Source organism: Bombus terrestris, chromosome 18 (genome assembly GCF_910591885.1).
Source record: "Bombus terrestris chromosome 18, iyBomTerr1.2, whole genome shotgun sequence".
Classification (NCBI taxonomy): domain Eukaryota; kingdom Metazoa; phylum Arthropoda; class Insecta; order Hymenoptera; family Apidae; genus Bombus; species Bombus terrestris.
In genome coordinates this window covers 3,064,938-3,286,780 of record NC_063286.1, presented here as the reverse complement: position 1 = coordinate 3,286,780, position 221,843 = coordinate 3,064,938, and the positions used below count along the sequence as shown (strand labels likewise).

The 221,843-nt window shown below is 39.8% G+C and overlaps 2 protein-coding genes and 14 long non-coding RNA genes across 39 annotated transcripts; 8 read left to right on the top strand and 8 right to left on the bottom strand.

Annotated features, from left to right (window-relative positions):
• Positions 1 to 5,943: 5,943 nt before the first annotated feature.
• LOC125386903 lies at positions 5,944 to 8,483 on the top strand. The gene is made up of 3 exons (XR_007227460.1): positions 5,944 to 6,319; positions 7,329 to 7,586; positions 7,664 to 8,483. It is a non-coding gene; the product is annotated as an uncharacterized LOC125386903 (long non-coding RNA).
• A 1,573-nt stretch (positions 8,484 to 10,056) lies between these two features.
• On the top strand, positions 10,057 to 14,009 carry LOC125386904. Its single transcript, XR_007227461.1, has 2 exons — positions 10,057 to 10,260; positions 12,423 to 14,009. It is a non-coding gene; the product is annotated as an uncharacterized LOC125386904 (long non-coding RNA).
• A 435-nt stretch (positions 14,010 to 14,444) lies between these two features.
• LOC110120053 lies at positions 14,445 to 15,508 on the bottom strand. Its single transcript, XR_007227462.1, has 3 exons — positions 15,338 to 15,508; positions 15,128 to 15,202; positions 14,445 to 15,068 (listed from the first exon to the last, which is right to left on the bottom strand). It is a non-coding gene; the product is annotated as an uncharacterized LOC110120053 (long non-coding RNA).
• A 4,567-nt stretch (positions 15,509 to 20,075) lies between these two features.
• LOC105666681 lies at positions 20,076 to 22,799 on the bottom strand. The gene is made up of 4 exons (XR_001099501.3): positions 22,676 to 22,799; positions 22,299 to 22,438; positions 20,513 to 20,812; positions 20,076 to 20,427 (listed from the first exon to the last, which is right to left on the bottom strand). It is a non-coding gene; the product is annotated as an uncharacterized LOC105666681 (long non-coding RNA).
• Positions 22,351 to 23,033, top strand: LOC125386902. The gene is made up of 3 exons (XR_007227459.1): positions 22,351 to 22,493; positions 22,731 to 22,825; positions 22,893 to 23,033. It is a non-coding gene; the product is annotated as an uncharacterized LOC125386902 (long non-coding RNA).
• Positions 23,034 to 30,151: 7,118 nt separating this feature from the next.
• On the top strand, positions 30,152 to 34,946 carry LOC110120054. The gene is made up of 6 exons (XR_002308630.2): positions 30,152 to 30,284; positions 30,472 to 30,689; positions 31,110 to 31,671; positions 31,768 to 32,191; positions 32,339 to 32,557; positions 32,618 to 34,946. It is a non-coding gene; the product is annotated as an uncharacterized LOC110120054 (long non-coding RNA).
• Positions 34,947 to 43,789: 8,843 nt separating this feature from the next.
• On the bottom strand, positions 43,790 to 89,191 carry LOC100643224 (homeotic protein Sex combs reduced). Its single transcript, XM_003402150.4, has 2 exons — positions 85,969 to 89,191; positions 43,790 to 47,584 (listed from the first exon to the last, which is right to left on the bottom strand). The coding sequence occupies exons 1-2, from the start codon at positions 86,780 to 86,782 to the stop codon at positions 47,280 to 47,282; spliced, it is 1,119 nt and encodes a 372-aa protein (XP_003402198.1). The 5' UTR covers positions 86,783 to 89,191; the 3' UTR covers positions 43,790 to 47,279.
• Positions 89,192 to 95,344: 6,153 nt separating this feature from the next.
• On the bottom strand, positions 95,345 to 98,066 carry LOC100650225 (homeobox protein Hox-C6). The gene is made up of 2 exons (XM_003402126.4): positions 97,448 to 98,066; positions 95,345 to 95,808 (listed from the first exon to the last, which is right to left on the bottom strand). The coding sequence occupies exons 1-2, from the start codon at positions 98,064 to 98,066 to the stop codon at positions 95,345 to 95,347; spliced, it is 1,083 nt and encodes a 360-aa protein (XP_003402174.2).
• Positions 98,067 to 107,044: 8,978 nt separating this feature from the next.
• On the top strand, positions 107,045 to 108,614 carry LOC125386856. Its single transcript, XR_007227310.1, has 3 exons — positions 107,045 to 107,161; positions 107,223 to 107,360; positions 107,467 to 108,614. It is a non-coding gene; the product is annotated as an uncharacterized LOC125386856 (long non-coding RNA).
• A 2,722-nt stretch (positions 108,615 to 111,336) lies between these two features.
• On the bottom strand, positions 111,337 to 118,833 carry LOC105666680. Of its 21 annotated transcripts, none has more exons than XR_007227323.1 (14): positions 118,696 to 118,833; positions 117,954 to 118,366; positions 115,876 to 116,852; positions 115,640 to 115,783; positions 115,480 to 115,547; positions 115,168 to 115,311; positions 114,897 to 115,075; positions 114,276 to 114,792; positions 113,590 to 113,770; positions 112,974 to 113,093; positions 112,705 to 112,883; positions 112,304 to 112,630; positions 112,016 to 112,232; positions 111,337 to 111,439 (listed from the first exon to the last, which is right to left on the bottom strand). It is a non-coding gene; the product is annotated as an uncharacterized LOC105666680 (long non-coding RNA). The 21 variants fall into 21 exon arrangements; XR_007227317.1 differs by having other exon boundaries at positions 112,304 to 112,883; positions 114,276 to 114,598; positions 114,665 to 114,792; XR_007227320.1 differs by having other exon boundaries at positions 112,304 to 112,883; positions 114,276 to 114,420; positions 114,665 to 114,792.
• A 156-nt stretch (positions 118,834 to 118,989) lies between these two features.
• Positions 118,990 to 125,620, top strand: LOC125386898. Its single transcript, XR_007227455.1, has 3 exons — positions 118,990 to 119,052; positions 120,060 to 120,136; positions 122,230 to 125,620. It is a non-coding gene; the product is annotated as an uncharacterized LOC125386898 (long non-coding RNA).
• Positions 125,621 to 144,069: 18,449 nt separating this feature from the next.
• Positions 144,070 to 146,330, bottom strand: LOC125386892. The gene is made up of 3 exons (XR_007227448.1): positions 145,247 to 146,330; positions 144,857 to 145,138; positions 144,070 to 144,735 (listed from the first exon to the last, which is right to left on the bottom strand). It is a non-coding gene; the product is annotated as an uncharacterized LOC125386892 (long non-coding RNA).
• A 1,899-nt stretch (positions 146,331 to 148,229) lies between these two features.
• LOC125386897 lies at positions 148,230 to 153,347 on the top strand. Its single transcript, XR_007227454.1, has 3 exons — positions 148,230 to 149,027; positions 149,108 to 149,543; positions 151,424 to 153,347. It is a non-coding gene; the product is annotated as an uncharacterized LOC125386897 (long non-coding RNA).
• Positions 153,348 to 157,519: 4,172 nt separating this feature from the next.
• Positions 157,520 to 161,910, top strand: LOC110120058. 4 transcript variants are annotated; one of them, XR_007227443.1, is made up of 6 exons: positions 157,520 to 158,042; positions 158,138 to 158,376; positions 159,211 to 159,897; positions 160,141 to 160,329; positions 160,429 to 160,521; positions 160,597 to 161,910. It is a non-coding gene; the product is annotated as an uncharacterized LOC110120058 (long non-coding RNA). The 4 variants fall into 4 exon arrangements; XR_007227442.1 differs by having other exon boundaries at positions 158,135 to 158,376; XR_007227441.1 differs by having other exon boundaries at positions 157,520 to 158,376.
• A 15,949-nt stretch (positions 161,911 to 177,859) lies between these two features.
• Positions 177,860 to 181,342, bottom strand: LOC125386893. Its single transcript, XR_007227449.1, has 2 exons — positions 179,613 to 181,342; positions 177,860 to 179,539 (listed from the first exon to the last, which is right to left on the bottom strand). It is a non-coding gene; the product is annotated as an uncharacterized LOC125386893 (long non-coding RNA).
• A 19,754-nt stretch (positions 181,343 to 201,096) lies between these two features.
• Positions 201,097 to 210,197, bottom strand: LOC125386891. The gene is made up of 2 exons (XR_007227447.1): positions 202,197 to 210,197; positions 201,097 to 202,117 (listed from the first exon to the last, which is right to left on the bottom strand). It is a non-coding gene; the product is annotated as an uncharacterized LOC125386891 (long non-coding RNA).
• Positions 210,198 to 221,843: the final 11,646 nt, after the last annotated feature.

Sequence of the window (221,843 nt, the reverse complement as noted above, 5' to 3'; positions counted from 1 at the left end):
TCTGCAGGAAGTGCAAATGCTACATGTCACGAAGAAAATCAAAGCTGCTTAGTCTTTTAAATATTTCTAATTAAAAGAAATTGAACAATGTTTTATTGAAAGTTCCCTAAAGCAGATTTCAAATGCATACAAACTAGTTTGCTAGGAAAAATGAAGAAAACATTCTGCAGAAAGTGCAAATGCTACATGTCATAAAGAAAATCAAAGCTGGTTAGTTGTTTACATATATCTGCTTAAAAGAAATTAGACAATGTTTTATTAAAAACTAGTTTGCTAGGAAAATTGACGAAAAAATTGTGCAGGAAGTGCAAATGCTACATGTCATGAAGAAAATCAAAGCTGCTTAGTCTTTTAAATATTTTTAATTAGAAAAAATTGGACAATGTTCTATTAAAAACTAGTTTGCTAGGAAAAATGAAGAAAAAGTTGTGCACAAAGTGCAAATGCTACATATCATGAAGAAAATCAAAGCTGGTTAGTTGTTTAAATATTTCTAATTAAAAGAAATTGGACAATGTTCTATTACAAGTTTTTTTAAGATAATTTTAAATTTTAAATGCAAATGAACTAGTTTGCTAGGAATAATGAAGAAAACGTTCTGCAGGAAGTGCAAATGCTACATTTCATGAAGAAAATCAAAGCTGATTAGTTGTTTAAATGTTTCTAATTAAAAAAAGTTGGACAATGTTCTATTACAAGTTTCCTAAAGCAAATTGTAAATGCAAATGAACTAGTTTGCTAAGAAAATTGTGCAGGAAGTGCAAATACTACATGTCATGAAAAAAATCAATGCTGATTAGTTGTTTAAATGTTTCTAATTAAAAAAAGTTGGACAATGTTCTATTACAAGTTTCCTAAAGCAGATTTCAAATGCAAATGAACTAGTTTGCTAAGAAAATTGTGCAGGAAATGCAAATGCTACGCCTGACGAGGGAAGTGGATGCTGGTTAGTCGTTTAAATGTTTCTAATTGAAAGAAACCGGACAATGTTCTATTAAAAGTTTTCTAGATTAAGTAAATTCGATGAGGCGATTAGCGAGATGTAATTTAAGTTTTTTCTAACTTTTGAAGAAGATTTCAGGTAAATCGGCATTGGGCCGTGTTCGACGCCATTTTACACGAAATCCTCCGTTCGAAGGATCGCTAATTATCTTCCACCGTGGCTTACCAACGGTACGCTTCTAAGCCAGTGGGCTGGGCGTCCTCCTGGTTCAGCTGGCTAGAAATGGTCACGTAAGACGCTGGAACCATCTTGGCTATTCCATTTTTTTTTCTCCTTTTTTCGGCTCGCTTAGAACCCACAATTAATTATATTTCCGAAGATTTTTCTGACCTCCGGTTGATGGATTTTACAGAGCAAGAGAATTGAAACTCGCCGCCGAGCATTCTTCTCTTCCTAGAACTTCACGTGTTTACGTTTATTCGCTCGTTTCCAGCGTTTACTTTTTCTCCGTCTCTTCGTTCTCATATTTCAAACTACTTATTTGCCACGAAATGAATTTTTTTCCAAGCTTTTCCCTCCATCAAGCTTTTTCAGGATTACTTTAATGTTGCACAATTTATTTCACCAAGACAGAAACGAAGAAGAAGAAGATCGTAATTGAGACTGCGATCAACGACGCAAGACAAATAATTGTTCATAAATCAGCGGAATTTCATGAGATGCGCGGCAGCATGTAGCGAACGCATTAAATATTTATGCACTCGTCAGCGATCTAGCGAATTTCCTAAGTGGTTCTCTCTGGACAATCATTAATCGTTGTGCGCGATCGTGCAACGCTCGATGACATTATTCTTACGGAGTTTCAGCAAATATTCCGTTGCAAAAACAAATCCAACAAGCAAGCTGAGTAATGTACAAACGAACAGACCGAAAGGATTCGTTGGCAAACGTATCAGCCAACGACGTTCCATTGCAAACTTCCACCGCAACATGTTTCTCCTATGAGATATCCTCTAAATTCCATTGAAGAGTTTTACAAATCTCAAGCTTCGCTATTTACCCTGTATTCGCAATTCGATACACTCCGCTTCATTCTGACTAAATAGATTCCAGAAACCAGTCCCAGTAGTCGAGTAAAGTAACACGAAATCATGCTGAATAAGCTAGCTCGATCAGATGCGTGAAAAAATGGCAGACTACTATTAACCTTACGGTATCCACGTCACCGATACCCATCGCTATTAACAGACTTATCAATATTAATATTAAGCAGCTTATTAATATTAACGAGCACGAGCCGGCGAATCGGCGAGCTGGCCACAGGAGGACTCGAAGAATTATCGAGAAATTGCATCCCAGTAGAACAAGACAGTCCGGGACAGAACGAAATAGATAGGCTCCTCTAAGGGGGCAAGCCAGTCATCATTAATATTATAGTTCAGCGGCGCTCATCGCATCAGATCTATGCCGACCTCTTTCTGTCCACGTCCGATCCACGCAGAGTTCCGAAGGCCAAACGCATCAAAGGGCCCACGGCCACCACCTTCCTTCTTTTGTTTCTTCCAGCGGTGCTTGTGGTGTGCGCCGCTACAGTTCCACGTCTCTGCCAAACCTTGCGTTCATTATGTAGTCTTGATCCTAACCTCAAATTGATGACTATCTGTCCACCTGAAAATACGAGATATCAGTACATCCGGTCGGAACTGATAGCCTTAAAGACCTGATGGTCTAGAAGACCAGCCTTGCTCGACTCACGTACGCGGCTTCGTGCATAATAATTAAGAATTACGGGGAATAATTAAGAGGAAGACTGGCGAGGGACCAGTTGTGAGATGCGACAGGATAGTGGACCACCTCCGGGCAACGTGCTGCTTTATATTTATTAAGCGATGTCTCCGCGACGAGGGAAGAGATTGGAAGCGTCGAACAGATCGTGCGCCCCTTCGAGATCCATTTCATGATGGAAGCTTCATTTGCATAACTATATTGGGTGCGAGATTGTACAGTCTGTAGGTTGTCCTGCAACGATACAACATTTTACATATCATAATATAGTAAACCTCTGTTTCTATGAACTCTATTTGTTTGAATGAAATTTTACTTAGCGCTCAATTATACCTGCTATTGTTAATTCAATCCATTTATCTTACTTGTGTGCATGAAACGAAGAGCGACGTGTAGTGGACAGAATCAGGGAACTTCTATTACATGAACTCTAATTATATCTGTAAAGTACTTGTCTCGCAAAAGGTTCGTGTAAACTTGAATCTGCACTGATGTGTGTTACTCTGTTGAAAACACGACTAAGGTCACCTTCTGGCCATCTGTAAATACGTATAACTAAAATTAGATTGCTTCCCTGTACGAAATGCTCGTGAAAAATAGCCTCATCTTCGACATTCACATACCAAAGTCAATTAATCCACGTAAGCGAAAACCTTCGCTTTTTTCACGGCTAAAGAGTTGAACAAAGGAAAGGAAATATCTAAAGCGGTGAATGACAAAAGATACCAACATCCTGAGCCATAAGTTAGACGTTGCAGGCAGACAAGTTCTGATCAGAGTGACAACTGATGCGGAATTAGCATGATTTGTATCGAACGTGCCTCTGCATAACTCCTCCCTCTTCAGTGCCTCTTTCTGCCGGCGTGTGGCGACGTTTCCAGCTGTCGGAGGATCCAGGACGTGCCATCAGTCACCGGCGACGAATCCGGCGAGGGTTGCGCTGTTTGCGCCAACTCTCTGTTCAGTTAACCCCGTTCGTTTGCTCCGTTAACCACTCGACGTGACGACGCCTAAGCGATTTCGTACTGCACCACGAAACGATTTCTTGAACGTTTGCACAGTGATGGAAGTGACGATTTTATTATCGAGGCGCCATCAGTCTGCACGGTTTTATGGCAGTCGTTTCTGTACGTTTTGTTATTTACAATTGACCTACAGTTGCGGTTGGCATTTCTTGCAATGTTTTCTTTGTACTATTCCTCTTCTGACATGTTTCCTGTGCCTTTTAAAACTCATAGAAATGTTACCAGATACAAGTACGAGTAGCATCTTCGTAGAAGAATGATTGGAAAAGTAGGTGGAACTTGCAGGTATTTGTTTTGTGATTCTTGATAACACCGTTCATATTTAGCCTTTTCTTCTGCCTGGACGAATGGAATAGTAAATTAATAAGAAACAGTAATAAAATGAAGTTGACAATTGAAGAAATTCACCTCGTTTAGTGTTGCACGTGATCATGGTTAAGGGTATTTAGTGTAGCGTTCAGAAGATTGAGCTTTTTGTCAAGATAAACAATCTAAATACAATAGTGTATAGAAAGATTGTAGTGCTGACAGTGATCAATGATTTGCCAGGAACAAACAAAAGGTGACTGCAACATTAGCCTTAAGATTTATTGCGATCAACTTAATCCACTGGATATTCAATTAAACTCCTTGCCGTTGTCATTAAAAGCAATAAATTACCGAAACCAATCGGTTTTCAGAAATAGATTCTACAAAGAGCCTACAATACTGTATATAATATAATATAATACAATATATAATATAATACAATAATATATATAATACATATATATAATAACAATATAATATATAATACAATACAATACTGTATATACAATAATGTAGACAAGAGTCTACAATATAACAAAAATTACAAGACTTCTTTCTCTTATTAAAGCTACGCCACGTGGACAACGCTGTTTCGTCAACCGCGCCATGGTAAACAACGAAACGTCCTTTCGAGAATTACTTAATAGGAAGAGAACGTATGAATGGACTAAACGCGGACGATTTGCAACTAATAAAACGGTTGAACCGCAGTATTTTTAATGCAGCGCGGTACGATCTTGCCAGCTAATGAGTAACTGGTGTCAAGCTGGAATGTTAATCGGTTAGAATTCATCAATCATTTGCACGAAGAAAATGTGGAACGACGTAATTTACGAAAACTAATCAGATACGTACGCATTATAACAAGAAAACGAACAGATATAAATCATAATTAGACCGTTGCAAAAAGTCTGCACTCGATATCGTTTCCATCGTACCTTTTTTTCCGTCTCTCTTTTAATCTTCTCTTTTCTAACCCTTCTGTGAAGAAAGCGGCAATTATTATACACATTGATGGGGCATAATTTGTGAAACTATATTACCTTTGACATTCTTCCCAGTCGCAGTTCAAAAAGCAGCTATTTACTTTTTAATAACGTTGAAATAAAACGCCAACATGACAAATCCATTTTCGTTAATTTCTTCATTTCAAACAATCTATTATACTCACAGCTATAAATTCCCTGAAACTAAGCGATATATCTATGAAATTTACCATAACGTTAATAATAAAGGTTAAGTAAACAATCTACCAAAGAAACATTTCTGGAATGTTCAATAGGATGCAAAAGTACTGTTTGTAATTCCACGATCAATTAAAAGGACAATTGTGGTAATACATAGAATGGATTATTAAATTTTAATATCGCTTGTCATATTTTTGTGCTGCGGTCTTCTACGTTATAAGAACATAATACTTGACAATTTCGAGACAATAAGCGCAACTAATTATTTTGGAACATCGTCCAAAGATAGCTGTAAAAGATCAATCTCGCCTCGATATTTCCAAAATGACATCAACGATCTTTCATATATTGCCAGAAGCAGCAAAAAGAGAAGAAACAGCCTGATATCGAGGTAACAATAGCATCACGTAATATCCAGCAGCAACGTTTCATGGAAGAAACATCAACCTCGTAACGGCGAACGCGCAAGGTGTCGCTAGGTTCTCGGCAAATGATTGACAAGCATGGAACTCGGCCGAAGCAAAGGACGCGGCAGAATGAAAAGTAGCAAAGCTATTCCTGCGGTTGGTGTTTCCTCCGGCTGCTCTCGACGCCAGACTCGCCAACCAGCCAACCAGCACCCTCTCCCGCGTGTCAGGCATATCATCAATCTTGTTATGTTTTCTCGCGTACTCGGATGTGGATTTAGACTCGAGACTCCGCCAAGATCTCTGGAATCGTATAAGCGAACGCGCCCATCGCCAACCGTTTGTCTTCATTCGATCAAACTGATCAAAACATGACTGCTGCCCTCTTCCGGTGCGACCCATCCGCCGGATGTCGCGAGTGCACCCATTCCAGCAAAAATTCCGCAAGGAACGCAATTTCTTTTTTGTGAGTGGATCGATGAGAGTTTCGAGTTTTCCAGCGATGTTTCCGTCGTGCTATCACCTTAGTGTGATTGTGGTTATGAAAAATTGCTTTCCAACGAGTGGGAAAGGTATTTTTGGAATAGTGGTGGATTTTATTCTTTTTATACGCGAATAACACTTTGTCCTATGGTGGAAGTATCGGCTTAAACGCGTGTAAAGGTAATTTACATATACGATAATTTTACGAATGTTTGTAGGTAAATGTTCGCTTTATTATTTTACTCACAGTTAGTCTCTGTCATTGCTATTCAAAAGACTGAGCTGACTGAATTTTATTCGGGGCTGTTCAGAATTCCAAGGCTGCATTTAATTGGTCATGGTACGATTGTATTTCAGAGCTGTAATACCAATTACAGCGCGATTTCAATTTCATTTCTTCTCCATTCTGGTCGACTAAATCTACGTACATAACTACGATGCAATAACTTCACGCTTCTTTCACTCGGAGATATCAAACGGAATTACAAGTGCAACGTTATTCAATTTACCACGTTCATTCGTAATTAATATAAATAATGCTACTTCGAATGCCAGTCATTTTCGTAGTTATTCCTCCTTCAGAATATCCCTTGCTTAAGATTGAATCGCGTTGCTCTATAATTGGATCAATCATACAGGGCATCCCATAAAATATCAAAGTAAATTTCCCCTATCGAATATAAAAAATCTACTTTCAATTTACAATCGTTGTTCATGTACAATATACAATCAAATAACTTAGCTTCTATAACTTTGGCTTTATAACCTCAATCTGAAATCATGTCCTTAAGATAAGATTCACCTACCATAAAACACCTTGTACCATGTCACCATGCGTTAAACTTAATCTCCACCGATGACGTAATCACAACAGACGATCAAATGTGAATCAGGTCATGCTGTTCCCAAACGCTTATTCTGTGATATATCGCATGGAAGCGCAGTTAAATCTCGAGCGCAGGTGCCGCTCGAAAAAGCGCTCGAATAATACACCTACCGAATGAGAAGCGCGCGAATGCCGGAACGTTCTTGTAAATCAAGTCTAATGGAGAAACGCGCGCATCGAGTTGATGAACGTCCGGTTAGCAGTAACGTGGTTTTTACCGTTTATCCGACACCGTTGGCTCGCGACCATTTTTTTGCAATTTCATATAACTGACGACGTTTTGATGGGGAACAATGTTTACAGGTGAGTTAATGACCTCGAAGTCGAGCTGCTGATTCTAATGAAGAAATTCATGTCGGACCGTTGAGAGAGGCGCTAGCACGCTCTTGTGAAACGAGAGAGTTCTTCTGCCGGCTAAGGACACTTTGATGATGTTTGCGTATTAACTAATGATCCTCTCCACCTATGTGCATTCCCTGATGAAGGAAATTATGGTTGAAATTGATGCGCGTGCCGCTGTTAACGAGCCGTGTGCATCGCGTGTTGCCATTTTTGGTTTAGGTAAGTGCAGCTGTTCGATGTTTTTCGTAAGATTCTTGATACGAATATTTTGTGAATAATATTATGTAATTATGCAGGTCGACGTTACACGCGTATTATTCAGGTAATTTGAATTTCTTTGGCGATGATTTAAATCTGAATCGGCGAAGATTAATAAAAGAGAAGAATAAAGGTTAATAAAATTTGAAAAGTAATATGGAACAGATTAAGATCCGAGGAATAAGAAAAAATTATATAATTCCTCGAAAATGACGTTAAGGAATAAATAAGTTGCAGGAAGTTAACCGCCATTATAAACATTTCCTCGTTAATCATAACGACCGGTGCATTGAAACATGCTTCATCGACCTTTGAGCAAGTTTTCTATTAGTCGTGCTCGAGTTTTTCCACGGTTAGCAATTCGCTCTGAATTGCAGATTTTCCATTTTCTTAATTGCAACGCGCGCTGTCACCCCTTTTTTCTTCCTATCGTCCAGGCAATCTGTAATGTGTCAGGATTACATACCGCGATTAGGTACTCACATATCGTAAATACATTAATACATTTTATCGATGGCTTACCTTGATAATTTTTTTACAATGCAAACGGTTTAAACAAGATTTATTTGAGATATAGTCGCATCCCGTCAGCGCAATGTTAAGTATATGAATTAATCATCATAAATTATTATTTTATAAGAATAAATTAATTTTTCTGTAGGTTTAAGTAAAAGCGTTGATCTTCGCCTTACTTGATTGAGATACGATTACCTGATCACGAGATACTAAAAGTCATCTAACTTATTAAAATCTTCTTAATAGTTACCGAATTGCGAATTTTATAAGTGGGCTGTGGATTTTTATGCAAATTCATATTTTTTTATGAACACAACTGAAAAATAGAATCTACATAGAGATTTCTCCACATTTATAAATCTTACTAATTCCTTATTTTGAATAATTTATATATTTTCATAATTTTTGAATTTCGATAAATACACAGCCAATTTATAAAAATACTGTTTTACAAGAATATTTTATTATAATCGTAAGTAGCAAGAGTGTAAGAAACTTCGATTATCATTATATCGCTCTCGATTGAAACAAGGACAATCAGAAATATTATTATACAAATAGAATTATTAATCAGAAATATAAAAGAATTATTGAGCTCGCAACTTGATCTTCAGCAATGTTCCGCTACGCAATGTATTACATTCAATCTAATTTTACAATTCCGTGGTTCAGCTCGTTTACACGTTATCGTTGATATCATAAACATTGACTAACATTAGAAATAAAAACGAGTCGAGTTGCTCAATAATATCTACTCTCTAACAAGTTTCCATTCCATCGCATTCCAAGTACAATTTCACACAAAGGAAATCATTGGTCATTTAGAAAAATGCGCAGCGCGTTTGCCGCCATGAAACGTTCTTTTTCCATCTGAATCGTTACGAAATCTTTAGATTTTTTTCCCCCTTTCCTTCGCTCGGTTGTTACGAGCTCGCGCGCCTATGGATAGTGGGCAGGCTACTCGACCGGTAATTACGGCCGTGTATGCACTTCATTAGCACTTACGAACGGTTGCGTAACGACCGGCATGTCATTTTAATGTGAGCACGATCAAAGATTAATGGACGCGTCGCAGCCGTTACCGAAGGATGCAAGAAAACGCGCGCGCGAACGCTACGGCTTCTCTTATGGTCGACCGTGAATAAAAGGATAGGATCTCGAATTGAAAAAGATGAAACGACGGGCCGACTCTTACGCCGTGAACGAATCATTTTCTTTGTCGCTCTTCTGGAAAACGCAATCGGCTTAAATTCGACGTTTTTGTCGGATTGAATCTGGACAACGAGGATTCTTTAGACATTTGAAAATAACAGATAAATTGCATAGTTGTATGCACTATGTTTGTAATGGATGAACATTTATAGAATCGCTTACTTAATATTATTGCAGGTTCTTTGAAAATATGCCTTTCTGTATTCAGTATTCTTTCTCTATCTAAAAGCTGTAATGCATCTGAATTCTCAAGTACATATTTCAACCTTAATTTAAGAATACTGTAATCTTTATTGTACAGACAATTAATATATGAAGAATAGATTCAATTCGTCGTTATTATTCTCTCCTATTACAAAATGCATATTTCAAGCTTAATCTTAGCTGAATCTTTGTTATACAAATAGTTATTACTCAACAAATAAAAAATGAATTCCCATTCAGCAAATGAATTCAGCATTCTTCGCAACATTACACAATTACCTAATTAATTGTAGAAAGTAAGAAGCGTTTAACAGACTAACAAACCACAAAAATAACGAACTTTCTAAATGCATCGATACATACAACAATATTTCATTCATATTAAAAATAATCGACTTCCACAATATGTAATGAAACTTTGAACCCGCTTGTACGACGTTGGTATACAAGAATGTGGACGCTATAATGCAATGTGTGCATCGTGGCGTCAAGTCGGGTCGCCAATTGTAGAGCGCGGTTCATCGTCGACTAGCCTTTCTCTCTCAGTGTATTGTGTGTAGTCGTGGAATCGCGACGAGTTGCTATTAATAACGGTCATTAATTCTTGATCGCCTCTAACAGATTTTTTTTTTTAGATGGTAGAATCAGTTCGCATAGTTGAAGAACGCGTGGTTGAAAAACGATCGCGAGCAACGAACATGATGTAAGTCTTGTTAGACTACCAGCGTTATTTGCGAGTAATTGCGTACCGGGATTAATGAAGACGTTCTCGCTTATGGCAACTGCGTTCTTGCCCCTCGCGATCTTCCGAACGAAGATCGTTCAACGAGAGGAAACGCTTGGAATTCGAAGTATTCCGCGTAACTGTGATTTTAATGATAAAATTGTTCGATCAAAGGAACGCTAGAGAAATCGCGTTACAACAAGTCGATTGGAGACGTTCGTATTACGCAATATGAATTGTTGAAAATTTGCCACAGTAAATTAATTTTTATCGTATTTTTAGAGTGCTGCTTGCACTGTTGTTTACATTGAAGATTAGTTTTAAGATTCTTAAAATAGTTATTGGTTCTAATCCAGTTTGATCTATTTAACTAGTCATCTCGACGTTCTAGTTGCACACACGTTGCACGTTCTTGTACACACTCGAGTGACTTTCGGTTTCGTTAATCAATTTCTTAGAACCGATTGATGTTTTGAATCTTTTTCTGTTTCAAGAATTCCGTAAGAACTCGTAGATTGTGTAATAAAAAAAATACATTAAATCAAGAAACGGTCGAAAAATTATAAGAGACGATGATTAAAAGATCTATCTAAAAGAATAAATTTCATGCGTTTTTAACTAAGTGAAATTGAAATGTCCTCGACATAATTTTTCGACCTCGATATACAATAATTGGATAATTCTATTGAGTCGTACACGGAAAAAGTGTGACCGTTGTTTCGAGACCGCTGTAGCTCTGTATGCACCACACAAACCTCTCTAGAACCGAATTTGTCGCCTCTTATCAAACAAATTCGGATCTACAGGGTAGATGTAGAGCATTAACTGGGCCTTCTCATATCGGCACATAAACCTTACGACATATGTTCTTTTTCCTCATAAGCTTCTTTAGGATTTTTAGTAACGCACGTGCCACTTTTAACTTCTTCGTTGGCCCAGTATGTGATCGAAGGTGTTCAACTGTCTGCTGCAGTCGAACTCATTCACCTGAAAATATTTTGAGATCAGTATGCTGAGATTTATCATTGAATCTAACATACTTAAAAGCATAGTGTCTACAAGCAGTTTTTATCTAATACGTGCGTATCGATACGAATTATTCTGTTCCTGTTCCAAGAAGCGAGATGCCTCTGGAAGGATTCGATAAACAGTTAAAAACTGGCGCTCTCACTAGCCAGGATCGAGAGTTGTTGAAGCGCGAAGTCACTCGAAAATAGACCTGTTATGTCAAGTCACCGTTACGACGAACAGGGAAGCATCTATTTCTGCTAAACGTGTCGCGAAACGAATATTCTCACAAAGGGAACCTGGCTCGATTGCAATTTTCAGAAAAATTATTAATCAAAGAAACAAAAAAAAGCTAAAGGATATTTAATAAAAAAATTTCTAACGGGAAGCTAACTTTAGCATTTTTAAAAGATTTCAATTTCTAATCCAAGCAAATGTTTACAATTCTACATTCAAAAATTCTATGTTTCATCTAAAAATTCATCATACTTTCTTCTAAATTAACCTAAACTAAAACTCCATCCCTTGAATGCGCTGCAAAGTTATAACCCTAAGTTCATCAAACAACGCTCAACAGTTAGTTAACAAAGAGCAATATTATTTCCATGTTCTCGAAGAAACTTTCTAAACATAGATCGAGTCGATGCATTCAAAGTAAGCCAGAAACGCAATGGCGGCGCCGGTGATTCGTTCGTTCTCTACTCGAAGGCTTCGATACGCCGTTAAAGATAAATCCTGTTATGTCACTTGGCACACTTCTCGGACGTATATCATAGCAGGTTATCTTAGCGACAATAATCATATTACACCTGCACTACCGATAGTGATTGATGCTCGTCCCTGAGTTCGAAAGCACCTGAGCGTTAACGGCTCGCGGATGACACAGCTGAATGCAGGCAAGGCCGTGTTCTCCTTCGTCCTCTTTCTCCTCCCATTCCTTAGCGGTACAGCTCCTTTTATTTGAGCACGCGTGTCGATGTACCTTGCGTTTCCAGGTTACTTGGTCATCGCTGTTGTGTTTACCTGAAAATCATCATAGAAACCTGGTTAGATTCGTTGTCTCTTTGTCCAACTTCGTTATGCGCATAACAATGGAAATATGGATTGATCTTTTAAATGGATTTTGTTATTAGAATGTTGGCAATGAAAGGAAGAAGAGACAGAGGTATAAGAGGATTGAGTTTGGGAAGCGTTTTTGGACAACAAATTCACCAAAGGACACTGCATTGCAAATACATGCATATCAAGAAAACACTTTGATAATTTAAGAAATATTTAAGAGATTGGAAATGTTAATGTTATGAGTAAACTGCGTTTATGGCAGATTTAAGGATGCAGAAATATATGTATGTATATAACATGGAGAAATATATAAAATATCCAAAGTATAGTAGCTGTTATCTGCATAAATATTTGCAGCTTGATTAGAACAATTATTCGATTCGAATTGTATAAATATCAAAGAGTAATTTGTAAGATTAGATGTGTCAAAATATTTAACCTAACGAAATCATTTCGCCTGGAAAATTGAAACCGATAAGTCTGCGAGATTCTTCGAGGGTTGATCCTCTCTAAACCCAGTCATCCCTTTAGAAATTGGGATTAACTGGAATTAAGGCGGGTCGAGTCAAAAACTTGGCGTTAAAGTAGACGTTTTATTTGTATGTTTAAGATCTAACGATTTTCAAAACTTCCAATTACAAAGAAGAAGCTCCTTAATCCTCGAACACTTCCGAACATTATGCCAATTTTCGATTGCTAATATACGTTACACGAGGGGAAAGAAATCGAGCCGTTCGAGTGAGAGGTTATATTTTAACAAGCTGTCCGAAATTTGTCAGAAACTTTAATCCCTCGAAAGCAGATTTCGACGATGACATCCGAAACGATTCCTTGGGCGCATACATATTTCTCACCAGACGTTGATTTGTTCCCATGGGAAGGTTGTAATCTCTCCATGGGGATCAATAAGTCAACACGAGTTACAAATATAAACCTAAAGAAGCTCGATCGCTGTTGTCTAGGCTTCTGATTACCCAAAAAGACGTTCAGAATTTTTCAAATTGAGCAACCTGTATTGGGATTACATAACCTGTAAAATGATCCCAAATAATAACTTTCCAGAATATTTAATACTCCTTTAATCAAGCCAAATAAGATACACATGACAATCTAAAAAATTTTCTCTTAATAATTGCATAAATAACTGGAAAGATATTGCGAATAATTTTTTAGTTAAAACTGAGTAAACCATATTTCAATTCCACAAGCCATAAAATCGACACTATTTCCTCATAGAATTTTAATAATACTCAGCACTTCTTAAGTCTAACCAAAAAGGATATAGATATGTAGCGGTACATGAGCTAGAGGACATTTCGCTATTGTTTTGCTTCAGAGTATCAATATCGTTAAAATATACATAATGTAATAGTAAACCAACTCCGAGCAAAACAACGTCGTCGCCACGTGTAACCGTCTAACAAAGGCGAATGGAAATGTATCGGTATCCCTTCGACCAGTATAAGTAAACAAACATGATCGTAAGATGATCAGTTTCTCAGTCTCGGTCTCGAGCGATTTTATCAGCGATCAGCACACAGTTTTTAGCGAATCCGTTCGTACCGATCGTCTCAGCGAACATTATTGTAACAAATCCACGGTTGACTCTGTATTTATAATTATTTTAAAATATATTTGACGGTTTCAACATCGAGTAATTTCGTCATTAAACTATCACACGACCAGCCATCCTCCCCAGATATATGGGTCTATTAAATTTTAGAAAATTTTTATTGAATACTACCAAAACTATGAACTATTAAAAACAAAAATAATGATAATAATAAATAATTAAAAGGATATTGAACAAATCGAATAGGGTCCAATGAGAATCGTCGAATTTTCCAAAAAGCGTAGAGGGCGTACTCTTGCAGGAAAAGCTCAGCATTCGATAGGTGGAGCGTCGTCGAGTTTCACGTCTCCCGCTATCGATTCACCCCCTGGCACGCCATTACTGGCTACGCGGACCGATGTCGGCGACGCTATTATCGCTGCCCCCGCCCCTCCACCGTATTCGCATAATTATCGACATTAGAACTGTTGCGCAATGGCCGTTGAAAGCTTTCTCGTTGGACTTAACATACGATCGCATAATGGAACTCATGTGAACGACATACACACGCCAATTCCAATACTCGAGAAAATACGATTCGCGGCATGTTGCACGGGCAAATGGGGAGCAGATAATAAGAAAATATGTTACGTATGAAGTACAAATACAGGAAGATTTACATGTCTTGTTAATTAGTTAATAATTAACAGACTGTGAATTTTTAAGTGTAATGGAAGGCATATAATACGCAAACATATATAAAATATGAAAAATATAATAATATTGTAATATTTCATAATTGAGATAAATCACTGCTTAGATTCCATTTCTTGAATTATTTTTATGAAAATATAAATTCCCATAAATATTATCAACACAGTCTGATAATTTGATTTTTAATAGGAAGTTTAAGGTTTAGATGGTTAAATAATAATGAGTTACATAGGTGGATATCAATTTTGGGAAATTTCAATCTACTTGAAACTATTAATTGGTAATAGTAAAAGACAGAGGAATAAATGATAACTTCGAGAGTTGTGAAATTATGTCGGGATTGGAATTTAAGTTTAAAAATACTATTTATATACCTGTGATACGAAGACTTTTGTAGCAGAATGTAGCAGAGATTAGAAGTTTTGTAATTTGATGGTGAGTGAAGTCACTCCTGAAATAGAGTACAGAGTTAATTTACATTGTCGTTTCCTTTCATTTATATTTACGTACCTGCCGATTGCACAGACGTAATCCAACATCGGTAGAAAATGTTTTGATTCGAACGGTGATGGCCACTTTCAGTATCTAAAATGAACGATTCGAATACATTCAGAATTTCTCTTATATCTGAATTTGCAATTCACTGAATTGAAGGCGTATAAGTTAGAATAAACTCTATTTGAAATGTTGTACAAAGAACATAAATGATATATAGAGTACCGTATAAGTGGCGATAAAAGCAGTCGAGTCAGCATCAATCAACCCTTTCACCGCTCGAGCCCCTCTTCAGACGATCGACATCCGCACCCTGCCGCCGCTGAAAAATAAACCGACCGTCAAACTTTTACCTCATCAGCGGGTTTTTCAAATGGAAACTTTCACTTTCACACGACGAACGTTTCGACACTCAGAAATGATCGAGAAAATACTATCTTGCGATAAGAATACAAGTAAAATGAAAAATAGTACGTCACAAACGATGGTCGAAAATGTCTACATCTCTAAGCGAACATTGCCAAAATTCTAGAGAACACATAAACGTATAAACAGTATATATTACAATACAAACTATAAAACATAACCACCACATCATAGACACACAATGCCAATCGTCAAAAATATAAATTCACATAAACAGTATATGACAGTATTGAGCGATTTATCACCGGCAATCTTTTATGGCTTCTGAAAATACACAAAAGCACGTGCAATTATCAGGAAAAATTGAAAGAGCAATTCTACCACGATACACCACGAGCCACTATATACCATAGATCCAACTAATCTTCTTCTGAACTTCTCGAGTCCTAACGATGTTCTTCGACAACGCAGCCGTGTTTTCCTGACGATCGATGCACCGTCGTGTCGCGGTCAAAGTAGAGTAGATAAGACCCGGGTAGTTAAGTCGATCCTCCTCAACGTGAGGAATATAAAGAGGAACACCGGCTGGTCTGATGGCTGGACGGGACGTGATGGCTGAACCGACGAATAAACCAATAAACGGCGCAACCATCTGCTTGCCAGCCGGCACATCTCTGTCTCTGTTTCCGTCCCTTTCTCTCTCTCGTTCCACGGCCTTTCGTCCTCTCCATTCTTCTCCCCTCGATGGTTCTCTCTTCCTCACCGTTTCTCCCTCTCTCTCTGTCTCTCTCTCTCATACACTGTTCTTGCTCCCCCTTGCTCCCCAAGCAGCGTCGTCACTGGCAGCAGCACCATTTTATGCGATCCTGAAATGAAATCCATGCGAGAGGGCTCAGCATTCGTGGGGAACTCCCGCAGCTTTTATTCCACGACAATGAACGAAGCCATCCAGTTTCCCCCGTCTCTTTCTCTCCCTCTTTTACTCTCTCTCTCTCTCTCTCTCTTGTCTTTCTCCCTCACTTTCCCTTCTCTCTCTCTCTCTTTCGTTTGGTGAAACGCGATTTTCAGTCCGTGTCGGAATTTTCAGCGATAACGCGGGCTCCATGGTTCCTCAAGGGTACTTTCCCTACGGTTTCTATCCTCATCCCTGTAGTTTCTCCCTTTTTGAGGGTAGGGGAGAGGCAAGTTGCACTGGGTTTGCGAAAATGAAAGTACGGGCCATAAGATGTTTGGATGGTTGGATACACAATCGATTGTGAGACTGTTTCCTATTGATGGCACAGCGAGATGAAAGTTTGTATAACTGCGATATGATAGTGTTTGATGAGGTTTCTCTGTGTTGGAATTGATCTTTGCTGAGCTTTCATGCTGGATGTTTTGGAAAAGCTGCTTTACATGTTATAAGTAGGATTTTTATGCATTTGTGGAATGCAAATGCGCATAATCTAAAAATATGTATGAAATGTTTAAAATACAGCTTTCTAGCTGGCTTTACCTAGCTTCCATTTTTTTGCTTATATTAATAAAAATATGAATTTGCATAATTATCCGCATACTTATCACAGTATTTATGTGCTGGATTAAACAAGGGATTATGTTACTATATAGAACGTAATTCTAAGTTACGTTTATCTTTCCCTGTTAGTTAGTGGATAATCATGGTTGATGGCGTTTTTCAATGTTGGAACTGGTTTTTATTTTTCAGTGGATTGTTTGAACGATCTGTTTCACATGTTATACGAGCACTGGAGTAAACGAGAAATTATTATATGGGATATAATTGTGGGTCACGTTTATCTTTTTGTGTTAGCTTAAACGTATCTTTAATTTGACACGATAGAAGTAATACTACACGATATTTAATATGATCTTGGAAAGGATACGCGGCAACCAGATCGTAGATCTTTCAGCGGTAAGCTGACCGAGACTATGCATTATTCATGATAATTAAACGTAACGAGACTAGGCCGACTCGTAGAATAATGCATGTATCAGGAACAAAGCAGACAACTTGTACATATTATAATAACATCTGTACTGAATATCTAATAATAAGAAAACATAACCAGATTTCAGATCTATAACTAAAACTAACAACTCTACTTCCATTTCCTCAACAATTAAATTGAAGTTTGATAATATATGTATCGTTAAAATCTCTGTGCAAAAGGTAAAGGGATTAAAAGAAAAAGAAATAATACTTTCTAAGAGTAAAAGTCGGCAAAAGTTACATTTCGAGCATTTCGGTCGCTTAGCTGGCCAACGAATCGAAGGTCAATCGACGGCCATTATTCCCTGCCTATTAACTGCTAAGGTCCACGATACCTGCTCCCAGTCAGGACAAGGAAAAAGTTGAACAATAGTATACACCGAGCATCCCTGTTATGCTGCCGCAATAAAACTACGCTGTATTCGTAAAACCGGACGCCGAATTCTCGGAAAATTTTCAGGGGCCCGTTAATTTTGTTATTTAACGTAGTGTCGAACGCTCGTCTGAAAATACGAAGTTGCAAAACAAACGTTTGAATAATTCTTTCGAAAGAATATATTTCGTTATTGATATTTGTAATCTTAAGGTGAATGATAATACGAAATGTTAGACTGTGAAAAAATTGGAAAGAAAATTTTGGAGGAACTTGAGTAGAAAATGTATATATCTCATCGTTATCGTTCAATATTTGAAGAAAAATGATCATTTCAATTTAAAATTTTGTAAGACACTTTATTTTATGACAACTTTAGAATAATTCCCATAAGTTGTTAACCGCTGTTAAGTAACGGTCGAAATTTAAAAAATAGTTATGAAGCAGTGTTGCTCAAACTTTATATCGCCCTATATAACGTTCGACTTCGTCAAATTTACGATTCCGATGGTAGAACGTATTTATGGTTCGCAATGGACCAATCCAGAATCGATGATAACTTTTTTATCGAGGATCGCGTATAAAAAAGTGACGGATACTCGGGCCCCGGGTAAATTAACGTGCAGTTTGTAGCAGCGCGTATCGGTGTCAGTGGTGGGAATCGACTTGTGCCCATATGGCGAACTATAAAAGACTAACAAGAACTCGTTGCGAGTCCCATGGTCGAATTGCGGCGCATGACGTCACTTCTCGCGGAAACGTGTTAATTTATTGCAGCGATGCTTTAATTTCTTCGCTCCAGCCGTCCGTCGTGAAATTGCGCGGAAACAGCGGGAAAGCTTTGCGGGAAAACATTGCATTAAAATTCAGTTCCGTCTTCGTTAGACGCGACACTGGTTCTTAAGAAGAAATTACTAAATTCTTATATTTCTATTCCTATCAAAGTCCAATTCATTATCAAGGTTCGATATTTTTCGTTTGTGTACAAATCTTCAAATATTTTACTCTGCCGATGCTTTGAAACTATAGAATTACCGAGTATGTTTAAAAAAAGAAAGAATATTACCAAGTTCTTAGATTTCCACAGTTGTATCAAATTTCAAAACACGAGAGGTTATCTGAGCGCAAAATTCTTCCTATTCACAAGTCATTGGTTATTTTAATTTATTTCTATATAAGCATCACATCTGAATAAGTATCGTATCTGGATAAAAAATAAATCTAAATGTCGAACTGCTATCTCAATTTCACTCATTTTTCATCGACACTTTTATCGCGAAATCGACAAGTCGTCACGCGAGCGTTGGGGCAAGCGGATCGTTAAATGTTTTAACGGTAGGACGAGCAGCTGTACATTTCAATGAATTCACCGACCACGGTTTAACTTTCGTTGAATGTGCATCGCGCCTACGCTCATTTCCATTTCATCGGAATAAAAACAGGACTCTGACGAGATATGGTAGCGAACGGTTGGCAGTGGCGGCCTCGCGTGTAGTTATGTTAAAATATTGAAACGGTTATTGGCTCGTATTTCAGACATGATTGCTAACCGAAAATTGGATCGGTTATTCCAATATCCTATTTGCATGTGAATTTCAAAATTGCTTGAATTATATCCGATTTTCTTTCCATATTTCTATGAATTCTACATTCGGTAGTAACAGGAATAATATGAACTAACAGTATAATTTAGAAATAATATATAGCCTTGAAATATCTTGCAAACAGTAACAAATGGATAGTGGAAATAATTTCAAAATGAAAATAAACTTTTCTATAGAAAACGATACGATATTTGAAGCGATAAATTTAAATTTAGTAAGCACGTAGTTATGAATAGAATTACAGAGTGTCGGAATGACGTGTTCAACAGAGAAACAGGTTGAAAGATGGTGAATGGTTGCTTCAATGTGCAAAAATCGCGGTGCTTTGTATTTCCGAGGACATCGATCATCCAACAGTTTGTCATGTCATGCCATTTTTTGTTCATTCAGGTGCCGATTCACCGGACCTGCCGATATGTTTTAACTAATAACACATTCGAAGAACGGCGCCTACGGTGTAGATCGATTTCACAGTGTCAGTAAACCGATTTCAAAACGAAATTGAGATAAAGATGCTTGAAGAATCGATTGAAATATCAACTATCCTTCGGATTCTGTTTATTTCAATTTTCATAATCTGATCCTCAAGTTATTTTCGTTAAGGCTAAGTTAATTTCAACTTTTAATAGCTTCAATTAAAAGTTTCAACTTTTAATGGCTTCTATTACTCTTCTTCAAATAAATTGACATTTTAAGAATCAGATTACAATATTCAGAGTAGAATAATCGAAAACTGTGAAATAATGAAGCCAGGACGAAGATGGACCATAACGTCGAACGTGCCGACGAGTTTAGGGATCGGTGGACTAGACGTGGAATGTGGACCGAGCCGAGTGAGTCCTTGATTGGAGTTATAGCCGGTTTGCCCTCATGCTTACGCATCTACCGAATATTGTCGTTTTCTTGAACAGACTCGAAAACGGCTCATTAAATACAGTCACGTAGGGTGTTGCGAATGTTTCTTTTCGGCTGGAAACTCGTTCTAAGAAAAATCATTACGGACATGATAGAGAAAATATAAGACAAAAATAAAACTATCATGGAAATAATATTTAAATCAGACATACTTATCATTCCTCCACTTGGAAGATTATGATCGGAAGATGGTTTTATTATATTTTGCGAATTTTCAAGTACTCTGCTATTGCATCGTTTCACGGTTACATTCTGCAAACATGGCCAGCCATTGTTCGGAGACTTACAGCGCCACGAAAGATGAACTCCTACATTATCTTGAAAAATATCACGAAAAAGTTCGGTCGTATTCGGGTCGAGCGAAGATCGACTATGATACTGGCAATAATGAAAATAACTTTGTGTCTTCCCGAAGTCGAATGTGGGGAACAGATTGGTAGTAATTGCAGTAACTGTAAACACAATAACTTGTTATTTTTTACTTCAAAGCTTCTCCCGTGTTCTACATATTTATAAATAAGCGTTGAAAGTAACCAAACATGTGGTAATATGCTCGTAATTGCTTATTCTTACATTATACCGTATGAAATGCATCGCGTAACATATGAAAAATGTATCATTAATCGATATATTGGGTTGGGAACTAAGTGATTGAGGATTTTGTCAATAGATGGTCTTGACACATTCTTTTGTTTCGTCAACCTGTTCAAAGCACCTAACCTATTGTACGTCTGACTAGATGACATCGTTAGTATACTACGTATTCAATAATAAGCTGAAAAATTGGCACATCGAGTTTCGTACAAATATTTGAAAAACAACGTTTACCTCTGTTACAAAGTAACATAAAAAGAAAGCTACAGAAAATGGATAGTGTTTCCTGAATAACGAACTAAGTAATCGAGTAACTTGTAAGAGAATGGCCACTGTAAACCGCGAAATTATCGGGGGGAAAATGAAAAAGAGGTATCGCGTGGGGGATGGTGGATCGATCGGGTCGGCGTATAATTCCGCGTTTTCGTTGGTTGCGAAACGAACCGAAACCGAAGTGTGCCGCGGTTGAGGAGCAGATCGATCAGCGTCCCGCCAGATTCCGAGATGTTGGCCGAAGCTCATGAAATCCACCACCGTCGGCGCCACTGAGCTGACTTTTCGCCTGTTCCAAATAGAAACGTAACGACCAACCGGTCCCCGATCCGACGACGACGAGATTTGACTCACCGGACTATTCATCTTTCGCAAAGATTTACAAGGATCTCGGTTTATCTGGTATTCTTTGTGTCACAGGGTAGAACTTTATCGTCGAATAAATCGTGAATGCACGAGGTTGTATAAAAAATTAAATGAACAATTGCAGAAGGCTTGGATATTTGATCTAAAAAATATATAGATTGAGTGTACAAGAACATTCACATTGGAGGTGACATTTTTATGATTCGACTGAATTATAATTTATTATAATTAATTGATATGCTATAAAAGTCTTAGCTATTTAATTAGCTAACGGTAATTGATTGCTAGACTATAAAAACAAGTTTATAATTAGATTTGAATGTACTTCAATTAAATAAGTGTTAAACACTCGTTACCGTAGATGATTATTCACAACAATGGAATTATATTAGTTGCAATGAATGCGATATTGATTTGGTGTTAGAACAGATCGGATTTCAGTGGAGAAAATATTGTACAGTTTAAGATATGTTAAATTTTGTAAATGATAAAATATGACAATTATATACTTCCATAATAACTTAAAATACATTCTACCTGAATCTGTAAATTATAAAATAAATTCTATTTTGGTAACATAGAAAGCATCAGAAAAAATGTAATCTTTAGAGTAAATAAAGAGCTGCTATCTAGCCCAATAGGATTAAGATTTAAATGCAAGAAATATCGATCATCGATCATATAAATTAGAGATTGTATACTCACTGAAACGAAAAACATCGGCCCTTTGATAATAGTTTCCAATACGCAACTAAAACGTTGCTAGACGTTCCATCAAAATTTCCACTATGCCTGGTCTCGTCCGAAGTAAAATGGTAGCAATGGATTTTCCGCGAGTCTGCGCTCTGAGGGTTGAAAACACATGCATTAACATCGACGTAATTATTGTGACCTCTTAAGGTATCTTCGTACTCTTCTATTTCTACCAACTGAACATGCATATCATCGCCAAAAGATCTGCATACAGACAAAAAACTAGAAGCAGCAAGTCATATTCGTTTCTTCGACGTATCTTCATCATTGACAATTACAACATCAAAACCACTATTCACTTCAAGCGCGAAACCAAAAAATCAATTTACCAGCGTAGAACAATTTCTTCGTCCACCCAATGACATCCATTTTGTATCTTATCAGCACACAAGACCAGAGGACACCCTAAACGTTACACCACCTCTTCTCTTCTCTTCCCTTAATTACACCATGAAATATTAATCACATCGACAAAATGGGTAAATACAGATTTTTCATTACTATCAATCACATTGATTATTGATTATTTAAAATGACATTTTAAAGAAACGTTTAAGGACACGATGCAAGCACAACGCGACATTTGTCGACGATCACGGGTCACGCACAAGCGCCATGGGACGTAGATTCGACGAGTTTGCGTGGTAGACAGCTGGATCGACGCTGGGCGTCGCCATCGTGGGGTTGAAACGAACAGTATAAAGCGGGGTGGCGTCGCTTTGGGACTTGAGAGGGGGAAGTCCGACATAGTTGCACCAGCAGACAGTGGCGTGTCCGATCGGCTCCACGGAGACTTGCAGACTGTCTCATGATCCGGCCTCGTCCCTCCTCGGGCCAGGAACAGTCATTAACATAAATTGTCTTCGGTGACAGTTATATCCACCACTCTTCGCCACAGTCTCTACCGAAATAATATTAAGCCGCGGAACTTCTGCCCTCTGGAGAGGACTCATAATCAATTCGATTTTCTCAAATCTCCGTACGAACAGAACTGGGCCGTGTTTTGATTAAAATATGTAACTAGGTTGTCATGTATTTTATTATTTTATGCTTCTATCGCGGAATATTATGGAATTATGACATGAATGTAATTAAGTACTTGTAATGTTAGTAACTAACGCTTATAAGAATAAAATATGATATTTACATGAATAATTTTCCTGTAAATATTAAGCATGTTGGAAAGTAAGTAGACACGTTATGCATTCATTTGTGGTATCGAGAAGCTAGTGATGAAATATTATGAAACTAATGTTAAACTTGCATCAATTGCATTTAATCAATTCTACGGTTATATGATTATCGGACTTGGAATTCTCGTTGCTTTGATAACATGGCGTTCGAAATTGTTTGTTATGATTCTTGGTTGTATCGTGTTCTTTATGTTAGCTATTAAACGATGCTACCGAAGATGCTTTCAGTGGCCTTCTTTGTGTTCCGTAATCAACGCGTGTCAAGAGCTTCTTGAAAGCGATAAGATTCTCTCTTAGTAGACAAAAAAAGAACAAAATTTGTGCAGTGATCTTGATGCGCTGAACGGTCTGGATCGAGACCTTTCCTTCGCGATTATGCGTCGATTATGCGTCAAGAACGGCTATAGGTTATTACAGTTATAATTTAATCATTTGAAAGAAAACATAGAAATATTCCAGAGAAATTAAGATCTGCGAATAAATATTATTTCTATTTATGGAGATGAAGTGTTCGTAATGAAATCATAGCAGATATGATAAATCGAACTGTAGAAGACCGTAAGTGCAATGCAGCGTAAAATAAAAATGATATTTTCAGGTCATTTATTTACCGAACAATTGTATGGTGTAGATTGCGGCATCTTGATCCTATTTATATTCCGCATTCCTTATAGCAGTAACTCGTTCGTGATAGTGACCATGACCTTGAGTTTGTCGACGTTTTCTGATGGATAGCCTTCGAAGATTGCATAGTCACGAATAGTATTCCAGTCATTGATCACTGTTGCGAGATATTCCGCTGCGATAGCGGATATTGCTCACCGTGTTTTGATCTAAAGTCTGCGAGCCTTCAGATTTCTATTTTAAAGCCACTTTTAGAATTATGTCATTTTATCTGAATGTGTAACGTAATTTTGGATAAACATTTCTACTTTCCATCGATCTCTCATGCATGGTAATAACGCTTCGTTCCTTTCATTCTTAATTTTTTTTTCTATTCTAGTATTAATATTAAAAAGCGTACAGAGTAAAAATATATTTCAGGGTAAAGAAATTATTAATTAATAAAAGCATTTCCTTGACAATTGGAATTACGCTATTGAACAGAAATACTGTTTACTTTACCAATGTGGGTAATACAAAAATTAGCTCTTTAACGATTGTATAATTGTAAACTATATTAACGATCGTCAAAAAATCAGAAACTTTGCTATGTCGCAGACAAACGATGGTAGAAAAACAAAAGACATGCAACTTTATCGATGGTAGATGATATTGCATGGTCTGTGATCATTGACGGAGTAGACGTGACGTTAAATGGAACTTTGTGCCTCAAGCTGAAATACCGACCTGGAAAATATCTGGGTGTTTCTTACGCCCTCTGTGATTTTATACAGTGAACACAAGAAATAGAAAGAGATGACTGACTCGTTCAACCACAGCGAACCTGCCTTAGGCATGGTTGCACGCGTATAGTCATTATCATGTCTAGTCTTATCCTAGTTAATGGCTAAAGTCGAACTGCGATACTGTTGACGGTCGGTAGCTATCTATCGATATAGAAATTGAATATTACAGAATCAAAATTTATTATACACATACATAAATTATACGTACATATACATACAATATTCTTCATAAGAGTGTTGTACATAATATAATATTTTTATAGTATTAGTAGTTTACTAATAATAATTACAGATTCTGCGGATGATGATTTTCTGAGTGATGAAAGTTATATTATATTATTAACAATAATGAATATTTTCATTACAAAAAATACTTTGATCGATGAGTGCGTTCTGTTTAGTCTAAATAAATATATGTATACCTTTATCGTAAATTATTATTAATAGACGATATAGTTTTTAATTGAGCGAAAGCCACAATTGTTACCGACGGGTTTTATTTCAAAATACAGTTTCTCTGGTTCGTCATAGTGTTGCATCTAAAAACGTGCGCTGTGATCTTCACTAACTGGAAATTCGTCTATGTATTTGTAATGTCATAAATGACATATTATGATATAATATCATGTGTACTGAAACAATCTAAATTTGTAAATTATTTCGTAAATATTGACATAAAAATTAAATTGCTGTCGTATTTACAATTTACATTTATATACGTCTACGTATTTCGCGTAATAAGGAGTTTGTTTAATTAATTAGAATTGATCAAGAAGTTTAGTTGGTTTGACGTAAACTTGAATCACAGCAAGTATACTTAGTGCGTGAATTTTAACATTCCTTCGCCAATGTGGTGAGCCCAGGTGGCCGTAGGTCACGCGTAGCCGACTCCACCCTTCGAGTAGTAGGCTTAACCAGAAAGGCCCACCTCTCGTCAACATCGCCCCCCACTTTCTCTTGACATAATTTGATTCATGATGGCTGTACGACGACCAGTGCGCCATCTTCTAACGTGTCTCTGAATTGTTGAACATTTCTATCGCTTGGTACTGTAGATCACGAAGAAACATAGATCTACCATCGGCTACGAAATACATACATACTGTGCTTACAAAATGGTTATCGTTGCTTTCTCGTAGATGGCAGAATTTTTACTTCGTCTAAGTTTCAGTTTTTATACAATTTAGCATTTCTTTCAATGAGTTATAACGTTAAAGTCATCATTTAATTTCTCTAAGAATATTAAATATTTCTTATTAAATAATTATTAATAAATAATAATCATTAAATAAATTGCTGCTCTTCGTATCGTAAGATTCTTTTCACTTATTGAATTTTCAACTTCGATAACTCAAATTTAATAGTAGAAAAACTGAATTCAATGTTAAATGCTGTTCTAAGCAACTTTTTAATATGATATAACTTATAATTAAATTTGTAGGATATCAATTTTATCAACAGACATAACGAAAGTTTTATCATCATCTTTGTGTCAACCACATTTTTAACATTTCATACGGCATGCTTCTCGTCGTACGTCCAAGCATTACGCAATCTCATAACAACGCTCGTCGGCCTAAACGCGCGAGCACGTGTCACATCACGTTTTCAGTCTTCCTGACACCGAGCAGTTTTGTTGGCTGAAGTCTTACCTTCGTGCTCCCATGGGGCCAGTATTCTAGAACATGTAACTGACACTGGTCAGAGGAAAGGCATGGTTCCTTCCTCATTGAAACTGACGCTGACTGAATCCGCACAACACAGCAACGTCTGCCCTTTCTTTTGAATTCCATCAGAACAAACTTAGAACCACCCTTGTTGCGATTTAAAAACACCTCGATATCTTGTTTAAAGTATTTTATTACTATTTTTTGATGTCTATTTGACCCTCAGACGACGAAGCCTGAATCAATTTTCACCTATACGGATATTTCATGTTTATTACTTTCTTTTAGGTTGGCAACTAAGTGATTGCCGATTTGGTCAATACTATCTAATGACAAAATCCGCAATCACTTAGTTGCCAACCAATAAAATATGACATAAGTTACATTTGCATATCACAATTTTCTCAAATAATACGAACGATTTTACTTTTTAAGTTAATGTAATTATCGCAATGGTGTAAAAGGCTTTCTTAATCTATGATTACGATCAGATCTAGGACTAAGATTAAAATTAAAAATTCCATTACTTGATCACGTATACCAACTGAAAACCATAAATTTGGTTTATAGTTCAGAATGCCAATCGTAAGCATAATTCACAAGAGTGAAACGATACTCGAAGCCAACGAGTTAAAATATTCACTAGGCATTAAAATGCAAACTTTATTTATTCACATGAGCGTTAAACACGAATCAACGAATCCTAGATTAAAAGGATCAAGGTTTTGAAACGCAGAGCGTGGAATTTCAGAAGAAGACACGTAATATTTCGCAATGTAAGAGTGGCTGCCAGGCGACGCTGTGTCCCGAAACGAAAATCGTGGCACAGGCATAGTTATAAGAAATGAAAATCGATTAATCCACAGACAAGTTCTCCCACAGTTTCTCAACGAGTAGAAGTAGAAGGTTCAGGTTCGCTGCCAAGATTCCGGTGACTGGAACACAACGACAAGAAGAAGCGGCATGACAGGCCTGGTCGGAAAGACGCGACAGCTCCGACCCAGACCACGACAATAGCAGTCGGCGTTGACACTTCGATAACCCGTGAATCAATATAGGAAAGAGAGGAAGGCTTTCTTAGAAAAATGACGATAGAATGGACGCAGTTGTTCGCGGCCCCCGCGCTCTTCCCCCGCGCTCTTCCCCCTCCTCTTTCTTCCACGCGTTCCGAAGCTGCTGCCAAATCTCAGCCCGTCACCGGCCCGCGTGATTGATATCTACTTCGTCTCGTACGCGGCCCTTCCCTTTATTCCCTCCGATTCCCACCGCAGTCCCGAAGAGAAAACTATTCCCGTTCGCGCTTTTGTTTTAAAACGAAAGCCCCAACTCGATTTCGCTCGGTTAAGGGTAGCTCCTGTGTCTTTTCCGAATCGTAGTTCTCGAGACTTCAAATCGATCGAATATCGATTCCTCGATTTTACAATTTGTGGTTCTGCAAGTTGCATTCGGAGATCCGAAGTAAGGTTAAGTCGCATGAAATTTTTCTGCATCGATCTATCTTGTCTTTTCTCGATTTAATCTGTTTACTAAGAAGAAAGGGGTAACTCATTATTTCGATAATAATTCCTTTACGATATTTTTTTGTAAATTATGTCTCTCCACTTATTTATTTATTTATTCGGTGATAGTTTGCAAATTCTGATTTATCGATTGAATACCAATTCCTGGATTTTACAATTTGTGGTTCTGCAAGTTGCATTCGGAGATCCGAAGTAAGGTTAAGTCGTATGAAATTTTTGCTCATCGATCTATCTTGTCTTTTCTCGATTTAATCTATTTACTAAGGAGAAATAAATTTCAAAATAAAATACGTGTTTTAGATAGCAAGTTATCTACGATAAGAGTCTGATCTAAAAATCAGAAAGAACGTGGAGATCGTTTACGAAAACCTCATAATCACAATCCACAAACCGGTAACTCTTTTCTCGGGTCAGTAGCTTTAGTTATGTTAAGAAACATCGACCAGACCGCGAAGGTTTCAACGTTCCATCCTCATCATCGGTACGAACGCAATCCTCGGGACGACGTCGACAGGTTAGGCGATGGAGTGCTAGTCGAGTTCCGCGGCCGTCACGTCGCAGTGACGAGTGCCCTCCCTCTGCATCCCCCGACACTCTGGCAGGCCATCGAACGGGCCAACAACCTAACGTCAGGCAACGCCACCTACAACCACCCTCGGAGGCAGAAGGCCTCCAGGTTCTCCAGAACCGCGGGCTCACTCCCCCCTTTCACTCTTTGCTTCTCTTCTCTTCTCTTCTCTTCTCCTCCCTTCTCTTCTCTGCTCTGCTCTACTCTTCGTCCGCTGTTCGTTCCTTCAGCCACGGCCGACTAGTAGTCGAGGAATTCGAGTTGCTATAAATCTCCCTTGACGGGCGCGATGCCAGAACGCCGTGGGGGGAGGGGAAACGTGGGTTACGGAGGGCTACGAGCGTGGAGGAACGGGTGCCGATAGGATGGGCAGACGAAAAGGGAAGGGAACGCGCTTCAGCCGCACCAGGAATTGTAATAGTTTTGCTCGCCAGGGTTAACGCAGCTTACAAATCTACCCCGCGGTGGATAGAAAGAACTCGAAGGTCGCCGCATTTCGCAACTCCTCCCTTTCCTTGTAATCCTCTGTCCGCTGATCGCTTTTGTTAAGCTCCGGTCACCTATGTCCATGCGTGTTTCTATGAGTTTTGAGGGCAGAAGTTTGGATGAGATTGAGGAACATGGTTATGGTATCTTTTGTGATAGTTTTAATAAAGCATTGATTAATATGCTATAGTAATTCTATCGAAAATTGCATGGTATAAGAGTAGCACATGATTGCTTCAGTGTAAACTTTGGAGAAAGAAACTCTTGCCAAATAATTTTCCAGTATATTTTCTACTATTGTTATAATTCTTTTCGTTATTACCTTAACCCCTAATTTCCTCATTTCTGTCATTCGCGTGTTTACATTTTTATTAATTAAATTAGACTTTCGTTTACTCATCCGTAGACTGTACAATATCGATTATTTCTTTCATGTAAATACACATTTTTATTATTACCAATTTCTTACATTACATCAACTTCTAATTCTCTGACTTCTGCCATTCGCGTGTTTACATTTTTATTAATTCAATTAGTTTAGTTTACTCGTCTATAGAGTGTACAATATCGATGTATTTTTTCCATGTAAATACACATTTCTATTATTATCAATTCCTTACATTACAGCAACTTTTAATTCCCTGACTTCTGCCATTCGCGTGTTTACATTTTTATTAATTCAATTAGTTTAGTTTACTCGTCTATAGAGTGTACAATATCGATATATTTTTTCCATGTAAATACACATTTCTATTATTACCAATTCCTTACATTGCACCAACTCCTAATTCCCTGACTTCTGCCATTCGCGTGTTTACATTTTTATTAATTCAATTAGACTTTAATTTACTCATCCGTAGAGTGTTCAATATCGATATATTATGTCGGCAACTAAGTGATTCCTGATTTTGTCGTTAGGTGGTATTGACAAAATGTGCAATCACTTAGTTGCCAACCTAAAAGAAAGTAATAAACATGAAATATCCGTATGAGTGAAAATTGATTCAGTGTTCATCGTTTGAAGACCAAATAGCCAGCTTCATACACCAATAGAAGGCTGTTTACACCACTGGAATAATTACATTAACTTAAAAGGTAAAATTTCGTATTATTTGAGAAAATTATGGTATGCAAATGTAACTTATGTTACATATTATAGGTTGGTTTGCGGGTTTTGTCAATACCACCTAATGACAAACTCCGCAATCACTTAGTTGCCAACCCAATATTTTTCCCATATAAATACATATTTTTATTATTACCAATTTCTTACATATTTCAGTACAAATTCAACAATATGTGCTGTGTATCGATCTTTGTTTCCTGGTAGTCGTCTAATCCTTCATAATAGTACACCATTAAGTAGAAAACGCGAACGAGCTACAATCCAATGGAACTATAAGTCGCTCGCGATGAGGGTAAAATAGCAGCGAAAAGTTTGCAGGTGTCGAGCGAGTCGTCGCGGCACGTAAGCCAACAGACGGGTCCCGAGTTCATCAAGTAAGTTGAATTGAAGAAGGACTTGTTTTCTTTGGCTGCGATCTGGTCTTCCGATAAGGCGGTCGTGATTCGACCGCCGCTCTATCTCCTAATGACCCCGCGGTGAATTGCGGCCATCTTTAATTTGCCGATGTTACGTCGATAAAGTTTCCTTTCGACGATGGAAGCCTGCATTTCTCTGTTGCTTGTAAAACAACGATAGGAACATCGTTGACACGACAATTTCTCTTCTCTCGTTTATCTAATCTTATTGTAGTCCCCGAATTTTTCACGTTCCAATCTCGTTTTAGTTTCAACGAAGAAAATAACTTACCGTACAAATTCCATATTTCCTTCCAATTTAAGAAACTTTTTATTGATAGAGAAATATTAAGAAAATTATACATTTGCTGCTGTTAAAAAATTGTAATTTTGTTCCAGATGCTGTCGTATCTTTCAAATAAACATTTATCGAACGTTCGAAGGAACCAGGTAATAATTTTCGTTAGAAAATGCAGTCTAACCTTACCCTTCTTTCGTCATTGGTTTCACCAATAGCAAATTATGCGAGAAAGTTTGCAAAGCATTGGAAAATCGCTACTTTTGATTTACGGCCCAAACTCTTTTGCTGGATATCTGCGACAAGGCCGTGGAAATACATAGAAACCGATAGCAGTACAAAAGGAAGGGTTGTCATTTGCATTTGCCACGAGTGACCCTTTTCAGGCTCTCAACGTCCATCCATGGAAAACGGAAATCAATTTGACCCGCTGCGGACCGCTTGCCAAGATTCCGTACACAACTTTACACTTTACGAAGTCTCGGAAATATTTCAAAATTTTCCAACTAAAACAGGGAAATGTTCTTCGATCGCAATCTTGAAGATATAATAAGAACAACAACATAAGGATGCAAATACTTTTACGGACGATAACATTTCCATCCTCTTGATATTAGATAATATTAAAATATTGAAAACCATCGAAATGTCGGATATATTAAGGTATTGTTCACAATCGCTAACAATTCTATTTGAATTAATTATTTAATTTAAGAAATATTTGTCATAACCGCAGTATATTAAAATACGTATTTTTAGTCACCGGACATCAAACTTAGAAGACGAGGAAAAATGTGCTTATCGCGCTTCTTCTTTCCTGAGATCTCCGAACGAGACGTTCTAACTATTAACACTTCTTGCGCAATAGTAACGACGGCCTTCGTTTCCCATTAAGAAGCACGGCAATAAACAGGAGAAAAAGTGTTGGTTAAGACAGGAAGGTAGAGAATTGATAGATCGAGAGGGGTCCAGAGGCGGTAAAACGCGGTTGTAAATCGGATTCGCAGCGGGACCGTTATCCGAACCGATGTTACTGAACGGTACTTTTCTCCAAAACGGAGTACCGTCGCTGTATAACCGCGGCCTCGGGCATAAATCAATTAAATTATAAATTACTATACAGAAGTTGAGCAAAACGACCACCTGTTGAGGACAGCAGCAGAGAGAGAGAGAGAGAGAGAAGGTAGAAGCGAAAAGGGGCAAGTAAGAGGGGTGGGGGTGGGGAGGCCAGCTATCTCGTAAATTCTCCGCTCCTGCCCCGCTGCTGTATCCATGTGTAGAAGTGTTTACTCCTTACTTCCTTTCTTCTTTCATCGTGATCTCCTTCTAGAAAGTTATTTACGAGCAGTCTATTGTTGCCACCTGTGTTACGAATGGTACGCTAATTGGACTGTTGCGTTTGCCGCCTTTGTTTCATTTGCGTACGACGAGTGGCGCCTTTAAATCAACTTAAACATAGCGTTTTTGTCGATTTAAAATTGAGTGACAGCTTAATTCCGTGAATGGATACTAATGATTGGTTGATCGATGAACATCGTAAACTATTAAGGTAATATATGGCATTGTAATCTATTAGGGTAATATATGGCTTTAAATATAACTTTTTCAGTGATTGACAGTGTACGAATGTTGACCGAGAACTTTACAGTAACAACTGTCTGTGACAATCATCTTTCATCGAATCACCTTGCCGTCAAAGAGTTGCTACATTACAAGAGACTCGTAACGTAACTCGCTTCATCTTCCAGGATATTAACTTTCAATTTGTTTCACGTGTTACGCGTGGCAAAAATTAATCAAACAGAAGAGAAAGAAGTAGCTTTCTAGAAGAAATGAAACGAACCGATAAGAAAGTTTGCTGGAAAATATTTTTACATGTAAATACTCTCTTTTGCCAACAGAGTTCAAATTTCCAACTCTGAAGAAGGTCGTTTATGTTTAAGCTTTGACGCGGATTTGCTAGATAAGCGTATAATTGGGAATGCGAAGAAAGTAGTAGGTAGGGACATTGAGAGCTGCCAGGGATGATTAATTCTCGGTAGGAAAGCGCCAGACCCTTTGGAACTCGCTTGTAGCGCCCGCTCCACCCCGTCTTCTCTACCATTCCAACAACCCCAACCACCGTCACTTCGAACCTCCTCTTCGCTCCTCGCGTACACCCGACAACCCACACCCTCTTCAACCCTCTGAGCTGCTCTTACCACCAAGCAGACTTTCTCGTTTCGTTTGTTCTCCGGCCGTGTCATTCGTTATTACATCGTAGAAACTCGCGGATATTTGGAATTCCGAGTGACGTCTAAAGGCCGCCCTCGTTGCTTTAACCGGTAACCCGGCTTCTTACCGCTTGCGCGGCTTCTTTGTCTGTCTTGACTTCTTTTTTCTTGCCCTGCCGCACCAATTTCCCATTATTGTTAGTCCTTCCGTCATTTTAACACGGAGGTTTTCAAATGATTCTTTTAGGACAAGGCGTGGCTCACTATAAGTTTGATAATGGATTGATAGCTGGGTTATCGTTGGATTAATGTGTTTCTTTAATGAATTTTTCTAATTAGCAACGAGATAAAATCGTTTACTACGAGTTAATCAAAGAATCTTGAAGATTTTATTGGTAGTTTGAATATTTAAGAATTTACAATAAACGGTAATTCAGTAGTTAAATAATAAAACAGAAGTTGAATTTATTATTTTAATATTTAACGTTCCATTAGCTAAACAATGCAGTATTAATCTAATATTTAATGTTCATTGGTTAAATAATGGGAATTCAGAAGTCAAAATAATCTGTGTATTTTCAAACGCAATGGATTGCCGAAGGTCCATAAAATTTTATAGCTGGAGTTCATCATCTTCCATGATAATCCGGAAGAATATTCCTTTATTTTATATAAATTTCTTTTTCATCAAATAACAATTTATCGAATAGCGGAAGAAACCAATTCGCATGCCATTAGATGGCGTCATTGCTAGCTTTAGATATATGTGTACAATTAAAAAATTTGAAAATTTGAAATCTGAAAAATGAAAAATTTCAAAATTTGAATGACTTTCAAATTTTGAAACATTCAGACTAAAATTTCAAGCTTTCGCTCATTCAAGCAACCGAACACACAATTAACCCTTTGAGCGCTGCGTTATCCGACGTTAGGCCGTGGGCTGCGCCCATCAAGGCATTGTAGTCTGCTACACACTTTGCTTTTCACTTTGCTCTGCCAATTTGATAATTAATTTCCTTCGTTTCAACGAAATCATCAGAATGTCAGGTGGACAACATCCATACATCTTTTTTATCACGCCGCTTTTAGCCTAAATTGAATGGTTATGTGTGTTTCTCAATCAATCGCGAGGGAGCGCGCCAACAGGAGTCTACAACAGGAGTCGTAGATTCCCGTTACAATTAGACAATCGACGCCACGAACTTATCGATTGCCTATTTCGTTAGGTTAGGATAATAGAAGTGATTTAATTAGTATAACACTTGATTAACAGTTCAAAGATATTATATATTTTCAACAACTTGTAGACAAGATGTTTACGTTCGGTGCGTATGTGTAAGTTAGAGAGATGGCTGATCTAAAGTAGATATCGACCAGTGCCAAGATGTTGACTGATCTAAAGTCGATAAAGTCGGTGACGATGGTGTCGCAAAGAAAAGCTCTTGCTCGGTGGTGATCGCCCACCACTGGTCGCTTGCGGGTGGAATCGCAGAAAAAATAGGAAAACCCACGTTTCCCCATTTTTTACCTGAATAACCATAAGGAACCTCCCGACTCGAAGATGTTCTATGTCAATTAACGGCTTTAACGGTAAATCGATAAGCTTCGTCTTATGACAGTTCCTTAGGATTATTGCCATTATTATCCGCTTAATTCTACGTGTACAGTTAGTGGCCGCCTCGACCATAAAGACTCACCGGACGTAAAGATGTAAAAACGCATATATGCGTCCATAACCTAAATTGAATGGTTGTGTGAGAACGCATATATATGCATTCATAACCTAAATTGAGTGGTTGTGTGAGAGCGCATATATATGCGTTCATAACCTAAATTGAATGGTCGTATGAGAACGCATATATGCGTTCATAGCGCTCAAAGTGTTAAACTACAAAACCGCACTCTTGTATTAAATTGGCAACTAAGTGATTGCGGATTTTGTCGTTAAGTGATACTGACGAAATCCGCAATCACTTAGTTGCCAAGTCAATATCAGTACACGAAGCTTCCACCACACGTCTCCTTGTGGAATAGAATGGCGAGGATCGTGTATTCTGGTTTTCCTAGCAGCGTGTTGGTAAAATTTTTCCCCGGGCGTTTGGACGAGTAGAGAACGCGAGCGAATCCGGCGTGGGGCTGTGGACGGGGCAGGTTTCTGCCGTGGCCTGCTTCTCCATCAACGAAGCGGGTCCGTGCGTCTCGCGGGGAGTGCTCGCGATATCGCAGCTATTTGCATAAGGCTATCGTCTTTCCTTTGTTGCGGGTTCGCCTCCCACATACGTGGCGAGGCTGTCACTCAGCTCTCGGGCCTCTTTCCACGGCGCGGCCTTCAGTCACATCAGCCGCGGATCAGGGGCTTCTCTCTATCTATCTTGTCGTCTTCTCTTCGCTCTCTTCGTCTTTCCTGCTTTCTTTCATTCCCCGCTGCCCTGCGCCCTTCTTACTGTTCCGCTCGTCCTCGTTCGTTCGATTTCAAACCTCCCTACGGCAGCAGAAGACCGTACACCCTGTCTTCGCTACCTTGCCTGCATTCCTGCATACAATTACACGGGGCTGCGCTTATGCATTTCGTGCGTAACGTTCGCTGTAGCCGGACTCCAGCGAAGCGAAATAGTCGCTGCGTCGATTTTTGGCTCGAGTTACGCGTTCCGTTCGAAGTATAGCAGATGGAGATGATACGGTGAGATTGAGAATCTGTCGTTGGTTTAGGTTTACATCTGCCAATGTTCGCAACAATCTGTTTGTATTGGTAGGACACGGAGATTCGTTTAGGACAGGACAAATTAACGCTTTGACTGCCACGCGGAAATCACATGTTATATACCGGGTCTTGCTTAAATTCAGCATCTAACTTACCTACAAAAGTATCTGTGAAAATACCCTGAAGATAATTTTAAGGCCATCAAATCAGTTTTGCGTGTCAATATCTATTTCTTATATTATGTATATGATGTTTTAAGCGACACCAAGACGAATTGAAGATAACCTTGCAATGATGTTGTATGTAGCGTTAGTAATTTTTCAAAATCTTCAGTAGCAATAGAAATAATTGAACACTTTGAAATCACACGTTTCGCTGAGGACGCCACGGGAGTATTTTTATTATTCAAAGCATGTAATGGCAAAATAATAATAAATTGGTCATGTAAGACAACGTTCTTTCCCAATGGATCGTTTATCTTATTGGTGGCCACGGGTGACCACCGTGGCGCCTTGGTAACAGTTGATAGCGACATATTATAATAAGGCTTCGTTTATTTCAACAAACCATTCGCATTTGTTGTTACGTCGCAAGCAGAACGTGTAGAATATATTGTTGAACGTGTAGAAGATATTAAACAATATTTGCTCATTATATGTTAGAGTAAGGTATGTTTTCATTTCTAACCTCAATTATATGATTATAAAGCAGCATTTACGATTATTTTCTAAGGTGTGTTTACAATAATATTCGTAGATTACCCTTCAAAGATATGGATACAAACACAGTGCACCGTTAGAAGCAAGATTTGTCCTCATTTTCTTTTTATTGATGTTCTAATAAAAACGTTTAATTGTTCAATGGAGCACTTTTCATTTCAAAGTATTTTTTATTTATCTGTTATTTTTAAAATGCTCTAACTGTCAATTATCATTCAATTTTTACAATTGTAAGAATTTGAAGCGCTCCAGTCACCAATGACCACCGTGGCATCGCAGGAGAAACCATGGTGGATCATATATGACCCAGGTGGCAGTCAAAGTGTCAAAAGCAGTTCATCCTTTACAGTATATCCTTTTCTATCCTTTGTAGTATATGTAAAACGATTTGTCTCCTTGCAGAGCACAATGCTTGTATATTACTTTTAATTTATATTTTGGAAACTCCTGTAATTACTAAATATGAACATTCAAGCGTATTTCTCACATCTACAAATCGTCTAAAAAGAAGATGACTCTTATCAATAAAAATGGCAACGATGAAGGAAGTGGTACAATGTCTTTAAAGGAATGATTTTTTAGTTTAGTTATAAGGCGAGTGAAGTTGAAAAATAACGTTATCCTAGTTCAGGTTCCCAGGAAAGCCTTCTACAAGACAGGTAATTTAAAACACACGGAAAGTCGACTCCTGTGCAGATGTTTTTTATGAGTATCATAGGCTGTAAAAGACTATGTTTAAAGTGGTCATGGAAAATCGTGTTTTTCGAGCGTTTCACTGTGCTTCCAGCTACTTCTCCACTTTCTAACGTTCCGTCCGTGAATCCGAAAGTCCCGAAGCTAAAAATTAATCGCTGGACGTTTCCCAATTAATTACGCATTTTTTATCATCATCGAGTAAATTGTTTCATCGTCAAAGAAATTTCAACGATTATTAGAAACATAACAACGAGAAAGTTACTAGCCATTTCATCAACTTTCCACTAAAAATCATCAACGATTTTTCTACTAGTTAAATCTTAAGACTTTATGGTCTGAGTCATATAACGCTTTAATTCCAATTATACGTCAGATATCGAGTTATGGTTTACAAATATAGAATTATTTTTATCCACTTGATATTTAGCACAAATTCTATGATTCTTAATTTTGTTTATTATTTCCTACTATTTTATTACAAATCTCGCATTTCTTTTGGCGTCATACGTATTCTACAATTTAAAATACTAAATTAAATTACAATTTGTTTCTATTTCTCCAACGTATAAACGTAACGAGTATACGCGCTGATATTTGTGAATTTAGTTCATCTCAAGGAGAGAAGCAGAACATTCAAAAGTTGCGAAAAAAGCAAAGTATGTTAATTACAATATGGTTGGGTTTCAGTGGACCGGATTGATATGAAAATTTTATAATAAACGCAACCGGTAGCCACGGGTGGTTGCATCGTCGCGTACATGTCGATGACTATCTCGCGGACCGATGACGAACTGGGTAACTCGGTCAAACCCACCGGCTCCGCGGGGATTTGCATACAAATTGAAGTGGCGCGCGAGAGAAGCATCGATCGCGCGCGAATGCGAATATGGTAATCGGCTGAAGCTGCAACGTTAGCCATCGATGAGTTCGGGAAACGTGCCCGGCAAATTGAATTAGGTGGGTCCCTTGTGTCACGAGACTCGTCGCGTCTTCCACATTGGTTCCCTTCCCGTTTGACTCGACGCGTCACGATCTTTCTTCCGATAGAAAATATCCTTCGTTCTTATGCGAAAAGAGAAAAGGAATTGTTATAAATACAATTAGGAATACAAAGCACGGATTAATAATGCAGAAGGTATGGGAGTATAATATAGTTCAATATATTAATAATAAATTGAAAAGTTTTATTACCGTTAAGTGTGATGAAACTTTCGAAGTATCCGAATATTTGTGTACTGTGTATCACTGTTTCTCTGGTTCTGTTGGATATGCGTTTCCGAAGGTTAGAAATTGATGATGTCATAGACGCAACGGTTAGAGTATTCCGAGGATAGAATTACAGAGAATAGAAATTTCATAACAAATATGTCTTTTTATAATTTATATATTTGTTCGAATGTCAATGTGGCTTGAAAGATATTTGGCAAGAGGAGAAACGTTTTTATGTATATTTCAGTATTTTTTTAATGTATTTTTATGTATTTTTTATTTATTCAGTATCATTTTATGAATTATTTCCTCCTGCGTTTTTCCCACATTTTCAAATTGTCGATATTATGTGCTATTCGTAATTTCTCATTCAGAATATTAACGTTAAATAATCGTTGGTTAAAATGAAAGCAGTAGGATTGTGTAAGCATTATTTACAGATAATACAATATGTACTAAATTCTACATAAACAATATGAATATGTAGTTGTACATAAGTCAACAGAAGATTCGAATAGCGAGACTTACAGTGTTGTGCCTTGAAGTGGCAACGTTGTTTTGGCTCGCTAGGCTTAAAGGTAAACAAACTCCGAGCAAAACATCGTCTTCGTTACTTGTAATCGTACACCAGAGATATGTTCACAGTTTCTGTAATACCACCGATCGATACGAATAGACGAACGTGCTCTCTAGGACAATCATTGTAACGAGTTTATACAGTCGACTAGCGAACGTAGAGTTGAACAGTAGCATTGAGCGAGTGATGATTACGACCGGCACACATTATCTCTGTACTTGTATTTAAAATGATTTTAATATACACTGTACTTTAATAAACTAACACTTATAATAAGCCACCTCATTAGGTAAAATGGTTTGTGTATTTTTGTTTAATTCAAAGATTTATCTGTAAACGTTTAAAATTATCAATCTTTTGAGTGCTCACAATTATCAAAAAACCTGAAAATCTAACATACCGGACGAAGAATACACAACCAATTTTAACCACACAAATCAATAATTCTTCTTTAGACTTTTAGTATATTTCAATATTATAAACAAGCACGAAAACATCGAAAATCCTTCATAACTCTATATATACCTCAGAATCTCACCTATCGAGCTGAACGATTCTTTATCTCTGAACCTGCATCGAATCTACCGGAAGCCTCGGTCCTTCGACCCTTCGATCCAATGCATCGGCTATCGCTTGCGAATTTTTTCAAAAGCGGGACTCGATCTGCGATACCGGGGCGTCAAGACAAGTATCTGCGGACGTTATGGTTGGACAGGCGATCAAAAGCTTGTCCGGAAGGGGGCGCACATCTCATCGGCTGGCAAAAAGCGCAAAAGGAGAAACTGGAGGTTCGAGAGCAGGATAAGCGGGTGTTCCTCGTAGCGTGCTGATACTCCACCGGTGGATCGGCGCAGATCGTCGAGTTTCGTTGGCCAGAGGAAGAGTTGCGCCTGGTGTCCGTCCGAGTCTCTGCATCTGTGGAGTGGAATGGACTCGGCGGAATGGGACGAGGACGGAGGCCGCATTAATAAAACATTAAGGTTTTGTAGACGATGTATCGATGTAGTGTTTATATTATCTTCTTTGATGTCGACATGTGAATTGGACAGATTTGTTATTCAGACTCCGTACATAAAAGTGGTGAAGTCTTGCTCCGCTCCGTTTGTGGACAGGGGACGCGGCCACGGACGGACAAACGGACGAACAAACGCGACGCGGACGGACGGACGGACAGACGGACGGGCTCTACCTCCTTCGTCTCTGACTCTTTCTCTCTTCTTGGTCCCTGCGTCGCCTGTCACTCAACCGATCGACCGCTGATGGAAGGAGAAAGGGCCGCGGGATCGAGGGCCGCCTTTCTGACTCGCCGCGGAAAAACTCACGCTGCCGATCGAGTTATCGAACTTTTCCAAACGCGGATCATCTTGCCGGTGTCTTAGCGGGAGCCTGTTAATGGCTTTCCGGCCACATCGTGCCGCTTTCGAGAATTGCGATACTTTTTCGCCATAGACGTCTGCCTTTCGCATCACAATCCTCACATTCGTTTGCTTCGATTTATGGCTCGCTGTTTCTATGACGAGTTGTCACGTAGTTATAATCATTTTACGACAACATTACGAGATTTTACCATTAACGCGTTCGGAATAAAACCTTATTCACGGATTGTGCTTTGTTCTTTGTATTTTTCTGCAATAACTCGGATATATTTTTATTACAAATTTTAACATCACATTCTTCTATTATTTTATTAATCTGTGACAGCACTCAACACCAAATACCACCGGACGACACCAACTAGTGTCGGACGATGACAGCGCAGTGGCTAGCGCCTTGTGTTACGAACGTTCGGAACCTGGAATCAAATATCGGCGACTGTAGTTCGATTTTTATTCCACAATACAATAATGAAAAGAAGGCAGCAGTACCCCAGCAGCGACATCTCCACACCAGCAGCAGAACCTATCTCTGCTTCTTTACACTAGCAATTGCAACTATCCAATCATAACACTTCAAATCGACTACTATAGTTACATACATCAATATAAATCCTAATTCGATTTAAAGCGTGACACGTATGTGACGTTGAACATATATTGAACAGTGATGCCATGATGGATACTCCGGTTTATCAAAAGTAGAAAGAAATCCTCGAGCTCCACGAATATAATAACGATCGTACGAAAGATGTTCATTTCTTGATACAAACTCGGTAACATGGAACAACGACTGTAACAGAATAATAACTCAAGTTCATTGCACGAGAAGGGCTAACGATTGGCGCTCGTCTGAAACAAACACCGGGCATTCCCTGTGGTTGCACGCGCGACGAGCACGTCTCCGCTTTATTCCCAAGGAACGTGCGGTATCGATACTCGTCCCTCTCGAGAGCTCTCCCGTCGTGTCCCCTACTCTGAACTCGGCACCGTGATCCCGAACCTTGACTCTTCATTAATCACCGCGCGGTATCAATGACTGACTGAGTGACTGACGCCAGCCCAGAGGTATTATATACCTACGGCGTTCCGCGCCAAACGCTTCACGCTTTCTGCTACGAGTTTTCCCGCAGACGAGGCTCGCTTACCCACCAAGAAAATCCTACCTTGAAATCTTGCGAATTTTCTACCGTTTCATGTAAACCACTTTGCGTCTAGCGTTTAACGAACAGGACATTTGTGAGATGTGTTGAGACACATTTTGTGATTTTATAATTGTGGTATTTTTTTAAATGCTATTTGTCATAATTAATGGTTAGGAGAAATGGTTGAAAGACTATTTGTGACTAAGTCAGAAATGAACAAAAATATTTTATAATATGGTTGCTAGGCTGTGCTCGTGAGAACTTTGATCCAAATGCCTGAGAGACCATTAAAAAGAATCTGGACACTTGTTTATTATTGATAAGATGTATTTTATTCTTTATAATTGTTTTATGAGATTAAATTGATTTGCAAAAGCCAACATACGATAATGAAACTGTTCTTTGTAATTATCAAACCTTGGAGAATTATGTTGTTACTTGATAAACACTCTGTCATCGAATTCTTTCATCGCTCTATTATGCTAAAATTCATACTCTATTATTATCATATTTATGAGCAGGAGCAGTATCACGAACACGTCTTGAAATAGTGAAAATGTACTATTACCCGTTCCTCGACTAGACGAAGAGTGTAACGAACTCGTTAGACGAAGTTTCAATGTCGATAATCATCGACTATCAAATTACCAGAGTCCTTTACGACTTTCGATTGAACCATCAAAATGAGAGGTTGGTAGAAATGAAAATTCTACGTTTGCCAACGAACACTCTAGTTAATGACTATCATGGATTCATGGTTGTCCGCGTAAGACCGGCCACGGATCCAGCGGAAAGGAAGGGATCGATAATTCGACGGCGCCATGCTCGTTTTATCCTTCGATCCGTGCGGTCTATCGTTACAATCTGGACAAGGAAAGTCACGATCGTCGAGTAGGCGAAACGTGCAGCGTGAGGAACCGGTGGTGGATCGAAACTTGCGCTGTCATCGTCGGTAGCATGGTCAAATCGTAGGATAAACAGAAAGAGAGAGAAAGTGAGAGAGAGAGAAAGAGAGAAAGAAGCACCGCTCGAAGCATAGATCGTGACTTGCGTTCAGTCCTCTTGTCTCTTGTTGTCTCCTTGTTACCCGACTCCTGTCCGTTTCGGTAGTTTTTGAGGGTGTGAGGCTGCTTTATCACGCGCGACCTCCCGCTGTTGTCACGCGATCTTATCGCGCTACTCGAGCGGATTCGACCGCTCACGATCGCCGATCTCCACCAGTTTCTCGATCCTTGCCCTTCGAATTACGTCACTGTCGCACACAAGTGGTGCTCGTGGGTAGAACATATTTTTTATCCAATTTATTGGACGAATGGTCGATATTGGACAAATAAAAGGAGCAAGGCAGGTAGCTGAAAACGAAATTATTTTTCGGATCGGATACCCCCGATTACTGTCATCGATGCGATCTCTTATTAAAGAAGGCAATTATTCGGCTCGTTTCAATGTTAACGGGCAAACTATTATTTTCTGATGCGGCAAAATATAATCAGCCAGCCTTGTTACCGATAATTACGGATAATTCACGAGCTCTCGGTAGATGGAACCGTTGTTCCTTACGATTGAAATGAAAACTCGTCAAACGTGTGGCCAATTAGAGGACGATCCATCTACACATACTGAACGTTATTACAGTCGAAGAAAAATGCGCGTGTACACGCGTGCACTGGGTCCGATAACCTTTGGGCTGGGCATCGCTCGATCTTTCGACTCGAATGTTATCGCGGCCTGGAATTTCAGCAACGGCTGGCCTCGTCCTATCGCCCGTAATTGTAAACATAATAATTATCGTTTTACGAGCTCGCCGTAATTAACACAATTTTTATGCGTTGCGTCGTGTTATTCCACCGATTAAAAGTAATTCAGGATTACGTTATCGGACAGCTAAATCGTTCGGTATCTCGTAATGCGCAACAATTATTGTTGCACTCGGAGGGAAAGTATTTTTTTCCTTAAGCAATCTTAATATTTTTCGTTAACCAAAATGTGCACAGTTTACGAGTAAATATGGCCGAAATTATTTATGTACTGGACCTTGAACGATTTCTTTCTTCTGTAATTATAGGTTATGTTGGCTTTTAGAAGCCATAATTAGTAGTTTCATGAACTTAACGTATCGGAATTATCAGGTAATGAATAACGATCTTATGTTTCTGTACGTCATATCATTTAATAATTACAATTTAAATTATATAATTATGCGACCTTACACGTACGGTGCTCTAGGTTACGTAGATGTATTAAGTAGGTATTTTTAGTTAGACTATTACGTATATTACATGGAATGAAGTAACATTTGAGTTGACGCTACACGAACGTAATACTTGAGCTTAATTTAAAGTGGAGAACGCATCCTTCGCACCTGACGAGTAAATAGGCTTCCTCTTCTTCTTCTTATTCGCTTCGTTGACCACTGTTTCTTTTCATCCTCGATTTCTACGGAGTCGGCGACGCGTGTTTACCGAGCGACGCGGTCGACTTGAAGAAAGTAAAACGACGAACGTCGAAAAGACACGCGTTCCGCGTCTCCCATTCACGACGGATTCTTTTCCTTTAAAGAGCGCGAAAAACCGAACTCTGCATTCATAGGTACGGAACGTGTTGTGTACGACACGCGGCGTGAACAACAAAAAAAAATAATAATAATAATAATAACGAAACAAATAAAATACAATATTAACACTGGATCAAGTCATTAGCAACAGGCTCACTCTCAATAGAATAATAGCAATAATGTCAATAATTTCAATAATCATTGTAATAATATTAATAATAATAATAATAATAATTACTATTATAATCCTCACTATCTTTTTCTTTAAATATTCCTATATAAAGTACCAGGCGATAACGAAAGATTCTGCAACATAGGAAATATGTTTCGATTCGTTCTTCGAACAACTTGTATCCTGCATCTGTGCCAGATATCACAAACAATTACGTTCCACGAAGCACGGATACATCATTTTTTGTCGCTTATCGACTGCAAAAGAACTGGAGGAATCGGCTCGTTCGTTAACGCCTCGTACGATAATAACGTCGTTCAATATTGTGTTGCCATATATTCAATAGCTATGTACAATTCAACATTATAGCCTACACTTACATCTCTCTTTCCGCCTTGTTCGCTTTCACCTTACATTTGTAATCTTTTTCTCTCTCGCGCTCTCTCTCCCTCTCACTCACTCTCTCTCTCTCTCTCTCTCTCTAAATATCGATAATATATACTTTTTTAGATCCCTGTATTCTTCCGAATTTGCTTCGCATAAAGTTACGCAGTTCACGACATCTTACTAAGCACGGAGCGACTGCTAGCTGTTTATCTTATTTTTTTTCCTCGTTTAATTATAGCTTTTCTTTTTTTCATGTCTTCGTATCACAAGATAAACCAATTAACGCGAGCGCGCGAACGTGCACGCACCACGGCCGCGAACACATTATCTAAATTCATTTATACACCTGCCGTTTTGTTCGATTAAGTAGAGGAATCTTTCTATTCCACTTCCTCTTCCTTTTCCTTCTCTTCCTTAAAGGACAATCGCTCGTTTTCTGTCGGTTCGTCCGTTTTGCTGTACAAACTCCGCTTCATTCGCTCGTATTGCACGCGGTGTCACGTCGCTATGCGCAGTTGCGACCGCGCAGGCAAACGGCAAACGCATGCGCGGGCACGAATGTGTTTATCTCACATATGTACGTGTGAACAGCTGACTTGGAAATCTCTGTTACCTCTAGACGAAAAGTTGTACATTCTTTAATTCTTGTACAATTTCCAACAATATTGTATCGTATGTATAATGCACCGAACATTTGCAACTATTATAAACAACGACGCGACGCGAGAATTCTGCGAGTGCAACGAGACTCGACTTCATACGGTTCCGTATCGAAATTGCGTTGCTCCGGTTGAATCGCACGCGTACTACGCCTAAAGTTATCGTCGTAAAAAAGAACAGTTCATATTGTAATTCGTTCTGAAACGACGATCGTTAGCTGCCATAGAAAAAACACGAACCGCGGTATTTACAGAGAGCTTGCTGTATCTTCGGCTGCTCACCGATTTCTTCTTAATATTCTATCGAAAATTCAAAATCCATGAAGTGTTATCTGATGATGAAGACATAGAAAATAAACATATATTTAAAAAACACGGCAGAAAAGAGAAAAAAAAAAAGAGGAACATGGAATATCGTGTGAAACAAGTGACTTGGTGTATTAGATGTGTACATTTAGAGTGTTGCAAATTGAAGAGGAAAGCAGTGATACTTTTCTGATCGATTTGGCTTAACGAACTGCGGTATAGCAAACGAGGCGCGATACAACAGGTTGTTCTTAACTATCGGCTGTTCTTACTCGCTATAAAGTTAACATGCGCTTTGTCGCATCGATTTGGCGACTTATTTCGTGTCGACCGAGCGGACCTTGAAAATTGTCAGCAGCCTCTATCGAAAAACGGCAGAGAATAGGCTCGAGTATTAATAGGCACCTTACGTACTATGAAGTAGAGACTTTAACGTGCACATAGAAACTGCGCGGTACGCCGATGGAGACTGCGTGGTTCGCGAATCTCCATCGACGAACGCACCCTCGCAGAGAGATAGATTTCGAGAACGAGCGAAAGAACAGAAAGAGAAGAGAGGAAGTGGAAGAAGAAACAAGAAGTTAAGTAAGTACATCAGCGCATCCTCTGTTTTTCGTTCTTTCTTTTTTTAGTTTCTCCTTCGTATTCGGAATATAGGGAACGATGTGCATAGGTTGGATAGGGGGACCAAGGGGTGGGAGGGGGGTAGTAGGAGGGTTTGGATAGATCCAGAGATGCGGAACAGTGCGCAGCCAGACAAGATAATTAATTAATTAGTCGCTCAATTAATTAATTTCTTAGACCGCTGATTTCTAAGCCTTAAAAACTACTGATGCGGTTTTATCTCACCCGCTGAGGTGGCTCCTCGTCCGCGTTCAGCATCGGTACGTTTGTAATCCAGCCGCGGCGAGAGCCCCTCGGAGCGCGTCCAGTCCATTTAATCGGGCGCACGGCGTGCTTTGCAGAAAATTTTTGGCTTCCCTTCAACTTCAAATAGTTGTATTGTGACGGAGTATCTTATGGATGGACACAGGCACACACCGACGAACCGTCGAATTCCAATCGATCGTGTAAGAAAAAGTAGCATAAAATATGGTAAGACCACGATGAATTTCAGGAAGTTTGGTTTCTTAGAGTTTAAACACGTCAGGTCGATGTTCCTCGTGATAAAAACTCTAAAACCTTTTCTCGTCTGAACGCAACGCTTGTAGTACTCGAATACCAGCAAAAAGACGACGGGAGAAGAGGACGGAAAGCCCCGGGTAGAGGAAAAAGACGGAGAGGGATAAGAATAAAAAGAATGAGAGAAGTAGGAATTCTGCTTGACGAGTGACAATCCGTCGAGGCATCGGTGGCCTGTGTCAGACCTCGTCGGGTCTCACCACGTGTCCTACTGGAAGTGAAGTGTCTCGGGCCGCCAGGTCACGCGAGACTTGCTATAGTCTTTGGTGACGGCGACCGAGCCGAGAACAGAAAAAAAGCCTTTTAGAAGTTCTGCTCGCCGTACATCCCGGGGAACCGGACAGCGTGTGCTCCGAGCTCGGCGGGCGAGAACTCGTCCTATGTGGCCAAATGAGCGAACTGGCCTGGGTGGGGCGCGAACTGGTAAGGGTGGCCATACGGCGACATGTGGTACGGAACAATGTTCATGCTCGCCATCTTATGCTCCTTTTTCCACTTCATCCGTCGATTCTGGAACCAGATCTTGATTTGACGTTCCGTCAGGCAAAGGGCATGCGCGATCTCGATGCGACGCCGCCTCGTCAGGTAGCGGTTGAAGTGGAACTCCTTCTCCAGCTCCAGCGTTTGGTACCTGGTGTACGACGTCCTCTGTCGTTTCACCTCGCCATTCGCATTCACCGTGCCTGCCAAACAAATATATCCATCTGTTACTACATGATCCTTACATGACAACATAAAATCTGTGTCTTTAGTTTGAGATTCTTTTATGGAAATTTGAGGATCTTCCTAAATAAGGAAGGACATTCCTAAAGAAGAAGGATCTTCCAAGCAGTTTCCAAGGTTGAGCTTCGATTATGATATCTACGATTAGTGATCATTGGGTGGAACGACCATGAGTGGCAGTCATCTGACACCACTTTCGATCAACTTAGCTTAAAATAGGTTGCATAGAATTATCAGCTAAAGGCAATCTTCTAGGCATGTTTCTATCAAATTGATCTATCGAATTGAGAATGTGTCATAACACAAGTCGAAGAGATCCGCGATCATCCAATGTATCGAAGCGTTACGCACGAACGACGCAGAAAGAAGGGACAGGGGCAAGAGGATGAAACGCGTACGACGTATAATAGCTGGGCTGAACGCGTGTAACGCTTCACGACTTGGTTAATTATTTCAACGAGTCGCGGCTAATACATGGACCGTGGCTACCGGATCGCGAACTGGTCACTTGGCAGCTGTTTTACCTATTTGCTCAGCACGCCCGAGCCATAAATAATTTTGCAACGCTGTTATTACGATACTCCGCCTATTACACCTATCCTCTGTGCGTTGCAAAAGACTCGGTAATGAATAGCTCGGGCAACGAGCATCAGGAGAAATCTCGAGGTCGCCTTTAAATACCAATAACCTGTTACTTCTGCTTTTCCAGCCACGCAATCAGCGGCTCGCGGCTAGACTCGCCGATTTACCGCTAACATTTTAATATCCCAATTACAATAACGCTCGATACTCTCATTATGAAATCGGTGAATCATGTGTCGTTGATCGTTGCTCGCGTAATCTTATCGATTCAGGAAGCCTGATCGATGGAATTTGCTGCTCAGGCGTCGCGATTCCTGTCGTTTAATATACATCTGGTCGTTAGATTTCTGTCTGATAAGGTTGATTTACAAGGTGACCGAGGAGAACTAGAACCGATGCAAGATAATAGAATTCACTTACAAGCTGCTGCAATTTCTACCTGTTCTCTTTTTATTAATCGATACAGACAGGCAGAGTCATATCGATGGTTTTGGATCAGCGAATCGAGCAGGTGCTAAGCGGATCCCCATAAACTGCAACCCCATTCCCTTCGCGATCATCGTAGATCCATGTGAATGCGGATATTAAAGAATCGGCTCATTTACAGCGATAATGAGCGGGCTATTAATAGCAGTGCGCAAGGGAGAGCTCGACTCTCTCAGGGACGGCGATGTGGCTAAGCTATTGCATGGTCACGTGCGCGAAAAGCAGGCTTTGTAAGCGGTGGGAAAGCATGTGAAACGTGCTGTTCTAAGAAAATCTTAATTTCCGTGAAACGTCGAGCCTCGAACAATCATTTCAATAATCAACCCCTTAACCTACGATTTACGTTCGAGAATTTTCAGCCGAAAACGAAAACAAGCTCGCGCAGTCTTGCTTGCGTAGTACGTACTACAGGATATGCCCGTAATACTTACGTTTGGCCCGATCATCGTACTACGGGCTATGCCCGTAATATTAAAATTAGGCCCGATCGTCGTACTACTGACTATGTCCGTAATATTTACGTTTGCCCCGATTATCTACTACGGGCTATGCCCGTAATGTTTACGTCTGGCCCGATCATCGTACTACGGACTATGCTCGTAATGTTTACCTTTTTTCCCCGATTATCTACTACGGGCTATGCCCGTAATATTTACGTTCGGCCCGATCATCGTACTACGGGCTATGACCGGGCTTAAGAAATTCCAAGTCGATGTTCGTGGTGTAAAAAGTTCGTACAGAAATGTAAATAAAAATGGAAAGATCTTTTGTTAATTAAAAATTGAAAATCCAAAGTTTTAAGTCGACCACCTCGCAAAACCTATGACTTTCATCCGGCAGAATTCACACGGAAAATAAATGCTGTCCGCGTGGAAACTCGTCGACGAGGAAATCAACTTGCTTTTGGAGATTCCAGAGGAAAGTTTCCAGTGACGCACCTCCTGTCCAGCGAAGCTTAATGACCGGACCTTTCGAGCCGCGTGTTATCACTTTCCTGCCGATGTAGCACGTCGTCGAGCTGACTTTTTAATAAATAGTAGCCCGACTGGAGAGAACCCGCATATCGTTTATCCAGCGCGCACCTAGCCGTTTTGTAACGGCCAAACGGAATTCCTTTTTCTGGCTGGGCTCATTATTATACGACAGTCGAACGCGCGAACTATAAAGCCGGCACGCGTACCGACGTCGCCGAACGGGGCACCGAGGGACACTCAGCGTGCTCCTCCCGTAGATCCTCGCTGTGGATCCTTTCCGGTGATTAATTGCCAGCCATGTCCCGCTGACGTCGATACGCCCTATGGCGCTGCGTGGAGACAATCCGCTTGGCCATCCACACGCACGAAATATCCTCACGCGAGTAGTTCGATACTGTACGATGTTAACTCCACAGTCATTGCTATGTTAGTTTGTATTATAAAATGGCAATAGTTTGAGGGAAGCAGAATTGGAATAGGACGTTGGTAAGAGTTTAATACGTTTGGGTAAAATGTACGTGGAATAGATTCAAATGAAGAGGTTTTTAGTACGCGTTTGAAATTTAATTTTCAGTTTTTAATTAGAATTGAGAAACTGCAGAAATTTCTATAAAAAGGGCTCAGGGAATTAGATAAATTGCTTTGGAAGTTGTTAAATATTAGCAAGTCTAAATTGATAGTTATATTTTAATCAAATTTTAAGTTATATTCAAAGTGGCAAACGTACAAATTAAGTAGACAGTGGATGTGTTTTTCAGTCATTCAATGATGCTTCAAAATTATTAAGAGAAATATTCTTCCAATGATTGCTATATAAATTTTACAAAAATTCAAATATTCAATTAGAAAATAAATTATTTGTCTCTTTCCCAATTAATCAGAATAATGGGAATGTATGGAGAATAAACGTGAAGAAAAAAAAAAATAAATATGAATAATAATAAATGTGATAAATATAAATACGCGAGATGGAAGTAAGAAGAAGCAACAGCCAGAAGACGGGGGCGGAGATTATTGATGGTGACGATGCACGGGAGATTTGGAAATTAAATGCGGGGGTGGAGTTGGACCGATCGGATGGTAGCGTTGAAAGCGATTGCAAATTGAAAGTAGTTGATTCGACGCTGAAGATTCGAAAGCCGATAATCACCGCATTCAGAATCTGTTACAAGCATAGTGATTAGTTGTTATTTTTGGTGTAGCAATCTACTTGCAAATCAGTCTATATGTCATAAAATCGTTGAATATATGTTAGCATCTATTGTTCAATGTTATTTCAAAAAATATTCTTATCCAATCTCTAACATTAAAGCGAATGAATAACAACAAAAGAATTCTCTACCTGATGTATCTTAAAGAAATAACCTTGAACAAGTAAAATTCCGCGCTCTCTAATCCCTAATCTAACAATGCTGCTAAATGCTATTCAGTGAATACGAACTTTCCCTTCACGTCCTTGTACCACATTGTCTCTGTTAAACAACGAAACGAACGCGACATATCATCCACTACGTCCTTTAACTCTGTCGCGTTCTCTGAATAATTTCACACCCAATCGCATCTTCTTACTTGTTACAAATTTCTAAATGCACGAAAAGATCACTGTTGATATTCATGATCTTCCATCCTTTAATCGTGCGTTGGTGTTTCTAAAAATATTACAAATTTCTTAGTTTATGGAAACGTGTGTTTATCGCGAGATTTGTAGAATACAATAAGATCAGATATCCCACGCAACGAACAATATCGGACAATGTAAACAGTCGGTAACGTCTATAAAAATGTCGGTAAAAAAGCGCGATTGAAAAGCAACGAGAAAAAAAGAACGTGGTTGTGTCGATCGAATAATAAAATCACGGTTCATCGCGTGCGGCATAAACGCGTATCAAACTATTAGCCAGAGAACAAGCTGTGCCTAGGCTCTGTCATCGAGAAGGACACCGGTCGGATGCTTTTTCTAAATCCTCCGTCACCGATGATTAATGACTCGTCCGCGCGTTTCGTCCACGTCGCATCGGGCCAATGCTGTGAAAGAATGCCACGACCAAGGATTTGCAACAACAGAGCCCTCTCGCAACACTCTGACGCGAGCGTGCACACGCGTACGAGCCCGAAAGAGAGAGAGAGAGAGAGAGAAGAGAGAGAGATTGAGAGAGTAAGGACCGCCTTTTGAATAATCCGTGAATGCGTCCGCGGATTCGTATTCGGCCACGGGTTCGTTCAACCGGCGGAACAAAGAGGGCTGGATAATGATCCATTATCAGTCGGTGATAAAGATACGGCGGCGAACTGGCGCGATCCACCGTGACTGGAATACACGGGGCTAAAACTTTCTTTCTTTTCCCGCACGACGCGATGATTAATCGCTAGCCGCGTCTTGTCAACGTCGATGCACCGGCCTGTGTGACGGAAGAATGCGGGTCCCGGTGAAAGTCGAGCCTCGTTTCGTTTGTTTCGGACTCGCGATCGACCGTCCTTCCTTCCTTTTGGAACACGCAAAACTGTTGTAATATTGTCTGCCGGACAGTAATCTATTTTTTTCAATCCTTTTAGTGCTCTTTCACTCGCTTTGAACAAGAAAATTTGGTTAGAACAATTGAACGCACTCTTCTGTTTTATGTGCAAATTTGAATTACCTGATTGGCAATGTACAAGTTATTCTTATAATTCCAGTGTATGAATGATAGAGGAATTTCTTAATTTCTATACAGATATAAAGATGATTTTATTGTTATTAAATAGGTTTTGGCGTTCGATATTTAATGTACAGCCATATGAACATACCGGATACGTCGTTAGAAGTCGTACCAACTTTGCATGTAGGAACTAGTGATCATACTAACCTAATATTTTCCTCAATATTTATGCGATAAATTTTAAATTTCTATTTATTCTTTGAAACTTCTTCCCATTCGCTGTATATATTGAGATATGTATAATTTTATGTGCTAGACAAGGTTAGCTACGTAGTAGTGATACTTGTATGTGAATATCAGTGTATGGAAGTTGTGTGTGCGTGGCGTCTTGAAAACAAAGAAATGTAAACTGTTCAGTCGGTTAACAGTCTGGTATGGAAGAAGGTGAGACGCGTGCAAGTGTGTATCGATGAATATCTTTGAAATCGTTTATCAAATAAGTATATAACTATTGTGATATAAATTCTAAGTGTAAATTTAGTGTTCCTATACCATTATTTCAGTAATTAAGATCCAAAATTCCCAACAGTATAGATCAGCTTTTATCGCTCTTTGATTTACCTCAGACAAGGAGATTTGAATTGAACAATCGAGTGCTTTTGACAAATGTTTCATTTACGTAGAATTTAAAACGTTTATAGTACAGCAATCTTCCATTCCAATTGAAATTCTATATACGAATTGTGTAAAACGTGCATTTACTATTCGAAATCTTGCTCCATTTGTCATATATAGCTGACTGTCGGCCCGCGAGAAACACTTGGTCCACACGAACGTAAACACGTAAATCATTTTATTCCACGACAAGCAAGACAAAGAAGGCGAGCGAAAAAACACGAGACTAGCTTTTTCTCGTAACATTATCTCGAACACCGAAAATAACCGTCGAAATTAAGCTGCTTGCTGGATCACACGACGATAATTGAACGGGTGTGGGCGTAAGACACGACATCTCCGATCGGGTTTCCCTAGCGAAAGAATAAATCTGTTCGCTGGGCGGACGAAGAATCGCGATCAGTTCAACGAACGGAAAGGCGGCAAGCAATTAACGACACGCGTGCCTGTTGTTTTTCTTTTCCTTCTTGGTGAGCAAGGTATCACGGTAATTAGAGAAAAACTGGCTGGCGCGAATCGCCGTGGAACAACGTTTTATTAAGCGTTTGTTACGAGAGCGTGTTACTATTAATGGAGGCCAGATCGGATCTCTCGAACGCGAATGAATCGGCGAAAAAATCTCCGCTAACTACTGGCAATCAATCTTTCTCTGCAATTGCTTTCGCTCTGAATAGTGCATTAAGCGTTTTACTTCTTTGCATTCGCGCTGTATTATTAAAATTCTCTTTCTTTCTTTCTTCCTTTTCCCTTCTTCCTTTCTTTCTTTCTTCCGAACGAAAGTGTGTTTCTGGCCAGATCCTATGTGTTAAATATTTGAGGTGTAAGTGTTAGTTAGTAGTTGTTGAGATAAGTTCTGCTGCTGGTGTAGATGTCACTGCTGGGGTACTGCTGTTTTTCTTCTCATTTTTGTATCCTAACGTTCGTAACCTAAGGCGCTTACCAATGCGCTGTTGTCGTTCGACGCTAGTTGGTGTCGAATGCCGCTACATATTAATTAATGGTTTTTTCAGTTTTGTTGAAATTCAAATGCAAAGTATCATATGCATCTTTTTCCCTTTCTCAATGAAATGAAGGATAGGGGCTTGTACAACTTTAATTATGTTTGTATCGTTCCTATCGTTACTCATCGAACATCTAATGACAAAATATACGGACCGTCAACGATGTGTGTCTTAACACTCGCAGCAGCTGCAAGCGTTCGCTTTTGTGTTACGCTAGATGCTCGGCATAAACAAAAGAAAAGGGGAGGAAGCCGGCGATGAAACGTGGTCGTGCGTGAAGAGGATCGTAATTCTCACCAATTTGCAATGGGCGTTGGTAATTATAGGAATTGCAGATGTTAGCATAATACCACATTGATAGCAAATATCAAGAGTTACAAACGAACATATTTTTACGTTTCTTTCTCAAATTCCAAATTTCTTAGATTCTTCAATTAAGAGGAAGAATATATATGAAACTAAAATACAATTAAAGACGTTATTCACAATCGTCCAGCAAAGACTACGTCATTGCTAGTTAGATGAAATTAACTAAACTGAAGACTCTTATTTCTACAAATATAAATAGAAAATGGAACCTGGAGAATTATTAGAACTCAAAGTGCTACATTTTAGACGCCTTATTACAATATGTTCGCGCGTTGTGTGCATTTTGCAGCTCAAAATTTCCCATAATTCTAACAACAGCACACAAATATATCAATGAATCAAAGTTGATTGAAACTTCTTGGAAGAAACACACAAGAAGACACACAAATATATCAATGAATCAAACTTGATTGAAACTTCTTGGAAGATAAAAAAATACCACCGTGCCAGCCTACCAAACTGTCTGCAAACTCTGAAAGATTTACTCTCTGGAAAAGCAAGAAGCAGCGTCTAGCCTAATAATAATTCCCGAAGAAAATCGGGAGTTTGCTCCATCGAGCGTCACCGAGGGAGTCTCACTGCGTAAAAATGTTTGACGTGGCCATAGGGGAGAAGAGAGCGAAATAACGACAGGGTCAACGAGTCGCATAGCTGTCGGTGCTGTTAAGACACCAAGGCAACCGGTGTGGTGTAGAATGAAAGACTGCGCGCTAAGCGCAGGCTCGTGTCGTGTCAGGCATCTCGGTGTCACCTCGTGTCGTCTAGCGTTTTCGTGGCTCGCTCTTAATAGAACCGGCCTCGCGGCGCGTGTATTCGCACTGAGCCGAGCCTGTGTACCGAACGTGTCACCGGCTGCCAGCATCGGGACTGTTCCTGACCGGACTGACTGACAGATCGGCTGGTTCAGCCTGACTAACGCGTGACCGGGATAACCCCGTTCTCCTTCGGTTCTGCTGTCCTTTCTGTGTCTCTCGTGACAGCGTGATCGGGGGTGGCATTGCCAGTTCCACGTATAAACAAGATCTTCCATAAATGATTTTTAGAGTGCAGTATCAGGGGCTGGACTGGTTTAAGGCTATAGTGGATGACACTATCGATTAAGGGAGTCATTAAGTAACCCTTAACCCTTTGCACTGACTCGACATCAGTTTTTATCTCAGCAGCTCCTTTGTCGAGTCCCAGGTTTTTTTGTGAAATTTTGGAAATTGTTTCAAGATATATCATACACTTAAAAATTAGAAAATACAACAATAGTGTGAATGGTATTTAAGTGAATTTCCTTCTTCCTTTATTTATTTAAATTGTCTTATTTTTTAATTAAAGTAAATTTCAAATAAGACACTTAAAAGCGTTGAGAGCTGTTGCTGAGGAAATTGAAATAGAATTCTCAGTGCAGAGGGTTAAGGAACAAAAATTTTGTCGCCATAATAAACAATATCGTCAATAGAAAGAAATTTACATAATATTGGAAACATATTGCAAAATTAAAAATATACTAACATCTCGCAGATTTCAAATATAAAATTTACACCAACAGGGTAATTATCGACGCGATCAAACTGAACTGTAAACGATTAAACAATTAACCGATCAAATAATAAAATTATACAGGTGCGATGGATTAATGAGGGTTGAAAAGGATGAAAAAGTTGGCAGTACTAAGGTGAATAAAAAAATCATTTAGAAAACATAACCTTCAAAATTTTATAATCATATTTTTATAAAAAGAAATGCAAACCAAAATTCACCGTGAACCACCTACTGCCATCAGTACTACGTCCATCGTTGCGAAAAGCCAAGCAACGTCGTTTGATCAAACGTACGGGCATCCAGCGTGATTCAGATATCCGCATAAAGGAAGGCGGGATTATCTCGGTGGACGTGCAATTAATCGCGTTGGCCGCGGCAGCACTATCGGTGAGGAGGCGAGCAACTGGTGAGCCGCACAAGTAGAATTGCTCGATTAAGCGAGCCGAACAGCATCAGAATCTGAAACGGCCGCGTGTCGCATTCCAACAACCGTCGCGAGCTGTACGCGCAAGCATGATAGAGCTTCTCTGGTCGACAGCGGACTCGACGAATGTATATTTAGAATACTCACCACCGTTAACCCTCGCCGCCACATGCATCTAAACGATTATCTGATAGGAATAGCGAGTAGCGGCGGTTTATCGTTCGTTTCGATCTGGCCGATCGATCGTGGAATTCCAAGGAAAGCAAAAAAACCATCGACGTTTCGCGACCTAATGATAACGAGCAGCTCAGTTTACCCGATGCTTGGAAACTGTAAAAAAAGTTTATGGGTCGAGTGAGTGGAGACTTTGCTTTGTTGTTAGTCGAGCCTCGGTGTTTCGTTGACCGATCTCTCCTGTCTTTCGTGAAATTTACAATTTTTATCAATATTTATCTGCATTATAATATTCACATGTACAGCTCATGAGAATATTCGGAATACGAGAAAACACGTTCTGAAATTTTTATATTTTATTCTTTTTTTTTATTTGGAAGAATTTTACAATCATTTCTCATTGAGAATTATAAGTAAATTATTATGGCGTGGTACTATGTCGTGTTTAATGAGTTTTTGAATTAAATCTAATGCTTAAATCTAAAGGGTAATGTCTTTTTAGCCTGCGGCTCTGATCCGTCGTGATTTTTACATTTGAAATTGTATTATTGGGTTGGTAACTAAGTGACTGCGGGTTTTGTCACTAGGTGGTATCGACAAAATCCGCAATCACTTAGTTGCCAACCTAAAAGAAGAGCGAGACATACAATCGAACAGCGAGCGATGATTACGATGATTACCAGCACACACTATCTCTGTACTTGTATTTAAAGCGATTTTAATAAAACGTTTTGCATATTTTTGTTTAATTGACCTCTAGATGTTATGTTTAAAATTATTAACCTTTTGAGTGCTCGCAATAGTGCAACCCAATAATACGATTATTTCTCCCACGCCATCTTTATCTATCTCGTTACAATTATCCGTTTTTAGAACGATAGGAAAAAACAATTACGAAAACGAGTTACAAGAGCAAATAGAAATAGTTGTCGGTTCGAATACTATAGCGTGTATCGAAAATCGTGAACGATTTCTCGTGAAAATCTAAAATATATTGTATTGCGTTGGCAACTAAGTGGTTGCAGATTTTACCAATGCTACCTAATGACAACATCCGCAGTCACTTAGTTGCCAACCCAATAGCACTGTAATGAGACCTGGCTATCTTTAATAAAGTTTGGAATAATTCTGGAAACTTATGTAGAAGTTACAACAGTTGAACAAGATAATGAAAATACTTTTTATATGTTTCATGTGTTATACGTATATGTATATGATAAAATAATGGGAATATTTCTTATATGTCTATGTATATGACATATAAGGGGTGTCTCCATTATTTTATCTAACCCCTGTACGAGACATTTGGTGCAAGTATACAATTGGCAGAAATCACAGGAATATTTAAACAGTTAATTATAAATTGTATTAATAGGCCGGAATATTCACTTGGATTATCCTTAGCACTTATGATATACGAAAAAATCTTCGATGATCGCATCAATTTGACATCGTTTTATAATCAATTTATTTTTTATTAAATGTATATTGTTCATATACGTAGTGACATTTTATTAACTTTCCATTGGTGGACAAATTAGCGATGCAAAGATGTAGCCATGTGCAACGCTGCATTTTATATAAATAGAGCTCAAAGTAACAAAGCAGGTCTTATGGTTAACATGCAAAACGACCATTCTTGACGCACGAACATTCTCTGTGAAAGCGCGACCGCGAATGCTGCGCATTCCGAAAACGTAGACAAAAAATCCAGCGCTCGTTGAGCTACGCGATGCAAGAGATGCTTTGCATTTCATTAAACGAAAACCTCCGTGTGGAATGTACGGAAAGAACGTCGTGGAATTCGGCCTTCGGCCAGAGAATCAGCTTTCGTTGTAAGAGAGAGAGAGAGAGAGAAAAAGAAAAAATTAGAACTCCAAAGAGGGCGCGAGTGATAACGTGCAAACATCGCGTCACGATTGCTTCTATTTTCTCAAAATGGCCGTTGCAAACTGAAGAACCCTATAAAGTCTACGTTGCATGATGGGAACTGGCGTGGCTAACAACGATGATAGCGATAGCGATGGAAATGCGGAGAGCAACATGTTGCTGATCGAAGTAACAGTATGATTTGCTATGATCGTGACTCCTGAGTAGACTGAGCACTTTTATCTGTTTAAGGAAAATTTGAAGATGAAAAAGTGCGAAGATATACGTAGTATCCAAAGTGAAATGCTTATGATATTTACGTAGCTATTTATATTTCAAAATAATCATACGATGGACCACGCGAGAGCCAATATGGCGTCCATCATTAAGGAAGAATTCGGAGAAAGAAGAAAAGAAATTAATCAAAATACACTGTCAGTTATAAACATTGGAATATTTATCAATCACTGCTTTTATTTCCTACTTATTTTATTATAAATCCATTATCTCATTCGCGTTATATTTTCTGAACGCTTATTACCTGCGTTGTACATCAAATATTGAGGTTAGGTTTGCAAATATTCCCTAAAGCGGCGATTCGAATGGTCGATGAGAGCAATCGGACAGAGCAACGGCTGTTTATCAGGGAAAATCAGGCCTGAACGCGGCGAACGCCAGAACAACAAGTATTTATAACTACGAACAGGAATCTGAGTCCGGAGAAATTATAAATCATCAATCCTCGACCGAAGAGATTAACCGAACGAGAAAGAGAAGAGGAAGAAGAGGAAGAAAAAGAAGAAGAGACTGAAGTACCGCGTGGCACGACGACAAAGACGATGTAAATCTAAAATCTACTCGGGCCCGACATCGTGGCCCGATCCACTGAAACACATCCAGCACCGTTCAAATCCCAGCTCCCCATTGACACGGCCGACAAAAGAAGAGTGTAGGTTCATAAATAACCCGGCCAGTTTATCGTGCCTATTATGCAATTACGATTGCATCTTTCAAGCCTAGGTGGTCCACGGCCTCAAGATCTCAGGGCCGAGTCAACGAGATAATGCCTCTTAAAAAGTTGTCGTTGTTTCGACTCTTGGATATTCGGCTAACTGTTTCGCGTGTCTTTTATTTTTCGTCTTCTTTTAATTTCTCTTTTGGTCGGTTCGCTTGGCAGGTTTCAAAACAGGAATTTCTATTTTCCATTTAGTATACGTGGAAATTTTAGAAGAAGGAAAGCGTGGTATTTTTAGTCGAAATCCGATTTCCCGTCTCTCAACCCTGCAGTATTTACTTTTCCATCGTGCAGCTTCCAAGACAGTTTTTAGCTGAGAAACGAAAGTCACGAAGAGATTATTCGACGAATAAGTAGTCAGGAATATTTCATTATGAAAGTATGGCCGACATAGTGATCGATAAAGAAATCGTTGTGTAATTGATAATTACAAAATGGACGCATGGAGGGAAATGGAACAGATGGTAGACTATGACTAACTTGTGAAAAAAAGCTAACCCTCCGCTGGTGTTCGTTTCTTGCAGCACGTGTCTGATGTCTTCGAGCCAACCTCGAACCGCCGTTCGTGGCTAATGAAAATATTGCAAAACAGAGAACTGATGTTTTCTCGAGCTTCCAACATCTCACTGTTTAATCTTGTAGTTCACATGATGCGGTTCAAAAACAACTTCAAACAACCTGAAGAAGAAAATCATAAGCGAAATTACCCAAGAATATGATCATAGTCTTCTAATAGTTTTTCATCTTTTCTCGAGCTTTCAATATCTCGTTGTTTAACCCTTCGGTTCACATGATGCAGTTCAGAAACAACTTCAAACAACCTGAAGAAGAAAATCATAAGCGAAATTACCAAAGAACATGATTCTAATCTTTTCACAGTTTTTCAACTCTTCTCGAGCTTCCAACATCTCGTTGTTTAATCTAGTTCACATGACCCAGTTGAGAAACAACTTCAAAAAACCTAAAGAAGAAAATCATAAGAGAAATTATCAAAGAACGTAATCATAATATTTCAACAATTCTTCAACTTTTCTCGAGCTTTCAATATCTTGTTGTTTAACCCTTCGGTTCACATGATGCAGTTCAGAAACAACTTCAAACAACCCGAAGAAGAAAATCATAAGCGAAATTACCGAAGAACATCCTAATCTTTTCACAGTTTCTCAACTTTTCTCGAGCTTCCAACATCTCGTTGTTTAACCCTTCGGTTCATGATGCAGTTCAGAAACAACTTCAAACAACCTGAAGAAGAAAATCACAAGCGACATTACCGAAGAACATGATCATAGTCTTCTAATAATTCTTCAACTTCTACCTCGCATAACCAAGTTCAGGAACAATTTCAGGAACGTGTTGAAAATGCGAAAGTAATCAATATCTCGATAAGATGATCATAATCAACATTAACAAACTATACACATAATTGTACCACCGTGGTTCCACGTTTGCACAAAGCTTCATCCTCCGAAGAACCGTTCTCTTCAAGCTTCCCCAATTGTATAACCAATCTGTGTAATGGAGACCACGTCGTTTCCAAGAAACCTCATATTTCCTAGCGCTAGAACTATTCGAGTAAAGGGTTCCTCGCATGGAGTCAGTTACCTCGTGGACGATAGGGATCAGGTCGGACCACATCGACGACTGGCTCTTAGCCAGTCGCGACCATCGCAACGGAGGTATCGCGAAAACGCTAGACTCGGCCCGGGTCGGTGCGCGCGATTTAAATTTATCTAGGCGTGTTTTGCGTCATTCAGACCCCATCCCGGTTGATTTGTGACCTTTCGGTGCTTTCGCAGCTGGCGGTCGATCGCCAGCCAAAGATCGCAAAATCAATGACCTGTCGACATTCCGCGACGAGGAAAACGCCGTGTCCTGCTCGCCTCCATCCGCTCTGGTCGTTACGCGATCCACCTGTTACCGTACGTCCGACAGCACAGCTCTAGGACCTGTCGACCGTGTTAAATCCGCGTTGGAAAGCCGGATCTATTTCCACTGATAAACAACGTACACGTTCGTATCATCACTCGTCCCGCGAACATTCCGGCCAAGCAATCATTTTCAAAGCTCCGTATTTATGAGCCATGACGAGCTTCTTCTGAACCGACCGAAATGTCTTCAGAGAACAGTAGGCGAGGAAAGACAGACACTTTGGACGTTACGAGCCCATCCATTTTTCGGATTGTCGAGGTACGTGGATCACGTGGGTGGAATGGGTTGGTCAGACAGCAGCAGAGTGTGGGCTGAATGACTGCTGACGATATTTTGATCTGATCTGTATCATTGTTTTGAGGTGTTAATGGCTGGCCTCCGTGCAAGTTGTGACATCTTGTGGATGCTTCTGCACTTAAAACCATCGTCGCTTTCACGCAACACGGCCCTAAACGCGTCCACGTGTATTAACTTTTTCCAAGACATTCTGTCCACCCTAGAGAGTTCAATACGCTGCGACTCTATCAGGGAAATTTGATCCTAGTCTTCGCTGTTCTCTTCTCATATCACACACAAACTGTTCTCAAATTACGCAACCATAACCTATAATCCTGTTGTATTATAACAAATCTACGCTATCTCTCCAACACTTTTCAACATCCATTGTCTCTTAAATCTAATATCGCTCATTGCCTTTGAAAGAAAAGGAGAGAACACAAGGAGCAAGCGGTCTAATCAAATTAGATGATTCTGGTTCCGCGTTGGCCGTGTGAAGCGGACAGTTATAAATAGATCGAAAAACTATTGCTTTTCAATCCGCGTGGCACGGCGAGAGGTTTCCCTGAGAGAAGGGGAGGGGGGGCGACGCGGGTAAAACGAACGAAAGAACAGCAAAGGGGGTTGAAGAAGGAAACGATGCCCGATCCCTCGACGAACAGGCAGAGAAAGAGAGGGGGAACGACGGGTTCTCTCTGCCGGTGAAGCTTTTATGCCGAAGTTTGCGAGCCGGCCGCCTCGTGGATCATTTGTTATCTTCCACGAGAAAGCTCCCCGACGCAAATAGGTTTGTTTCTGGCCGCTTTAAACGCTTCACAATAATCCACACGAACCCAAATTCAATTAACGCCTCTCGTCGTTGCCGACGCCAACCCCCACCGTTTCTGCACTTTGTAGCCGTTGACAGGCAACGAAAGTCGCGCTTGGCTCTCCTTCTTTCGTCTCTTTTATGCGAGCTCGCGGACCGACGGAATATTGACGTACGTGCCTGGAATGCTCGATGACCTTGAACCGTTCGCAGCTACTCCGCGACACGAGACAGCGACTGTATAATTTCCAGAAGAAACTTTATTTACCATCGAACCCTATCGCTCTTAATTTGCTGATTTTGTACATTTTTTGGCCCGTGCAAGTGGTTAACAAAATTTCGAAAATCGTCGGAAAATAGACACGCGCGATACCCTTAGCGCACCTTAATTGGCCTAACGTTTTCTACAGAATATAGTTCGCTACTGGGCTGGAAGTGACGTGGAATTTCATGAAATTTAGCATTCTTGAGAATAGCTGAAGAGGAAGAACCCAGGCACCGCAATTGGTTTCGAATTATCGTACGATTGTTCGTAAGCGCGTCCTTGATCCTCGTAATCCTCGTTTCTCGTAATCCTCGGGAACGCAGCACGATAAATCATAGCTGACCCAAAATTAGACGGTGTGCTTTCAGTGGGTCACTCAGCCCCATGAAATCCACAACGACACATTAGCCATCTTCGAGTGCGTGGACGCAGGGGATCGAATTGACGCAACAAACTGTGCTGCGGCCGAGGGGTTACTTTTGTGCTACGAGAGGCACTGAAAGAAGAGAAACGGGACGCCAGGAAGATGGACCCGTGTGGCGCATTTATCTGCGTGTGCGTAGAGGGAAGACGATGAGGCAACGATGGAGCGGGATTGAGGAAGAATGGGTGTACAGTGGATACGCGTCTCCATCCATCAGGCAACGGTTCGATCGTTCGAAACACGCGACTCGAAGCTACGGACAACCTCCGAATGCATTATCTTGCGTTCACGGTGCGCGGCTACTCCCGATGCTTTTTCGATAATAAGAGCGTTTAGGCCTCTTTATGCATTCGTGGAATAACGTATGGCTCGCCACGTCACCGATACTCATGTCACTGTCCTTGCCTTTTCAATGTTCCGTGCTCTCTACGTGCTCTGCCTTATACGCTCTCACCGAGCCACAAACGTCCTTGGTATTCTGCATGGACTACGGGCGAAAATATAACTTTGGAATTTATTGCACTAGGAATGCGCTTAGGAATGTGGAAAGCTTTCGGTATTGCAGTCGGTTTAAAAGAAGAGTGTTGAGAAATTCGATCATCTTCGTGCGTCTTCATAATTTTATACGTTTACTAATGAACATCTTCTGTGAAACGTTTATGTTTAATTACGTTAAATAAATAAATATATTAAATAACAAAAGTTATTTTTTAAGCATAAAATATTTTTTAAAAAATGGAAACAATGGTTTTTGGTATATATGAGTATATATTAATATATAATTATTGATTTAATATATATATTTAAAAATATAAATATGTATATTTAAATTATATAAAAATTTAATATATTTAAGGCTTGAATTGAAAAGAAATTCATAATATATAATTAAATATTTAAATATAATAATGTATATAAAATATTATTATTTTATAATCTTCAGATATATAATTATATTATTATATATCTTGGGAAACAAATATATAATTATTAATTGTAATATATACATTTAAAAATATAAATATATACATTTGAATTATATAAATTTTAATATATTTAAAGCTTGAATTGAAAAGAAATTCATAATATATAATTATTTAAATACAATAATGTATATAAAATATTATTTTATAATCTTCAGATATATAATTATATTATTATATATCTTGGGAAACAAATATATAATTATTAATTGTAATATATACATTTAAAAATATAAATATATACATTTGAATTATATAAAAATTTAATATATTTAAGGCTTGAATTGGAAAGAAATTCATAATATATAATTAAATATTTAAATATAATAATATATATAAAATATTATTATTTTATAATCTTCAGATATATAATTATATTATTATATATCTTGGGAAACATAAATATATAATTATTAATTGTAATATATACATTTAAAAATATAAATATATACATTTGAATTATATAAAAATTTAATATATTTAAGGCTTGAATTGGAAAGAAATTCATAATATATAATTAAATATTTAAATATAATAATGTATATAAAATATTATTATTTTATAATCTTCAGATATATAATTATATTATTATATATCTTGGGAAACATAAATCTATAATTATTTATGTATTTATATTATATAAAACAAAATAATATTTTATTATTAATTATATTTATATATATGTTATTTTAAATACACATTACGAGATATTAAAACCGTCATGTGTATTTAAAATGATTAATAAATAAACTCGCTAAAGACAGTGTGTAAATCGCAAATAAGATCGCTAACTCGTTGGTAACTAAAACTCTTACTACTGCGTTTATTTATACTGATCGGGACAGCGACATTGTTTTGCCCGGAGTTTATTTCTCACTTTACGTGTATCCTAACGATATTGATACTCCGAGGCCAAAACATGATTTGAATGTCCTCTCATGTGGCTCATGTGCCGCTACGTATGTGTCTATTAACCTTGCTGATCTTATTCTTCGTTTAATATTTGCAACAAGAAACCATACAATGCATATGAAAGTTTGTCAAACTTAAGATCAGATCGAGTCTGAAACGTTGCAGAGTGGGGCGAAAGACGCAGCAAGTCGATGACACGACCGATCTGATGAGGTTTACGAACGTTTACCGCATCTTGTAAATTCTTCATACTTTCATTCGTTATAATAAAAATCTAGTTAATTTAATCTGAAGAACTCTAACGTTCCCAGTAACGGTGCCATCTAGACTTGCAATAAAACATACGTCCATTATTCGTCTAGAAACGTCATTAAGATTCTCATCGAGCATCGACATCGCCATCTAACAGTGTAACCAATCAAGTAACCGCGGCTATAGATCGTAGGCAATGGTACACGATGCCAAGCAGATTTTTAAAAATTAATTGGCAATGATCCTTGGAACATTGGTCCGTGACACACTGTACGAAGGCACGCGCGCGCATTCACACACATACATATAGGGAACGGCACACACAAACAACTGAGACAGCGTTGCTGCCGCGGGAAAATTAATGACTTACCTTCAACGGGAACAATACAGTCAGCTGCGACTCTTTACGTGTCTGCGAGTAGCGCGCAGGCCGCCGCGATGCTAGAGGCTCTCGCCTAAGGTCGAACAAAAACACACAAACGAACGCAAAGAGAGGGACGCGTGTGTATCCGTGGATCGATTTATTTCCAGACGCGAGAATGCGAACGATATCATTTTCGTAGCAGTTTTTCGTTCGGGACACGCGTAATCCGATCGAGGCCTGTGTCTCTCTTGGCGCGCTGCGAATATTTCACGCGCAATTTGCCACGGTCTCGCTGGATTATCGCGTTGTATACCTCCCCGTGTTCTCGCTACCCTCTCTTCCTCCTTCATGCTACATTGTTGGCAGTTTCTACACTTCCTATCCTACAATTTTAGGATGTTTGCTCATATTTTCGGCCACCGGACGCATCTTGCCTCGCGGCCAAAGCGAAACGCGTCTTATTTCAATTTCAGGCTTCAATTTCAATTCCAGAATACCAGTAGACTCGCGTTTGTTTCAAACCCACTCACAGGCTAACTTTAGAGTAACCTGAAATGAACTATCCTGGTATTAGTAGGTAATTCTTCCAATGTTGAATTAAAATGGCTGAATGACAGATAAATGGATCGACTGAATTACATACGCCGTGAAAATTAAAATAAGATTGTTTTACATGAAATTTATGTATTTTTAATTAGTCATCGATTAATATGTACGTTTTGTATGGTGGGTTTTAAAACGTAATTTCGTACGTGTCGTTGCAATGGCTGATACGTTACAGGAATGAAACCTAACCTCACATTTGTGAATTATCGAATATTCAACGATTTTTCTGATCTCGTCATTAACCTAAACAGTTATATTCTTCAGCCTATTCATACAACGTACAAACTCAATAGCAAAGAGTAATAGATAGGTTATGTTCTCGAGCAATTACAAGCACTAAGGTCTTATCAGGAAAATAATCTTTCAAGGAATATTTCTGCAGAATTCGTAAGAAGTTGTAAGTGCCATCTGCTTCTTATTTTCCATGCAAAGCGCACGCGTTAGAAGTAGATATCATCGGAAACGCATCTTTCTTCCGAGGCTCTGGAGTTACCGCTCCTGTCCTCTATGAATCATGCAGTACCGATGTTTTAGGTCAGCTTGTTCCTCTTAGGAGGCTGTCGGTTTTGATCGGCCATGGCGTTCCTCCTGGTTACCCTAGTCGGGTGGTGCTCGAGCCTCTGAGGCCGACTTGTGTAGTACATAAGCCTCGCGCGAGCATTTATTTATGGTGCCGGATCGCTAGGGTGTACGTGGAACCGCCTCTACACAACCATAATGTTCTTCTCGAGTATCGCCTATCGAATGAAGCCGTTCCCCGTTCAATTCCGATTTCCTTCGTTTCATATAGCGAAATCTCGTTGCTGAAGGTAAGCTTGCTGATACTCTGCTAACTTCAATTAATAGTATTTTCAACAGTGAAGGCCACTTTAAATAGTTTAACTATCAAATAATATAAGTTAAAAAGTTTCCATTAAAATTTTATGGAATTCATTTTCTACTTGGAGAATTGATAGAGCATACACAGAAAAGTAATTTTCCATGAATTCAAATTATTCCAAAATTTACAGTTGATGTGACATAGTATTAAGATGTTCATTGCATTGAACAGTAATATGTTGATTACCTGAATGCGTTAAATATCTTCAGCTAATTTCAACTGATTAAAAAATGTCTTTTATATTTAAACATTCATATTCAATTTTATATTCAATTAAAATTATTAAAATCAATTCTATATTACATTAAATATTATATTCAAACATATATATAATATGCATAATATTCTTGAATAATAAAGGTAATGTAGATATATATAATAAGAATTCTTAAAACATTTGTCTTCGACCTTTTAATAAGTGAACAAATTGTATTCCAAAATTTACAGTTGATGTGACTCAATACTAAGATGTTTATTGCATTGAGCAATAGTATGTTAATTATCTGCGTTAAATATTTTTTAAAATTTAAATGTCTTTTATATTTAAACATATATACAATATTCATATTCAATTTTATATTCAATTAAATATTATATTCAAACATATATATAATATATAATAATAATAATAATGAATAATAAAATTATATATAATATATAATAATAAAAGTCGATTGAATAATAAAAATAATGCAGATATGTATAATAAGAATTCTTAAAACATTTGTCTTCTACCTTTTAATAAGCGAACAAATTGTAGCGACACATCGCTTTCAGAAAACAAAAACAAAAAAGAGGAAGAAAAATCTCCAAGCTGGTTTTTAGTGAAGTAGCTGACGCTTTCCCGAGGGCGATGTTTGAAAATCTTATCCAAATGGAAAGGACCCTCCAAAGAATTCACAGTAGTATGTAAACCTCACGCAAGCATTTATTTATGGTCTCGGGTCACCGGCTGTGCGCGGGGGCCGCCTCTACGCCGCACTTTACAGAACATATTTTACACCGAGCCATCAGCCATGGAATAAAGCTGTTTCCTACTTAATTCCGCCTTCCACTTTGATCCATGGGATGCGAAAGCGCCTCTGCAAGCGCTTGTTAATTGACGCTACACCATGTGATAATTGGTGAACACAAGTTATCTGACATCATACGGTGCACTTTGTCTCGCGCCAACAACTAGGCCCTTTTGAACGAATCTCAGCTCGTTCAGGATGTGTAATTAACGATTTTCTTTAATAAGAATGTCTCTATTATGTCATCGTATCTATTTTAGAAAATAAAATATTTTCCCTTTAAACGTTGAAACTAATATATCACACTTTCACAAGGCAAATTGATTGACAGTTTATAGGACCTTTACAGAAGTATTTATACACTTTAAAATTAAGTTAAAATTAGCTAAAGATATTTAACGCACTCAGATAATTAACATATTACTGTTCAATAAACATCTTAGTACTAAGCTACATTAATTGTAAATTTTAGAATAATTTGAATTCATAGAAAATTACTTTTCTGTGTATCATAGGTAAGTACTTGTTACAGAAGTATAGGACTGAGCTTTCATTTTCAGAAGGTAAGTGTCTGCCATAAGTTTATTTATTGCGAGAAGTTGACATACGTTGGTTTCCTCCGTTTAATATAGTGGAATCTCATTGCAGAAGATAAGCTTTGTGATATTCTGGTAGCTTCAATTAATAGTATTCTCAACACCGAAGGTCATTTTAAATAGTTTAACTATCAAATAATATAAATTAGAAAGTTTATGATATTAGGTTGGCAACTAAGTGATTGCGGATTTTATCATTACCACCTAATGACAAGATCCGCAATCACTTAGTTGGCAAGCCAATAGCAGACTCTGAAGCAAAGAGAAAATCATTTTCTTAACATAACCACGTTTCTTTGCTTCTCAGTTCATGGAATTGGACTTCTGACCAGTTCATATTCCGCAATTATTTTCAAGTTATCTGTACGATACCAACACAAATGTGGCATGTGAACTAAAAATCATAAAATTATAGAAAATAATAATTCACATAAAACAAATATGTGTACCAAGTTCCAGTATACAACAATGCAACATCATAGCGGTCAAATGTGTCAAATAGTGGACATGTACAGTTCTTACTGACCAAAAGCGCTCAACTTTCAGAAAACCATTAAGGATCATATGAAATCCTAGCCCAATCTGTCTGACCACCCTATCTCCGCGATAATCATAAATCTTTCTTTGGCCAAATAAATATAAATAAGAATCAGCAAGGAAGAAAGCACATATCAACGTATTTACCAACATTCCCTTGGAAAATGGCTTTTACCGTGTCCACGGTAATCTCTGTTCCCTTGGAGCCGGTCGATCGGACTATTCACGGTACGTACGAGCCGAAAATAGTTGCCAGGGGTGTAAAAGGGGCAACGATGTAAGCTGAGCGTGATTCCGCGTGCGGATTGAAATATCCGAAGGGATAATTAAGCTGGCGAATGGCGCATGGTTAAGCGTATGAATAAATAAATTGAATGGCTCACGCAAGCCCCGTAAGCGTCGAATTATGCAAAGCCTTTTTGCCCTGCAACATTTCTTTCTCATTAAATCGATCAGCCTGTGGCGATTTACGGATGGAAAATGTATGTGTTGGCTAAATTGTTACACGGGACGTAATGTGCCGTGTCATAGAACGTAGGTGCTAACGAATCGAGTCGGACCAACTCTGCATCTTACTAGACCCGTTAATGGACACGATTTGCGCGCGTTACCGTTTCACCGTTCGGTGATTAGCGTTCTCGGGCCATTTTCAAAGCGATTGCCTCTCCAACAACTATTCTCTCAGTCTTCCAACGTGTGGTCATTAACCCCCTCCCGTGCCATTTAGTTCGACGAAACTCGAGCCCAAACGTTGGACATCGACGCGCGCTAAACAGATAACGGGGAAAAAAACAGCCCGCGAGCTCGGCTTGTTATGTTTACGTTTGGCTCAAGTATCTGGTCGCGAGTCAGAGTACGGGGAGGGGTTAAATATCTAAAACCATCCTGCTTCTCCGTTCTTCGAGGATAGAGCGAGAAGATCTCGAAAGAAAATTGTGCGATGTTTGGCAGTTTTGCAATTAAAATGTCAAAAGAAAGACTGCTGGCGATTGCAGGAAACCGTTGAAACGACTAACGGAATGGCTGGAAATGTAAAAGTAGACTCGACGTGTTTGTTACTTGGCATGCAGAATTCGGTGTTCATGGACGTCTTCATACGCACGACCTACTCCTCGCTAACCGTGAATGTCACCGTGACCAATCTTTCTTCAGCAAGCGAGCAGCTGACTTGTGCATTCTTTTTTATTACCCATCAAAGTAGGTGCCATACTCTGTTCCCCTAGTGGCCTCGGTAGCTTTAATTTTCTCTTTTTCTCTCTTTCTTAATACGCGTTTCTTATCACGTTTTTTTTTTCAACCGACAGAAAGTTGCATTACAGTTACTACAGGTGTTACAGGTGTCTTCGACTAATTTTCTTGCAGCATTCGCGGAGCTGATTTCCAAGCAAACACACGTTTTCCTTTCTAGCGTTTCGGGTTTTAACGGAGGGAAGAATTCATCGCCTTTGAAAATTATTCCGCTGGTTTCAATAGCCAAGTTTTTTACTACACTGTGTCGTCAATTTCAGTAGCAAAGGTCATCGGACGGTTGGCCTGAAACAAAGCTAACTTTCCATTTTCCATGTCAATTTCCACAATTAACTCATCATCTTTTTCTAATCACTTTTAATCGTTGTTTATGTTTCTTGAAATAAATAGACTGAGGTGTTTGCTGACGATCGTCGAATTTCCTCCAGCCAAGTAAAATAAAATGTTACGGAACTTCGTTAAATAGTGTCGAACGCTTTAGATCTGCATATGTGATCATCTAGAGAAGCTGCTAGTTTTCCAACATAATTTTCACAATTTACAATGATAAAAACGTCGGGTGATTATAATATTTAAATGATTTGCAGCTTCGTCCAATTATTACCATTTTTCTCGACGACTCTGAAATATCTCTGCATAAGAACTCGTTTAAATTGCAATATCTTTTTGCCGTAGTTATATCAATGGTAATTAGCGATTGTATTAATTATAAAATAACACCGTTACATCGAATAAACATTTATCTACCAGATGTTACACACGTAACGTTCATAGAAATACGTCTCATGCATGTGTTCTCGTGTGCCTTGAACTTTTCTGCGACGTGTCATTTACGTAAACATTTCTCATCATAGCGGACGCATCTTCCTACATTTTGTGATCGATGCTTCAACCGATTCTCCGATATCTTTCACTGTAAACCAATTGCAAAAACGAAAAAAAAATATTCGATATAAAAAAGCAAAAATATACACCCGTCTGGCACTAAGATTATTTCGATTTGGATGTTGGAAATAAATTGACGGATGCAATTATTATAGTTAAATTATCGTGTAGTATCCTACTTTAAGGCGGTGTGCTGAATTAGAATGTTCTAAAACAGCGCCATTTTGTGATTTTTTTAGAAGGGAAAGAAAGAAATGACGTTGTTGAATTTTGAGCTATGGTTTTATTAATATTTAACGAATGCAAAAAAATTTTTTTAAAGTAAGACAAAAAATTATAACACATTTCTAAGGCTGCAGTTTTCAATCGGCGGAAAATATGCAGCTCGTAAAAACAGGAAACCAAAAAAAGATTCTTCTCGATGAACAAAAAAAGTTCGTCAAAAAGTTTATTTACATAATTGTTGTAACACCTTAAAGTTTATTTTTTCTTCTTATAAAACACATTTTTTCCTTAAACCCGCTAACATTTTTAATTTCACACTATTTTCTGCCTCTTTTTTGGTTCATCGAGAGGAAAAATATATAATAATTTAATCCTTCTTTGGTTTTTCGTTTCGGTCAAAAATTACGAGATGGATTTTTTTTTTACTTTAAAAAAAATTTTTTTATATTCCTTAAATATATATAAAACCATAGCTCAAAGTTCAGTAGCTTCATTTCTGTCTTCACCTTCTAAAAAAAAATCACAAAAAGACGCTGTGTTAAAATCAGGAAAATTCAGGACATCCCCTTAATCAAAGACAAAAACGTAATATTGGTAAACATGTAAAAGCAGTAATTCCTTTTCGATAATCGATCAACAATGACAAGGAAATATATTTCTCACTGTTCAAATGGCATTCAACATCCCTTGACAAATAATCCACGATTTTAGCTATGGCAATTTCGCTCGAAATTTCCTCTAGAAACTTGGCCCATCGATCAATAATAAGGAGCAATGGTAATAAGAGCGATGTTAATTTTACGAGTTTCGGAGATTGATCAAGCAACGAGAACACGTGCCGCGCGAAGGAAACCACGAAGTCGCGCAAATTGTTCGAGAGTTCAATCGCATCGAAGAACGTGTTCGAGCATACGTTTTAAAACGATGATGTAAATGCGCAGAACCGTTGATCTCGTGTGATTTATTTGCAAAGGAGCGCGCGGCCAGCGAGCAGACGTCTATTACAGTTGATCGGCCGTAAATCAGGCGTCGCGACGCCCAATCTTCCAGAATAATTCTCAGATTGTTTTAACTTCGACTAATCGTTTGGCATAAACAATCGGCGCGGTTCAGATTTTTGGCGAATTTTTATCGAGCGTTTAATATCTTTGCACAAACGCGCTTAAGAAAATAAGCAAATGACTAAGATTCTTAAAAATGCTGTTACAATACCGAAGAAGCATATTTAAATGCATAGAGTGGTATTTCAGTGTTCACAGTATACTTTAGTGTTGTTTTCCCTCTGAAATAAAACCCTTAGAGTATACAAATTTCGAAACGTGAACTTTAACTAATTTTAAAATGTGGAAAAATATTCTAAATAGCATTTTAAAGTATACATACTGTTCTATACGTGGCAGCACTCGGACCACGCAACTTTCCAACGGCTTTGCGTCACGCAGCGTAAGGTCGACATGTCTAATGTTCCATCGATATCTCTACGGTTCCTTCGCCGAATATTCGGAAGATTGCGTACGCGCCAACCGTCGCGGACATCTAATAAACGCGCGCGTAGTGGAGATATGGAGGGGCAACAAAGAAAAGAATCCGTTTGCTTTCGAACCAAACATTCATTCTGCCCCGAGCTGCGAAGTGCGAAAGGTTAGCGTCGTAACGAAGCAAACACTATTACAGATACGTGATATTATTGACTCTTGATAGTTAATCGTTAATTGTTGTGAGGTGCAATAGTAGTTGATAGTAGTTGTTGTTACACTGCTGGGGTACTGCTGCTTTTTCTTCTTAATTTTGTATCGTGGAAGAAAAATCGGACACGGTCGCCGGAATTTGAACTCGGGTCCCGAACGTTCGTAACCTAAGGCGCTAACCACTGCGCTGCCGTCGTCCGACACTAGTTAGTGTTATTTGTCGTTGATAGTTAATCGTTAATTGTTGATCGTAAATTGTTGACTGTTGATTGTTAGTAGTTTAATAAACTTTTCTGTTGAACATCAAGAGCATTTCTTGTGGGCACCCTCACCAACATACCACTACATATAATTACTTAAAAATTCGCTAACATCTGTCACAAAATTAGGGACACTTTAGTACCAGCTCTCTTACAAATGCAAACTTGAAAAACCTGAAGAAGGGGAGTCACGATCGATTAAAAGACCAGAGGTAAAGACTTATTCTCTAATTCACATAAATAATCCAGGCAGTCGTGGTGTTTACCAGGTAGAATTGTACGACGATGTTACGCCTTGAGGACACGCTAAATTGTTCTCGATACCCGGGTTGATACAGACTGGGTGCATCCGCAAGGATCATTGTGCCCGGTTGTTGCAGTGCTCGTGTCGTATCAAAGCCCAAGACGCACGAACAGACGCCATTCAAGAGCAGGCCATAAATTTCCTGCGGAGTGAAACACTGTTTTTTTACAATCACTCGTTTGGCCTGGATCGACGAATGCCCCGTTTCATACGAGCCTCGAATTCCTGCCGACCTTTTTATCGGTCTCGTTTAAATAGCTAGTAATACGTAGACAATTTGTCGGCCAGAGAGAACAAGGATGGTATCTGATTCAGACACTGCAGCTTTCTAATTGACTTCAAGTTAAATTTATAATAATCCCAAACTAAATCGAGCAGTTAACAACGTCTGACCTAGTGTTAACCAATTTTTCCTGCGGTTTTCGAAAGTGTAAAATAGTTGAATAATAAAACGATCAATTCCTGACATTAGATTGCAATTGGTCAAATACAGGTCAGGAAATTTTATGTATAAAATATTCTGAAATTTCATTAGCATCGTAATAACGTGCAATTGGCATGACGATGTTGGTAAGAAATTAATCTTGCAAACATACATTTAGAAAGAGAAATAGTGTACAACATGAATAATGGCCTTAAACGTCTAATTAGCCAATACCACCTATACAATTAATAAATATAATGAATAATTGACTGTTCAAATACTTTGCTAATTGTTACGCGGTATAGCTACATTTGCAAAAATACATAATGTAATTCCTCTATACAGTCTCAAACTCGTTTCAACGTAATCACAATAACCAAATCTCACAACAGTTCTAATGAAATTTCAAAATGTATAACATGCATAATGTATTTATAAAATATGTGTGCAAGTGTTGGAATATGTTTGTAAGTCTGTATATAGAAACTTGTACTCAATGAGCCGTATGAAGATGTTTGAAAGCAATCGGTAGAAAAAGACATCAGGAGGTTTAGGCGTCGGTTTTCCAGCGACTTTTGTCGCGGGAAAACCACGGAACGCGTGTAACGTGGCGGCAGGCCAGCTAGAGCCATTCAGCGGCAGCTCGTAAATTTTCAGGAGCGGGAATCCTCCTTCGGGGAGGGGTTTGCCGGGGCCGAAAGAGAGCGACTGCAGGAGCATAAGGATCAAGGATCCCCGTGGTGAGCGGGCCACGCAGCAACAGGCGGCCCACTTCGCTCCCGGCACACATCCATTACCCCATCGGCTCATCCCGTTTGCGCTAGCTGCTTGCATTGAAAATTTATGTCCTAATAAGTGATTTGTACCGCGCTTCGAGTCTTTCCCCGCGTCCAATCTAAATTGGACAACCTGCCAGCATCCACCTTCTACCGAGGTGAACGCGTGCTTCAGCCATTATACGATTATGGCTTTGAATTTTTTCAAATGGCTGCTGTTCATCCTTGTAGTTTGGTCGTTTCATAATCGCTGTTTGTATCCTTCTAAATCGCTAGATTTTAAATATAAATTGTGTCGAGGTATTAGATTGCCCCGTGAGTGTTTTTCTTTCGCAAACATGTTTTTTACAATGCAGCTTCTAAGAACGCGAAACCAAGTCCGTGTAACGTCGCGGCGTTTATCTCAACAGAACGAAATGAGTCGTACGTAATTCGACAAAGTAATATAAAACAAAAAACGTTGTGCGTCTATTATTTCCTCGTAAAACGAGAGAAACTTCTCCGACAACCAACTTCTCCATTTAGGTTCTTAAGGTCTGAGATTGTATTTAGTGGCGAGTTATGTTTTTATTCGGATATGTGTAATTTAGTAGTAGTGATACACATATATGAGTACGAGTGTGTGAAGTATATGCGTGCGCAGCGTATGGTAAAACAGAAGAATGCTACTGTTGCGTACGCATGGTGATGAAAAAGATGGCGAGACAAAGAGAGACGAATATCTTGTAAATCACATATTAAACAAATCTGAAACTATTTTGATATCAATTTTGAGTGTAAGTATTTGAGTGTAAGATCCACAATTCTCAATAGTTATGAATCTTGAAAAGAAATATCTGAAAAGTTAGAGCAAAGTTAATTCCTTGTGTCGCTGTGTTTATTGCGGATTTTATCATTAGTTGCCAATCCAATATTTCGTTTTATCGTGTTAGAATTTTGTTCGCTTTGTTTATACGAAAAATCTCAAATTTTAAAGTTACTATTGAGATCTGTGTAATTTCGCGTGCTACACTAGATTAGTCACGTAGTAGTGACGCATATATATGAATACGAGTGTGTTGCAGTATGTACGTGTATAGCGTCTCGTAAAACAGAAGATTGCGACTATTGGTAGCACGGTAAAGAAGATGGTGGGACAAAGAGAGCGCAAATGTGTATCCACGAATATCTCGTAAATCAGATATTAAACAAATCTGAAACTATTTTCATATCGATCCCAAGTGTAATGTAAGTATCCTCATACATTTATTTCGCCCATTAAGATCCACAATTCTCCGCAGGTTTTATGAAAGAAAACAAGATAAGCGAAAGGTGTTGGGGTAATTTAAATTATTCAAATTAGAGTTGGATATTCAAATTGGAAACACCTGATAGAACGACATTTTAGAAAATCGATTGGGAGAAAATACATCGAATGTCTTCATTCGGGAATCATTCGACTCGTCTCGTCCAGGATTCGACCGGATACGGCCATTAAACATCCGCTACATCTCGGTTCGCATAAAAACTCCATGAAGTAGCAATCCCGAGGGTGTAAATTAAGTATTGTTAACCGGTCATCTGCAAAGTTGAATCTCGCAAGGAAGAATATGATGGCTGCCGCGTGAATGTCCGAGTGCGTGTGTAACGTTAACGCGGAACTAGCTGTATATTTGACAGGGTATTGCTTATGCATGCTGATTGATTAATGCATACTAATGAAAAAAAGTTTTTGTTGTTACTAAGATGAAATATGCGACGCGACTGGGAAAACCAGTTCTAGTCTAGCGTTCCCGTGTTAGTTTCGCCTGTTAGGCATGGTATAATCGTGAATGCGCACATACGTCTGCGCGTTCTCATCATCATGCGTGGCCGATACCGTCTGCCTCGACCATCCTTCGATCTCTACGGGCTTGTTAATTTCCTATTAGAAATCAGGTGGAAAAAGACGATCGTTCGACCAACTCGTTGGCGAGCTTTAATTCGAGATTAAACAGTGCGTCGAAGATTACCATAATAAAAGCAGGTAGATTCATTTTGCTAAGGATCTTGAGAAAAATTCTTCCATTATTCTCATACTTAACCATCAGCTAAATGACAAACTGAAATGGACCTATCCTTTTAACCAGTCACACCATTATCTTCTACCTTTCACTAGTTAAATAATAGAAATCGAATAGACTACTATAACAAGGAGGTAACTGCATTTTCAAGTAATTTCAGTAAATCAGCAAGCATTAATTGAAAATCAAAAAGTGCTAGAAATTCATACTAATAAACTTTTGCCTTTTTCAACGTGAAAACCTACGTATTTGTTCTGGCAATAAATACGTTTGAAATATTGAAACTGCCTGCTTGTTGTTGTAAACCCTTTAGTAGATTTCTATTCTTGCGATAGTTAAGTGAAATAATAAATTAAAAGTCGACTAGAGAATAGAACGTTTAACCTATTCCTGTGTTGCTGCCTACCTTGACCCAAACACGACCAGGCCGAACGCCGATCAATCGCAAATGCTTCGGCTATTTATTGCAATCGACCAAACAAATATGACCCCAAAGAGCTAACTCGTAATAGCTTCTCGTATTATCCGCTTGTTATCCTTCGCTCGAATCGCACCACCCTTTCCACAGCCGGTAACGAGTTCTAGCCACTCAAAACGCAACCGATGATCACCAGAACCAACACGTTAAGACGATCGAGCCGGACTTGTTAAAGGGGGAAAGCAATCGCTGGTTGTTCTTGCCACCAGCCATTTTAACTGCTACCGATAGGCTCCTATGAAGTACAATAAACCTTAGCGCGTAGCACTTTCTGTTCATAGTCCTCATTTATGGTGAAATGATTGACTCGTGATTACGGGCTGCGAAGGTAGACGATCTTCAGATTGCTAGATGGCAAATAAATGGAGAATGAAAAGATATGGAACGCCAGATCGACGCTGAAGTCACGTACAATCATTTGTTTCCACACAAAAACCTCCATTGTAAAGGATTTTGCGTGGCATTCAATGATACTCAGAACGGTTACATGAATCTTTTATGAAAAATTACATGGCAGCCATAGAATGCCAGACGAGTGTTACGTGCTCATCCGTTTGCCTTTAATTGTCCTTATTATCGTGCTATTTATTTATAAGATCGGATGTGTTGAGGTTATCTGATACAGGAACGCGCGGATGAATTTGTAATATCGGCTTGGCAACTAAGTGGTTGCGGACTTTGTCATTAGCTGGTATTGACAAATCCGCAATCAATTAGTTGCTAACGCAATAGAAATATATTGCGAAGTAAGCACAGGTACAGTGTATGTTGACGCAGATCTTCGCTGTAGCAGTGTCACATTACATTGAGGGCGATAAGAAGCACGTTGATACATTTACAGCAAAGAACATTAACTTTGGCGTGTAACTCTAGCTGAAGGTGACACCAGACTGTAACAACAATCCACCCATAGCTGTTTTGTTTCCAGACCTCATAACTCAAAACAATATTCACATTCAAGGGCACGATAAGATGGACCTCTCCTTTTTCAACTTTTTTTACTTCAGAAGAAGCAATTACTTCAACAGGATTAATATGGCAAATGGCGATAGACTTTGATACGAATGCTGCGTTCTCTCGTGAAAACATTCCATTTTATTGGTGATTAATTATGGAAAAAGAAGCAGACAAAGTCGAAAAAGATTCGACTGGCCTTTGATGAAAGCGGGTGCGCCATTCTTTGTAGAAACGTTCTCCTCGAACATCAACTGATTTGTTAAAAATGTCTAAAATCTAGGGAATAAAATCTATTCAAAGGAAATATCGATCGTGGCATTTCTAATCAATATTAATCAATGTGCGTAATTTATTTGACATCCGAACGTCAAACCATATGGTTTATTTATGAAAAATTCTTCGGGAAAGTGATCATCGATAACTTTATTGCGAGACTTTCCTATTATTTAAATCACGAACCGTATGTGCGAAAAGAAAATTCGTTTTCCCAAACATCAAGAGAAATTGCAATAAATGCGAAGAATCGTTACTTTGTTCTTGAGAAAGATTCGAAATATTTGAGTGATTTCTACTCGTAGCTAGTATTCCGATTAACTAATCGATATTTTCCACTTTATCTATTATTCATAACATAGAAGCAAAAACTATTTATTGGAAAAACAAGAGTGTCCAGTTACCCAGGCATCTTATTTCTATAATCATGAGAAGCGAAGTTTACATGAAAGTTTTCCACGCGAAACTTTAATCTATGAGGCTTTCAGCGCCTGTTACAACTTCCCAATTACTCTTACAATTACAAACGTATTCTACCACTTCTACACCGAATGAAAGACCTGGTTTATGTCTTCTCCATCACACGGACATCGTTCTCCAATCAAATAATCCGAAACGTCCAAACAAACCCACTCACGACCGAACGATTACCGTCGGATAGACCAGAAGAAACATCCGGAGAGGACGTTTCTCTGTGTTTATTTATGAGAGAACGATCGGCTTGTAATTACGCGAACCCACCTTCCGCTTGCTTCTGCCAGCTTCTTGTGGAATCGTTAACCTCCAGGCAAAAATAATTACGCGATCGTTCGATGGACGATAGCGGGTCGCGCGAAGCCGATTATCGCGCCGTTTAACGGCCAATCGACCGTTTCTAAATAGACGGCGAGTTCGAAGATGGGCCCACCATCGTTTACCACTGATTCGTTTCGTCGACGCAAGAGATCGTCGTGCACCGGTAGGCCGCGTTTCGCGATCGTTATCGCAAGTCTCTTAACGCTGCGTGCTTCGTGGACATTAACGCGGCCGCTACTTCGCTCTTCTCGTCAATTTTTCACCGTCCTCCAGCCCACAATGAAGATTTCCGACTGGATTGCAACGAGATTTCGTGTTAATTGTGATTTTCGTGTCTCGGCTCTGATTGATTTTTCAGCTCGTTGGAGGGGAACATCGATGCAAGTGTGAGAAATTGCTTAGGTTAATTGGCATTGTCTTGGCGTTCCATTCTATGAGAATAATCGCGCGGGTTTCTATACATAGTTGTATTATACGCTAATAACGCTTAAGTCTTTCGAATATCCGTAATGATTCTTCCTTATTTTGAAGAATAATTCGCCGTTTGTATCGCGAAACATGTAACTCTTTAAACTACAATCAAGATACATAATTTCGAATAAATTCCGATCGCTTATAATGGAAAGGATATTGAGAATTATACCGTTCTTGTATAAGATAATTATGCGTGGAATAAGCCAAGGATACCGGGAAGTAGGACTTTAATTGCGTGCATCATTTTCTCGGAATACTAATTACGTTCAGCATCTCCCAACTTTTAATTTGCCAACTTTTTGCACAGCCCAATAATAAAAAATACAATATCAAATGATGCCATCTTCTGCCCCCGGCTTCCAGGAAAAATGTTCCATCGAGTAAATTACCTGCCCTTGCAAGAATATTTACTTACTGGCCTTATGAAGGCCTATCGTTAATTCTGAATTTTATTATGATGAAAAATAAAATAACCAAGTATGGCAGCTCAATACTCGGTCTGAAACCGGCAATTTTGGAAATTTCGCTACAGAAAGTAAATTTGAACAGCAACCTTCCACGATCTTAACCAGTAAAAACGGTTTCTTTCTCGGCTAATAACTTTCTTACATCAAATTCGACGCGCTCAAATATACATTGTGTATCTATTAGTAGGGAAAATGACGCCACATTGAAATTCCTAGATCTAAAATAATCGATGTTCCCCATCTTCGAAGATAATCGTGGCTTCTTCTCTCGAGCGCGGAAAATCCGATCGCGGAAACATCTGATCCGTGGCACGTTTATTTCTTCAGATCATACGGTTCAACGTTTACATATCAGCGCGTGTTTCAAAGCGTCGCGACGCTCCAGCTAAGATGCGTTCTTGAATACGACCCTTGACGAATCAATTATTTCCTCCTGGATGCGGACATGCGAGATGTCTATTCTTACGCGTTCTTTCGACCTCTTTCGAAACAAACACTACGCCGTGACGAGGATTGACGTCATCGTGTCGCTGCCACGGCTTCGAATCAGCGTAATTCCATGTGTTTTCGATCAGAAAAATTAGCCACATCTTCCCTTGAATTTTACGCGTAAAGAAATGCTCGTTAACTGTATCGACAATTATCCGGATTATTTGATGAAGTGAATTTTGTGGTAAAGCGACGGTAGGTCTCCATGACGATTCAAAAGCATGTGAAGTAGCATGCACAAAGGAATAACGTAAATGTTAATGCAGGAACTGGTTCTGTGAAACAACCCTTACGAATATACGTCTGATTTGTGCAATGAGGATAATACTACGTATAACATCTTCTGACACGCGTTTTTGTTCAATGAGAAGAGAATATGTAATAACAAAGCATGAAGAATGAAAGATATTCTTACTTTCTTTTTATTGCTAGAATATTTTTCCTGCAGTATTAGTATTAGATTGTCCGAAACGGACATGCCTTTCATTTACAGACACGTCTTACACAACTATGCATCTATATACAAACGTGAAACCTAATCTGTCGAACGTTGTGATCTTTGTTTTGACGGAAGAAAATTGATCATACGTAATTCCAAAAAAGTAATATGAAACGAAAAATGTTGTGCACCCATTATTTCCTCATAAAACGAAAGAAACTTTTAAGCGACTTCTTCCATCTTCTAAGAAATAGTCAGTTCTTTCTTTTTATCACTAGACTATTTTTCTTCCAATTTTTGAACTATTTTTATTATTTATTATCCGTGAGTGTTCATACAAATTAGTATTTTTCTGAGCTGATTAAAGAAGCGAAGATTTCTTCCATCTTCTAAAAAACAACCAGTTCTTTCTTTTTATCACTAGACTATTTTTCTTTCAATTTTTGAACTATTTTTATTATTTATTATCATGATACGGTGAACGTTCATACAAATTAGTATTTTTCTGAACTCCATTAAAGAAGCGAAGATTTCTTCCATCTTCTAAGAAACAGTCAGTTCTTTCTTTTTATCACTAGACTATTTTTCTTCCAATTTTTGAACTATTTTTATTATTTATTATCCGTGAGTGTTCATACAAATTAGTATTTTTCTGAACTGATTAAAGAAGCGAAGATTTCTTCCATCTTCTAAAAAATAGCCAGTTCTTTCTTTTTATCACTAGACTATTTTTCTTCCAATTTTTGAACTATTTTTATTATTTATTATCCGTGAGTGTTCATACAAATTAGTATTTTTCTGAACTGATTAAAGAAGCGAAGATTTCTTCCATCTTCTAAAAAACAGTCACAAATACTTTGAATATTTTGTATATTCTTGCACCGCACTCGCTTTCTATATTTTTTGATCTGCGCATAGGCAAACATGCTGAATCTATGATTTTGAAATGCGTACAACAACAACATCATTGTTTCCTAAACATCGCTGTTAGCCGTTCGTAGATCTGGCAAATTTGAATCAAACTACTCTAAATGCAGAATCTCTGACAGAGTAAAGAAGCGAAGAAGAGAACGAACAACGGGTTCTTTGCTTTGAAAGATCGTTTACAGAAGAGACGGTCAGGTTAGAACTCACCTAGCGTAATTATCTCGGGCACAATTCACCCTTTGACGGCAGGAGGTTCGTGTGACTTTTCGTGATTTACGATCATCCTGTGCTTCACCCATTTATTCACAATTCTGTGAACGGAGCTGTTATTACGACAATGTCAGTGCAATTAACGTAAAGTTAGGCTCGCTCAACAGATGTCCTTTCGTCCCCAAAAATTCGAATGCCCACAGAGCGGTACCGTTCGCCGTGCGTCGCATTCGATAGCGAGACGAACTTCAGAGGACTGTTGTACCGTCAATGGAACTTCAAACACGAGCTCCTTCAGTATAATAAAGCTTCTCTATCAATACAAGTTAGACGGTTCTAAATATAGCCTCGTATATCATCAATTCGATTGAATTCAAGTACATGGCGATATTGCACAGTTGCAACAGTTCTTTACGTTTCTGTCAAAGTGTTTCTACTAAATGAAAATTTCAAGCGGGTAGAATCGTCAGGTAAATACAAAGAGAAGCTTGTCGGAGGAGGAAACTCGCGACGTTCGCCGCTGAAAGTTCCTGCAGCCTCTAAAAGATCGTCTAGCCGCAGTTGGGAAAATCCGTGTCGGTAATCCTAGCCCCCCAGCGCAGCACTGGAAACCAGAAACGCACAGGCAACGTAGGGGAGAGAATGAAAGCGCGAAGGAGGCGTGAGCGCGAGGGAGAGGAAGTCGAGAGAGGCGCAGGAAAGGAGCTTTGGATTTCGTATCCCGTTTGGGAGGCCCGTCGAATGGGCTTCGGCCTTCGTTCGTGAGAGGCCGGACGCGCACAGGGAAAGACTAACAGAGAGGGAACGCGCAAGAGAACGGACCATGGAAACGGTGAAAGAAAGACACGGCGAGGCGACCGAGAGACAGAGAGGGCCATCGAGAAAGAGAGCAAGACGACGAAGGAAAGGGCCCCCCGCGCCTCACAATGCAGCCTGATTTATGGCCCGGGCGCACATACATAGAGTTACACACGATATCATAATACCATTAATTCTTCGTCAAATTCCCCGCTGACTGAATCATACTGGCCACGCAGTAAATCACGCGGGGCGACTAATGTGAACGCGACCAGCGCTCGCTGTCTTATCTCCTTTGAACCACGGGGGCAGGTGGATCCAGTCTCTTGGACTCCGCTGAATTACTCTTGTCCTGGCCTCGGACTAGCCCCCTCCTTGTCCTTCCTACTCTTTCCTTCTCTACCAGCTCTAACCCCCTTGGCGTCCTCACGACGCGAAACCGACGCACTCTATTTGTCTCCTCTCGTTTCCGTATTTTTATAGTCCACGTCGCTTATCCACGGGAGAATCAACGAGCTGATTTCACCAGGGACTACCACCACGGTAGCGGCAGTCACTTGTCGGGACACCGTTTACGTAATCGCGGTTTCACACAGATCTCCAGGTTCACGGTGCGAAGATACCTTCTGCGAAAGGATAGCCAGTGGGCAGCAGTGGGAACTGGCCACGGGCTTTCTTCCATTTAGATGATTTCGTTTTTTACTTTTGCATTTCTCCATGTTTGTTTTTGTTTGTTTGAAAGGGACGAGTGAAGGTTATGAATCAGGAACGTTGGGCTGCCGCGCTCTTTCACCATTTCTGGCATCATTAATTTTGGTAGACTTTTAGAAAGAGTTCGCTGTCTTTGAAAGAAAATATAGCATCGAAATCCTCTCAAATAACAAGGTCTCAATTTTAGATACTCGTATCGAAATTCTATGATAGGAAAGGTGGTCGAAGAGAAGTTTTAAGTGCTTGCGTTACGGTTTCGTATTTCTTTTCTTCAGAAATTGATCCCTGAAACCATTTAACTATGCTTTCTTCTATTTATGATTCCTGCTACAAATTCCGGTTATCAAAATAAAGAACTTCTCCAAACACTCGAAATTCTTAATAAGCTTTGAAAAACCTGTGTCAGATTTTTCACAAGTGCAAAATTCTTACCAAGCTTAGCAATTTTTTATTCATCATTGAGAAGAAGATGCTGTAGCCAGATTTAACACATTTCTCATTCATTGCCATCCTTATCAGAATCCAAGTTAATATCACATTATCGGCGTCTATCATTTTTCGGAATTTTGATTCGCTCGACACCTTTCCTTAGCTTTTATTTATTCTTCTTTTACTCCCGACACAATAGTCACGTAATTTGCAGCAAGTTTCGAAGAAGCGAGGCTATCCTATCGATTATTTTCTGCTATTCTTGCGCGTCGTTCGTCTTTACACGTCGGCCATTCCGCGATAACGGGAAACATCTACAAACTACACTTTGCCCCGACGCAAATTGCTCCAAATTGCCGTCCGATAAATTTTTTTCGCCGCGTGCCAACCCATTAGCCGCTCATAAAGCGATACGCATTTAATATCGAAAAAAGCAGCCAGCTTCTATCTCGATTTACCTACTAAAAGATGATCAAAAAATTTCACAGAGACGATAAAGAATATTTGAAATAGTTGCAACATCGGGACATCACGGCGCATGATATACGAACGAGGATCGCTATCAGCGACGAGTATCGAAATTTATAATCGCTCGGCTAATATATTTTATGCGTGATTTAACGACGATTTAAGGTGGCGACCGCCGCGAAGTAATCACACAGCCGACTAAGACCCGCATTCCTGTTATGACATACTGGCACAAATTTCCGTGACGCCGAAAAACAAATCACCGACTGCTTACTTTTACCCAACCGCGACGTTTCTTTCGTAGATCTACGCGATGACTTATCGCCGATCGGGTCCCAAGCCGACGCACGATTTACGGCCTAACAGAATCTCCATTTTCGCGTGGTTCCACGTCGTCCTTTTTTGTCCATCGTGCGTGCGCGTCCGGAGTAATTCGTTTATGGTGGTCCACACACTTCCCGTGTTCCAGGAAACACGAGAACTGTCGGACTTCCAGAAATTCGAAACTTTCTTTCGCCGATCACAGTTAAGGAACTCGTGCACGCGTCGCCGGAAACGAAAATTGGAGAATGCTGAAGAAATGAGAGATATCTTGCGATATCTTATATCTTTTGCGATACTGGCAATGTTATTTTATATTTCTTCGACTTCGAATGGGATCTTGCTGTATCGGTAAAAACCAAAATTATAGCAAGTCTAATTTATACGTCTATGGCAATAATCGTGTCCTACCCAGGAAACGCAAAATAGCCGTGTTTTAACGTTCTCTCCGCAAAACACAGACTGTGCTTGTTTTGCAATAATCTCCTAACAACTTGACCGCGAGTATCTCTTCGAATCGAACAATCTACTTGTCTTCAGGACCAATTCGCAGAGTAATTTGGCCCAAGCTCGTCTACCGTCCGACCTTAACCCGCAATTAAATGCAATTAAACGCGATCGCAGCGATTGAGTTAAGAGGAAGAAGAATAAGGAGAAGAAAAGGTTCGGGACTTACTCTGTCCGATGTGCACCCTCTTCATCCACGAGTAGATCTTCGGTGGCTCGTTGCCGGTGGGGTTTGTCTTGTTCGACGTGTTGTTGCCAGTGCTGGAGGTACTGGAGGTCGAGGATGCTGGCGAGGATGCGGATGACGCGGTGGTCAACGTGGAACTTCCCTCTGCTACAGGTCTGGAACTTCCGCTTGCGGGTGAGGCGGCCGATGCGGCGACCGACGACCTCGACGAACTTCCAGGCGGCGAGGTGAGGCCTGACGCGGCTTTGCTGGTTCCAGGTGCTACCAGAGGAGTCGGACTGTTCCTAGAGGTGGACGTGGTCAGATCCTGGGGCGACGCGACGCTGGTAGAGGACGTCGAGTCGGCGTACTTGCAGCTCGACGTGGACGGTGCCGATGGCGCGGACGCAGCCTGAAGAAGTGGCGTCGTCGGATCTTGATGCAGCTGCTGCTGAGGATGGTGCTGTTGCGGATGATGTTGCGACTGCTGGTGCAAATTGTGTTGCTGCGACGTTGTCGTTGCGCTCAATCGAGGTTGTGGCTGCAACTGCGTGTAGTCTATCATACCCGTAGGCGCTGTATGTTGCATTCCAGAGGCTGGTGTGGCGTACGGATGCTGAGGATAGTGTTGTTGAGGAGAGTAACACGGTGCAGGGTAGCTAGTCGCTGCTGCATTCGGATTGTAATAATCTCCACCTGCAGGCGATGCCGCCTGCATCGGTTCTCCAGGCGAATTAGCTGTGGCTCGTGGTTGCTGTTGCGTCTGCTGCCCCGCGTAGCAAGACGCCAGCGAATTGACGAACTGATAGGAACTCATGGTTCACGCGAGTAGTGCACCCGTCGTCAACGTCACTGTTACCCGATTCGTTCCACACGTCTTACGATTCGATATTTCACGACAACAACACCACCGATCTAATCTGGATCTCCGAGTGGCGGCAAGATACGCGCACTGTCGTTAAATACGAGAGCCTGTCATCGCTGGTCGTTGATTTCACGACGACGATGACGACGAAGACGAGGACGATGACGGTGGGAACGGTAGCATGTCACACTTGCCGATAACAGAGGAACCTTGGATATTAGGTGCTATCACTTGATTAGGAATAAAAACGAGCTCACCGTTCTCTTGTTCGTTTGCCGTGTTCACACCTATCGCGGCCCGTTACACGCGGATAAACACGTCCCTAAACGATTCGATAATGAACGAGGGGGATCGCGACGAATAGAAGGAGACGCAGTCGTGTACCGGCAGGCGGGCAGAGTCTAAACCGACCTGAGCCGTGTCGAGTTTACGAGGGCCACGTGGGCCTAGGCTATAAAACTGTCTTCTGCTTCTTTACGACCTCACGAGTCGCAATTACCTACAGAGAACTCGTCGAGGCAGCGTGCAGTAGCGCGTAACAGCCGGCTTATCGGGTCGCCCCATTGAAGACCAGACCCCATGCACTTCTTTATTTCTTTCTTCCTCGATGATTTATTCGCACGAATCACCGCGTGTCCTTTGAAACAGCGTATGCACGAAATCCGCGGTTGTGTTTGCGTTCGCGATACGACGTATCTCCAACGTAACCAACCGATGCGATGCGTCCGTATGACAGAAAGATTGACGAAAAAATGAGAACGTACACGGCGAACGAACAAAACGCGATCGTCGTATGACGGAAGACGGAACCGTGGCGAATGACTCTCTGTCCGCGGTGAATCGTCGGTATGCCGGTGTACCGATATCACCGCATTAGGGGGTGAAGCGTTATTGCCGCGGCTCGGCGTTCACCGTTCCTGTTGCGTGCGCGGAGGGTGGTTGGTATCGTACTGAAGGCCTCGCTACGATCCAACGGAGGCCCGGTGTATGCGGTAGCTTGTCACGTGCCCGCGCTCTCTGCGTGTCAGAGGAGCGCCTCGACCAATCCCCGTCGTTCGTCAAACCTTGATTGGTCTCTCCGCCGGCGTAGGATTCTTCAACCCCGTTCCTTGCGTCTCCGTCGGGTCTGTGTGGTGCTGGTGCTGCTGCTGGCGCTGCTGCTGCTGCTTGCTCGTGTGGTGGTGTTGCCTGGCTGCTACCCGTCGTGACAAGAGCCGACGAGAGGGGTGTGCGAGCAGGACAGGAAATCCGTGGGGTCACAGAGAGGGGATAGCACCGTCAGGGGGGCTAATGGAGAGATATTCGGGAGCCCCGAGGACCGATGGTGGGGCGAGGATCTCGCTGCTTCTTTCTCTCTCTTTCTGCTATGCTGTCGTTTTCTCCTTTGCAATCTTCTAGCCGCAACGTCACCAAGAAGTAGTCTTCCGCTTGCCGTCTCTGCGAGGGGGCAACGCGCGCACGCGCCCCCTTCCGCGTACACCCTCGTGCCGTCGAAAGAAGGAAGAAGAGGTGGTTCCCCGCGAGATGCTACCGCCGCGTTCTGCTTGATCGCCGATCGCTTCGATCTTTTTGCAATTTCTCGTTTTTCGTTACGTTAGCGGTATCGCGCGATCATCATCCTTTTTAATTGCTACCTTTAATTTCCTCCTGTGTCTTCGACGAAATCTTCAAGATTTAACGAGTTTAAATGACGATGGTCTTCGATAGTTTCCGAGTTGAAAGGCTGCTGCTTCGACGGAATGTAGATTCTTCGTTTTCCTTAGACGAAATTTCTCGCGACCAAAGGAAGATCACTGCCATCGAGCCACTTTCGGCCGCATTTCGCGGGCCCCGTGCTTCGGAAGGAATACGCGTCGAGGAGCAAACGGGTCTCTAACCGCGAACGAAAGAAGGGATGCGCATAAGTCAGCCGGCCGGCCGCGGCTGACAGTTTTATGAGAGTTTGATAGTCTCCGGCGCGGTGTTCTCTGATGGCAGAGGAGCCGGAACGTGTCCGTGGGAGAAACGAGGCTGCTCTCGCTGGTGGGAAAGAGAGGAGAGCGCTCGTGCGAGCAAGAGGGAAACACGCGCGCACTACGCACCGCACTCTTTATTGTCCCATAAATTCAAACCTGTTGCCCATAGCCGAATGAGAGAGACGACCGAAGGAAGGAGCAACAGAGATGGAAAAGCAGGGTGACGGATAGAGAAAGATGGATAGAGAAGACGGAGAAGGAGAGAGGAAAGCGTGCACGAGGTTAGGAATCCTCTCCCAATCGCGCAATCCGATTGACGCCCCCGTTATCGCACGTACGGCGAACCCGGACGCAACTCGTAACTCACTGAACCGACTGAGCCGGTCGAGAGGAAAGCCTCGGAGTTGGCGGCTCGAAGCAAGCAGAAGCATGTGTGACGTAGTAGCCAGTTGGTCAAACGGGGGGCACCGCGGGGTGGCGACGTGTCGGTGGGGTTCCGGAGCGAAGGGGACGGCCGAGGAGGCGGAGCTCTCCTTGCTTCTCGCGGATAACTCTTCGTGCTCGACTTCGGCCAGTTTTCATGCATATTTTCCGCGTTCCTCGCGACTACGTTTCGCGTAATTAAATCATCGTCTTCCTGTTTTCCCTTTGCTCCATCTATCTATTATTTTCATCTATTTTATCAACTGACTACTCGTTGTACAGTCGATGTTGCATTTCAAACGATCCTGTTACATTCTTCTTATTTTTATGATTTCGAAATTTCGCCGCAACATTCTCATAAAACCATCGCTACGCGTTTCGACCATAGATGGATAATTTCGAAGCAGAAGAGAAGCGAGCGAAAAGCCACTAGTATCCCACTCGCTCGCCAGATGTGGCAAGTGCGTCCGTTCCTGTTGAATTGTCGCGCGCGCCCGCCCCCGGTCGCCCCACCCTTCTTTCGCGTCCCCCCACCAGCGTACCGTCGCGCCCCACCATCGCCGACCAAACTAGCTATCTCTTCCTCTTTAAGTTCTCTCGCGGTTGTGTACGTGTACGCTACTATCCCCACCACCTTTTCAGTATTCGCCACTTCGGAGCCCGGTATTTGTCCTACACCTACCATCCTTCTAGTCCTCTCTTTCCACGTCGCGGTGGCGTGCCCTGAACGATCGCGCGCGCGCGCGTCAACCAACTCGTTCGCCGAAGAGGAAGAGAGAGGGAGACGGAGGTTGACAAGTGATCGCGGATCAGACACGGTTCATTCTCGCCGCAAAACACCGTCGAGTCGTTGGAAGCGCGATCATTGCCAGGACGTTTGCGGATTCGTCATCGCGCCGACGATGCCGCTTTGTTCTTGCGGACTTGGGGGTCCGTGTTTCCGGTGTTCCGCAGGCTCCTTTCCAATGAATTCTCGCAGCCAGAACCGGATACAGTTGCATCGTTGCAGTTTACCATTTGATAATAAAATTCGGATGAATATCGATCGGCGAGAATAAGTCACGTTTGAAATTGTTCATTCTTTGGACTGATGGAGATGGATGTGTTATTTGCAGGTATTTTCTTCAAATAAAGATTTTCTATACAGGGTTGGTAATATTTATAGGAAATTTAAAAGTGTACAAATATACAGAAAGACATTTGTTATGATATTTAATGGATGGAATCGTAGAAAAATCCGCAATATACTTGTAATTCAGCTTATTCTAAAATACTCTGCTTAGAAGAGGTTATATTTTTTCGCGAATTACTTCAAAATATTTTATAAATCAATTCTATTATAAATGCTTCTCTCGTCACAATCATTCGCCATTACGATTTATATTTGCTACATGTTCGATCGAATTTCGTGCGACGTTCGAATAGCCAAGCTGCAACAAGCAACAAATTATACTTCGATGAAAATTACGAACGTCCCATGGCATTCGGAGAATACTACGAAGAGTCGCGCTGATGTACGTTCTTCGGGACGTAGGCCGAGATAACGAAGTCATCACGTCAGGACGTCGATGTATTTCAGACTGACGTAATGAAAGCCAAAGGCATAGGGGGAATCGGTTTGGAAAGAAGTCGACCACGGTCGGGGCATTTCGGTCTGATCCGCATTGCCTCGCGGCCGCGTGTCACTCTTTTGTCGTTTCAAAGCTGTCTCTCTCCCGCCCGGCGTTCGTTCATTCTCCGCCTCTCTGTTTCTCCATTCGTCCCATTAGAAATTCTAATAAAGCCGTCTCAGGTGTAAAAAACGTATCGGGACCCCCATGAATCACGTGTCGCAAAGCAGAGCCGCCAGGACACGTGTATCTGTTATGCCTTCCTCTCCGCGACGCGAAAGGGGATGCTTTGCGCGGCGTTTTCTTCTCCTCTTCCTTCGCCAGCGGTAATATTTGCCCCTCGTCCGACCAGTAATACTTTGGGGAAATAATCATCGTCGTTGATAGCGGATTTTAATCAACGAATTATCGCGAAATACATTTCTTATGACTTGTGAATAGGAATGGATTAAAGTGACTTATAAACTACAGATGAGAATGGGTATGTAAATCTGTGTAAAATATGTTTAACTCTAGTTTGGGGAATTATTTCTATATTTTGTATTTTTTTTTTTTTAATAGATTAACACTAATATATACTCGTTAGACAATTACAGTTCTGTTTACCCACGAAAGTCCAAATACGTTACATATTCTACAGGCTATTTAATGTCACATTATATGTTATATGTACAATTGTTTTTCTCTTTGCTTTTGAATCTCATTTACTTGTTGGGTAACTACAATTCTGCTTGCCCACAAGAGTCCAAACATTTTACATATGCTACAGAATATTTAACGTTACATTATATGTTGTATGTACAATTGTTTTTCTTTTTACTTTTGAACCTCATTTAATTGTTGGATAACTACAGTTCTGCTTGCCCACAAGAGTCCAAACACTTTACATATGATACAGCTTATTTAACGTTAGATTATATGTTATATGTACAATTGTTTCTTTTTTTTGCTTTTAAATCTCATTTGTTGGGTAACTACAGTTCTGCTTGTTCACAAGAGTCCAAATAATTTACATATGCTACAGAATATTTAATACTATATTGCATAATATAGTATGCATTATATATCATGTAGTATATGTACAATTGTTTTTTTGTTTTTTTTATTGATCCAGCTTACATAGAACATATTAATTCCAATTTGCATGAACATATTGAACTTGGTGGCGCTCTTAGCAGTATGACACGGTAGAGACCAATGATGCAATGATTTGGGCAGGTTTAGAAGGCAGTGGTTTAATGTAAGTAGATCTTGTCGTGGTTGCGCGCCTGTCATGATGCTCATATATTAAACCCCTGCGTGGATGGTTTCATGTGTTTGCATAAGTAAGGGTTGCCAGGTCAATGGTTGTCTTTTTGTCGTTGGCGGGCTTGTGGGCTGATGCTTCTTGCATGGTAATAGATATGTAGTTAGAATATAACCTTTGAGATATTCCTTTCTATTCATTATTAACACTTAATATGATAAGTAATCTTCGACTGGTGAATACATGTGAATCTTATCGATGAAAACAGTCTCTAACCTCAAAATCTGTATCAAATCGTTGTGAGACATTTTAAAATACAAAAAAAAGTAATAATTAATAAAAAGTCAATATATAAATAATTGAAACGTTAGAAAGGAATTTTCCTTCCAATAACGATTAATAATACCTACAGATAATAATAATTAAAGAAAAATCGCCATAATTTTTAAGACATGGCGTGTACATAGTTTCATTCGTAATATGCCATTTCCTAAATAGGGCTAGGAGAAATTCGAATCGTAACAATCCAGTTATTTTCCAAGGGCTACTTTCAGACGTATTCCTGTGAAAGTTCAATTTGATAAAATTGTCAAACATCGTCAAAAAAGAAAACAGAATGGAATCTTATAAACTCAGCTAGAAAAGGGACGAAAGGAACAAGAGGGCTGATAAATTCCGCGCGGGTTACCCGGACAGGGTGGGGGGGGGGGGGGGGGGAAAATATATTCAATTTGAGGTTCACAGCTAAGACGCGTTGCAGAAAAACCAATACGTATCCGCGTGCCGGCCATGATGGATTGCCGGAGCTATGGGAAACTATCTGTCAAGCACAATATCGACCCTCGCTCTCTTCGTCCAACCCCTAGAAACCGAAGGTTCACTCTCGCTGCCAGCGTTCGTCCCACAGTTGTGCTCTCTCTTTCCTCGCGATGTGGCCTTTCTATACAAACCTTTACTCGGCCCCCCTTTTTCCTCTCTCTTTCTCTTTCTCTCCCCTCCTTTCTAGTCGAGAATCCGTGACCATTTCGCAAATGGCACGTCTCTCCTCCACTCCATGGACCCTGCTGCGTTTGCATAAGAAAAGAGCGCGAGATGTATAGTTAAAGGACGACGAGCTGTCGTGCACGAGGAATCCTCACGATAAAGGAAAACCGCGATCCCATTAAAATGCTTTATCGATCGCCATCGATGCCTGGCGATCGACCGATAACGACGACACGACTCGCGATTCACCGGCCTCGTTTGTCGAATAGCTCTCCTGCGGTTGCTGGTAATCCGCTGACCAGAATCTTCGCTGGCGGTCTAAATTAATTTGAAGGAAATGCGATTTCCGTTCGCTAGCTTCTGATTGTATTAGATAAATTTATTTTAAGTTCTTCATTTATGGCGAGAAGAGTTGCAAGTGAAGCTAAATTTAATTCTTTATTAAAAAAAAAAAAGAAAATATTAAATGGGTATATAAAATAGAACATTAATATATACAATTATGTAACCTTTATAACTAATAAATTGATAACCAATTCAGATTTAATAAATAAATATATATGAAACAAAGTAATGATTTATGTAAAGCTATGTATTCATGGAACTGCGACTATTGGTACTTTTTTTCTAAAAAAAAAAAAATCTATCACTTTTAATATAATAAACAAACAGCAATATTAACATTATTTAGTTAACTAATAATAACGTTGAATGTGGCTAGCATGTATAAGCCAGAAATTACTTTCAACATGAAATTATTGCAAAAACAAAATTTATAAAAAAAAAAACTGTAGGAATAAAATAACTGACACCGGGATCACTTGGGAACAAAAAAAAAAAAAAAGAAAAAAAGAAACATACACGGAGTGATGATTATGTTTTAAGGGATCTATAAGATTCCATTCATTCAATGGCACATTTCTCACTTTCTCCGAGCAACGATGGCAAAGAAATGCTTTGAAAACTCGCGACCACACAAAATTAGACGATTTCAGCGATAGCTGTAAATTAATTTAACTTATTAATTAGAAATTACTTGGTAAGATGAAACGTCTGTACACGCGCAGGGAACGTTTTCGGCCATCTTGTTTCGTGTGAACAGCGCAGCTGCCGAGTCTGTCCCCACTCTTCTTCATCCCTTAACTTTACAACTCCCCACGTTGTTCTGTGCCTTCAACGGCAACCAAATATCGCTAAATTTTTAACTATATTTTCCACATGCTGTCTTAATATTTCTTACCATCAAACGTTCAATTTTAATCCAATCGACAATCGTGTAAAAGTTCCTAACCTCTCCAAGGGGCTATCCACTGCAGTTAGCAACTGCAACATTTGCAATTGGAAACTTTTCTTCAGAAGCTCCAGAAATCTTTTCCCCTCGTTATTAATTTTAATTTCAAGATATTCCGCAACGTTTAATGGGACAATCGGTAAAATTCTTCTCTCCCTCTTCATCAAATTTCGCTCAAAGATATTATGGGACATTTGAATTTTTAAATCGTTTCTCTTATCGATAATTTTAATCGTCAAAATCAGAATTACGCTCGAAGGGAAATCATCGGTCGAGCGGACTCTCGGTTTCTGAAACCACGTTCAAAGGGTGATAATGAAAGCGCAAAGGCTGAGTCAGCGTCATCAATCAGTGAAAATATGAAATTTAGCGGACGCGTCAAAATATTTTCGAAAGAACGATCGCACCTCTCTTCGAGATGGAGATGCCGTGTGCTGTAACGTGAACCGATCGACGAGGACCATGTACCGAGCGAAATGCACCGTGAACGACCTCGCTTTCGGGATACCTGAGCCGCAGGATACTCGGCTGTTCTGCTCATTTGGCCATAAATCATAGTGGTCGCAGGGTCAGCTGACCCGATCTTGTTCCGAACACCACGTTCTTTGCTCACGATCTATGTCGAAGCTCGAACTTTCTTACATAGTCTATTCACAATTTACGTTTATTGAACAGCCTTCCAAATTTAACAACAGACTGATTCTTCAAGTACCGTCAATTGGTTCGCGTTTGAGCCAAGTTCTCCAGAGGATTACACCAAACAGTTTGAATCTATTTACATTTGTTTCGTCCATTTAGTGTCGTCATATGTATCTGAGCAACAAATCATGCGAATCTTCTTGAGTGTTATGTTGCTGTTTTAAAAGAAACCTCTATCTCAACACGCGAGGCGTCCTTAGTAACATAATGTTACACGTGAATTGCTATTAAGATAACTATACTAACCCTTATATACAGTCGTGAAAGCGTTCAGGATTTTAAGGCACGATCCTGGTTTCCCTAACTTTATCCCTGAAAGTACTCGTTGTTTCTGTATCGTCCATGATGTTGCTGTTGCCGATGACGATATTGGAAATACGCATCGTGGAGTATATCTTGCCCGACGCTAAGTGGCTCAACGGACATCGCAGTTTGTTCTGAATGCATCATTGGTACGCCTGATGGGGAGACTGCTGCTGCTATGGCCAACAACCCACTGTCGGGTGAGACGTTTTGACTCCGTGGACTGCTGCCTTCTGAGTTTGCCTCTAACGCGGAGTAAGCGGGTTTCCCATTCTTCTTTGCCTTCATTCGCCGATTTTGGAACCATATCTTGATCTGGCGCTCGCTTAAAGAGAGAATCCGAGCTATCTCGACGCGACGTTTTCGAGTGAGGTAGCGGTTATAGTGGAACTCTTTCTCCAATTCCAGTGTTTGAGAACGAGTATACGTTTGCCGGGTCCGCTTGTGACCAACGTTGTTTCTCTCACCTGCAACGTAATTTCAGTGTTCTGTGACATATCCAATAGAAAGAAATGTGACCTTTCTCAATTGCCAAATCAGTATAGCAAACGTTAACCAAGTTTCTGTAACTTAATGGCAGGGAAAATTAATTATTCCCATGGAACCCGACAGGCCCAAATTTGTTTCTATAATATTATAAACAATTGTTTTTTGTAATATTATATATATTATATATTAGAATATATTATATTATATTATAATATAATATAATATAATATAATGTAATGTAATATAATGTAATATAATGTAATATAATATTAATATAATATAATATAATATTTGTCGGAGATGAGGGGACATCGGGGCCTTTCTTTTGGAATTTTTGCGAACATTCCCAACACTTTAGTCTAAACTATTCATTATAGCTGTACTTAAATGATAAGACTTGGAAATAGTTGCTATGATCCAATCCTGCTATGTTTGCCCGAGATTTGTGACGGTGGACTTGGGCTCGAGGTGACACAACGGGTGGCCGAACGTAGCCACGGTCACGGGATGAACGTTTTTGCGTAACAGAGAAGTGCCAGTATTGTCGGACACGCGTTGTATTAACAATGAAACCCCGGGCAAGAGCAATGTCAGCTCTACGCGGGCCTGCCTAGCAACGGCGGCTGCAATTTTGTGAAACTTTGCAGAAGTCAATACTTATATCCGTAAATACAATCTCAATCGTACAATAACGATGACTAGTCCGAATGAAGATTCCTTACACACTCACGAATCTAACGCTTAACCTGACATATTAATATAATACAATATTAATATAATATAATGTAATATATAATATATTTAAATATAAAAAATTGTTTTTTAGAATATTTCAATATTATAATATAATATTAACCAGTTGATCTACAACTACGGGCATAGCCCGTAGTACGATAACCGGGCCAAACGTAAATACAACGAGCATAGAGCCCGTAGTACGATGATCGGGACAAACGTAAGCACTACGGGCATAGCCCGTAGTACGATAACCGGGCCAAACGTAAATACGAGCATAGAGCCCGTAGTACGATGATCGGGACAAACGTAAGCACTACGGGCATAGCCCGTAGTGCGATGAACCAGCCGAACGTAGACACTGCAGGCATAGTCCGTAGTTCGATGACCGGGCCAAACGTAAACACCACGGGCATAGTCCGTAATACGATGACCGGGCCAAACGTAAACACTACGGGCGTAGCCCGCAGTAGTACGAAGTACATAAGTCGTGCGAATGGCTGGAAGGCTGCGCGAGATTGTTTACGCCTTCGGCCGAAAATTCTCGAACGTAAATCGTAGGTTAAGGGGTCAATGTAATATAATATACTTAAATATTATAAAAAATTTTTTATAATATTTAAGTATTAAATATTATAAGTAATATTAAGTATTAAATGTTATAAAAAATTTTTTTTTATAATATTTCAGTAGACGCGCGACTACCTTGAATAATATTTAAATATTTTGACTATAAAGAAATTGCATGAGATTGGACAAATTTCAAGCTATGCAGACTACCCTCTACTTGAAAATTTTCATAGAAAAAGTAATATGAAAATTCTACAGAATCACGTTATACGCAAATATCAAATAATTAATAATTAAAATTTCGCTACAAACCGTTAGAATATGATTTCATCCAGGCATATTGCACGTTGCGGCGCTCATGCTCGTCCGCCAATCTCATATTTTCGATAGGGCTGCGCTCTCCATTAGCTCGAGCATTCGCGTAAGCTGCGTGATTGTGTTGCACGCCTACCATCATAGGGGAGGCTACGTTGTTAGAATGTTGTTGTGTATGATAACCTTGGTAGTTCTGAAAGAATCCATTTTGAATTTCTCGCTGTGGAACTTGTTCTTGAGTGTTCGGTACAAAAACAATCATAGGAGACATTCTGTTATTCGAAGATGGTGGTGCGTACGGAACAGACTGACTGGGAATATTGGACACATTCTGTCCTCTAACGTCTGTTTCCATTGTCTCGTCAGAATTGACGTTATTTTGGCCGTTTGCCTCTCTTCCTTGGCGTAACAGCGTTTCCAAGAGGCTGTTTGAGGCTGAAACATCCTGATTGGCCCTTTGATTGTAATTGGGATTTGGATATATCTGCTGTTGTGCTGGTTGATATGCATTTTGTTCGGGCAATTCACGTTGTTCGTTGGTGGATGACTGGGAAAACCACATGTCTGCGTCACCGTTACCGAAATTGGCGTCACAACCGAATGTTGTGTTCGCCATAGTGTTCGACTAAATGTACTCAAAACACTGATATAACAATGAGGATTCTTCGAATTGCACTGACTGGAGCACTCGAAACAAGGCGATAGATCTCGTACGCCACTTATACACAACAGACCGTCAAGACATTCGCTGGATCACCGATAAACGTTCACTAATGATTAACACAAAGCTTTTAATTTCACCAGAAAGTAAACTGGACGAGCAAGAACGACGACACGTTCCTTGCGAGCTACGTTCACCATTCAGAATAGTTTTGCACTGAGATAGTGAGCACTGAGAGGTGGACTCTAAGCTGACTTCCAATGAAATGAAACGATCTTGTCCCTGTGACGATTTCGACCGTTTATGGTATACAGGGGTTCTACGTGTGCCAAAAAGGGGCTCCCCGGCAAACTTTTACCGGTTTATTATTGTACCACGTGGACGCAGGCGTATCCGGGTGGAGGTGGAAGGGACAGGACCAAACAACCCTCGTACCCAACGTTGCACCTACCGTAGTACATCGGGGCTACCGCAGGGGAGCTTGCCACTTCGCCTCTATCAGCTGCCCTTTGATTCAGAGTTAAGGCCACCCCCGATGTACGCATTCGCTTTCCGATCTGTGCCACAATCCCCTCCCACTATTAACACTATTCACACAAAATCCATATTGGCTCCCCTAGCACCCGACCTCGCACAATGTCGTTGCCATGTGTGCACGTCCCTTGGACGGCGTGCAGCGAGTCGTCATATCGTCATCGAGCGATACCATTGACTTCGCATCTCATGAGATATACTGAGAAAATTGAATAAACTGATAAACCAAGTTTGAGCGGTTAAACAGGAACCAAGATTGCAAGAGGAAAACATGATAGATACGAGCTAGCTGATTTATTTATTTTAGTTTCACCTGACGAATTTCTGGAAGGCTGACCCAATGTAAAATTAAAGCAGTTTGTAACGGCACGTGAATCGAAGAACGATTTGAATTATGTTGTTTTGCCTCGCGGTATTAACAACGTTAGGATGTACGAAATATAATTGTAAACAAACTCCGGAAAAGACAGCGTCGCCACTACAAGCAACCGTCGAGCCAATTCAAATTCTAAGTTTCTGGTTTCCCCTCGATCGATAGAAATAAACAAACGACGTTCAGTTAAAACGATCAGTAATCAGTCTTTAGCGAATCAATTGTAGGTTAGTATTTACTGTTGATTTGTATCGTGCGGTCTTTTCTGTATTAAATATTTCTAATTATTTTAAAATACATTTGGCGACACAAACATCAACTCGTCTTATCAGTACAAGCACCAATCCATTCAATCATCCTCTATAAATGTTTCAAGGTCAGAGATCTCAGTATTGTAAATTATTAAGTTGAGCAGGTTTTGCAGAAGTCAAAGGTACGATTATTGAGACAGGCAACGTTTAAACACATTTTGTGATTAAATACGACGAGCAATGTTTGTAGAATTTTGTATAGAATAAAAATGCATAGATACGTTTAGCTTCTAAATCAAAGGAGAAGATAATTTTGCTAACTGAATTTTGTAACCATATCCTTATCAAAAATACAAAATCTGACTTATTGTGTCTTCTCTCTGTAGTCTTTATTTGATGAAGTAAAGTAAAAGCATATATACGTTTAGCTTCTAAATCAAAGGAGAAGATAATTTTACTAGTTGAATTTTGTAATCCTATTTTTGTCAAAAATACAGAATCTAACTTATTGTGTCTTCTCCCTGTAGTCTTTATAAGATGCAGTAAAGTAAAAGCATAAATACGTTTAGCTTCTAAATCAAAGGAGAAGATAATTTTGGTAGCTAAATTTTATAATCCTATCCTTATAAAAAATACAAAATCTGACTTAGCGTGTCTTCTCCCTGTAGTCTTTATTTGATGAAGTAAAGTACAAGATGCTATTAGAGTAAAGGTTAGTTTGAGTGATGTGTAATTGAAAGGAAGTGACTTTTAGGTTACATTAAATTTTTATTCAAATGTCCATAGTTAGACTTTGGAAATTTTTTAAGGATATTTTACAATATTTCTAGAGAAAGAAAGCAGGAGACCAAAAATAGATATTTCGAGCTGGTAAACAAAGAGCGTAGCAAAGCTAGACGCAAGCAGTCTTGCGAGTGACGTCTCTTTCTAGAAGCCTGACCGGCGACGATTAATCAACCCTCTGAACCCCCTCTCTCTCTCTCTCTCTCTCTCTTTCTTTCCCTCTTCTCTTTACTGTTATATACACGTGCATTTAGCACGTCTCTTCTGCCCTCGTTCACCTTCTGTATTTTCATTAATCCCACTTTCGTTCCGGCGCATTTTCGACCAGGCAAACAAGGAAAGGAAAGGTCGAGGAAAAGTTGAAGAATTATGAAAGTAGGCTCAGCTACCTTCATTGAATGCATCGACCGTACCGGAACCTCTCCTCTGCCATCCTTTTTGAAATTACAATCGGAACTGTAAATTTAACAGCTAGTAATTTTTTTCAAATATTTTATTATTCGTTAAATCCTTGGACTGACAGCTATACGACTCTGTCTTCAAAATTATATTCATTTCTGGGGAATTTTAGGAAATAACTTGTCAACTAGTAATATTAATGAAATAACAAGTTGCGAGTTGCAGGTTATGAAGTTTTTTCCCACAATTTTATGATTTCACGTCACGTAGAATAACTCGATAACATGTAATTTGTGAGATTTATTTCTTTAATGTTGTGTCTTTATATCAAAATCACATAGAATGTAATGAAAGCGTAATAGGTAAACGACATTTTTTTTTATTTACAAGTACTTTACAATCAATTCTCGCATTGAGAATTTTGAGTAAGTTTCTCTGGCGTGGCGCAGTGACATGGCTAATTATTTATAATAAGTTACAAATAAGTAATAATAATAAGTTACAGTAATAAGTAATGAACTTATTAACTTATTATAAGTAAGTATAATTTATAAATAATAATATTGTAAATAAATAAATATTACTTACTAGAAATATCTAGTTGAATCTAGTGCTTAGATCTAATGGATAGTGTTTACTTAGCCTCTGGATCTGATCCGACGTATTAAGTAATTTAGTAATTAAAGGGTTTCGATGTTTGTTGACTCTTTTGATATATCTATTACCACATTTTGTTATTTTTTCTTTGACTGTGGATATCTTGAGATCGCCATGTATTGCTTTGTTGGTAACATATCAGGATGCATTTATTAGGGATCTTAGCCTTTTCGATTAAAAGCGTTGAATTATTTCAATGTTGGCATTACTTGCTGTTCCCCATAGTTGGATTACGTAAGTCCAGACAGGTTTTATTATGGTCTCATGGTCTTTGTTCTGCGTGCTTAGGTTAGAAGATCGGCTTGTGGACCAGTAGAATTTTTTAAGTTTATCCTTGAGTTGCTTCGATTTGTCTATGATATGTTGTGTCCATGTTAATCTCCTGTCCAGATTCATGCCCAGGTATCTGCCTAAATCGTTGTTAAGAATTGTTAAATTGTTAGTGGTCACCTGCGGGCAGGTTTGTTTTCGCAGCGTGAAGGTTACATGTGTGGATTTGTTTTCGTTAATTTGTGAGATTTATTTTTTTAATTTTGTGTCTTTATGTCAAAATCACATAGAGTGTAATGAAAGCGTAATAGGTAAACGACGTGTAAAGCCGAAAGGCACGGATTAAATAATAATAAATAAAATAAATAAATAATGTATCAAAATCAGTTACAATAATTGTAGAATAACTTACTAATTTATTAATAATTAATAAAACATAAAATATTCCTAACCTGTAAAGTTTTACTAACAATATTAATTCAATTGTCTTAAAGCGTCCTAATATTCCATTGAGTTTCCAACTTATAGACAAATAGTTTAATTAAAACAGTCACACTGATATATCCTGAATTACAAAATGAATTAAAAAATCTCGTTCGATTCGAACACCTTGCCAGGCTAAAACCAGGATTAAGTGAGATACAATAGTGCAGCAGACGCTAATGATCAACTTATGGTTAAGGGTCCCGCTTCGAAACAATTATCGTCTACTGAAGATAATAGACGACCATGCGAACAAACTATAAATAGTAAAGCAACCCCGAAAGAAAGTGATTGATGTTTCGTTCGACGTGGTGACCAAATCAACGGGGAATCCGGCCATCTGATCGGGATGGACACGCGTCCACACGAGTACAAGCAGACCTTTTGTGTATATAGACACGTTTTCACGCACACCAACACGCAAATGATGCTGGGAGAGCTCGAATCCTGGCTCGCGTGCTCGACAGAGAAATGGCTATGATGATAATAAATAATAATCCGCAAAGGGCGATACTTGTGGGAAGGAACCGAGGGTCAAAAGAACGTTACGCAAACCATAATTTTACCTACTGACTTAATTTTCCTCGCTCGCGGTAACCTTTGCTATCAGGCTCGTCGTTAATGAAAGCTTAAGCGACGCGTGAGGGATTGCGAGATTTTAGATAAAGGAAAAGTGATGTTCTCGGTCGGCGAGACGTTATGGAAATCTTGTTCGTTGGTCAAGTGGACAATTCGAGGCAGGATATTCCATAGGAATTTTGAATTCGATGAAATAGCCAAGAATTCTGGATTCCATTGAAGAATTCCTGCATCGAATTGCCTTTTCGATTTTTGGTGTTCCAAAATAATTACTTGAGGACTCTTGGAATGATGAAATAAATGATACGGATGATTTAAAGCGTATCTGAATGAAAAGTAAAAAATGGAAGATTCTTAGGATTCAGAAATTAGTATGTTAAAACTCTATCCGAGACTACTCTTAAAATTCGAGCAATTTTTAGCAACATTAAAAATCAAAAGTGCAATTCTAAATAACCGTTAAAACTTGATTTAACTATATGTCGATGCTTGACCATCGGTGGCTTAGCACCGACCAACCTTAAAGTCCCTAACCCCAAGAGCAATAAAAATGTCAAAACTTCCAAATGACATGTTACGCCTTGTAAAATGTTTCCAGAGAACGTTTAAAGTAATTGTACAACCTTGGAGCAGGTCAAGTCCGGAACAGATTTCCGGAAAAAACGAAATTAAGGGTGACGAGTGAAAGTTTTATTACTCATTGTCGTGAGAAATTTTTGGAACGTAACGTTCGTTTCGAGTGAACGTTGCGTCCCTTGGTATACCTGGCTGGCGCAAAAACAACGGCAACAGCTGGCAATAATTCTGTTCATGGTGTTGCATCGTTGAAAACGCGCGGGCGACACTAGCGACGTAAAAATGAACACACCGTGGCCTGCAGTTCTGGCTTCTTCTTCCTCTTCGACGACAACAGGGGTGGGGATAACGCGTGGGGAGGCGCGTGTCTTCGAGCTGCTCGGTTGTTAAGGGACGCTGCTATTTATGAAGCGGACTCATAAAATATAAAGACAGCGCACTTTGGCTGCAATACGTCATCCCAGGTGTCGTTCAGGTAGTTTGCTTAATGCTATGTCTGGCGAGGTCCTGCTGTAAATAAGAACCTGTGCGCTTTTTTCCCTTCTTTCCTTTCTTCCTTCTCTTCTCCTTCCTTCCACGAGATTCTCCTTGCTTCACTGTCAATAGGAAGACATCCAGGTTTATCCGCGAATCTACTGTGCAATTAAGATTTCCGATCATGCGCCGTGCCTCGTCAAAAACCTTGTGACGATAATTACGCAGGACCCAACGGTTCAAGGTATTAATTATATGTGAAAAAGCTTACGTACCTAACCTCCCAATCGAAGCATGTGACGTACCAACCATTCCCGAAACCCAATAATTCCGAATTTTTTATTTTACACCACCGAGATTCATAACGTGCATACCAATCATTAAAGAGGATTTTTGTAAAATTAAAGAGAATTCGGGGCTTTTTTCGTTCGAGAATGATCGCCGATGATCTTTCGCTTGCAAACAGGTTCACGTGATTCGAATTCTCACTAAATCTACGCTTGCGATAATACGTTTACGATATATATCGCAGTAATGGGAAATGACGTAACGATGGATTAGTCGTTTCTATTAGGTTGGCAGCCAACACAATATTTATCCTTTCAATGCAGTCTTTGGCGTAGAATATTGTACACTAAAACGTTCTATAATTTTATTTACTCATTTAAGTACTATTTATTCAATTACAATTTTTGAATTCCCATCGATAGGTTAATTCGAATCACAAGTAAAAATTCATTCCTTGGAATCAGTTTTGAGGAAATATTTCGTCCTAAATATCTCAAAAATCACCTAATTCATCCTTTTCCTCTTCCATTAAGTAGCAATAAGTTTCAAAGTCGGATTTTTCCAATAAACACACCGAAAGAAATATTGTGTTGGCAAATAAGTGATTGCGGATTTTGCCATTACCAACCTAATGATAAAACCCGCGATCACTTAGTTGCCAACCTAACATTACAATTAAGCAATTTCTAAATTAATTTCCATTAGAATTAAAAATTATCGGCAGGGTGTTTCGCTCAAGCACGATCGCTGATGATCTTTTGCTCGCAAGATAATCGAAGATACGATACACATCACGTCGAAATGAAAATTAAAGCTTCGATAGAATATTCGTTTGCATTGCTAGGAAATTAACGGAGCAGAAGCATTGAATCGCGGTGTGTGCGTACATCTGTGCAATGGGACATGGGGCGAACCAGTTACTTTGAATAAGGATTCTCACTCGCACGACAAATTAAATTGGGGCTACGTATTGCGTGAAATGGCGCGGCATCTCCGAGGGTAACATATGTGTGCCCTTGTCCGCCTCGTGTACCTTCCTCGAAAGGGACGGAATTTTCACCGCTAGCAAGGGCGGCGTTTGTGACCATTTGGGAAAATTGGGAATATTGGGATCAAGCCAGACGGTCTCTATTATTGTTCGATTGATTTATATTTTGTTTGCGTTGCTGCACAACTAACTTTATAGTCCTGTTCGCCTGAAACTTCGCTGTTTGTCACGCACAGTACGTTCCACCGAGATTCTCTTATTTAAAAAAGCTTAAAGGCTTGACACAGATACCGCATGAACGAGGGTTGAAAATACGCGGTAAAAATTGTTTAAAATCAAATGACAGTGCTATTAGAATATGGAAGGTGGTTGCACACATATTAGAAAGTTCAAAATGGTGGTCTGCATGTAGCATGCCAAGGGTTTGATGGCAGCGAACTAGAGGAAAGCGGGCGTTACGGGGCGGGACGGAAAAACTGCTGAGCAATCGTTCAAAGGGCGGCCGATCTCTCGGTCAAAGAAACAGGAAACTGGAGCAAAATACGATACCCTTTGTCACGTTCATTGTGCAGTTATACGTCTACTTTGATTTCAACAACCTATGTAAATGGATACATTTTTACAGATGTGATTGTTAGAGAAAACGATGCTCAAAATTCTTCCCAAATTTCTAATTTGCCCAAGCCTGAGAAGATCGAACTACAAACTTCGTATAAATCTAGTACTACTGTGCATTAATCTGCTCGAGCTTAGACTTCTTGTCGTAAACGATTTAGAGGATAATTATCTTCAATGTTAAAATGTGGAAATTCATTCGTTTTTGTTATTAAATAGGGTTTGGATTTCGATGTTTAATAGATTTACACAGATTCAGTTTTTATATTCTGTATTTCACCACCATGCACAGCCATATGAACACACCGGATACACTGAGGTAATCATTGTATGGTTATGTCGTACCGTCACGTATCGGTACTTTTGCCTAAATCGCCCTACAACCGAAATTCATTGTTTATTGTAAACAACATACGCATGTAATACTCATCTACTGGTCAATAAACATTATATAAAAAATAAAAATAAAAAAATAAACATTATATAAAAAATACACTCAGATAATTAACACGTAGCGGACGCCAAAAACAAAAGAGCATCGTTAGGAGTCATACCAACTTTGCACGTAGGAACTAGTGGTCATACCAACCTAATATTTTTCTCAACAGTTTTCTTGTAGTTTGTTGTAACTGAAATGAAGAAACAAACATAAACGAAGTTCTATCGTATTAGAAAGTATCTGTCTAATGATTTGAAAAACTCAGCAAGGCCTATGTTTTAAAATAATTTTTCTTGGAAAGAGTGCGGAAAAAGGTAGCATCAATTCGTCACGTTAAGACACGATTCCACTTCATTGTTGGCTTCCCAGGCTGCAGAACCGACGCGTTTAACAAGCTTCCCAGAATTTAATAACATCGAACGCAGGTATGAGGTCCGATTATGGCGCGGCATACCTTTCTGTTGTACGAGAAATCCCAAGAGACTATTCGAAAGGTTATAATGAAATGAGTAAATATTGCTACCTACTATACCTATCAGTCGACGACTACTTCCTCGACTCTTAAGTACTTTTATTATTTCCTGTTTCCAGGGATTTGAATTATGTCGAAATCTCATTTTCTTGAAGTGCGTATAACAGTATTGCTTCCTCTGAGGATTTTAAAATTTAAATACTCCTAATACGACCGTACTAATTTGTGAACATGGAACTTTTATGAAAGAGACTTTGTCATGGGGAATTTACGATGAATGGCTACTGCTCAATAAACGTATAACCCAAGTCGACGTCAATCTTCTCGCTCGGTATAATTTAGCCGGATACCTAAATGATTTTACGGTATTTTTCCGTGTTTATTTTTTCGAAATTTCGTACATAAAATTCGTAATTTCGTATGAAAATTTATTTGTTCTTTCAACGAATCCCTACAATTACCTACCTAATAAGTCTTGTCGGAAAGAACAATCTTTTTATACATTCTGTATTTTTTTATGTATCCTAAAGTGTCAAAGTTTATTATTTCATCCAGGAAACGTAGTTTTTTTCCATCAAGACCTTTCCAGTAAATCTTTGAAAACTGTAAACGACATTCCCTTATTCCACACATGCATATATACACACACTTACCAAATACATAAAATGAAGAATGAATAAAGCAAATGACCAAGATATCCTTTCGAAAATATTAATAAACCTGTAAAGTTCGGATGTTTCATTTGCAGTTTGTAACAACGCAATTCACCCCGCCGACTACAGCAAGGATTAACCTCATTGCCTGCAACTCTCCCACCGCCGACAACGATCTCCACTTACACTGCCGTCGGAAATGTCTACGTGCTGCAAGTAAATCATTTTCCTCGATAAATCGGAGAATTACATCGCAATATAACGTTATTGATCACAGAACATCAAGTGCCCCGCGGACTAGTATCCTGCGATATCTAAAGAGAGTCTATTCGTCGAAAGAGAAGACAGTCGCACTGGAAAAAGCACGTCCCGAACGACGAACAGAGAGAGGAAACAAGACGAGAGGAGAAATGAAGTAAGAGGAGACGAGTACGTCTTCACGGGATTCCGAGTAACGCTATCGATCCCGCATTCGTTTGTATAACGTGTTTACTTCTCACCGCGGATATCTTCTCTCATAGTCTCTCTCTCGGCGCTGTCTGTTGAGACTGCGAGCGGTCTGAGGCACCCTCTTCCCGATCCAGCTCTCTCTCAGCAGGGGTGGATCGACGGCGAACGCGGAACTACCACGGGGAAGAGGGACCGCTGGAAATATCATTTATCACCGGCGGCACTGTCAATCCAAGGCGCATTGATACGATGATGGTCCAGCGACGCCACCACGGTGCCGCTGATCTTTCCCACTCTCAAAGATCCAACTGTTCGATATTGGAAATTAAAGCCGAGAGAAGAAACTTGGCGAAGATGGTTTTCGAGGGGATCGCGAATTTTAGTGGTAAGGGTGAAGGAAGTGGCTAGGGGTGGCTCGTATTATTCAGGTCCTCGAGGACTGTGGATTTGCTGGGTTAATGTAGAGATTGATACTGGGTTACTCGTGTACTTTGGTTTGAAGGGTTTCAAGGGCTGGTGGAATGAGAGTTTCAGGCAAAATTCGTGATTCCTCGTGAAGTACTAGTTGGACGGCTAAGATAGCTTAGGAAAGATTTTGAGCGTTGCAATCCAAATATTTTGTAATTAGATATCGTAGCCCTTTGAGCGCTGCGTTGTCCGACGTTAGGCGAGCGCTATGCACGGTCCACTCTTTACAAAGAGGCACCGTGGGCTGCGTATTTTTTGCGAAAGAACGCAAGTTGAGCGGACTGAATTTTCATTGCAAAAATATATCGATTGTGACTAAAATAAATCACGTAGTGACCTGAAAAGCCGTAATAACCATTTATTTCATTAAGCAATAATGACATGGACAATAACAAAGTTTGAAATTATATCTTTTAAATTGAAAATTTAACAATTTTGTATTGTATGGTAAATCTGAAAGCAGGGTTCGATAATAAGCCAATGATACATTTTTTGCATTGGTAACGCGAGTCGGTTCTGCGATTATGTTTCGTGAAGAATGTTTATTATTTTCTTTAGTCACGCAGCATGCAGGGGAATGCTTCTCCATTAACCGAAATGGAAGGTCGTCCGAATGAACTCTTCCTCCTTTAGCCTCCACTCTGCGTGGTGGTATTTTTGCAAAATATCTTTTACAAGAAGCGGATGAAAATTTTCAAATGTTCCTGTTTTATTATTAGCACTTATGTAGAGAATATATGCATTATATATAGCAAGGAAAAAATATTTTTTATACCATTTTGTGCTTTTTTTTATTATTTATTTCTTTATATTCACAATTTGTCCAATTTGGACATTAGGTCGAATTTTTTAGTAGTTATACTAACATGTAGGTGGCTACCCCCAGCGTGGTACCATCCTCGCGTTTGTTAGGTTATATCCTTTATGTACGCAGCGAAGTTTTTTTTTTTATTTATTAGAATATTTACAATCAATTCTCGTTGAGAATTTTCAGTAACTTAATTTGGCGTGATACAATGACATGGATTATAATAGTTTTATATTGTTGGTTCTAGTCGTGTAAACGTACATTATACGAGTAAACCGAAATTAGAATTTTTACAGATTGATAGATTAATGAACAATAATATAGTTAGAATCTTTTTGAAAGATTTTATAATAGACTATAATATATAATATATATAGATATAAAATAGATGAAATATATATATAATAGATTATCAGATACTCCTTTTAACATGTCGATCTGTACCCTTGAATTTCTTTAGAATCTTTAACCTCAAAATGTAGTTTCGAAATAGAAAACGAAGAGCAATTTGAAAAACACTATCTATGTGTAGTGTCTATGTGTAGAACGCAGCGAAGTGGACACAAAATCATATCGATTTTATCAACTGCGACCATCGAGGCATTGTAGTCCGCTACACACTTTGCTTTCCGCTTTGGTTTGCCAGTTTGATAATTAATTTCCTTCGTTTCAACGAAATCGTCAGAATGTCAGGTGGATAATATCCATACGTCTTTTTTGTCACGCCACCTTTAACCTAAATCGAATGGTCATAGCGTTCAGGAGGTTAATATTTTAATTCCTACAATGTACATTCTCAAATTAGCTTCAAATTTATCAATATAATCGAAGTTCGAAAAAGCTTCCTATAACGAACGCAATATGTTGATAAAAATTGTCTCGTGAGCTACTGTGTGTCACATTGTATATATATCACATTTTGCGATCTAAAATTTAAAAGTTTTCTTTGGTGAAAGAATATTTTCCGTATAAATCGAAAGAACGAAGAGTGAAATTAATTTGAATACAATAGCGGAATTAATTTTATTCTTTTAATGCTACAACTTCAGAACAATTACGCAAACAAGGCATAAATCAAAGCGCATGCTATCGTGCATTTATCACCGCAGCTACGTTAACAAGATACTCACAGGTCTGCTTTATTAGAATAATGTGTTCACTTTTAACGTAAAATCGTTTACCAGGCGTAATGTGTATGCAACTATATAGATAGGATCCCTATCGAGGTTTCCAGACATCATCAAACTGGCACGCCAGGCTCAATATCACAAAGGCTTGCTTTTTAGTTCGGTTCTTGTACGGTACGTCCTTTTATCGCGCTATTCCCCTCCCCTCACCCATCTTTAATTAATGTACATTAATCTCGTTTGCGCAGAATTACCAGTAGCGGAATCGGCTGGGCGGAAATAAAATTAATGCGCATAATATGTATGAACGTAATTGATGTCGGCAAAGGTGTTACTCGTAATAAAGAAGACCGTGTAATAATTTCAATATTTTATATTGATCCGCCTGCACGCCATACCAAAGTGTGCACGCAAAAGTAGCAGTTGATTGCGAAATTCTTGCAAATTATTCGGTTGTAAGGTGAACACTTATAATCGGTGTAGAAGAAAGGCTGAAAACCTTGTAAATAATCGTACGTGTTATGATTATTCATGTTCAGAAGTAACTACATGTGTAGAATGTCACTTTATAATGGATACAATTAGATATTGACAAATTCCAGCGAATATTTCTGCAATTCAAAAACAAAATTCCACTCACCATCCTCGTTACAGCTTGAAATTTATTCATCATTTTCCAATGCTACATAATAAATAAAATACCAAACGACGATTATTCGTGTGCACGATATATTAGGTTAGCAACTAAGTGATTGCGGATTTGTCAATGCCACCTAATGACAAAATTTGCAATCACTTAGTTGCCAACCCAATAGATTGAATGCAATGCATAGAAACGGACATAAAACACAATATCACTAAATATTACATGAAATATCGTATGCTTTCAGTGCATGCTGTTGCCAGCATAGAAGCGTTTGAAAATTTCCCATTACCGCTTAGTGTACAGAAGCAAAAAGGTACAAAATGTAAGAAATAAGAATATTTACCAATAAAATATTCGTCGTGAGATCTTCGTGAATCGTATTTGATACACAGGACAATCATACGCATAGCAGGGAATTTTATCAGTTAACAACGAATCTTATGAAATATCGTACGACTGCAGTGGATAGTTTTGCGATGCAGAAGCGTTTGAAATTCGCTCATCGTCCTTCCTTGAAGAGTATCGACGTTGTCGTTTGTGGTGGCACCCATTAAACTCCGGTCTCCGTGGTTGGAACTTTTTTTAAGTCGTTGCTGCCGCCGCTCGCAGCCGGCGTCTCCGCTCCAAGGAGCGTGGAACGACTTTAAAGCGCAATACAATATCGCGCCCGGACGAAGTTAATGAGAGTTTCGCGTGTTCCGGAAGCGACCGGGCTCCTCTGTCGCCGGCAGAGACGACCGCGCTTCCACCCTCTCGCACGGCCGCGCGCGCCACCACGTGCCACTCCCAAATTTTACACGCACCTTAAATATCCTCTAGCGCAATTAGCGAACTGTGCCATGGGTCTCAACAAAAACTATTTCACTGTTTTTCCTTCAACACGTACGACAGAGATAAGACGCTAAGAGTCTCTTCTTCGTATCTTTCTGAAAGATACTGAAAGGCAACGTGGACGCTGCGCATTGGTGTGAACGAGCAGTAAAATTTGCCTGCAACTATGAAATAAGCGTTTGTTGTTTTTAATTCGTATACTTGCACCTGATTTGTTGTAGGAAATATTAAACGCAGATGAATTGGCATGGCAGGATATTATATGGAAATAAATTCAGGTGGTAAAGTACAAAACCACAAGGTGAATAAGATAGAAAGCTTTAAGAGAGAGAACATGACAATATGTTAAAAGTCAGGGCCGACGCAAGGCAAGTTTTAAAATTACCCAGTTAACACCGATAACTAAAAAACACCGATTTTGATTAACTTTTTACAGAATGACGATACCATTAACAGATGCAAGACATTATTCTAGTAGACATTATTCATGATTCGGTTTAAAGGAGTGAGAAAGATCATGAAAGTTCAGTGTAACTCTATAAAGTCGTCATATCCTGGAAACTACTTTAGATAAAAATATCCAGACGTTTTCAGAGAAACGTACTTCTTAGAGAAATTAAACTACATCAATAGCTTACAGATGATTACAGATTTTCTACTTTCATTGAATCTTTTGCTCCTTGAAAGCGAATTATGCATGCGACAAAATATCACTTGTATTTGTTTAAAAAACTGCTTACAAAAAATATATAACATGTAACAGCATTTGTAAATAAATAATTCCTGGTTGCAAAAGTGCACTTTTAATATTGCAAGATCTAATGTTAATATACATGTATATGTACTCAAAGATCCAACAAATTTGGTTTCAAGTATCATGATCCGTGTTGATTAGCATAAATACAAGGAATCCTGGTCTTCATAGAAATTGCTCATAATTAACCTCCACGTACTCTCCTATAGGGAAACATAATAATTGTATGAATAGTGGTAGGAAATTGCGCAAATGCAAATTAAATTGATATTACCTTAAGTGCAAAAGAATTGTTTGAGAGGCATCATAAAAAAAGATGGAAATTCCAGACGCAGCTCGTGCAGGGAACACGAGGATACCAGGACGCTCGACCAACAAACCGGCAATGCATCGTTAGCCGGAATGGTTGGCAGATAAATGACGTGGTCGCCTCGCATCTGACGTGAATGAAGCCAGGATGGCTTACCTACGTGTCCGTCGGATCGTGCGTGTACCAACGGGACCCACGGTGATCGCAATGACTACCTAATGATACATTGAACCGCGTGTTGCCTGGTGCATGCCGGCGACTTTCCGCGGTTTTCGCTTCAAACGAGCTTTCCTACTTTGGCAAAAGGACACGAATATACTAGGAAATTACAATTGTTTCAGAAGCAAAAGAAAAGAGTATTATACTATTGGAACGAAGAACTTTAGGGGGTACATAAATCAAAGTAATTTCTTATTTCAGATCAGTAGGAGATCATGAGAATATAACTTTTGAAAATTTTGTTTGCCCTCTCTGGCGTTTATGTCGACGTCATGCTCGCGTTGCGCGCTTATGTTCCTTTGCTGCTCCATGTTCACGCTGTACCCTGGTCATTTGAAAGACATCAGTGTAATGAAGTTTATTATGGTAGCATGTGTTACATTAGAGCATAACGTTATGGCGGCGTCGTATTTACCTTATTTCATAGACACAGCAAAAAATAATACAGGACTTCATACTAAATTTTGATTATTCCTTTCTATTAAGTTTCTGCCAAGTTTTTATTTCATACTCATCCTCATTTCAGTATTAATCCCTGGAAATGTAATATTTTGTTATTTAATATCAGTTAGCGACTATTTAATATTATATTAACGTTATTCAATATGTTCATTTCATTATGAGCTATGTATTCGCAGACAGTGAGAGCTGTTTAAATTATCACAGCTTTCGCGTAATATCGTGCAGAGTATTTTGTACTTCGTTTCCAACCACTCTCGCTGCTTATCGCAACAACTTTCACAATCGTCGTTTCAAGGAATAAACCAAGTCTGGCGAACGCGTATCGCGGTTCAAACGATACCACAATCGGTTATTGACCGCGAAAATCCGCTCGCGGCGAGTGATACCAGACTGTGGAAAGAAACGAAGCACCGCGAAAAATCGCCGAATGACGTAAAACTGGGTGACCATGCTACCAGTTATCAAGGCCGGTATTTTAATGGCCAGTCGCGGTTGATGTACTCGAAGAAGCTATTCTAGATGATTCTCTGACAGTATCGCCAACTCTTGTTTACTTGAATGAAACTTACCAACGTTGAATTTGATTTAACGCAGTTGTTACGTGCTTTAGCTTAATTCCCTCTAGCTCTGTACTTGTACAGGATGTGGTGAAATATTTGATGGATATTTACGTACAGGGTGAATTGTAGACATCAAGCAAACACGTCCTTGGAGGTTTATTTTTCAGCTTGTAAACAATTTTATTTTACTCTGAAAACATATACTGGTATCAATGAATCAGCAGACAAACCTGCCTCTCTATCTTACTTACACTTCATATACTTTTACGAATATGAAAGATTTCTCCACGTACTTGGAGGAATATATGTGGGTGGGCGGGAAGGTGGTAGAACAAAAATATCAAGACGGGGAGGAAAAGAAGAAAAGGAAGATGAGAAACGAAGGAGATAGAAAGAAGTGGGAAATAGAAGAAAAGAGAAGGAAGAAAATGATGTAAGCAGGGGAAGAAGGAAAAAAGAGAAGCGAGACACACAAGAGAAATAAAAGAGGAAAAAGAAGGGGAAAGAGCATGCGAAAGAAAAGGAACAAGAGTAGGAGAAAGATAAGAAAAAAAGGAGAAGAGGGAAGAAATACAAGCAAACGGAAAGGATAAAGGGAAGAAAGAGAAGCGAAGAAAGGAAAGAAGAAAAAGAAAGCGGTGAAGGAAGAAAGGAAAAAATAGAAAGAGGACTGCACAGTATGCAAATCAACTTACCCTCTTTTCTAGTTTCCCGAAACGAAATACCCGCAACATGTCGGTATTTTTCACATGGATCTGTAGAACGATGGTTCGATGACATACGAATCGTAGGGAAATGGCGCGGAGGCGAGACCTTGCGCCATCATAATTTTCCATGGAACTGCGTTTTTATGCCGTGACGGAAATTAATCGGCCCGCATTAATTAATAGACAGTTAAATTCAACGGTCGCTGTAAAACCGGTAGCCAGCGCGGGGCTCAGGAAAAAGGAAAAAGTACGTAGCAATATCAACGGTTGCATCGCGAGTTCGTGCGGTGTCCGAGGAAGTAATTAGGCAGCTACTTTCAAACCCATTTATTATCACTCGGCTATCTCACCATAGTTGAGGAATATAATACTCGTACCTTTTTATTTATATCTTGCAGAAACTGTTTATTCGAGCGAAATTGTCGAACGAGTTATTAGCACAATCACCTACGTTCTCCGGGTTCTTAGAGATTGAAACGAATTGCAGGTCTGGTTACTTTGATATCTGCAAATAATGTTCCGCAAAGATTGATTTCTTGTCGTGTCATGATTTTTTACTGGTAATATAACGCATTATACCAAGTTTTATCAAGATTCTACGCTGCTTACTTATATTTATTATACTTGCTGCCCTTTCTTAACCCTGTTGCAATTTTCAAATCTTCATGCTCCAGTTATTAAAAAAAAAAAAAAAAACAGAAATCACGGTTATTCACTGATCTGCCATATTTTTCTCAGTAATTGTGTATCAATAGAAAAATGCAGTTGGGTAGAAAATACAATTCCACCTGCAAGCACAACATTGGTAAAAATGATAAAGATGATTATATTAACTTCAAAACTAAAAAGAATTAACAAAACTATTAATAATTGTAATTACCTGTTCTTCACCCTGTTGCAATTTTCAAATCTTCATGCTGCAGTTATTAAAAAAACTATAAATCACAGTTACTCACCATCTGCTATATTCTTCTCACAAATTGGATAATAGAAAAACGCAGTTGGATAGAAAATACAATTTTACCTGCAAGCACAACATTGGTAAAAATGATAAAGATGACTATATTAACTTCAAAACTAAAAAGAATTAACAAAACTATTAATAAACGTAATTAGCTGTTCTTCACCCTGTTGCAATTTTCAAATCTTCATGCTGCAGTTATTAAAAAAATTATAAATCACAGTTACTTACCATCTGCTATATTCTTCTCACAAACTGGATAATAGAAAAACGCAGTTGGATAGAAAATACAATTCCACCTGCAAGCACACCATTGTTAAAAATGCTGAAGATGATTATATTAGCTTCAAAACTAAAAAGAATTAACAAAACTAATAATAAACGTAATTACCTGTTCTTCACCCTGTTGCAATTTTCAAATGTTCATCCTGCAGTTATTAAAAAAATTATAAATCACAGTTACTTACCATCTGCTATATTCTTCTCACAAATTGGATAATAGAAAAACGCAGTTGGATAAAAAATACAATTCCACCTGCAAGCACACCATTGTTAAAAATGCTGAAGATGATTATATTAGCTTCAAAACTAAAAAGAATTAACAAAACTAATAATAAATGTAATTACCTGTTCTTCACCCTGTTGCAATTTTCAAATCTTCATGCTGCAGTTATTAAAAAAACTAGAAATCACAGTTGCTCAGCATTTGCCATATTTTTCTCAGAAATTATATAATAGAAAAACGCAGTTGGATAGAAAATAAACTTTCACCTGCAAACACACCATAGGTAAAAAGACTTAAAATGATTATATTAGATCATATTTCAAAACTAACAAGAATTGAGTAATAATAAACGTAATAAAAACATAAAGGAATTAATCTAATATGTAATATAGAAGAAGATCTAATATAGAATTTATCTAATAAAGAAAGTACATGTTTGCAATTTAAAATTTATAATCCAGATCAAATACCAAACATCAATGAAACTATTTCAACAGCATTTGTAAATTAACAAAATGACTATTATTAAATAACCGACGAATCAGTTAGGGGACGAAGGAATCAAGTTGCAGTAGATCACTTTCTACAATTATCGTGACGTGGACAACCGGTAGAAGAAGAATTAGAGTTTGGCTGTCGCGGTAAGGGGGACTTGGTGGTGGATAAAGAAGGTGGGGTTAGAGGCAAACGGGTCTCGGTTACGTCCAAATAGAAATTCAATTGATCTTGTCCGGTAGTGTCAGGCAATCCATCTTGTTCCTTCCGCCGCGTCCGAAGACGCGTCTTCTAGACCGCTTCCACGCAAGGTTTTCACGTTTCTCGTTCTGCTGTTCTCGGTACCGCGACTCCGTCCATCGCTGGGTTAGAAAAAAAAAACGGGACAGCTGTCCGGCCGACCGCCAAACTGCTCATTAATTACATTCCCGTGGCTCACTCACACGCGACCGCTGCTGTTTGTCTTTCCGTTCCATTTTATTCCTACGCTGGCCGAATAAAAATGTCTGAATAAAAATCATCCTCACAGAGGATACGCACAGATTGCTTGTCTTCACTTTAGCAGACTTCCGATCCACTTCTTCAAATCGAACACCAACATCAACTGCAACAGAAACTCGGTCTGATATTCGTTCTGCGTTTTGATAAACATCCGATAATTATTTATCAATGAATAAAATGAAGAAAAAGAATTCTTATTTGGGTAGAAAGAAACATATTGATTCACTCTAAAATACTCTAAGTAAGGAAAGAATACTTTGATTTTGCGTACTTTATTTATATTAATAAATTAATTATTTTGTTATAAAGTAACGATGAAAGAGTTTCATTATTTATTTTGATCGACGCTTAGTTTTTTTTCTATCAGCAATTTTTCTTTCCTAATCCTATCAGCTGTTCTTCCAATATTCTACACATATGTTTCTTTACTGCATTTTATTCTCTATTATTTTTAATAATATTAGGTTATCCGAAAAATTTCTTTCGTTTCATAAGATGATAATAGATGAACAACAATTCCTGTTTTATATTGTTTTATTAAATTACGTATGATCTATTTCGTCATATTTCTATTATTACGTTCGTGTATAATTCAATAAACCAATATAAAACAAAAAACATGGCGCGTCTATTATTTCCTCATAAAACGAAAGAAACTTTCCGGACAACCTAATAGCAATGTGTGACAAAATTCACATGTCAACTCTGATCATGCTACCTTGCAATCGACTCAATCTCAACATCCAACTGTACCAACATCAATCACGATTATATATACTTTTCCTGCGTAGAAGAAAAGAACTCTTCTATACACAATTCCTATCATCTACAAGATACCCGATCTGCGTTTTAGCAAACATACAATGATCCCATGTAACCACCTAGCACCTCCCCAGACATCTTTCTCGAAGCAATGCCCGATGGCTGTGTCGATCGATGGAAAACAGTTGTTTCCGGCATAGCAATCGAACGTCAAGTAAATTGGCAAGCAGCGATCAACCATTTTCTCGAAGCATGATCGATTATGCCGTGCATCGGCATAATAACGATTATTCTCGGATTACCGATTTTATGCCGGACGATCGAAACGAGATATCGCAGCGATAGGTCGGCCACGATACGCAAGTACAGCTACCGGCTCCGCGTCGTTGATGCGCGTGCTTCCACGCTGTCGACTAATTGGTGGTACAACTTTATTACTCACCGTTAAATAATGACGGGCCATGCTAAGTGCGCCGGTTTAAAGACCATGAAAGGGAGCGTGAGTACGCTGATACAAGCGGCCGATAAACTTGCCGCAGCGCCACGCCGCGTCCGGCTTAGGACGCCATGCAAGTTGCCCCTCTCTAATAAGGCGATAAGGGTCGCGATTCCAGCGATTTCCGATGGCCCGCAGCCACCTCTTCCCGCCTCCAGTCAGACGCCTATCGAGGACGACCATATCCGGCTCCGCCACCACATGCGAATTTTCTTTCTTTCTTCGTGGTGAGATTAAAACGTAACGCTCCAAGTGTGCCTCTCAAGCACCACCAATGTACGATGCAAATGTATTTTTCGCCCGTTATCGGTAATTGTTTACAAACAAAAAATAATACTCGTCAGTGAGTACTGTGACACCTGTGGACACAAACCCGGTTTGCATCCGAATGAACGTTTTAAAAAATTCTACGATTATAATTAATATAAATATTGTAATTAAAATTATATTACTTCTCAGATGAATATTGTTTTGAATGATTTTAATGTTATTCCTTGCACGTCACTGTAGCGTTTCAAATCTGACAGTTAAAAACTTGCAAGTCGAAGTATGATGAGAATAAATTGAAGTTGCCGGTCGATATTCACAATTAAAAGTTGAAGTGTTAAGAGTTCAGTTTCGCGTGAATATTAAACGTGTTTGTTTGTTTAATAAAGAAACGAGCGATCAAATTGTAATAGTTAATTACCTTAAAATCACTTTAAGCACAAATATAGAGATCGTAATCGTTGCTCGCTCGATACTACCGTTTAACTTTACGCTTACTATTCGACTGTGTGAATCGTTACAACGATCGTCCCAAAGAGCACGTTCGTTTGTTTGTATCGATCGATGGTATTACAAAAAGTTGAAACGTAATTCCGATCGACGGTTTCAAGTAACAGCGATAATGTTTAGCTAGGAGTTTGTTTACATTTGAAACTGGCAAACCAAAACAGTGTTGACACTACAAGGCGTAGTAATACGAGCCACTGCGAATATTCGTGTTGACTCGTGTGCTGCTACCAGTTCCTTTTAGCTGTCGATGGAGGCGATACATACAAAAGTATGTCTTGAAATTTTATTTTCTATTATTAACGGGAAATGGAATTAGGGGTGTTTGACGTTGCATATACACCGTGCCATTAGATTCATAGTTCCAGTGAAATTAGGAACGTTCTGTAGCTTAATAAAGTAGGAAAATAAAGTCAAGAATAACGTAATTGCCTTGAACACCTCACTTTCGAGAAATTCGAGTTTGGAAACTTGTCAAGTATGCGTAAATTTACACAGTTCGCAGTTTGATGGAAATAGATAATCGATAGTTTTTCAATAAATTTAACTATTCGATTTTGCGTATTGTATTTCTGATTACACTTTGTTGTATTGTATCTGTTCTGTGTCTATACAAAAATTGACAATTTTTAACTGGTTTCAATGCAGTCTGCTTTCGACTGGTTTTACAATTTTATTTTAAAATTTCTACTTCGTGTTTTATTTTTTTCCGCAATGATGTAACGACTTTCGCGACGATAACTAAAGAAATAATATAATGAATTTTATTTTGTCCTTTATGTATCCAAACTCGAAACCCAATTAACCAGTTTCCTCGTTTCGTACGGCTTCCCACGCGTTCTTAAAATTGTTACCGCGTGTCATTCGATATGACGATATCGGTTACCAGGAAAATTCTTCTGTAAGAAAGTAATAAATCAATAAATATAAAAACACTCTATTATTAGGTATTTTTAAAATACCAATCATTTTCACTAGTTTTGTTAGAAATAGCTTCGTGTCAACTATCGGCAGTTCTAGCGTTAACAACAAGTTTTATACCTATGAAATTTAGTACGTTCCGAAGAAAATGATCCGATAACCAACCGATTTCGAAACCATTGCAATGTTGAGTCACGGGTCAAAGACACGAGGGTTCTCTGCACTGGAAAGTCCGTGCACGGCTAGAAAAAAGAGAGCAAAGCGTCTAGCAGCTACTTGCGGATAATTAATAATGTCGGGATCAAAAGTGTGCCCATTGAATGTTCGCTCATTCACAAATGATCTCTCTCCGCCCAGATGAATGCCGGACCAGATCGTTACAAGGGTATTCTACGGGCGTGCCTCGCACGGGTGTCTTCAGGTCAATACCGGCGGTTCGTTGAATACAATTATTAATGCCGTCATTAAGAGCATTTACCATTTTTAATGTGAACGATCGGAAAGAAATATAAATCATATCTGTCCGGTCGGCCAACGTGCCTGTACGAGCAGCCTCTCTTCTCCGATCTTTGGCTTCGCGCGATCCTGTTCCCAGCTTGCGTGCGCTCTTTGCCCCGTCCTTCCCTTTCTTTTCTCCTTTACCATCTCCTTCCGTCGATGATTTGGTAAAGGGGAAAAATTGGACCAGGATACGTGCAGTGGATTAAAAGGGCGTGAATTGTGATGAAATGCTACATTGGATTTTAGGGTAGTGGATGAACAAGAATATCACTTTTTTTTTTCTTTTTTTTTTTAATCTTTGTTTATTAATTCCAGGTTTTTTACATATTTCTTTTTACATGATTTTTTTTCCAGAATAAACGCTGAATTCTAATTGTAGGGTGGTACAGGCAAAAGTACCGATACGCGACGGTACGACGTAGCCATGCATTATTACATTTTTTTTTTTTTTTTTTTTAAGATTATTATTGTAGCTTAAATTTAAGCCGCTGTTGCGCTGTGCTTATGCACGATATTTTAATTCATGTCCTGAAAGCATGGACGCAAAAACAGGACAGTTCGTTAGCCTATTAGGGAGGGGGTGGGAGAGGATGGCCTGGGAGGGGAGGGAACAAGAATATCACAATCGCACGATATTTCAAAGCTTCTGCTTTGCTAAGCTTAGAAAATGTCTAAATATATAGAAACGTCATCTGTAATATCTTAACACTAGAATTACCACAGCAGTCGAAACGACTGGTTCTATGGGACGATGATCCCAGATGGATTAATAATACCAAAAATGTACTACATAACATGGAATTGCTTCTTCGAAAAAAGTAATAAATCAATAAATATAAAAATATTCTGAATATTTGTTAAATACCAGTAATTTTCAATTTACTTTTAATTTATTAAAATAGGAGGGACTTTCGCGTAAGAAATTACCCCGTGTCCACCTCCCCCCTCTCCCTAGGAGTTAATCTTCCATTCTAACAAAATATTTGTACATTTTTCTAAATTTAGTTTTCCAAATACAAGACATAGTTTAATGTTTCTTGCAACATGGTTCCCATTTCATGTTTAATAAAGCTCTCGGTGAGGCCGGATCACAGGCGGTTATAAATTACGACGAAAGAGTTAACCATTTCACGGTAAGAGAACGGGGTCCGCGGAAATTCGGTCGTTCTATCCTCGAAAATGTATTTTAATCGCGGTTAAAAGAGAGGCCGTGCACAGGGGCGAAACGCGTCTCGGTAAGAGACACGTGTCAACGCGATAAATCGTGCCGATGTCCGACATACGGTTTGCTTTGCACTGCAAATTCGGGACTACGTATATATAACGTGTACGCGTGTATAGTGTAAACTACCCATAGGCGCCGTTAGTAAGATCTACAATAATTCGTTCTAGTTCATTCGCAATTGTATCTTCAATCCCTGCAAATCTTTCTGTACTCGATATTAACCCTTTGCACTGTTATGTCGAGTGTGACTCGACATTAGTTTTTATCTCAGGAGCTCCTTCGTCGAGTTCCACTCTGTTTTTATGAAACGTGCTAAGAAAAAGACCAGAATTGCATCCTGGAAATTGTTTCAAGATATATCATAGGCTTAAAAGTTAGGAAATACAAGAATAGTGTGAATAAAACTGGTATTTTAAGGTTAGGTTTCCTCCTTTGCCTATTGAGATTATCTTATCTTTTAGTCAAAGTAAATTTCAAATAAAACACTTAAAAACGTTGGGAACTGCCGTTAAATAAAAATTGAAATAAAATTCCCAGTGCAAATGGAATCTCGTCGAAAATTGTTAATCAAACATCTCCATTGGGATTGATCCAATTTTGGAAATTGTTAATATACCATTTCAAAAGAGCAAAATAATCATAGATGGTATTATCTCAAGATGATATAATATTAAATTAAGATTTGCACGAGGGTTAGATTTTACATATCATGACAATTTGAAGGTTAGTCGTTTCGAGGTTTCTAACGACCGATTATCTTCTAGTCGATATAGTCAGTGGTTGATTTAACTGATCCTATAGTTTCTGGAAGCTGACAGGACGTATGTTCCGCGACAATGGATCAACACACGAAATCGTAAGCCTGACACAATGACACGAGCTCGCTGCTCATAGACGATGACTCTTCGACACAGTTCAGGGATGATCTCCGAGGCGAAGAGAAGACTCGAGAAGCATCGCAGAAATTATATGGGCCGCATCCATTCTAACGTGTTTCTCGATTTTTCGGCCACTCCTTTCTCTCTCTCTCTCTCTCTCTCTCTCTCTCCTTCTATCTTTGTCTCTTTCGTTCTTTGTGCCCCACGATCGTTCTTTCCTCGTTTTCGGTATGTTACCCTCCTTTCGATTCACTTTCGTCCTCCTTCTCTTTCTTTCCTCGCTTTCGCGCGACCGGGAACCACGTTACGCGCGGTTTGCATCCGCACCTTGGACGATTATTTGTTGCTTCCGTTCCCGAGGAACTATTTTCAACCGGTCGCCTCTGTACGACCGCTTTATGTGCAGGATTGAGCAATTAACCGAGATTAAAACAGATACAAGCTAGGGATTTGGCAAGAGATAAATCTGAAATAATAGATTTTTAGTAAAATAACTAGAAAATGAAAACAGTGGAAAGCATACAGTTTGTACGAGATATCATCGTGTCTCGATATTTATGGCACGGTAATGTACATGTAGAATAGTGACACAAAAAATAGAAAAGAAATTTGAAGAGTAAAAAGTTCTTTATCTTCTTTGAAATGGATACTACAACAACGTAAAAATTAAGAACTACGTACTAATAAATCTAGTGATTTTAGCATTTTTGATCGAAACTATTAAATGCTTGTTATGTTTTCTATTTGTATTTTATTAAAAAGAGTAGTAATTTTCTAAAATAACAGACCAGACACCAAAATATTCTGAGATCACCGAACGATTCTCAAGAATCGAATCGATGAAACCCAATGGCGCTTGATGCCACTCCTCCCTCGATTTTGGTCTCGTTAACAACTTCCCGACCATCCACGCAATCTCAATTCAACCTTGTAATTAATTATCGACGTGGTTCAGGGTAAGCAAGGAATCGTTCGGGTTCGCGGAATCGATAAGAGTGTATTTTCATGTCCATCCAAATGTCCCTATGTTTCACGACGTCTCGAGCGGCCGCATGCGTGGCGAATAAAGTATCTTCGAATGAAAAATCGGTACCGATGATCCAGGTAGGCGGTCGCAGGTTCTCCAACGAACGCGAACGTCAGGATCGTGGCTCGTTCGTTCGTAACCGCGTCTTGCCACGCTAGGGAGTTATGGCGCCGGCTGGTGGTACGCCTGCGGACCGCTCTCCTGGAGAGGGCGTTATCGGTCGGCTTAATCGAACGATTAATGACACAGTGCGCGTAAAAGTGGCTGAACGAAGCAACGCGAAAAGGAAACAGAGTGGGAATTAACCGGCATGAATGAACCGTGCGCCGCTTGTTAAGAGTTGGCCCTCGACTCGAGACCGTATTTCAATAAAACAACGCACACCGCTGACTGATTGACTAATTATCAAACCGGCCAGTGGACCCAACCGTCCAGATCAATACGCCTGTTAAACACAAGCTTACAGCCTGCCTTCTCCTTTCACAGATTCCCCAGATAATCCCAAGACACGGGGAATTCGGATTTTTATCGTGCTCGACGCGCGCTCGAACCGTAATTGTGACTTTTCGGTTAATTAACGCTCTGCGGTTGCGAGGGATTTTTCAAAGCGGAGCAACCAGATAGCAAAGGTGGCGATTGATCGTTGGTTATGCTTCGTTGATTCTAAGAACCCTCTTGTTCGCTTTCGATATTTGTCTAAGTTGAACCTCGATGGCCGTTCATTTTTTACATTGTCAACTCTATTTACCAGGAATTTTGACACGTTTAAACTTTGCTTTTCTCCTCTCTATCAATATCAAACAACCGTTACCTAGAGCTTTCTCTCCCGCTCACAAAAGTCTCTGTGTTCCTTATAAACCATTCTTTCGAAATGGTTTCCAAATGCTCCCTTCTTCCGCATTCATTGACTTTTCTCGAAAGTTTTCTCTTTATTATTTAATATGTACTTTACAATTTGTCCAGCTGGACAATTTTTCTAGCTTAATCGCTAAATAATACGTGGATGGCTAACCCCAGAAGGATACCATCTTCTAGTTTGACTATTTTATTTCTTTAGCGAGGTCAGTGTGGTGTTTTCTTTTTAGTTTTCTTTCTTTAATTCTTCTTTCGAGTTTTTCTCGCTTCAGTAGCCAGATTTTCTCGAAAGTGAACACCCAGTACGAACGAACGTGCCCGAATAGGCGAATCGGTAATCAACGAACATCGATTGCAGTCGACCATCGAGTCGCAAGTCTCAGAACTAGTTCTCTAATCCTGCTGACCAGGTGTCGAGATATCGAAAGGTGATGGAACGGCTCGAGACGCGTTAAATATTGAGCCAGTCACGAAGCACACGCGGCGTGGCCCGTAATGAGCCAATCCTCCATCCTGCTCCTTTCGAGGATGATACTCGCGCGTTTCCACTCGGCGATCGGACGGTGCTCATTAGCGACGGATTAATAGGATCCAGACGAAGGAACGAGCGGACAAATGCACGGTAGCCGTGTCCACAACGACGCGAGTCATTCGTTTCGAATATTTTGCCACGGTGGACGCGCGTCTGCCGGACGCCGCATCTATCTCGACCCGCGATCGCCGCAACTCTGTCGTAAGGTCTTTATCGGACATCTGGATATTAAGTGAACGTGAGCGTTGCTTAATCAGTGTCCATGGAAATTCGAGGCGGCCCAATCCACCGCGCTGTTGCATCGTCGATTAATGGTGCTACGAGTGCACTCTCAGGCAGCGTTGTCAATTCTTCGATTTTGGTATTGGGAACTCGCGTTAATTCGGACTTGGCCTGGTTACTCGGAAATAAGGTTAGGAGAAAATAGTACTACACTACATCTATTTCAATTATATCACTTTAATTGCAAAATCACATTGCAATGATTTTATTCTTTATAGAGTGTAATAAGAGTGTAATAAGACACTTGCTTATTTCTGACGTGATGTAGTTTAGATAATCATACAATTACGAACGTTGCAAAGTGTAATTGATTTTATAAAGTGTAAAATTGTGTTTCACGCTATATTATATTAAAAAACATATCGCATTGTACATTGTAAATTATCATAATTATCGAATTATGTTGTAGAATTTATTACAAATTATACAATTTTTAATTATACAATTATGAGCGTGTCAAATTGTAATTGATTTTATATATTGTATTAAAAAATATATCGCATTATACATTACAAATTATCACCATAATTATCCAATTATGTTGTAGAATTTATTACAAATCATACAATTATGAGCGTGTCAAACTGTAATTGATTTTATATATTATACTAAAAAATATATCGCATTATACATTACAAATTATCACCATAATTATCCAATTATGTTGTAGAATTTATTACAAATCATACAATTATGAGCGTGTCAAACTGTAATTGATTTTATATATTATGCTAAAAAATATATCGCATTGTACATTACAAATTATCACCATAATTATCCCATTATGTTATAGAATTTTTTACAAATCATAGAATTTTTAATCATAAAATTATGACGGTATCAAAGTGTAATTTATTTTATATATTATATTAAAAAATATATCGCATTATACATTACAAATTATCACCATAATTATCCAATTATGTTATAGAATTTTTTACTTGATAAATTCTTTATCTTCACAGTCTTTAATTTTTTAATTTCAAGACAAATTATAAAGCATCTCCTAAACTGATAGAAAGAGTTCTGATACAACCGATGCAATTCGTAGCACATGTACGTAGTGGTATTTTTCCTTAGAAGTCTCCTTTGAAATATCCCGCACAGGATCGATTCTACTTGCGTAGAAGTAGATACGATTGACCAAGGTTGCCGTCAGGCCAGAGTCAGGTTTGACGCCAGTCGAGGCGATTTATCAGAATAATGCACACGCCATTACCTCGGTGTCCCCACCTTAAAACCAAGATCTTGATTTCGCGCGAAGCTTCGTGTAAGCCTTCGACTTTCTTCGAGCTTTCCTTATAAGTTGCAATCCACGCTTGTAACATTGTCCCAGTGGTGTGGAAGATCAGAGGGAAAAAATGTTGCTGCTGGACCAAACATCTTCTTCTTCGAACTTTTCCAACATCTGTAACAAAGGAACATTTACTTTGTTCATTACATTTCTTTTTACTTTTTAACACAGTTACTTTTACTTTCATACTTTGCTAAAGTATTAGGTCGTGCAATAAGTTGGCACTACGTCAAGTTCAAATTCTTCGTGACAAGTTTCATGAATATAAAACAATACAAGTCGAAGATGATTCGTGTGAACTAACCTTAAAAAATCAAGTCGATTCTATAGAAGCCATTCGAGAAGAAAAATCAACGAATAACGAGCATTTTTATTAAACTACATATTAACAAATTTTTCTATGCAAATCCATTTTGGACGTGTCGTGTTCTATAAGTTTCGTAAGACAAACACAGTAACAATTGTTATAAAATATATTTAACATATTTAATATGTAATTTAATAAGAATGTTTGTTATTCGTTGATTGTTTCTTCTCAAATGGCTTCTATAGAATCGACTTGATTTTTTAAGGTTAGTTCATATGAATCACCTTCGACGTGTATTATTTTATATTCATGAAACAGGTGATAAGGAATTTTATCGTAATGATCAAATGAATCGTAATTAGATATTTTATTGGATGAAAGAGAAGTCTGTTAGGATCTTTATTTATTAAAATTTCGAATATTCCAAAATCAAGAAAATGTGAATAAAAACGTAGCTGAGAATGGTGAAATAAGAGAAAAACGAATGGCACGAACTTATTGGACGACCTAATAGTTATATTCGCTGTGTAACTTCGAGGAAATATAAAGTGAAACTTTTCACCGAGTTTTATGTTTCAACGATGGCTTTGGTCGCGTGCATTTGCAGCGGAAGTTTTGCGCGCGTCCCGTCGGTCTAAAGCGAGTAATCCGAGTTCGATGTACGCGCGAACGAAGCTAGGAGTTCGCGTTTTAGTTCCAATTAAAGCGGTCGAAGTGGCGGGCGAATTTACGACGAGTTGATTAATGGGCTGGCGAGGTATTTGTCACGTTGTTTACGAACAGCCGAAAGAATAAGTTGACTGGTATAACTGACCATGGATAGCCGGCCAGATTTATCGCGTTATTATCGATCCGTCCGTCCACGGAAATGGCAGAAAACTGTAATTGAAAGACACCGCTATTCGAGAACGCTGGAAAGCAATATCCGCGACTGGCAACGCGAAACTAATCGGAATCAATCAAACTGTAATACCTGTTTGAATCGTGTAATTGCCGGACGATTTGCTTCGAAAGATTCATTGTCTAGACACGCATAGGCGATAATTTGCTAACTAATATTATTAACGAATTAACAAATTGTACATTACAAATATCACGCTATATACAAAGATATACAAATTTTTAGGTTATCCGTAAAGTGTCTTTCTTTCGCTAACGTGTTATTTACAACAGTGCACCTTCGTACAAACGTGAAACGAAGTCTGTGAAATATCGCGGTGTTTATATCGACAGAATAAAATGAACCGTATGTAATTCAACAAAATAATATAAAACAAAAAACGTTGTGCGTGTGTTATTTCCTCATAAGAAGAAAGAAACTTTTCGGACAACCTAATATCTAAGAGGTTAAGTATTAATATTATATAATTAGTGGTTTCATGAAGTAACAATTGCCTGGTGTAATATTTAAACGGTGAAACGAACATTAATTTAGTTTCTATTTTTCTTTGGTTACGTTCATAAAAATTCGCAATGAATTTGTGCACTTCCGTTGTACAATTTTATAAAATGTCGAATAGAACGATCAACTGACCAGTAACGTAATTGAAGAACTGACTACAGTTGTGTAAGGGAACTCATCGTCGACAACTTGTAACTTGTGACCCGTAAAATCGTAACGATAATATTAATTGGATTGTGAAAAGGACGATAGTAATCGTACAACTGTACTCGAAAACTCGATGCAGTGTTAAGAAATACAAAATTGATTTATCCAAAATCGGCGAAATGTAAAAGCGATAATTTAATTTCCATTGATAAGACGAAATAAAAATGGTATATAGTTAAAGCGTAATAGAGAAAATTAACATAATTTTTAAGATATCGGTTCAGCAAGAAATTCTCGTTGCAGCAGTTTGATAAATGGTCATAGAATAAGGGCAGATTCGAGAGACTAAAATATTCAAGAGGTTCCTCCGCAGCACGTATTTAAACTCTTTCAGCGGCCAAGGTATCGATAGGCAGAAGCCAGGCTACCCCGCGTGTGTCGCGACCTGAAAAGCTTCTCCTACCGTGACTTCCGAGATTTATCGTTTAAACGCGCACTTACGGCCCCCGATGGAGGGTATTGCATCACACACAAGCGACGATAAATCATGAAAATACGAGCCGATGACGGGATGCGAGGAAATAGCATTTAATAGATGCCGCGACGAGTTTTCCCAAAGCTAAATCCTTTTTCAGCTGCAAATTATTCGAAAAACATGCATCCTGCTCGAAGAAACAGAAAAGAAGAAGAAAATAAATCAAATCAATCTTCGTTTAGACTCGTAGAACTTAGACTTGGTGTTTTCTCAATATTTTCACACACAGCTGTGTCTTACGTTTACAAGTCCGCGAGAAATATCACGATCATTAAACGATACGTGGAATATATAACAAAAAGGAAGGAGTGCCGCCGATCATCGAGCCGAAACAAGAGAATATATATCAGAGAATATCGAGTTTATCGACGCATATGTACGAAAAGAACTAGAAGACTAGAAGCACGTGCCGCGAAACGTTGAACCCTCTTTCGGTTTATCTGTCGGCTGTAGTAAAAAGGAGTCTCGTCTGTAACCGATACTATGCTCGTCATTCATACGTACCGAGAATTAATCACTCGCTCTGAAACTCCTGTGTTATCGACGTCTTAACGCTGCTTCTTAATTCGATCGATTTTCGAGAGGGTTCGACAGCAGTTGTCTCGCAAACTTTAGGTTTAGTCGAATTTAGGTTATGTTTAGTTGGGTTATAAGTGTTAAGTTGTCCGAAAAGTATCTGTTTTTTCCAGACCTGTCTTTTACAACGATGCATCTTTACACAAACGTGAAACCTAACCTGTCGAACGTTGTGATCTTTATTTCGATAGAACAAACTGAATCACGCGTAATTCGATAAAATAATATAAAACGGAAAATATCGTGCATCCATTGTTTCTTTATAAAACAAAAGAAACTTTTCGGACGATCTAACAGATCAGGGTTATGGACACTATGAAAATTTACAGATACCAAGCGATAGTTCCATATTTTTCTAATATTTCAAATCTAAATTTCAACTTCACAATATACATACATTTCACAGTAAACATTATGAAGCAGATGCTCATGAAGGGTTTCACTTTCCTCGTATGAAATAAACAGGTTCACGAAGCGAGGAGATCGCGAGACGCTCATTAGCAGATCTTATAACGATTTTCCTATTGGCTACCGTCTCTGGCGATCGCGGTGATTCATGGCTGGCAATTATCAAAGCACGAAACTCCCCCGACCGGCGGTATTAAGTGGACGAAACGGCGCGGCGAGTCGCGATACAATCGTAACGTGTAATTTAGCCATTAAGGCTGACCGTGGAAACCTAGTTCACGGCGGTCATCATCATTTCTATCATCCGTGCACCGCGCACGAGCAACCGAACGAACGAGTGAGTGAGCGAACCGCCTGATCTCGAGCCGTGGCGAGCAGCGACGACGCCGATGCATTAGCTATTTAATGCGAGGCTCTTTAGCCTTGGCTAATTGATGGCTGGATATTAGCGTAATTGTAATGAGGCGAAATTACGGCAATCACGCTCGGTCTACCGTCTCTTGCACGGTGGAGGGGCGTCAGTCTCAGGCTTTCGGGAACGTCTTCAAAGAAATTCGCCGACGTTTTTTCTCTGCTTCCCTGCCTACCTCACCCTCCCACAACATCTTGTCTCTATCGTCGATCTAGCGTCTGGTATCCACGGTATGCGACGCGCAGCTTTTTGATAGATAACGGTACGGATTTTAGCGGATTCTCAAGGTTTCCTCGTGGCTATGCGAATGCTCGTTCTACCGGTTTCTAATTTTTCCCTGCGATTAAAGACTTACCGATTATGAGTTTGCATTTGGTAGAAGAACGGTTCTGGGTCAAGAGCAACTAGATTTAAGAAATCTGGGAAAGTTGGATAGGATTTGGGAAAGCTAGAGGCTTAAACGTCATTAATTCTCTAGAAGATCGTAACGTGAATGTGTTTAAGCTGATTAGGAATTATAAATTCGAATGTCAGAAACGGATGACAGTTTAGCCATGAGTAACGAGGCAAGATAGAGTCGTCGATTTCCCATGGATAACATCGCATCTCTGTGCAACTATCATTCTCGACCGGTTGTGCGTCAAACGATCACGGTAATCTTCCGTCACGAGCGATCGATCCACGTGAAAGAAACGTGTTATTTAAAGAGGAAAAAGAATGGAAAGAAAGACGGATAAATATAAACGTGTCGCCTGCGGTAGTCACGCCAGAGCACGAACGGCGTGGCCGCTTATTTAGACGAACGACTATAAAGCTGAACCTCATCGTTTCGAGTTGTCGGGTCGGTAATTCATCCACCCTCTAGCCGAACTTAGCCACGGGATAGACCAACAACGAGGCTTTGCGCAACGGGCTTAGGGGTTGAAGCGACGGTTAAACGACAGCCATCTGTCGGCCGAGCCGTGAAACTCCTGTCAACGGTGTGCACCATGTCCCGTGGCCGGTAAAGGACACTCGATCGTCTATGGTTTATGTATCGGTGGGTGGTTAACGATAACCCCGTAGAAATACCCAGATTATGATAACTATCAGAGGCACGCGGACAGCCATGAACACACGATACGCTTATCCGACAACTGGTTCGCGGCTTAAATATCTTACGAACCGTTGCTCTTTTCTCCAAACAATTTTTTTTCGTGATTCCTGCTTCGTCCGCCATGATGGATTAGGTGGCGATCTTCGCTAAAAAAAATTCAAATTCAAAAGCACGTAAATACCGTTCGTTGCTTGTACAGATACGTACATAGAGTTTGAGAAAAACGTGGAATAAATAACGTACTCACGAGAAAGATTTATACATTGGAAGGATTACCGACAACGAGTGTTCGATATTGGATAAAGGCGTAGACAGCTGAATCGACTAGACAAATGGACCGGTGTACGTCCGAACAGGAGGATTCGCATGACAGCTGTTTTTCCGGTGTTTTAAAAGCGTCAAGTAACGAACGTTCGTACGGAATCTCGGGAATTGGCAACGGTCTCGGGGCTTAATGGCGCGAAGCGCGGAGTTTCGCGGAAGGAAACCGTCCAGTATAGACTTTTGGCTCGGAACGATTGATATAATCGACAACCGTCCGACAAGAACGCTCGTTAGAGAGCCGCGAAACAGCGGATTTATTATAACGTCAGACAGCGCGCCGCTACCGAGCCGGCACCGATTTTTCATCCTGTAAACACGGCCTGATTATTTATGAACGTGCAAACGCACGCGGCACAATCGATTTCACGGAGGCAAATTAGCCCGGACTGCCGGCAGATACGGGCATTAAAATAATAACGCTCATCGCATTAATGGGTTATAATAATTAGGGAAATCCTTGCTCGCCGAGAGGATCGGTCCTCGTTGCGCCAACCGTTTCTCTTCTCTTCTATTCTCTTCTCTGCTTTACCCTCTTCTCTTTTTACCCTAATCCACCTCCCGTACCGTCTATGACTGTCATATCTCTTGCTTTCTTGCCACGGAAATGGCTTCCTAACGCTGGCAAACCATCGTCGTGAAATTTCCCTAGATTTGCGATTGAATCGCGATACTTTCTGCCCTACTGGCTGCTTCGCTAATGAAAGCCACGCTGGCGGAATTAATTGGAAAGAATCACGCGATCTCAATGACCAGTCGTCATATACGTAAATCTTGTCAGGTGTTTTGTGTGCTGAACGTTGCTGCGAGCCGGTGTCTGTGACCGGAGCTGATCTTCCGCGTTATCGACACGGGTTACCAACCTTGTGCCTATCGTTCTTTTGGCAGAGGGATAAAGCAGTTGGCAGGGGTTATATTTCGAAGCTCGAAAAGATCGTGTTACTCACAGTTTATTATTTACACTACCGCTAACACCTCAGGCGTATTATTCACGCGCAGAAATGTTTGAAATGTATAATGGTAGACGTTGATCCTTGCTACTTGCTGCTATAGAAATTCATAAAATTGGTGTTGTTTTGTTGACTGACATTAGAAACTTGAACGATCGATACTTGAGCTATAAATATGTAAAGGAAGACTCCAAGGAAACCAAAATGGAAGATTACATCAAAGATACAACTGCTTCAAGAAAAACTCTACATCTTTATTTATTATTATATATATAATATATATTATGTTTTGGATTGCAAGGTCTATGAACAAAGGAATTAACAAACAGATTTCTATTAATTTATGTTTCTTGTAGCCTCTAGTTAAAGCTATAAGGTTAATTTTTTTGGTAATGTCATTTTGCTATAAGTATGTGAACATGCTCCCTATTATTCCATTGTATTGTAATACTAAAAGAGTAGAGATCTCTATCAGCATAAACTTATACATTATATTTATAGCTTTATTTATTTCAATATATTTTTCTATTACAAATTCATCCACTGGTTCTTCAATCAGCTATCCTCAACATCAACTATAATAGTTGAATGTCATTACTTTTATTTTCTGGCTATATTATCATAAATCTCTTATTTCAGTTGTATCACACACTTTATATTTGAAGTGTTCAATCAAATAGTTCAATTTTTCTAATAATTGTTACTTGTTGAGCTTGAGTGGATGAATTTGTAATAGAAAAATATATTGAAATAAATAAAGGTATAGGTATAATGTATAAGTTTCTGCTTATCCAGACCCTCACTCTCTTAGTGTTACAATACAATGGAATAATAGGGAGCATGTTCATTGATAGCAAAAAAACATTACCAAAAAAGTTAACCTTATAGCTGCAGCTAAAGGCTACAAGGACCATAAATAGAAATCTGTTTATTAGTTGCTTTGTTTCTAGACCTTGCAATCCAAAACATAAGTGTACAATAATATGCACCTCTCTTTATTTAGAATATTTTTGTGTAATAGGAGTCTCCAGGTCACAGATATACATAAACAAAGATGTAGAGTTTTTCTTGAAGTAGTTACTGATATATATTTGGCTGGCATAATTATTGCTTGTGTATAACACACACACACACACACAGAGAAGCAATCTTTTCATGAAAAATCATTGAAATTGGTAAAAAAGCACATAAAATTCCTATGGAAATATCACGAGCTATTTCACTCTGATAGTTCTTACATCAAAGAGGAATACAAGTAGTGATCTTTTTCCAGATTCCTCTAGAATGTACTCCAATTAATCCAATGGATCGAAAAATTAGGAAGAATGGCGGCGCCGAAGGAAACCGGCTGGTGCAATTATCGCAGCGACCAAAGAAGCCGAAGAATCTCGGAAATGCTGAAAGCAGCCGGTCTTTCGCGTGCAACCGTAGGCAAGTTAAGAGCCACTTCGCCGCGATCTTGCAGGTTTAGAAAGTTCGAGCATTACCGAGCAAGATTAGGGTGAGAAAATTCGCCGAGCTCGCTCGCGGTTCGGCAACGCGGCAGCCGAGGGTGTTTTAATGGGCCTCGATTAGCGAAGCAAGGCGCCAGGGAGCCGTAGCCAACCGGTACAGAGAGAGAAAGAGCGCAGCGATCAATCGCTGGCGCGTTCATTTCCTTGTCGAAACGCCGTCGATACTCCCGGGACCGGAACAGCTACTTTCTCGAGCAGTTACGGAGTTCTAATCTTTTTACGCGGGCCCCCTCGAGCGTTCTCGAGCAGAAGCGCGAACTTTCTTACTGGAAAACAGAACGCGGCGTTTCTTACAGAAGCAATCTTTTATCTTTTTTCGAATACGTGCTAGATGGTATGTAACCAGGTGATAAATTAGAAAAACAGGCATTAAGAAAGCGATATAATTAAACGAGGCGAGGATGAAATTAAAAAAAGCAGGAAGTAAATACATAATTTGAGAATCAAAAGATAAATCATGAATGGACAGAAATAAATGTGCAATGTAAACAAAGTGAAAGCGTACGTACAGTGGCTGGCAAACTATTATTTCGAATTATTTTCCGTAGAAACTTTTTATTTTTATATCGTAATTTACATTTTGAAATTTTCTATTGTAATTATATCTGTAAAGTTTGAAACGAAGCGAATCTCTAGTTAGAAACTTTTATATAAAACAATTAGCAGATCGATATTTGAGTATACTGACGCAAACAGCGCGTTAAACACAATAGCGTGGAAGAAAAAGTCCGAAGACAATGCGAGGCCTTATCCGTGACAAATTCTGATGAAGCATAAAGCACAGGAAAGCCATTAAACTTGACGCCTTTAACGATCATACGTGAGTCATCGTAAGTCTTAGCCAACAGAGTCCCTGAACTAAATACACCATCGCTATCTAACGTTCCTTCAAATCTCACCTGCTTACTGCAATCATCTGACACAGAGTGAACTGACCATCCAACCACAGAGTCTGTCTCTCTCTCTCTCTCTGTCTCTCCTCCCCCTCACATCGAAATAATCCATCCACGAGTCAATCTGAACCCTCATCCCTATAATTTGATCCAGGGCAAAAGCAAAGATCACGTTGGATAACGAACAGTGATGGCTGGCGGGCTGAAGGAAGCGGCTCGCAATCCGATCAGGACCCAAGCGTGTCGTATCCTAGTTGGTGGAAATGGCCGCTTGAAATTCAGCATCGGTTGATCGCGGCTGGGAACGCGAGCCTCGTACCCGAGCGGTACACGCGGCAATTTGCGTGTTCGCGGATCCTCACACGTATTATTTCGCGGGACCCAGGGAAATGTGTAATTCAAATGAGTTACGAGCGGTATCGCACTCCTGGGAAGTAGGTGCTAAGCGGTCGGATATGCTGATAGAGCGGCAGTGATACGTACGACTGGAGGTGGGATCGCGATGGGGTTGAAAAGCGGCCGGTAAGAGAGAAACGGATATATAGAGAGACACGGAAGAGTAGAGACGAGAGCGTGCGAGGAGGGGACACGATACGGTTACAGCGGAGGGATAGGGCGCGACGAGAGCTCTGTTTGTAATAGTCTGTGATGGTACGCGGCGATGAGATGTGATCGCTTGGCGATGAGCTGTGGGCGACCTGATGGTCCCGCAGCGCTCTGCCATGCTCGCCTCAACTCCTGCACTCTCTCGACCAAACCTCGTACCAGATCCAGTTACTGCCTACGCGGCTGTCCGGCGCAATCTCTTTTTTCCCCCCTCCATTGGATCTTTATCGCCGTGCAGGAATCCGCCGCGATTTTCCGCGCTGCCTCGAAAATTGCCGCCCGGGTGCTCGCCTTTTCTGCTCCAGGAATACGCACATGGGGCACGCGTGGATCGATTTGATGGATGCCTGGCGAGTTTTTAATCTTCGCTAAGGGCGGCTCGGCTTGTTACCATGCTTTGTAATTGCTTGGAAGGTTAGGTTTGATGGGATGTATTGGAAACGAGGCGATGTCGAGGGGTTCGACTGTACGTTCGGTGGAAGTTCCGGCAAGGGAATTGCAGCGAAATGTTCCTACGATTTCTTTATCCGGGAGCGTACATTTTCTTGCGATACTGCGCTGTGACAGTTAATTTGGAGTGAGATATTCGAAGCCAAATTAGCAATTTTTTGTTATTAAGGCAACATTAGTTTGTAGTTTATGAATCGTGAACTGGTTTTTCAATGAAAATCACGGTTATTTTTGATTTCAGAAAATGTTATCACGAAGAACTTCAATGCTTATTCACCTCAATATGTTTGTATTGAAATATGTGTAATTGGCAGCGTGGTAGTGACACACTATGTATGTAGTTGTACACATCTGTAGTGTAATTGTTGCATTGGTAGCGCGGAAAAGAAGATGGCGAGACAAAGAGAGCGCCGAGACGCGTGCAAATGATATCCACGAATATCCTAGGAATCGTTTATTAAAGAGATCTAAAACTATTTTAATATGAATTCTAAGTGTAACCTTAGCGTTTCTTTACTTTTATTTCGGCAAACCCATTTGCATCCAAGCGCGGATTATTACACAATCGGACAATTGTCTTCTATCATCGAGCGCGGATTATTAACCGCGCTGCGACTGCTCTTTATTTCAGTCGCTAAGTATTCTTCAGATGTGAGAGATCACGTTTGACCCTACATCAGTTTATTATTTTCTAAACAAGTCTTACTTTTGTTGTGAAAATCTGTTTAACTGCCACTATGAGTAAGTACCGTCAATCTTAATTAAATGTAATAAATTCAAATTGAAAAAGTATTCTAATTTTATAATGTAAACTAAAATTTAGTTGCCCCGATAGATTTTTACTTTAAATGCCATATTTCCGGTGTACTATTATGTATTGACCATTTTAAAGAATTCCGCGAGAAATAATGTGATTTAATTTCCATTTTAATCTAAATAATTTTTACTTTTTTCTTCTGTTATAAAGAATGTAAGATGCGATGTTTGCCAAGTAACATTGTCTACTAATCGTTTTGAATAGTAAATTTTCGATAAACTCCATAAAGAATTCGGATGTCATTTACTGCACCTACGACCGACCACACGCGATGATAGGGATCAGTCGTCAGTTGAACACCGCTGATGCCTTCAACTGTCCTCTTAAAAATAGGGCCATGATGCAAATAGGTTAAGATCCACGATTCTCAACAGTTTGATTTTTAATAACAAGACGCACTTAACGCTGGAGAAACGACAGGAAACATTGGCCCAGGCGCTGCGATGGCTCTCATAGTGAAAGCAAGCGATCAGAAATCAACGAAGACCACGGAATTAAAGACTATACTTCGCTCGAAGGATCGTACCGTTTCAACGACCGTTCACCAGCCCGCAGGATCTCCACGGTCGTGATAAACGGTAGTTTGAGGCAGCGCGGCAAAGGAACGGCCGATGCAAAGTGATAACATAATCAGGTGATAATGTGGCAGTCATATCTCATCGCGAGAACCCGAGCGAGAAGTTAAAAGCAAGCGTAGACGAAGTTAGAGGGAGAAAGAGCATGTTGGCGTAGGAGGGGACGGTGAAAGAAGATGGTAAGGGCTCTGCAGAAGGTGGAAAAGAGAACGGAAGGTGGTTCTCTCTCATTGGCTAGCTCGCTTCGCGTCTAGACCCTTCGGGAGGGTAGGAGGAACGCGACGAATGACAACACCATTCGAGGAGAGTGAGTTTTCGCGAACAGCCGCTGTTATCTTCTAAATAAGGGGTTGCCAGGACTGATTCGACGATGATAACGTTTGTCGAGATGCATTCTCATTATTCTGCCTGATACTGTCGAGAAGCTGAAGTGATTAAATTGCAGGGCGAACGGCCCCCAAGCAAACGTAAACGCCGATTTTCGTTTGCTTTCATTAATCCTGCGTTCCGATCCCCTTTCCTCTATTCGTGATTTTCAAATGGCGTGCCAATCAGATTCGCGTGGCCTCCTCCATTACCGCATCATCGTATTATGCGCTGAACGGTGTGTAGCAGATTAAACAGCACCTTATAACACGTTCGTTGCGGATCTGCTTTTTATTTTCTACAATCTTGTAAACTGACAGATAATTTTCATACGATATCTATATACCATACTGTAAATGTAAATCTGTCTACAATTTTATGATCGTTAGTTCGCATTCTACTATTGAAAACCACGTACCAGCTCTCTGTTCATAACCTATAAAATGGACATATTAATAAAAATTGAAATTCCATCATTTTCCAAAATATTATCCTTCCATATCAGCTTGAATATTTAACAAACATGTTAGTTTGCATTCTACTACTGAAAACCACGTGCCAGCTCTCTGTTCATAACCTACAAAATGGACATATTAATAAAAATTGAAATTCCATCATTTTACAAAATATTATCCTTCCATATCAGCTTGAATATTTAACAAATATGTTAGTTTGCATTCTACTACTGAAAACCACGTGCCAGCTCTCTGTTCATAACCTACAAAATGGACATATTAATAAAAATTGAAATTCCATCATTTTCCAAAATATTATCCTTCCATATCAGCTTGAATGTTTAACAAACATGTTCTTTATAAAAGTAATACAATGTTGCAACGATGCAAGTCTTAGATGCTAACCAAAATCTTGCATCTGCAGATACTTCCTCCTGACCAGTGATTGAATTTTTCAAGAGTATCCTTCAAACTCGAAACTAGACTCGAGGAAGCTTTAATAATAAGATCCTTTCCTCCCGAGAGCCTTCAATTTCTACCAACGAAACTCGCTGCGCGGTATCGCGTTTAAATTCTCTTTTCATTCATTTTCCTCGGAAGGAAGCTGAATCGAGTTGACCTGGTTCCGGCGTGAGTACAATCGCGTTAGAAACAAATGCAGGGGAGAGCAATACTCGTGAAGATGGGAATGTATCAAATGCGAGTTAGGGCCACGGCCAGCAGCCTGTGCCTCGCAAACCCACCTCTCTCTTTTCCTATCCTTCTCATTCTTTCGGTTCCTCTCTACTCAACAGGCCTTCCCCGCTTTCCTTTCCCCCTCTCTCACTCTCCACTTATTATTTGTAGCCACAGCGTGGTGGTTTGCCGGCGCGCACCAGCATCCATTTAATCTCTCTCAGTGAGAAGCGTTTCTTTGATCAGCGCGCGACCGCATCTGCCTGGTAATATCTCAAGCTGGTCCTGCAACCGGCGTCCCGGGCGCGAGCTCCCCGTCTTGCCCGCACCGAGGCATTTGTTGCTGTCAACCGGCACCTCGGATAGTCTCTGTACCCGTTGACTGCGCGCTCTCCCCTTCCCCTTGCTTCTTCTTCTGCTGCTTCATCCTCTTCTTTTTCTGCCGCGTTTCCACTCATCTTCGTCCTCGTCATACTCCTCTTCTTCTTCCTTCACCGGACCCTTGGTCGCTGCCACGAGGCTTCGAAGGTTCGCGTGAGCCCAAGTCGCGTGCATATCGTCGTTCCACCACTTTCGACCAATGGAAATCCTGTATTTTTCGTCTTTGCATGCGTGCCAGGCTCTTTGTCTTTTTATTTAAAAAAGGCCGCGTCTTATAAACTTACCGATGGTTCTCGTTGATTTTAGAAGACTTGACGTTATTACGAAGAACGTACGGATCGAAGAATTTCGAAGCTCGTGCGGCTATTTTTCACTGTACTTTTTTATAAAACACAACGAAATTCGACTTTGTACAATAAAAACGTCCCGCAGAAACGTATTAACTTGGAAGGAGAATCGCGAGGGCAGTAGACATTAATCACACGAAATATTTTGGCTTCTGGTATTTCGAGAGGGTTTCCATAATTAATACTAACCGATTCCACCTGTCTTCCGCAATTTTTATCCTATTTCTCATGTTTCGAGAAGCGTAACGACGCATCCTTAATTCGTTCGAGCTTCGTTTCTTAGATGTTGCCGTGTACGTTTCACTTTCCTTATTCCGTCTACTTTATCTTCCGCGGTAGAACGGTTCTTAAGAAGATAAGAATCTTCCAGAAAATAGTAACAAATTGAACAATTCGTCGCGTATTTCCGTTCACTACCATCGAAACTTTCATTTTATAGATATCATCAAACTTTGCTGTTCGAAGAACATATTTCCCTCGCTTTCTGAACTATGAGATATGAGCCTGTTTAGAGAAACACGAATTATCTTAATTATATTTAACGTATGCGCATACGCATCGCAACACGGTAGAATTATTTGAATCATATAACTTTCAACATGTTGGAGAACTTGAACATTACATTTGATAATCAAACTTCTTATAGAACACTACTAGTCTTTCATATGATACGTAAAGTGAAATAAAATAATGTACATGCGCTATTAAATTACAATTACAAGCGAGTATATTAATATTAGTTGAACAAATTTTCCTTTCCACGAGTATAAGTCTTCTATCGTCGTAGAGAATCTCGTCTTCTATGGTCGTCGAGCTGTCAATGTAATTGCACGATATATTTCACTGTTTATCACGCCACTGATAACGACCTCGATGATCTGTTTCCAAATATAAATCTTCTAAAAACTCTCCACGACTGAACTGGGCGTAATTAAATTGCTAGAGTCTTTATTTTACAACGACGTATCTTTACACAAACACGAAACCTAATCTGTCAAACGTTGTGATCTTTATTTTGATAGAACAAAATGGATCATGATTCGATAAAATAATATAAAACGAAAAACGTAGTGTATCCATATTTACTTACAAAACGAAAGAAACCTAATACTTAGGTTAACTGAAATATTCATCTGATCCGAAAACCTAACCTCATCGAACTGACAACTTCGTATTCTGACAGGTGTCGACTTTCATGCAGATAAAAGGAGCTCGAATTGCGACCAACAATCGTCTCTTCCTTCAAGCTTCCTTACGATCGCGAATTATTGCCAACGTTTTGTCCACCTGATCCACAGGATATTCATCCAGGAACGTTTCACGATCGTAATCCGCTGGACGAGCGCTCATGCTCGCTTTAAAAAATACTTGAGCGGCCGGTATTTGTCATTTAATTAACAGCTAGTGTATTTGCACGATCGTTAACAGCGACCTGGGGTCTGTCGTGAAAGAAGTCGGCTCACTCGCGAAGAAAACAGGAAACGAAATGGAGTGCTCCTGTGTTGGGACAACTGGCTGCAAGGATATATTATAGGTCGCCAGCGGGGCACACACGCTCGCACGTAAAGATGCACGCATGTGCACACACATAGGACACTGTATAAGCGTGTGTGTAAAAGTGGCTATGTGTATGGTAGTAATATGTAACGCACTTTGGAGTAATGCTACGTCAAAGCCAGCGCCACCGAAAATATGAGCCGGCTGCCGAGCGCCCCGCTAATGCTCGCCCATTTATTATGCTTACATTATTTCGAGATTATTAGTCTTCTCCTCCTCTTCTAAAAACCTTACGTAATGTTTTGACTCGCGACCCGCCGCCGCTACCGCGCTAATGTCGCTGCAAATAAGCGACGCGGGCCTGCTCGAAAATTTCGCTGGCCCGTTCGCGAGCTACCCCTAATTCCTCACTTTCCTACTCGTCCTACATTCTGTCCCCGTTGTTTCTTTCTTTTTTACATTCGTCCTGATTACCGAGGGATAGCTAGCACGGAAATTTTGAGCCGCAAAGGTAGGTCGGTTCGTATTTGATAACGTCATGCCAGGTGAATTAAAGTAAAACAACCGAAAGTGTGCAGATATGTAGTTGGAGACGTTAGAATGAGAATAATGTGTGGGTTTATTATTATCCATTTTGATAGATTGGTCCCACTCTTTGTAGTTTTCATAAAGCTTTGAACAATCTGTGTTTACGTTTTCTATTTGATTATACCCACAGAGTACACTTAGAATGTTTGGCTTTTTCATTTATTTTGAGACATCCTATTTACGCTTTAGAATATTAATCTAAATAATAATATGTGGGCTTGTTATTATCCATTTTGATAAATTGGTCCTACTCTTTGTATTTTTCATAAAGCTTTGAACAATCTGTGTTTACGTTTTCTATTTGATTATACCTACAGAGTACACTTAGAATGTTTGGCTTTTTCATTTATTTTGAGACATCCTATTTACGCTTTAGAATATCAATCTAAATAATAATATGTGGGTTTGTTGTTATCCATTTTGATAGGTTAGATTTTTCATAAAGCTTTGAACAATCTGTGTTTACATAACATTCTCTATTTTAATTATACCCACAGGGTATACTTAGAATGTTTGGCTTTTTCATTTATTTTAAGACATCCTATTTACGCTTTAGAATATTAATCTAAATAATAATGTGTGAATTTGTTATTATCCATTTTGATAGGTTGGATTTTCCATAAAGCTTTGAACATTTTCTGTTTGATTATACCCACAGAGTGCACTTAAAATGTTTTTTCATTTATTTTAAGACATGCTATTTACGCTTCAAAATATTAATTTCGTAATGTAATATCGAAAGGTTTGGTGCATCGTGAGTTATGTTTCACGTTGATTCACGGTACTGGTACTATATTTCAATTTTTCTAGTATTGAGATATGTGTAATTTCGTGTGCGACAGTAGATTAGTCGCGTAGTAGTGACACACGTATATGAGTATGAGAGTATGGAAGTATGTATGCGTCTCGAAAAACAGAAGAATGCAACTGTTCCATTCGTAGCGCGGTAAAGAAGATAGTGAGACAAAGAGAGCGCTGAGATGCGTGCAAATGCGTATCCACGAAAATCTTGTAAATCACATATTAAATAAATCTGAAACTATTTTCATATAAATACTAAGTGTAATCTAAATGTTCCTTTACTTTTATTTCGCCGCTTAAGATTCATAATTATCAACATTTAGTATCTATGCAAAAATGAAAAACTATTAACTAAATTTAACAACTTATAGCGTCTATCATTGGTCGCTAAACATCTGTAAGGTCAACCAATGTTGAACTTCTCCATAAGTAGAAATTAAACTTATTACGAACAAAGATACTACAACGAGATAATCAAAATCTACTCTTCTCGATATCATTAGAAGAATTCTAAATTCCTTTACTCCTTTGCCTCTTTCCGAATAGGTGCAAGGCGGCGTGACGTACTTAGCTAGGGGTCGTCCATGGAACAACGGGCGAGGAAATCCACGTACACAGGTGAACGAGCGCGCAACGTGAATTAGACAGCTGTCAAAGTCCCGCGGAGGAGAAGATCGAGTGGCCATATATGTGGTGCGCGAAAGGGCATCAAGAGAGCTTAGAGGAGAGGGTGGAAGAGAGGTAGTGGAGAGGGAGGGTTTGGCAGGCAGGCGAATGGATTTGGATGTGGAATGGAAGCAAGGCAATAGTAGGAGCGCTAGACAAAGACAGTGGTATGCCGGGGGAACAGGCGGAGAGCAACGGGAGATGCTGGAAAGGGGACAAAAGAGGGAGAGGGGGTGAGCACTGATAAATACCACGCCATTTCTCTTTGTGCTCCCCGGCGAGAGCACAAACACAGGGCGGCTCCCTTCGTTTCAACCTGAGCGAGAGTAGCTACCTAAACCTTCCTCTCTTCTTATTCCATCTCTCTCTCTCTCTTTCTTTCTGTTCCTTATCCTTCCTCATCTCTTTTGTGCCCGACTTCGACTTTACCCTCCCGCTTTTCTATCGCTCTTTCTCTTTCTTTCTTTTTCTCCTCTTACCCTTTCCCGGTGTATAGTCCCGTCTCTCGATCGTTTTACCATCACTCTGTTTATCTTTCGATATTCCCCAGGTTTCGGCTTTATCGCGACTTGCGGCGAGATTAGCTTAGCAAGCAAGGATTAACGACGTTCGATGAATCTGCAGCGTGTTTTATGTCGGACAAGCTTCGATTGATTCGGACAGTTGCGGACAATTGTGGTATCAGCGACGATCTTACTCAGAGACAATTGCGAATAAATAAAATGAAACTTGTGTGTTTCTATTACAACTATTGGCTTGGCAACTAAGTGATTGCGGACTTTGTCAATACCATCTAATGGCAAAATCCGCAATCACTTAGTTGCCAATTCAATAGAAGGATATTTACGTGCAAATTTACATGAATAGAAAAAATTAAAAATTACATGAATAATTAAAAAAATACAAAAATTACATGCATGGAATTAAGGAAAAGAAATATTTTACTTCAGATATTTTCCACCTTCTTGAGTATTATAATCTGTATATCTTTGCACATTAACATTTTCCAAATAAATAATCAAACACCTTCTAATTATAGTTACAATTACTATACGCACTCGTAAAGGCTTGGAGATCCATAACAAGGTTCTTTGGACAAACGTAGATGTATTCTGCATGAAAAATTTGACATTTGAAGGAAATACATAAATTATATCAGGATACTTTCAAAAAGAGTGTTACAACTAACGCAATAATCCTCGATAAAACCAACGTATACTATTTGTCGTATATATATATACGTTGTATACGTGTCGTATATAGTACATAATAGTACAATATATTTGTCGTCGTACAACGTATATATATATATTGATCAAGACGACGAAGTTTTGTAAAGAGAAGGGTTGAAACTCCTCGCGAGCAGATGATCGATGATCGACAGGATCGTTTGAAGGACAAAACAGATACGTTTAATCCCGGAGGCGAGTCATCTCGCGTGTTTCCGATGCTTCGCAGAGGGGAACAAGCGGTGAAGTAATTAAGAAGCCTTTTTTTCGATGGATTTTCTCCAGCGGCAGCTCGCACGAATGGCGGCCAATGCCCGATTTCTCCTCAGGGATTGGTTTTAAAATTAATGCTGTGTTTCTCCGTTTCGGCTCTTAATGGATTCTGGGAGGAGCTCAGCGAGAACCAATCGCCTTCTGCAGACAACCTGAACCGAAGTGAAAGCATGACACCCACGAAACGATGCCGGCCGCTTCTCGAGATTAGGTCGTATTCACGACTTTTTCCCTTTTCCCTACCTTCGTCCCACCACTGATCCGTTTGCTTACCTGGTCATCGACTAGGGTCCATCGGTCTCAGCGATGTTCTTAATGGTAACGTAGTATAAAAACTCGTTTGGCGGTGCCTGGTGGATGGTCGCGACACGCACTAACATAGGAAATCGATGAGATATCGAGACTGGAATTTAACATTGGCTTTCGAACGGTAAATTACATTGCGTAAGTTTCATCAGTTTTAAGTCTCAAGAGGAAAGTAATTGGAAATTATAGTTGTTATTTGAAGTCGAATCTTCTAAGTCTTTTTAATTCATCGTTCTGGTTGGTTTATCGCTGAAAATAATTAAATTTTCTTATAGTAGGAACATGCCAGCGTAAGACATGGCAGCTTGAGTTCGTAAGAATCAATGGAGAAAATAAGGAAATTGTAAAATAATTTACCATTTGTCAAGACTGTGCCCATACACAAAACTCAAAGAATCCTCGCATTAACTTATCTTCCACGTTCTCGTAGATGTCACATGTACATGTAAATACAGTTACACAGTTCCAGCAATCTCATATTTCACATCAGTATTATGATCGGATCTTTTTCCAAGCATTAACACGATCGCCTCATCCCTTCTTCGATAAATTCATTCTCCTTAATATCAGTCAGCCATAACGAAAACCAGGAGATTTATCAATATCTTGGATATCCACCTACTCTGGTGTAAATCGCCCACGCACAAACCATCCGAATCACAGCCTATTCAATGTCAACCGGGACGAAGCAGACAAACGGAGGCTGTCCACACTTTTTGCCCCTGAAGCGCATGTAACATAACTGTTCCCCGTTTCCCGTACTATGAATAAGATAACGTTGGTGCGTATAGCGTTTTCATTCCACCAGAATATCAACGCAGTGCCTGTTGAATAATAATCGGTCGACTACGAACCGAGTTCCGTTAGGCCGAGCCGCGAAAAGAAGAAACCAACGATCCCACGACGCAATGATGGCCGCGTACAAAGGCCGCGAATCGCTGACGTAGCGGCCGTTTAGTAGGTACATTGAGGCGTGGGCGTAGAACGGACGGTGCGTAGGCTAGCCAGGATTAAGACGTCAGGCGCCCGCGGCGCTTGATTAATGCAGCGCATTCACGGCAACGAAAAGATCCTGCGCCCTTTGCGGGATCTCGCGCGAGCCTCCACAACCTCCGTCGAGAAACCACGTTCGCCGTTTTTCTAGCGGACACGTAACGAATAGCGAAGTGAACGAGCCGACCACTGCACCGTAACACCGCGGACCTCTGCCGCATCGTTTGACAACACTGCACCACTCCGACAATTCGTCCAGCACCTTTCAGCTGTTTCATACATCAAACTAATGCTAATCGGTATTGTGAATAATATTGGAATTTAGAAGGTTTTGGAGAATTAGAGATTTTTTAAATTCCGAAGAGTACCTAGGGAATTTAGTAACATTAGATTGCCCGAAAAGTTTCTTTCCTTTTATAAGGAAATAATAAACGCACAATGTCTTTTGTTTTTGTCGAGAATTGTGCATGTTAATTGCCGAAATAAAAGTAAAGAAACACTAAGGTTACACTTAGAATTCATATTAAAATAGTTTTAGATTTATTTAATAAACGATTTCTAGGATTTCGTCGATATACATTTGCACGCGTTTCAGCACTTTCTTCGTTTCACCATCTCCTATACCACACTGCCAATGGACAGTTACATTTATCTGTTTTTCGAGACGCCGCGCACACACATATTTCACACACTCATATTCACATACGTGGGTCACTACTACGCGGCCAATCCAGTCTAGCACACAAAATTATACATATCTCGATAGTTTTATATTAGTTTATTGAATTATGCACGTAATAATAGAAATAGAACGAAAAGAAAATAGAACGATAGAGAAATTGTTGTTCATCTATTATTACCTTAGAATGAAAGAAACTTTGCGGATAACCTAACAAGTATATGGTGATAACCTTAAGATTGCTGTATAGTAGAATTTCGTTTGTTTGAACTTTATTAACTCGAAGGAAGATACTAGGAAAGTTATTGGTGATTTTTAAAAGTTTCTCGATTACACGTGGTACAGTAGAACTTTGTTTATATGAAGTCCATTCATTACCTCGGTAGAATTCCCATTTATGTGACTTTCATGTATTTCAACGAAATTTTACTTTCTGTTAGATCCAATGCACTGCTGGCGATTGGACGTAACTTATCTGAACATAAACTCCTACTATAGTTACGAAAAATCATAGGTAGCTGAAAGCATCAATGAACTCTTATTATACGCATTGCTTGTCCTTGTAATATGATATAAATGGAATTCTACTGTATATTCGATTATGTATATTCTTGGAACATATTACTCGTATTTAATGTATTACATTAAACTATTCGGTTTGAATCTTCTCTGAAAAATCCGACATTTCAGATGATCATCATTCATACTCTGAACTATATACAGACGCAAGAGGAGTCGAGAAAGTGTTAATATATTCAGCAAAACTTGAAACTTTCAACTCCTTGGTACCTTGAAACTTATTTGGAAACCTTGAAAGCGACGTTTCATTAAAACTGGTCATTGAAACTCGAAAGTAATTATCAGTGTCTGCTGAGAATCTGGTAGCTTCAAGGACGTTGAACGCAAGCACACAGTTAACCATGGGAAACAGGTATCGTCTCACTTGGTATTATTATACCTCTAGAACGAAAGGGGCGAAGGTTTCCTCGCACATATATACACACGCTATCCCTTTCATCCATTTTGCTGCAAGATCAAGGTAATCGATTAAATTGGCATGTTAATAGATGAAATTGTCTGAATATTACAGACACGCAATGCAAACAGGTCTTTTTCCATCTGAGATAACCGATAATTTGGAGGTTAGGCTGGATTATTAAGCAATTACCAGCGATAAAATAGCGAATATCGAGCTGCTGTTGACAAAGCCATGGCAAATCGGTTGTTCGTACATGCTTGGGATAACGAGCTCATTAACCAAAGATCACCCTCCTCAATCGAGAGCAGATCACCTGTCAGTATAGCGTCGATAACCGTCTGCACCTGCGAGGGCTTGATTGTAGCTAATGTAAAGGCACTCTTTCGCCTCGATTAATGACGCACAGGAAAATGACTTCCTCCACGATACCGCGAAACCGATTCAGCTACCACGTCGATTAACCATCGTGAAATATTGTAATTTCTTTGTCACCGTGTAAACAGGTGGAAACGAATCGTTGAGTATCTTCAAATTTAAATACTAAATATTCTGATCCTCGATTTTTGTATTATAATTTTTGGTTCTCGCAAGTAAAAGAATTTTGAATATTTCAAGATTGAAAACTGAAAAATAGAATAGAATACAGAGAGAATATAAAAATAGAAAGAGGATTGAAGCTTGCAACATAACAGTATATCTCTATTGATAAAAGGTTCCTTCAAATTTAAATGTTATTTATATGCATGATTTCTCGTTTCAATTTTATGCTTGTTATATTGCAAGTAATGCAAAGAACACAGTAGAGGAGGACGAGTTAACTCGTCATTGGAATTCCTAACCTCTAGGGTATAATTATTTCTTTGTTTATCAATCTCTTACTTTCAATTGTACCGTTTCATTCTTATTGCAAGTAATTTGTGTAGGTAATATTTACATTTGCAAGAACCAACATTCACCTAACTGAAATTAATTTGCCTTTGTCAAGTCTATTCAAGTCTATGATTATAGAAGTTTGCAGTTAAGTTTCAGCGCTAGAATTCTCTGGCCTCGTTAATAAACTGACTCGTCGACAGACCAGGTAGCTCGTAGTTTCGCATCTCGGGCATCTTACGACTTTCGAGGTCGAAAATTTCAAAGGAACGGTCAATCAACTTCCGTCTCTGGTTCTCGAAGATCGCTTCACAATTGAAACGTCACGAAAACGAATGGCTACACGTCAGTTTGGATGGAAAAGCCATTAACGAACATGATCCTCGAAAAGCAACTTAACGCTGAAGGGGTTCTCGAACCCTTATTATCGCTACGACTAATTTTTCTTGACTCCTACGAAAAATTCACTTCACTGTCCCACGAGAACGACCTTTGACTCGATGGAACTCAAATTTTTCCAGATTTATCCCACCATCTTCGTATCTTTCCGCATCTTCAAACAAAGCTACCATCCAATATCCCCACTTCGAATCTCGTGCAAACAAAAATCCTTCCTCGTAAGTAACAATCTACACATCCAATAAATCCATAGCTTCTAAACCCATCTACTATTTTATCATCCCCTTTTTGCAAACAGGATTTCCATCAGACATGTCGGTTGTTTGAATTGTCAAGCAATCGTCTAGCCATAACCTAGAAAAGGTAAACAGTGGAAGACGAAGAGGGAAAGGGATTGCGACATCCGATGCTAGGGCTACGTGTCGAGACAGTGGATGGACAGGACGAGATCCGTTGCACAGGACACCCAATTGAAACGTCCCGGAACGAAGGATGGATGGCTGTCACTAGCGTGAGGGAGGTCTGACCGTGCGAGCACGGTTGCCATTTTGAATTCCCCTCGATTGCTGGGCCGAGTTTGAGGGATCGTAGGCGGAGATGAAGCTTTTACACCGTGCAACGAAGACGGGAGATGGAAGGCTGGTCGGGATGGATGCCGTTCAGAAGACGACCAGGTACCCAGGCCTGATACCTCGTACAAGGATACACCTTATTCCGAGCAGAGGATAAACGCGGTAAGAGAGAGGCGCGGCCCACGGCGTCATTTATCATTGCTGGAGCTCATTAAGGCCGAATCTGCCGCACGCTGATCGTCTGGGATTACACTTTCCTCTGGTCGGATCCCTCCGGCGCTTAACCCTCCATCCTTTCGGCTCTCTGTTCGCTTCCTTCCTTCTTGCTTTCACCGTACTATCCTTCGTTCTTCCAATGGATACACGTTCGTTCGTTTGTGTGTTCCGGGGTGCTCTCGTTACGAGGGATTCTCCGCTGTACCCAGCACGATCTGCTCGCCTGTCGATGAGCTGATTGCTGTTTGGATACACACGGACGCTCCCTGTTGGCAAGGGAGTTTATACGTGCGTAAGAGAAATGGTAGTGGCTGGTCCGTTTGTTCAGAATGGATTTCCAGCCAGGATTCTCTCTGTTACGAGCTAACTTCTTCGCCAGGTATTGAGTCGTCAAATGTGCCGATTGCTTCTTCGTGAATCTTTTGTAATTGGGAGGTTAGTATTTCCAATTGACTACTGTCTTTAGTTTCGAGCTTTTCATTATGCATCCTGTTCACTATAGCTTTAATAGCAATCAGTCTAATTTATGTGATCATCTATATTTGGATAATCACATACTTTGTTATATTCAGATGTTTGCTAGTGTTAAGTGATTGCTCATCTGCATATATTCGCTGTAATCACCACTTCCTTGTACTATGTCGCTTTTCTTACCTCCAGTTCCACCAGACAACGCCACGTTTATTTGTTAATCGCATTTATTCATCTGCTGCATGTTTTAAAATAGGACCCTTCACTGATATTCTACTAGGACGGTGCAAACAGCTTCCTACTTCTCAGAAAATAAATTTTCAGAATGAAACGATCTTGAAATCTCATCATCAGGACAGAGGATGTTTCATTACCAAACGCGTGACAGTTGCCGAACAACTTTCTAACGTGCAATTGCAGCAGAGGATAGAGGACACCAAATTCTGCATGCAGGATTGTCGCTCTCGCTGAGCCGCAAAGTACTCGACGGCGAGTCTATTTGATCAGGTAGCATGCGATCGCTGCATCAACCCCGATCAATCTCGTTACAGCAGTTTCTTTCGCGAGACGACCACGAAGAGTTTCACTCGGGAACAGAATCACAAAGCGTGGCAGCTTTAGCAGACGCCATTTACGCGCTCGTCGTTCTTTCCAGCTCCCGACTCACATGCTGACCTCGCTCGGTTTTTCCGACCGGCCTCCGGGCGAAATCCGGCCAACGGTGCATTAACTCTCCAACCCGAGCAGCCTAATGACGCCACCGCGTCCCCATAGGGATCCTACGCTCGTGATTTCTTTCTCGCTGCTTTCTGTTACCAGTTCGGTCCTGGCTCATCTATCACGCCGCGAAAAAACTCGCTCCTTATATCGTGTCCTTCTCTCCTTTCTACCCGGCTCTACCCGTCGTTCTATTGTCTATTATCGCCTGCCTTGTTTCTTCTGCCTCCTCCACTCTCCGCTTCCAGATACCAACGTTGCGTTATTCCTGAGCGAGTGCATTTTTTGAAGAAAAGTGCTCAAGGATTTGACCAGGTGTTTTCGATTATCTTGAGATTTGCAATTATTTTATAGTTCTCAGATTCTCTGAAGTCACGTTGGTGTTGTTGGGAACCTGGTCTAATATCATTTAAATGTAATAGCATGGTCGTTGAGGAAAAGTCCGCACCCTATTTTAACCTTTCGTCGTGAAACAGAAACTTGGCCGACATCTCTGAAGGCAAACGATCCGCAGTTCCAAACCCCTCCTCCATATCCATCAACACCAACAATCCCCTGCTCCATGGCAATCTTTCGACCTTTCAACGTTTCTCAAAATATTTCTCGAATCCTAACACAACTGACAAATATGGTTACAGGAGGACTGTATCGACCGGATGGCAAGATAGTTGGAAGCTGAAAGAGAAGCAAACGGGATGGTAAAAAGCAAAACGATCCATGAACCGGGCAACAAGACGGTGGCGGACAGGACTAGGGGCGAAGACGCTAGAACGAGGCATTTGTCGCGAGTAGAGCAAACACTCGCAACTCCATCAACGTCGCCGAAGTTTCTTTCGGGTGTTGCCTCGGCTACGGTTGTATTCAACGGCACGGAGCGTCGGTGTTCTATCGCTTTTCGGTTTTTGCCTGTCACCCCTGCCCCTCGTAAGCGCCGCGACCGTGCGCTAGCAAACCACTCGTGGCTGCCCCCTCTGGCTGAGAAATGCCGCTACTTTTATTTTGCCGGTTCCCTACGTTAGCGATTTTTCCATCACCGCGGCGAGATATTTCACCGGCAATCTAAGAGTCGCAAATGGAGTCCACAATGAGGCAGAAATGGCTTGGCGCACTGATGGCCCCGGCATTTGTCTTCCCTCTGTTCCTTCCTCCTTTCCTCGTCCTCCTTCCTTTCCCTAGCTCCAGCACGCGTCTCTTCTCACCCCTCTCTTTGCAACCTACGGTCAGATGACCAGCGCCTTATTCACGCTGCAATTGTTTTCCTTTAATCTTGCCTCGTTTCTTTTTTAATCGAACCATAGGCAAACGTATCCGTCCGTTGATTACATTGGTGTACACCGTGTGCGAAGAGTTTGCAGGATAGAAGAGGATCCGAAGCTTGAGACGAGCATCCTGCCCCAATTAAAATATCCTGATCACCAAAGAGCAGAGGAAAAAATAAAAGGCACGAGACTCTTCATCTTTTCCAGTTTAACCGACCATCAGCTCAAGTGAACACGCTTATTAACGACATCATTGCGGCCAGCTGCTGGTACAGGGCTATCTTTATGCAAAGAGCGCGTAAGCGTCGAGGAAAAGGGCAGAGGATCGTGGAACGCGGTCGTGCGAGTCAGCGCAGCCATCTCGAGGGCGCCACCGTCCCCGCCATCTTCTCCGCGCCGGGCAATAGCCGCGCAATTATAAGTCCATCAACGGCGAACGAAGCTCCGCGTTTTTCTGACGCCAGCCGCGAGTGCTGAAGAGAAGGAAGAACGAGCGCGCAAGCAAGAGGACGCTTTCTACGGTGCTCGGATCGTGTGCGTGGCGCGTACAGCGCTTTGCTCGAAAGAGGCAGAGACCGGTAACGCGGGCATTTCGTGCATCAAAGTCGGTCTGATGCGATTTTAATCGCGGCTACCCCTCCCGCTTTTTCTCCGCCCGCCGCCAAAGGCCTCGACTCTCGGCCGGACCAACCCCTAGCCACCCGGTCCCGTGTAAAACCGATTAATTTCATTCCTCTGCCCCTCGATATCGAAGGAATCTAGCCGCCGGCTGACGACAACCGGCTCCGCGTAATACGTGCCTTCTTGCCATTGTCGCCCTTTCCAATCTAGTCCCCCTATATATTAGCAATTAACCGTTGCAACGATCGAATTTCAGATCACGAGTGAAGGATTTCTCCGAATGCAGACTTTTAACGTCTAAAATACCGGTAACTCGATATAGCGCGAGATGGATCGAATGACCGATAAGATAAGCTAAGAATATTGTTCCTTATCAGTAGGCGAGAGAATGTAATTATTGAAGTTTAACGTAGCGTGTTATAAGTGGACCGTTTAAATGGATATCAGATACCAATCGTCCGAGAAATTGTTAGCTATGAATAAAGATAAGAATGCTTTAAAGTTTTACATTTTAAATAACTTTTTAATAAACCATTTTCTTATTACTTTTATAACAATTCAACAGTTTTATTATTAGAGAATATCTTTTCAAATAACTACGACGATCCTTCGCAAGTAGTCAAATAAGCGACACCCGAATGTGGGTTACGCGGCCCGACCAGAAACTTTCCTGACACCCGAATACGGCAGTCGTCGTGGCAGTCAACGTGTTAAAAGATATACATTCACTCATCCACCGAAATTCCTCAGACAGCAGCTAACGGTGCTTATCGGCGGACGCAAAAAGGGTGAAGCTGGGGTACGAAGTAAACGCGGAAGGTCTGTATAAGTTTGTGGAAAGGACAGGCGGAGTGTCAGCGGCAGACTGAGACTATGGGCAGCCGACATAAATATGCATGTCTCCGCGGGCCCATGGTTCATGTGCCGGTGATCGTTATATCTCCATCTGACCGGAGACTGGAAGAGCCAGCCAGGGGGTTGGTGGTCCGGTAATACATTCAAAGTTGAATGTAGGGACTGTAGGGACAGAGAAAAGGGGGATGGAGGATCGTCCAGCCTTGTACGTGAGAGTAGGAGAGGGCAAAACGGGGTGGCGAAGTAGGTGGACGCAGAAGAGGCGAAGCAAGAGGGAGCCAGCTAGCGCGGCGAGGACGACGGAGGGGGAGGTTTCTCGTGTTTCATTTCCTGAGCTCCTATATAACTTTGTGCTCAACTCGACACCAGATTAATAACGGCCCCACCTATCCTATTCTATCCCAAGCCGAACAAGTTCGTGCTGTGTGTAGACTCTGTGTGCCGTGCGCTCGCGATGTCTACCTCATATCGTTTCTCTCTTCTCCCTCTTTCTTCTGCTTTCTCAACCCCTAAGCGTATTAGTCCCATCTCCCTCTGTTTTTCTGTATCTCTGTTTCTCTAGCCGGCGCACACCTTTTCGCGCGACGGATGCGCGACATGCTTGAAAATTCTGTCCATGTTACAGATGCTGCACGAGAAAGACGGCACGCCCTGACAAACCGATGCGCTGAAAACTTGGCAGCGGCTGACCGATGCAACTCGTACGCCGAACCGGGGTAATCGTATTTCATATCGCCATGGCCAACCTGTTATTTGTTCGTCGGCCTCCACCGACCGCTACGCACCGCGGGAGAATATGCAGCGCATTCCATCTGTATTTTCTCTTCTTATCTCTCTTCTTTCGTCCATTGAAAAGTGGCGGGCAAACAGGGATGAAGGAACAGCGTACAGAGTTGCGAAGCTCGCGGTACCTGAAGTATCTGGTGTTTGTTTCCCTGAGCTAACGTTACGTCAGGTGTGATTCCTCAGGTTCGACTTTCAACAAGTAACCAGGGCGAGGAGATAGAGTCAGAAGGTGGAAAAGGAATTAAGAATCTACTAGAAATGCATCCCTAGAAATGCAAAATAATTAATATTCTCTAAGTATATCGTCGTTGTTGCAATAATTTTTCACTTAACTTAATTTAGGACTGTTGAGGTTATGAGATGTATAAACAGAGAAACGCGTGGATAAATTGAAAAGTAGAAAATATATTTTAACTTGCACAGAAGTGCAAGTACAAATAGGAATATAATTTGAGCAGTAATCAGGTAGACGAAACATGCTGCATGTCACAGCTAACGAAATAATAACCAAACAGTAATGGATGTAACAGCCACCTCTGGTATAGATCCGACGATAACCCCTCCAAAGGAACTAGAACCTCGATATAAAAACCATCCTAAATTACCTTAAAAGACCTTATTCTGTTGTAACACTTTGAACCGTCACTCTGTTGGATTTATATAATAAAAATTCCATCATTTTAAACGAACTTCAATTTCTTAACCTTATTCGTGAAACGTTCGAACTGCGACGCGAGGAGATCACCGGCGATCTATCGGTTTCGTGATTTCTTGTGTCTCCGACGTGACATTAGCAGTGTCACCCTATAACTGAAAACCTCGAAGCTATTGTCGCCTGTCTACTGTCTATGGTCTGTCTGTATTAAATATAGATTTGGGTTGATATTTAATAGATTCACACACATTGAATTTTACTTTCTGTATTTCACCACCTCGTACAAAACGTCTGAACACACCGGATACATTTAGATAATTAACACGTGGTAAGACAAAAGAGCGTCGTTCGGATTCGTACCAACTTAACTTGTAGGAACTAGCGATCATACCAACTTAACGTTTCTCGACACTATCTTCATTCCAGCCTATTGTTTATATGCTGTCAATGGCTTCAGTGCTCGAGAAAAGTAAAAAGACCAGATGTAGAGTTTTCTTAGAAGCGGTGACCACTTCAACAAGGACCAATTATGTGAAAAATTATACCACATTCGAGATTTTCTCCGGAGTGTAATCACAGGATAAGCTTCTCATGCGATCACGTGCGCTGTTCCATCTAGCTAACCCAAACTTAGCCGTATCGGACTCGATTATTTTACGCCGAACGATTGTTATTATTTTAATCGCTGTTACCTTGAATTACAACTAATAATCGGAATTTCCAGTGGCGATTTTCAATTGAACACACGTTTCGCAGATTTTCTAACGCGTTCCACCCTCTAAATCTTGGACTGTGCGTCACAGTGCGCAACAAATCCGCGGCAGGTATTCTTTTTCCTCATGGTGGCAGATCACCGCCACTGATTCGGCTTCATGAGCATGATGGTCGCCTCGCGTGCCAAGATAAATGTACCGCAGACACGTTATTACCTATCGGTACGTGGCGCCGGCCCACTGAAACACGTCATATCGTAGGCAGATGTATGGAAGCGGTGTTCAAAGAATACTCATCTACCTGGAGTATGTATGCGAACCAGGATCGGGCGCGCTCGCGCGGACACGCGACGTGGCTAGGATATTCTGGTAATGCGTATTTGATTACGACCACCGGACACTCTCCGTTCCTGTTTACGTCGTGTTTGCCCGACTGCTTTAATAGAATTGGGCTTGATCGTGCCTGATGCTCGTCCTGTCAACTTTGCCCCGTCAACAGATAGTGTACTTGTTTATATATTGCCGCTGATACTTGATATTTTACGGAGTAGATTAATCTAGGATTTGTGTGAATCGTTTAAATACTTTATTCAATACTTGAACTACCATACCAGTCAAATTGACCGGTTTTACAATTTTATTTTAAAATTCCTACTTTCCGCAATGATGTAATGACTTTCATAACGATAACTAAAAGAATAATATAATGAATTTTATTTTGTTTTTTAGGTATTCGAACTGAAGATAATTTTGCATCAAGGCTACTTATACCAATACAAGTCGAAATGACTGGTACTTGTCAAAGTGTAAAAGAGTGCTGCAATCGAATCCCAATTAACCAGTTTCCTCGTTTTGTACAACTTGCCACGCGTTTTTTAAATTTTTAGCATTTGAATGTGTATTCAGGCTCCGTAAAAGGTCACGCCGGCCCTGATTTATATATTTCATAGTAAAAGGCCTAAGAGATACGGATGAACCATAAACAATGTCGCGAGAAAGCCTAAGTGCCGACAGGCCCGACAATGTGTCGTCGATCCTTCGACCGAATAATTATGCGAAAAAAGTTTGCGTGACCTTGGCCATGAGCGATTGCGTAACACGTGTGTGGTGGGGCTAAGACAAAAGACAAAGAGATGCTAAATGAAACAGACGAATTAACAGTCAGTGTTAGTTGGGAAGTCAGAGAGTGCGAATTGCGTTGTGAGAGTGTGGCCCGCGTGAGAGAGAGCGTTGGAACCGCAGTGACGAGAGTCGCAAATCAACTATTTAGTTGTCTTAATTATAGTGCGTCATTGTATTTAGTTCATGTTAAATAACCATCGTTTCCTGTTTAACCAATATCTGTTTAATCCATTGTAAATAAACTAATTGTAGTAAAGATCCTACAAATTATACAAATATTTGTATTATATTATTATATTCATAAGTATAAACTAATTGTACTAAAGATCCTACAAATTATACAAATATTTATATTACATTATTATATTCATAAGTTACACAAGTCAGTATTTATCTTTGATAATATACATACACATTATTATTTACATATATATTATCATAAATATTATTTGACATAAATATATTTGATGGCAGCATATATATCTTCAAAGTGGAAGATGTTAATTAATCATTCAAAAATGTACGGCTATATGATTAATACTTGCCACTTTATATGACAACAAAGGAACCAGTAATATATCACCAAGTTCGCTGAAAAATTCATGTTATTTGAACCATAATCTATATGAAACATTAGATGTACCGACTTGTACGTATCTTATGAATATAATAATGTAGGATCTTTACTACAATTAGTTTATTTACAATAAATGGATTAAACAGTTGTTGATTAAACAGGAAACGATGGTTATTTAACGTGAACTCATGATCATGTTTGACGCGAATCACAATAACGTATTATAATTAAGACAATTCTCAACTCACAATGACTGTTAATTCATCTTTGTCCCTTAGCAACTCCTTATCTTTTCTCTTAGCCTCGTGTCTTTCGTCTTAGCCTCACCACGTACGTGTTCCGCAGCCGCTTGTTTTAATTCGCCCGACCCCCCAGGCCCCTCATCCGCGATACTACGATAACATAATATAAAATTTGTATAATTTTAGTAAAGTAATTTTAAGTATAAAACTTTGTTCGCATCGATAAGATTAAGCGATATCGTGACAAAGTAGCCTAGCGAAATGACGACTCAACACAGTTAATATTATTGAGAAACGTTAAGTTGGTACGATCGTTAGTTCCTACAAGCTAAGTTGGTACGACTTTTAACGACGCTCTTTTGTCTTAGGAGTGGATCACGTGTTAATTAACTGAGTGTATCCGGTGTGTTCAGACGTCTTGTACGAGGTGGTGAAATATAAAAAATAAAATTCAATCTGTGTGAATCTATTAAATATCAACTCAAACCTATATTTAATAGCAAATATTTGAAAATTCAGTAGAAAATCGAATGGAGAAATCGCAATGGCCATCGTCCATCAAAGAACCATCGAATCGACGTGCGCGAGGCATCATAGACGTCGCTGGGATCGAACGTACCAGGACACGAGGGCGATAATGATGATGACGTCGGCGGTCATTACCGCGGAAGCGTACCGCCCATTTTGTTTCTTTCGCCACCGCGTTTTAAAAGAAGGTAGCAACGAACGACGAACGAGTCTTGGGCTGGATCGGCCAAAGGGTACGTTATTCCCCCGTTCGAGATTGATCGCTCGAAATGAAATATTTAATTCACAGGCCTGTTCCTATAGGCGCTGTTCGCCGCTGCCCAATGACAAACGCGTTACAAAATATTTTTAGATTACCAGGCCAGCCGATTTATGGCCATATTAACCGACGGTATTCCTCGCCGTCGTCGGCCTGCCGATATTAACACGTACGAAAGTGAATTACCGCGCATCAACATGCATTCTTAAACATATTCCCTTCGACGTTTAAAGTATGGCAGTCCATTAGTAGCTAAATCGTACGCTCGAATTCAAGCCAGTATCCCTTCCATCGTAACATTACGTTTTATTCGTAGCCCGGTGTCCATTTGTGTACCCGATATCTTCGGTTCTTCGTGAAAAGCAGCATGTTTTGTGCTCACAATGAATCGATCGAATCGACGGCCGGTGTATTTAAGGATCGAGTATTCGCGAAATCAGCTACACGTGAGACTGGCTCGCAGATCCAACACAGTAGCAGTCTGAAGACGGATGGGCGCCATTATTCCGGATATACTAACAGATGCCTGCGCTTATTAATTTAATTGGTCGCCGTTACAAGCAATGCGTAGCTAATTAAACTCGAATGAAAATAAATACACGACGACATCGGAGAATTGTGAATTTAGGCGATCGTTGACTTCGAAGTATGGGTCCGACAATATTCTGTCGAGGATTTTATATTAGTCTTTAGAAGAATCGAAATATTCTACGTTGTAGAATTGCAGTTTAAAAAACGAACGACTTCTTGATGAACTTTCTCGGTAGCCATTGGCGCTGTTAAAATCGCTGTGGTACAAAATTTCCAGGACCCTGTGATCCCCTGCTTCGTAGCCCGAGCGATATTAATTGGCCGATCATCGACAGCCCTGCCACCCCAAAGCCGAACGATTCGTCGAAAAAGCGAACGCAGCCAACGGCACCGGTTCTCGGTTGCGCAAAACAGCTCATCAAACATCCATAACGACAGCTACAGGAAAACGGGGCTACCCTTTGCGCTCTCACCCTCTTGCCTGCTGCTTCTCTCTCGCGGCTTACCCCTACTCCGTGTGTACATACTCGACACGACGTTTTAGTTCTCGACAGTCGAACTCGGCCAAACCTCCGACAAGGGCTCCGCTAATGAATTTGGAAAGTGTAATCAGTAGCGTAGCTACTGGCAGAGGATGCTGGTAGCGGAGGAGAAAGGCAGCAGAGGGAGGGGATGACTTGAGGGTCGAGGAGCCGGCGAAATCGTCGGTGGAGGAACGAGGAACAAGGAGAAGCAGAGCCACGGCACCGTATCAGAACCGGAGGGAGGAAAGAGGGATGAAAGAGGGCGGATGTGACGCGGAATGATGGAGCGCGGACCGTGGAGAAAAATGAGAGTGGCGGAAAGGCGAGGGTGGAGGGACGCTGATGGATCGGCGCTCCTCCCTCCGTTGCACCCTCTCGCGGCTCTCTCACGCCCGACCGTCCCTGGGCTCCCACCCCCGTCAGCCACCCTCCACGTTCAGGTTCGCGCTCCCAGGGGTGGAAAAGCCCCGCAATATTACTCATAGTCGGTGGGCCTCGTCCTACCACGTCCTTCACCCTCTTCCTCTATTTTCCATCGTCTCTTTCTATTTTCCTCTCCTCTTGCTTCCGCGCTTTCATCTCTGTCCCCTTTTCTTTCTTCCTAGTCTTTGTTACGTTCTCTTCTCTTTTTCATGCTCTTTATAATTTCCTTGATTTTGCTAGATGTTTCATGTTTGTTGCAGATAATGACGGAGGGTTGAATGTTTGAATTAGGATCAGTGGAAATTGTACGCAACGCTCGTAATACTACGCCGACTGGTGATGTTAAGGTAGCGCTGTGTGAGTGTTATCAGTACACGACATATACTGGGCGTTTTGAAGGTTAGGACAATTGGGTGTTCCATTCCAGATCTACTCTATGCGCTTCATATGTAAGGAAATTATTGTCACCATGATTTTATCGACCCCATAACTTTATTTGAAATATTTATTTGTTGAATTATTTACTATTATCATTTCTTTATTTTCAGGTGTTCCATGTTATTGAATTCCATCACAAATATAACAAGAATGGTATTTTGTTAAATCTTGACACGAAGGTTATTCTGGGAATTAATATCATCGTAATATGTTATACATTGTTTATTTTTAAATTATTTTTAAATTTTTCTTATATATCACAATCTTATTATACACAGCGTGCCTGTAACCCATCCTGACAGCATCCTGAAGCAGGAGCTCCACGGAAATTATTTATTCATACTCGATCTTCCATGACTAACCACGCTTGCCGCAACCCTCGTGGTGAAACGTGCAGGGGTCGGAGGTTTATCGAAACAGTTTCCAGTTGCTGCTCAATAATATCGAACATCGAACAGAAGCCACGATAACGTGAAAATTAGCACCTCGTCGTAGGAGCTTGAACTTATCGCGTTCTTTGCATTCTTTTAGATCCAATTGTTAATCAATTTATTAAATTAGAGAAAATTGATACTACTTGAAAGATAAAAAATTTTGTTGACACAAAAGCGAAATTGAAACATAAAAATTCAGATATCGTAACAGAGTTAAATAAAATAGCAACTTTGAAATTATTATCGATCAATGTTTAAATCAGAAAAATTCGATTGCGAATGTGAAGCACTTGACTCGTTGCTACTCTCATTTCCCAATTTAACGTGACGTAATTGAACGAGATTGTTATCGATGAATCTACATTTTATCGGCATGTACATCGATTTGGTATACAAAATGGGGACTATTTGCATGCGACAAACACGAGGATACAAATAATCAGTCGGACGTTTCATGATGTTATGTTAAACAATTTTCTGGCAAAGCCAGTGCATTTAGTCTAAGATATATATTGACAAATGCGTGGATATTTCCGGTAAATATTGCATTTTCCACGAGGCTAAACAACCAGCATATGCACGTTGCAATTTCGTCGATGTATATACCAACGACTGAATCTGTTAGGCAACGACTCACCAACAAATCCGTATATTTATTTGTTGTGTCTGATGCAAAACCCATACGTTTTGCGTCCACCTTTTTTGATCCGATAAATTATAAGCTTGCGTTGCAGCGGATTCCTGTCAGCTCCGTGACACGTTTGCCAAACCGGTGATTGGTCAACGGGTATCGGTTGGAAATTACTTGTCACGCTCGACGTCTGATCTTTTTCTCCCATACCCACCAGATCCATCAAAGAAATCATATCAATTTTAATTTCTCCTCGAATTTCATATCCATTAGCGCACAAACTTTTCCTCTATCCAACAGTGAAACTGATTAAATTTTTAAAAAAGCAATTAAAAATGAAAGTAGATTTGATGTATTCTTCGTACAATATTACAAGTATGATAAAATAATTGAACTGTTGAACAACTAGAGTATCAGATATGTTCATTTAAAATGTCAATATATTTATATATATATATATATATCCGAAAGGTGTCTTTCTTTCGCAAACGCGTACAAACGTGAAAGCATGTCTGTGAAACGTCGCGGTGTTTATCTCAACAGAACAAAATCAATCGTACGTGATTCGAGAAAATAATATAAAACGTCTATTAAAACGAAAGAAACTTTTCGGACAAGCTGATACATTTCTATATAACTTTCTTAATACTTTTCGAGATATTCTTTCAAGTGGAACCAACCGATAAAGAGTCGTTTCAATGTTCGTCGTAGGAATCGTAGTAACTTAACCTCACTGATTATGTCAGTCCTAACCTAAGCCTAATAACATTACAATTCACAGAGCAACTTCCACCAGCAAGAAACTCTGCAGCATTAAACGCAGCTCTAAAATCCTCCAAAGTGCATACTCCGTGGAGCACACAGCGGAACGACGATCGCTGTGACATGCGAAGGTGGGAAATCCTGTAAGCGGCTGGAACGCAAACAAGCGTTGGAGATTTCGTTGGACGATTCGAACACAGCGGCGACATTCACAAGCGATCCATCCGAGGTTGGCTTCAATACGAAAACTGTCGGCGTCAGAAGTGGGTTGGCGAGGGTTCGGGGAAGAGGAGAAGGAGGCTCGTCTGGCAGGTACTATCGGGCGGCAGCCGAGACTGAGCTTTTGCACGGTTAGCGCGATTCGGATGGCGGCGCCACGAACCGCCATTACTCAACTATTCACTCGGTAACGCAATCATACGTCACAAAGGCCTTTCATTTGCAAGCGCATTGTGGAAACCCGGCGATATTAATTGCCGCGGCTCGTTACCCTCTCCAGCCCTTCCCCCAGCGCGCTGCCACCGCCACCCCTCGTTCCAGCCACCCTCCGCCGAAAGCCCTCCGCCACCACGTGAACCAGGGCCACGGCTATTCCCCGTATTACGTATTCCGGTGCCATGCGGCGGCTCTGTCCTGCGTTGCCAGCCGACAACCCTCGCTTCCGACCTGCGTTTCAACCCCCAACCCCCCACACACCGCGGCACCACGCTCTTTCTAAAGCATTCTTGCGCCTGACAAATACGTCGTCCGAGGACAACGCGAGCGTAGAACGTGACTGCTGCCTTTCCGCTGCCGCGCTACGTTCGCGAATATTAATTTTTTGCCGTGATCTGCTAGGGGAACATGTCTAGCGGTGGATGAAGCAGGACAGAGCGAATGGAGGTTGTTGCTTTCTTGAAATTTTCACACCACTTTTACCAAGGGCCGGACAAAATTATTGCTAGCTGTTTTATTTCAAGGCTATTGAGGCGAATAGTCGCAAGGCTATGGACACAGTTTCGTCGCGTTCTTCTTATTATTAATGACTTTTTGATGTGGTTATTCTTTACGATTTTAATGTTGCTTTAATGTTATTGTATATCGTAGACGATTAATGTAAGGAATTGGTTTGAGGAAAATACTAGGTTTAGTTTGTAGAGGATTGGTCTGTGGTTTAAATGACGAGATAACTTGATGTTGAAATCGTTAAATGTATTTAAAAATAATTGATAAATACAGAGAATGTTCGCTAAGATGCTCGGTATTAATTAATTCGCTAAAGACTGTGTATTGATTGCTATTAAAATCGCTCGAGACTGAGACTGGAGAACTGGTCACCTTACGGTGATCTAAATTCGTCTTTGTTTGACGCTTGCACGTAGCGGCGACATTGTTTTGCCCGGAGTTGGTTTAGTATTTCATTATATAACAAGCTAAAGATATTGATACTCCGAGGCAAAACAACAACATGATTCGAACTGTCCTCTAGCTCATGTGCCGGCTACAATTTCATAGAATAAATATTGCATTGTAACATGTGGAATTCCGATTTCGTTTTGTCAATCTTTTCTCTCGATAAATATTTTTATCTTTCTACACGTATCATTATTATTTTTTCTTTCATGCATGATCGTTAAGAATCGTTAAGAATCAAACGTTTCATATGTAACAAGCTAATATTAATTCGGAAACAAATGATCGTAGGAATTCGATGAACTATACAGCCAGTGACTGGTCGTAACTGAAATTCTATCCAGTTAGCTGCAAAACGATCAGTTACGTCACGAACACCATCGAAGCACTCTCTTCTGGAAAACGTCGACAACACAGGCGTAGAACCCAACCTAACCTCCACACGAACGCGACCAGCCAGCGATTTCATCGTTGCGTCGCGTAGTTCTCCGCTGCGAGGCATAAAGCAATCACACGCAGAGGATCCTATTTGCATGCAACGGTAGGTTGCAGCGGCCGGAACAATTTCGAAATTCGCGTCGAATTTTTCAATTGTCCTCTATACCAGATCGATTCTTTTTTCGCGAAATGATATTTCTTTTTGTATTTTCTTTATTCTTCTCGTGGTGACGCGAACGCCATAACGTTTATTAGATCCTGTCGCGTTACGGACGTTCTTCATATCGTGTATTCTATTTCCGAGGCTGCCTGGTGTCCCGTGCTGACACCAGCAGTCTCGTTTATGCAAACTTCTCGCGCGCGTCGAGAGTTTCTGAAGCACACTCGCGTGTGCCAAATACAAGCAGCAAGGTTAGGACAATAGAGTGGATCGCGCGCAGCCTGCACCAGATACACGTTGGGCAAGAAGAATGTTCGAAGCGGTCGAGTGCACCCCTGACCGCCCCCTTTTTCGCCGCGTTAAAAACATTGTACCCTGTCGCGAATTATTGCGTACTTACCCGGCTTTAATTACATGTTCATGGTAATACAATGGCGTAAGAGGACTCTTTTGAATATTTTTTGTATACCAGTAGAATAGAAATTTACCCATGTGAAGAATATATGATTTATTTTTGCTGTACGAAGAATTAACAATCATGTGGAAGATTAACGTGGATGTATAGTTGGACAGAAAATTAAAAGGATTGTCTTTATCGGTGTCTAAAGTACTGATTAACACTTTGACTGCCACGTAGGTTATATATGACCCACCACGGTTTCTCCTGCGACGCTACCATGGTCACTCGTGGCCACCAATAAGATAAACGGTCCATTGGGGATTATTTTGCCATCATATGCTTTGAATAATAAAAATACTCCCGTGGCGTCCTCAGCGAAACATGTGATTTCGGCGTAGCAGTGAAAACGTTAAGGAAAACTCAAATTGTCAAATATAATACTATAAATGTTACGTCTCCAATTCACTTCCCTTTCAACAAACAAAAAGATTTTTAACATTCTGAGAACATCTTTACCCATAACATTACAATGTGAAATGGCATATTAATGACAACTTTATAAAAATTTTTTAAAGATAAAAATATGATCAAGTTGGAAGTAATGCAAAGAACGCAGTATAATTTAATGCCATGCTGTAGTTGGATGCAGAACATTACATAAAATTATACAATCAGTGTAAGATACTTTGTACTGTTGTAAAGGAAATTTCCCAGAGTTACGAAGTCGAAGCGAGAAAGTCGATGACGCAGTCAATAAATGTTTCCTGTAAAAATTATTGCTAAAGGAACTCTATTTTCTAACAAAATTACTTCAAATGATACGTTTTATAATTCCACGTATAATTTACGTAAGTAACATTTCATTCACAAGCGTATGGCGAGTAATCAGCTTGGAAAAAGAGCAAGACGACCGGAATTTAAAATACAAAGCGAGAAAAGGATCGTTGCAAAGGGTTAAAAAGTACATGGTGACGAGATCGATTCCGTGCTCCAGCTCGTTTTCCATTTATCCGATCCCTCTATTGAGAGCGGTCTCAAAGGAACCGTGCGAGTGACAAATACAAACCCGAAGACATTCCTCCAATGGATGTCATTGATTAATCTTAGCGTATGGATTGCAAGACGGTGAAGTAGGCAGTCAGTCACAGGCACATATACAATATGGCTACGATTTTTCACGTCCACGCTCGGATACGCCGCTTTATCACGCGTGTCGCGAAAAAAACAAACATCGAAATTGGATTACGCTGCGGCGGACGATCGGGCTGCATTATTATACATTAGAAACGTCCGTTCGATACAACGCCGGTTATTTATAATTGATTTTTCTAGACGTCCATGTCCGATAGGTTCCGCTGGTAATTGATGTCTTCAATCTTCCCTCGAACGTAACGCGGTTCTAATCGCTGTTCGATGCACTACCGAGTGTGAAAAGAAGTTGACCGTGTAATTTGTATTTTACTGCGCCGCTCTTCTGCCTGTTTTCAATGAGCGTAATGGCTAAAATTGCCTTTTTTTTCCATTAGATCGTTTTTTCCTTCTTTTTTTCCTTTTCTTTTTTTTCTTTTTAAGAAGCACACCGTATACGTTTGTTCAATTTACGCTGAAAGAAGCGTGTAATTTGCTCATCGTAAAAGAATGACGTGTATTCCCATTAGAATGCAACGCTGGTAATTTAATGTTCCAGCGTGTTAGGACTGCAAGCAAGTAGTTGCATAATTCTCTTTGAACTTTCCAGGATTACAGTACTGATGAAAAAACTAAATACGATTCACACAGTGTAATCACGTCGTTATTATAATAAAACTTAGCGAAGCTGTTAAGAACAAGTAACAACGACTACACGAAGCATCACGAATTAATAAACACGTTCTGTCTCTTCCAAACGAAATGACCAATCGCGTCAGGGAATCAATATTTTGGATTGTACCTGCAACGACATCTTCCACCATAGCCTCCAATTAATATGTAAAAATCCGAGCTCGTTCTTAGCGAGGTGTTTCGTCGAGCGGACATGTTCCCGCGAGCTCGGTTATCTCGAGTACAGGGTAGGGACGTGTTCCGCTCATATTCCTGGCCCGTGTTCCTTAGTCCGTGTTCACCGCCTGTCGGAAACCCGTCCCCTTCCACAATCTTCGAGCCTATAAGCGTCACACGGGTCGCGCATGAAAAATCGGCTCGGTCGCCGTGGAAAAACCGCACGCGTGTTTGCCCTGGTCGAATCGGCTCGAATTCGAAACACCGTCTCCGAGAGAGAAAGAAGGAAGAGCGGAAGACGAACACAAACGAGAGAAACGACAGCTGGCCTCCGTTCCAGCGGCTCAACGATCCGATGATTTCAGTGTGCGTGTCTTGGACACACTTTTCAGACGAGAAAAAAGCTGATCGCTGACGTTTGATGGATCGCGACTAGGACGCCCTGGACAGAGAGCTACTCTGTTTTTCCACGGTCGTCTCTTCCTGCTGCCGCCTCCCTACCTTATTCTCCGAGGCCTGCCAGATCTTTCTTACGTGGCAGTACAGCGAGAAGAACAAAGACATCAACGCTGATGGATGCGCGAGCGCACCGGCCACGATGCGTGAGCTGTGTATTGTCTTCTGTCTCCCCTAATCGGCTTTCATTCTTCCTCAAGATCAAAAGGGTTCCTAGTATTTTTCTGGAATGTGATTTTCGTGCAGGTTTCAGGGTGCTTCTTCTTTACTTTGCAAGGCTATGGGATATTATGGAATATAAAGGGATAGCTATCGAGTAGTGGGATTAGGTTATCCGATAAGTTTCTCTCGTTTTATGATCAAATAATAGACGCACAATGTTTTTCGTTTTATATTATTCTGTCGAATTACGTACGAGCCATTTTGTTCTGTTGAGATAAACACCGTGACGTTTCACAGACTTGGTTTCACGTTTATACAAAACTGCGCTGTTGTAAATAACACGTTTGCGAAAGAAAGACACTTTCCGGGTAACCTAACATTTTGTATATTTTTATATATCGCGTGATTTCTCAACAATCTATCTATAATGTACAATCTGTTAATTCGTTAATGATATTAATTAGTAAATTATCATTTGTGCGTGTCTAGACAATTTATAAAACATTTTGTGAAGTTGTACATCAGAAGTGCACAAATTCATGGCAAATTTTTATGAACGTAAAGAAATAGAAACTAAATTAACGTTTGTTTCACCGTTTAAATATTACACCAGGCAATTGTCACTTCGTGAAAGCACTAATTATACGTACTTAACCTCTTAGATATTAGGTTGCCCGAAAAGTTTCTTTCGTTTTATGGGGAAATAATAGACACACAACGTTTTTTGTTTTATATTATTTTATCGAATTTCGTACGAGCCATTTTGTTCTGTTGAGATAAACACTCCCATTGTGATAATTTTAACGTTACACACATGGATTTTTAATTGAATATTCACGACTTTCAAATGCTAAAATCGCCGTGAATGTTTAATTATAGAAGATTTCGATTTATATTCGGGCCTCGTTTTTCGATCTCGGAATGTTGTGTCAGGTGTGGAGAATTCTTCTCTTTCTTCCTCTTTCAAGCAGGCTCGGTAGAGGCGTTAAAAAATTACGTTTGTTGCGGCTCGTACGTCTTAAGTCGCAAGTAGCTGGCTGCGACACATAATTACTTTCCTTAGCCGTGCGCTCAGCCATCGTGGACAGTAATTAATAGTCCTTCCTGTCTCGCGAAAGACGCTCTTTGGTGTTTCACGCGGCCGAATCTCGAGAATGAACGTTTTCTTTTTTCCTTTGCCTGTTTACCGGCTGAATCGAGGTAAAAAGACGCACGAAACGAAAACAGGAGGGAAAGGCTTGGTGGAAATATCGGTGTTCTCACGCGATCTACTCGGTCCGAGTTAATCTTCCGAATATTTTATATTTATAAAAGAGTTATAATTATAGACGATGATTTGCGGATGTTTTGATCGATGTAATGAAATTTGCCAAGTTTTGGCAGCAGATCGCTCACATTTATCGCGTTACAATCCACAGCTTGAGAAAAATGAAAAATGATACGCCACTTGTTCTTTTAACTTTGTAGAAATATGAAAAGCAAAACTTCAGTTATATGAGCACGTATTTTTATAGTTATCTATCCAATCATTTGTTTCTGTTCAGAATAAATTATATACGTCGGACAAGCGAAATGCGATACACAGATAATTTAGACAAAATGCATAGACGTATTCATCTACAGCGGAACTGTAATATCAGAAGCTAATAAGAGCTCGTACAAGCGATAAATAGTGAAACGTTGTTAGTGGCATTCGGTTAGATAAATTATTCGTACAAATAGCATTTTCAAGCATATTAAAATACGATACACATGGTGAATGTTCTTAAATTGTAACCTTCTCAAGACCCAAAAATCTCACTGTTCTATCATTAAGAAATTTTCCAAATTCTTCAATATTTCTCTTACAGACACGTCTTTTACGACGATGCATCTTTACAAAAACATGAAACCTAACCTGTCAAACGTTGTGATCTTTATCTCGATAGAACACAATGGACGACCTAATATTTGACACTAGAACTACCACGCCAGTCAAATTGGCTGGTTTTACAATTTTATTACAAAATTCCTATTTCATGTTATAGTATAGTACAGTGATTTTCATCCTTAATTATTCAAACGAGTTGTTAACATTAAATATTTTGTATACTTTATACTTGTACATTCTAATCTCCCATAATTGTATAAATATCTAGAGAATACTTATTAACACTAGAACTACCACACCAGTCAAATTGACTAGTTTTACAATTTTATTTGAAAATTCCTACTTTGTGTTATATTTTTTTCCGCGAAGATGTAACGACTTTCGCAACGATAACTAAAGAATAATATAATGAATTTAATTTTCTTTTTTATGTATCCAAACTGAAAATAATTTTGTATCAAGGCTATTCATACCAATATCAGTTAAAATGACTGGTACTTGTCAAAGTGTAAAAGGGTCCCGCAATCTATTTATCGAACCCCAATTAACCAGTTCCTCGTTTCGTACAACTTGCCACTTGTTTTTGAAATTTTTACCGCGAATCATTCGATAAGACGATATCAGTTATCAGGAAGATTCCGGATCGATCGCCAGATCGCTAGATGCTAACGCTAGAAATACCACAGCAGTCGAAACGACTACATTTTATGTACATTTCTACGTACATTTCTATGTACGGTTCTACATTTTATAAACGTGTCGACCCTCGTTTATGGACGATGGTCCCAGATGGATTAATAATATCAAAAATATACTACATAAATGGAATTTCTTCTGCAAGAAAGTAACAAATCAACAAATATAAAAATATTCTGTCATCAGGTATTTTTTAAAGACCAGACATTTTCACTGGTTTTGGTAGAAATAGCTTCCTGTTAACTATCGGTAGTTTTAATGTTAAACCTGCTCGTTTAAATACAACAAGCTTAACGCGTAAAAAATAATGGAGCAGTGGCCAAGAGCTCGTTCGAAGCATGACAAATGAAATGGCGAAATAACTCAATCCCATGTCACGGCCATGGTAAGCATAATTTCGCGCGTTTCACGGGGCTGGCTCGTGAGCGGCCATTCTCCACTGGCAACTTCATTCGGCCCTGGCCCCCCGAGCACGCTCTCCATCGCCACTGATAACACGAATTTACCGAGGCTGGTCGTTTTGCTCGCGCCAGCACCGAGAAAATCGCCTCTTTTCACATTACGCATATTATGTAGCGAAGGCGCAGCCCTTACCTGGCTATCCACGCGGCGGCAAGCCGGTCATCATCATTACGCGGCCGGGAATCGCGATATTATGCTTTATCTTTGGCAGCCAGTCCCCGGGTACGGTGGTTACACGAACACGGCCACGATTAAGTATGCAAAGATCGAATTTGAATAATGAGATCTTAATGATACCGTTCTCCATCGAAACTTTCTGCCTAATCTCCGCTACGAATCGATCGCGCGAGTGACACACTTGCGCTTCTAACCTCAAACGAATCAATCGTGTCAGCTTAAAGAAGAAAGAATTATCCATATCAATTGGAATGAGAATTTTTGCCCAAAATGGCGAGCCTGATGTCGTCTGTGGCGACTGAAGGATTTTGAAATGGTTTCAACGAAAGGTTCGACAACGAAAATTATTTCAGGAGGAGTGTAATTCTTATAGAGTACAGAATGTATTTGGCAAAATTGTTATTGCATAATTATCATTCACTATGATTCATAATTTTGTCAATAGGTGGCCTTGGCACATTCTTTTGTTTCCTCAACGTGTTCTAACCTATATTGTTTCCTTGTTCTTTGGAATTCTAGCTTTAATTTAGTAAAAAAATTGTACCGATTAAATATTTAATTTCATATTTTGTGAAAGTTTTTCGCTGGCAAAAATCAGAAGTTTCATGAACATGGAATTATGACACTGTCTGAAAGACGGAAAAAGGTGAAATTCTCAATTGAATAAAGTTATATTTTTAAGCAAAAATTATGAATTTTCCTTCTTATCTAAAATACGCAATCACTTAGTTGCCAACCAGATCACTCTAAATTATCAGTTTTAATATGTAAATTAAATAAAATTGTCATACGTTCTACAGCCTGTGACAAATACCGCGGACCAGATCCGTCCAAATCGACGTAAGAAAAATACGAAACGACAAGCGAATTTCATTGGACCGTCTGTCAAAACCATTTGAAAGTCGTGCAACCGAAACGAGATGGGATCGTGGTACGAGCAACGAAAGCAATTAGCCACGTGATCCAGCTGACCAAATTCCCGGGAGATTCATCCTAATTACACAATTTGTTAACATGGCTGTTGTTAAAGCAGCACGAGAGGGTAGCCGGTGGTAGAATCGACTGGGAATTAAAAAGCATTAATAACGCGGCCGGATTGGTCGAAGCTAGCTCGTCGAGAGTTTTCAACCAGAGGAAACGACGTGGTTGTCGAACGAAGAAAGACGCGAACGAAGAAGAGCTGAGACTCGATTCACGATCCACGGGTGGGTGGATTCGACGTGGAGGGGCTCCGGATGAGCCGCGAGAAGGCAAGCAAGGAGCAAGGGGAGGTGTTCCTCGAGGCCTGCGGAGGGTGAAGCGAACTAGACGTAGCCGTTGGACGCTGTGCCGTGTAATTTATTTCCCTTCGCTTCCGCGTCGCGGCCGAACGAAACGTCGGATCGACGGGGGGTGGAACACGACCCGATGAACCTATCGTACGTTCGACCTCACCACTCCCCTTCGCCCGGTACCTTCCTCCTCCTGTGGCGTCGCCCTTAGGAAACCGGCGAAAATTTCGAGAAAATCGACGCCTCATATAAATCACGTTTATCGGTCGCGGTGAAGCTCGCAAGACCGACCTTCTATGAATGGCTCAACAGATCGACTCGAAATCATTTTCACGCGCTGCTGACCCTTTGTCCTTCGGCTACCGGGTTTGAGTAACTCGCGGTGGCAGTGTTCGGTTGTAGGAGATACATAAAATGAGTCATTATGAGGGTGGAAGTTTAGGTGAAATTGAGAAGTATGATTTAGTAGGTATATTGATATTCTTTTTTAATTTTTAAATTTTAATTGTTGCAAATATAATCAAATATCTTGGAATTGTTAATTTATGTGTAGTTGAGGGTTGTAATAGTAGAGGGTTGAGGTTCACTGATAGAAGGAAATAGGAAAATATATTGAAATAAATAAAGGTATAAGTATAAGTGTAATGTACAAGTTTATGCTGATCCAAGTCCTTACTCTCTTAGTGTTACAATACAATGGAATAATAGGGAGCAGGTTCATATATTTACAGCAGAAAGACATTACCAAAAGAGTTATCCTTATAGCTGTAGCTGAAGGCTACAAGGAACACAAATAGAAATCTATTTATTAGTTGCTTTGTTCCTAGACCTTGTAACCCAAAACATAATGTAGATTCAAGGGCACAATAATATGCACCTCTTCTTATTTAGAATATTTTCTTTCACTGAATTCTATTTTCTGTGTAATAGCGGTCTCTAGGTCACGGATGTACACAAATAAAGGTATAGAGTTTCTCTTGAAGCAGTTACTTCAGCGCAAAGAATGTTTTTTTCTTTATTGAGATATGTTTATTTTTATGTCTAGATTAGGCTAGCTGCGTAGTAGTGATACTTGTATGTCAATATCAGCGCGTGGAAGTATGTGTGTGCGCGGCGTCTTAAAAACAAATGAATGTAAACTCAGTTAACAGTGAGACGCGTGCAAGTGCGTATCGATGAATATCTTTGGAATCGTCTATCAAATAAATATATAATTATTCTAATATTAATTCCAAGTGTAAATTTCCTGTTGCTATAACATTATTTCGGTTATTAAGATCCAGAATTCTCAACAAATATAAAACGAAAATTGTTGTTCATCTATTATCACCTTATGAAAGGAAAGAAACTTTCCGGACAACCTAATAGTATTGAAACAGTGAATGTAACATAATACAAGTGAAAATATCGTAAAATGCAAGGCACAGAATGAAATTTATACCAATCTTTGTTTCAACATTCTCTAAAAGTTATTACAAACAGAAGACATTGTACCACTATTGAGATATGTATAATTGTATGTGCTGGACTAGGTTAGCTGCGTAGTAGTGATACATGTGATATCAGTGTGGAAGTATGTGTGTGCGCGGCGTCTCGAAAACAAATGAATGTAAACTGTCCAGTTAACAGTCTGCTATGGAAGAAGGTGAGACGCGTGTAAGTTTGTATCGATGAATATCTTTGAAATCATTTATCAAATGAATATATAACTATTCTAATATAAATTCTAAGTGTAAATTTAGTGTTCTTATACCATTATTTCGGCAATTAAGGTCCAAAATTCTCAACATTATTAAACAGCTAAAGTATCTGTAGAACATATGACGAAATCGCAAACTAATAACTTTAGTTACTATTTAGATTATAGTATATTAGTATTAAAGTAAAAAAATGAACGAAATATTTTAAAAAATTGCATTGTAGATACTACCATAAAATAAATAATTTATTACAACGTTCATAGTTATTAGTGTTATTACCAAAGTGTAAAGTATTAGATTAGCATTAAAGTAAAGAAATGAACAAAATATTTAAAAAATTGCGTTATAGATGCTACCATAAAATAAATAATTTAATACTTTGCTTTAAGGAAATATACAACGCTTTATATGTCTAGCAATAGCAACAGCTTTACGTATCTGTCGCGTCATTTAAGGGCCAACATCATGCAATGTCTTGTCATTTTTACAAATTAATAAACAAGTAATAATTAATAATTAATAAGGTTTCAAGTACGATACGATAATCGTAATCAATTACTGCGTACACTAGAGGACGAGTTGGATAGATAGGGACAAAGGTTGAACATTTTTCGCCCTCGCTGGAATATGGCGAAAATTCGTACAGAGTCAGCAGCCCAAGAAATGCCTTTGATAAATCGCACTCGATATTTTTTTACTTTCCCCTCGTTCGTCTTGCAGAATGCGCTCTCGCCCCGTTTCCCGGCATCACACCCTTCTCTCCCGCCGACAGCTCCGATCGTCCCACTACGCTGCTGAGTTTCATGATTTCTTCGGCCATGCTTCCGGTCGGCCTTCCCACGCTCCTCTATCCCAATCATCGTATCGTTTCCCGTGAAATCTCACGCTAATCGTAAAAAATTCCGCAACGGTAAAATGTTCAATCGTAATACTTCGAATTTCCTCGACGAACGATTAGAAATTACGATAATCGATGTGGCCTCTTCGGTAACATAATTAAAGAAGTCGACAGGATTTAAATTAGTTTGCCAGTATTTTGCCAATCTTCGGACATAGCGATCCATTTACTTACGAATTCTCTGCTTTCTACGTATCATTCTATTTATGTTAGAAATAAATTCCATCGTATTTACAAAAGTGACACGAACTAGATCGAAAATCAGTTCGAATTTCCTGGAACGACCCAGCCAACATATCAAAATTTAAATGCTACGTGCAGATATTTTAACGGAAGTATTTCATGAAAAACTGAACGACTATAATTTCAAGATTTGACAGAGTCCGTGAAGAATTCTTAGTAAACCCAAGACGAGAGAAATTGGCGAATTTGAAGCGAAGAATTCTGGACAGTTGCGGCGGCGTAATGGCAGGATCTGAGGATTCCGGCCAGGCCAGGATAAAGGGAAAAGGAAACAGGAAGAGTACTCGCTGGTCGGGTTACTCTAAACCAGATATGCGCAACGATTTCACGAGAGTCGGCGAAAGAGGAAGAGGAAACTGAAAGGATCTCGGAGTCAGTGACCTTGACGGGATTTATGGCCGTCCTTTTCGCTATTCGTGACGCAGGAAACGAAGGTCGGGCTCGCGTACAAGAATCGTTCGGTCGCAGCGTGAAGTTGAAATCCTTTCCGAATTTAAAACTGTCCTTGATCCCCGAATCCTATAGAATCGTTAGCAAAATGCTATTGTCACGCATCCTAAGAATCGGGTTAGAAGCTCGCTGTATTATTGTATTTGTAGGTATCCATTGTGCCAACTTGGTTTCTTCTTCACGTTTCCCTCTAGTGGCAAAGCAAAGGCAATCATTGATGTTTACCCTAGGAAATCTTAGAATCGATAGACCTTCAGATTGACAGTTCTACCATAGTAAAGAATAAATGGAGATTCGAGCAAAACCGACAATAGCAAAGGTGTATAGAATATTTCGTTACTATTCCAGTTTCTGTATACTGTAGCAGCATATGCTTCTTAGGACGTTTCGTTTCGAGGACACCTCACGCAGTTGTTTTGCCACAGAGAATTAACACTGTACGACGCACTTAATGTAATAAACAAATTCTGGACAAAGCAATTTCGCTGCTACGTGTAACCTACAACCGGCGATAAGTTCGAACCTTTCGATACTCCCCTTGACCCCTGTAAGTAGACGACCATATCCTTGTGACATCAACCGCATCTTAATTTACACCAGAGATAAGATATCGAGTTTCGGACACTTTCGCACGTCATCCGCAAACGAAAACTTATATAAGCCGAGACTTGAGCCAGCTCGGGCAGTTCTTGTTCAGTCTTCCTCTGATTCAGTATCATTCTACCTCTGTAAAATCATTGTAATCATTGTACTTACTGGGATATGTATAATTTTATGTGCTGGACTAGGTTAGGTGCGTAGTAGAGATACTTGTGTGTGAGTATCAGTGTGTGGAAGTATGCTGCGTGTCATAGCTATCGAAGCAATAACCAAGCAGTAACGGAATAGCCCCCTCTGATATAGATCCGACGATAACCCCTCCAAAGGGACTAAAACCTCGATATAAAAACCATCCTAAATTACCTTAAAAGACCTTATTTTGTTGTAGCACTTTGAACCGTCACTCTGTTGGATTTATATAATAAAAATTCCATCATTTTAAACGAACTTCAATTTCTTAACCTTATTCGTGAAACGTTCGAACTGCGACGCGAGGAAATCACCGGCGATCTATCGGTTTCGTGATTTCTTGTGTCTCCGACGTGACATTAGCAGTGTCACCCTATAACTGAAAACCTCGAAGCTATTGTCGCCTGTCTACTGTCTATGGTCTGCCTGTTATTAAATATAGGTTTGGGGTTGATATTTAATAGATTCACACACATTGAATTTTACTTTCTGTATTTCACCGCCTCGTACAAAACGTCTGAACACGCCGGATACACTTAGATAATTAACACGTGGTAAGACAAAAGAGCGTCGTTCGAATTCGTACCAACTTAACTTGTAAGAACTAGCGATCATACCAACTTAACGTTTCTCAACGCTGTCTTCGTCCGAGTCTATTGTTTATACGCTGTCAATGGCTTCAGTGCTCGAGAAAACTAAAAACACCAGACGTAGAGTTTTCTTAGAAGCGGTGACCACTTGAACAGTAAATATAGTTAATTAAATCAATTCGTCTCCTTATTACTTTAACCAACAACACGTCACACCGTCCACCACAATACAATGGATACATCGTGGCGAGCAACGCATACCAGAATATCGACTACATAAATGGCCGATGCAAATCGAGGCAAAGGTTGCCAGGATATCACCGATTACTCAGCCCCGATCGCTCATTCCAGAACACGGAGCGCATTCCGCGTGGATACACAAACGATAGGCGTAACAAACGACGTCCTTACGGAACAACCTTTCACCGTTCAACGAGACCAATGGAGATACTCGGTGGCACGGCCCTCCCGCGTACATAGCCGGCAGATCAAAGCGCGGTGCATTGCGTCTCTGGAAAGCGAGGAAGCGGCTCTCATCATGCAATATTACGTTCTCCAGCGTTGAAATAATAATACATATATCGAACCTTTCACCGGGCAAGTGGAGCGATCGAGCTGACCGATTAAACGCGGCCGTTTGATGCATTTAAAAAGCAGCGCAATTAATGTTGGCCTGCAGGCTGTTAACGGTATACCATATGCATTTACCTACGTACAAACCGTGTAACATCTTTTTCTTACTCTTTTTCTTTACCTTTATCCTCTTTTTTTTTTTAACTTTTTTTCCCGCCATCTTGTTTCGCAGTTCTCGCAACATGGCTCTCGATGCATCGCAATTCTGCCGGTGAAATTCGACGAAATGAGAATGATACTTTGATGAAGGGGTGGCGGCGGTGCAGGATGTCAGGTGGCGGCGCGTTGCCGGTTCTAATTAAAAAGCCGTGTTGGCATCAGCCAGCGGCCGGGACATAACCTCTTTTTCCCCGCGTATATTTTTTTCCCCCATTTTTGAAATGGCCGCGCCACGCTTACGTAATACCAACAAGCTGGCCGCATCTCCCACCGCCCCCGTCCCCCGCGCTGACCCTTCGCCCTTGGTCCGCGGGCAAACGAGCTCTCGCGGTGTTAACGTGCACATGTTCGGTGCTTTCACAATAATTCTCTACCCCCGTAGCTCTCGCAATTCGGACACAATAAAAACTGCAGCGAGACAGTTTGGCGGGCAAGTGTGATGAAAGGGCTTTCGCGAAAATTTTTTTCCCCAACGCACTACGGCCACTCTGCCTATTTTTCTTCTTTTTGCCTGCCTTTTTTAGTGACTGTTTTTCTCGATATGTACTTTGTTTTTTTTCCCCTGTGGCTTTTCGTTTTTTGTTTTAATCGCTTCGAAGTACTTGAAAGCAGACGTGCTTGACACGCGCAGATACGCGGCCCGGATGATGGACGACGCTGGAACCGTGTCGATGACGAGCTGACGGACGTTTCTCAGCTGTCCTGGCTGCTGCTGGTTAAAATCGCCATTTTTCTAATCGTCTTCTGCAGATTTGATAGATATGGATTGGTAAAATATGGCAGCAATGAAATTACTATTTTGAAATATTCTTTATTCAAAAAATTACATTACGTTTCTTATTCCGATATTACGTGATTTATTATATCATTAACAAGCATTATTTTACAATTACACGTATAACATACTATTAGGTTGTCCGGAAAGTTTCTTTAGTTTTATGAGGAAACAATAGACGCACGTTTTTTGGTTTTATTGAGATATGTATAATTTTATGTGCTAGACTAGGTTAGCTGCGTAGTAGTGTTACTTGTATGTGAATATCAGTGTGTGGAAGTATATGCGTGCGCGGCGTCTCAAAAACAAAGGAATGTAAACTGTACAGTCGGTTAACAGTCGGCTATGAAAGAAATTGCTGAGACGCGTGCAAGTGTGTATCGATAAATATCTTTGGAATCGCTTATCAAATAAGTATATAACTATTCTAATATGAATTCTAAATGTAAATTTAGTATCGCTATACCATTATTTCAGCTATTAAGATCCAAAATTCTCAACAAGTTTACTTTGTCGAATTACGTACGATCGATTTTGTTCTGTTGGGACAAACACGTCTGTACGAAGGTGCACTGTTGCAAAATCCATGTAAAACCTAAAACCTGTACATATTTTAACCTATTCTCAATCCCACAGATACATAAAAAATACGTTAGAAACTGGTGAAAAAAGCGAACATATCCCAAGATGGACGACAAGATCGCACGCCATATCCCCGAGCGACGAATGACACATCCCCTGAAAGGCATGCTCTTCCAATCCGTTGTAGCGACCCCTTAAACCGAACTGAATTGAACGGAACACCACCCCTACCGGAGCTACAACAGCCCGAGCGCAGAGACCTACTCGTATTATCCACAGTGACAGGATGGCGGAGTTATTAATGGCCGCGACAGTGACAAATGACGAACTGTCGGCGCAAGCAAGACTGATATGGCGGGCTTCATTCCTCTCTTCTCTCCTTCGGCCTGTCTCCTTTCTCTCTCTCCCCAACAGCCTCTCCGTTATATTCCCTCGTGGTTCCCGTCTCCGTTCATCCCCTCGTCCTCGACTCGACCTTCTCTCCCGTGTTTCTCTACCACCCTGACCAAGCCTCTCTCGTCCAAGCTTCGTGTCCAAACATGGGACAAACACGATACACCCAAGCCGTTTCTTCGAGTGATATCAATGATCGAGGAATCTTCCACGGGGACTCTCCCCTCGCGATCATTGATATTAGGAGTTAGTGAAGCGTAGGGCTTGCGCGGGATTATAGGAATTCGAGGAACCGTTTGCTGATGTCTGGAAGGTTCCCTCTGTCGTTTGTTCCATCAACGAGGAATTTCTTCTGATTCAAACGACGTTCGAGGGACGTTCCACCCTACCGATTCGTTCTATTGGTCTATTGGATCGTTAACGCGTTTGGATACGAAAATTACGTACGTCTTCGTGCGTGTTTCGTGCTCCGCCACTGGCCCGTTAAAAATGCCATGACATTCTTTCACGTACGTAGCCGCGTACGCGACGCCAAGTGGAATGCTGGTGCTGCGATAAACCGACAGAGGCGCGTGGTGGACAGTCATTTTTCTGGTTTACCTCTGGAAACATGTGCCGTGCTCGTTTATAATCCGAAACTAGAGTGGCGATCAAAGCCGATTCCAAAAAGTGGCTGGAAGAACAGGGGGAAAGAGCGGAGCGTGAACGAGCGTTCAACCGGCTACGAAATAAAACCGCGTTGTGTACAAAATCAAAATAAACATATTTACGAATTATCCATGGCAATAACTCACGCGCGGTTTGAATAGACGGCAGGGGGTCTCTTCTTTCTCGAACCCGTCTTCTCCCAACGTCTCACCCCTCCGGCCGCTTAGCCTTCGAAACTCCTTCAGCCTCCTCTTCCTATCATTCGGTCGCTGCTTTGTATTCCACGTTGCTTGCTCGCTGCTCCCCTTTCCACCACCCTCCTAGTCGTCTCAAGCTTCACGATTCTCTCAGCCCCTTCTGTCGATCTTATACTCCTACTACCTTCCCCCCTTTGCGACCCCCTTTACCCTCTGGTGGATTCTTCTCACCGAAAACCCTCTTCTCTTATCCTCCTCCACTTTCTTCTTCTTCTTCTTCGCCTTTCTCGTCGTTGTCGTCGTCGTCCTCGACTTCTTCCCGAGGCTTCATTCTAAGGCAACTTGATCCACCCCTTTCCACCCCCCGGCCGAGCCATACCAACTTCTTTGATCCCCGCCGACCGCTCAACTTCGAAGGATCACCGGCAAGATTTTCGAAAGAATTCATAACTTTGCCCGGCGACTTAGCCGAGAAGAGATTCGCTGGCTCCGGGGACGTCCACCGGGTTATGTCGCTCCGGGGGGCTTGCACGACCCGCGTGGGACCTGGAATAACGTTCCGCGATTTCCGGAATGCGGAATTCGTCCGCTGAAACCGGCAATGTACGAAGGAGCAAAAGTTAGGGCGATGCCTCGCGATAGTAGCCCGGCAGAAATTGCCATTTCCTGTTCGAGACTTACACCGAGATCCTGCTTTCAAGACAGTGGAATTAATTGGAATTTTTATATACGCTTTATCCTCTGAAATACTCCATTTCTCTTAGTAATATCATTCTATGCTCATTCGAATCAAACAAATTTATAAAAATCCTTCTTGAATTCTCAACATCATTCTCAGTAGCAGAAATTGTGAATTTGTTGGAATTGAAAGGGCAGAGACTAATACTATCTGGTTAGTTAGTATTTGTCATTACCAGCTAATGGTAAAATCCGCAATCACTTAGTTGCCAAGCCAATATAAACAATAAAAGATGAACCGTTCAATCGAAAGAACATAATCTTAGATCTTGATAACTTTTGCATAACTAAACTAATATTATTTATTGAAGTGATCACCGCTTCTAAGAAAACTCTCATTTTAGTTTTCTCAAGCACTGAAGCCATCGACAGCATATAAACAATAAACTGGGACGAAGGCAGCGTCGAGAAACGTTAAGTTGGTATGACAGCTAGTTCTTACAAGTTAAGTTGGTACGACTCTGTTAACGACGCTCTTTTGTCTTAGGAGTCGACCACGTGTTAATTATCTCAGTGTATCCGGTGTGTTCAGACGTTTTGTACGAGGTGGTGAAATATAGAAAGCAAAATTAAATCTGTGTGAATTTATTAAATATCAACCCTAAACCTATATTTAATAACAGGCACACCATAGACATTAATCAGGCGACGATGGCTTTGGGGTGTACATCTAATAACCTCAACATTATTGAAACTGTATGATGTACGAGATACCTCGGCTGAAAAATGCTCTCCATAATAAACCAAATATAAAAATTCTAGTTAATTTCATATTAACACGTTGACTGCCACGACAACCGTATCGGGTGTCAACAAAGTTTCTGGTCGGGCCGCGTAACCTATACTCGGGTGTCGCTTATCTGATTACTTGCGAAGGATCGTCGTAGATATTTGAAAAGATATTCCATAATAATAAAACTGTTGAATTGTTATAAAAGTAATACGAAGATGGTTTATTAAAAAATTATTTAGAATTCCCAACACTTTTAAGTGTTTTATTTGAAATTTACTTCCAGTGAATTTCTTTCTTTCTTTATGTATTTAAATTGTCTTATTTTCTAGTTAAAATGCAAGCAATCTGCATACAGTATGTTTTCTGATATTCCAGTGTTGATAAAATACAGTGCAAAATTCAGATTGTTTAACAGGGTACTTTCAGAAAACCCTAATAATCGTCTAAATATTCTAATATTTATATTCTTGCTTGTCGCAATTTTGTAAACTGTCAAAGCGTTTATAACAGAAATTCTCAGAAGAGTCGAATGCCAAGTTTTCATTTGATTCCTGTTCCAATTGCGGTGGCATAAGAAACCATTTGGTCGGAACAATCTATACTCGACAACAGCTAGTGCTTTTAACGTTGCGAACAAACGAAACGAGAGATGATTCTTGAGACCAGCGCTCGAGCGACTCGTGTTACTAAAATATCGACGGGGCACCTAGCAGAGGATGCTTGCTACTGCCGCACGCGTGGCCTGACGCAGATTTCTTTGAAAACACGCGTGGCAGTCAACGTGTTAATTAGCTAATTAGTGAATTAATTCGTCAGTTTCATAAGTAACACAAGTTAATTTCTCGTACTACGGACCGAGTGATCGCAAAATTGCAAAAACTGTTCGTTCGACAAAATCGTACAAACCTGTATGCGTAATATTAATTGCAAAATTATTTCACCAGATTGGATTTCTTGGGACCAGAGGTTAAGAAACCAAGGAACGCTGTAACTTCGTATTCCACCGAAGAAACGATCGGTTAAGTTTCTAATCGATACGAGCGACGAATCCGGAAAAAGAATTTCATCCTGTAGATATATTTGATTGACAGGAGGGGGGATGGCGGAGCAAGGGAAGGGGAAATTGGAGAAACGAGAGGGGAGTGGGATAAGAGAGACAGAGGAGCCAGCAGCAGCAGCACGCAAGTCTGATCTGCTCATGAGCGTGGAAATCCCTCGTGGCAGCCTTGGGGTTCCGAAACATCAGCGTGATTGCGTTTCTCCAGTGGAGGTATTCCATTACCAGGGCGAGCGGGTACCCTCATTCCAGTTCCACCCCCTGGAAACGTTGGTTGTCGTGCCTCGCTATCCCCGTTACTCTGGTGCACGCTCGCCAGTATCGTGCATCGACGTGCAAACCGATATCGCCGATAGATCGTCCGGACATCGTTGCAAATGCGCCTACAGCAGTTGATGAACTTGCGCTGCAGGGTGCCCGTAAATTCGACGCGAGGATTTCGTTTCAATTATCGATCCACAGAGTATAATTAGCGCGTTGGAATATTGTTTTTGATATTATCTATTTTCATATTTTATGCGAATATTAATAGGTTTCTTTTTTTAGGGAAAATTCAAGGTCCTTGTTTGCTGGATAATAATAATAGATAGGACAGGTTCGTGTCCTTGTAGATGTTCAAGCTTCGTTCCAATTATCGACCCACAGCGTATAATTAGCGCGTTAGAATATTGTTTTTCACATTTTTTACTTTAATAATAATAGGTTTCCTTTTAGGACAAATTTCAAAATCCTTGTTTGCTGAATAATATTAATGGATAGGACAGGCTCGTGTCCTTGTAGATGTTCAAGCTTCGTTCCAATTATCGACCCACAGCGTATAATTAGCGCGTTAAAATATTGTTTTTCATATTTTTTAACTTAATAATAGTAGCTTTCTTTTTAGGAAAAAATTGAAAATCTTTGTTTGCTGAATAATATTAATAGATAGGTTAGGTCAATTCATTTTATATTAACAATATCTTTCACTTTTTATTACACATGTTGTAGTTATAATTAAGAAAATCACAAGACAGAAACATAACAAGTTAGATATTCTCATGTTTTACAGAGAAACAATTATAAAACTCGATACTGTCAATTTAGGAAAAATTCAGAGATCCTTCTTTGCTGAATAATATTAATAAATAGATTCGTGTCCTTGTAGATGTTCAAGTTGTAAAACGGTTATGAAGGGTAATAGGAGAAATGAGTCACAGGGAATTTGAGACTCGCAGATAATGACCTGTGAAATACACTGGCTACGACCTTGTTTTCAAATTAATCTTCTTTACGCTCTGAATATTTCTTCTGCGAATGAACTTGTTTATTGGAACGTCTGGAATGATCGATACAAGAAAACAATTCGTTCCTAATCATTCGTTATTTTTCTATCGTTTTATAAATATTCTTAAACAATTTCCAATTAACGTTTACTCAAAAAGCTATGGGAATTCATGACGAATTATGTGATAGGGATGGGACAGCGCGATGAATCGAACCGAGTGAACTAACATGGCGCATACAACAGGCCAGTCGTACCAAGTTTAATCAGAAATTGACACAGGGATGCCTGTCCTGTTTTCATTAACATTCCACAAATCCTGCAACAAATTAAATTACTTCGCCATCGCTGAGGCTAATGAATGTCGGGCTAGGGTGGCACCGGAAGAGGAGCGGAGAATTCTGAGCGACAGAGAATAGTAGGGAGCGCAGCTGATAATCGATAGCTCTCGAAAGTTTAGTTCATTCGTTCGTACGACTCGGTTCTCTAGCAGACATCCTCGCCGCGATTAAATTGCCCCATGGAAATGGAGATCTCGCGTGCGAAACCTCTGTCCTTTGCTTCTTACCAACGCTCCAGATACCGATTGGTGGGGGGGGGGGGGGCGAAAAAAAGTTAATTCGAAAAATTAATCGAATTTCCTTGAGTTCGTCCCATTCTTAACGCCTATGTTCTTCTCATCAATATCAAATTAAAAAGAATCTATAATTAAAGAATGTATTTTTTAATTAATTATTATTAAGTTTGTATTACATATATTGTAGTTATAATTATGAAAATCTCAAGACAGAAACATAACAAGTTAGATATTCTCATATTTTATAGAGAAACAATTGTAAAACTCAATTTAGGAACAATTCAAAGATCTTTGTTTGCTGAATAATATTAATAGATAGGTTAGGTTCGTGGCCTTGTAGATGTTCAAGCTTCGTTTCAATTATACACAGTGTATAATTAGCTCGTTAGAATATTATTTTTCATATTTTTTACTTTAATAATAATAGGTTTCTTTTTAGGAAAAATTCAGAGATCCTTGTTTGCTGAATAATATCAATAGATAGGTTAGGTTCATGTCCTTGTAGATGTTCAAGCTTCGTTTCAATTATACACAGTGTATAATTAGCTCGTTAGAATATTGTTTTTCATATTTTTTACTTTAATAATAATAGGTTTCTTTTTAGGAAAAATTCAGAGATCCTTGTTTGCTGAATAATATCAATAGATAGGTTAGGTTCATGTCCTTGTAGATGTTCAAGCTTCATTTCAATTATACACAGTGTATAATTAGCGCGTTAGAATATTGTTTTTCACATTTTTTACTTTAATAATAATAGGTTTCTTTTTAGGAAAAATTCAGAGATCCTTGTTTGCTGAATAATATCCATAGATAGGTTAGGTTCATGTCCTTGTAAGATGTTCAAGCTTCGTTTCAATTATAGATCCACAGTGTATAATTAGCTCGTTAAAATATTGTTTTTCATATTCTTTAACTTAATAATAATAGGTTTCTTTTGAGGAAAAATTCAGAGATCCTTGTTTGCTGAATAATATTAACAGATAGGTTAGGTTCGTGTCCTTGTAGAATTCAATTAATTTTATATTAACAACATCTTTCACTCTACATGTTTTACTTCATATTTTCCCTGAACACTTCGAAAATCATTATAAATCGTTATAAATCGTAAGATTCATCAGCTACTTCTAAAACACTCGTATCTTTCGATTTAAGTCAGCACATTAAAATGCTCGCTTCTAGCCATCAACTAACATCGAAGTTGTGATATTTTTCCCAATTACAATGAACAAAATTCAAAGAAGAACCACAACTTCCCATAGAACTTCATCAAGCCAGCATTTTATGTCAATTACAGTTACAGTACAAAAGTGAAGGCTATGAATGTCAGGAATTTTATCAAAACAAAATAAACGACAAAATCTGGTTGTACGGCATCGAATCGACAATTCTCCGCCGGAGAAACGAAAACAAAGCAAAAGAAAAACGCGATCAATCACCGATCACTGGACATTGCATTAACTTCCCGCTCAACCGTACTATCAGCGGCGGTGGTTTCGCATCGCAACGTCAATGGCAACGTTCCCCTGGTCCTTTCGAGCGTTTCGGTTGGCGACCGTGCTCATACGTGTGCTGCTGGTTAAGTGTAGATGGTAGGTAAGCGACGCCGGCGTCCAGATTCCACGACAGCGAGCGGAATAGAAGCGCAGCGACGACGCGGCCGGGGGTTGAAGCGGGTAATGGGGTTTGCTGGGAGTGACGCGAGGCTAACCGAGCGGAATCACGAGCTCCCAGGAATCGAATCCATGCGTCACCCAGGCCTGCCAACACCATTTGCAGCTAGCAACTTGCACGGGCCTCAAGTTCTGCCAGCAGACATCGAGCGGAAACGTTGCCCGCTTTCGATTAAAGATCGCTAACTTCTCTCTGTCCCGCTCACTGTTCCTCTTTCCTCTCAAAGACCGCGGAGAAATCGTTTCTGCGTGCGCCGATTGTTGATTTTATGATTTAACCGAGCAAACGGCGGACGGGCCGTGACACGAGCCTCGTTTTATGTTTGGAATTTTAGTCAATGGACCGGCGATTCTGCCGCTGATCGTTTCAAATTGAAATCCATTAAGAGCAACGATACGGCTGTTGTTTGGGCGGCGACAAATGGCGCGCGGATAGAGCCGCTGTTTGTAACGCCGACGCTAATGAGACGCTATATTTCTAATCGGCCTCTCCGCTCAGATTCCTAGCTTTTTCAAATTCGATCGCACAGCAACGAAGAATAAATTTGCCCGAGGCAACGCTAACTTCCCTTGCCGTACCATACCTGTTGAGTACAGACACGAAGATTGAAAATAAAGATCGACCGGATGTCGCGGAAATCGGCTGTCAAGGCCACCTCGACGACGAATTCACGACAAAATCAACGGGGGATGAAGGAAGCAAAGGAGCAGGTTCTCAGCAGGTCTCGGATTAATGGCTCTGGTTGGTTGTGAAACGGCGATCGGAACAATTTGGCGGGGCATGGGGGGGGGGGAGGGGTGGCTGCGGGCGGATTCCACGGCGAAGGACGATGGCAGGAACAATTGCCGAGCCAACTCCCCGAGCAACCTAAGCAACGTCTCGCTCTCGTCTACGCGGCGCTGCGCCGCGTAAATGATGGCGCCCAACATTATCTATTGTGCGCCCATTCCATTTAATATTGTATTCCATAACGCAAACAAAGGTAAAATGCGAATTAATGTACTCGATTTATCACGCTTTTGTTGCGCGCTGGGACGCGAGCGAGCGAGCCGGGACCAGGCTGCTTCGTCTTTCTCTAACCTGGTGCTCTCTCTATTCCGCTGCACACCCCTTTTACCCCACCCCTTTCCACCGCTGAATGCGCCACTTCGCGAGCTTCGACACCAGCGAGAGAAACCACCCCTGGAATATTCTTTCCTCTCGCATGCTCTCAACGTATTTTTCTTTCGAAATCTTTGCGCGCCCCCTTCTTCCTCCTCTTCTCTTTCAGCCTTTCTTTTCCACTCGTCGTTCGTCCGTTTCGCTTGAAAAGGTCTTTCAACGTCGTTGTTACCGTGCAAGAACGATGCTCGGTGTTTCGTTGCGAGGACGTTAGCGCGAGCATCGTTTGCTCGCTGAGCGAACATTAAAGGTATTTACAGCGTGAATTGTACTTCTTCAGCGCTATGAGATCCACTTCCGTACGCGGAAGAAGGTCTTTAGCAGGACTATACCGGTAATATGGATTTCGGCAGCGGAAAATTGTTAAACGTTTCTCGTTAAAATTATGCGTCTGCTGTGTTCCGACGGTCACAGAAAAAGTATTGTATATTGGCTTTCTCAATTTTTTCCATGGTTTCTCTTTTTCCGACAAGCTGTATTTATCCAATGCGTTTTTGAAATCTCCCTTATCTCCCGCCATGTTCCTTGGTCTTCCTCCGATCGTTGCCATCTTTTGTTTCCCTAACCTTACTTTCTTTGCCGCGCTTCTAACTTCCTAACCTAACCTCTTCTTCTTTAGTTTTTCTAATTTGTATCTTTCTCTCGTTCCTCGCTTCTCTTCGCTTTTCTTTCACTCCCCCCCTCGTATACTCGCCCTTTATTTTCCCTTCTTCCTCTCACTCCGTGCTTCCTTTTCCTTTTTCCCTTCACACTTCACATTTTCCACAGAGCTGAACCAAACCGAAACTTTCTATTGTATATTGAAATAACGCAGAGGTTATCTCTGGTCTTTTATTTGTACCCCTTATCGAAGATCAATGTTCAGAGGCTGTCAGCTACTAATGAAGATCGTATCACCGAGGCGATCTAAAGGGCAACATAATAATTCAAATGGAACGCCTGGACCATTTACAAATGGCCGACGAGGGATCGCACGCGAAAGGAAGATACCGAGGGTCACGATTCAAAGACGTATGGAATTAATCGGTACAAGAAGAAACGCGGATCATGAAAGATTTCTCAGAAATGCTATCTTTCGCCATTCTACGGAATTCCATGATTTTTAGAAAAACACTGTACGTCGTGGAAGGGACGAGCAGTGCGATGAGATCCTCAACGACCATTTTTCTTTGTTGTCCGTGAATTCCGCGAGGAAAGGGGACTTATGATGTTCTTCCTTATGTCGTTTTATTTCATTCTTCTCCCTTATGTTGTACTTGCTTAGAAAAGAGCAATTGTGGTTTTGCTTTTATGGCTTAACAGTAGAACCATCTATATTCGTTCGATATACACAGGTTGTTGATATTGCAGCAGAAAGCGATACAATGCCGAGCACAAGAAAGCGCGTTAGGTGTTCGGCAGTTATGGAATGGTGTAACTTAATAGTCTACTTATCTTATCTAACGTTGACAAATATTTTCAATCTATACGTAATATGAGAAAAATCTGAATTTATGTTAAACCAGTTCTTAGGACATTACAGTTCCTGTCGTTTGTTAAAATGTGAACAACATTCAAATATAAAAATTAGAGAATTGTAACGGGATTAAAATTTGAACACTCGTTCGAGCTTTCCATTTAATTACGCTGTTGAATACTTTTTGAATTTTACTGACATAATCTTGAGACTTCCATCTTCCTATTGACATCTGCTTGTCTATGCAAATTACTTTAAATGTATGATATTCTCCAAATGCTTATACAATTGTGGGGATTAAAATGTACAAGTATAAAGTATACAAAATATTCAGTGTTAACAACTCATTTGAATAATTAAGGATAGAAATCACTATAGTACACCATAACACAAAGTAGGAATTTTCAAATAAAATTGTAAAACCAGTCAATGTAACTGTTGTGTTAGTTCTAGTGTTAATGTTCTCTAAATGTTTATACAATTATGGGAGATTAAAATGTACAAAATATTCAATGTTAAGAACTCATTTGAATAATTAAGGATGGAAATCACTATAGTACACCATAACATGAAGTAGGAATTTTAAAATAAAATTGTAAAACCAATCAATTTGACTGGTGTGTTAGTTGTAATGTTAATAATGTGTATATAATTGTAGGAGATTAAAATGTACAAAATATTCAATGTTAAGAACTCATTTGAATAATTAAGGATGGAAATCACTATAGTACACCATAACATGAAGTAGGAATTTTAAAATAAAATTGTAAAACCAATCAATTTGACTGATGTGTTAGTTGTAATGTTAATAATGTGTATATAATTGTAGGAGATTAAAATGTACAAAATATTCAATGTTAAGAACTCATTTGAATAATTAGGGATGGAAATCACTATACTATACTATAACACAAAGTAGGAATTTAAAAATAAAATTGTAAAACAAGTTAATTTGACTGGAGTGTTAGTTCTAGTGTTAATGTTTTTATAATTGTAGGAGATTAAAATGTACAAAATATTCAATGTTAAGAACTCATTTGAATAATTAGGGATGGAAATCACTATACTATACTATAACACAAAGTAGGAATTTTAAAATAAAATTGTAAAACAAGTCAATTTGACTGTGTTAGTTGTAATGTTAATAATATGTATATAATTGTAGGAGATTAGAATGTACAAGTATAAAGTATACAAAATATTCAATGTTAACAACTCGTTTGAATAACTAAGGATGGAAATCACTATACTTGTTATAAAAATCATTCGCAGCCTCTATATATAATAACCTGATGACATCGAGTAAACTTCGAAATTCCAAAATTTCTGAAAATCAAATGGTAAATATGTTACTCAAAGCGTCGATGTTTTGGCTTATTTTGCAGGATAATTAAACGATGGAAAAATGTGGAAAAGCATCGGGACGCAGGTTTAGCCGGTGCGCAACTTTTCCACTGAACTTGCCAACGAGTCTCGAAGTTTGTCACATTCATCATTGTTCTTGCCAGCCGACCTTCTTTCTACGGTTCTTCTCTTCGATTTCTTTTCATACGCGACGCGCCACCTCGTAAATTCGAAAACGCGGGAAACGCGTCCCAACGAAGATTCTACTGTGACACACTTAACAGCGTATTCGCGCAAAAACCAGGTCGACGAGATCTGGAAATTCTGCTTTAACTTCGACCACGAACAGTTCCCAGATCGCTTCATCCCTCGCGTGGAAAAACAAAACGTTCTAACAGCTTTATAGGTTTTCGTTGTCTGTGGTTGTAGACGACACCAGAAACAAAAGAAATGAAATATCTCTTGCTAAAAGAAACCTAGGAAGATCTGTTACATTCTTTCGAACACAAATATGTTTATCGTGTTAATCCTCGTATGACGAGGGCTGGGTCAATTCTGACCCAGTCAGTTAAATTTATTGTAATTAAACGCGTTATTATTCTACAAAACTATATATCGTATTTTTCAAATCACTGCGTTATTATTGAATGTTTATTAATTTTTTATTCTTATTTTATGGGAACTTTTATAGAGCAGAGTGCAATCAATATGGAAATACATCAAACATTCAAAATACAAGCTACAACCTTTAATAGCCAAAACGAACCTCTATTTACACGACACTGTATTTCTTCGTTACGTTTACGTTCATAAAAATACGAATTTGCATAAATATCCACGTTCAAGTTGTCGTATAAAACGCTTTCTCGATCAGCTCTTCGTTGAATCGTTACAACAATACGACGACAATAATCCAAATATCAAGAGAAAGCTCCTTCCATTATTATCGTAATATTACAGGAAACAACTGTCGCCTGAATCTGCATTGTAAACGAGAAAAAGAGACAACAGGTTTCTACTTGAGAAATTTGCTGGAAAATGGCGAGCGTTTGGGGCTGACGGCGCTGGAAAATACAAAAATGACGGACAACGGGTAGGACGCGCGCGATTGGTCGAGGCGAGTGACCGGAAACGCGAAAAGAGTGGCCGGTGACAAACGGCGACGTGTATCGCGAACTCTGAATAAAACAAATGAGAGCGGAACAAAGCTGACAGAGGCGACCGAACGATACGAACAACGCGGAATCCGAGGGTGAAAGTGGGCGAGGCCTCCGGCTAAGGGGTAGTTCGGCTAATGCGCGATGATTAAACTAACAGCTGCCACCAATCACTCTGCCACGAAAACCCTCTGATCTTCTACCCGGTTCGTCATTCCAAGCCGGCGCTCAACAATTCTTCGGCGTGTCCATTTTTTCCGTTACATTCGTGTTTCTTATCTATCAGCATCCCTGACACAATTCCCCGCGTTATCGTGTCATCATTTCTCAGAGGCGAACCGTGCAGGTGAATCGTGTGTCGATAACAACTCGTAAAAATGAAAGAGAAGAAGACCTAACCTCAATCTAATTTGCACCGTATAAAATTCACCAATATGGGTTTTCGTTATTTCTTTTTATCACCTCCACTCATTTCACTCATTTCCACTCTATTCTATCGTACTGCCTTAATTATTCTATCTGTAAAAACTAAAACTGGAAACTACAAATTAACCGCAAATGAGTAAACACTATCACAATTTCGGGCTTTAGTCTCCTTGCTGTGTCTTCTTCCTGTCCTTTGCTTTCCTCTTCTCAATTATTGCTTTCGGTTCTGTTAAACCTTCTGCCGTCTCATTTACCGTTTCTCCTATGTCCTTTGATCCTCCCGTTATTTCACATTCTTCTATTACGTGTCTCAGGTTTCCTCCTTTCCTTTCACACAGTCTGCATCTTTTTTCTCAGTGTTCCCTTGCTTTGGTCTCGTTTCCACGTCTGAATCTCGCCAGTATTCCTTTGTCCTTCCACTTCATCCTCCCATCTAGGGAATTTTCATCATTAATGTTAGTTAAATATAGTCTTAATTTTTTGAATCGTGGTAATTATTCCACGTTCGTATTTGAAGGCACTGGCTTAAACAAACAGAAAGTAGAATAAAATAACCATGTGGATGATTCATAATCCTAATTCCATCCGAGCCACAGAATAATCGAGCGTCAACCATAACCTATTAATAGCATCGGTGACGGGGCAAAAATTTATTTATGGAGTTCATTCGTTATCGAGGCATTGAAGCCTATAGCGAGCCTCGATGCGCACTCGTGCGAAACTCGCGTGTTTTTGAACACGCGCGACGAACGCAATTGTTTACTTGATAAAAACAATACATCGAAGCAGAGTGGAATCCGCGCGTGGCTCTGTCAACAAACGAAAATAATCTGCCGAGCAAACAAGATGGGGCAAAAGTATCGCGTGACAACAGCATGCGAATTCAGTTCGATGGAAACATTTGGAGTCGCGTCTCTGGTTAGGTTACAGTCAGTGAGCTGCATTAATTTCTAACGAAACGCTAGAGATCCGCTAATTTATGTTTCGTCTTGTTTACAGTGGGAGAAAAATCAACGGAAGCCGGCGTTCGCGTTACTCATCGCGATATTGACGCTAATTACCGATTCGTCGAACGTGGAAATTTATTCGCCGGGCAAATTAATTAGGGTGGACGCAGCTTTTAACGGCATCTCGGATCGTTTCTCTTGCAGATGAATTACCCAGAATGCTTGGTTACTTCGGCAGGCGACAGGTGAAGCGTATCAAGTTGTTGGATGAGCCGCGTTATCGGTGTGAAAATAACGGCCACGAATCTAATGAGTCGCGTCTGACCACCGGTTTTTAAACGATGCAGATTAGGAAATTCGATAAGATCCGATTACACGTCGCGATCCGTGTTAATAATTGCATGCACGAAGAGACGAATCATCGACGCCATGATGCGTATCCCTTCACAAAGTCAGATAAGCAAACTCATTCGGACTATGGTACCGTCTGACGAATATATCGTTGAATGAATTAATGAATTCAGGTTGGACTGTTCATCTTCTGGTTTACACGCGCCAATGCTGAACGCTTTGAACTTATATGGTTACTTGATGACGTTTCAATTAGTTTTCTGACACAGAAATATCCTTTTTCTCTCCATACGGTAGATATTATTTGTCGATGTAAGTACTGTCATTTTATATATAATGGACACCTGTAGGAAACCTTTTATGGATATTACTGGCAATAATTATTTGAACGTTCAATTATTTATCGCATTAATAAGCCGTAATGTTTTTAGTGGCTTTCATCTTCAACGCTAATTATATGCTCAAGACTGCTATTCGAGCTGTGTACTAATTTTTTGATTTCATCGAACGACTTATTCTACACACGTTTTCAGAATGGTCCCATATTTTACCAATGTAATCGCAATACTCGTATCTTACGAGTATGTTAATTGTTGAGCATGATTATAGAAGAACGAGTGGGTGAATTTGTAATAGGAAAATATATTGAAATAAATAAAGGTATAATTGTAAGTGTAATGTATAGGTTTATGCTGATCCACACTCTCTTAGTGTTACAATACAATGGAATAATAGGAAGCACGTTCATGTATTTACAGCAAAAGGACATTGCTAAGAAGGTTCAGATTTTTCACAAAGCTTTGAACAATCTGTATTTAAGTAACATTTTCTATTTGATTATAAACACAGGGTACACTTAGAATGTTTGGCTTCTTTATTTATTTTAAGACATTCTATTTATGCTTTAGAATATTAATTTAAATAATAATGTATGGCTTTGTTATTATCCATTTTGATAGGTTGGATTTTTCATGAAGCTTTGAATAATCTGTGTTTACATTTTCTGTTTGATTATACCCACAGGGTACACTTAGAATGTTCGGCTTTTTCATTTATTTTAAAACATCATATTTATGATTTAGAATATTAATTTAAATAATAATGTGTGGGTTTGTTATTATCCATTTTGATAGGTTGGTCTTACTCTTCAGATTTTTCATAAAGCTTTGAACAATTTCTATTTGATTATACCCACAGGGTACACTTAGAATGTTTGGCTTTTTCATTTATTTTAAGACATCCTATTTATGCTTTAGAATACTAATTTAAATAATAATGTGTGGGTTTGTTATTATCCATTTTGATAGGTTGGTCCTACTCTTAGGATTCTTCATAAGATTGATTGGTAGAAGAATAAGTGGATGAATTTGTAATAGGAAAATAAATTGAAGTAAACAAGTATAATGTACAAGTTTATGCTGATCCAGATCCTTATTCTCTTAGTGTTACAATACAATGAAATAATATTGAGCAGGTTCATTTATTTACAGCAGAAGGACATTGCCAAAAAGGTTAACCTTATAGCTGTAGCTGAAGGCTACAAGAAACAACAATAGAAACCTACTTATAGCTCTTTTGTTTCCACACCTTGTAACCCAAAACATAATTCATATTCAAGGGCACAATAATATGTACCTCTCCTTATTTACGACATTTTTGTCTCACTAAATTCTATTTTCTGCTTAATAGCGGTCCTCAGGTCACAGATACACACAAATAAAGATGTACAATTTTTCTCAAAGCAGTTGCTTCAACACCAACAAAACCTAAGAAGATTTTCCACATTGTAATGATATTGTTACAAGTTTTCAAGAGCTCAAATACCTTCAGTCATTGTAAGTACTCGAAGCTACTTCTAAATTATATACCGCACAAATAGAACTCAAAATATTTAAATTTACCAGAAAATGAATTATCCAGAAATTTCACAGTCTCGTGTCATTTTTCCATAAATTACCGATAACTTCGTTACGGCCGTTCCAGAGAATCGGGCGTCAACTCGATAATGGACGCTGCCGTCACAATAACGTGTTGTGTTTCACAACAAGGGAGGCGTACTACGCTCGTGGTTTCCATCGGCAACCGAAATACAAAGACTCTGTGGAATCATCAATCAAATCGAATCAATGAGCCCTTTGTAGAGGCCGATTTGGCTACTTATTCATTTATCATTATTAGAGGCGCGGCGTTGCGTCCGCAGCGAAACCTCCCACCTTCTGTCTCGAACCATTTACCTTCATTCATCACCGTGCTAACTCATACAAATTGTTTTATTCACCTTATCAGCCATTACGATTCGCGTCTGCCAGATGAATTTTGACGTGTTGCACCACCGGTTCTAGCACCATCATAATTCAAAAACTAGATCGTTACCTGTCATCGAGTTAAACCGTACACTATTATCGATCAGTGGTGCAACTTTTTAAAAGGACAACGCGTTAACGTTAGCAGATAGCAGAAACAAGACAAATCTTGATGACATTATCATTTTTCTTTATTTCTAAATTTATGAGATTGATCAGGCGGTTCATGTTTAAAGAGACTGAAAGTCACAGTTTTATACGTCAAGATTTCATACCTCGGTTCTAACTTTATTTTCACAATTTGAAAAAGTGCCATTAATTCTTTTCATTTAGCACGATATTTTCCTTTTGGTGATACATGGATCTGCTGAAACTAAACAACTATAAGCTACATTTACGTTAACTGTACTTTATATAGTTTCTTACTCTACATTGCACTCTTCTATTTTCCTTCTATTCTCTTCTCTCCTTTCCATTCGATTAATTCGTTCATTGTCATACTTAGATATTTTCTGGAAAATGGCAATGGATTAAACGACCTTGCTACGGTTCCAAGTCCTCCGTTTCTTTCCCTCCTACGCACGAACGTGACATAACAAAGGAAGAAGTTAACCAACCAGAAAGAAGGAACGCAAAGAACGAGATACTTCGTCTGGGAATTTGTAAAATATTCAGAAAGAGAAAGCGATGGCGAATTAAGGGAGTATGCGTTGCCAATAAGAGGAATTACCACGCTGATTCCAGCGAACCAACATGGCGTCGTTAATTCTGGCCCCTCGTTGGTTTGCCCTGCCGCGCCGTCAGGACGTCGCCGAAGTTTTCAAGCCGAATCGGCTGTGCTTGATAAAAATGTACATATTCAGCGAGCGGCGGGAATTATGCATCGTCTAGCGCGCGCTTTCGCGTGTCTTGGCGAATTAAGCCGGAGGCGTCGCTGGTAACGGCGCGAAAATCATCTGTCTACCGAGAATACGTAATTTTTCCAGCAACCTGGCACGCAATTTTTTCGCCAGCCTCGCGCCCGCCGACCGATCGCAAGCCGAACGATCCTCTTTTTCCGCACGCGTTTCGACGCTCGTCCGCCGTCAATTGGACGTTTCCTCCTTCTGCCATCCACTCGCCTGAGAACCTTTCTCCTTCCATTACGCAGCTGTCTATTCTGTAGCTGCGTTTTCCGACTATCTTCGTCTACGTTTCTCGTTCCAAGCCTGTCCAGCAGAATTTTTCTTTCGAAAATGAAGCACGACAGTATGGGCCATGGTGCGCATAAATTGGGCAAAACAGGCGAGTCAGATGTTATTTTTTCATTGCTACACGTAGCTTCATTTGCAGTGGGCGGGTGGAGGATTCGATCTGTTGGCTTGGCACCTAAGTGCTTGGCAACTAAGTGTCATTAGATGCTAATGACAAAATCCGCAGTCACTTAGTTTCCATAGATTGTGACCGACGATATTGGTGACATGTAGAAATTGCTCATATCATGATATTCCTAGCTAACTGAACGGGAGTTAGCTATACCATGTTGCAGCACAATATCAAACGCAAGCTACGGATGACAATGTGCGATCAATTTATGCGCACCATGGCCCATACTATCGTGCGCTACGATAGAAAATAACATTGGCGAAGCTAAAAGTGAAACTTTGATCTTTTTGCACATCTTGGAACAGTTGCTCTTTCTTCTATTCTTTCGATTTTCCATTCTCCTGGCTTGGGAGTCGTCGGTGTTTCATAGGCAACAAACATAAGGCTAAGAATCCATAGAAGGAATTTTTTAAACGCAGGATGGATCGAATGAAAAATGCGTTGAGAACTCGTTTCGGGACGTGAGATCGCACAGCTATCACGGAAAATTGCGAGGAAGTTGTTATAATAATTATGCGCCTCGACGCTATAATTTCGCGCTTATTATATCGCTTGTTATCTTCGCAAAATATTCGCTTCGGTTTCATACGAACGCACATCCAAACCAACCAACAGCTAATTATTTACGCAAAACGGACGAACGCCTGCCTCTTCGGAAAACAATATTCTTCCATTCATTTCCTTATCTACGTCACAGTTTCCCAAACTCCCGCAACTTTCCAATTGTTCCTTATTGTTTTAGATTAAAAAAAAAAAGAACCGAAGAAAATTTACTTGAAACTTTTTTTCTTCTTTTATTTGGAAGAATTTTACAATCAATTCTCATTGAGAATTATAAATAAATTATTCTGGCGTGGCACTATAACATGAACAATACGCGTTGAAACTCATGTGAAATATTTAAAACTTGTTCCAATAAAGATAAGAACTTCAATGATGAAATTTCACTTACAATTCGATCATCAGCCACCCTGTACAGTGTGCTAACACCTTAACCTGCAACTACGGGCATAATCCGTAGTACGCTGATCGGTCCAAACGTAATTATTACGGGCATAGCTCATAGTACGATAATCGAACCAAACGTAATTATTACAGGCATAGTCCGTGGTAGACGATCGGACCGCATAGTCCGTAGTATGATGATCGGGCCAAACGTAATTATTACGGGCATAGCCCGTAGTACGATAATCGAGTCAAGCGTAATTATTATAGGCACAGTTCGCCCAAAATAGATGATCGGACCAAATGTAAACACTACGGGCATAGCCCGTAGTACGATAATCGAGCCAAACGTAATTATTATAAGCACAGTTCGCCCAAAATAGATGATCGGACCAAACATAAATATTACGGGCATAGCCCGTAGTAGATGATCGGGCCAAACGCAAATACTACGAGCATAGCCCGCAGTAGAGATCGTTTCCGGCCGAAAATTCTCGAACGTAAATCGTAGATTAAGGGGTTAAAACAGTCATTGACCGTCGTAAAAACCGGTTCGCATAGATTCTCGCGATCGTCGCGCTTTCACGTCAACGATCTGAAGAGAAGAAAGTAAACGGAAGATTTGATCCATCGCGGTTAGCCGACCGGCAATGGCCGACTGTCGGTGAATCGCGGTGGAAAAGAACGAGGAGCCGGTGATGATGCAACGGGGCGAAAAGCCGGAGGATTTCACGTAAAGTCGCGCCACATCCGCAAACTTTCTTTCGGACCCTGTTCCCGGTGAATCCGCAAAGACTTCCGAGGGTGTCCGGCATTCAACGTAACTGAAGCAGAGCGAATCGCGCGATCAGGTTTTACGATGACCGCAGGGTGCCAGTGAAGACCGAAACAGCGACTGTTTACGCTTCTGCTGTTTTTCTTTTCACTGTTGGCTGGCCGAAGGCTCGCAGAACAAGGAAAACTGCTCCCATTTCGACAGACAGAAGCTTGAGAAGGGTTTGCTGGTTACAAGGGGTTGGCAGGAGTTATGCAAAACCAAAGGGAATATACCTGGGCACCTACTTTAAATCGGTGGCCAGCGCAACGAGGTCACCTGTATCGTTGCCGGCCCCAACGTTCATCAAACTTCACCGGTTCCCTTCTTTGATTTATTGCCAGGTCAGACAGACGCGTTAAAGCCTTGCCTACGCTTCACCATGTGCACGCTGCGAGATGCAAGGTCGTGCTTCGTCTGGAAATTCATCTTCCAGTACGAGGTAAAGCGATACTCCTGACAGAGGAAACGAGAAACATCGGCCTCCAGCCTCCTACAACGTGTCACATGCTTTTCACATGAAACTTTCAATGGACGATGTTTCGGATACGTGACAACTGTTGGCCACACCGTTGACAATGGCCAGAGCAAGTGCAAATTCTTTTCTCTTCTTTTTTATTTGGAATTCGTAAATTTAGAATTCAATTTGAATTTACAAGCAAATTATTCTGCCGTGGTACTATGATAATGAATGATTACATCGTATGCAAGGTTATCACGTTGACTGCAACGACAACCGCATTCGCAAGATTGCAACAGTTTTAGAGATTGAATAATTAACGCAGTGTAGGGGAGGTAGATACATAAGAAGCGTAGTAGGTAAACGAGATGTAAAACCGAAAGCTCGTCCAAAGCCAAAAAGCACGGACTAAGTGCGCAGGTTTATGCGTAGAGGATGGTTGTTACGCGAAGTTTAAAGAACGAGGTCGCTCGTTGTTGAAATATATTTAGAATAATAAATTAATGTACACCCTGTATACGCGAGTCGTTAGTACAACGTATAAATCGCAAAATAAAATCGCGAATAAATACTCGGTAGATACTCGAGATACTCGCAGATACTGTAGATACTGTTAGATACTCTCATGCTCGCGATCGCGTTTGTTTATTTATACTGGTCGGGGCAAGTCGGAAAATTTGAATTCGTCTTCATTCGACGGCTGCCTGTAGCGGCAACATTGTTTTCTCCAGAGTTTATTTACTCTTACGTTACACGTGTCCTAACGACCTTGATACTCCGAGGCAAAACAACAACACGATTTGGATTGTCCTGTGACCCATGTGCCGCTACATAAGCAATAATAAATAAATAAATAATAGTACGCGTGAGAGTGTATGCGAGCGTGGAAGGACATTCAGGTCTGAGTCGAGACAAAAGCAATGAAAAGCGATTGGAAATTATTAGAAACGAGCGAGTAGATTGTCGAGTCGTTGTTATGTCCAGTTAAATTCAGATAATTCGTAAATAAATTTTCAACTTTTTCTTCTTCCCAAAACCGTGTCTCTACCTTAACAAAGAGAAAATAATCTGGAGGGAAATGACAACATTGTCAATGAGTCGAATGTGCCGCTACAAACCTAATGTCCCTCTAACTGATGTGAGTTTTGGTGCTTGTTAATTCTTCTGTTACATCTACCACTCAATTTGCATATTTCTTCTTTAACCGTTGAAGAGTTTCCAATTACTCGCTGTTCCCCATAGTTGGATCCCATAGATTTAATACGGCTTCATGCAGCGTTATTTTGCAACGTCTGCCAACGAGCCGGTAGAAATTGTTAGATTTTTATTTAAGAAGTGCAGCTTCTGTAAGACGCTTGCGAGGAAATTCGAAGCACGAAGATAAAATGAAATTTAAGTTGCGTGTGGTAACAGAGACGTTTGAAAGGAAGATTCATCTCGTTGCATCAGGTTGTTGTTGATTTTAGAGAAGTAGCTTTCTCGAGAGGCGGTCGATTCATCTGAACTTTGACCTGACGTGACTAAAACACGATGGTTAGGTTTCTAAAAGGCGCTGACCGCCTTCAAAGCTTAGCCGCGTGTTACGAAATACCGGCATTAGAAAGTTTACTATAGAATTTCGTAATCGCCGCTACTCCGCTGATAACACGCCACCGTTCTGATAATAATACGAGCGACAGCGAGACCGCTACGTTTCGATCTAAATACACCGTAGTTGAAAGTGAAGTATGAAGCTGAAAGTAAAGTGGAAGTTGCGATGATAATAGAGCAGGAAAGGTACAAACGAGTTTGCATTATACATAATAAAAGCCGCGGTATCGTCTCGAAAACGGAAGATTAATATCGAATAAATTGCGAAAATTCTCGCAGACGCCAGCTGAGCAGACTCGGCAAACAATCGTTCGCAGGGCTTAAGAATTAAGAAATATGATCGTATCTACAAATGTCAGCAAGAATGTTGCACTTGGCGACTGAGAAGTTGAAAAAGAAAATGGTAAAAGCCAAAGTCCATTGGCCAATGGACAGGCAACGGCATTGATAAATGTTAAAAATTCGAAAGTTTCTATTAAAATGTACATATTTATGCGATAAATATCACGTATATTGTTTATTGTTTATTGTTTGTTGTATAAATACCATAGCGAGCGTTTAATGTTTTATACAGTGAAGAAATAAAAATTAATCGGACTAATACGACTGGCATATGCTTGAGTTTTATTTATTGCAATTCAATTTATTTTACAATTTATTTCTTACATTCTTTTTATAACGATTTTCAACAGTTTTTAAGAAGTTGTGTATCACTTTACCATTTCTTCCTATTGTTTTCGATAATTTTGGTAATGGTAACTGTTGCTGTTTTAGGTTGGAGAATTTGCTTTCTTTCAGACTCGATTAATTTTTTTCCATGTCATATACTTAAAAGTTTGTATAATATTGTTAGTGTAATTTTTAATCGTCGATAGATCATGAGATATTGAGTAATTTTTAAACATGTTAACAGAGTGTGCTATCATTTCGTTTTTAAAATAAAACAATTTTTATTTTGTCACACATTAAAGCTCGTAATATTTTTAATTATTTTTAATGAACCGCATATTCTGAGCTCATAATGTTTCCAGATTGTAAATTGGGGTTAGGTTGGTTATAGAAATATGAAAGCTAATCTGTGGAACGTTGTGATCTTTATTTTGATAGAACAAAATGGATCAGACGTAATTGGATAAAATAATATAAAACCTAATATTTTTCTGAACTCGCTAAAAACTAGCCATTTCTTCTTTTTATTGCCAGACTATTTTTCTTTTAATTTCTAAACTGTATTTATTATTTATTTATTTGTGAATGTTCATGCAAATTAGTATTCTTCTGAAATCGATTAAAGAAACAAAGGTTTCTTCCATCTTTTAGAAAATAGTCATTTCTTCTTTTTATTACCAAACTATTTTTCTTTTAATTTCTAAACTGTATTTATTATTTATTTATTTGTGAATGTTCATAGAGATTAGCATTTTTCTGAACTGTATTAAAGAAGCAAAGATTTCTTCCACCTTCCAAAAAATAGCCATTTCTTCTTTTTATTACCAAACTATTTTTCTTTTAATTTCTAAACTGCATTTATTATTTATTTATTTGTGAATGTTCATAGAAATTAGCATTTTTCTGAACTGTATTAAAGAAGCAAACATTTCTTCCACCTTCCAAAAAATAGCCATTTCTTCTTTTTATTACCAAACCATTATTCCTACAATTTTTCAACCATTTCTATTATTTACTATCACGAGACCTCTTCACTTCTTACATTTCCCCACACCGTGTACATTCTACGTAACTTGCAGTCCTTAAACGTGCCATAAATGCACAAACATCTACAGTCTACGTACCCTGCGTGATTTTCCAAACACGTTTCAATTAAAATATTCCAAATTGGTTTCGCGACACAAGCGAAATTCCTTGGCGAAAGGTCGGGTCGCAATATCCTGTACAAACGATAGCAACGAACCACCTTCGCCACGATCGTTTAAATTAGATTCTCGCTTCACCTGTCGAAGCATCTCTTCTCATCCTTTTCCGCGACCCCCGTCAACCGATGGAGAGAGCAGAACGACCAGAACCAACTGATCTGTTCGCACTTTGATTTACTGCCTGGACAACCCAAAGGCTTAGCCGTCGCGCCCCGCAATATTTCCTTTGAATAAGCAAATTATGAGATTCAAGGTCGCGGCGACTGAAGGGTTTCATTTCGACTGGACGAGAAAATCGGTTACCTGGTTCAGTTCTACGCAAAATTCCTCCACGTCCGGATGTCCGATTTCCGATCGCGATCGCTCTTTATCTACGTTTTGCCTCTTTTGATTTTCGCGTTTCGCCTCGATCGCGTTCATGCCCGATCGATCGAATCGATCGTGGCAAAAATCGTGGCACAGTGCGCTTTCCAGTGTCCAACGTGATTTATAGTTGTTACGCAGCAACGTGGTTGGTTGGTTCCTTTGCCGCGACGATCGTCGAGTACACATCACGTGGAAATATCGAGGTAAATGAATAAGATAGTGAGATAAGCAACCGATCTGACATTCGATCGGCGTTGTATCTTGGATTAATTTGAACGCGTCGCTGGCTTGTCCGTTTGGCCTTTCGCCGCGCGTTCTATTTACAAGTATCGATCGGTTCGGTTGGTGGCACGTTGCGGTCAAAATGGTGGAGGAAAAACGTTTGTCTCGCTTCGGCAACGATTGAAATTAATTCACCGTTACCGCGCGTTCAGATTTGATGCACTTCATAAATCCTGTAGACGGAAGCTTGCGAGCCTTGCGTTTCAAATATTTGTACTGCGAATTAATCGTCGTTGTATTATATTTTAAACAATGATCAAGCTGGGTGTAATTAACTGTAATTTTGTTCAAATTCGTTTTTGGGTTTGGCTAAATTCTGAAGTTTAACTGTTAAGGGCATCGATCCGATTAATGTCATCTTAAATCTCAGCAATTGGATTAAAGTTCTGGTAATTTGGAATTAAACTGTTCACAGGGTTCACTGATCAAACCCACAAGTTGAAAACAACAGCAAAATAATAATTTTTGCATTTAGTTAAATCCTTAAATTTAACTGTTGAAGACATCAACACGTTAGTGTCATTTTTCTTATTTATCTTAAATCTGAGTAATTGAACAGTACAATTTAAATAAAGTTCTAGCAAGTTTTAATTGCACTGTTCACAGGGTTCACTGATCAAACCCACAAGTTGACACGTACAGTAAAATAACGATATTGCAAACACTGTATTTTAAATTAATCGTCGTTAGATATTTTAAACAATCTTCAAACTAGGTATAAGAACTGTAACTTTTTCAAATTCGTTTTTGAATTTAGTTAAATTTTGAAATTTAACTATCATCAGCACGACTAATGTCATTTTTCTTATTCATCTTAAATCTGAGTAATTAGACAGTACAATTTAAATAAAATTCTAGCAATTTTTAATTGAACTGTTCACGGGGTTCATTGATCAAACCCACATGTTGAAAACTACAGCAAAATAATGATTCTTGCATGTAGTTAAATTATTTTATTTAACTGTTAAAGACATCAACACACTAATGTCATTTTTCTTATTTATCTTAAATCTCAGCAATTAGATTAAAGTTCTAGCAATCCTCAATTAAACTGTTCAAAGGGGCATTGATCAAACCCACAAGTTGAAAACTACAGTAAGATAATGATTTTTGCATTTAGCTAAATTTTTTAATTTAACTGTTGAAGACATCAACACACTAATGTCATTTTTCTTATGCTTCTTAAATCTCAGCAATTTAATAGTACAATTTAAATGAAGTTCTAACAATCTTTAATTGAATTGTTCAGAAGTTGTACTGATCAAACCCACAAGTTGAAAACTACAGCAAAATAATGATTTTTGCATTTAGCCAAATTTCTTAATTTAACTGTTGAAGATATCAACACATTAATATCGTTTTTCTTATTTATTTTAAATCTCAGCAATTAGATTAAAGTTCTAGCGGTTTTGAATTAAATTGTTCAGAGGAAGCACTGATCAAACCCACAAGTTGAAAAGTACAGCAAAATAATGATTGTTGCATGTAGTTAAATTCTATAATTTAACTATTAAAGACATCAACACACTAATGTCATTTTTCTTATTCTTCCTAAACCTTAGCAATTAAATAGCGCAATTTAAATAAAGTTCAATGGTCAAACCCACAATTTGACAAGTACAGCAAAATAATAATATTTCAAACACTGTCCTTTAGATTCATCTGAATATCTACCACATATTAATATTTTTTATACGAGTTATATGAGTTACATTTTTAATATGAGTTACTTACCACAGTAACTCATTCGTTTCCCATAATTGAATACTAATCACATAATCGACTCATGTAACAAAATCAACAGATTAATAAAAATCAAAGTCAAACGATTCTACTTCCAAGAAACTCTTAATTAATTAATTAATCAATCATCGCATTGATCAATCGCGCGTCTATTTCTATACAAACTTCATCTCCGTCCAACAGAAAACGTCCTTCGGAACCCAACAACAGACGTCAAAATTGCTACTGGTCGACCGGATTCGAAGGCTCTGGCGATTAGAATTCAGGCGTTAGGTATCACAGCGATATCGATAATGGGTCGCGATATCCGCGGGGTGCGCGTACGTACTCGCATGATGTACGACGAGTAATATTTTCGCGCTCGCGATATATCTGCCGGCAGCGGACAGCGGCCTGGCGATGTGGCCGTCGATATCGGTTATCGAAAATATTTTTAAATTCGCAAATGATAACATGCCACGTTGCTTCCGGCCGATCTCGTCGCCGACGTCAGTTTTACGGCCAATCGGCGACCGTTTCTCCCGCGATCCCATCATCATCGTTCGTTATTAAATGCCGAAGTTGTCCACGTGATCGAAATTTAATTCCCAACCGAAATCCCTTCTTTTTTCACTTCACCGACGCTACTTTGCGAGAAATATCGCGCGACCTTGAACAGCGCGATAAAGTAGCCAAGTTTAAGCGAGATCCATGGGATCCGACGCGCGGCCAATGGAACCTGGAATATCGGATTTATGAATAAAAGAAGCCGCAGCTTCATCAAGTTGAGAAGTAGACGAGAAGCGTACGAATACTTCGATGCCAGACTTGTGGCTCACGCGATAGAGAGATCTTCGATAATGTATTATAATTTTCCATCTCAAGTTCCCATCTCAATATCGTCTTACTGTATCGATCTCCGCAGAATACAGTGCCTTCTTCTTTTTAGAACGTTTACTGGCCAGTATTTTGAGTATTACATTGGCACGTTGTTCACAATAAACAATAAACTTCGGTCGTGGGATGGTTCAGGCAAACGTAGCGATACGTGACGGTACGACATAGCCGTACGATGTTTGTACGTCGAGGTTACGTTTTTTTGTTTACTATTTTTATATATAGCTATTTGCTTCGAAGCTCCGTCCAGAAAACCTGGTCGCAGAAACAGCATGCTCAGAGTCCAGTGTGTTACTTTCGCTGGTCGAAAGAATTTCTCTTAAAGTATCGGAGAGTTGTGGCGAAAAGTACGAAAAAGTAGCTGGATAATCCTGGGAATATGAAAAAACGAGGCTAAAATTGAGTCTTGCCTCGAGTGGCCGGTCGCATTGGATGCAACAACCGAAACAACCGATGGCAAGATATAAAAAAAAGTAAGGTAAAAAGTTCGCCTCTTCTCACGAACATGTCGAAGTGGAAAAAAAGTCAATTAAGAGACGGTCTCGTTTGGAGTTGGTTCTCGGTAAACGAGTAACCGATTCCATGCAACATGGAATTCATCTGTCGGCCCTTTTTACGCCACCTAATGCTTTTTTTTCTTCTTCTTCCTTCGTCTGTTCTCGAACGTATCGCGACCTCAAGACTGCAGGATCGTTTTATCGTGTAGAAGTTCACCGTTGCTTGTCTCGCTTGGGGCGTTCTACGCGCGACGACGATGCGATAGCGGCGATAGTCATACTTATAATTAGAGGAGTCAGCCAAATGATTTACGACGCACACGTGGTACACGCGGGCCGCTTTCGTAAATACGTCGTCCGCCTCTTCTTCCTCGTCTCGTTTCTTTCGCACGGGCACGCGGTATCGCGAGGTGGCCCCGGTTTTCGATTAATAATTTTTGCCAGAGTATAAGCTGCACCACTTTGCGGGTCGTGACGAATAATAAAATTAATCGTAGGTCGATCAGTGACCGATTCGAGGAACGCGCGAGCAACGCAATATCGCAACATCGATAAATTCCGATCGAATCGCCCTTTGTTTTATCGTTAGCAGAGCGTACAACTATAGTCACGCCATCCTGTAATTTTGTTCGTCGAATTTGCCTTCCTCGAACGAATACGAGAACCCCGCGAGTCTATTACGGTTTTCGGAAAGTGATATTCATAAATCTGCTCCCTTTGCTTTGCTTGTGTGGTGGAAATAATTTTGTATATTGTCCCCTTTATCTTCGATAGATAGCTTCTTATTTTGCTGAATAAGATTCAGTTTCTTCGTAGAATATTTTGTAGACGTTGAAGAAGTTGTAAGAGACTGCAAAGAATTTTGCTTGAAAATTATTCCATTAAAAGTGATTCTTTTTACTGTAAGATGTTTAATAAATTTTACTTGACTGTTCTAATTATCTTTGATGGACAGCTTTTATTTTCTGAATAAGATTCAGTTCTTTGGTAGAATATTTTGTTCAAGTTGAAGAAGTTAGAAGAAGCAAAGAATCTACTGGAAAATTATTCCATTTTTTATGATTCTTTTTACTGTAAGGTGTTTAATAAATTATATTTGACTGTTCTAATTATCTTTGATAGGTAGTTTTTATTTTCTAAATAAGATTCAGTTTTTTGATAAAACATTTTGTAGATATTGAAGAAATTAGAAAAAGCAAAGAATCTACTGGAAAATTATTCCATTTTTTATGATTCTTCTTACTGTAAGGTGCTTAATAAATTTTATTTGACTGTTCTAATTATCTTTGATGGATAGTTTTTATTTTCTGAATAAGATTTAGTTCTTTGGTAGAATATTTTGTTCAAGTTGAAGAAGTTAGAAGAAGCAAAGAATCTACTGGAAAATTATTCCACTGAAAGTCGAAAGTATTTATTACGATTCTTTTTACTGTAAGGTGACTGATAAATTTTATTTTACTGTTCTAATTATGTTTGGGTACAAGTCGTCGCGTTCGGACTTGTTCGAATGCGTCGGCCGTCGGAATACGCGACATACGCACGGACATTTTTTCATGGAAAAACAATTATGTTACATTTAATTACTCGTGCATCGCTTTCGTGTTTTATTTTGACCGGTGATATTTCATTGGGTTTCATTTGATCGCATAAATTTAAGCCAGGTCGCGTGCAGGAAAAACAAATTACCAGCGTAATTTTCAGCTAACTTTCGTCTTTTTGCTTTAGAATTAATTATTAAATAACGTTATTGAAATTTATCGCAGTCGCGACAATTACTCGAATCAACGACAAAATAAAAAATTACGATAAACGATTCGAAGATCGCGCGATCGAAAATGATTCTAAATAACAAATTGAAACGGAATAAAGGAAATAAAATAATTTGATTATTAAATGAAACATTTTAAAGCAACGAAATAATCAGCAATATGACGTGAATTTGGGTTAAAATGGTTCTCGTGTAAAAGCCGAAAGGGATACAGCTTAATGAGCGAATAAATTTACACGAAAAATTAATCCACTGTACAAACCACCTCGACGTGTATAAAACATCAAGAGAATTATTTATGATCGCATATTGAATTCGTAGCGAATCTATAGAGGGCGACAACAAATAGTAGTTAAGCTTCAAGATCTATATTTATTCAGTCAGAGATACAAATCAAAAATAAACCGAGTGAAACATAAATCGAAATAATTCCACTAACTCCACCAGAAATATATTACCTACTTTATAGAAAAAAATGCTTTTGTGTTTTTTCTCGCGAGAAAAAAACAGGGGGAGGGGGGAATATGTACACGGGGACAAATATTCTTTAAAAAACATTCTACCGCGACATAAATAATTCTTTCCGCAAATTCGCCGGTGAAAACCAGCAAGATTCGCTAATCAAGATAAATCAAACCTTTTACGTTTAACCGGAACACAAAATTCATATGCTGCAAAAAGGCGAAACTTATTTCACAAAAAAAAAAGAAGAAAAAATAAGTTTTCTGTCTTTTTAAAACCATTTCTTCGATATTGGCAACGATTTTTCCCGAAAATTTATCCAAAAACGATGGTTCTTTTTCCCACGAAAATTATCCCATTGCACAGCTTTACAAATCACAGAAATTGCACAACAATTCCGTCAGAATTTTTGATTAAACGAAAAATACGCCTCGTATTTGCTTGATGGAGCGTGAGTCGCAGGCGGCAGGCCAACATGGCGCTGCGACGGCCGTCGGAACATGGCGACTGTACTGGCGGCCAGTTCGGCTTCGACTCGTTACAGAATTTCTCTTCAGTCTGTGTATCCTATTCGACGTGATCTCTCGGTTTTGAAAAATCGACGCGTTTCAACGGCAACGGCTCGTTAGAATATCGCTTGACAGTCGGCAACAACGACGCACGGCGTCGAAGTACGCTTCTATTAATACGTCGCTCACGAGCTGTCGAGCGTATTGCGTTCGCGACCGTGCACAACACCGATACATGTAAAACTCGCCTGTATTGGTGAATAACAACGAAGGAAAAAGCTGGTCGATGTGCTACGTGACGCATATACACGTCCATACAAGCAGCAATTTTTGACGCACTTTCGATCTGTTGGCTGCCCCCGGGGCCGCGATTTAACTGGCCGAAAATTAATTGTCGCGGCAACGTCGTGTCGCACGGCCGGCCGCATTTTCGTTATTTTTCAACGGCGCACGAAAATCGTGCCAGAATCTTCACCAACATTCGAATACGCTTTTCTTCGTTACTTTTCGCAACAGCTGCGAGATACGTCCGGACGATTGGTGCAAAAGTTTCGGAAAATTGTTTGTCGAATAGATCGTAACTTACGAAAGAATATTAGATTACGTGAGTTGTAGGAAACGATTTGAAATGTTTAAATCACCGTAACCAGACTCGAGTAACACAATATGTAAAATTTTCAGCGAATTTGAAAATCTATATATTCGTTGGAAGCATTCATTTTGTAGAAATGATCCAGATATTTGTGTGATGAATTATAAATTATATTAGGTCGTCTGAGAAGTTTGTTTTTTTCAACAATTTGTCTTTTATATTATTTTATTCAATTACTGTTATTTAAAAAACAAAATATTGTGCGATTATTATTTTATTATAAAACGAAAGAAACTTTTCGCATAATTTAATATTAACAAGCTACAATATTTAGCGAGACTGTAACATTGATTGTATGTCAACAGTCTATTTACCAATTTTGTATACTAATTTTATACTTACTTATTATTATTATTTATACTTTCTTTTTACTAAATGTAGGAAAATTGTAATAAATATCTTGCAACTTCTACATACATTTTCCGATTAATGCCGAATTTTACGAATATAATTAAGATAGCCGTGTCTCATTAAAGTGCTAATAAAATTTCAAAACGTTTCCTACAACACTTACGATATATTCATAAATATTTTCCACGACAAATATCAAAATATTAGATTATCCAAAAATTGTCTTTCTTTCGCAAACAACTGTTTCCGTGCAGTCTGTGGAACGTCGCGGTGTTTATCTCAACAGAACAAAATGGATCGTACAAAATAAAATAAAAGAAGAAACGTGCGTCGATTATTTCGTCATAAAACGAAAGAAACTTTTCCGACGACCTGATATTCGAAGAGTACTAAGACTAAAAGTATTTTCTTTTTAATGGAGATTATATTATTTAGATTCTAGGAGATTTGATTATGAATTTTCAAACCTTTATAAGAATATACACTAAAGTATTTGAATATATTTGTTGCATTGACGTGTACGTTACACCACGCCATTGCGATTATGTAACAATAAATAACATCGTGCTACTGACACAACCGGTGTATTTTTAGTTCTCGTGTGTTTCAAGAAATCTCATTAGGCAATTGAACATGTTGAGAATTGTGGATCTTGATGGCCCAAATATTGTTATAGAAACGTTAAATTTACACTGGGCATTGATATTAACGTAGACACATATTTATTTTATAAACGATTTCTAGAATATTCATCGATACACACTTGCACGCGTCTCAGCACTTTCTTCCATACTCGACCTTTCATCGACTGTTAACCGACTGAACTGTTTACATTCGTCTGTTTTTCAGTCGCCGCGCACACACATATCTCCACACACTGATATCCACATACAAATATCTCTACTACGCATTTAACCTAGTCCAGCACAAAAATTATACATATCTCAGTAGAACAAAACAGCGGAGAAGAATCGTTAGAAGAATCATCGTTGCTCAAAGTAGAGGCATTTCTCGTGAAGAAAACGTGCAGTTCCATGGGTGAGACAGGCAAATACAGATGGATTTTATTAGCATCGAACGTATTAATATTTAGAATAGTTTTCACAGATCAGAGATCCTTTTCCATCGCAAGCTCCTGGAACTGCACGTTTTCTTCACGAGAAACGCCTCTGCCTCGAGCAACGATGATTATTCTAACGATTCTTCTGCATTGTTTTGTTCAATTGCCTAATGAGATTTCTTGAAAATAAAACAAACAACTTTTCGGACAACCTAATACTTTTCGTTCGCTTTCGTACGCCGATTTCATTTTGTCTCCCTGCTTTACGTCTAATTTCGTTGTTCGCTAAAACGTGGTGGTTTTTCTTCTTAAAGACAGGGCGGAGATGTGACACGATCGTGGTCGAGTGAATTTTTGCCGAATCCGACGAAATGAGACGCGTTAGATCCAATGGTATTGATTAGGGGGTCGAGCCGTGTGCTAGGGGAATATAAATCGTTCGGTGTGGCTCGCTGAACGCGCTGTTAAAAGCTCGTGATCGCTCTGTACTTCGCCTTAACGCGGCGATGATTGTTTTGCTCATTACGGCCCTGTTTCTTTCTTTTTGCAAGTGAATTGGAATTGAAACTACGACTCGTGTTCAACCGACACTCACGCTATCCTAAACAGCACAGCATCTGAAATATCCACTTTTAATAATCATGTTCTAGCATCGATATCGTTCTGGTCCCACCTTCTCATTTGTCCAAACGTCCAGATAGACGTGACATCGTTCCGCTGTTATAAAATTCGAGAAAGAAGAAAAGAAGAAAAAAGTGACAGGGACAAAGAAAAGATGGATCGACGAGGTTTCGATCGCATGAGAAATTGTACGGCCCGAGAGATAACATCCGGCCGACCTTCTCAGCTCGCGGAACACATTTCGTCATTTTTCGACTCGCTTAATGGAAAGTTAAACGTTTCGAGATAACGTCAGATAAACCGCAAACGTTGCGAGAGCCGCGCTATTAATAGACGCGGATCCACGCGCGCAAAACCAAACTGTCATTACACAGCAGCCGCGAATAGGCGTTTCTTCGTCGTGTGTGCGAGTATAAATATTTATCGAGATTATTTGGTCGTTGCTAACAGCCAAACGAAATTGATACTTTCATATCTCTGCTAACGTGTCAACGGATACAACGAAATCCTGTTCGTCGATTAGACAGTTACACATTCTCAACGTAATCTCTTGATTTCGCTCTAAAATTTCCAATAGGATTCGCGTTTAACTGAGATGGAAGGAATTCTTGCGAAAGAATATTCAATTAGCGAGACCGTATTACGAGATGGGATGAGCGTGATTGAATTCGTGACAGGATGGAGGTGGGCATTTTTCATCGGAACGCTTGCCAAAGGTTCGAGTTTGCCGGAAGTTCGATCAAAAGCACGTCCGTCGGACGAGCAGCGTACACGAGGAGGTGCGAGAGCCTCGCTACAGTTAGAAATGCCTTTACATTTGTTTCAGTCGGTCCAAATCCGTCCGTGTCGGGGGACCAACTTTCAACCCCTGTACGTCGTCATTAAAGAACTGTTGGTGGGACGAAAGTTTCACCGTGAGAAACGTGTGAGTGGTGAAATTCGACGGAAACTGGGATATAAAAAGAAGAGAAGAATATTTGGCAGCTGTATATGTACGGTATAAGACACAAAGAGTGTTGAATTGATTGTACATTTGTATGCACTGTATTTATATAGTACGTGTGAAGGTGTGAGGCTGGAAGAATACAAAGAAGATATGTGAAATGGATCTTAGGTTTAGATATGACAACACGGAATTACATGTTGATAGAAGAATGCAAGCTAACAGAAATCAAAGAAAAGCAGCAAGGTACAAAGGGGAAGCTATAGAATCAAAAAAGGAACCAGTAAAGGAGTGCATAAAGGAGAGAGAGAGAAACTGAGGAAATGACCAAGAAGGGAAAAGAGCAAGAAAGAGAAGGAAGAGACTAGAAGAGGTGAGAAACTGAGGGACACGGATGGAAGCAAGAGAAGAGCAAGAAAGGATGACAGTAGACCAAATCATAGAAGAAAGGAGAAAGAGAGAAGCAGAAGAGAGGGAGAAATATAACAAACATTATAGAAAAATCGCCAAAGAAGAGTTACCAAAATACTTAAAAAGGAGGATGAAGTGGAAGAACAGAAAAATATTATCAAGATTCAGATGTGGGAACGAGACCAAAGCAAGATAATAGTGGAAAGAAGAGGAAGAAAGAAGATGCAGGCTATGTAAAAGAAATGACGAAGGACCAAAGGACACAGAAAACATATTAAACGAGACTGGAGAAGGACTAACAGAACTAAAAGCAATAATAGAGAAGAGAAGGGCAATACAAGACGAGGAGGAACGACTATAAGAAAGCACAGCAAGGAGGCAAAAGTCCAAAAATTGCAACAGTTTTAGAGACAGAATAATTAAGGCAGTGTAATATAATAAAGAGGATAAAAGGGGTGGTAGATACATAAGAAGCGTAATAGGTAAACCGATGTAAAACCGAAAGCTCGTACAAAGCCAAAAAGCACTGACTAAGTGCGCAGATTTATGTGTAGAGGATGGTTGTTACGCGAGGTTTAAAGAACGAGATCGCTCGTTGTTGAAATATATTTAGAATAATAAATTAATGTACACCCTGTATACGCGAGTCGTTAGTACAAAGTATAAATCGCAAAATAAAATCGCGGATAAATATTCGTCGCGTAACTCGGTAGATACTCGAGATACTCGGAGATACTGTAGATACTGTTAGATACTCTCATGCTCGCGATCGCGTTTGTTTATTTATATTGGTCGGGGCAAGTCGGAAAATTTGAATTCGTCTTCATTCGACGGCTGCCTGTAGCGGCAACATTGTTTTCTCCAGAGTTTATTTACTCTTATGTTACATGTGTCCTAACGACCTTGAAACTCCGAGGCAAAACAATAACACGATTTGGATTGTCCTGTGACCCATGTGCCGCTACATAAGCAATAATAAATAAATAAATAATAGTACGCGTGAGAGTGTATGCGAGCGTGGAAGGACATTCAGGTCTGAGTTGAGACAAAAGCAATGAAAAGCGATTGGAAATTATTAGAAACGAGCGAGTAGATTGTCGAGTCGTTGTTATGTCCAGCTAAATTCAGATAATTTGTAAATAAAGTTTCAACTTTTTCTTCTTTCCAAAACCGTGTCTGTACCTTAACAAAGAAAAGATAATCTGAAGGGAAATAATTTTTGATATCGTGTATGAATGGCGGATAAGCTGCAGGAATAAAGAAACAAATGAATTTTGAACGGTTGTACGGTCGATGTTAAATAATACGTCGCCCACCGACGTTCAATTGTTCGACACAATAAGCTCAAGTGACATCCGTGCGTCGTGTGCTTGGCTACAATTTGTACACACTTCCGATACAATACTCAATCACAACTCGCGAAAGCGAGGTTGCGTAAGGCTCGTTGCGACGACACATTGTCGGATATTTCGAAGCGATCGCGAGAACAAAAGTTGGCCGGACCATTAGTCAACCGGGTGGCAGGTTGCGCGGCTTGAAAAATTGACAAAGACAACGCTGTCGATTCTACGTTATATCCGTGAGCGCCTATTTTATACTGTAGAAAAACACCGATGACAAAATTGTAGTAGCTTTAGGGAACGCTAGATGGATAATAATCAATCTTCTGGTTATTTTCGCGAAAAGAAAAACAAAAGCAGAGAATGTTGAGAAACGTTAAGTTGGTATAATCGCTAGTTCCTTCAAGCTAAGTTGGTACGACCTTTAACGACGCTCTTTTGTCTTAAGAGTCGACCACGTGTTAATTGTCTGAGTGTATCCAGTGTGTTCAGATGTTTTGTACGAGGTGGTGAAATATAGAAAGTAAAATTCAATCTATGTGAATCTATTAAATATTAACCTCAAACCTATATTTAATAACAGAGAAATCGACCGGCAAATTTCAAGCTGCAGGATAAGTGCGATTTTCCGTTCAGGAAAAACATTCACGTCGACCAAGCTTTCACGCTGTGAACCGGTAGCGTTCGGTATTGACGTTTCTCCGCGTTTATTTGCATCCGTCATCCGCGCGAATGCTAAAGAGAAAAAACACAGAAGCCGGAGAGAAACAGACGAAGAGGTGAAACGATAGAGAGGAAACGGAAGAATACGAAATGGAAAAAGAAGACGAGAGAATAAAGGCAGAGCGAAAGAGAGAGAATACTCGCATCTTGCTGCCTTTATAAATGCTTCTACATTTATTAAGGCTACTCCCCGGAGCCTGGACGTACCAGTGTACGTATTTCGAAATGAATGCCTCGTGACGTGGCACCGCGACGCTGTCGTCGGGGCGCGCGAGCGCTACGAAAAGTGAAATATTTCCGTCGTATTTTCACATGCGCCGGCACGACGAATGGCGTCCCTGCGTCTGACGGCTCTGTGCTTCGGCAGCGTGGCAAACGAACAGGAATAAAAAGAAGAAACGAAATAATAATAAATACGTAGGCACGCGTAATACAGTGTTTATACACGTGTATGTGTGTGTGTGTGTATGTTATAGGCGCGTAGCGAAGACGTGAAGGCAGTGGCGTTTCGAACGAAAGGTTTCGTTGCCGGCGGAAAAATGTCGCGCCGACCGATCGAGAATATGGCGGCCGCGCTGTTCGTTTGCATGAAAATGAAGAAAAGAATTTATTTCGTCCGTATGAGAAACGCCGCGTTTCCGGCGTGATTTATGCAACACGAGCGCGGGAAAGCGCGACGCGGAATTTCGCATTTTCTGCGGGTTCCTTCGTGATAGTTTGACAAAGGATTTTCGCCTGGGTCGTTGGTTATTGTATCGCCAGGACTAATAGCGTCGCCATCTCGTCACCGGTGCAAATATTTCTTCTTACATTTGCAAAAGCTGTTCCAAGCAACCTGGTTACTTGTCCTTGTTGATTCGCATCTATCGTCGAGAATGTAACCTACATCAGGACCTGGTGATCGAATGAAAAACATTTCTCGTAGATCATTTCTCGTACGCTTGGAATCTTGTCGAAAATCTGATCGGAAGATTGAACAGGTAGCCGCGACGAAAAGTTTCCGTTCGCATCCGTTGTTTCCCGTCAACGACGCCGGAATTACATTGAATTATTTAACGGTCGTATTTCACGGTTCACTTTTCATGCGACTTCTGCACGCTGCTCCGCCGTACAATGCGCCTGTAATTTTATATAACCAGTTAAATGACTCTTGGCAAGGAAGTGATTTGTCGCACGATATTTTATTTCAGATAATCATCCTCCGTGTCAGACGTGGGCTGTCCACCGCGACAATGTATGTATACATTGATTAATGGTGGCCTGTTCGCCGCGGGATAAAAGTCAGGGAAAAGAGAGGAGGAAAGGATAAGAAAATCGGAGATCGAGCGCCTCTTAAAAATCAGGACACTCTGGTTGCGCGCCACCGATTCTTGTATTTTTGAAACTTGTTAGTCACAGGAAAGTTCCGCGCTGTCGTCCATCGTTCCGCTTATCAATCATAGCGATCATCGTTTGTTATCCTAAACGACGTTGATAAGAAAAAAAAAGGGAGGCAAATTTTATTGTCTGTTGATTTTCGAGTGATTTAGAGTGGAATGCTTCTTGGAATTTTCTGCGGTAAGAGAAACGTCTCGCCTGTCAGACGAACGGATTCATCGTGGGCTGTTTGAAACAATAGGATCTTCTGTTCGTGTGACAAATTTCATGTCACCACGATTAAGACGTTTGCAACTTTCATTCACAGCTATCGTCGTTTAATATTAGCTTGTCCGGGAAGTTTCTTCCGTTTTGTAAGAAAATAATAGACGCAATTTTGTTTTATGTTAATTTATTGAATTGTGCATGAAACTAATAATAGAAATATAACTTAATTGAATAAAATAATATAAAAGAGAAATTCATTTATTATATTCTAAATGTGGGAGGAATACTTTGATTCTGCTTACTTTATTTATGATTATAGTAAGAAATGAATTATTTTGTTGTGAAGTAATGATGAAAGAGTTTTCTTATTTATTTTTATTGATTTCTTTTCTCTGTTTTTTTCAGTTTCTTTTGTCTTATAAGAAAATAATAGACGCACAATGGTTTTTAATATCCACAAACGTAATAATAAAAATATAATGAATGATACTTAACTCAATAAAACGATATAAAAAAGAAATTGTTGCTCATCTATTATTATGAAACGAAAGAAACTTTTAAAAATAACAGAGGATGAAATACAGTAAAGATACATTCGTGTAGAATATTGGAAGAACAGCTGATAGGATTAGGAAAGAAAAATTGCTGATAGAATAAAAAATAAATCAATCAATCAATAAAAATAAACAGTTAAATTAATTACTTTAACAAATTCGACTGTACGTAGCTGTTTAATGAGAAATTTACACCAATGTGAAAAATTGCACGTTCCACGCGTTTAAATCAAAGCAGGAAAATTTTATCGGAATTGTACTAGGAAAACTGACTATTTCTAAATCTCCTTTTCGCTAAATTTTTTATCTTACCGCGACTTGTAATAAAGCGATTACGAGAGGATTATCGAACACCCAGTATATCACAGCCACGCAGCAAACGTTACAAAGGAAAGCAACCTTTGCCAATAGCTGTAAATCCGATAAGGATGTTTATAAGCAACTTTCTACGGACGCGTCTGCCATTGTTTGACGTCGAGCGCAGTGAAAACATTCGCGAAATTGCAAAGCATCTGCGAATTTTATACGAAATTAAATCAAGTGAAAGACCAAATTATTTTGCTGGATGATTTTAACGTTCGTCGGCAGCGTGAACTCGATCAGCGTTAAATGGCAGAAAAGGAATTAATCATTGAAAATCAGGGAAAAGTTTACGAGCGATCGACGAACCGGATCGTGCGCGGGTAACGAGCAAAGGCGATCATCGCGATACAAAAGAAGCAACGAGAGCGGCTCTTATTTTACACGTGTTTGCCGAACCGGCAATTTCCGGCGCATAGCTTAAAAAACGTAAACGCTAGGAAATTGCAAGATATCGTAAGAAAAATGCGATTGGCAATTTTTTCCTCTCGTTGATGATTCGGCGAAACATACAATGTACGCGACATCGTACAATTTGCATTCGAAATTATAACTAACCGCGCATTAATTTCTGTCCAGAGGTTACTATCATTTGCTTTATTTTTCTCTCGTTCGAACGGCAGGACCCATTTTACAAAACGATTCATAGCGATTCCTTCGATTCTTCTTTTTTTCGCCGACTACTTTCTCGTCCGTTTCGTATAATGAAAGGTGATCTGCTATAATGAATTCTTTGGAAATGAAATCGGATATTCACGGCAAATGTACGCCATTAAAGCGTTCGCAGGTTTCTCAATTCGGCGAAATACGCTTGTTAACGAAGGCCGAGTCGTACAATAAGATGGAAAAGGCGAGCGACAAGTGTCAGCAACGATCGAGTGTGATAGCAAACGACAGGAGGAAATGGCCACGTTTATCCGAGAATCGGCTAGCATAACTGCAAATGATAGATTACGATTAACCGTAGGGCCCGGCAGCTCGATCGATCAGTCGCAAATGGCAATAATTTTCCTACGACTGCGAGTAGCGTACAACGTCTTCATGAAATCAAGCGTTTCCATCCAACAGGTTTCGAAGCGACGCGGCGCACCGTTTCCATCAAAGAAGCATTAATGAAGATGAACAAACATTATACATAATAAACGCTTCTTTGAATGGCCTAACCTGTCGTAGAGAAATAAAATGCAAGGAAATACCGACAGCGCATCATCCATTCGAGTAAACGCAAATAGACGCATCTATTCTGTGCGAGCGCTTGGTGCAACAGAATATGCCGCTGATCGTCCACAGCCATCTTTTCCCTTCGACCATAGTAGCAACATGGTAACGACTTAATCTGCTCGCACGCGATTCCACAAAATATACGTTGCTGCCCCTTTCTCGATCAGCCTGCAATTCACCTAGCGTCGCTTACGTAACACGTATTCTCCAATCGACTTTGCTTAAACGCTCGTTGGAAAGTAGCAGCTTTGGTATCGGAAAGGGCTTGTAAACAGGTGGAAGAAGAAAAAGGAAGAAACGAAGAGAGAAGGAAAAGCGACGGTTGTGCGCGAGGGGCGCAATTAGCGGGGCTCACTCGGGTAGAAAGTGTGGCTCTCGAAGCTCTCGAAATTGCCCCGCCGGCAAACGAAATTGCGTTTTGCAGCGCGTAATACGTTGTACTTTCGAAACGGTCGGGGCCTGGTCCGAGAACGAGGGCCGCGTTCGAAGCTTCGGGCGGTCGCTCGTGAAACGAAAAACAGAGCAACACAGCGCGGACCGGAATACAGAACGACGGCGGCCATGTTAGACCGCGAAGACCAGTTTACGAGAAGAAACGTACGCTGAGTGCGGAAAGTACGCGCGCGAACGCGAAAAACGGTGCCGCGGAGCGTCCATCCGCCTTCGGTATAGCACACGCCGTCGTCATCGGGCGTCCTTTAATTCTGGTTAGCTTACCATGGCTGGTATCCTGCTTTACTCTTTCATATTTAAATGTATTATTAGCAGAGATTATTATAAGCACCAGCCGGGGGCATTAAGCAGGCCCGATCGCGAGCCATTGCTCACCGGTGTCTAGAATATTTTATATCGAGAGTAATTTCCGGTTTTGCGCACGCCTTCGAGTACACCGCGCGCGACCGCCCCCCGCTGCCCCCCCGGTCTTCCCCCGGATGCGTGAGCGTTATCGACCAACCTGCAACGTTCGATCGTTTTTTTTCTTTTTTTTTTTTCTTTCTTTATCATAACAGGCAAGAAGTAGTAGTAGGTATATAGGGTGTATGGTTAATTAACTGCGTTGTTTCTTGGTTAGAAATAAAATAGTAGAATTTGGGTTATATATCAGGTCGTTCGAAGAGTTTCTTTCGTTTCATGAGGAAATAATAGACGTACAAGGATTTTTGTTTTATATTATTTTGTAGAATTACGTGGGTTTCATTGTGTTTTGTTGGGATAAACATCACGATATTTTACGGATTTGGTTTCAAGTTTGTATGAAGGTGCATTGTTGCGAAAGAAAAACACTTTTTGGACAAGCATATGGGTTGCATTGTAAATTGTAGATTTGGTAAAAGTGTTTAAGTATTCTTATGAGTAGATGCTTTCGTGGATTTAGGTACTCAATGACTGTGGGTTAATTTTAGAAAATATTTTTTACTAAATGACGAATGGATTGTCAGTAAAAATGTTGCAAGTAATTTAGTCTTTTCATGTAATGTGAACGTTCTAGGCAATAAGAATAAGAATAAAGAATAAGAAATAAGAGTAGAGAATAAGAATAGGAAATAAAAATAGAGGGTAAAATTGGGATATAAAAATAGAAAATTAAAGTACAGGACTAAATTAAAGACTAAAGACAAAAATAAGATTGTTTCTCATATTGATAATGAATTTTCCAAAGGCCAAACTGATCAACTATGTTCTTTATAAATTCCTCAATTTCATTGCCCAACTTGCTTTCCATGTTTTCCAAGTTTTCCAAAAACCAAACTATGTTCCAACTATGTTCTTTATAAATTCCTCAATTTCATTGCAATTAATAACAATAATAATAAGAGTAGAAAATAAGAAGAGGAAATAAAAATAGAGGATAAAATTCGGATATAAAAATACAAAATTAAAGTACAGGATTAAATTAAAGACTAAAGACAAAAATAAGATTGTTTCTCATATTGATAATGAATTTTCCAAAGGCCAAACTGATCAACTACGTTCTTTATAAATCTCTCAATTTCGTTGCCCAACTTTGCAATTAATATTCAATTTTCAATCATCTAAACAGAGATCTGTTCCATCCACTAAATTGTACAATGTCTGTTATGCTTTGAACGATTTAGATAGTTTTGTAGATATTGATGAAAGCATAAACAGCTGTAGCCAACTGACGATCTCGAGTATCTCATAACGTTATCAAAAAGCATTAAACTTAGGCAAAGATTGGTCCCAGCTGCTGAATTTTATTGTTGAGGTTGACTGATGGAAGAACGAGTGGATGAATTTATTATTAGAAAAATATATTCACATAAGTATAAGTGCAGCTATAGTGTATGAGATCAGAATCAAATAAATTGTTATTATCACTTATTAATTTAATGTATAGTATTGTTGAAGTTGACTGATAGGGGAACCAATGGATGAATTTGTAATAGAAAAATATATTAAAATAAGTATAGGTACAGGTACACTGTATGAGGTCAGAATCAAATAAATTGATATCATCATTTATTAATTTAATGTGAAATATTAATAAGGTTGACTGATAAAGAAACAAGTGGATGAATTTATTATTAGAAAAATATATTCACATAAGTATAAGTGCAGCTATGGTGTATGAGATCAAAATCAAATAAATTGTTATCATCATTTATTAATTTAATGTTTGATACTGTTGAGGGTGACTGATAGTGGAACCAATGGATGAATTTGTAATAGAAAAATATATTAAAATAAGTATAGGTACAGGTACAGTGTATGAGGTCAAAATAAAATAAATTGTTATTATTATGTACTAATTTAATCTGTGATATTGTTGAGGTTGACTAATGGAGAAACCAATGGATGAATTTGTAATAGAAAAATATATTGAAATAAGTATAGGTACAGGTATAGTGTATGCTGATCCAGATTCTCACTCTAGCAGTGTTACAATACAATAGAAGAAGCTATGACAGGGAGCAGGTTCATATATTTCTAGCAAAGGACATTACCAAGAAGTTAAACTTGTAGCTGTAGCTGAAGGCTACAAGAAACAGCAATAGAAACCTACTTATAGTTCTTTTGTTTCCACACCTTATAACCCAAACATGATGTATGTTCAAGGGCACAATAATATGCACCTCTCCTTATTTACAATATTTTTATTTCACTAAATTCTACTTTCTACTAATATTGGTATCCAGGTCACTGATACACACAAATAAAGATAAACATCTTTTCTTGAAGTAATTGCTTCAACATTTCTAAACGCTCCACTTTGAATATTTCACATACTTTCGCGTGTCTAAATATCCACGACTGCACAAGCAGCCGAAATATCAAGCATTAATCTCTCAGCGTAAATTGGGGATCGTCGTGAAGGAAGCGATACAGGTCGATGGTTGCCTCGTGTCCGATCTGGTCAAGTCTCTGACCCAGCGAGGGTGTAGCGGGGGAGAAGACGGATAATCCATCGTGGCGGCGATGAATCATGAGAGAATGCTAGGGATGTTGAAGAAGCGAGCGGACTAGTGGCGGGAGCGAGAGGTAAACCGTGAGATCGGTAGAGAAAGGGATAAACGTCAGCTAGAAAGATCGAGTGTAACTAGAGGGTGCCGTCAGAAATTCTTACGTGGAAAGGATAGAGAGGGAGAGAAAGAAAGAAAGACAGAA

Excerpts from the sequence above, each read along its gene's own strand:
- LOC100650225 (XM_003402126.4), bottom strand. The coding sequence starts at position 98,066 with ATGGCGAACACAACATTCGGTTGTGACGCCAATTTCGGTAACGGTGAC. Across the intron at positions 95,809-97,447 it reads GATGAAATCATATTCTAACG|GTGAGAGAAACAACGTTGGT; the intron begins GTTTGTAGCGAA and ends ATTACGTTGCAG.
- LOC100643224 (XM_003402150.4), bottom strand. The coding sequence starts at position 86,782 with ATGAGTTCCTATCAGTTCGTCAATTCGCTGGCGTCTTGCTACGCGGGG. Across the intron at positions 47,585-85,968 it reads GAGGGTGCACATCGGACAGA|GCACGGTGAATGCGAATGGC; the intron begins GTAAGTCCCGAA and ends TTTGTTTGGCAG.